This window comes from Lissotriton helveticus, chromosome 10 (genome assembly GCF_964261635.1).
Source record: "Lissotriton helveticus chromosome 10, aLisHel1.1, whole genome shotgun sequence".
Lineage (NCBI taxonomy): Eukaryota > Metazoa > Chordata > Amphibia > Caudata > Salamandridae > Lissotriton > Lissotriton helveticus.
In genome coordinates this window covers 186128948-186417305 of record NC_136071.1, presented here as the reverse complement: position 1 = coordinate 186417305, position 288358 = coordinate 186128948, and the positions used below count along the sequence as shown (strand labels likewise).

Genomic DNA, 288358 nt, shown 5'->3' with positions numbered 1-288358 from the left:
CCCCCATAATCCATAAACAGCATACTTGTAATGTCACAAAACAAAAGCAGGATGGCATGAACGGCTTTTCAATGAGTGATTAATAGACAATTAAAACAACACACACCTTGTCTAATAAAAATCCCTGCAGTAATTGGAGTCCTGTCGAGGCAGAGAGTTGGAAGACTGTGAGAATACTGCTCACCTTACACTCACCAAGGGCTCAGGAAAGGAACCAGATATGTTCACAGCCATGAAGGCTTTTTGCCCACAGTGGCATGCCACCTGATGCAAGGATGACCTTGCCACTATTCTACAAGATCTTAAGAAGACACAGACATTGATTCACCACTTTCAAGTCACATACATGTTTTGTAACATCAGTTTATGTAAATGGGTGTGTACAAAGTCACAGCCATGCAGTCAACATCAATATGTATCCAGGTGAATAGATGAGACAGGTGCCTTTCTGCACATCACAAACATATGCAGCATGCTTCGCCTAAACTGTTGCACTTTGAGACACTTGCACTATGTTGACAGATGAGAGCATTATTATGTGTGTGTGCCAAAAACAATTAATAGGTTTGTGACTTCAGGGCACACTCTTATCCAAAATTGAAGTTGGCAGGACGTTGGGGGGCGGGGGGGGGGGCTTCTTGTTCTTTAAGAAAGGTATTTTTCATCTGTATCGCTTTTCTACATCCTTGCTCCATTTTTTCTTCCTAAAAAGTCAAAGTCATGATGTTGTATTTTGATTGTGCAGAGGCCTCTGGGTTACAGAGCCCTGCTATATACATGTCATTTGATAAATGAAGCCTGTTTGAAAAAAAAGTGAGGTTGTCAATGATACCCAGGAAATGTAGACCCAACATTCTTAAATACATATTGTCAAAGTGCTCATACTCCATTAAACATATGCAACCCATGCCATACTAACATCATTGTACATGTAAACTGCCTATTGTGCATGCTATACAGTTAACTCAAAAACAAGTTTGTGGACACAGAAATTTGTAAACAAAAATAAAAACACGCTTTATTCAGCCTCAAAATAAAACTTCAATGAATAACAAAAGGCCATTAGTCTGTACATTGACCTGATGAGCATGAAACATCATGCCCACCCTGCCTGCACAATTCCTGAAAGGGGACACCTCCTCTGGGAGGGGCATCTAGGAGGCATGCCAGGCACCAAAGGGGACAACCTAATGGGGACTGGGTTGTGTTTTTGGAGGCGTGGGATCAGGAGGGGTGTCAGGGTCCACTGCAGTGGTAGATTCTGATGGCGTGGTGTGGGACTCCACTGCAGTGGTTGGCTCTAATTGTGTGTGTGTGTGGGGGGGGGGGGGGCGGGAAGCTGTAGTGGTATGGGCAAATAGAGCTGGGGATGGGGTGGCCGGAACTAATTTTGGAATTTTGTATTTTTCGAGGGGTGTGTCAGGAATGGGGATGGGAGAAGTCGTTTTTTGTAAATGGTTTTTTGGAGACAGATGTACTTGCCATGTCTGGGGAGCTATGGGTTGCAGAAGTGGATGTTTTATCTTTGGACCGGGGGGATTTTAAGATGGGAGGTTTTGTTTTCTGTTGTTTCTTTGGGGGCGGGGGGGGCAGATGCTAATGCCGGTTCAGGTGGGCGGTACTTTCTATTCTTGGGAGGGGTGTATGTTTGGGGAGGGAAGAATTCTATGGGAACAAGGGAGTGTGGCTGGGTTGAGGGGGGAACGGGAGAGGAAAGGGTAGGGATTGTGGAGGCAGAGGGTTGTGAGGTATGCAGAGTGTCTCTGGATGCATGTGTGTCATGTGCTGTTATGTCCCTGGTAGACAGTGTGCTGTCTGTTCCGAGTGTGCATGTGTGTGGTTTGCAACTTCTGTCTGTGTGTTTGAGTGCTGTGTGTGGATCTTGAAGTGTGTGCTTGTGTGTGTTTGCATGAGCTTGGGTCAAGGAGGGTAGTTGGAACAGGGGGTGAGGAAGAGGTAGGAGGGGGGAAGCACTGCTGGAGAAGTGCCAGTGCTGCTATCAGTGTAGAGGCCATAACCTGATTTGTTCTCCGTAGGGCAGACATGTTAGATTGAATGCGCTCCATGTACGATGACAAATCTGTCAAAAGAGTGGTGTGTGCATGTAGGACACTCCGCATGGATGTTTGCCCCACAGAGATCTGCCTCAGGAGGTAGTTGGCCCCCACATTGAGGGCAGCAGGGGAGACAGGTACAGGGGCTGAGGTACCTGGCCCAAAGGAGAGTTTTCCCCTGCCACAGGAACGACCACGGACATTAGTACTGGGAGCAGCTGGGAGGGTGTAGATGGTAGTGGTGGTGGACTATGAGGCTGTTGATGCAGGCACTGTGTCTGCTACTACCACATGGGAGTTGTCACTGGAGCTGTAATCTGCTTCGGACCCTGCAGATGGAGTTGCAAGACCCGCTTGCAGTGAGGCTCCCTTGCCCTCTTCGTCACTGGGTCCCCCTCTGACGACTCTTCACTGGACCCAGACTGACGTACTGCTCCCCATTCATCCTTGGCACTGTCTCCTCCGGTGGCTGCTGATGATGCTGTGAGCAAGAAAAAAAAAACAATTTCATGAGTCATCCATATGTACTTGACACATAGGTAACATCACACATGTTCACAGATCCAAGATATCAGACCTAACATTGAGTTTTGTATTAGCTCTTGCAACTTTAACATACATGGCACTTGTTTGTTTGCCGCTTAACAATTGCTTAATCACACATGATGTGATCAGCAACATTGGGTGAATCAACATCAATGTACATAACTACAAGGTTGACTAATGGAGTCTGTAGCAAGGGATGTTTTGTCTTGTGCTCGTGACGGTCTTGTGTCCTGATATTTCTGTCTAATCTCCTGCAAGTGAGTATTGTCATCACAATGGGAATATGAATCTCAGATTTGCATTGAACCATGGTATACATTCTGTTATCCTTAGTCATCAAATGGTGAACCATTGACTAACATGTCACAGCTCAAATGTATACCTAGTCAAACATTTACAATGCATAGTCATTGTATGAGTCATGTACCACAGTTGACAGTGATTGACCACATTTGTCCTGCAGCTTACCTTCTCTACTGTCAGTTCACACATATAACTGTTATTAGGGAGACCCCGAGGCAGTACGCATAGCTGGGCTGTCAGCCATGTGGTACATTGTCCTGTGTCATCTATGCACGGTGTCATGAAGTAGAATCAAAATGTTTTTGCACATTGAAAACAGCTTCAGTTTCACAGATGTAAAAAATGGTCTACAAACTTCCAAGTCTGATGACTGCAGCTTCACAATGCCTTAGGTGGAACACCATTCCACTGGCACATCTGGGTGTAATGAATGTAGAGACTCTAGTTACTAAACCAATATTTATCATGAGTACAGTCAACACTGTGGAACAATCTTGGCTAGACTGCACATGTCCCCATTTGTATGGACCAAGTCTGAATTTCCCTCAATTTTATTACACATTATGCACACCCTTTAACTGCTGTTACTGCTCCTGTTTAACATCACACTTTGGTACCCAACTCAAGTTCAAAGCATATTTGATATCTCTGAATCAGGGATGCAACAAACACATTGTTTAGTAAGCCATCAAGTTGGAATAGTCAAGACCATTGACACACGTCAACGTTTGTAAATGTGTACCTCACATCATACCTCACAAGTGCAGTCATGTTTTCATCAGTGACAACCTGTGCCTGACACTGAATGGATTGTGTTTTCACCCTTACAGAGTCAGACACATGGACTCACTCTTTAGAATGGTGAGTATGTAATTTTCAACAATATCATGGGTATGGTCAGTGTGACATGTGACCAGAGTAAGCCTAGCTGTGACTGTCACATGGGATACATGTGATTACACTTAGCAGCACGTCTGGGACAAAACATTGTCACAAGGACCCAGCCAAACTAATCCAGGCCTGAACATACACAACACATTATGGCGAAATGTTTAGCATGGGCTTACCTAAATTTATTGCTCCAATCACAACATATTTCAATGATTTGTTCAAAGCACACTGAGAACAGGCTCACCCATCAGTGAATGTGCAGACACATGTCAAGCTATGGGATTCTCACTGAAGCTCATCAACATGTGTTCAGAATTTTGGAAGAACACATGTGCATGGCACTACTGTTACTACCCTGAACATAACTTACTCACATGTCCCTGATGAAAGGGGCATTATCTGCTATCTATTGATCCTTCTGCATATGCATCTGGTGAAAATAACTACACGTTTGGCAGACTTACGACCTGTAAAAGTGCCATTAGGCTAAGATCTTACAACATGCATGATTAAAGATGGAAGTGCGACAAGGCACATACTCACGCCCTCCATGCTGCTGTTTGGCCTTCACCTGCCCATCCAGGTCAGGGAAGACCACCACTAGGATGCGGAGCATATAGGGGGTCAAGGTTCGCCGCCCACCTCTCTTGCCAGGTTGTGACAGGCCCACCTGGACCTCAGCTATCCTTTTGGTCCAGCCCTAAGGTCCTGCCACCTCTTACGGCAATGACGGACACAACTATATGCAAACCCAACGTCACACACCTTCTTGGCGATGGCCAGCCACATCCTTGCCTTCCCATGGGAGTTGACCTGTAAGAAAGACATGGTCACAGTCCCTTAGTTTACATGTGTCATGTTTCTGAGTCGTACACTACTACACATAGATCATGGTCAGATTGGCAAAAATACCTAAAGGGAATGCATGTGGCATCATGTGCATTAGTCCTGTGTCCAATGACAACTCTCTCCCATGAGAACAGGGATGATATGATTGCCCCAGTACACTTCTACGGCAGTGTACCTGCCCAAACCAGTTCCCTACACACTGTTTAACTTTTAAAAAGCCAAATTTAATTGTTTGTGTTTGAACATGAGATTCCTAATGCTAGTAGTGCATGGTAATTGCACATGGCAAAGGGCAATGCACTTTTATCCTCACTCACCTGCTCCTCTGGTTTGCCATACATCTGGCGGTGCAGTGGCAGGAGTGTGTCCAGCAGGGCCTGGTTCTCTTCCTCAGAGAAAGTGGGGCCCTGGACTGTGTCAGTGCCATAGTGGATACCAGATGATGTGGGAACAGCAGCAGAGAGATGGGTAGGTCCAGAAATGAAGAAGGTAGGGCAGGCAAGTGCAGCCTCTAGGGACCAGACAGATTTATATCTCAACAGCAGAGGCAGTCTCAAATCCATGCACCAAAAGTGATAGGTTTTTGTCGGTCGCATTGTCCGAATCAGTCCAATGCTTGACATTGTTTGCAAATGACACGCCTACCGCGATGTTCAAATACTCTTCATCTGACCGCGTTTGACCTCGATACGTGGGTTGAGGGGGGTAACCGAGTCGATTTCCATGTGCTGATGATATGAGCCCAAATGTGTGCCGGTCACCATAACAATCAATAGCGAATGGCTGTGAACGAATCGGTTTGAATGCGGCTACTGCATCCTTTGAATACTCACCCATGTCTTGCACCATAACAACCAACAGCCAGTGGCTGTGAATGAATTGGCCTGGATGCGGCTACTGTGTCTTTTGAATAATCACCCGCATCTTTCACCATAACAACCAACAGCCAATGGTTTGACCTAATTGGATAGGATGCGGCAACGGCGTCCTTTAAATAATCTGTCGTCCGAGCACACACTGCTGACATTGTTGTATTTATGTCCATCGTCTGTGTCAATGCACTTTTTCACTTATAACCGTGATCTTTAAATGGATAAGACGCACTCCCATGAGGAGCAAAAGTTGAGGGGCACATGAAAGTCTGTTTTATTTGCACATACAATCATGTTGGGACAGAAATCCAGTTATCAGTCACAGTGGCCATTTCTTTTTTGTGTGAATATGCATTATTGGCTTTTCACTGCATTTGTGGACTATATGACACATAGTGCAATTGGTGTCATTTCAGACTGTAGATGTCTGTTGTGTAAGTAATGACTAAAGCTTTTATCATTGGATGAGTAGGCAGTGAAATTATTCTGCACCTTCAGCTTGTTTGTGATATGTGAATTATTACTCTATCTGTGTGACCAAAACTGCAGTGTATGGTGTAGTTGCATTTTTTAGCATCCTCAACATTGAAAATAGTCTGTGTATAGGATTGTTTGTGTAATGTAGACTTGACTACATGACAGTGTCCAACCTGATGATTTGGTATGTGAGATAATATGTATATCAGGGGTCATACATCTCTTGCATTACATGTTCCTATCCGGTCATAAAAACATAGAAGTATATACATTTTTATTTGGAACATTTGAGTATGTGATGCTTTCTCACATTGCTTATGTCAGACACCAGTGATTTGTACACTACACCACTCTAAATTCTGTGTCACAATACCTTGGTAACATGTCTGGGTGTGGTACTGATGCTGTGAGATGTATCTAAGGTCATCCTTTTTAATTTGAATTTGTATTTCAAATCATCTGTGGCTTCAGGTGTGTTAATATTTCATGTTCAGTTTGTCTGAATACATGTTGCTTTGCACATTGTGACCGGCATGACACCAACTGTGTTTACACTGATCACATAGGTATCGCAGACGACCTTCAGTGCGCAGGCCCTTTCCAGACCTAGAGATCATGGAATAACGTGACACCACCAGGAAGTACCGATTCACCAGGCCAATCATCGAGCATTTGTCTGTGCAATTGTCACCTTACCTGCAGCCTTACACCCAAAGTGAAGGTTTTGGCATCTTTACATGTCTTTGCCACCAGATTATTTTCAATGCACAGTGTCAACATCTGGTGGAATGTCACAGACCATGTTCAGACGTGTTCTTCATGATGTTTTGGAGGCACTGCTGGGTTACCTGGAAAACTACATTAACTTCCCTACACCTGGTGATTTGGCAGACATCAAGGGTGACGTCTATGCATTGGGAGGAATACCCCATATATTTGGCTTGATTGATGGCACCCACATTGCATTGGTACCACAAGAGGCAAATGAGGTGGTGTATCACAACCGCAAACATTACTACTCCATCAATATGCAGGTGGTTTCTTTGCCAGACATGTCCATCTCCCATGTCTGTGCACATTTACCAGGATCTGCACATGATGTATATATCACGAGGAACAGAGCCATCCCCCGTTTGATGTCTCAGCTACAACCTGACCATGCCTGGCTTGTTGGTAGGTGATGTGGCATGTGTGTGTTATGTTGTGTGTAGATTGTATGTCAGAAAATGCTCTGTTAACCAACAACTGAATCTATTTTCACTGTAGGAGATTGGGCACCCCAACCAACCTTGGTTACTGACACTACTCCGTAACCCAGTACTCCTGCAGAAGTGCAGTATAATGAGGCCCATGGTAGGAGCCGGCGAGTCATTGAGAAGACTTTTGGCCCCCTGAAGACAAGATTCCGCTGTCTTGATCGAATGGGAGGAGCCATACAATAGGCACCATTGAAGGTGTGCCACAGTATCACAGCTTGCTGCATGCTCCACAACCTGGCTATACAGAGGGAAAGATCACTCATACAGGACGACGGAGACCAGAGGCCACCAGCAAGGGATGATCCTGGGCTGGGACATGATGACAGTGGGGATGGTGATGATGGTGTGGATTTGAGACAACAGCTCATGCAGAACCTATTCACATGAGTGTAGGTATGCAATGACTGTAGGGGACTACCCCAAGTGTTTGTTGTTGTGTTGCAGGTGGGCAATGTGTATGAAAATTGCCATGATGTTAGTTGTATGGTAAGTTTTTTTTTGATGGAAAAGTTGAGATGTACTGTGTTACTGTGAATCATAGCTTGTGTCCACGTTGGCAATTTTGTGCTTCAGATGACATTTTGTGCTAAAGTGAACAGGCTTAGTCCTGTGTGCCTAACTCTGTTCTATGCTTCTCCTTACCAGGGTACTTTGCCATGTCAACCTGCAAGTTGGGACGTCACCAGACCCCTGATACCGTTACCTAGTCCAACATTGGACTATTTTGTAAATCCATTCCGCGCATTTCCTTTTGGACAGATGAATATTTTTCTTTACTTTAAGAGCCTTTTGTCACTGTGTGTTGTCCTTTGAAATTGGGTTAAGGCACAAGTTTGTATGAGGAGAATAAACCTGTGCTACACAATGAGTTGTGCTGTGTCTGTTTTCACACATCCAAAGGTTATTTTGAAACTGAAGATGCTCCATGATGCACTGCTTTGCTGACAATGTTTGCTGACTGTCCTTGATAATGGTGTTAGTATTTTAAGCAATAGACTTGCATTGCATCTGTAACATGTCTTACGGGTTGTGTCATTACCTGGTTGTATCAATCTATCATGCTGTGACAAGGTACATATACCCGCAAGCCAGTAATTTTCTTCTTTAAAGTGATGTGTTACCAATGTTGTAGACACTTTTGTCTTTGATGTTATAAACAACATATCAATTATTACATTTTGCATTCAAAGTCACAACATGACCCCTTTTGGGGTGCAGAGTGATTTATTTTAGTGCATAATGTGATGAAAACTGTCAACATCATGGTGGTGTAGTCAAACAGAAAAGTAAACAATAAGTGCAGATAGGAGTTGGTAGTGTTTGTAGATGAAGTATTCCAAAGTAGATCCACATTTTTTTGAGTCCATAGTCCAACTTAGACCTTCTAGCCTATGTGGGAGAGTACAGTGACAGTCAACAAAGTGAATGCTTGGCACACAATGGAAGATATCAGGAGCAGGTAATCACTTGCTGGGGGTGATGCATACCCCTCTGTCTCTCTCCGTTTCTTCTTTGGACGACTGACTCCCTGTGGCTGGTGCAGATGTTATTACACTGGATGTGGTAGGAACACAGGGAGGTGTGGACATGTTGGTGACAATCAGGGGAGGCAGGTGAGAATGTCCCTGTACACCATCTGGTCATCAATTTTGTCCATGTACCTCTCCATTGTCTCATAGTGGGATGCCTGCTGCTGTTGCATGGTCCTGAGGATCCCAAAAACCTGGCCAAATTCTCCTTGTGAATCCTCATTTGCATGAGGGATTCTGGATAGGTTTTGGGCCTCCTCTTCATCATGGATTGGTGGACATGTCCAGGTATATGCATAAATGGGCCTGTTGTATTTAGTTTACATTACATCTACAAAGACATTAACTGGTTCCTGACACCCATGTGAAAGACACAAGTGTGTTTAAGTTATCCACATCCTTACTTTCACAGTGAGATACATGCACTTTCTCTCCCTATGCGGGTACATTTGTGGGCCTGTCTACTAGTCTTAGTGCATGTCTTTAGCAGTCACATTGGTGTGGCAGCCTACACACTCACATTCGTTTAACTTGGCCCAAAGGTTGTTCTGAATTGTGTGATTGATGTGCTTTATGTGATCATCTCATTGTACACGTTAATGTATGCGAGTAGCAAAATTGTGTGACTGGTTAACTTTGTGGCTACAGAGATCATGTACTTTGTACATTGACTCCATGGACAACTGATTTCCCAAACCCAGCTTTCTGCATTTTTCTGGCAATGAACCTTGAAATTCTTATGTAGGAGTGCTTGTTCTCTATTTGTAGAACTTAAGACACCTCCTCCCACCCAGCCCCACCAGGCCACCAGTAAGACTGTTGTTTAGATAATGATTGTAAGTGTATTTGCAAGATATTTGTCAATGGTGTTTGTAGCACACAGGCAAATGTGGCAGCTGTGATGGCTCAGACAGCAGTCCTCAGTGTCTGACATCTTGCTAGTACACATGAACTCAACGTGAGGTAGACATAGCCCCAGATGAAGTGGTTGTGCTTTGTGTGTAGGTGTTTGCTGTTCTTCCAAGTCCCATCAGGACAAGTCCTACATACACCTTCCTGCCCTGCGCAAACAGGCCAACAGGACATGTGCTTACCTCACAGTGAGTCAGAATGTCACTGCAGGCTATCTGACACTGGGAACTGGTGTATGACTTTGAGACACCTCCCCTGATAGCCTTCTGTTCCAAACACCAGTCCCCAGTCTCTGTCATTTTATTGTTACAAGTCACACGTACACTTGCCTTCATTGTCCAGACACCACTTTTCCTGGTGGCATGGTTGAGCTGTGGGGGAAAGGTGTGTGTAGGACAGAGCCTGATCAGAGAGATGTAGTCAATGCAAACAATCCCTCTCCCACACTGCCCAAACAACTCATCTAGGCCTATGGCTACCTGACACTGATTGGAAGTATACTATCAAGATGTCTGTCACTGGTGAGTCTAGTTTGACTTGGCTACAACTCTCCTCAGGCCTTGTGCTCCTGACACCATGCAGCAGTGTCAGCCATCCTGCCAGTACATTTCCACTGACTGTGAGGGTCGCATAGTTCCAGTAGGTCTGTTTGAGCTGTGTGTGAGTAGGAGTATTTGCTGCAATTACATGTCCCATGGTGCATGTGCCCATATCCCTTTTCCCAGCCATCCAAAACAGCATACCTGTGACTCAGCTTTTCTGTGAGTGGTAAAGTACCGGTCAAGATATCTGACACTGGTGCGTATAGTTTAACATGACTACAACTCCCCTCAGGCCTTGTGCTCCCAACTCCAGGCAGCAGTGTCAGCCATTTTGAAAGTAGTACATTTCCACTGACTGTGAGGGTCGCATAGTTCCAGTGGGTCTGTTTGGGCTGTGTGTGGAGAGGCGTGTTTGCTGTGACTACATGTCCCATAGTGCCTGTGCCCACACCCACCTTCCCAGCCATCCCAAACACCCTACTTGTGACTCAGCTTTCCTGTGAGTGAGTGGAAAAGTACTGGTCAAGATATCTGACACAGGTGCATGTTGTCTGGGGCACAAGGCATTGGTGTGATTTTGTGAGAAGCATGTACATGGTTATAGGTAAGAGCATTTTCAATGTAATTTTAGGTATTTTTATTATCAATCTGACATACACATCACATGCTCTTAGAATCTAGTTAATTTTTATATGTTTATATTTCCTTTGTCTGTATCCTTTACAGTGATGTCTCTAGGGGTGTAATTAATAACTTTCATTGAATGTGGATTGTGTACTCACCGCTCTTGCCACTGGTATTCCATAGACGTCTTCCAGCGGAAGGATGTCAGGCACCTTCTCCTCCCAGGAGGTGAAGTGGACAGGTTGTGCGGGAGGGCCACCGCCAGTCTGCTGGCTTAGGGCGTGTTCCCTGCCCATTAGCTTCTTGACCCTCCTTCGCACATCATAGTACCTGGTCCTGATATCATCCATTGTGCGCAGGCAAGGTGCTTGAGCATTCACCTTGATAACTATCCTCTCCCACATCTTATATCTCTGGGAAAGGGGGTCTGTTGGACTTGGCTCCCAAATAACTGTGGCTCTACTCTGACAATTTCGTCTACAAGTGCTTCCAACTCCTTATGTGTAAAACGTGGCTGCTTCCTTTTGGCCATGGTGTGGGTGAATGTGAAGGTGAGGGTGAGTGTGAATATGAAAAAGAGTGTGTGTTTGTTTGATTTTGTATGAAATAAAATCTGTGCAAGTTGGGAGTGTGTGAAGTGTGAGTGTGTGAGGCAGAGAGCGGGGAATGTTTGGTGGTGGCTCCTTGGACCTATTGGCAGTTTTGGCAAACGATCACGGTCATGGTGTTGGCCCTTTGTATAGGTGGATTTGTGGGTGTGGCTTGTTCTTTTTGGGGTTTTTTGTTGGGGAGTTGCCAATGGTTGTTTTGACTGTTTTTGACTTCCCTCTCTTGACTTTGATACACAGACAGACTTGGTCCTGAAACCACGTCTCATGCAGCGTCAGCTCCTCGTGTGTTAATACGAGTCGGATTCGTGACCAGCATGCTGTTCTTGAGCGTTTACAAATGAGTCCGTTCAATCGGTGATGTTTCCGGACGCTTCATTCGGAAGAATAGCATTCCGAATGACTCAGTTAGGTTTAACATGGGATGCATCGTACTCTGTCGCATGGAGGGTTCGCGATCAAGTTGTTCGGAAAGCATTCCAAATCTGATTCAGTCGGAGTGCTTTCCGAACAAGATCGGAATCGGACCCAAAGTGTATATTATGCATTTCAAATAATAGGTATGCCAACAGACAGCAGTCGAAAACTAAAAATGGCACCTTTGTCACCCAAGCTGAATCCAAATAAGAATGTGACATTAAAAATGCATAACAGGTAACATATAGAATATGATCAAATAAAGGGATGTCAGGGTTCTGGTACTTATGAACCATGTGCTCTTTAACCTCGTAGGTAATTTCGCCATCAGAACCCCTCATTTATATTACTAGATCATAATACACAATTATCTATCATATAAGTGATAAAGTACCCCCCTGTACATTACAAGGATATTGGAAGTCACCTCGGAGTTCCATAATCATTTAGAGGAATGAGGCCGGAGGCCGGGTTCCTTTATAAGGTTATGGAAGTCTGAGGTGACTTGCAAAATTCTTATTATGTATGCCAGCGGGTACTTTATCCCATGTAATACATGGCCACACCATCACTTTTTCCACAAACCACTTAAAAACCTGATGCGTAGCTCTTTCATATGAAAGAGCGGGCATGTTTGCAAATATAAAGAATACAAATAAAACCTCTACTGCAAAATGAAACACATCAAAAACTGTTAGATAAATTGCTGTAAACTGATATTAGAAATAGTTCAATACAAGTCATTAAAAAAACTGCAGTAGCTCGGAATGTGTAGAATCATTCAGAAAAATTCTAGCTTTCCTCTATTTAAGGAGCGCAAAAAAATAAACATAATCCCTCTGCTTAAAATAGAGCAGAAGAAAGAAAAGTAACATCTGTTTTGGTTGCTTTAAACAGTCGCTGCAATTATGCTCCCTGTCCTCACCTGCCTTTCACCTTGGCTGCTGTTTCTGGCAGCGGGCATTGTGATGTCAGAACTCAACTGTAACAACATATAATGGTCTAGTTCTGATGTCTTTATTCTTCATAATCCGCAGCTGGGTACGTCACAAATCGCAGACAATAAAGAAATTAGAGACTAACGTTTCTACAGGGATTACAGAATCCCATGTATTATCCAGCAGTAGTGGAAATAAATATTGCTCATCTTCAGTGAGTGCATCTGAGTTATTTCTTTTTTTGAAACATATGTATATAGATCATAGATCACCAAATCTGTAATAGCAATGCTATAGCTATGGTTTCTACTGCACTTTCTCTTGGAAATACGTATTTGGTTTACTTGTAAATTGGACACACTTTGTGTAGATTGATCAAAGGATGTCACACTCCGTACAAACTTGCCCATGTTTCAGCATTCCACGTTTTGTTCAGATCTGTGCAAGGAAAAAAAGACGAAGGATCATCCCATCTCATAAAAAGACATTTTCACACAAGACTCCACTGTAAGCAGCCACTAAAAGACAGAGTGAGGGTGGTTGAAGAACGGCCAAAGTCAGTCATTGGTGCACAATTAAAAAACAGCACAAGTTTGCAAATAAAAAAAACAAAGGGTTAAGTCATCAGGCCTCTGGTTGACTTTAGGGGCTCTTCGGATGCACAAGTGATAGGGTGATATAGCCTGGGGACGGACCAAGCCTAGTATCACACACTCAACATTGGACACGAGCGGATGGATACAGGCCTACACGTGCTTAATGGCTGTGCACTGAAGGGTTGTATTCACAAATGGTGGGCGTGATCAACACTGTTATCCTTTAAAAAAACTAAGAAAAGCATGGAAAAAACATGGTTAACAGAAAGTTATGGTTCAGGGTGTGCAAAACTGTAATATGCACAAGGAAAAAAACCTAAGACATTCAAGTCACACAAACCCATCACTATGGGCTAAGGTAAGGCCTATTAATCAACATATAGCTAACCCATTATGGATAATAAATTGAGCATTAATTAGACAATGTCCTGCCCACTAGTAGGCTAATAGTCCAGATAGATGCATGTAGGGCTCCTAGTCTGATTTACATCCCTGAATCCATCACAGCACAAGTTCTGAAATCATCTTAGTTTTAAATAAAAACCAGCATGCTGTTTAATATAATTTTTTATTGTGGACAAATCATGACTAGCAAGAGGTAAAGACTCTTCTTAATAACGGAAATAAAGAACATATTACACTCTGTACATCTGCATGTATTGCTTATGCCACTGCTTTTTCATATGTATTTGGTTTTTAAAATGTATTCAATCAAAAGTAGGACGGAAGGAGCTAAATTTGTGCAGTAAGGTAAAATCAGTTTGAAGAGTCAGTGTGACTATTGTAATTGTTTCCCTGTGTAGTCAATGTAACATGCAATCTTTGAAGGAACAAGCAATCTATTCTCATGCTAATTTTACTACACTGTATTGTGGTAATAACATCTAGTTTTAACTTTGCACTATAGCAATAAATGTGATAATGAACATTTATTTGTAAAGTTGTTCTAAATAACGTGTTATTATACAACATTCATTTTTACTGCAGCGGTTGCAATGAGAATTTTGTTTACATGATGCTACAGTATGTTGTCTTTCTCTAGCATCTATGCAGGTGTGTTATGGTAGTTTGTGATAGGAACAGGGACTAAAAATCTACTTCTAGGAAACATCAAATTTGCTGAATTGTTTTATATAAAATGCATAATGATCTGTAATAAGGTAGATTTGTAAGGACATACAATCACATCCTAATTAGCAGCCACACTTGGTGGAGTGCAGAAAATTGTGTGTCATGCCAAACTAAAATAAGTTAACAAGAAAAGCTTCCCTGCATTATTAACTAAAGAAGGGGGCGTGGCTTAAGAGCCGACGAAGAAGGCTGCGTAAGCACTGAGCTCCGCGCCCAAACCCGGTAATTCTCCTGACCTAGATGCCGGCCGGGACCCCCGGATTGACCCCCTGAGGCGTACAACTTCCCGGAGTGGGGGGGGGGCGCGTCGAAGATTGCCCAGAGGGGGGCTTGAGCGGGCCGTATCCCCGAGCGGAGCTGACCGCGAGAGCCGAGTGCCGACAGGCCCAAGATGGCGCTGGCTCCGACCTTCGTCACTAACCGAGCCCTGCAGTGAGCGGCTACGGTTGGTGATCGAGCCTGGACCCTGCGGAGACCAGAGGAGTGCCGGCAGAGATAACTCCGGACGGACAAGCGTCCTGACCGAGGAAGTGAGCGCAGCCTGCTCTGGGGACCACGGCTGAGAGGGCTACCGGGCAGAAGAGGCGGATCCGGAGATAGGCAGCGAAACGGGGGCAGAACACCGGAGTGTGCCGATCCGGAGCCTAGAGGGGAGAGAGTCAGCGGCCGAGCCGGGAGCGAAGTGCGGCCCACCCCCGTTGGCCGCCCCTGGAACCCTGCGCCACCAGGGGTCACCGTGAGGGCTTGCCAGCGCTAGCACACAGAGCCGTGAGCTGAGAGGGAGCAGGGGGGCTAGGGCTTTTGCTGGACCGGAGGCCCCCCAGACGCGCTCTAGACACCCACTGGGGTGTTCCTCGGGAGTTCTCCTGTGGCGCCCCTGAAGTGCTCGGTGCAGCACGTTAGTTGCTTACTACCGGCGGCCCCTGCCACACCAAGCGGTATACAGGCAGGGCAATTGCTCGAGACTGCGAACCTCCCTGGGCAAACGGGCAGTGTGCTGGGTGGGCGAGCTTGTGGAGACCCCCCCATAGCGGCAACATAGTGGCGATTAACAGTGCAGGGGGAGCGGTTGGCAGCAGGTCCGCGGGATGCGGCTGGCTGGCCCCGGCCCGGATTGGCATTGACGTTGGAGGAGAGCGCCATTGCGACACAGAGGGAACGACTACTGGAGTGCGGTCTGCCCTCCACGGCCGGTGCTAGTTGACCTCTCTTGGGCTGGGCTTAATGGATGGCCCCGAAGCGCCCCCACCCCTGCCCCTGCCCCTCAGAGTGCACAGAGGGACTGGCCTTGGGGCTCCTAGAGGAGCACGACCACGTGGCAACAGGAGGAATACATGACATTGAGTTTCCTCCCTCCCCTCCATGGGTCCAGGGCGCACCATGGCAGCTTTAATATAGCACACTATGAGAGGAGCCGCTTCTTTGAGGACAGGTGAACCGAGAGGACTGATCCCCTGCTTAAGGAAGGTGTGTGACTGTGAATAACCCTTCCTGGACGACACGCTGGGCCTGGGGCCCCTCCTGAGTGGTACGGCCCTGGAGAACGGGGTACGCAGAGATCGTTGTGAGGCAGGAAATGAGCGACACTGTGTACCTGGACGGAGGGCGGACACGGTACTGCTGTGTAGGGCGCCGGGAACCTATCACTAGCGACCATGGGTAAACCGCGTTGAAAAAAGGAGGAAGACCCCCAGCCTTCAGGAGCTGAATCCCCACCTCAAGAGAATAGGGGCGAGCAGGACACTTCACAAGGGCCTGGGATCCAACTCCAATTGGACAAAATACTGGTGGCCATATCAGACACTCGAGTTGCCCTCCAGCAGGACATCGCACTGGTCACGACGGGGTTGGGTTTGTTGCGAGCAGACCACTCGAAACTTGTGGACCGAGTGAAACAGACCGAGACTACGCTTCAGGAGTTGGGCCCTAAGCAGACCGCGCTGTCGGCATCGATGGTGGGAGTCCTAGATCGGATCGCGGCCCTTGAACGGAGGGCTGAGGGCGCGGAGGGCAGAAACAGACGCAACAACATCCGCGTGGTGGGCCTCCCGGAGAAAATTGAGGGGTCGGACATGGTGAGCTACCTGGAAAATTGGCTGCAAACCATTGTGGCCCCTGAGAGGCTCTCTACTTTCAACACTCTGGAGAGGGCGCACCGGGTACCGACGAAACCACCGCTGCAGGGTCGCCCCCCGCGACCGGTGGTGGCACACTTGCTGCACTTTCGTGATCTGCTTCTCCGGAGGGCCCGGAGTGATGGCCCATACCAAGTGGACAATAGCAAGGTCACTATATTTCCAGACTATTCACTCGACACACAACAACGCCGCATGTCCTTCCAAGCAGTGAAAAAGGAATTACGAGTGGAAGGTATTCAATATTCTCTGTTCTTCCCAGCTAGGTTGCGCATTGCAGTGGATGGGAAAGCCCACTTTCACGACACGCCGGAGGAGGCGTGGGAGTGGCTGGAATTATACAGAGCAGAAAAGGATGGCCAAGTGCCTGGGGCGCAGGGCCTGACTGCTGACTCTCAACCTCGACGGTCGCAGCGGCTGCGGCGACGAAGGTGGGGCTTACGGAAACCATCGCTCTCGCAGACGGCCATGGAGCGCAAAGGAGCCCTGGAGGCGGTATCAGCTATATCGGTTGAACTACGGAGGCCCACACCGGAAGCGTCAGATGCTGGTAGTGACAAGGGAAAATCGGAGGAAGATACTTCTATATCAGAGGATCAACAACAGCCCACAGTTACTCCTGGGACGGCGGATGGCATGCTGGATGAGTAGTCACTTTGCTGTCTATGGGACTGGGACCTTTGCCCTGTACTGGGGAGCTGTAATGTTAGTTCCTTGGAGGGGGATTGTGGGGTTGTGCCATGCTCGATGGGGGTCCAAAGTAGGTTATTCCTCTCCATGGTGCACTCTGACTTAAGAGAAAGATGGCTCTGACATGCTGGGGAGGCGAGGGCTGAGGGTGCGGAGAAAGTTACATGGGACTGGGGTGGGGGACTTTGATGTGGGGGCTCTGGGTGGGCCTGGGAGGTATAGTATCAGTAGGGGGTTACTGGGGCGGGCACTGATAGTGTTGTAGACTTTCTAGCAAGCCATCCATTGGGCTCTATCCACGCCCCACCGGATGGTACTGATCACAGTGCCTTAATCTTGCATGGGGCATGTCATTGGGGTAGTTTGGATGGGATTCACTATGTTAGTGCCTGTTCTTGGGGGGGGCGACATTGTGTTGGGTGGGTGGAGGGAGTTGGGGGATGGGTGTTGTTTACTTAAGGGGATTTGCTTGCCATTGAACTTACTTGAAGGGACCTTGATGGTGTGTGTTGTGCTCGTATTTGTGGATGTTACTGCCCAGCGGCCAGAAGGGAAGGGCTGCGGTGGGCGGATACTGTATCGCTGTTGCTGGTCAGTCGCCTGATATCAAATGTATAACCTGGAATGTTCGGGGATTGCACTCCATGCAGCGTAGATATAGGATACACTCTTATTTGGTACGTAGGGGCGCGAATATAGCTCTCTTACAAGAGACGCACTTAACTAAGTCTCAGGGGCTTGCTTTGCAGCGTAGGTGGCGCGGACAGTTATACTATACCACTTATTCAGCTTTTGCACGAGGGGTCCTGATATGGGTTAGAGCAGGGGTTCCATTCCAGATGCAGGCCCAACTGGTAGATCCTGAGGGTCGTTATGTTGCGGTCCGTGGCCGCCTATATGGACGTGAGGTGACCCTTTGCAGTATCTATGCTCCTAATATTGATCAGGCGTCCTTTCTGGGAACCCTGTCTTCGGCCCTTGCGGATTACTTCACGACTCCGGTGATATTGGGGGGGACTTTAACTCGGTAGTTGATGTCTCCATGGATAGGTCACACCCGCCACTGCCCACGGCGCCGATTAACAGGGTAGCAGGGACAAAAGCCCGCTGGCAAGATATTTGGGGATTCCTTGATATTTGGAGAGTGCAGCACCCGGAAGAAAGGGATTATTCCTATTATTCGTCACTGCATGACCTACACGTCCGATTGGACACCATCTTGTGTAGCTCCGGCCTGGCAGCGCTGGCGGCTAGTAGCGAATACTTAACGCGCACCATGTCGGACCACAATCCGTTATTGGTGAACTTCTACTGGATGGCGGAGCGCCCTAGGATCCCTACCTGGAGGTTGCATCCAGAGATGCTGGAGGATCAGGTCTTTAGTGCGGAATTGAGAGATGGGGTGGAACACTATTTTGCGGAGAACGCGGGTACAGCTGCGACGGTGGCTCTTGAGTGGGATGCCTTCAAGGTGGTGGTCCGTGGGATATGCATCGCCAAGTGGGTGGGAGTCAGGAAATTGCTGCTGCAGGAGATAGATACGAGCGAACCGGCTCTACGGGATGCCGAGAGATCTCACTTGGAGGGCTCGGGGTCACGGGAGTCAGTCCTGACTCGGAAAGAGACGGTGGCTGCGGGGGTGGAGCCGAGCGCTTACGGTGCTTTGATTACAAGGCTTACTTGGCTCGTGCCCATGCTGAGCGGGACAAGGTGGGCACGTTGCTGGCCTGGCTGGCTGACCCCACTCCGAGAAGTTTAACAATCTTGGCATTAACTTCCGCAACGGGACAAGTAGAATATGAGCAACATAGTATTAATGATCGATTTCGGTCCTTCTATGCGGAGCTTTACACAAGCCAATTGCCGACGGGTGAGGAGGACGCTCTTGCGTTCTTGGAGGGATTGACACTGCCTGTCCTTGAGAAGGACGAGGCGGATGCGCTCGGTCAAGACATCACGTTAGCGGAGATTCGCTGTGCTATTAAACAATTGGCGCGCAATAAAACGCCGGGCAGCGACGGTTTACCCATCGAATTCTACCAAATGTATAAAGACCTCCTGGCTCCCAGATTGCTGGTGATGTACCAAGAGGCGAAGAAAACTGGGCTCCTGCCAGCATCCACTAGGGAGACCATTATAGTCCCACTCCTTGAACCGGGTAAGCTGCCGACGGACCCGGCTGCTTATAGGCCTCTTTCAATGCTCACGACTGATTATAAAATACTAAGCCGGGTACTGGCTACCAGGCTTCTCCCCTTTATGACGCGACTGATACACCCGGACCAAGCGGGTTTTATACCAACGCGCAACACTGCCAGTAGTGTGCGTCGATTGCTGGGAATACTAGATGGGGAGTGGGGATGAGCAGGGCAGGCACTGGTGCTATCAGTGGACATTGCCAAGGCGTTTGACAGCCTTGAATGGATATATTTGTTCTCAGATATGTCGGGGTTTGGGCTTGGCGCCGGAAACGTTCAGTGGACCAAAATACTGTACCCGTCGGCGACTGCCAGGGTCCGGGTGGGCAGGACTATATTCTCATCATACCCAGTGGGCAGAGGCACCAGACAGGGCTGCCCACTGTCCCCGCTGTTATTCGCTGTAGCGATTGAACCGCTCGCGGCGCGCGCTCGGATGGGGGAGGCATATCGGGGCTTGCAGCTCCGGGGTCAAGTACATTACATCTCGCTCTATGCGGATGATCTCCTCATGTTTCTGGCGGACGCAGGAGAGGCACTGGTTGGGGCGCGGGACCTGCTAGACCGCTTCAGAGCCATCTCGGGTCTGTGAGTAAATTGAACAAAAACTTGCGTATTCCCAGTGTCGAGCGGGAGTGCTCCGCCGCTGTTGCCGCCAAAATTGGTGTGGGAACCTCGGTGCCTTCCCTATCTGGGGACGCAGATATATCACGCTCAGGAGGATCTCCTGGAAGGTAATATTGAGAGAGCAATGAGGGGTTTGAGGAGTAGCATGCGATTCTGGGAGACACTGCCATTATCGGTGGCAGGCAGAGTTGCACTACTAAAGATGGTGGCGCTTCCTCGTCTATTGTACTTCTTTCGGACCCTGACCATTAAGATTCCAGCTGCGTTCTTTCGGCGATTGCGCTCGGTTGTGGGTGGCTTCATTTGGGGAGCGGGTCGACGCAGGGTAGCACTAGACACATTAATGAGGCCAAGAATAGAGGGGGGGCTGTCAGTCCCAGATTTTGAATTATACTATCTGGCTGCGCAACTCCAGGTCCTCACTCAATCAGTGGCCCTGGAGTTCAGGGGACCAGAGAGGACTACAATTTCGGAAGTGTAGAGGCATGTTCTATCCTTTATGTTATGATATGTTAATAAGGATTTGTAAAGCGCGCTAACACCGATTGGTCTCCTGGCGCTGACAAGAGACAGAGAACATGGCTGACCGAGGAGATGACCGGGGTGTTATTGATATGCTTGTGTGTAGAGCCAAGTTTTTAATGGTTTCCTGAATGTCAGTAGGTCCGAGCAGGACCGAATTTCCAAGGGGAAAGTGTTCCACAGATGAGGAGCCAGTGTACCAAATCTGCAGCCACCAGAACGTTTACGTTTAAACGACGGTATCTGTAAGAGGCTCAAGTGGGCAGAGCGCAGATTCCGAAACGGGACATGCTTGATGACTAGTTTGTCAATAAACTTGGGGCTCTTACAGTGAAGGGATTTGAAGATTATGCAACCTGTCTTAAAGGTGCATCGTTGGGCCACAGGGAGCCAGTGGAGTTTCATCAGTAAAGGGGTAGCAGGTTGCCATCTAGGTTGATTCAGAATCAGTCTGGCAGCATAGTTCTGTACCATCTGAAGGCGTTTCAAGAGGAAAAGGGGTAGGCCCAGGTAGACAGAATTTGCGTAATCCAGGTGGGAGATCACAGTTGCGATTACCATCTGGGTAATGGCTTCCGATGTTAAGAAACGCCGCAACTTCAGAATTTTCCTGAGTTGGAAGAAACACTTGGAGACCACCTGGCCCACTTGCGTTTTTAGTGAAAGATCACTGTTCAAGGTGACTCCAAGTGTCTTTGCCGAGGAGGAGGGGATGGGAGCTGAGCCTAAGTCAGACGGGCAGTAGTGTAGGCCCCAATACCTAGCGCTGTCTCCAGTGAGAACCAACTCGTTTTTTCCCGGGTTCAGTTTTAGGTGGTTTTGGTCCATCCAAGCTTTGATGAACCTCATAGTTGACTGGAAGTTGGAAATCGATGCTTCGGAGTTGTCAATGGAAAAGATCAATTGCAAATCGTCTGCTTAATTGAACACCGTGACTTGTTGATTTCTGAGAGCCTGGATTAAGGGGAGGATGTAGATGTTGAACAAGTGGGGTGACAGGGAGGAGCCCTGACGGTCCCCGCATGTGATGATTTGTTTTGCGCCGATTAGTTCTCCAAGTCGGACTGCCTGGGAGTGGTTCTCCAGAAAAGATTTCAACCAACTGGCTTCTGTGCCCTGGACGCCGGCCTGGATGACACGGTCGATCAAGATGGAATGATCGGCCGTGTCAAATGCGGCCGACAAGTCCAGGAGCACCAGGGCCTGGGGAGAGCGTTTGTCTACGCCGTCTCGAAGGGTGTCAAGTACCGCAGTCACCACCGCCTCCGTTGAGTGGGCAGGGCGAAACCCCGCCTGATGGGGATCGAGGCAGTTAGATTCCTCCATGAAATTAGACAGGCACTTGGCTACGTGCGCCTTCATTACCTTCGCAAGGAAGGGAAGTAGGGAAATCGGGCGGTAATTTGCCTTACAAGTTGGGTCGGCCCCAGGTTTTTTGAGGAGTGGTATGACCGTGGCTTCCTTGAAGGCCAGGGGCACTAAACCAGAGGTTAGTGAGTCATTCAAGAGGGTATAGGCAGGGGTGGGAAAAGCCGAGAGGCAGTCTTTTAAGATATAAGGGGGACATCTGTCTGACGGCGCTCCGGATTTAATTCTTACTAGTAATTCCTGGAATTGTACTGGAGTAATAGAGGGGAAGCTGCTAAGGGTGCCAGTGTTATTGATGGTAACTGTTGTTGGGGCTGTGGGGCTCGAGGGTTGTGGGATGCTAGCTTTTATGTCTGCTATTTTCTCAATGAAGTAGACATTAAGTGAGTCACAGAAGGCTTGAGTCGGATTTAGACTGGGACGAACACTATCCAAATTTGTTAACTCGTTAAAGATAGAGAAGATGTCTTTAGATCTATTGGTCGAATTCAGAATGCGGGCAGAGAAGTAAGCAGATTTGGTGGAAAGAATGGACTTCATATATTCTTTCCTAGCCGTGGTGAATTTGCTCTTTAGGTCCAAGGCATAATTGCGACGCCATTGTCGCTCCAATTGGCGCACAGCCAGTTTCATTACTTTTAGTTCAGGGGTAAAACATTTTTGGGCATCTGCTCGCTGGGCCAGTTTGACTGTCTTGTACGGGGCATGGGTGTCACTAGCTGCTTGTAGCCAGTCGGAGAGGTTGGCTTCGGAAACATTAATGTCGGGTGAGAGGAAGGGATGGTGGTGGCCAGTGTCTCAAGGAAAGCTGACATGTCTAAGGAATTCCATTTCCTTGCTTGTCCTCCTGCTGTTGTGGCGGTTGTCCTAGGAGGGGAATAGACAAGGTTAAATTTAAGAAAAAAGTTATCAGACCATAGGCAAGGGGTGATGATTGGCGTTGTAACTATTGAGGCATTAGCCCAGATCTGGTCTAGAATATGACTTTTACAGTGGGTAGGTGATAACACTCGTTGTGAAAAGTTTAGGTTCGTAAGGAGCTCCGTAAGTTCACTCGAGTGGGGACCTTCCAGGGGGTCGTTGAACCAATAATTGAAATCCCCTACCAGGACAATCCTGGCGTGGTCCATGGCCAGGTTAGCAATTTGCTCGCTCAATGCGAGAGGAAAGGATGGCATGAAATGTGGGGGCCTGTACAGAAGAACACACGCTACCGTTGTGAGAGAGGTGTCAAATTTTAACACCAGATTTTCTGTGTCTGGTAGATGCAAACAGGTCAAATTTGTGACTGTCAAGTTGGAACATATAATAGCCGCAACTCCCCCACCGAATTTGCCTGAGCTACGGTCGGCGTGGATGATATAGTAATTAGGTGGAAGTGCAGCTATTATGTCGGGGGCGGAGTCCTGGGTCAACCCGGTCTCGGTAAGTAGGAGGATGTCTGGTTTGTCGGAGTCTAATAGTAGAAAGATGTCCATCTGGTGTTTCACCAGAGAGCGAGTGTTTAGATAAATTATGGACAGGGAATGAGAGGGAGGGCAGGGCTCCGCCCGTCTGCTCAAGCTCAACGTGTTTGATGGAGCTATGGGAGGAGAGCCATTAACTAAAATCCCATGTTTCCGGGCCCGATTAACCGCATCCCTAGACAGGTGGCCCTGGCCTCTGTTATATTTAAGAAGGTCATTGCGAGAGTGAGGAAATAAATGAGCAGCATGACTGGCCCTGGGGCCCGTCTGGGCGCTTCCTAGGTGGGAGGGCCATTTTATACCTCCAAGGGCGGGAGGGGCCGAGCACTGGTCCGCTCGCCTGCTCATCACCCAAGATGGTGGCCGCAAGAAGACAGAAGCCCAGGCGGGCCGTCTAAGGCCGTCCAAGGCCGGGCTGCCCCCCCCCCCTTTCTTCTATGTTTAAGTGTCTGGTAATGGTAGTTAAGCACGTGTAGTATAGACTGTGAAGGACTACTGCTTCGAGTGTGTGACTGCCTCTTAAAACTGTGGGCGGGCTGTTACCATTGGAAGTATGTCCTTGCGCTCTGGGAAGAACCGCCATGTTGCAATCCCCACTTCTGGGGGGGTGGTTACTGGCACCTTGGACCATTTCTTTAAGAGAGCAACCACCATATTAGAGAAGGTGATTGCCTTTGCAGAAAAACGACTCTCCCTGGATCTAATAACGGGGAAACGTTCTTCTTTAGGTCGTATAGCCACGACGGTTTCTCCCGTGCCAGCTAACAATGTACTGCATGAAATTAGGCTGGTGGATGTTGGGGATGTATTTGATGGTTCCAGCCTGAATTTATACTCACTGAGTTTGGCCCCCAGCACTGACATCGCTGGCTTGCATATTTCTCCTGGGCCTCAAACCCAAGCGGCTTGTATGTCGCCACAGGGTTCCCCTGATAGAGTAAAAACCAACACTAAAAAAAGAAGGGGTAGCTCTTTGGTTGGTCATCTTCCTAAACAGCAAAAGTCGTCAGATCTAGCCCCAAATGACGCTCTTCCATCTTCTATCTTTCCCGGGCTTGATATAGTTGCTCCTATCCCCTCAGTTTGCTCAACAGTCCCCAAAGTCGATCTCATGGGGAAAATTGAGTTTTTAATGAAAACCCTCATGCTGTCACTTCTAGAGAGAACTAGGATGATCAACGCCAAGTTAGATCAGATTGAAAAGCAGGTAGGAGAAAATTCACTCCTATTAATTGATCTGGCTAGGGGTAATACTAACTCCAAAACATCGGGGATAAAAAAGAACCCGGGTCCTAGTACTACAACGGTAGGGGTGGTAGCTGAAGAACCCAAAAGTAAACTGGAAGCAAAAAAAAAATTAAACACACCTATCCCTAAACCCAATCTGAAGAAACATGTAGGTATATCTAGCCAGGGTGGGAAGGCAATTGATCAGGCACGCGCTTCTCAGCCCCTTTTTAGCAATAGTTTACCGGCAGATAGAAGGCTAAATAGGCATCCCCCGCAGACTAAGGAAAGTAGTAAAGATCATCTCCTCACCCTAAACCTCCCGCCAGAGGCAGCACCATACACAATAGCTTTAGTGGGGGTGCCATCCCTGGGGGCAGGTAACCCAGAATCAGATAGGGAATTAAGGAACAAGGTGGTCTTTTGGTTAGATAGGAATAGGACCCTTCCCCCATCCTCAAGAACAGAGATTTTGGGAGTTAGAAGGGTGCACTGGGTGGGCAATAACCCCAAAGACCTTAAGGGGGACTGCATTCTGGTCAATTTTAGAGATTCCTGGGCCGTGGACCACATTCGGAGGGAACCCAGATTTGGCCGAGTGGGGGATATCGAATCTCTGGGCCTTGAATATTTCTACCCGGGGGTTGGGAACAACGGACGCCAAAACCCTGTCCCCGTCTTTCGCCAGAGAGGACCCTACGGAGCAAACCCATATCATAGGTTACTGCACCCTTTATCACTCTTCAACAGGTTTGATTCCTTAAAAGATCTGGAGGGTGTAGACTGACTCTCTGACATAGATGTCGAGATTAATGATCTCGAAAGCCATTCAGGTCCAACGGTGGCCCCCCCTGACACTACCACTGAGGATATTATATACCCAAATGGACTTAGTACTACAATACTCACGCAGGTATTACGACCCCAGCCTGTGAGAGGGCCCAGGAGTTCGAGAACTAGAGTAAACATGGAACAGGGTCACCTGGCAATGGTTTCCTGGAATCTGGCAGGTATAATGAACAAACTTGACCTGCCGGATTGGGGAACATTCATTGACTCCCAAGATATCTGCCTATTTCAGGAAACCTGGGCCAGGGAAGATCTCCACCGCACAGGCTTTGCCTCATTTTCTATCCAGGCTAAATGGGGTGGGAAGGGACGGCCCTCTGGTGGCTTACTCATCTGGGTGGGTTCGCACTTGGGTTGCTCCGCAAGTAATTTAGAGACTAACTCCGCGGATATCCAAAGTGTGCTGCGGGAATGGCCCAACGCGGCCAAACTAATACTGATTAATGTATATTCAAGACCAACGGCCGTGTCCAGTGCTTCTGGTACTGTTGAGGATTTATCCCTCTTCATTGGCTCTATACCTCAAGGCACTTCATATCTGGTAGGGGGTGACTTTAACTGCCAATTTGAGCCACTACCAGCTTTTCTTGAAGGTACCTCGCTGGAGGAGGATGACCAATGGGATATACCATCTGTGGGGGGGTTTACCGGCTAAGTCATGGACACCACTTGCTACTCAGATCACGGCCCTGATTTTTAATTATTCCATAAGGGCATGTAATGGTCGGGTCAGCGGGGATATTCCCCCGAAGCCCACCTATAATAAATTAGGATCTGAGTCAAGCATAAATTATATTTTTGTGGAAACCCGTAACTGGGCTATGGTTAGGAGCTTCCAGGTTACCCCACGTGATGAAAGTGATCACAACCCACTGATCCTGAACTTGGAGCTCCCTGGTATCACCGCTCAGAGTCAGCTGGCTAGCACACCCTCGGACTGTAGTGCGATCCTATCCAGCAATAGACGGAGAATAAGATGGGCTAAAGTTATAGGGAATCCTGCAACTATTTCCCGGCTTTATGCCACAATTCTACCGGTTTTCCAAAGTGTAGAAGACCTAATCCCACTAAGCCCCTCTGTGGAGAAGCACAACGCTCTTGGTGACCTCCATTTACAACTCACCAATGCATTGGCAGAGGTGTTGAATCCATGAGTAAACAAAAAACTCACAAAAGTAATAAAAGCCTCGTGGTACAACGCTGCCTGCAGAAAGGCCAACGCTGAACTCCTTAAGGCTATAAAGCAAGGGGCTTGCACTGTGACGATAAGGGCAAGAAGGTCAGAATATAGAAACCAAGTCCAGAATGCCAAGATTGATTGGGACACTGACAACTGGTCTGAAATGGTGAGTGCTCTCAATTTTAGAGATGCTCGCAAATTTTGGCAGATTACTTGCAATTTATCAAGGGGCCCTGGTTCTGAAATTCCCCAGAATGAGTTTACAGTTGAGGAGGTTGCAGCTGCTATCGACAAATTAAGTGCAGAGAAAGCCCCTGGCTTGGACAGGCTCCCTGGAGACTTGTTCAAGAACGAACCAACCGTATGGGCTCCATATCTACAGGTTCTTTTTAATTCAATTTTGGGCGGGATGGAGGTACCTAGTACTTGGCTGGGGGCAGAGATTGTACCGATCTTCAAGAAGGGCTCTCCTCTGCTCCCAGCCAACTACAGGCCTATCAGCCCCATAGACGTCCCCCAAAAAGTTTTTGCTAAGCTTATTCTCGACCGCTTATTGGAGTGGATGCTTGAATACTCTGTCCTGAGCCCCTATCAAGCGGGGTTTAGAAAGAAGGTTTCCACTATAGATCAAATTTTCCGCCTGGCTCTCATATTTTGGAAAACGGTAAAGTTGGAGGGTGGCAGCCTCTATACCGTTTTCGTAGATCTAGGGGCCGCATTTGATCTCGTACCCCGTAGAAAACTCTGGTCTGTTCTGTCCAACATGGGGGTACCGCATCACCTTCTAAATATGATCCTTCGCCTTCATACTAACAACTATGCGCAGGTTAGATGTGGTCGGGATGGTTCCCTTTCCCATAGATTACCCGTTGACAGGGGGGTGAGACAGGGTTGCGTGCTTGCACCGACCCTGTTCTGCCTCTATGTCAACGGGGTAATCTCTCATTTAAATGAGGTACAAGACAGCGATGCCCCTAGACTTGCCGGAAGCAGGGTGCCGGCGATTATGTTCGCCGACGACATCCTGCTTCTGTCTAAGTCACCCATGGGGATTCAACGAGTCCTCAAGGGTTTTGAGGAATTCTGTGGAACCCATGGTCTTGAGATCAATGCTCTCAAGACCAAATACATGATTTTTAACCCCCCATCTAAAACACAATCTAATCCCTGCATTGGTGGTAATAGGCTGGAGAGGGTCCGAACCTTCGAATATTTGGGGGTGACCTTAAATTAGCATATGTCCTGGTGCCAACATCGGACCACATCGCAACTCAAACTGGCCCAAATGGCGGGTGGAGTCATTGCCCTTACAAACAAAAACAAATCATCCATTAAGGCAATTGGCCCCCCGCTAGAGATTTACAGAGCGCAGGCTAGGGGCGCGGTTATGTATGGCAGTGAACTGTGGGGCCATATGTGCAACCGCGAGTTAGTCGCAACCGAGAATAAATTTATTAGACAACTTTTATCTCTCCCCCCAAGTACTCCCCCCTTGCTGATGAGGCTCGATTTAGGACTAAGGCCACTTGACGAAGATTTGGGGGTTCGGCCCCTAATCTTTTGGCGCAGAGTTTGGACCACACCAGAGTTGGCAAGCTATAGGTCTGAGCTTCAAGAGGTCGTGAACTATCCGATCGCAGGGAATATCCCCTGGTTCCAGCACATAAAAAATGAGTTTGTGTGTTTGGGGCTACCTAACATGTGGCTTGACCCTGCGACCGCCTGCTTCACGGTTTCAAGAAAAAAGCTCCTGTCACTTTACCATGAAAGTAAAATCGTAGCTCGGAGACAGGCCACGCAGTCAGGTACCCTGACCGACTCCTTCCTAAAGGCAAAGGACATCTACAAACTAGAGGGATTCCTTGATGTTATAGTTCCATCTAACACTAGGAAACTCTACCTACAGTGGAGGTACGGATGTCTCCCAATCCGGGCCTTCACTAGTAAGTGGACTGATCCCTCACTGAGTCATTGCCCTGGGTGCAGCTACCATCAGGAGACCGAGCTGCACATACTCTTTTCTTGTCAATCCTATGGGCAAGCAAGAAGGAAGTGGTTAGTCCCGGCCTGCAGAAATCTAGGTTTCACTCACTGCATGCAGGCATACAGGGTTTTGAAAACCGCCCTTTCTCCCATGATAGTGTGTGCGGTAGCAAAATACTAGGAAATCTTCTGGCTGAAGAGAAGAAGTCTGCTAACCAGGCCTGTAGATTAAATGGTCATCATCACATATAATTACTTTTTATCAATCTTAACCTTTAATGGATTAACTTTATTGTCTGCCAGGATGACATGTAAAAAGAAGCTGGCACCATGTTTTTATAAATTGTAGAATCAATTCATTGAAATGTATTTTTTTTTCTTGCTGTTGTATTGTATTTATGTCTGCTTTGCTTTTATGGCTATTTCGGCCGAAATAAAGATTTTGATGATGATGATGATAAGACTTTGCAAACACACATTAGCTTGCTTATGCTTTCGGTGGCAGGGGTGGTGGCTGGGAGTTCATAGGCGCTGGGGAGGGCCACACACGGAGCACTGATTACAGAACTCGAGCCTTGGGCTGGGGCATGGAGTGAAGCGGTTTGAGGAAGATGGACATGATGCTACAGACTTTAGAATGAGATCCTGAAATGTTGATACTGTATTGAAATATTGTCGTGTGCTCTCTCGAGAAATGTTGCTGAACAATGTGTAATCGTGATGGTCCTCCTTACCGTCTTGTTTGTGTTTTAAAATAATAAAAAGATTTTTTTTTTAAATAATAATAATTATTAACTAAAGAAAGGAATGGTTCCATATGCTCAATGGTTTAGAGAACTATATTGATACTCACTGTACGTTGCCGATACGAATACATTTTGTTTGGAGGAATTGGGTTGCTTCTGAGTGGGGTTGAAACGCTTCTCAAGAAACAGCCACAATCCCTGTCAGGGAACCACTAAGGTCACCTAATTAACATGTGTGTAACCCTCTGATAGCTTAGCACAAAAGTAAGGTGAAAACTAAAAGATCAAAGTACCAACCGCAGACATCCAGTCATGCAAGACCAGGGCAAGGCAAAAAAATAAGGCAGACAGCGATGGAGCGAGGGTGGGATACAAGGTGTGGATTGAGCCCGGTCTGCACTTACCTTCGACATAGAAGAAATGTTGCGGAAAAATGCCTGTGAAGGTAAAGTTCAGCGGGGCAAGGCTGCAGGTGGTGTCTGAGGAGGAGGCATCATTGTCAGGGGCCACTGGACAAGTTGCAGTAAAGATTTGTACATTTGGACTCTTTTTTAGAAGTCAAAAAGTTCCAGTGGGGTGAAGCTGCAAGCTACAGCTGACGAGGGCTCAACAAGGCTGCATGACTCTTCTGCAGAGAGCTGCTGAACAGGAGTTGCTGCTGCAGAGAAGAAAGTAGGGGATACTGCCACAAAGTCAGGCTGACCGGTGATGCACCTTGGGTGGATCAACGAGCAGGTAGGTCCCAGTCTCTACTAGGTTTTCAGAGCACTCTTTAGCCAGTCCCAAGTTTTGGATTTGGGCAAACTGTGCACCTTTTGCACCACTTACAAGGATCCAGAACTGGAGAGGCAACACTTGGAGCATCAGGACTCACTCAGACTGGATCCAGGTGTGCGTGTTCAAGGTGGTTGGAACCTTTTCTGTCCCTGAGGTTCCGTTCAGGAGGGCATCCAACCAGCCTTTAGAGTCACTCTGGTAGTCCTGGGTTTAAGCAGGGGAACAGGGTTCGAGCAGCAGGTTGGACCTCTGATGGTTCACTATACAGGAAAACATTCCCCTAATAAATGAAGTAATCTCCATAGGTGTCACCTGCTGCCTGGGCTTCAGCTTGCCGCCTCACGCCCTCTAGGGTTGGGTACTTTTGTTGTACCTTTCAGAACTACTCCCTCATGGGCCCACCCTCAACTTGTCATCCAGCAGCTCGGACAGGTCTCCAAGGGAGGTAATGCCCTCCCCGGTAGGCTATGAGGCAGTCTCTCTTGGTGGCCCACCCATCTGTTCCGTGGGAGTTTCAGTTTTCAATGCCCCCTGCCCTGCCCTTTGGCAGATGCCTAAGCCTTTCTTCCAGGCTTTCTTAATTCCCCTCCTGGGCATCCATGGACCATATGGTCATACGCAATGGTAACACCAACATTTCCAGGTGTGACCTCAGCTCCACTACCTTCCAGGCAGTGTACTTTAGATCATTTCCTGAGAAATAATTCACAGGCATGGCAGGGTTCACAACTACCCAAAGAGATCCCTCCCCAGTCAAAGGAAACCAGAGCCACTGAGTAGTGGCTCATGGTTGTGTGCTACTACAACCTGGTGTAATGTATAAGGTAGCACCTGCTCTGAGGACACCAGATGATACCCAACAGTAGTCATGTTGGCTCCTGTGTCTCTCAGAGCCTCAACCCTCTGCCCACTACTTGAACTTTGAAGTATTAGAAGGCATGTGGGCTTTGGGCTCCATCCCTCTGTCACCCATGGGCATGAGTGTAACGTCAGCTGCCTCCCACTCATTATCTGGGGGTCACCTTCTCCACAAGAGCTACACTGGTCAACCAAAGGTTACGCCCTCAGTGGTGAGCAGAGCCCCTTTGGGGCACTTGGCATCTGGTAAGACTCATTGCACTTGGGGACAAACTTACCAGTGTTCTTGTCTCCAACCCGGTTTTGTTTTTGGGAAGATTGGGGCTGGGGCCTTTTCCCCTGTGTACTGTTTTGGGGGCCTTGTGAGACCTCCTTCCAACTTTTATCTCCCCCTCCTTCCTCTGGTGAAAGCCCCCCCACACCTTCTTGGACATTCTGGTACTGACCCAGCAGTCCGCCTCCTTAGCCATCTCCCTGGGGTCATTGAGCTTGCTATCCACTAGGTGCTGGTGCAGCTCTGCAAATCAAGTAATGAGAACGCTCCTCAAGATCAAGTTTTTTAGCCCAACATAATCCTCGACGTTGGTGCTCCTCACCTAGCCATTCGGAGCGGTGCTGGAAGTCAAAGAAATCCACTCAAGACTGATTTGGAAGCTTGTGGCTGTCCCCGAACCTCCGATTGTACTTTTCAGTGGTCAATCCAAATTTAGAGAAAATTATGGCTTTCCTAGTCATGTACTTGGGTACTTCATCAGGCCACCCACCTCCACTGTAGAAATTATTTCCCTCCCCACTGTGGGTATGTGTTTCCATAAGCTAGCCCCGATACTCCTCTGGGACGCAGTGCATCCCCAGGGATACCTCACAGACAGACCCCTTGTCTATATTATTTCCCACCACATAACTGGGCACTAGGTCTGCATGCAGACCCTCACCTTTCCAGAGGACACTAAAGGTACGCTGCCACCATTGCTTCTGGGTTATGTGATTTGCCTGGCTCCACCTCCTTTCTCATGCTCCATCAGTAGCTTCCTTTCAGCCAAGGCCCTCTCAGTCACAGCCTTGTACTCTTCTAGAGATCTTCCTGCTTCAACCTTTTCTCTAGCCAAGGCTGTCTCTGACTCATTCCTTCTCTCCTCTGCTTCCGGTTTTATCTTGTCCAGCTGCAGTTTGCGCTCAGTCTTCAACTTTCTGTCCTCCACCTCCTCTGGGGACAGAGTCCGGGCAGACACACTGCTTCCTGTCCTCCCATGGGGCTCCTCTCCTATGGGTGAATTGTGCTCCACCTGCCGCTCAGGACCCATGGCTTGACCCTCATTGAAGTCCAGTCCCTCCTCCTTGGGACTGTCCTCCTCTGGTGTGGACTGAAATCTCTTGACCTCCTCATAGGCTCAGAGGGCTATCTGGAACTCCGACTCTGTGGCTTTCTTGCCTGCATTCAACCAACTGTCCTTGCAAACCCTCTACGGCTCATCTCTAGTGAGGTTATCAAAGCTAAGCAGCTCCATCTCTGTAGTGGAAAAAGAAAGTAGGGTACTTAAATTTCAAAAATAGAAAAAAACAGCCAATTAAAACTAAGGAGAATTTAAAAAGAACTCCACACTGGTGTCAGATTATTGATATGGTATTTTTGTGTCACACAAATCACTGTATGGTACTGCATAAACACAAGTACTGGACCTACCACTGAACACTAATGTGAGAAATTTGGTTGTGGGTTGAGTGCGATGGAAACCCTGCTTAAGCAACAACCACAATCCCTGTCATGGTGAACCACTAAAGTATTTAAATTAACCTGTGCCTATCCCTCTGGTAGCTTGGCACAAAAGCAGTAAGGCTTAACTTAGAGGCAACATGTACATTATTTATGCAGCACATAAACAGTAATAAAGTGAACACACAACACAAGAAAATGTCTGACTCCAATTTAGAAAATAGAGTCAATTTTAATACCGTGTTCGACACCAAAATTACAAAAATCCAATCAGTAGAACTGGAGTTATGAATTTCTAAAGCTTAAGGTGAAAACTAGCACCTAAAAGATAAAGCACCAACCACTGACATCTAGTCATGCAAGACCCGCAAGGTCAAAAGTTATTGCAGACTGAGACAGAGGGTTGGTTGGAAACATAGGGGCCCATTAGGATGGCAGGCGGACTGCCCTCGCCAGGCTGGCGGTAGCCACCGCCGGCCTGGCGGGGGCAATCCGCCCGCCATCCACACATAAATGACCCCCCGCCATATTAGTATGGCGGGGGGACCGGGCAGACGGAAAGACCGTCCGCCGCTTTTCCGCCCCGGTCGCCTTGCGGCCAGAGCAGAAAAGGTTTAAGATGGTGGCGGTGTCTATTAGACACTGCCAGCCATATTACCATGGGCTTAGTAAGATGCCTTTCCGTGGTGGGAAAGGCATGCGGTCTTCACTCTGGGGGCCCCCTGCGGTCCCCCAGAGTGAAGGATAGGTGGGGGGTGCACACCCCGCATTTGCATACATGAAGCGGCAGGCACCGCGCGGGCCTGCCGCTTGGGTATGCAAATGCATACATGCATTCTTAGCATTGAGGCGGGTGGTGCTGAGAGCACCGCCCGCCACATTGTTAAAAATGAGGGATGCGCCTGCCACTGTGGCAGGCGCATCCTAATCCCCACCACGGGGCCCCCGCCCTTATGGCAGGCAGTCCCAATCCCCGTGAGGATGGCGGGAGGGCACAGTCCGCCCGCCATCCTAATGACCCCCATAGAGTGGATTGGGCCTGGTCTGCGCATACCTTTGAACAAATTTTGTGAAAACATTTCTGAGAAGGTAAAGTTTAGCGGGTCAAGGCTGTTGGCTTCTTCATCGGGGAGTCGCTGGACAAACTTGTGGTGAAGATTTTTACATTCGGACTTAGGGGCCCATTAGGATGTCGGGCGGATCGCCACCGCCATACGGGCGGTGGCAATCCGCCTGACATTCTTGCCCGCCCGCCACCCATTTCCCCCCCGCCATATTACTATGGCGGATGGGACCTCATCGGACGGAAACACTGTCCGACGCTCTTCCGCCCCGGTCGCCTTGCGGCCAGAGCCGAAAAGGGTTTATATGGTGGCAGTGTCTGAGGCCATATTAGGATGGGCTGTTGCAGATGCCTTTCCGTGGCGGCAATTGCTTGTGGGGGCCCGTTGCGGGCCCCTAAGGACTCCGGGGGGTGGGGGGTGCAAATGGGGGGTACCTATGGTACCACCCAGCAGTTCCATGCACAGCATGGCAGGCACCGCGCGGTGGCTGCCATGCTGTGCATGGAAGTGCACAGCATGCCTTCCTGCCATTGTGGCGGCCGCCACAAGTTGGAATGCTGGATGCGCCCACCACTGTGGCGGGCGCATCCTAATGCTGGCCACGGGTCCCCCGCCCTCATGGCGGGCGGTCCACATCACCGGTAGGATGACGGGCGGACAAAGTCCTACCGTCATCCTAATGGCCCCCTTAGTCTCTTTTCTGGATGTCGAAAATACCCAGGGGGATGAAGCTACAAACTGTAGCTGACAAGGGCTCCACAAAGCTGGATACCCCTTCTGTTAACAGCTGCAGAAAAAGGATTTGCTGCTAAGGAGAAGAACGTAGCCGGAGCTGCCACAAATTCAAGCCAACCAACGACGAGCAGGGAGGTGCCTGTCTCCTTTCAGATCTCAGAGCACTTTTTAGCCAAAAATGTTCCAAGTCCCAAGTTTTGAATTTAGCTATCTGGGCAGTTCCTGTTGTCCAGGCCTGGCGAGGCACCACTTGGGTGGTCAGGACATACTCAGGCTGGGTACAGGTTCAAGATGGTTTTAGCCTTTTTTGTCCCTAAGGCTCAGATCAGGAGGCCAGCAACAAGCCCTTGGAATCACTCTGGTAGTCCTGGATCCAAGCAGTAAAATTGGGCTGAAGCATCAGGGCAGGTCTTTGAGGGCTCAATGCAGGCTTCAGGCAGTAGAGCATTCCTTCAAGGTGATGAAAAGCAGTCTTCTGAAGAACGCAGCAGGCCAGAGCAGCAGGCAGTCCTCTTAGAGTCCTTTAGCTGGTCCAGAAATAGAACTGGAGTGGGTTTGAGGGTCCTAATTTTATAACTGGTGCCCTCTTTGAAGTAGAAGTTTCTAGATATTCCATTTGAAACATGCTTGGGATTTCCTGCCTATCTGCCATGGCTCCAGCCAGACTGCAGGCTGCAGGCTGCAGGCATAATGGGCTAGTGTAAAGTCCTTTGTGTAAAGGCAAGGCATAGCCTATTGATTTGCAAGTGTGGCAGTGCCCAGCTCCGCCCCACCATGCCAGTTATGGCCCATCTAAGCACACATAATCCCTCCATTGTGTGGCTGCCTGTGAGAAATATAAAAATACCAACTGCCAACTACACCTATTCATATGATCCAGGTACAAGCTGTAGACACCAGATAGAGCAGGAGAATAACAACTTTCTAAAAGTGGCATTTTCAAAACTGTGACTGAAAACCTGACTTTACCTTTGAAGGGAGTTTTTAAGTTACAATTTCTCAGACACCAAATGTGACTTTCACACCTCTTCCTAATTAAAGGTTGGCACCTATTAAATGTAATAAGGTAACTCAATGCTATCCTATGGGAGAGATATCCTTCACAGTAGTGAAAAATGAATTTGTGACCAACCTTTTAAGTACAATGCACCCTATGGGTGGCCTAGGGCCTACCGTAGGGGTGACTTATATGTAATAAAAGAGGGGTTTAAGGCTTTATAAGGTGACTATTTTGCCAAGTCGAATTGGCAGTGTTAAACTGCATACCGGCTGCAATGACATACCAGGGACATGTTTTAAAGGGCTACTGAAGTGGGTGGAACAATAATTGCAGCAGGACTACTAATAACATTCAAATTACAGGCCCTGGGTATAAGGTATACCATTTTACAAGGCACTTATACATAAATTAAATATGCCAATCAGTTGTGTGCCAATTTTACCATGTTTTAGGAAATAAGCACAAGCATGTAAGTGCTGGTTAGCAGTCAAGTCACTTACCTTTATTTAAGTTTTTTCTGGTGGATACAGTATCTGCCTGTGGATTCCTCACCTTTTGAATTACCCCTTGCGCAGCTTTCCACTGAAACTTTTTTCATAGCCCTCCCATATTGACGAGGATGTCACAATGGCACGGCTCAGCTCGTGACTCAGTATGATGTCATTGGAGCCATAGGATCACTGACATAATATAGAATACAAAAATATAGACTTACCAAAATATCGTTGACAAAATATAGAATGCAAATATATCGAATTCCTATCTACAAACAGGTAAGTACAAAAATATCGAATCAAAAATATCGTTGCAAAAAATATAGTTAGTCAAAATGTCGAATTCTTTTAAATGTCTTAAAAGTAAATTAAAATTAATAAAATAATAAATATAATTAACTAGAACATATTTGAAAATACTTAACCTTAAAATTAATAAATAATTAATTTAAGTTTAAAAAAAATAAACGTACAATTTTATTTATTTATTTATTTTTTTTAAGACCTTTATTAGCACTTCACGTAAATACAAGGATGGGCCTACAACCATTCCGGCCGGCCGCTAATTAATTTGCAAGGTAAACAAAGCAGTATAAAAGAAACGGTGGTCCATAAGCCGGGGCAGGTAAGTATCCAGGATATGACTCGTATTTAAAGTACAGCGTAGTAAACAGGAAATAAGAAGGTAAATTTTACAATGAAGAAAAATAAAACAAAAAAAATTTCAAAAGAAGTGCCAGACGGTCACACATGATCCTACAATAGCAACATGAAACAGAATCCCGCAATAAGGGCGAATACACGTAAGAACACGGGGGCAAAACATACGAGTCAGGATAAATGTAAACAACATATACATATCATGTCGAAGCAGCACCCCAGCCCCGAAAAACAAAACAGGTTGTAGGAAACATGAAGACGACAGCACCTAGAAAAAGAAAAGGCAACAGGGCCATAGAGACAACAAGAGGACAGATAAACAACCCCCTTCCCCCTACCCCCCACCCTGCACCCCTGCAGAAGGCTACGGCCTATCCCCCCCCAGCAGCGTGCCTATTGCCCTAAAAGAGACCCGAAATGTAGAAGAAAGAGGAGAAAAAGAAAGGAAAAATAAGGAGAAGGGCCATCGAGCAGACCCCCCGGCCCCTCCCCCACCTATCGCGCACACTATACATCAGAAGCAGGTCAGAAGAGCCACAGTAAACCAGAGTCCTAAAGTCAATCGGTAACATCCCCGTGGAGTGTCCCTCAAAAAACACCATCAGCCAACACTGTGTGCCATCATGTCATAAACTATATCATCCCTGGCCCTCTCTATCAATGGAATCCACATATGGCCATTCATCAATCGGCATACAGTACAGTGTGGCGGGACCAACCGCACCGGGCGGTCCGAGAAGCGCTAATACTCCATGGGACCTTAGCCCCCAAAGCCCAGTCAAGTACGCATGGCGGAACTCCGTATGTGGCAGAACCGAGGCCGACAACATCCCCCAGGCAGAACACAGTCTCACCAGCCAGGAGGAGAAAGACACACAGTCCGACAATTGGTGAAGTGCCGCCGGGTCAGCCCAAACTGTGGATCGATGATGTTTCTCCCGCCGCCGTACAGGTCAAGACCCCGACGAGCGAGTCCCAAACACAACGGAGCAATCCAAAGCGATGTCACGGACCGGGACCATCAGCGTCTCCATAAACGTAGGCACAGCTGGAACGTTCATCACTGACGCATAGGCGGACACCTCGGCGCTTCCCTTCGATTCATCCCTGCCCATGTGGATCGGTGGGACAACAATGGCGGCCATCCTCCTTCCCAGATCCCGGGCGTCCCGGATCAGGGTTTCATGCAGAGTTGTCAACGCAGCCAAAACATCACTGGGCGTGGGCTCTCTCTCATGTCTCCAGACCCCAGGACTCTCTCACATATCGGCTTCTCTGCCCGGGTGAGGTATACGGACGAGGGTGCTCTCCGCCATCTTAGCTGCTCCTGCTCGTCCCTCTCCACCTCACCACAGGACCGGGTCTCACATCAAGGAGGAATAGGGTTCACAATGGGAATCTCACAGGCCAGGGCAGGCTTCTCAGCGGAGAGTCACCAAAAGGCTAACAACTCAGCCGCACCCTGGGGGCAGCACGCTGACTCCGGGCAAAGTCGGCAATGGGCCCGGTTACAACACCGGAATGGGGGGCTAAGAATCATGCGCCTCCCTCGACCCAGCTGCACCACGCTCCCCACACAGCTCTCCGCCAGTCGGGCAGGGTTGGCACTGTCTCCATCGGCAAGCAGGTCTCTAGGTTCCTCCGGCCGAGACCTCACCACCACCAGAGGCCACTGTTGGTGCAGTCGCGGACGGCCACTCTCCGCACTCGAGACCCCGGTCCCAGCTCCGCGAAGGCCTCAAAACAGTCAGGGACACTCCAACGGGTCCGCAGCAAGCAGAAGCCTCAGGAGCAAGCGGTAAGTGAAAGCGACTCTTCGCCTACATGTAGATGCCGTTGTAGCTCAGGATAAGTGCCAGGATGTATGTGCGGGGTGAGGAGGCTCACAGAGCCGAGCGATTACGCAGCCATCTCGATCGCCATCTTGGCTCCTCCCCACAATTTTATTTTTTAATACATATATATATATATTAACGTAATATTAATAACAAATATACAATATTTTCACCGTAGGATAGCGGGAGGGTAAAATTTACTATCACCACTCCAGTGAGTGCAACAGTAGGGAAAGCCTTGGATAGCGTAGGGGTACAAATTACTATTCCCACTCCAGTGAGTGCAACAGTAGGGAAAGCATTGGATAGCGGGAGGGTAAAAATTACTATTCCCACTCCAGAGAGTGCAACAGTAGGGAAAGCGTTGGATAGCCTAGGGGTAAAAATTACTATTCCCACTCCAGGGAGTGAAACAGTAGGGAAAGCGCTGGATAGCGAAGGGGTAAAAATTACTATTCCCACTCCAGAGAGTGCAACAGTAGGGAAAGCGTTGGATAGCATAAGGGTAAAAATTACTATTCCCACTCCAGTGAGTTTAACAGTAGGGAAAGTAATGATTTAATATATTAATAAAAATAAATTAAATAGCAATACCAATAAAACATTATTTAAAATTAATTACCAATTTAATATTATGTAATAATAATTAGAAATACAAATAAGTATTAGTTAATACAAATTAATTACCTATTCATAATTCAGTAACAACTAATTAATTTTCAATTACAAAAACTAATTAATAATATAAATTATACCAATTAATAATTAACAGTACACTAATTATCAATATACAAAAAGTATTTTTAATATGTAATTAATTACAATTACATTACTTCCCACCCTATTCCCCTATAAACCCACAACCCGCTACAGAACTAAAAAGCAAAATTAAATAAAAAATAATTAATAATTGCTAAAAATTAATATTTCATTTAATATAATTAAATTACTTCCCTCCCTATTCCCCTTTAAACCCACAACCCACTACAGAATTAAATCACGCAAAAATTAAATAACATAAAATTCATTACTTAAAATAAATTAAACATACATTACAAAAATAATATACTTTTCACACATATACTAACATACATAACACTTTAATAACAAATTCGATATTATTAAAAATTCAATATATTTGAATGCCTTTATTATATACTTAGATTATTTTGACTTCTATATATTGACAATCGATATTATATTACTGACCTTCAATTCGATATTTTTAACCACTATATTGTGTCCATTCGATATTTTGTCCATTCTATATTTTTACTTCGATATTATGGCCATTCTATATATATTTTTTTCGATATTATGTCTAGTTACCCCGACAATATTTCACTGGAAATTCAAAAACAAAGACATTTCCTAATGACAAGCAACATATCATTTCCAATGACAATGAATATAAGACTGTCATACCCAAAATTATTTTCAGTATAGGTAGGTAGACAACGGGGAGGTGAGTGGGTCAGTGAGGAATCCATAGGCAGATCCTGTAAAAGCATTACCGAAGGTAAGTAACTTGTTCATCTGATGGATACATCTGCCTGTGGATTCCTCACATTTTGAATTGTATTCCCAAGCAGTCCTGCTCCAGGAGGAGGGTGTCCACCTATCTATACCAAAACATTCTGCAGTACAGATCATGCAAAATGGCAGTCCCTCCTCACCTCCAAATCTAAGCAGTAATGCTTCGCAAAAATGTGGAGGGAAGCCCAAGTTGCCACCTTGCTGATGTCCACAACAGGGACACCTCTAGCCAAAGTCGAAGACGACTTAGTTCTAGTGGAAGGAGCTCGAATACCTTCAGGCGGCTCCTTCTTGGCCAAGGTGTAGCAGATCTTGATGCACAGGATGATGCACCTGGACAGTGTTTGCTTATGGAGAGGCTTGCCCTTTATCTTCCCCACATAACCAATGAAGAGCTGGTCGTCCAGGCTTAAGCCCTTGGTTCTGACGAGGTAGAAGCTGACCGCCCTCTTAGGGTCCAGGTGGTGAAGTCTCTCCTCCTCCTTGGAAGGGTGAGGTGGATGATAGATTGTGGGTAAAGTGACGGACTGCGCTAGATGAAAAGGAGTAACCACCTTAGGCAGGAAAGCATTTCTGGTCCTGAGAACCATCTTATCTGCATGGATAGTAGTGAGAGGAGGCTTAGAACTAAGCGCCTGTAGCTCACTAACTCTCCTGGCAGAGGTAATCGCAATTACAAAAAAGTTTTGAATAAGAGAAGCCTCAACTGACAACTATGTAGAGGCTCCAAAGTAGACCCTTTTTAGGAAAGTAAGAACTAAATTTAAATCCCACTGAGACATAATAAAAGGAGTGAGAGGAAATCTAATAGTGAGACCCTTATAGAATCTCATGACTATGGGAGACTTAATCATCAATGGTTGGTCTGGCAAACAAGGAAAGGCTGACAATGCCGACACAGTAGCCTTTTTATTTTTTTAACTCTGTTTATTGCACAAGAAAGCAATCCACTTTCACATACAGATGTGACAAGGTAAATATCAACATGAATTAGCGGAGTACACATCCAATTATGAAATGTATCACAGAGGGAATGCCCACTACTAGAATGACACAGTGCAATAATACAATTTTGCTTTTTTGACGAATCTTGAAATAAAAAGAAAAATCAAATGGAAACTGGAGAAAAAATTACAAGCAGTATGCAAAAAGTAAGACATATCAGTAAGGTTGCGAGCACAGTAGAGCAGTACAATCAGCACAATAAAGAAACAATTCCATTCACAATATGGCCAAATAGGAAATGAAACGTTAAGGCTTTCAGGTACAGGTCGGGTCCTCGCCCAACACCATAGGAGTGACAGCAGAGTCCCTCAATCAAGGAGGTAAGACCCAAGGCAGCCCATGTGGACTTTCCGCAATCCGCTGGAGTGCCCAACAACAACGTGCTGCAGTGCAGAATATACGTGACCAGCAGGAAGATAACAATGGAGGCGGCCTCCGTGTGGTGCGGAGCCCACCCTAGCCCACCCCTGTAGGAACAAAGGAATGAACCGATTGGGGTTGTGTCTTCTGAGCGAGCCTCGCCACATACCTCCGGTATGGCTCCCATATGTCAATCGGCCTTGAAGCAAGCGGAGTCTGCTCTGAATATTCAACACTGTTAACATTACAGTAGGCCAAACTACGGAGCCAAGCGCGGACTGTTGGGGCGTGCCTAGCACACCAGAGCAGCGCCACCTCTCGTTTGGCCAAAAGAAAGCCAATGGATGCCAGCTAGCGAAGGGGGCGTGGGAATTCTGCAACATAACCAAGCAATGCAATTTCGGGGATGGGTCGCAGGTCCATGCCCAGTATGTCCCCCAGAACCCGGTGTATCTATAGCCAGTAGTTAGCCAGTTGCGGGCAAGTCCAGGAAAGGTGGGCAAAGTCCGCCTGTGGGGCTTTACATTTAGGGCAACGGTGTGTCCTGCCAGAGTCAATCTTATGTGCAAGTGCGGAGTGTGATACATCCTCCTCAGGAACTTAAAGTGTATGAGTTTATGTCTGGTGTTAATGGACACTTCTCTCGTGGTGGCACAACACGCCGCCCATTGATCATCCGTGATCTGGATGCCCAGGTCGTTCTCCCAAGCGGAGCGCACCGCTGTGTCAGAGGATGGGACCGAGGTAAGGCATATCTTGTATTGCTTAGAGACAACATGTGCCCCCGTCTGATTCTGTATGATAAATGGTAGTGCAGGGGTGTCGTCAGGAGGGAGCGGATATGTGGGGAATTCAGCCCTGAACATGGAGCAAAGCCTAGTCAGCGTGAATGAGTCCATAAACGTCCTGTCAGTGAAGCGGTGGTCTTCCGTAAGTGAGAAAGCATGGCCGTCTGGGAAAAGGTCGCCGACCGTGTGTATTTGGAATTTGGACAATGTGCGCTGAACCACCAATTCGCTTGTAATGTAAATGTAAGATGTAAATGTAAGATACTTGTAAATGGCTTGGGGAGCCAGTGAGGGTTAGGCAATGGCAGAGCAGGGGAGTATAATTTCTCAACACGCAGCAGGCGTCGCAGTTTATCCCAAGCCCAACACGTAGTGGATAGAGGCTGTATGTCTTGCGGGTCCCAAGGGATTCCCCTAGGAAGGATGGAAGTGAGGGCCACAGGGAGGGCTAAATCAGCCTCAGGCTTCAGATATGGAATTCTGGCATCCGGGTGGAACCAAGGGTATGCGTATGAGCTCTGTGCTACTAAGTAATAAAGATAAAAATCTGGCACTCCGAATCCACCACATTCGTAAGGAAGTGTCAGTGTGCGCCAGGCCACTCGTGGGTTCCTACCACCCCATACCAAACGCAGCAGTGAGGAGCGAAGTTGAGAAAAAAAAATCTTGGTGAGAGGGATCGGAACATTATTGAATAAATACAAAAACCGGGGGAGGACAATCATTTTTATGATGGCAATCCGACCGGCCATAGAAAGTGGGAGGCGGAGCCAGCGTTCCGTGTGTTCTTCCAAAAAATCAAGGGCAGGTCCGTAATTCAAACGGACTATGGACACTGTATCGAGGTGAATGTGTATTCCCAGGTATTTCACAGAGTCGGCGCTCCATTCTAGTGGAAACGAACAGTTCCACTGCAAGGTGGAAGGGGTGAGTGGAAAAATGACCGACTTGTGCCAATTTATCCTAAGGCCCCGGAAGTCGCCAAAGCGAGCAACCTCTGACAACAGTGGCTCCAAGTTGGACTGAGGGGTCCGAACATACAAGACCGTGTCATCGGCATATAACGAGAGGAGAAGCGGCCCAGTGCGGAACTGAAGCCCCCTGTGGAGATGTTTCTCCTGAAAATGACGAACCAGGGGGTCCATCGCGATGATGAACAGGAGCGGGGATAAAGGGCATCCCTGACGGGTGCCTCGTGAGAGTGCAAAGCTTTCCGTAATGGTGCCATTCAATCGTATTCTGGCGGTGGGGGCCGAGTACAGCAACTCCACAGTCGCCACAAACATATCGGGCATTCCCATTCGTCTCATAATTGACAAAAAAAAGGCCACTCAAGGGTGTCAAACGCTTTTTCCGTGTCTAAGAACACCGCTGCAGCCGGGGTGGGGGGCTCAACTCTAACTCCATTGGCTAAAATCTTGTAATCCAAATTCAAGAGGGATAAGGGCCTGTAGGAGCTACACAAAGAGGGGTCCCGTCCCTGTTTGAGCAATAAAACAATGACCGCCTCCCGTAGCGTGGGTGGTAGTACGCCCACCTCAAGCGCCTCAGCGTAGACCTCGACAAGTCTAGGGACAAGTTCCTCCTTGTATTCTTTGTAAAAGTCAGCAGAGTACCCGTCAAGGCCGGGGGCCAAGGAGCTTTTCAATGAGTCGATGGCCTCAATTATAAAATGAGGCGTTATGAGCATGGTCAAAAACTCCTGCATATTCTTCTCCAGGTACACCATGGCAATTTCATTCAAATACGGTCCCGGGTTGCGCTGTTCCTCCGAGAGTGTGGAAGTGTACAGGGTTTTGTAATATGACAAAAACGCGTTGGAAACTGCGGGAGTGGAGTGTTGCAGCGTACCCTGTGCGTCAACCACTTCAGTAATGTAAGCTGCCTGGCGTGGCGGCCGAAGCATTTGCGCCAATAGTTTGCCTGGCCTATCACCCTCGCCGTACTGCCGCGCCGTGTAGTGTTTACCCATAAACTTCAATTCCCGATCTGCAGCGTCCCTAAACTCCAAGAGGAGCTCAAGGCGCTTGGCCTCACGGTCCGCAGAGGGATCCACAAGGATCTCTTTCTCTAGTGCAGTGATGTCCGCCTCAATGCGAGTCAGTGTGGAACGAATCTCACGCAGGGACCCTACATGTTTGGCAATACAAACTCCACGCAAAGTGGCCTTGAAGCCCTCCCATAACGTGGCCCAGGAGGTGACAGAGCCGGTATTGATATCAAAATAGTCGTCGATGGCAGTACGAATGTCCTCTTTGAAACTCGGATCCAGCAGAGCCCTGCCGGGGAATCGCCACTGCCTTTCGTAGCCCCCCAACCTGGGGATCGCCAAAGTCAAGACCATGGGAGAGTGGTCAGACAGGGTGCGAGGTAGCGTGGTAAGGCCATCCACCCAGCCCGCAATGCCCGGGGAGAGGAGCCAGTAATCAATTCTAGTGCTGGTATTGTGGAAACCAGAATGATGTGTGTAATCAGGTGTGTGTGGGTGAAGCCTAGCCTCTATGTCCAATAATGAAAAGTGGGTGCAAATTTCCGCCAACACTGAGCGGGCTCTGGGTTTGCCATCCGGAGAGGGAGAGGTACTGTCTCTGTCAGGATTCATCAATAAGTTGAAGTCACCACCCAGGATCAATAAATCTATGTCAGCGTGAAGCAGCGTCATTTGCAGTTCTTGGAAAAAAGCAGGGGAATCCACATTAGGACCATAAATTCCCACCATTACGATCTGATAACCAAACAGAACTCTCATTATAAGCACGTATCTGCCCTCCCCATCAGATTTGCTGCCAGTCAATACAAAGGGGTCACGTTTGTGCACCAGAATTGCAACACCTCTTGCGTATCTGCTGTAACAGGAAAATGCTCTGTGCGACCCCCAACTCCTAGCCACGGAGAGCGTGTCCGACTGCACCAAATGAGTCTCCTGCATAAAGAGGACATCTACCCTATGTCGCGCTGCATAGTTCAGTACCTGCTTGCGCTTCCTCGTGGAGTTTAACCCACGAACGTTCCAAGACATCAAAGTCAGTCTGGACGGGCCAGACTGCAAACCTATCCTGGCCATATTGTCACATTATGAAAAATCTTTGACAGGTGAGCATATGACAGTCTACTCCCATGTTCCTCGCAACAGCTCACAAACATAGATATCCAATGAAACAAAACGCATCCCAACCCCCACCCACCACCCAGCCTCCCAGAGACCCCAGAGAGGCAATCCCCAAACAATCGCTGAACAACAGTGCAGAGTAAAGACATTAGTGACCATACAAGGAAACAGTGTCGCTGCAAAAAAAAAGATTGTGTTAAAGCCCCAGAAAACATAAACAACAAGGCCTGCGCCTTAGGGGGTAGCAACGCCACGCCATGCGGGCATCCCAACAGGCGGAGCTCGAACTGGAGATCAGTCAATAAATGCTGGAAGGTCTACATCCAATAGACAACATATCAAAAGGGGTACCAAAAGTAGGGAACGGGAAACATTCAACCCTGGCCAGTTTCAGCAAAAAGGTCAGCACTGGACTGAGTGTCGCTGCGAGGAGAGGTGTGCGGCGCCGAGCCGGGAGCTGCCAACGAGCCCTGTTTCTTGTAGCCTTGACAGAAGTCCTGTGCCTCCGCGGGAGATTCAAAAATGCGGAATCTACCGTTCACATCCACCTTCAACCTGGCCGGGTACAGCATGCCGTATTTCAGACCCAGATTCCGGAGGGTGGACTTAACTCCATTATACTTGCGTCGTGCCTCCTGGACCATCAGTGTGAAATCTGGGAAAAAGGACAGTCTGCTGCCTTGCCACTGGACCTCCCCCGCCTCCCGCAACACCGCGTCGCGGTCGCGGAAGTTCATGATCCTGGCGATAATAGGTCGTGGCAGTTGGCCAGGGCGAGGTACAGGTCCCAGAGACCTGTGTGCACGTTCGACTACAAAGCCAGCTGTGAAGGTGTCCCTTCCGAATAATTCAATGAGGAGGTGTTCAACAAAGGTATCAAACCAGCCCGTGGCAGTCGTCTCCGCCACGCCAAGAATGCGAATGTTATCGCGGCGACTACGTGCCTCCAAGTCCTCGTTTTTGATGGCCACGTCTTTAAGGATTTTTTCAACCCGCTCCAGTCTTTTAAGGGATTTTGAGGCGCCATCTCCGATGTCCGATATCCTGGATTCAGCCACGTCGAGCCACCTGTCATGGACCTGCACCTTGGCGCCCATGTCCGCAAGCTTTTGGTCTAGGCTGTCGAAGCGGGTGTCAAGCGCCTTGAAGCCGTGGCGTCCCCCATGTCTGTCGAGCCGGAAGCACCAGTCGCCGGACCAGGTGGAGGGTCCGTAGCGAGAAGGGAGGTCTTATCAAAACTAAGCTTTCTCTGATTGGGGTCTCTTTTCCCCATCGCCGCGGTAGCACGGAGGGTGCGGTCGGGGAGAAACACCAGAGGCAACTCGTTAAGGGGGGAAAGCGGCAGTACAACACCAAAGCTCCAGTCAGTGCCACAACCAGGTAAGTCTCAGCGTTCAACTGTGAGTAGTGGTCAATCGCGGTGCATAGGCGCTAGGTCAGCCTCTCACACGGAGGGTTATGGCTCCAGGCAGCATCCGAGGCCCAGTCCAGAGTTCAGCGTGGGCCAGGTTCCATGCAGTGAGTGCACCCACTGTTGGGCAATGGAGCGGGGAGCGACCCTCTCTCGTCGTGTGGAGCAGGAGGAATGGAGGGACCCGAAGATCCCCTCGGGTGGGCCTGAGGCGGGGCCGCCGAATATCTCCTAGGAGCGCCCCACGACCCCCAAGTCACCGCACTCCCCCGCCCCCGCCGTCCCCCAGCAAGAGTCCCCTCCCGCCGCCCAGCACCCAGCCCAGGCCCGCAAATCGAGGCCCCGGTCCCGGCCCACCTCCGGGCCTGCAGACCGCGGCAGCAACAGGGACCGGGAGCCCCCACCCAGGAGCCAACGGACGGATGAGCAGCGCGCGGGGGATCCCACAGACGACGTCCGGAGGGCGAAGGCCCGGCAACCAGGCACCGCGCGACACTCACCAGCGATCCGGCGCAGTCAGGGAAGATGGCGCCGAGGTCCGAAGGCCTCGCTTCTCCTCCGCCTAGCACACTCCCCAGGCCGCTCCCACGCACTCCCGAGTCACCCAGATGGTCAGGGCGACATCAGTGTTCGGATCAGGAAGGATGTGTAGAAAAGAAATAGCGGACTACATCCCAGTCGCCGCCATCAGGAGCCCGCACGGAGGAGCTTCACGGAAAGGCAGCCATTCCGATCGCCGCCGTGGCCACGCCCCCCGACACAGTAGCCTTAACAGTCGCTACAGCACAATCCTGCTGAGCCAAGGAAAGAGAAAAACTAAGAACAAATGGGTCTTCAAAGGATCAACTGAACTCTCTCCACACCATTTAAAAAATTTGGCCCACCTACTGGAATAGACAGATTTGGTGGAGTGTCTTTTGGACAATAATATAACATCCACCACATCCGGTGGGAGAGAAAAAGAACTCAGGTTGCCCCGTTCAATCTCCAGGCATGAAGGTGCAGGCTCTGGAGGTTGGGGTACAGAACCTACCCCTGCGATTGTAAGAGGAGGTATGCCCTTAAGAGGGAGACAGAGCTGAGGGTGCGATGAGAGGTGAAGAGCTGTGTACCACACCCTTCTTGGCCAAGCCGAGGAGATCAATATGACTTGGGCCGGGTCTTTGCAAATCTTCCTCAGAACCTGAGGAATCAAGGGTATGGGGGAAATGTGTAAATAAGCCCTAAGCTCCAATCTACTTGAAATGCGTCCCCAACACTCCCCGCATTGGATACTGCACAACAACGGGCAGTGCACGTTCCCATGAGTAGCAAACAGGTCCAAGCGAGGAATCCCCACATCCTGAAAATGCAGTGGACCACCTCAGGATGAAGTCGCCACTGTTGCGCCGTGAGCCATGGCTCAGCCCATGGCGCTGCCCGCTGTGCAGCCTGCGATGCCTTCGCAGCACCTCCTTCTCGGGCACGTTGCTGTGCTGCACAGCTGCCCGCTGTTTCAGCATTGCGGTTACACTCAGCTACACTTATGTCTAGTCGGGCACGCAGCAGCACCATGCTACAGCACGTTAATGCTCATTAATACACAGTAGGAACACCACAGCTCCAATTTTGGAGCTGCGGCTTCCAGTACTTCTGTAGGGCATATTTTCACACACCTTTTGTTTTGCACACTGCACTCTGGTTACTACTTCTTCCCATTGGTCCTCCTTTTCCACAGGGCCTTGGGAAGGATGGCAACCTTTCGTAATTCTTACATTTCCTTTTCCCTATCCAAGATGGCAACTGCTTACTTCCTGTTACATCACTTCCTGCCTGTGGGTATTTAAGGGGCTGAATCCTTCTTTGCCTTGCGTTGCAACACTCCTTGCTCCTGTTGGTGTGTCCTCGTTCCTGTTGCTGACCTTTGCTCCTGCTTGGTGTATATTGGCTTCCTGTTGGCACACTTTTGTTTCCGATTAAGGCTTCCTGTTCCAGTTTGGAGTTGTTGTAACCTTCCACTCCTATTTGGAATTCTTGCCTTCTATTCTCCACTCCTTGCTGGTGTTTGCTCTTATTTGTGGGTTCTTTCCTTCATTTCTGTTCCATTCCTGGATCTCCGCCTTCAACAGGGGATTTTTCCTCTTGGGACTCCTTTTGGAAAGCACAGTCTGCTCAGGCTTTTCATTTTTGGCAGCACCGTAGCTACCAGAAAGGGTCGCCCTTACCTTGGACAGACCAGAACCCTCAAGAACCAAAGTAGAGAACTTCTCCAGCAAGCCAGAACTGGTAGGAACATTACAAGATGTGACAGCCGCTCGTGATTGGTCAAGTAATGCTGCCTTAGACTGCTTGCACGCACATTCAGTCCCCCGGCCAGATGATTAGCAATTATACAAATCTGGTGGTCCTGAGCCCAGGACCAGAGTCACAGGGCCTCTCTGCAGAGATGATGTGACCCTATCCCTCCCTGTTTGTTGATGTACCACATCACGGTAGTGTTGTCAGTCAAGACCTGAACTGACTGACCACAAAGGGAGGGAATTAAAAGCCTTTAGAGACAAACGTATAGCCTGCAGCTCCAGGAGATTGATGTGAAGCAATCTTTCCTCTGGAGACCAAAGGCCCTTGATCTCCAGATCCCCCAGATGAGTACCCCACCCCATAGTCGAGGCATCCGTTATCACTGTGGCCCCCGGTGAAGGAGGTTGAAACGGCGTTCCTTGAGACAGGTTGCCTGAAACACTTCACCATAATAGATCCACTGCAGTGTCTCTAGAGATTCTGACCACCTCCCTGAGATCCCTGTTGTGTTGAAACCACTGCCTGAGGAGACACCAATGGAGTGCCCTAATTTGCCAGCGTGCATGGTTGACCATCAGTATGCAGGAAGCAAACAGACTGAGCAGGCGCAAAACCTTCAAGACTGGAACAGCCGGAGGGGCCTAGCTCGAGAACGTAATGGCCGCCTTTTAGCTCGGCTCCGTCGGCCCTCCGGCTAACCTCGACTATCCTGCAATATATCCTGCACTGCGACGATACTTCATTACAGAATTTGAAATTTAAAGACCCACTCTTACTCACCGTCTGGTCCGGAGGTTCCTGTGTGCTGTGGGTCCGCAACTGTGCCCTCGGTGGGATTGGGGCCTACGGGCACTCGAGACCGGGACCTCGCCTGTGGGACCCGACCGGCGGAGAAGAGATTGCCGGCCCAGGCCGCGAGAGTGAGCCACTGGTGAGAACCGTTGTGCGTATGCCCCGGAGATCCTGAACCGGCCCCGATGACTGGACCATGCGGCTGGAGGGGGACGAGATGTGTTGGGGGCTGACTGTGTGAAGGGGTCCCTTCGCCTTTGTCCTGTCCGGCAGCCCTGAACCCCGCGCCTGGCTCTCGCCTGTGGGGCCTGCCTCTGTTCGGAGGGGACCCCCTCCCCCATCTGGCGCTTGCCCATCCTGTGCCGGTGAGGCCGTTGTTGGGAGCCTCTGGAGGTCTGTAAAGCCCTACATTTGGGAGCTGTTTGGGGGCCCACGGTGGAGTGTGGGGCGGCGAAACTCACAAGATGGCTACCGACAACGCTGGGGGTGCTCCGCTCTGCACCGACGCTTCTTACCGGCCGGATTGTGCGGAGGCCTGGGTGTGTACTCGAGCGCCCACGCCCGGAGATGTCCTGGACGCCTTGGTGTCATTGTACGCTGTTTTGGCCCCCGGTGTCTCTGCCGACCCCATGCGGCTCGCCGCCATTTTGGGCCGCCGCTCTTTCAAGCACCCCTATCGTCCTGATGCCTCCATTGCTTCGCCCCCTTCGGCTGCACCAGGAGTTGCTGCTGTTGTTCTTCGGCCGCTTGATGGGCCGGTGACTTTTGACCCTCTGCTTCCTCACCGCCTGGATTTCGAGGACTTCCACACGGCGCGGAGATTTGCTCCTTCCCGGGCACCTGGGACTTATGGTGGGCCGCTGTTTGCTCCCGCTTCGTTGGATTCGAACTTTTGTCCTGGAGGGGACCCTTTGTATTGTCGAACTGCGCACCTGGACTCCGGCTTGCCTTTGCCTGCCCTGTCGTTGCTGCTACAATTGACTTGCATTATTGACTTTTTGTATTCCCTCCGTACGAAGGCTCTCCCTGATTTATCTCACTGCCGTGACTCTGGACAACATTACGATCATTCTGTGCTGGGTGGTCCGCTCCACATTATCCTTTATTGGGTTGGTTTTGTGGTTAGGAAGGGTTGGGGGTGAGTTGCACGACATGATAGTTTGCTGGTTTACCGGCCCGTTGCACTGATGCTTGTATTCCCGACACGGGGAAACGTTACAATCTCTTCCTCCTCCCCCTCCCTGTGGGTTTTTGCTGTATGTGAAGGTGTAGTACTGATTTGATACTTATTCATTCGTTGGTCGGGGGCGGGTCGTAGCCGAATGTGTTTGCTCATATCCTCTGGCTCCTCCCTCACATTTTATTTTTGTTTCATATTTCCTATCCTCCTCTTTTTGCCTCCTTCTTCTACTTTCTTTCTTAACTATATTTCGGGTTTCGGATTAGGGCGACAGGCACGCTGTTTGGAGGGTAGGCCGTAGCCTTCTGCAGGGGTGCGGGGTGGGACGGGTGGGCGGGGTCTTTCAGATGTTTTCTTTTGGTTCTATGGCCCTTTTCTATCCCTTTATAGCGGTGCCGCTTCTGTCCTCGCTTCTCAGGCATGAGTGGGTCGGGGTCTGTTGCTATGTCACTTTTCTTGGTTTCGATGCTTCGTCGCGACTGCCATACCCTTCTTCTCGCCAGCTTCCACTTTCTTCTGTACTACTAGCCGCGGGTTGCCTGGCCCGGGGTGGCACCCATCTTGCACGATTGTGTTTCTCCTTTTATATTTCTTCATTTGTTCTTCCTCTTTTTCTTTCCCCTCTCTTTGTCCCTTCTTGGTTTCCTCCCCTCTGTTCCCCCCCTATTTTTCCCCCTTTCCCTTCCCCCTTCCCCTTTCCCCCCCCCTTTTCCTCCCCCCTCCCCAGGCTCGTATTGAGAGAAGTGGGTTCTGTTCGTACAGTTTATCCGCTCCCCTTGCCTTTGTTAGTGTGTTATTGAGCGTGGGACATGAGATTCTGGTAGCACTTGTATGCTTCTCCACTATATTTTGCGTTTGTTTTGTGCTACGGTTGATTCGCGTCCTTACATCCTCCTCCCCCCCACCCCCTCCCCTCCTTTTGTTTTGGCATGGGTGTATTCCTGTTTATTGGTTGTTCCGTATTTGTGAATTAGCCATGAGCCTTGTCCCCTTATTATAAAATAGACCTCATTGATCCTGATATTGGGCCGTTATTGCCGCTTATCCCATTTCTAGCATTGTTTAACTATGTCTGTCTGCCTGCCAACTGGCCTTGTGTCGCTTATTTTGACTTTTGATCGTCTTTGATTTGTGGCCGGCCGGATTGGTTGTAGGCCCATGCATGTTTATCCTAATGATGCAAATAAAGGTCTTCAAAAAAAAAAAAAAAAAAAGACTGGAACAGCCGCTCCATCTTGAAACATTGGGATCATAGTTTGGATTTCTAGAATTCTCGGAGGAAGCGGGAAAGCACGACTCGGAGTAGTATCCAATGCTGCCCCTATGAACAGGTTGCGCAGAGAGGGCACCAGCTGAGATTTGGGTACATTTATCGAAAAACCCAAGGTAAACAATAGTTGAGTTGTTACATGCAGATGATGCAGTACCATCTCTGGCGACTTTGCTTTGAGCAGCAAGTTGTCCATGTAGGGGAAAACCGGAATCCCAGACCTTCTGAGATGCTCTGCCAACACCGCCATCACATTCGTGAATACCCGTGGCACATATGTAAGACCGAACGGAAGGACTACAAACTGATAATATTGAGACCCCACTGTAAAACGTAGATACTTCAGATGCGACATCAGGATGGGAATGTGAAAATATGCATTCTGTAAATCGATCAACACCATCCAGACTTCCTGCTGCAGCGCCGGAAGAACCTGAGTTGGGATCAACATCTTGAACTTCTCCTGCTCGAGGTAAAAATTCAAGACCCTGAGGTCTAGGATCGGTTTCAATCACCCGACCTTTTTGGGGATCAGGAAATACCGGGAATAGCATCCCTGACTCCTTTCCTGCCCTAGAACCACCTTTATTGCACCTTACTGTAATAAGGACAGGGCTTCTTGATGCAGAAGCAACATATGGTCCTCTAAACACCGGTCCGGGTGAGGAGGAAAAGGAGGGGGAAACTCCTGGAAAGGAAGGGTGTACCCATTTTCTACAAGATTCAAAACCCAATGATTTGATGTAACAGATTTCATGGGACACCCGGCCTCCTATGGGTCCGACATGCTCCAAGATGGGGGATCTAGAGTTACTTCCCTGCTGAATGAGTGGGGGGGAGGAGGAGGAGGAGGAGGAGGAGGAGGAGGAGGAGGAGGAGGAGGAAGAGAGCTGTTGGTGAGTGGCCCCTCGCATATGACCTCTTCCCTTCCATCTGTATGACTTATACTGAGGGTTTCGTTGTTGTTGCAGCTGCTGCTGTTGCTGCTGCAGACGGCCTCGAAATGGCATTGCCTTCCTCAAAGCCACAAAATCTCCAGAAACCAAAACCCCTAGGCTGGGACTGTAAGCCTAAGGATCTAGCCATACTATCCTTAAAATGTTGCAGGGCTGAGTCTGTCTTTGACCCAAAGAGCCTGGAGCCATCAAGTGGACCATCCAACAGCGTGGCTTGAATGTCTGGAGAGAACCCTGATCCTCTAAAGCAGGCGTGCCTTCAGGTTGCCACTGAAGAGTCCATCACCCTAGCAACTGAGTCTGCCGTATTGAAACCCGACTGGATCACATGATGGGCTCCTGCCTGGGTATCCGCCAGTACCTTCATGAAGAGACCCCGAAATTCTAATGGCAGCGTAGGAGCCACCTCTTTAGCTGTGTCCATCTAAGCATGGATATATCTTCCTAAACGACATGTAGCATTGGTAGATTTCAAGGCCATACTAGCCGATGAAAACAACTTCTTAGCAGACTGTTCCAGTTTCTTGGAATCCCTATCCCCCGGAGTGGAGGGGAAGGAACCTGCTGACTGCGTTGAAGAAGATGAAGCTTGAACCACCAAGCTTTCAGGTGAAGGGTGTGATGACAAAAATGCTGGGTCCCCAGGTGCAAGCCTTGTTGAATGGAAGCAAAGGCTCCACTGCTGATGAAGGCGAGTGCAGAACACTCAGTAAGAATGTTAGATCTGACCTCCGCATTGGGCAACTGTAAATCCAGGTCGGTTGCCTTCCTTATAACTGAGTGGTATGAGGCCACCTCCTGAGAAGGAAGAGCTTTGGGAGAAGAGAGCTCCTACTCTTATGAAGAGTCCAGCCCACTGACCTTTTGAAGACCTTCAAAGTCATCCACAGTATCAAGAATCTCTCCCTCCTCAGCTTGTTCCTGCTGCTCCAGGAATTCCTCTTCTTCCAGAAGCCTCTGATCCTCCCTTCTTGTACACAATTTAGGAATCAGCATCAGCAGTGCCAGACGCGGCACCGGTGACCTCGGAGGCAGCGTCAATGCAAGTCCTTCATGGGCAGCCGGTGAGCCCACATGAAGTCGAGATGGTGCCGTACCGGAGCCCAACGGTGCCGGAGAGAAGTCCATCCTTCCCCCCTGAGATGGAATCAGCGCAGTGTCAGAAGAGCCCAAGACGGAGCCATTGGCATGAAGGTCGCTTGGGCATAATGTTGGGGAACGCCCAAATTATAGGAAAGCGGTCCTATGGGACCAGCCGGCGTGCCGGATGGGTTAACCACCCTGGCAAACATGCCATACATCACATTTAGAAAATGCTACAGATCCGTTCCTGGAGCCGACAAAGGTGGGTATGGATCCGGAATCACTTGATCTGGATAGATCGAGGTTGTAAGACAGGTTCTGGTTGCGGCACCGGAGACACTGGATCCGGGATCGTCAAGGTCTGAGGCACAGGAAACGTTTCTCTGGACGCGGGAGAGCCCCTCGGCATTGGAGAATGCTCCGGTGCACCTGTGGTGAAGGTGAAGGCGGGATATCATCCTTCCTATGACGCCGCTTAACCTGAGATGCCAACTTTGATGACTTCTCCTTCAAAGAGCGACGCTTGGATCCATATCTGCTTTGACCTCAACTTAGTTCTCTTCCGACCTCTCTTCTCCTTCCTCGCCCGAGCCATAAACCGCTGTGCTTCTCTTTCTTTAAGGGCCTTTGCATTCATCTGACGACACGAAGAGAATCCCTCAACGTTGTGGTCAGATGATGAACACCAAAGGCAGTCTTCGTGGGGGTCCGTGATAGATATATGGCCCCTACATACCCTACATGGTGTAAACCAATGACGCCGCTTAACCTGAGATGCCAACTTTGATGACTTCTCCTTCAAAGAGCGACGCTTGGATCCATATCTGCTTTGACCTCAACTTAGTTCTCTTCCGACCTCTCTTCTCCTTCCTCGCTCGAGCCATAAACAGCTTTGCTTCTCTTTCTTTAAGGGCCTTTGCATTCATCTGACGACACGACGAGAATCCCTCAACGTTGTGGTCAGATGATGAACACCAAAGGCAGTCTTCGTGGGGGTCCGTGATAGATATATGGCCCCTACATACCCTACATGGTGTAAACCAATGACGCCGCTTAACCTGAGATGCCAACTTTGATGACTTCTCCTTCAAAGAGCGACGCTTGGATCCATATCTGCTTTGACCTCAACTTAGTTCTCTTCCGACCTCTCTTCTCCTTCCTCGCTCGAGCCATAAACAGCTTTGCTTCTCTTTCTTTAAGGGCCTTTGCATTCAACTGACGACACGACGAGAATCCCTCAACGTTGTGGTCAGATGATGAACACCAAAGGCAGTCTTCGTGGGGGTCCGTGATAGATATATGGCCCCTACATACCCTACATGGTTTAAAACAGGCTTCTACTGAGTAGCCATCATGCAGAAACAGTTTAAAGACAACTGCAACAAAGTAGACTACAGAGAAACGGAGAGTCCTAGAAAACCGCTACCCATCGACAGCGCGGAAAAAAGGGAACTAATGTCAGCACGCCAACAAAGTCTTCTTGTGGCTCCAATTATGTTATACGGAGTCCCAAGCCGTGAGTGCCATTGTGACGTCCTCCTCAATGTTGAAGAGCTATGAAAAACGTTTCCGTGGAATGCTGCGCAAGGGGTAATTCAAAAGGTGAGGAATCCACAGGCAGTTGCATCCATCAGAAAGTTGTCTTTACAAACGTCTTATCCTTTAAATTGAATCAAATTTGGAAGACAGATCAGGCAGGTGTGCTGAGTCCAACACATATTGACTTTGCATATTTCACAGTTAGATCTTATAAAATCGTCTGAGTTCAGACTATCATATTAATCTGTTTATTAAGACCACTGGGACAGCCCGAGGGTATTGTCAAAAGGCATCTACAGAATCTATTCTCTTTAATGTGGAGAAAGTGTGAGTCTGCATAACCCCACACTCCGGCTACACAGCACATAAAATGCAATCATGTGCAAGTTATTTTCCCAAGTTTTGAAGAGAAATTAAATAAGAATGCCTGAGATTAAATAAAAAGCTTCTTACTGGATGCAAGATGTTCAGACAAGCTAGGGTTGGTGGTCGCGAAGCGATACATAGCTAAGGCATGGGGGGCCGCGGCGGTTCCATCCATTGTTAAATGGAGGAAGAGCATGGACATGTATATGCTAGGGGAGAAGACAACCTATAAGGCACGGGCCTGCCCTAAAAAGTTTCGGAAAATATGGAAGCCCTGGCTTATACACTATGGACTCTCGCTCTCCGATTCACAATGATCTTATATGGTTGGAATAGGAAGATGGGCCCCAAGATAATGATTTGGTGCACACTACTGCTGATTAGATACACAGCTGCATTCTATTTGCGTATGTTTACATACTCTGCTGGTAACCACTGTTATTGTCTTGCAATCAGAAAAAATGTTAATAAATATATTCCAAAAAAAAGATGTTCAGACAAGCACTGTGATTCACAAAAGACAACCCCTTGGTAAGAGAAAGCCTGAGTTTTACTGAGAGCATGTTGTTAACTGAAAAAGGCCTAGATTTAGGAGACTCTGGCTGCATGGTGAGTTTTAAAAGATTGTACAAAATTACGGCTCAGAATGAAGCTGGTAAAGAAATGTCTAAATGTCTGTAGACCCCCATTCTTGCTACTAAGAACCATAGCTTTGGTCTATTGACAAAGGCAAGCTAAGTTCTATAAACGCCAGGTAAATAGAGCCCTTGTTAATGAACATATATTTTTCAATACGTAAATGAAAATTAAGACGCACTTTGACTGAGCAAAGCTTTGTCCGTAAGTCATACTGGAAGTGCTGGGGGTCATCTTGCCAGTTGCATGTGTTGTAGGGGAACACTATACATGAAATGGCTTCATTTCAATGCAGAATTTTTTGCCACGCAATTAGTCCCTGCTTCAACCTTTTTCACAGGTTGCAGCTATTTCAGTAGGAAATGAATGATATGCATCAGAGTAAATCACACAATGTGCAAAGTAAGGTAAACTGGAGGGTTGCAGTGAAAAGTTTTTATTATGTTATGTTGCAGTGCACAGTATGTCTTCTACCATCTATGGCAGCGAGTAATGATACTCAAAGTCATCTTTACAGTTTTGAATTTTGGAAATACTAGTGCATTTATTACTACTGTGCACACAATTATCCTGCAATAGTTCAGTTCTGGCCGATAGTCATATTCAAGATAGAATTGCTTTACACACTACCACATAAAGCTCAAAGGCCAGACCCCGTGTTCAACTTCCGCTGGCATGACCGTGCCAGCAGGGTTTAGCCACTCATGATGGGTTGGATTCAGGAAACTGTTGGATGTGGTATATGATGAAAAAAACAAATTCACTGAAAAGAACCAAAGGTTAAAGTGAAGCTATAGTTAGTTTTGGTTTTAACAACCTTAAAGCAGATTACGAAAAACCTCATAAATCAATGAAAAAACACGATTAAATAAGGTAATACAACAAAAACCTAAAAGATGTTGAAACTTGCCAGTTATGGTTGTGTAAACTAACCTCAACTCATGCCCCCATTGTATACTATTTTTGACCTCACAAATGACATCACTCATAATATGTTAAGCAACAACATTTTTCATCTATGTTAAGATGTTATAATCAAACCTAAATAAATAGATATTATCTATATATAGTTTTATTATAACATGATTTATGAGCACAAAACATACTACTTATAACAAAATCTGACAGGAAAAAAAGTTGCCACAATTATGTGAAGAAGAAATACCTTGAAATACATTGGTTTCTGGACTAAATGCTGCCACTGCAAAAGGTCCAGGATTATTATAAATTGAATAAAACGTCCAGAAAATACTACTGACAATGTGACGGGGTTCAGCTTTATTTTTAATTCAAATCTTCATGTTCCATTGATTATGCAAATGGTCCATAATCGACTGCATGTCAATGCAATATCAGACTACGTTTCTGATTGTACAAATAATAGGGTTTTATTTTAAAGAAACAGCACAGTCTTCTAACCAAAATGCATCTGACGAGGATGCTGAGGAGGGAGAAGAGAGAGGGAGTGTGTAATCCGCCACTGCCAAATACTGTGAAGAACAGTGACTCCTATAACTAGGGACAATTCTGAGGCAGTATGGTGAATGGGTATGATGGCTGGCAACGTAAAATCTGGAAGCCTGTACATTAAATGGTGCACCTGTTTCAAATGATCTATGAATCATAACATCACATCCAATGTCCAGACCAACAGTAAGGACTTTGATATTTTTTCTTAATGAATGCCAGAACTTGGATATTGGGGGCAACTCTGTACAGGAATCGTACCAAAAGGATTTTGTAGCCATTACACATCTAAAATTTGTATCAAAATCATCGCATACATTATCTCCGCCTTCTTCTTCACTGTCTGACAAATCATTTTCCAATTTGATAGAGCTGCAATTAAGAAAAGTAAAATACAGTCTTATTTAAGCTTCTTCATTGAAATGTTTTTATGCTCATAAAGAAATAAACAATACCTGGACATTTACATTCATATTTCACTTTGCATAGCTGCTACAGTAACACCTTTTACAAATTTGTGAATACCTTTTCCAGGAAGCCATGAGGAAAAGAAAACCTTCAATAATACAATGCCATGGATACTGTGCACCAATGTAGTCATTATCCATGCACATGCCCACCTCCAGTCAATCAAGCCTGATAAAGTTCTTTATTGTCATGGGCAAAAAAAAAGCATGGCTATACCTTACTTTTCAGGACAAGTAATATTGTTTCTAGAGTTAGCGCAGGTGAGTCTTTTATACTTCTACATCATCTCCTGAAACACTATTTTCAAAGATAAATATATTTTAAAACACAGCTTCAATCTTCCAAAGTGCAGCACAATGTATTGACAGTTTATTTTGAGGGACAGTCAACAATCTTAATAAATCTTCTAGCCATTCTGGTTATCATGACTGAGAGTGGGTTGGGTATAAGTAACCAATGATGGGCACCCTGGATTTAAAGTAAGGGAACGTTACTTACTTCTAATCCTAGTTTTCCTTTAAGGGATTTATTTTTATTGAAGCTATGAACAGTGTATAGTTGCCCAAAGTGCAGGATCTCAGACAACTTTTAGAAATGTATTCATATATAACAACTTTACTTTGGAAAAGACAGTTTCAAAAGCAAAACCGTTTTGGTATCCTATTCGCAGGATATATTAGTCAGTTTTTGTTTATTTTTTCAATTAAATACAACAATTTATACTAAAAAAAAATTCTGGTCTGAAAATAAGCATTTAGTAATGTATAGCTCAAACTAAAACAAGAAATAATGCAGCTATATAGGCTGCAGACTGCAGAGGTTGTAAACAGACACTTGTCCTTTAGGGCAGCGTTCCACATTAGTATCACATAAGCCCTGCAGTGGCAGCTGTAGAAAAGTGGGGTTCTGTTGCAGGAACCCCCTCCCCCCCCACTGTTTGCCAGATTTTCGATTTACTTAGACTGAATTTGCCCTGGGTCCCTGTCAATCAGGTTTCCAAGGCCTGTGTTCTTTCCCAAAACTGTACATTTGTTTCCACAGCTGGCTTACATCTGGCCCACATGTAAGTCCCTTGTACAAGGTACCACAGGTTCCAAGGGTTTTGTGACCAGAGAGGGTCTCTAAGGGCTGCAGCATGTATTGTACCACCCCCAGAGACCCCTCACCTAACAAATAAACTCTGCCATTGCAGACTGTGTATTTTGATGCTGACAAAACCTAAATGTTGGCATGGCACACATCCCTGTGTGCCAATCCTGCCTGCCTCCCACTGCCTGTGGCACAGGTAAGTCACCCATCTAGCAGGCCTCACACCCATAAGGCTGGGAGCACTATACCACAGGTGAGGGGATACCTGCATGAGCAATATGTCCCTACCGTGTCTACATTCCTAGAAATTGTAAGAGAAGTGAAGCCATGGTTTGAGAGTTGGTCTTTACAAACTCCACAGCTCCACGATGGCTTTACTGAATGCTGAGAAGTTTGGTATCAAACTTCTCAGCACAATAAACCCATACTCATCCCACTATTGTATTTATTCCAGAATGCACTAAGAGGGTATCTTAGAGATGCCTCCTGAAAAACGACCTACCCACTAGTGTGCAGCGGACTGGTCTGCACCAGCCTGCCACACAATGACCCCCTAATATGGAAGCCCTTGTGCCCCAGTAAGTCGAGGACAAAAGCTGCTTGGGGTAGCGATGCTTCACACCTAACGCCAAGCAGGAATGGCATTCAGGGCGGTGAGCCTCAAAGCTTCCTGCCCTTTGATGTACTATCCAGGGGCTCTCCAGCTAGTGGAGATACCCGCCCCCCTGATCAAGCCCGATTTTGGGTAGCAAGGTCGACAGGAAAATTAGTAGTCAGGAGAGGTGTGTCCTCTCTCTGCCAGGACTACCCCTAAGCTGCCCTGGTTGAGGTGACCCCCTCCTTAGGAAATCCTCCATCTTGAATAGAAGGATTCCAACTAATCAGGTTAGGTGATGCCCTCTATCCAAAGGAAAGGAACATACAAAGGGTGTAGTCACCCTAAAAGGCAAGTAGCCCATTTGCTACCAGCTGCCTGTACCTGTAATACCCTTAAAATCAGTATTTAGAGTCACCCCTGAACCATGATGCTACGAAGAAAAACGACAAAGAAGACGCTGTGAAACAATAGCATGAAGACGACAACTGACTTGGCCCCAGCTCTACTGGCCTGTCTCCAGCTTGAAGAGCCTGCAAAGAAAAGAACGCCTGTCCTGTGGTCAGCAACTTTCAAGAACCCCAGGAAGACTGGCACTCTTCAACAAAGGGGTCCCGTGCTCCCTACGCCACTGGAGTCAAGCTATCCTGGCTGATTTCTATTTCTATTTAGGGGGTTTTATAGAGCGCTTGGTGATGCACAGCGGCGTGTCCCCCGCGCTAAGGAGCTAATACCTACCAGAACTTACAAATGCAGAAAAGCTACTGTGTGAATAAAGCAGTCTTCAGCTTGGCTCTAAAGATTGTTTCTGAAGGTTCTAGTCGCAGCGCCATAGGTAGCTTGTTCCATCTGGATGCTGCGAGGTGCCTAAAAGATCTTCCACCCATCCGGGCTCTGGACACCTTAGGAATTGCCAGGAGTCCTGAGCCGGAAGATCTCAAAGAGCGAGACGGCTCATAGGGTGTCAGCAATCCTTTCAGAGGGAGCTGAGCTCTCCCGTTGATAATCCGGTGGCACGTGCACAGGGCTTTAAATTCCACCCTGCTACGGATCGGGAGCCAGTGCAGAGATCGGAGGGCCGCTGCGGAGCCTGCTCTTCTGGGTAATCTAAGCACTAGGGGCAGCGGCATTCTGGAGAACCTGAAGACGGCTCAAATTCTTTTCCAGAGTTCCTAAGTAGAGAAGATTGCCGTAATCCATCTTTGACGTGACTAATGCATGCACCAGAGTTTGGCGGGCTCTGATAGGTAAGAATTTTAATACCTTCCTGAGACTTTTGAGGGTCCCAAAGCATGATCCAACCACCTGATTGATCTGGGGACCAAAGGCAAGGTCAGAGTCAAACCAAATGCCCAGGTTCTTTGCTTTCTGGCTAGGGGTGGGTGCTGGACCCAAGCACGACGGCCACCACGCCGACGTCCACGCCGATTGGCCTCCCCCCACCACCAGTACCTCGGTCTTGCCTCCGTTGAGTTTGAGGCAATTGGCGGACATCCAGGCCGCGAGGTCTTGCATGCAAGCTCTGAAGATGTCCGCCGAGGGACCGGGCGCACGTGATAGGGAGACGACCAACTGCGTGTCGTCGGCATATGATACCATTTGGAGGCCGTAACTCTCTACCAAGGTAGCGATCGGGGCAACATAAAGATTAAAAAGAGTTGGGCTCAGGGACGAGCCCTGCGGCACCCCCTGATCCAGAGAGATACGCTCAGAGTAATGGTCACCCTGCCTTACTTGGAAACCCCGGCCTGCAAGAAATGAGTAAATCCATTTCAGTGCTGCCCCTCTCACCCCGCCTTTGCTCAGACACTGTAGCAAGATGGAGTGTGCTACAGTGCCGAACGCCGCACTGAGGTCCAGGAGGATTAAGGCCATGGTTTGTCCCTCATCAGCACCTTGCCTGGTGGTTTCGGTAGCTCTAAGAAGGGCAGACTCCGTAGAGTGACGCGGCCGAAACCCGAATTGCGTAGGGTGAAGGAGGTTGCTTTCTTCCACAAATTTCATTAGCTGCTTATTTACCACTTTCTCCGCGACCTTAGAAAAATAAGGCAGCAAGGAGATGGGGCGAAGATTATCTAACTTCTCGAAGCTAATGTTGGGCTTCTTACGTAGGGGGAGCACCACAGCCTGTTTCCAGTCCTCTGGTATGGAACTGGATAGAAAGGAGATATCTAGCAGGTGTCTGATATAGGGTTCTAGTGTTTCCAGACTGTCTCCCAGCCTTTTTGGAGAGGCGGGATCCCGAGGAGAGCCAGATTTAACAGATCTGCAGATTTTAACTAAATCCACCGGTGAAGGGGTGGTAAAATTAAGTAGCAGATTTTGATCGGCTTCATCACTCAATAAGTCTGCTGACATTTCCGCTGCAGGAGGTATGTGGGGAAAAGCAGAGTAAATCTTAGAGACTTTATCTCCAAAGTAGTTCGCAATGCGATTGCATGCTGCTACTGAGTGATCGTCCTCTAAGGTAGAGGTTTTTGGGGTAGCCAGAGTTTTATATATGCTGAACAGTTCCCTAGACGAGTTCTCAGCCTCGTGGATTCTGTCAGCATAGTATGTGGCCTTCTCTATCCGAATCTTATTGTGATAGGCACGTCTCTTCACGAGATAGGCCTCTTTCATCCGGTCGTCGTATGCCACTCTCCACTGCCTTTCTGCACGTTTGCAGTCACTTTTGGCGCAACGCAACGCCTCGCCAAACCAGGGAGCCGTTCTTTGTCTCTGAGCCCCTTTGGTAGGTCGTCCCAGCGGGGCTGTGCAGTCCAGAGCAGCAATAATACGGTCATTAAGCAACCTATTCGCTGTATTCACATCATTGCCTCCTGGGGGACCTTCCGCAGTGAGGGCCGTATTAAAGTTTTGCAGGGAGAATCTTGCCCACCTACGCCGAGGATAATTGAGTGGGGTGGGGGCGCTGGCTTTATATTTAGGCAAGGAGATGGCAAATGGGACCAAGAAATGGTCTGTCCAAGGCAGGGGCACTGGGGGAGCAACTGAGACATCCTCCCAGTTAGCAAATATTGGGTCAAGCAAGTGCCCACGATTATGTGTAGGAAGCAACCCCTTTAGTTCCAGCTGTAAGGTGTGAAGTTCATCCCGGAACTCCACCGCTCCTTTATCTGAGGAGTCGTCAAGATGTGTGTTTAAGTCTCCTAACAATAGAAACTTGTCCCTCCTGATCGCTGATTCAGTAACACACTCTAAAAGGTTGCCTTTGAATCTGGACATAGGTCCTGGAGGGCGATAGACTAGCAGACCCTTAATCGTCGTGCTCCCATCAATGTTTATGCTAAAGACACCTGCCTCGCAACCTGCCAAATTGACTCGTTCGAGTTTACAGGCCCATTGCTGTTTAAAGGCGATCGCAATTCCTCCTCCTCTGCCTAAGGGTCTGTCCAGTCGCACCATTTGATAGTCGTCTGGTAAGGCCTGGACAACATCAGGATCAGAGTTGGCCTCTAACCAAGTTTCAGTGATGAACAACAGATCGAGATGATTATCAGTGAGAAGGTCATATACATCGTGTTTATGGCAACTAAGCGATCTGGCATTGATCAGGCCGCAGGACAACAAGGAGGCGCTAGCCCTGGAGTAAGCAAGCGTGGTACTAAAATGGAATTGGCAATGTTTACATCCTTCGATCTCCCCAACCCTTATACTATGAAGGCCCGGGGTGCAAGTATACGAGGAGAAACTTACTAAGTCGCTCCTGCTCCAGGTAATTCTGCCATCAGGGACAAGGGGTGTGGCCCTGGGCCGTGTCCGGTCGCGGACGGGCGCAGACGGGCTTGACTTTGGCGCGGCTTCGGCGCGCATCCGGCGCACCCGCTGCGCCAGCCCGCTGCGCCGTCTGGCCGTGTGACACATTATATAGGGTGTGAGGAGGGTGGGAGGCCGGCGCGACTAGAGCGCAGCCCCCAGCCACACCTAAAATGGCGCCTGCCGCCGCCAGCACCTAATCAAACAACACGGCTGGGCGAGGCAGGGAAAGAGAGTATAGGCGTGGGAAGAAGTGTCAGTGTGCCTCAGTAAGTTCCCAATTAAAATTCTCTATTTAGAAGCCCCCCAGTAAAAATCATAAAAACGATCTTTTTAGCTTTTAAAATGCAGATTCACAAGTACAAATTCTACCAAGTTAGTTCTGGTAAAAAACGCTCGCAGCCCTAGTGTCTCTCGCTAGGGAGAGCTCGAAGAAAGGCAGCGAGGGCTTTACAGAGCAGCCCTAAATAGCCTGGGAGGGCGGGAGTCCGGCGCAACTAGAGCGCAGCCCCCAGCCACACCTAAAATGGCGCCTGCCGCCGCCAGCACCTAATCAAACAACACGGCTGGGCGAGGCAGGGAAAGAGAGTATAGGCGTGGGAAGAAGTGTCAGTGTGCCTCAGTAAGTTCCCAATTAAAATTCTCTATTTAGAAGCCCCCCAGTAAAAATCATAAAAACGATCTTTTTAGCTTTTAAAATGCAGATTCACAAGTACAAATTCTAGCAAGTTAGTTCTGGTAAAAAACGCTCGCAGCCCTAGTGTCTCTCGCTAGGGAGAGCTCGAAGAAAGGCCTTCAAGAAGGGAGGCCTTCAAGAAGAGAGCATCCTGAGAGAATCACAGTGGCGTTCCTTGCACTACATCTTTTTCTGATGACAGCTAGAAACCGGTCCTAGGATGCTCGATTCCGGTCCAAGGAAGACATGGCTTAGCAGTTTGGGCTGGACTGTTCCCATGTGGCACAGGGTCAAGACTGATTTGCATATGGCCATGTCTGAACTGGGGTGGCTTGGTGAGCAAAATAACGATGGATTAAACCCAGATCTGTGACTGGGGTGAATGTTTTGCCATTGTGCAACATTCAGTCCATCATCTTGCCTATTTTACTCTTCAACAAAGACCAGATCTCCCAAGGACAGCGGCCCTGTCCAGAAAACTCCAACTCCAAGAACTCCAGATACAGGCGGAAACACAACCTCTGTCCACTCAGCACCCAACGCCCACGGCCCGAGTCTGAGTGGCCTACCTGTCCAGTGATATCTCCCCAGCGATCCAGACCTTGACACCTTCTGTGGCTGACCCCACAAAGTCGTCTGCAGCCTCAACACAAAGAATCCCCCTGACCGCGAACAGCTCCCGTAACATAAATCCGACACCGAAAGACACTCCTGCATATGCAGCCCCTGACCTTGGGGAGCCCAGGAGATGGTGCCCAGGCCTTGCCCTGCATCCCAAAGTACCTGTACAGCCAGTAGTCACCTTCATCCAGCCTCCTGGCCCAAGCCTGCAGCCTCTTTGTGCAACTGACATCCTCCATTCATTTATATTGGGCTCCCAACACTGATTTGCACCCTGCACCCAGCTGCCCCAGTGCAACTGGTGGTGTAGCTTTGGTGCAGCCTTGTGCCCCCCCCCCTCCCGCCGCAGTGCTCACCTTAACCACGGGACCTGTGCCCTGAAACCGCAGGTACCTACCTGCACCCAGCACCTCTTGTGGGAGCCCCCAGGCTCCATTGACTACCATTGGACCCAGTGACTGCCCGCCTCAGTGCCGCTGGTGGTGCAGTACCTACTTTAAACTAAACCTTGCCCAGTGTTGGTCTAAACCCCTGAAGACGGGAAGAGTAAGTTGTGTACTTTTTTTTTGTAAGACCTTTATTGTTAATTGCCAGCGTGACACAGCCTGATGCCTACAGCCCATTGGGCCGGCAGCGGTAAAGACCTCAACTCAGTTGTCTACCATTTTACACAGCTGTTAAGCCGACAACCAGAGGTCCGGCAGCGTAGTCTGAAATGTAACTTAAAATCACGCAAGTTTGCTAAGGATATGCCATTGTCTTACATTTGCGTAGTCGCTGTCCCTTACTACTTCCCAAGGCAGACACTAGCGTTCTTTAGGGAGCACGGTACGGCTATGCATACAGATCGGGCAATTGTATGTCAAGTGGGATACCAATGCGTTGCACATTCCCATGCTATGCAGGACACAGGGAACAGTTCAGTGCATATAACAAAAAAAGAAAGGCAAACATTAAACAGAAACCCCAGGGAAACAGTTAGCACAGTAGTACTATCGTTGAATGTAGTTTCATATACAAATTAGCTCATCCACAGTTCAGTGCACAATCGGGAGGTAAGCTCAAGAGAGGGGCGTGGGGCCTAGTCACCCCGGCTGTCTGCGCCACCTGGCCTTTTTTTTTGTTGTTTTTTTTGTTTTGTTTCCCCAGTGCCACAAGGGGTAGGTGTACCAGTGTAAGGCAGTGATCGCATGAGGCTCACTGTATATTACAAGGAAGGAGGGGAGGGGGTGGGAGGGGGGAGAGAGTAAGTTGTGTACTTACCTGTTAATGCATATAACTGTTTTCCTTCCATAGGATTGCACTGCATTTCTCTTATTGCATTTAAAACTGTATATTTTTTACAACTGCTAGGTACTACTGTTTCTGATTGACAATACAAAAGTATTTTTGTTTTACTGTAAAACATTTGTACTGCCTTGCAAAACAATTCTTACTGCATTCTGAAAGTTTTGCTATTCTTGAAACTATTACTACCTGCAACTGAGTTCCTCTTGGTGCTAAAACAAAATAACAACTTTTTATACAAAACAATTGCTCTTGGATTTAGAATTTGAGTATGTGTAATCATTTATTGCCTGAGTGTGTCCAACAAATGCTTAACACAGCCCTCTAATAAGCCTAACTGCTCAACCACACTACCAAAAATAGAGCATTTAGTATTATCTACTTAAGCTTCTGTAAGCCTCTGGGGAGCCACTGGACTCAGTGTACACTATACCTTACTTTGGTATAGTATATACAGAGCCAGCTTCCTACAGCAGATACCTCAGGTAATTTCTACGGAGCCTCAGGATCCTTGTAGAAAAAATATTTCAGATATTTTCACCAGGGAGGAATGAAGGTTGCTTATGAATTCAATAAATATTTTCTTCTGACAGAGTACTAGAATTCCAAGTAAGTAACTTTCTCTTCTCCACAAGGGAAATTCATTGAGAGTCAAAGGCAATGACTAGAGTAACAAGCCTAATCAATGAAAAGGCTGTGGAAAAACAAAATACAGACAGCCTGCTAGTTAAAGAGGGTCTGCAAGGACGTTTGAATCTGACAATTTTGGTTAAAGTTACGAATAGATCTCTCAATGCCTTCCTTTTTTTAACATAAGATTTTATTAAGAGAAAAACAGAGTCAGGAAATCAATCACAATCAGAGCAATACAATTGAGTCAAGGTACAAAGCAAGCAAAAATTACATTAGCATACAATTCGTCCCAGGGGTCCAGCCTGGGCCATAGCTAGCTCAGTTGTCGGAGATTCGCAAAGTTCACCCCGATACTTGTTCCAATGTCCCCATTTCTTGTCCCAATTCTTGGGGCAGCCTCTTATTTTGTAAACCGTCTTTTCAGCAATCATGCAACGGTCAATCTCAGCCATCCAGCCCACCACCAGCGGCTTTTCTTGGGAGCCCCATCTCACCGCAATGGAGTGTTTAGCTAGTAGAAAACCTAACGCCGCCCACTGCAATTCCAGTTCATTCAGGTCTGTGGCCCCCCATATGTTAAGAACACATTCTTTTGGCAACGGTAGGAGTGGCTTACCCAGTGAACTACTCATTTTATGGACTGTTCCACCCCAAAAGTGTTGCACCTCTGGGCACTCCCATAAGATGTGGTAAAAGGTGCCAGGTAAGCCACAGCCCCGCAGACACAATGCATCAGAGCGTCTACCAATTTTGGCCAGTGTAGGAGCGGACATGTAGGCTCTATGTAAAACCTTCAGCTGGATTAGTCTGAACCTATGGCAGATAGCCGATTCTCTGGGGGACATCAGGGCCGCCCGCCAATCCTCATCAGCTAGGGGACCCAGGTCTCCCTCCAATTTGTTCCGCAGGGCCTGCAAGGGATCGGGGAGATTGTTACAAAGCTTGCGATAGGTGTAGGAGATGGCTTTCGCAGGGAGGGGTTCTGATAGTCTATCCTCCAAGGGGGAGTCTCAGGGATGGACGTGAGGTCTGGGATGGCGGCAAGGATGGCATGCTTGATTTGCAGATAGCGGAAAGATTCTGTCACTGCAAGGGAATATTTGGTCTGAAGATCTGTAAATGTCAATAGCTTACCCCTATGCACAAGGTCTCCCACCGTCGAAATCCCTATCGTATCCCATTTGTCGAATCCCTGAAGATGGCAGAGGGAACCCAAGCGTTGCGACGACCATAAGGGTGTCGCCTTAGTGAGTTTATCTGACCACCCCAAACTCTTGTTGGCCCTATGCCATATTGCGACAGTGTGTGCCATGGGTCCGACATATCTATTCCTGGTTAGTTTACTGTAGAGGGCCCCCAGGTAGCCCTCTCGTCCGGTCTGGCATCTATCAAGGAGGAAGGCCGGATCCAGGGGTGAACCACGGATCCAATGGTTGACCGCCACCCGTTGCGACGCCCAATAGTAGAGGCGGAGATTAGGTAAGGCAATGCAACCGTCGTACCAACCTTGATAGAGTTTGTGAAGGGCGATACGGGCTGCCCCGCCATCCCACAACAGGAGGCGGATTTCATTCTCCACAGCGCTAAAATAGGAGTCCGGGATATTAAAGGGACAGTTCTGCAGAGCGTACAGGAAACGCGGGAGCGCCAGCATTTTAAACAAGGCCGCCCTGCCAGGGAGGGAGAGTGGGAGGGACCGCCAGTGGGCCACGTCACTGTGCAGTCTGCGCAGGGGGCCCAACAGTTTACAATCATGGAACACCTTGGGGTCCGATGTGACATAAATACCGAGATATCTAAATCCATCCGGAGCCACTGCGATGGAAAACCCCCGGGGTAGACGGGGCGGGGGGCCATGTAGCATGTATAGTGTTGATTTAGCCCAATTGATCAAGTAGCCCGAATATTTCTCAAAGTTGGTAAGAACATGGAATAAACTATTAATAGAGGATCGGGGGGAAGCTACATATACCAGGATGTCATCGGCATAGAGGGAAATCTTGTCCGTGATCTTGTCATTCCATTGGAGGCCCCTGATGGAGACGTCCGTTCGGATCCAGTGATCGAGGGGTTCGAGGGTGAGGGCGAACAAAAGTGAGGACAGGGGGCATCCCTGTTGGGTGCCCCAGTGGAGGTGAAACCGTCGGGACGTGTGGTTGTTGACCCGGACTTGGCCCAGTAGGTCTGTATACAAGAGCCGCACCCAGCTAATGAAGTTGGGCCCGAAGCCAAATCGAAGCAGGACCTCGAAGAGGTAGGGCCATTCGATCGAGTCGAACGCCATCCTGGCATCTAGGGATAAAATGGCGACATCTTGTTGTATGATAGATTGTCGACTCAAGACGTTATTAACCCTCCGTAGATTCAGTGCCGTGTTGCGGCCCGGGAGGAAACCGGACTGGTCGTCGTGTATGAGGGAGGGAAGCACGAGAAGAAGGCGGTTTGCCAGAAGCTTAGCCAGGACCTTTGCCTCCGCAATAATCAGGGAAATCGGTCTATAAGAGCCGAAATCAGTGGGTGGTTTATTCGGCTTGAGGATGACCACGATGGAGGCCAGTCGTTGGTCGAGCGGTAGGGTACCACAGTCACGGCTTTCTTCAAGCATGTTCTTGAGGTGGGGGACAATTCCTGGGACCATGCCCTTCAGGAATTCTATGGGGACCCCGTTGGGGCCCATAGCGTTGCCGGAATTGACGGCAAAGAGAGCCGTAGTGAGCTCCTCCGCCGTAATGTCGGCATCCAGGGTCTCTTTATCCGCATCGGAGATGGTAGGTAGGCGCATCTCACCCAGAAGTTGTCTGGACTCCTCTGAAGTGTAGCATGTACCAGCGGTGTAAATGAGTTCCAGATGGTCGACGAAGGCCTCTGCTATGTCTTGCGGGTCCACAACCTTGAACCCGTCCGGTCTTATTATGGATGACACCCATCTAGACCCCTGGTCTCGCCGTTCCAGCCATGCAGGCATCTTACCCGCACTGTCGCCGAACTCATACACACGGTGGCGCGTGTGGAGCAATCGAACTTGCGCCTTTTCCTGTGACAACGCTTTGTAGGCCATTTGCTGGGCTTGGAGATGGCGAGCCGTGACCGCCGATGGGGCAGCATTGTGGGATGTTTCGAGGCTAAGGAGGTCGGATTCGGCCTGAAGAATCTGTTTGTTGTGTTTACGTAAGTACCCCATCTTAAGCGCCAGTGTCTCGCCCTTGACAACTGCTAGGTATGCATCCCAAGGCGTGACAGCGGAGTCCACCGAACCGACGTTCTCCGCGAAATAGAATTCAGTTCGCTCAATCAGGCTGTCTTTGATGTCCGGGATCTGCATGAGCCAGGGGTTAATAATAATGGGACCGCGTACAAATTGACGGTGATAAGTTAGGTCCACACTAAGGGGTGAGTGATCAGAGATGCCGCGGGGAAGACTTTTCGGGCGGATGAAGCAGCCAATATCCGTGGTGGGACAGAATAAATAATCAATTTGGGACATGCTGTTGTGTGCGTTTGAGTAGTGTGTGAAGTAGGGTGTGTCTGGATAGTGGTGGCGCCAAATGTCCTCAAGTCCCATAGTGTGCGCGAAGGCGGACAGGTCTGAGTTCTGCCGATGAGAGCTGCGCTTAGGTCGGCGGTCTAATTCGTCACACATTGTCGTGTTGAAGTCCCCCCCCCCCCCCGATTAGGAGTGTGCCAGTGGGGAGGCCTAGCAGTCGGGCGCCTAGCTTCTGAGAGAGTCGCAAACTAGGGTCGGCGGAAGGTATGCAGAGATAATGTTTAGGGGACGTCCCTCCCAAGCGGCCTTTACTAGTCCAAAGCGGCCCAGAGGGTCAGCCCATGTCTTCGTGTGAGTGAGTGCGAGGTTCTTTTTAACAAGAATCCCCGTGCCACGGGATCCAGAGGTGAACCACGCGTGCACCAGTAGTTTGTAGCCGCCATGCTGAAAAGCATGACAAGTGTTGCCTACCAAGTGCGTCTCCTGCAACAAGACGATGTCAGGGGAGTGGCGCCGTAAGTATTGAAGGACTATGCCTCATTTTATTTTGTGCCCCAACCCGTTAACATTCCATGACAGTATCATGAGGGTTCTAGAGATGGGCTGCGACATGATGGTGGATTATGTGGGATCTGTGGACGGACAAATGGAAGAAGGGCCGTTCGGGCCATCGGCCTATCGGGACAAGAGGAGATACATGATCCGGAGGTTATGCGCTCTCGGGGACCAGGTGATACCCAAGGCGGCCAGCCCGCCACAGTTGGACCCTGAAGGAGAAGTGAAGTGTGACATGAAAAGACTCTGCTGAAAACACAAAAGAAAAAGAAAACCAGAACAGAACACCCTGAAACCCCCCTCCCTCCCAACCCTTCCCCCCTCCCTGCCCCCCTGCCCGCGGACTTAGAACTATCCACTCCCCAACTAGGCAGAGTGCCTGTCGCTCTCCCAAACATTGACGGAGTAAGTGGAGAGCCATGGGTGCCCTCGCTATGGGTGAACAGGATGGCAGAGCCTAGTGCACCTCCAAAACACAGTACATCAGCAATGGCATTCACACATTACAATACAGAAGAAAACAACCTAGATGATCCATAATGTCCGGACCAGAAAAGGATTCGTGGAGACTATGGGCTGGCGCCAACCAGCGGACCCCCGGCCGGCCTGTAGCAGAGGGCCTCAACAAAACAAGGCTGGTCACGGGCCAGGGTCCTGGAATAACAGCAGAAAAGAAACGAACAGCTGAAAAAGTTACTGGAGTGCCTTCGGTGAACAAGTCCTGACTTTCCAGGAGCAAATTTGGATCAGTGCGCGCAGGCGATCCCCGGCGATGAGGTGAAGCGGTCTTCGATTAACGCCATCCCTCTATCCAGTCCCATACCATTCTCTTGGGACACAAAGAACCAGGTCTTGCCCTCCGACTCCACACGTAGTTTAGCCTTTATGTCTTTGGCGCGGAGTGCCCTTTTGACTTCAAGGAAACTGCGTCTACGGGCCTGGACTTTCACGGTGAAGTCAGGAAAGAGCATGATTTGAGCGTTCTCCAGGCATAGGGGTGGCGCCGTTCGTGCCATTTGAAGGATGACGTCACGGTCACGAAAGTTGAATACCCGGGCGATGATGGGGCGGGGGGGGCACCCGGCCTCGGTCTGCCCCCCGGGACTCTGTGTGCCCGCTCTATTGAGAAGTAGTTAGATAGTTGTTTTTGCTGGAGATGTTTCAGAATTAAATTCTCGACAAAGAGATCGGTAGCCGGCCCCTCGAGGCGCTCCGGAACCCCCAGGATACGGATGTTGTTGCGCCTTGCGTGTCCTTCATAGTCGTCGAGGAGCTCTCCCATCTGCAGCTGTTGTTTCTGGAGCTGCGCCACTTGTTGCTGGAGGGTGGAGGTGTCGCCTATGAGCGATGTAGTTTTCACCTCTATGTCTCGCACATTGGAGTCCATCTTGCGGAGGTCAGCTCTCAACAGGGTGACCTCTACGTTCACCGAGTCGATCCGGGTTTCCAGCGAAGAGCGGACCCCGGCTATCGCCTCCATCACGTCTTCCAGTGTGGGGGGTTCAAGTCGGCGGGGGAGGAGTCGCAGTTTTAGTTGCAGGTTCTGGGATTCCCTCCTTGGATTCACCCCTAGACCCCCAGGAGAGTTTATTAATCTGCCTTTGGTTGGTTGGCCTGTTGCCTTTGCCGGAAGCCATCAGGAAGGTCAATGCTCACTGCGCAGTCCAAAGGAACGAATTAGGACACAGTCAAGAAAGAGCGGGCCCGAACACACCCGGTGCAGGCCACCCGCAATTAACTCCAAAGGGTCGGCGCAGCTTGAGAGTGTAGGGCTCTGGTAAGAGCGAGAGGATTGGAGCAGAGCAGTAGCGACGTATCGGGGAGCGTTAAGGCGTCACCCCCCGTGGGGAGGGCGACCAGTGGTGTGTTGAAGCACCCCACTCTGGAGACAGGCCGGCCAGGCAGTCCAGTAGAAGAGGGGGGTGGGACGCCCCAGGGTCCAAGCGAGGCTGTAGGCCTCTGCAAGGAGGGGTAGAGCCCCAGCTGGTTGGGCGTGGTTCTGTGGAACGTGAAGGTGGCACTCCAATGCGAGCAGGGGCCCAGGGTGGGCAGCAGATCACCACGATCTGGTTGAATCGTAAGGGAGGCGCCCTCAGGATAAGGAGGCAGGGCTGTACAGAGCGATCGCCCCTGTCTCTGCGCTATTCAGGGTCAAGGACGCAGTGGTGTAGTTTACGTGGGCCCAGAGGATCTGGATATGTGAGCCTTCTCTGCCGCAGCAAAAACTGGTCACCCTATGACTGCGAGGTGATGGTACGTCTGGGCGGCCCCCCCGAGCCACCCCCCAGCGAGCACGGCCCTCGCTGCACTCCGCGGGGGCCAAGGGGAAGCCAGGGAGCCGCCGCGGCAGGTCTCAGTAGCGGGGCGTAAGGTTGTGGCAGGCAGCAGTGGGCAGTCCCCGGCAGCAGGCCCAAAGCCGGGGACTCGCGTGAAACGGACCCCGGGTGGTAGGGGGTCTGTAGGCGGCCGCACAAGTCAGCACTCTCCGGTGCTAGAGGAGCAAGGTCTCTGCGGGGCCGTTCCCAGTCATCCTCCCGGGCTCCGACGCCACCCGCAGCACTTCTAAGCAGCACCAGGGCCGAGGAATCAGGCCCGGAGTCGGGCCCCGCCGCCAGCATTGATCGCGGCCACCATCTTTGGGTCCGGGGACCGCAGGGAGCAGGGAGCTTGTAACGGCCACTGGGGCCCGGAGGCGTCCAAAAGACAGGCAATAGAGACCACGTCATCTCTCAAGCGGTATCCCGTGGTGTAGAGGGGAATCAGGCACTTCGGCTAAGGATCAGGAGCTGATGTTTGAGCGAGGGCCGAGGAGCCGCCTCAGAGCGCGGCCATTCCCTCCGGCTGCAGACCATGCCCCTTCTCAATGCCTTCCTTGAGGACTTTTCTGGGACGTCTTTTCTGCTGCTCGGGGATTTGATTGCTTTTCAATAGCTGTTGGGATGAGACTGTCCCCTGCACAGCATATAGGCATGTCTTGTATCCTCTTAGTGGCCTGACTGTATGTGAAATAGGGGGAAACAGCCTTTATTCCAAAGTTTTTACTTCAAATGATATTTACCACATATTTTTTTTACTACGAAAAGACTGTTACAGCACAAGACTTAAGAACACAAGCCTTTATCACTCAACTATCAGTAGGTGGCAGTGTTACACCTTGTGTGGCAAGTTTTTAAGGGTTAGAATGGGTAGAATTGGTGTGGGCTAAGGTTCCTGTGTTTTAGGGCTCTGGGCATGTGTTTGTTTCGTCCATATAAGACTTGGCTTAGTTTGGGTGTGTTTTGGTGCGTTTGTAGGTGAATTTGACCTGTCATAATATCCTACAATTTCCTAATATTTTAATACTCTTTTTTGGTTTGCAAATTATGTAAAATACGGTCTCATTTTAATCTCAGGTTCTCCAGCGAACACCATATTTAGAAAAAATATAATACACAGCAATGAAAAATAAAAATAAAGCCAGCAGGATTTTTTTTTATTACACATGCAGTTTAAATAAACTCCAGGCACAGTGTAGTGGCGCTTACTAGTTGATGCACGTCACGTAACGACGTGACGTGCGGCGGCCATTTTAGGTGGATGCGCGCGCATCTCATTAGGAGGCGCGGCAGCGGACAGTCAACAGCGCCGGCTCGGCGCTCTTCAGAAAAGTAAATTGTTAAAATAAAGAAGCGTAATACCACACAACTGAGTCATCGATTTATTGCTAAACAGCATTTCTACAGTGGCGACGAGGTCGGGATGCGACCAGAATCCTCGAAGAAAAAAATATATATATATAACGGACCCAACACGAGGGAACTCAGGGAGAGTCAGAAGAGCTCCAGTCAATACGGACCCTGTTGCAGTAAGAATCGGAGAGGCCATATGATCCTAGCAGCGCCAACAGAACAGAGCCAGGACCTATGCAACAGATAAGTTCCCATAAAAAAAAACCTGAAGAGCGTGGCAGAGCCCATAACTGCCCGGACAGGGAAGCTAGCAGGAAGGCGGCGCAGAGACCGCGTGCAGGCAAGACAAGCGCGCCAAATCCAAACCGCCCACTTACACGAGAGGTAGCGAGCTGGCAGCCACTAAGCAGGGGGAGGGGGCTGACACCGAGAGTCCCCAGGCACAACCCTGCAAAGGAGAGGCGGACAGCACCCCAGGCAGCCCCACCAGCAAAGGAGACAGGGCACCCACAGTCAAAGAAGAGAAGATGAGCACACCAGCGGGATACGCCATAGCGCCGGTCCAGTTCCTACCGAGACCAGGGGAACCACTGATGAAGTGGGAGGACTGGCGAGAATATATAGACAACTTTATAGGGGTCCTGGAGGACGAGAATGAAGAGAACTTCAACTCCAAAAGGAAGAAACGCATACTACTACTCAATTTGGGGCCAGAAGGACTCAGAATCTACAAGAGCCTGGTGCCCAAGCAGAGAGATAGCACGGACGATGATGTGTATGCCCACGCCATCGACGACCTAAACGAACATTATCGACCCACTGTATGCGTATCAGTCGACAGATTCAATTTCCAGCAGAGGAAACAACGAGCTGGAGAGTCGATTGAGGAATACGTTGCGGCCCTGAAGAAACTAGCGGCCACGTGCAGGTACAGAGAATGGGAGGAGGAGTTTATCAAAGACCAGATAGTGATGCACACCTCCAGCACGAACGTTCAGGACAAGCTGTGGGCGAGTGGAGACACCACACTCAAAGATGTGATGGTCATCGTCAAGAGGGCAGAACTCGCACGCAGGTGTGCCGACGCTACCAAGAAAGACACATCAACCAGTGCCATGGTAAACAAGGTATATGAAGAGGAACCTCGCAGGGACCAGAGGTACAAGGGCCCCGCACAAAAAGGACCCAACAAATGGCAAGGCAGCACAGGACAGCAAGGAAAACAAGCAGGCAACGACACCAAGAAAACGTGCTACAGGTGCGGAAGTTGGTCCCACGAGGCACACGATAGAAGATGTACCGCATTCAGGGCCAAGTGCATGCACTGCGGCATCATCGGCCATTACGAGAAAGTGTGCCGGAAGAAAATGTCAAAAAACGTGGTGAAATACATCGACCAAGAGGAGGAAAACCAGGACGGGACCACAGAAGAGGAAGTAGTCACCGTTTTATGCATATATGACCAGGTATTAAGCGTGGATGGAACAAGGACAACCAAACCAGTACTAGAAATGAAGATGGGCGGAATAACCATCAGTGTAGTAGCGGATACAGGCTCCCCCTACACTATCGTTCAAAGGGCGGTGTGGGACGACACCTTCAGACCCAAGCTAGGACCAGAGTTGGAGAAACTGGACATCCGACCAGTCACATATAATGGCGATCGCATCCCCATGGTGGGTTTCCGGCTCCTAAAATTCGAGTTCAGAGGCCGGTCAGCGCTATGCAAGCTGTACGTCTCAGAAAGGGGACCGTCTGTACTGGGATGGCTGGACCAGGGCGACCTGGGAATAAAATTGGACCCAGGAGGGAAAGAACAGATCCTGCTCACGGAACCGGAAACGTGGCCCAATCTGACTGAGTGGAAAGAAAACTACCCAAAGGTGTTCGGAGGTACAGTAGGGAAACTGGAGAGATTCCAACACAAGATTGTACTCAATGAGGACGCCATTCCCGTCGCCCACAAAGTAAGGAATGTACCTATAGCGGTAAGAGAGGCAGTTCAAACAGAGCTTCAAGACTTGGAGAAAAAAGGGATAATTGAACCCATTACCTGTGCGGAATGGCTCGCACCGTTGGTGGTAGTCATGAAGCCCAACGGGAAGGTCAGGCTTTGCGTTGACTTGAGGGAACTAAATAAGAACATTGTCGTGGAAAAATTCCCCCTCCCAAGGATTGATGAAATGTTGGCGAGAACCAGGGGGGTCAAATGGTACTCCACCATTGATTTGACCTCCGGTTACCACCAAATAGAATTGCACCCGGACAGCAGGAAACTCACATCATTCATCACCCCATTTGGTTGCTATCAGTTCCGCCGCATGCCGTTTGGACTGGCCTCGGCAGCTGCCGTGTTCCAGAAGCTAATGCACCAGCTGTTTAGGGACATGACAGGCATCCAATATTTCCAAGATGACATTCTGGTGATGGGGCGAGACAAAATCGACCACGACCAGAAGCTCGGGAAGGTGCTTAAAACCCTGGAAATCAAAGGCCTCACAGCAGAGTGGGCAAAATGCCGATTGGGCCTGGAGTCAGTGACCTATCTAGGCCATGAAATAGGGGTAAAAGGCATCACACCAAAAGCAGAAAATGTAAAGGCAATCGCTGAAGCTCCGCCACCCCACCAACAAGGAGGAGGTTAGATCATTTTTGGGTATGGCGGAGTACTACAGCAAATTTGTGGTACACTTTGCTTCAAAGACACACCATATGAGGATGCTGACCAGGGAGAGCACCAGTTTCCAATGGACGCCAGAGGCACAAAGTGAGTTCGACACAATCAAGAAGGACGTCACAGGAGCAGTGCCGCTAAAAGGATACGATCCACAGGGCGCCACTGTGCTCACAACCGACGCCAGCGACAAGGGCTTGGGCGCAGTGCTCGTGCAGGATCGTGGACAAGGACAGATGGAGACGATCAGTTTTGCGTCCCGGGCACTGACCGCCACCGAATGCAAATACAGTGTGATCGAGAAGGAGATGTTGGCCGTGGTGTGGGCCATGACGAGATTTCGGCAATTTCTATGGGGTACCCGATTCCTGCTTAAGACAGATCATAAGCCGTTGGTGAAGGTGCTAACATCCAGTGGACACGCCAACGCCACTCCCAGAATATCCAAAATGACTTTGAAACTACTTGAATTCAGGTATGATGTGGAGTACATTCCAGGAAATCGGAACCGAGTAGCAGACTATCTGAGCAGGGCAGCAGCCATGGAGCCAGGGGAAGAAGACCCTACAGACCAAAGGGAATTGGTAGCTCTAGTGGAGGATCAGGAGAAAATCATCAGCTGCCAGGAGTGGACCGAAGAATACGAGGAGGACAGCGTCATGAAAGAAGTGAAGATGCACATTGTCAAGGGCTGGCCAGACAAAAGACACGTGAGTGAACATATCAAGCCATACTATGAAGTAAGGGAAGAATTGTCGGTAGGGGACAAAGGAGTGTTCACATATAGAGGAGACAAAGTGATCCCCCCAAGGAACCTCATTACCAAGTTACTGAACATGTTACACGAGGGCCACCTAGGCATCGGAAAATTGAAGTTGAGGGCCAAACAAAACTACTGGTGGCCAGGTATGGACATAAGAGCGGAGAGGCACGTCCGAGAATGTCCACAGTGCCAAGGAGCGGACAAGACGCTCAAACCCCTGCGTCCTGCGCTAGGACAGTTTGAAAACCCGCAGAATCCGTGGGAAGAACTATCAATAGACATATTAGGACCCATCCTCGATGACCAGGGCACTCAGAAGTATGTATGTGTCCACCAGATGTTCACATTCACACCCCCTGCTCTGTTCTCGCCTTGCCTCGCCTTGCCTTACCCAGCGACAAGCCACGCCCCGACAGGCCATGGGCAATGATCGCCGAGCGGAGAAGACGCCGGAGCAGGAGCCTGAAACGGGAGTGCGAGCGCGAAAGTGACCGGACCGGACCTTGAACACGCCGAGGACTGAGGACAAGATACCCACAGCCCAGGAAAAGCGGCAAAACAGGTACCCCGACTCCGCCCTGGTAACACGAGGAACTAACAGGAGGAGAGTCGAGGGGAGGGGAGCGCGGCGCGAGCCGGAGGCGTGGAGGATTGGCAGTGCCTGTCAAGGGCAGGGCGCCAGAGGACCCAAAAGAAGCTTGATAGCCTTGGGCAGTCCAGCGACCACGCGGATAAGCCGACCTGCAAAGAGTCCCGCTGGAGATATTACCCGCAACCCCAGTGGAACCCCCGAGGTATATCATCTCAAAGGGGGAGGGCCCTGTCACTGCGGTCAGGACAGTTAGAAAATAGGAAAAAACAGCAGAACAAACTCGGAGGTCCCCCAAAGAACAAAGGGGACAGAAGAATAAAGAAGGGCATTGAACAGGCCCGTATATGAAGGCGAAGCAATAAGGAAAAGGTTGGGGATCCAACACGACCAAGAACTATAAGAGTGGCAGGGCAAGCAGGCGGAAGGCAAGAGGCAGAACAGAGGTAAGTGGAACCCTTTTCGCTTGTTTTTATTAAATAAGAGTAAAATCTATAGAACCAAAATAAAAGACCCTACCCTTAGTAGAGCAACAGATCGACAGACCCTTAGACCCAAAAAAGTAAAAATGGCTCCCAGAAAAGGGTTGAAATCACGTACAGCGGACGATCCAGAGAGGAGTAAACTTTCGGAGGGCGCAAAATCCCTAGAAGAGAGCCAGGAAACCCATACATCCTCAATAGATAATAGTAAGGGGAAACCCAAGAAAAGAAAAGTTAAAAGGGCAATGAGGAATGCACAGAAGGCGAAAAGAGGCTGTACCCAAACATCTACGAAACAGAAAGATCCCATGGCAGCGTCAAAGTCCATAAAGGAGTTTGTAGGGAAACATTATAAATCATTAAACCCAGCAATAACATCAGACTGTGACGGAGAAATAGTAGAAATTGATGGAGAGTCTGGAGAAAACTCAGGCACGAAAGCAGGAAACCAAAGTGGGATAGTTAAGAGAGGACCCCAGGAAGAAGTTAACCCTGAAATAGAAGAAGAGGGGGAGAACCCCAAACCTATAAACTAGACACTGCTAAGTCAAAACCATCAGATTTCTGCGCCCCGTCTGTCGTCTTCGCCTAAAAAAAAAAATGTATGTGTCCTCATGGATCGATACTCCAAATGGCCAGAGTTGAAGGTGGATGAGACCATGGACACTGAGAACATTCTGAAATTTTTGTCGGACACTTTTGTGAGAGAGGGCATCCCCAAGTCCATCCTGAGTGATAATGGCCCCCAATTCACGTCAGAAAGGTGGAACAAATTTATGCAGAGGAACGGTATCACAATCAAACACACAGCGATCTACCATCCTGCTGGAAATGGCTTGGTGGAACGATTTAACAGGGTTGTGATGGGTGCTGTACAAGCTGCGATTTCCTGCAACAAGGATTGGTAGAAAGCCATAGAGAACATGGTATGGGCCTACAGGATCACCCCCACGGGAACTGGATACAGCCCATTCCAGATTTTGAGAGGGCGTGAACCTTTCACACATGACAACCGGATTTGGAAGGAGAAGCTTATCACCAGCGAATGGTCCCCTGCGGTGGTGCGTGCCAACCTGAAAAAAGCACAGTCCATATATACTGACCACTACAACAAACGGAAGAATGTTAAAGGGGCAAACTTGGAAAAAGGCGAGTGGGTAAGAGTAAAGTTGGCAACGTTACAGAAGAAAGGAGACAGTAAATACAGAAGGCCCATGCAAGTCAAGGAAGTGTACGACCGAGCGGCCCTGCTGAGTGATGGCAATGTATGGTCCCAAGACCGCATGGCCAGGTGTAACAAAGTCTTGCAATGGGAACAGAATGGAACTGAATGGGAAGACAGGGAAGAGCTGGATGTAGAGATGGAACAATGCGCCGGTGAGCAGCAAGGAGGAGGAAGTGCTAGAGATGAACTAAAAGAGGAGAGGAGAGCGAATGGTCACCAAGGAACTGACATGGACTCACAAAGGAGGAGTACGGAGGAGGGCGCGGCTGCGCAGAGAGAAGAAGGAGGTAACGAGGTGCAGAGCCAAGGGCCCCCGGAGAACCCCACCAGGGTGACCAGGAGCGGAAGGTCTGTGGTGAGACCATCCAGGTTTCGAGATTACGAAATGAACAGTGAACTGTAAGTGACTTATTTGTTGTTTGGAAAAAGGGGAGATATGTAGTGGCGCTTACTAGTTGATGCACGTCACGTAACGACGTGACGCGGCCATTTTAGGTGGATGCGCGCGCATCTCATTAGGAGGCGCGGCAGCGGACAGTCAACAGCGCCGGCTCGGCGCTCTTCAGAAAAGTAAATTGTTAAAATAAAGAAGCGTAATACCACACAACTGGGTCATCGATTTATTGCTAAACAGCATTTCTACACACAGATTTTTCTTGACTCTTCCTTCTTCTGTTTTAACTTCAATAGTCCTATTTCAATTTTAATAAAAATTCGAAGACGTATGGGCTTGAACGTCTCTTTTTACAGAGAGAAGAGCACTTTGAAGATGGACGGACGATCAGAACAGAGAATGCTACATACAGGTAAGTTAGTTTACTTTACATTCTATAACAAGAAAGAGAAAGGGTATGCATGGTGAAAGTGTGCATGCTTGTTGTTTATGTGCTTTTAGTGTTAATGGATGTACAAGCGTTGCAATGGTATGCAGGGTTGAATATGCGTGGTAAAGACGTGCATGGTAAAATTACGGCTGGTAATGTCGTACAACCTGAAATTGGTATCTTGACTTTTTATGGTCCAGCAGATAAGCTAATCTAGAATGATTGTTGTGGTCTAAACCTGTCCATAGAAATGCCAAGATCCAGAAATAGTTCTGTGACCTGGAGGGGTGCACCAAGCATGCCCTCTTTTGTCGACATGGGACAACTGTCCATGTCCTGAGCAGTTTGCTTGAAGTAGTTGTGGGAGCCTACTGATTTTTGTGAATAGTCTTGACCATCCTTTTTGCCGGTCTCTGAAAGGAGTGAAGCCTACCATCTGCACTCGGGTAAAAGTTCTGCAACATTGTGGCACTCAGACCCTTGCACTGATGCTCAGTATGTGTGTTAGTGTGTGTGTACATAGTATATGTGTCGTACAGATGACAGTGAAACTTTATGCAATATGAGTGTTAGCTGGCAGCAGTGGAATCTGCTTCATATGGTTCATGTATTAGCCTGCCACAAGATGAACAATGGATACATCTTCCCAAGAGAGTGAAAATGTATTGCTTGCATTCCTGTGGTTGGAGCTTTGAGACCAGCCCTTGAAGTTAAGGAGGAAGGTGACTGGGTACCCTTAGAAATTCTATAAAAACAGTTTAGCAAGGGAATGCTAATTAGATGTTCCTGAGCACTACTATTTGGTGGATAGCAGAGGAGAGGAGGTGGGTTAGCAATTTTTGTTTTGACAGTTTCTAGGCAGGCCTGTCCTGATTGCTACTTCCAAAAGAAATAAGACAAAGGATAAAGACATTGAGGTACAGGGACTTCACAGTTCATTGTGCCCATGTTTGGGATACTACTGTTTGGAACCAGCATCATCACTACCCCCTGTGAGAGCCATCATCTTTGTACAAAAGCTGTGCTTGCACTACAGCCAAAAAAGAGATCCACCCCAAACCTGTTCCTGGCCCGTTGGACAGGGGAGAAATATCCTATCTCGAATATTTGTATTCAAGTTGGATCCAGACCACTCCACTTTGCTCCAGTTCCAAGCCCTTCTTGATCAAGGATGGGCATGATTCAGAGAGTACTTGAAGAGCTGATGTAGAACCAGGGCTGGTGGCTGCATGATATCTCATCTCCCAGAATTGAGGGGACATCACCTATCAGTCTATGCAACTTTCTGAAGTAGCTGTGGGCCTGTGTAGCACCTAGAAGCTGTCCTGCCTGCTCAGAGAGGGAAGGAGACTACATGACCCTGCAGGAGTAAATAATGTCCAGGAGGATGACCCAGCAATCTTCCCTGTGTGTAGAACACCCAGAAGGTAAGCATCACCAGACTGACCTGCCGTAGCGGCCCGTGGTGGGAGTGCTGCCGGGCGCTAACGTTGGGCGGGGAGGGGTGGGGCAGGATAGGGGGTAGTAAACTACGGATTACGGACGATTAGAGGTAAGTAAACATATAAATAAATAAAACGAATTTCGTTGCGCGCGCCGCATTGCATTGGCCTGCAGAGAGTATCCATGTCAGACTATCTACATCTGGGAGATGGAGATTTTTCACCTGTATGTCCTTAGATATCAGTCAGTCAGAAAAGAAAGCTTTATTTCGGCTGTACGGCCATAAAAGTACATAAAATATTACAAATATATTTGGTACAGAAGACAAAAAAATGAAAAGTAGCAACTGTTAATCTAAAATACCATCATAAAACAAAGAGTGCAGATGCAAATTGTACAGAAGTTTTTGTCACATGGTCTGTGCTGCCAGGAATAAAATAGGATCTTTTCCCCCACTGCTTGTTTGTAATACATCATTGTTTGGTGGTCTTTACAAATCATCAATCAACTACTGAGCAGGGTAGAAGAATCTTAGAATGAAATTCAACACTCTAAGTTCCAGAAGGTTGATCCAAATAGATTATTCAGACGTCAGAGAAGCATCTGTTAAACTAGTCTGAGATGGAAAATCCTGCTATTATCGAACGCCCCGCAAAAGATTCTTCATATGGCACCACAAAGAGAAAGACTGCTCAGCTACTGTTGTTTAGGGTTGTCTGTCTTCCCAGAGGAGCTTGGCATGGCCAAATCTTGTTCCCTGCTGGTGCAAGAAGTTGGCTATGTATGATGTCCACAAAGATATATAGTATATATGGTTAAAAAGACACTATAAATAACCATTGAGTACCTAATTAAGTACAATAAATCCAAATCAAGAGACATAATGAAAGTGGTAAACACCTACAATGGAGCCCGGTGCAGGGAAGCCCATGACTCATAAGTGCTATAAGTTGGTACTACATGGAATATGACATTCATAAATATATGGCTTAAGATGCTACACAAAGTGCTGGGCATTTCCATAAAGACACTAAGCAGGTGAAGTAGGCACTAGCCAGGGGATTTCATGAGGAAAAAGGAAGTACTATACACAAAGAATGGAGCTTGGCATAGACAAAGCCCATGTCCTATGGCTCTAATAGTCAATAATAAATTGAGTATGATATGTGTTAGACCTGACAGTTTTCTCCCCAACTTTGTACCTTCCACCTTAACTTTTCGGACCTCGTTTTTGCTGGTATTAGGACTCTGCACACTTTACCACTAATAACCAGTGCTAAAGTGCATGTGCTCTCTTCCCTAAACATGGTAATTTTGGTTCATCACCAATTGGCATATTTGATTTACTTATAAGACCCCAGTAAAGTGGTAATAACATACCAAGGACCTGTAAATTAAATGCAACTAGTGGGCCTGCAGCACTGATTGTGCCACCCACTTTAGTAGCACTTTAACCATGTGTCAGGTCTGCAATTGCAGAGCCTGTGGGGCTTATTTGCAAGAAGATTGCACTGCCCGTGCATCACTTCTGTTAATGCACTGGCAGCGCAATGGGCTTGCCTATATTTACAAGGCCACGTAAAGTCATGGCCTTGTAAATATGGGCCCCCATCAACGCATTTGTAGGAAAGTAGGATCTGCTTCTATGGTTACCTCCACTTTTTGCTTGATCTAATGCGGCTCATGACTAGACTGACTGAGATCCTGCTAATCAGGACTCCAGTCTCTCTGCTTTCTCCCCTAAATTATTATGATAAGTACTTGGGTACATCCCAGATTGGATACTGAGTACCCTGATCAGTCCCTAGTATATGGTACTAATTGACCCAGGGCATGGGTACCCCAGAGGTACTCCATAGGCTGAAGCATGTATTATGTCACCTATGGGAGACCATTCAAACTATCTATACAGGCCTGCAATTGCAGCTTGTGTTAGTTGGTGCTAGCCCCACTTATGAAAGATAAAGGTTTCCCTATATCTAAGGTCACTGCACTTAAAACCTAGAAGTCACCCCTACAGCAGGCCTTTTCAATCCTGAAGGCAGGGTGCTTGGTTCTAAGTGTGAGGGTGCCAGTGCATGAGCAGGACAACCCTACAGCCTTTGGAGTCCATTCTACAGGATTGTAAGTGAGACAGCCATATCACATATAGAGGGGAACCGCGTCATTACGCGATGACCATCTCGAAACCGTTGTGTTTGGTATCAAACATGTTGGATCCACACCGTAAACGGTGTGGCAGGCATGATTCCAATCACTGTAAAGGCCCTATGTTAGGCCCTCAGTGCTCCGAGTACCAGTCTTCTAGACCCAGACAGCACAACATGGCTGCTGCCGACCAGAATGTCAAGCACTGGAAGTCAGAACAATAGGCATCCTGTCACAGGGAGGTCCTGCTCGTTTTTCGGTGAGTTGGATGCCTTGCTGGGGACCCTTATCTGGGACTCTGGCCGCAGGTGCATTGCCCTGGCAAAGTTGCAGTTGCCTCTCGACCAAGAAGGGCTGGCTGCGCCATCCTTTGAGGCTTATTTCTTTGCCGCCCAATTACAATGGGTGTCCCGCTGGGCGGCGGGTCGGGCGCAACGAGAACTGACCACGGCAGCTGGTCAAGTACAGATGCCCGCCGTCCACCGCATGCTACTACTGGGGGCTGCGCCCCCCCCCGACCAGGCCACTCCAGCTGATGACTGCGTGTGCCTGTCTCGCATGCATCTACAGAATGAATCGTGCGGCGCCCCGAGTTCAGAGGTCCGTCCATGGCTGCTGGACGGACCTCAGCACTCGTGACGTCCGTGGAGACCGCGGTTTTGGGCCGTAATTATCGTTTGTGAGCTTGGTGGTTATGTCTGATGGGGCATTTACCCTCAACAGATAATCGGATTCAAGAATAAACACAAATGGAATTAGGATACAAGGTCCCCCACTTCCTTAACACTTGGATGTCAGTGACAGCATCACTGGATCTATTGGCCCGCTCATTGTGCATTTGCCCGTTAATGTTCGTTTTATAAAATTGGGACCCATATTACCACAGATCCCACGCGAAGTAACACCGTTATATAAATAGCTCTTCCACCTACGAGTTCACATTCATCACGTGTCTTTTTCTTAAAGTCACTGGACTCTCGCCTCATATATTTACATGGAGGACTCCAAATCAAGGAACAGAGCGTTCTCTCTGTCGTCTCTGCTAGCCACAGAGACATGAAGTACCATCTCTAAATTGCCCTGAAGAAGTCCCAAGTTGGGACGAAACGCGTCGGCTGTATCGTTTTCTCTACGTAACAGAATAAAGAAATCAAAATTGAGGAGCCTTTTCTCATGTGATTACTTACCTTTGAATCAATTTTATTGTTGGTTTTCTGTGGTGCACCTGTGCTTTTGTTTATCCGGTTTACAGTATACTGTATAAAACATAAAAGGATGCGGTAGTATGCAAGCATTTGATATTTGTCATTAGGTACAAAAGAGGTATATAGTATATGGGTAACATAGTAGACCCGTATCCAGCAGGACATTGCACTATATACAGTTATTGAGCATTAGGTGGTTGTTATAATAAACCTAACAACAAAAGAACCGGGGGTCTATAACGGAGCTTCAAGTACTCCGAGCTGCTGCAAAACTCCTACATAAGTGAGTTAGGCGCTAATAGAGCTACATAAGTCTCTATATCAGAATGTGTGCCAGGACAAACCTGTCGAAGGACCTACTGAGATTGTTGGTAAGACCCGTACAGAGATATGTTGGATTCCCATCAAATAGGTATGATAAAGATGGGATCGAGTGCAGTGCAAAAATCAAAAGATGTGTGAGTTAAAAACAAGGGGTAAAAGGATCAATAGGCGAAAAACTTTAATGTAATTTGTCCTTTCCCTTAAACAAACAAGAACAATGCAGAGGAAGCAGTCTAAACATATAACTGCATTTACAAGGCCTTGTGATCCTTTTACCCCTTGTTTTTAACTCACACATCTTTTGATTTTTGCACTGCACTCGATCCCATCTTTATCATTTGTTCATGGGTACCTTAGCGATTGATGGTGCGACCCAATTGAGTAAGGGCGATGGATGGGTCTCATTGATCAAGAGACATACCACCCCATTTTTGGATGACCAAATGAGAACACTTGATCTACATACCTATTTGATGGGAATCCAACACATCTCTGTACGGGTCTTACCAACAATCTCAGTGGGTCCTTCGACAGGTTTGTCCTGGCACACATTCTGATATAGAGACTTATGTAGCTCTATTAGCGCCTAACTCACTTATGTAGGAGTTTTGCAGCAGCTCGGAGTACTTGAAGCTCCGTTATAGACCCCCGGTTCTTTTGTTGTTAGGATTACAGTTAGGGGGATACGAACTGGGCAGGTCTTTAAATTTCCCTCCGACCCTTCTTCAATTGTTTGTGTTTTACTGTTATAATAAACCTACATATAATATTCTCCTTCGATCCACCATGGGTATGAGGTATATGGATAGTATAGTAGACCCGTGGCCAACTGATCATTACACTAAATACAGTCATTGAGCATTAATTGGGTGTGGTAATAAACTCACATATAATAATCTCCTTCAATCCACCGGAGGTAGGCAATAATATGAGGATCGTATAGGTGATTCAGTGTCAGCACCGAATTAAGTCTTAGGACATGAATTTCTTCATTAGTAGTATTTTTACTTCTTTTTTTAATGCGGTAAAGGAAGAGATTCCACGTACCCCTGGGGGTAAGGAGTTCCAGATCATTGGTGCCATCCCTGAGAAGGCTCTGCAACTGGTTCTCTTCTTGTGGAAGGATTGCGGTTTCAGAAGTAAAGTACCCGCACTTCGTAGTTGTCTGCAACCTCCCGACCTTTCTAGCTTTAGAGTTAAGTAACTGGGTGTATTGTTATGTAGTGCTTTATGGGTTATGCAGGCACCTTTAGGTGTATCCTTGCCTCGTAGGGCAGCCAATTCAGAGCGTTCAGGGTCGGAGAGATGTGGCTATTTCTTTTTGTTCCTGATACCAGTCTTGCCGCAGCATTAAGTGATGCCCTCAGCGGAGCCAGCCTGTATTTGGGGAGATCGCAAAGAGTGCTGCTTCCGCAGTCTAATCTTGGTAGCACTAGGGCTTGCACTGCCATTTTTCGGTTGGCTTGAGGGAGGAAGGGTTTGAGTTTCCTTAGTATACTAAACTTGTGATTAGCTCCCTTAGTGGCATGAGTGATGTGTGTCTGCATATTCAGGTGTTTATCTATGGTGACTCCTATCAATGCCTCCTGGTCACTCCTGAATGGCATAGACTCTGTCCCCTCTGCTTGCAGGTTCCTCACATCTTGAATCCACCTTTGGGTTCCACCAAACACTTTCACCTTCTCCAGCAGCGGCACTTTTCTGAAGTCTCCCATTGAGCTGGACGACGGTTTCTGACACCACTTCACTCCTATGCACCCGGCTTCCCTGGTGCAGGTATCCTGGTTCACAGGGGGGTGGTTCTCCAACCTCTTGTCTTCCATGGGGTTTCTTCAGGGTCCACTGAGACGGGTTATCTTTCTTTAAAACCGCAACCACGAGTTACACATTGATTTGCACGAAGAACGCTGTCATGTTCCTACACTGCACACGACCTCCATGGGGCTCCCCAATACTCGCCTTGGGTGGTTCCCTGGGTCCCCAGCACTTCTACGTCCTCTGACTATTGTCTTGACTCGAGTCGTGGTTCACATACCACTATTTTAGTATATGGTTTGGTCTCCCCCTGGGGACCACTGTGTATTCTGTGCTATTTACCTGTTTATATTGAAATTATTGTGTGCATTGTGTATATCTCTGGCTTGGAGATATATTTATGTGTTAGTGAGTGTCTTATAATAAATACTTTTTTTAATAAATACATTGTGTGGTTCTTTTTCACTTAATCCATACCTATAAGATTGTGTTCTGGTAAAACAGGCTGCTTTACCCTCCTTCTGGACTAAGCCTGAAGGCTCCTCTCCACAGCTACCACTTACAGAGCTTTCTAGGGTTGTCTAAGACAAGTAGAATCATCATAAGGGTTGTCTGAATTAGTGCAGGGTGTCGACTTACATAAGTGTGAACCTTATACTAAGCCAGCTTAGGGCTGCATTAAAAAAACTGCTTTATTTAAGAGCAGTCCCAGACATGGAGGTATGCTGACCCCAGCAGGCCACCATCCCTGGGAGTGCCCGCCATTCACAATGGGGTCGCAAATTGTGACAGCCTCATTAATATTCATGATGCATGCAATTTGCGACCCCATTGGGAATCGCTAACAGTGTCTCAGACACTGTTGTGCATTGTAAATTGTGACTCGCAAATTGCGACTCACAATTTGGCGCAATTTGCGAGTCGCAATTTCTAATGGTCGTACATCTGACCCTATATCTCCTATAGGAGTAAATTGGAATTACATTATTACATTTTATAAGTGTAATTTCCAAATGGGAACATATAACTGATTCAAGTTGGGTGTTTCTGGAATCTTAATTTAAAATACTAACTTATGGTGAAGTTGGTTTTTAAATTACAATTCTGAAAACTGCACTTTTAGATAATTGGCATTTTCTTGCTTTAGCTTGCTTTAGCTACTTGGTGCCTTGTAGACTGTCTCTGAACACATGACCGGGTGTAGTTGACAGTTGAGCTTTGTGTATTCCTCCTAGACAGCCACACACAATGGGAGCTTAGGTGTGTCTCAATGGGCCATCTTGGTCCGGATGGGAGGGAGGAGCTGGTCATAGTCTTACTTACACCAAAATAGGCTGTGTCCTGTCCTTACACAAAGGCTGCATACCCCCTGTAGTGAGTCTGGAGACAGGGTAGGAAGGGAGGAGCTATTTGCTCTACAAAGGCATGTCTTTGGAGTTTCCCCCACTTCAAAGTCATCACTGGGTATAAGTACTGGACCTCAGACACCACCATTTCCGTACACTTCTAGACCTGTTGCTACTCTGCAAGGAGGAAGGACTGTCACTCTGCTGGACTCCTGCTTTGCTGTGCTAATCTGCAGCCCTCTTGGTTGGGTGAGAAGGTCTGGACCTGCATCTCTTGACCCCAGAACCCACAGTGACTCCACAGGTTTGTTGGCTGGCCTTCTGGTCTGAAGTCTCAGGACATAAAAGGCTTCTAACCCCTGCACCTGGACTCTGACATCTGTGAGTCTACCCCGCCAAGCGGTCCCACCCCACCCCTGGACCCTTGGAAGTGGGCCTAAGTGCTTGTCAGCGGAAGCCAAGCATCTTCTCTGATGAGCGACGCTTGCCTGAGCAGAATTGATGCATCTCTTCGGACGAGCTGCGCATCCACCAGCAGAACCGATACATTGCCACTACTGCGTTGATTGGATCCGTTGCAAAAGACTCGCATTGTCGCTGCCTCCTGCATCTTGGGACTGATGCATCGCCTTAGGAACTGCCACTGTGTGGCGTCTTTGCCACACAAGCCCCTGCATCCCTCAAGGGGAGTCTCAACAATGAAGAAGAAACCCTGCATTCCAACTTCACCGTTCATTGGAACCGGCACATAACCTTGGCTGCGCCTCGCATCCTTGACCCAGACTTGTATCGCCAGCCCCGTCGAAAGGATCCTCAACGTCAATGCATCAGGACTTCGCACCACAGCCTCGCCGCATCTTGGAACCGATGCATCGCCTCAGCAGCATGACGCATCTTTGACATGGATCCAGGCAAAGCTCCACAACCAGAATTTAAGTTACTTTGTTCAGTGGGCTTATTTGGGTCCCTGTAGCTCGCCAGCGCTCCATTGTGGCCTGAACTTGTAACTTTGTCTGGGTCCAGCGGGACTAGATATCCCCAATATCGCTTTATGGAGGTATTTTTCACTATAAACTTTAAAATGCAATACCTCTATTGGATTTTTGTCATATTTATTTAAGTGAGATCTATTTTTCTAACGTGTGGGATCTATTTGTGTGGTGTTTTCACTGTGTTACTGTTTGAAGTGTTGCACAAATACTTTACACACTGCCACTAAGTTAAGCCTGACTGCTCTGCGCCTAGCTACCAGAGGATGAGCACAGGTTAAATTAGGGTTTGCCTGCCTCTTTCCCGGACTAGTAGCGTGATATGTTGCTGATGTAACGTTAACATTCAGTCATTCCAGAATTTTTTTCGCAGTGCATACATCGCAATTAATACAAGTATATTACAACACCGAATCTATCCTAAAACAATCAGAATTAAAATACATAGTAAATAATAAAACCTTTGAAAACTAATAAAACACAGGTTGTATATGCCTAAAAATTTTCACACTAAATGTATAATTCATTTGTCCTCATAAAACCTTGATCTAGTATTCTGGGGATAATAGCCAATACCCTATAAATTATACTAAAACATTTGTGCTCAGCAACTTATAGTCAACCATTCGGGCCACTTTGTACACCTTGTTTTTGCCTAACAATAATAAAAGAGAAGGAGTTATAATTAAATCGAAACTATTAATTTCGGCTTCCCAGTTGACCATTAAAGAGTCATAATCTTAGGTCACACACTCTCCATTCCATGGGTCTAAAGTTCTTTCCTGCGTTTCACGGCTGACCAAAAAAAAGCAGCACGTACATAGCAGACGAAAGGATCCTCAAGCTGTTTTAAATGTAACAGTGCAACCCTATAATTAGTAAAGTTAGTGCTGCGCAATTAAGGAGCTATTATTCTCCTATTATGGAAATAGAATGAGCGAAAGAATAATATGTGCTGAACTGACTGGACAGATGCAATATCACAAGGGCAGACGGAAAGATTTCTGTGCGAGTGGGTGTTTGCCGGAAATCCCAACACAAGTGTCCTAAAATGTAAATAAAACCTAACCAGAATAAGACGATGTTGCCAATTATGCACAAAATCCAAATAAAATTGTGCAGCAAAATTTACTGTGGGAGACATTATATAGGCTAACACTTCTTTTGTTTTTGTTTTCCATCCATCTAATGACAGCAACATCTGCCAGAAGAAATCTGTTTCAATTTCGCCTTAGGAAAAACAGCGCACTCTGTGGGGGGTATCAAATAATTCTCGCAGACCCAACCTTGCCAGTGTCGAACTAAAATATCTTTTCCAGGGTATCGGACGGTCTCCCTCCTCCAAATAGATTGCCACACTAACAGTGGGGCTAGGCAAATTACATCACCAATATATGGGAGTCCCAATTCACTAGGGCAGAGGTCATTCGAGCAACTTAGAGGCAACAATAGAAATCTTTTGGCAAAAGCATCCTCCACTCATTGGAGTGGATTCATGTCTACCATAACCCATACAGCCGCCCCATATGTTACTATAGCCTTTCTTTGCTGCGTAGGGGTTTAAAACTTTAGGGGCGGCCTTTACGCCAACTTCTTTGTAAAATTAAAAAGTGCTGCAATAAAACTCTCCAAATGAAGGACTCTGTTTAAAAACATATCGTTCAATACAGATTTCTTATCACAAAGCATGCAAAGATATGAAAATGAATCTACCACCGCTATCCTGCGATGGGCTAACTGGAAGACTGGGGATTTCTTTAAGGTGGACCTGTAATAAAAACATACAATTTTGATTCATTCACATGTAAATCGAAAGTGTTAATAAATCTAGTATACTCCTCTGGGAGGCTCTGCAGTGCCCTGGGTGTTCTATCCAAAAGCACTGAATCGAATGCATAGAGGAGTATCGGAAGAGGAGCCACCTCAATAAACGGAACATCCTGGGAATATTTTCCTAAAGCCATCTCCACTCCATCGGTGTAGAGAGGGAACATGAATGGAGTGAGCACACAGCCCTGTCTCACTCCACAGTTGATGCCATATAGTGTTGTGCTTTCCCCCTCTCTTATGAACCTAACACAGGATGTTGCCCCTATATAAAGCTGCTGAATAAAATTAATTATCAAGGGGAGATTCCCATTGACTCCATAATTTCTCATAGCTTCCAGTGGACCACACAATCGAAGGGGGCCTAGAGGTCCATAAATGCCATTTAAGGATGGCCTTTGTTTGCCACTGTAATCTTGGCAACCACCATACCTAAATTAAGACATTGGTCGATGGTCCCCTTTCGCTTCCTGAACACAAACAGAGCAATTGCCAGGCCATTTCTCTCCGCAACCCATTCCTTCGATCTATTTAAAAGTAAATGTCCCATCAGTATAGCCATACAATTGATCAGAGATATTGGTCTATAGTTTTTTGGGTTGCCGTTGTCCTCTTTTTTATAAATAGGAATAATCAATGAATACTTCCATGATTTAAGGGGACTCATCTTGGCTATTACATGAAAAACATTGGTAGAAAAGAACAAGTTACTTGCCTTCGGTAACGCTTTTTCTGGTAGATACTATATCTGCCTGTGGATTCCTCACCTTGTGAATATCCCCCTTGAGTCAGCAACGTTCGGAAATTTTCTTCGTAGTACGCCGACGTGGGCAACGTCACAGGAGCACGGCATCGCGCGCGACTCCGTCTGACGTCACCGACCCCATATCAGGCCCACGCCGGCGTGATGACGTCAGTTCCGCCCTTTTTTCCGTGCCTTCGAGGCACACGGACGGACCAACGATAGCAAATATGCAAATATACAATGTACACAGTACATATAGAACAAAATCAATACAATAGTATAAACCATATATACAGAAAGACCAGGTATAGCAGAGTGGACAACGGGGAGGCGGGTGGGTCAGTGAGGAATCCACAGGCAGATATAGTATCTACCAGAAAAAGCGTTACCGAAGGTAAGTAACTTGTTCTTCTGATAGATACATCTGCCGTGTGGATTCCTCACCTTGTGAATAGATTCCCACAGCAGTCCCCACTCCCGGAGGAGGGTGTCCACTCTGCTACACCAGGAAATCTTGGAGGACAGAGCGCGCGAAGTGGCCATCCCTCCTCACCTCGGTATCTAAGCAGTAATGCTTCGCGAAAGTGTGGAGGGAGGCCCAAGTCGCGGCCCTGCAAATATCCTCAACAGGTACACCCCTAGACAAAGCAGATGTTGCAGACTTTGCTCTAGTTGAATGAGCTCTAATACCCTCAGGAGGGTCCTTACCCGCAAGTGAGTAGCAGAATTTGATGCACAGGATTATCCACCTGGAAAGAGTGCGCTTGTGCACCGCTCTGCCCTTCTTGCAGCCAGCAAAGCCAACAAACAGCTGGTCGTCCATCCGGAAGTCCTTAGTCCTGTCCAGATAGAAAGACACCGCCCTCTTAGGGTCCAGGCGATGCAGTCTCTCTTCCTCCTTAGACGGGTGAGGGGGAGGATAGAAGGTAGGAAGGGTAATGGACTGCCCAAGATGGAAAGGAGTCACCACCTTAGGCAGAAAAGCAGCCCTGGTCCTAAGAACCATCCTTTCAGCATGAATGGTCAGGAAAGGGGGTTTGGAACTTAGAGCTTGAAGCTCACTTACCCTCCTTGCCGAGGTGATTGCAACGAGGAAGATAGTTTTAAAAGAGAGAAGCCTCAATGGACACTTGTGCAAGGGTTCGAAGGGAGAACCCATTAAGAAGGTCAGCACAAGATTCAAATCCCAATGAGGAACAACAAAAGGAGTAGGAGGGAACATATTTATGAGACCCCTCAAGAATCTCAAAACCACCGGAGATTTAAAGAGAGATGGCTGATCCGGCAAACATAGAAACGCCGATAAGGCTGAAAGATACCCCTTGACCGTGGCCACAGCCAAACCTTGCTGCGCCAGATAAAGGGCAAATTGTAAAATATTAGACAAATGAGCCTTCAAAGGGTCAATATCTCTCTCCCTGCACCAAGAAACACATTTTGACCACCTGTAGGAGTAAATGGACTTAGTGGTGTCACGCCTGGCAGAGAGAATGACATCCACTACCTCGTGAGGGAGAGAAAAAGAACTCAAGTTGCCCCGTTCAATCTCCAGGCATGAAGGTGTAATGTCTGGAGGTGGGGGTGTAAAACCTGCCCCTCCATCTGAGAGAGGAGGTCTGCCCTGTGAGGGAGACGGAGCGGCGGGTGAGAGGAGAGGTGGAGTAGGTCCGAATACCACACCCTTCTTGGCCAATCCGGAGCGACCAATATGACTTGGGCCCGGTCTTGACGAATTTTCCTCAGAACCCGAGGAATCAAAGGTATGGGAGGAAACGCGTAAAGGAGTTGATCTCCCCAACTCAACTGAAACGCGTCCCCCAATGCTCCTTCCATCGGATACTGGAGACTGCAGAATGAAAGGCAGTGCGCATTCTCGCGAGTGGCGAACAGATCCACCCGAGGAGTCCCCCACATCTGAAAGATGTCGTGAACAACCTCCGGGTGAAGCCTCCACTCGTGGTCGGCAGAGAACTGCCGACTGAGACTGTCTGCACGAACGTTCAGAACTCTCTGCAGAGACACTGCGACCCTACTCCTCCCTGCTTGTTGATGTACCACATCGCAGTCGTGTTATCCGTCAGGACTTGAACCGAACGACCGCGAAGGGAAGGGAGGAAGGCCTTGAGCGCCAAACGTATCGCCCTCAATTCCAGAAGGTTGATGTGAAACAACCTTTCTTCCGGAGACCAAAGACCTTTGACCTCCAGGTCTCCCAGATGAGCACCCCACCCGAGAGTGGATGCATCCGTTATCACTGTGGCCACTGATGGAGGCAGTTGAAAAGGCTTTCCTTGCGACAGATTGCCTTCCACGCCCCACCAAGACACATCCGCTGCAGCTTCTCTGGAGATCTTCACTGACTCCCTGAGATCTCCGTTGTGCTGATATCACTGCCTGTGGAGGCACCACTGGAGTGCCCTCATGTGCCAGCGTGCATGACTGACCAACAGAATGCAAGAAGCCATCAGACCGAGCAGACGAAGGACCTTCAGGACCGGAACAACCGCTCCATTGTAGAATAAAGGAATCATCTCCTGAATGTCGTGAATCCTTTGAGGTGGAGGGAATGCACGACATACAGTAGTGTCCAGTACCGCACCTATGAACAGGTTGCGCTGGGAGGGCACCAGGTGAGATTTGGGTACGTTTATCGAAAAACCCAACCTGTGTAACAACTGAGTTGTCTCTTGCAGATGATGGAGCACCTTCTCCAGCGACTCTGCTTTGATCAGCCAGTCGTCTAGATAAGGGAATACAGGAATCCCTGACCTTCTGAGATGCGCAGCCACCACTGCCATCACCTTGGTGAAAACTCGAGGCGCAGTAGTAAGTCCAAAGGGAAGGACCGCAAACTGGTAGTGCTGCGATCCCACCGTAAAACGGAGATACTTCCTGTGCGACTTCAGGATTGGGAGGTGAAAATACGCATCCTGCAAGTCGATCGACACCATCCAGTCTTCTTCCATCAGCGCCAGAAGAACCTGAGCAAGGGTGAGCATTTTGAACTTCTCCTGTTTGAGATAGAGGTTCAAAATCCTGAGATCCAGGATCGGCCGAAGCCTGCCATCCTTCTTGGGAATCAAGAAATACCGGGAGTAGCACCCTTGACCCCTCTCCTGCTCTGGAACCACCTCTATTGCACCCTTTCGAAATAGAGCCAGGACTTCCTCCTGCAGGAGAAGCAGGTGGTCCTCAGAACAATAACCTTGGCAAGGAGGGTAATTGGGAGGGAACTCCTGAAAAGGAAGTGCATACCCATTCTCTACGAGATTGAGAACCCAAAGATCTGATGTAACCGATTCCCAATCTCGTAGAAAATGAGTAAGCCGACCCCCTACTGGCCCTACATGATCCAGAATGGTGGATCTAGGGCTGCTTTGCTGATGCGGGCGGGGGTTGGGCATTATTGGAGGAAGTGGAGGAAGAGGAGACTTGACATCCACGTCCACGACCCTTCTGTCTACCTCTATAGGACTTATATAGAGGGTTCTGCTGCTGCTGCTGTTGCTGTTGGCCCTGCTTGAAGGGACGAAAAGAAGATCTACCGAATCCTCTGAATTTTCTAGTCGTAGACCCTCTCATCTGCAGACCCAAAGATCTTGCGGTGGCACGGCTGTCCTTAAACCTTTCCAAGGCTACATCAGCCTTCTTACCAAAAAGGCCAGTTCCTTCAAAAGGTAAGTCCAGCAATGTAGACTGCACATCCGCAGAGAAATCCGAGGACTTTAACCATGCGGCTCTCCTGGTCGCAATAGATGAACCCATAATTCTAGCAACAGAATCCACAGTGTCCATGCCGCTCTGAATGACCATGCGGGCAGCAGCCTGAGTGTCAGAGATCACTTCATTAAAGTTCTTCCTATCTTCCTCAGGAAGTTTTGATGACAATTGCTTCACTGAGTCCATTAGTGCATGCACATACCTACCTAAAAGGCAAGTAGCATTTGATGACTTAAGAGCCATGCTCCCAGAAGAGAAAGTCTTCTTCGCAGACTGATCTAATTTCTTAGATTCTTTGTCAGCTGGCACTTGAGGGAAAGAGCCTGCAGCCCTATTAGAGCAAGCCGCCTGTACCACAAGACTTTCTGGAGATGGATGTGTAGAAAGAAATGCAGGGTCATCAGGAGCCACCCTATAGCGCCTCGCAATAACTCTTGAAACTGCAGGAGCAGATAATGGCCTCTTCCAAATCTCCTTTATTGGATCCGTCAAGGCATCAGTAAATGGCAGTGTAGGCTCAACAATTGAAGAGGGAGAGTGCAAGACTTCAGTGAGGATGTTGGGCTTGTATTCCACTGTGGGCAGCTTTAAGTTAAGAAGATCAGCAGCCTTCCTAATAACCACGTGATAGGGTGCCACATCCCTAGACGGAGCATCAGAAGTCGAAGGTAGACCCCACTCGGGAGAGAGTTCCAGACCACTAGCATCCCGAAGTTCATCGAAATCATCATCATGATCAGGAAGCTCGCCTTCTTCCACATCAGAACTTTCATCATCTCTTTGCTTGAGAAGACGCTGAGCTCTTCGCCTCGACCACTCCAATCGAATCGAAGTCGACGGATCCGGTAACGACTCCGACGGAGCCGGTTCCGACGTCGATCGAGGAGCCGGAGCAGTAGGACGAGAATCATGAACAGGTGTGGTACCTCGATCTCGACTACGAGGTCGATCCGGAGTCGGCGAAGCCGCATGCGGAGTCGAAGACCTCGGTGGAGCCGTACCGAGCCAAGGTGGAAGAGGCGTCGGCATGAAAGGCATAAATGGAGCTGGGGCGTACGACTGAGGAATACCCAGATTGTACGATAATGGACCCATGGGACCAACAGGCGCTCCAGCGGGGTACATTGCCCTAGAATATACTCCAAACATCGCATTGAGAAAATGCGAGGGATCCTGACCGGGACCAGGAAAGGGAGGGTACGGACCTACCGGATGTTCCAATGGAGGCCGTTCCGACACATTCTCACTCTGACCTTCTGGGTCGACAGGAGTCTCCATTGGAGCCGGATCTTGAGGAATCACCTCCTCTTCCTCTTCATGCTCCGAAGGATGCGAGGATACCGGATCCGGCTCCGGCTCCGGAGTCGGAGAACCTTCTTTTGACAAGGCAGGCGAAGGAGAGACAAAGTCTTTACGGTGTTTGTGAGACTTTTTCTTCGAGTCAGAGGATTCCTTCTCCGAATGATGCTTCGAACTGTGCTTCCTCCTCTTATCCTTTCTCCTCGAGGAGCTCGAAGCGTGACCTGAAGCCGACTTAGATCTAGACCTAGATCTTTCTCTGGATCTTGACTTCGCTTTAGATCTCGACTCCTCTCCAGATCTCGAACCCGCTCTGGATCTCGACGCCGATCCCGACTTCGATCGAGACCTTTGCTTCGACTTCGATCTTCGTGACGTCGATCTCGAATATCTTCCAGTATCCTGTTTTACTTTCGCCAAAAGTAGTTTAGCTTCACGCTCCCGAAGCGCCTTTGGATTCATTTTAAAACAGGAATTGCAGTTTTTGACGTCGTGACCCGAACCAAGACCCCACAAACAATCCTTATGTGGGTCAGTGATAGAAAGACCTACATTGCTTAAAGCCTGTTTTCCTCGACGACATCTTCGGTGAAGAATCAAGTCGCAAAAGAGAAACAGTGACAAATAATTAACAGCTAGATACTAAGTATCGCAGAAGATCTCGAAAACCATTAGCGTCGAAGACGCGGAAAAAAGGGAACTGACGTCATCACGCCGGCGTGGGCCTGATATGGGGTCGGTGACGTCAGACGGAGTCGCGCGTGATGCCGTGCTCCTGTGACGTCGCCCACGTCGGCGTACTACGAAGAAAATTTCCGAACGTTGCTGACGCAAGGGGGATATTCACAAGGTGAGGAATCCACACGGCAGATGTATCTATCAGAAAGGTACACATAGCTCTTGGGGCTCCAGTAATCCATCTACAGGAACCCCATCAGGGCGAGGGGCTTTTAATGAGCTGGATGGTGCTAGAACTCGTGTCATCTCGGTCATTTGAAACACTAAATTAAACGTATTCTCTTCCTCTACTTGGGAGTTATGAGTCGGTGTCTCTATAGAACTTTGAAAAATACTTCTGAAGTGTGCCACCTAACCCCCGGCCCCATGTGAGTGTTTTAAGAGGGACAATCAGCTTCTTTAAAAAATGTAGCGTTCACTTCTTTCCAAAAATCTCTAATATGTCTCTATTCTATTTTAAGTCTGCCCATGCAGGGGGGGGGGGTATTAGTTGGAAATGGGCGTGTCAAGTAACGCTTAATCTTAGTCAATATGTCCTCAGAGGTATATGGTCAAAATATCGATTCCAAAATATAGACTAACACAAATATCGATTCCAAAATATAGAATGGACAAAATATCGAATCGACAGAATATAGACATCAAAAATATCGTTTTTAAGGTAAGTAATGTAATATTGATTTTAAAAATATAGAAAGTCAAAATATCGAAGTACATAATATAGGTTATTAAAAATATCGAAATTTTAATAATATCGAATTTTTTAAGTGTTTTGTATGTTAGTATATGTGTGAAAAGTGTATATTTTTTGTAATTTATTTGAAGTAATTAATTTTATGTTATTTAATTTTTGCGTGATTTAATTCTGTAGCGGGTTGTGGGTTTATAGGAGAATAGGGTGGAAAGTAATTTATTATAATTAATTAAATATGTTAATTCATTTATTGGTATTTATTTTGAATAAATTGTTAATTAATTTTTAATTGGTAATTAATTAATTCTTAATTGATAATTAATTTTTATTAATTGATAATTATGTGAATAATATTAATTTATTTTCTGTAGCGGGTTGTGGGTTTATAGGGGACTAGGGTGGGAAGTAATTTAATTATAATTAATTAAATATGTACATTTATTTATTGGTATTTATTTTGAATAAATTGTTAATTAATTTTTGATTGGTAATTAATTAATTCTTAATTGATAATTCATTTTTATTAATTGATCATTATGTGAATAATATTAATTTATTTTCTGTAGCGGGTTGTGGGTTTATAGGGGAATAGGGTTGGAAGTAATTTAATTATAACTAATTAAATATGTTAATTTATTTATTGTTATTTATTTTTAATACATTGTTAATTAATTTTTAATTGGTAATTCATTAATTCTTAATTGGTAATACATTTTTATTAATTGATTAATTGATAATGATGTGAATTATATTAATTTATTTTCAGTAGAGTGGGAATAGTAAAATTTACCCCTATGCTATCCAACGCTTTCCCTACTGTTGCACTCACTGGAGTGGGAATAGTAATTTTTACCCCTACGCTATCCAACGCTTTCCCTACTGTTGCACTCTCTGGAGTGGGAATAGTAATTTTTACCCCTACGCTATCCAACGCTTTGCCTACTGTTGCACTCTCTGGAGTGGGAATAGTAATTTTTACCCCTACGCTATCCAACGCTTTCCCTACTGTTGCACTCTCTGGAGTGGGAATAGTAATTTTTACCCCTATGCTATCCAACGCTTTCCCTACTGTTGCACTCTCTGGAGTGGGAATAGTAATTTTTACCCCTACGCTATCCAACCCCTCCCATAATGTTGCACTCTCTGGAGTGGGAATAGCAATTTTTACCCCTACGCTATCCAACGATTTCCTTACTGTTGCACTTCCAGGAGTGGGAATAGTAATTTTTACACCTACGCTATCCAACCCCTCCCATAATGTTGCACTCTCTGGAGTGGGAATAGCAATTTTTACCCCTACGCTATCCAACGATTTCCTTACTGTTGCACTTCCAGGAGTGGGAACAGTAATTTTTACACTTCCGCTATCCTACGGTAATAATATTGTGTATTTTTTATTAATATTATGTTAATATATGATGTGGCCATGGTGTGGCTCACTGGTTAGAGGCGGCAGACCCGTAAGCAGAGGACGGCCCGGGACCAGGGTTCGATTCCCGACGCGGCAGGGTCGTGGACCAGGGTCAGCGGGCTCAATAATTCTCGGCTCGGTGCCTACTCCAGTCAGGGACCACACTCGGCAACTCTGGGCATTAGCTTGCCTCATCTTCACAACGGCCCCCCAGACCGCCGGGGATGCTTGGTCGCACCTTAGAGATACCCATTAGGGACCATCTCTCAGGGTGAGCCAGGACGGGTTCCCCAGCGGTCGAAGCGCGGAGATACTCCTCCGGGAGTTGATTCTAGCGCTATATAAACCCACAATTAATATATATGTTTTAACATATATGATTGTATGTTTTTTTTATAAGTTAAATTAATTATTTAATAATTTGAAGGTAATTTAAGTATTTTTAAGTATATTTTAGCTATTTATTTTTAATTAATATTTTTTAACTTTACATTATTTTTAAGAAATTCGATATTTTTACAAAGTATATATTTTTAAATGATATTTTGGGTTCAATATTTTGGTACTTACCTGTTTGTAGATAAGAATTCGATATTTTGTCTGTCGATATTTTGGAATCTATATTTTGGGTAGTCTATATTTGATCCCTCCTCAGATGCTAGTTTTGCATGTATGGGGCTTACATCTGGGTCTAGGCAAATCATGAACTTAGCCTGCTTACTTTGCAACATCTTCAGGAGGAATGTTTATTTATTTTGTCCCTTTTTAATGTGTATCCTTTTCCAGCATACTTCTTAGGTTTATCCTCTCATCTCAAGTCATACTTGAGGGCAGCTTGATCACTAAACCCTGTACATTTTACTTGCATAGTCACTAATCTCCCACTAATTGTTTCCAAAGTGATTATATAGTCAATCGTGGACGTTTTATCTACACTCCTGAATGCCGCATCCATGGTGCCAGTCAGTGCATTTATAGTATTTAAGATCACCAGGTTTCATGTCATCAACAGCCTGTTCAGAGAATTCCCATAGGTACAGTGTGCAAAGTGGACTATATTATCATCTTCACAGTCCATTATCCCACAGACCAGCCTCCCTATTTTTTGCAACATTTTGCATTGAAATCTACACGCATATGATTAGCAGAGGCTTGCGATGGTGAGAATTAATTTCCCCAATTGCCTATTCTAAAGATTCAACCACCTGTGCCATATCACCCTCAAAGTTGTTATTATAAAAGGTATAACGTTGAGATTAAGGAGGATTTAAATCTGTATATGGAACAGGGAGGTCTCATACCTTTTTCGGGTCTGAAGCTAGCTGTACCCCAAGACTGTGGGGCTACCCTAGTCTGTAATATACATACAAGCAAACCCAATGATGAAGTATGCCACTAAGGGGTAACCCTGGTGGGTGAGGCTTCTGCATATACAAAAAGCATTTGCTTTTTCTAAAGGGAGTCTGGTCAGTGCACATGGCAGAGTAGGCCTCTTGAATTTGTGTATAGCTAATAACAAGTGCATTTTGTACTTCTTGTATTTCGATTTCAAATATTTGTATTAATTGTTTTCAAGAAAGAAACATAAAAAGAAAAAAACATCAATGATATATAGTGTATAGCAAGATAACATTATCTTGATACAACAATTGGAGAAGTACATGACATTTCTAGTTTGCCCAATAAACAGTGGTAATTAACCTCATTACTATATGGGTCGCGGGGAAAACATTAAGCATATTAATAGAACAAGCTGTACATTAATAGCTAATGTTCATACAATCAAGAAATAAGAAAGAAGAAAAAAAAATAAAAGATGAAAAATAGAGAAGAACCAGAGAGAGGACTAGGAGAAGAGAAAATATTGTGGTCAGAGCAGTTACGAGGCTTACCTCTGTTAATATTAGATATTTGTCTAATAAGTGTGTCGGAGAAAAGGACCTGTGTTAGAGAAACTTTCCAAGGTCATTCATGGAGGTTTATGAGTAGTGAAATATGTATCTAGTCTATCCTACATTTAATCATGTAAGCTACTTCAACAGATTAAAAAAAATATTGATCCTAATTCTTATGACTAATTGGATGTTCAAATATGTATAGCAAAATACATAACTCGTCTATTTTCTTCCAACAAATATGTAATGTTTCATTTGCTGAATTTCAAATGGGATAAAAATTAGGTAAACAAACACAAAAATTTAATAGTTTAGTGAAACTGGTCATCTTAATTATCAGAATATTAGTCAGCAGGGTAAATCTGTATTTCGTACAAGATTGTTTGGTAAAAACATATTTTCAGAATTGCAGGCAAGTAAAAAGATAAGACTGATTACTGAAGTAGGTAGCTATGTAGATCCATTGATGTTGCAACCAGAAATCCTTGGTCAGAATTTTTATTCTGGAAGAGTAAATCTCTAAAGAATGTGTCATTCCAAAGTAGTTCAGTTCTTTCACAAATTTCTGAAAACCCGATGTGAAATTGTTAATGATGAAATAACTACAACTGGGTTTAATTACGTCTTCGCACCCAATCACCTTACAGCCAATAGCAGTTAGTGTTGCTTGTTTAATCTGATCTTGGCCCTAACCCTTTAGTGAAGAAAGGACACACCCTTGTCTTATGTCATTTTTAAAGAATTGTATAGTGGTTTAGGTTTTATTACTTCAGGTTTCCTTTTACAGCAATGTCACCATCTCAATGTATGTTGTCGAAATGTAATAGCACCTCCCAAAGCGAATCATAATCAGGGAGTCAAATTGCTTTGGTCATTTCAACAGTAACCAGAGCTGAATCGCCAAAGTAGCACAATTTATTACATTGCACCCAAACTCACAAAGTACATGTAGGATGTGATTGCCACAGAATGAATGTATATTGGTCTTCATGTGTTAGAATGTACATAATCCATTTCAATCTATTTCCCAAAATGATGGCAAAAATGTCATTGTCTATATTGATATGAATACCGTCTTTCCTTCCCCAAGACAAAGATTGAGAAAACACTGGACACCATCTAGGTATTTCAGGAAAAATGCCATTACCTTATGTGTGATCACCTGATGAACAAGTTACTTACTTTTGGTAATGTTCTTTCTGGTGGTTACAGTAACTGCAGATTCTTCATCCTAGAATATTTACCGGATGCCGGAATGGATCTGGAGATTGTTCAAATCAGTGTTCTCATGAGCTGCTAAATGGTGTTGTGAGGCAGATGTCAGTTTCTTGTCTTTTCCCTTTCCTCACCATTAGACACAAAACAAAAACAAGTGTTGGTAATAGTGTGCTGAAAACAAATGTGGCACTATTTTAGCTGATAAAAAAGAGACCATTACACAGAATGGGGAGGCGGAAGGATAGTGAGGAATTTACAATTATAAAGAAGATCCACTGGAAAAGATGAATACAGCCAGTAAGTAGCTTGTTCTTCTGGTGGATACTTTTAACAGATTCCTCACTTTAGAACAGATACCAAAGCAGTACCTCCTCAACGTGGAGGGTCAGTGGAGTGGGCTCAGACCAAACATTCTTCCAAAGCCAAATGGGTTGTGTCCGTCCCGCCAGTCCTGGCTATCAAGGCAGTAGTGCTTCGTGAATGTATGTAGTGCTCATGTCACAATTTGACAGATGTCGAGGACAGATACCCTTTGCACTAGGGCAGTGGCGATGGTCTTGGCCTTGGTTAAATAAGCTCCCACACCTTCCGAGGGTTGTTTGTTGGCCAGTGGGTAACTGATTTTGAAAGAATATCAGCAAATATAGTGCTTAAGAACATAAAGCGCCAACCGGGGCTATCTTGTTGCAAAGTTGATGGCCCCGATGAGTGGAGCAGAGGAGGTGATGCACTGTCGTTAATCCCGCTGGATGTAGGCGATGAGTCTGTTCTGAGATGCACAATCCAAGATGTGCCGTCAGCGGCTTCTTAGTGATGTATGCGATGCATTGAGCTGCGCAGCCAGTGAAGCAACGTCTTTGTCCTCAGCAGCGGTGACAATGCATTGGCATCAAGGTGAGATGTGTCGGTTCCGCCCAGCTAAATGACTATGTGTGAATTTTGCAGAAAACTCACTCCAAGAGCCCAGGACCAGATTGGCACCAACTTGGCAAGGCAGGACTCACAGTTAGCAGAGAGAGGAGGCTGCAGCAGGGTTCTTGGAAGTCTTTGATGTCCATGAGACTTCAGAATGGGAGGCAAGCCAGCAAATCTTTGGAGTCACTTTGACTCTGGGGATGAAGGTATGCAGATCCAGTCCTTCTCACTCCCAGACAAGGAGAGCAGCAGGCCAGGGCCGGTTCTAGGGCCGTGCGATCGGTGCCATGGCACCGGCGCTAACTTGGGGTAGGGGCATCATTTTTGCAAGTATATTTTCAATTTAAAAGCACCTGCTGCCGCGTTCCTGGCCTCCAGCAATTTTCAGGCACCAATTAAAATGTCAAGATAAGTCCCGTAATTAATCATCTTTCTTGAAAGTGGCTGGAGGTTTGTCTGGTGGACATTTTGACTCGTTCTAATGTAGGCAGAGGGTTCAAATGCCTGGTGCTAAGAACACGTACCAGGCAGATAAAGTGCATATAATGTAAATGGGTCATTGGGTTACTGCTTTTGTAAGAGAGCTCCTTTTTTTACTATTAACTGTCTTCATAGAGCTGCACGCAAACTGCAAGGTATATGTTAGAGATATATGTTTTTTTGCCCAGTCTTTCATTATCCTAATCTTGCAAAAGGGTTCATTCGGGTAGTAAACAGTTCTTATTATTAAAGGGAGCCCCTAACAATGATGTTATGTTTTAAATTCTGAATGTCTGCTTTCCCAGAATAAGGGCTCTTAAACTATATTGCCTACCAGTATCAAAGACATGTCACTCCTACACTACACCTTGTAGTCCTGCCTTATGTAACATTTCCTATACACTGATTTACACACATGATTGCCTCTGTGCAATGTGTGTGTGATGTAAAATGCTCTGACACCTTACACTGGTATGAGTGGCACTATACAACTAAATGAATCTGAGAGAAAGTGGCTATGTAGACTTGAGGGGCACTGTTAAAAGGCGTTAATGAGGGAATCTGTGGCAGAGGTGGTCATTGGGGGCGCCAACAAACATTGTTGCACAGGACACGACCAAAAGCCGGCCCTACAGCTGGCAGCAAGGCAGGCACAGCAAAGCAGGAGTCCAGTTAAGTCCAGCAGAGTGACAGTCCTTTCAGCAGCACAGCAGTCATTCCTAGCAGAATGTCCTCGGGCCCAGATGTGTACTGAGTTGGTGGTGTCAGGGGCCCAGTACTTATAAAACAAATCTCACAAGAAAGGGCCCTTAGAAGATTTAAAGACCTGCAGGGAACGACTACCCTCTATCACAATACAAAAACACCAAAAGGAACCCTAGTCTGATCCGAGAAAAGAGTGCTAGCATATCCCTTTTACAGGACGTTTTCCCTCACCCACCCGAAGGTGGCATGATTCATCATAGGGCAAAAAAGGAGATAGAAACAGGGTTTTGCTACTTTTGCTGTCTGAACTTGCAATGATAATTTTGTGTCAATGTAAATGCTGAGGTTATGGACAAAATTTGCTGGGCTTGTTGTGATCTATAATCAAAGGCCAGTCAAACGAATCAGTTTTAGATGCAATATAGATATCAAAAGAAATTCTATTTTCAATGCATTTAGCTTTAAAACGTTACTTGCATTCCCGCATCAATTCAACAACAGGCAGGACTAATTTAACGTTTGGTTGCAGAAAATGGCAGAGCCCCTGCTATGAGAAAAAAGTAGTCCCCACCACCCCACAATTTGGAGGTGGGGGACTGCTGATTGTGCACTGGCGAGGCCTACCCCTGTGTGCAATCACTGGAGGCAGCATGTCCATTAAAAGGCAAAAATGTTACCTGCCACGGTCCACAATGCACACTATAGCAGACTGGTGCAAGGAAACTAAACAAAGGTCCCCAAGCACAGAAAGAAAACTCATTGTGCAAAGTGCCCTGTTCTTCGTTGTCTGAAACAATGACCTGCTTTGTATCTCAAAAAACAATACCGGGCAGAATTAAAACATTCAAAGTCAGCTCTACAATCCCTGTTGCTGAAAGCTCATTTGCTGAGCCGGTGGGTGCACTGCTGAAAAATGCTAGCTGCTCACATGGATGGTATCTCCAACTGGAGCGGGCAGTCCTCTGCAAAGAGAATCCTCCATACCAGCAGCCCAGGGGTCACCTGCCAAACAGGAAAGGAGCTCCCTAGTCTTTCTGATGCCTTTCTTCGTTAACCAGTGGCAGGAAAACTTAAACTAAGAATAAGATTTGGACTTCATCATCTTGCACAGTTCACCCCAACAGAACAGAAAAACATAAGTAGTCAAAACATAGTTATCTGCTGAAGTTGTTTATTCTACAGAAGTCATATGCTGCCTTCATGGTCACAAAGAAAATTACTGTAGCATGATGAATGCAGATGTGTAACCAATATTGTCTTCAAGAAGAATGAGCAATGGGTTACTATTCACAGGTGTGTGCACAGTACTCCTAGAACGGCATCGTGACTCTAAAGAGTATGGTAATGATGGACAGAGATCCGACATCATCATCTGGTACAAGTATGTCTTCGCCTGGAACAGAGCAAAAGACACGCCATGATAATTGACAACCCAGCAGATGACTACCAAGAGAGTCTATTTGAGGCAATATAGGGCGTGACTACAGAGTGGCATTTTACAGAACTCTTGTTCTGTGTTTAGTAACCTCTTAAGATTAAAAAAAAACTGCTACGAAGGTGTTCACTATTATTGATCTTCCTGTGGCTGTGGACTATATGTTTATGGTAAAGTGTGCAGCTTTCCTATTAACTCAGATGGAAATTATTTAGTTCAAGATGGTGTCCTCAATAAGTGTTATTCTGATTAAGAGGACCTTAAGTCATCTTGATGCCTGGACATTAGTATGATGTCTGAAGAAATACATACTAAACCCTGATTAATCAATCAAAACATACATTTCAAAACAACAATTGTCTCATAAAATCAGTACAAAGTTTACGAATTTAAGAACATCCTAATTAACAGTGCACTACAACTCCAAATTACAATGTGTGACAATCTCACCCATGTTTTATCTCATGACAGAATCATATCACAGCATCTTATACAAATGCTGGAGGGGATAATTCCTGGCCTCCTTTGCTCTCTTCCTACAGCCTAAAAAACACAAATGTAATGTTTCTTCGAGACCATCTAGACCTTCCATAAAAATATAGATACAATATTCTTGGATCATATGTTGAACAAACAAAGGCTGACCTCTACTTAAATCACTTATTAGGCATGCCATGGAATAAGAACCAACCACTTCCATACACCACTGATATATGGATTAAACTGAAACAATTATCAGATAGTCATTATCTAATGAGGACAAATTAATTATCCAAGTTTTGGTTTAGTCACTGAGTTGATCTTGCGGAAACAGCAACTTTTCTCCCAGAGAAACAGTTTTCAGAAATTTTGCGAGCAATTTGCTTGCCTGCTCTTAGTTAATTCCTCCCAAGCTCTTTCATGCCAGCATGTTCCTTTACTTTAATTAAATGGCTATATGTTCTTCTAGAAAGGTTTGTATGCATTATGTTGGTGGGAGAGGATTTTGCTGTATTTGGAGCATTTGACAGAAATTTCATGAACAAAGATTGAATTTGCCTATGTTCCTTATCAAATCATGTACATGGTTTATGTTGCAGTCTAGTGCTTCTCTCAGTCACGTAATACCAAATTATTTGAGACAAATCTGAAAACAACAATAATTGAGCTTTAAGTACAATGTGGGTTTCGTGTAAATGATTTCAGTGAGATTCAATAACCCTGACACAAGCACCGAGGTGACTCCAGAGATGACCATTCTAATTTCTTAAGCAGCCAAAGGAATTGGTCAATGTGATGCTCAACAGGTTGTGATAGCTTTATAGGCCTTCATAAATTCAAAAATGAATTATAAGCACCTAGGAATTTGTGGATACATTGCATAATCTTACACAATGCAATCACCAGAAAGGTGAAAAAAGTAAATAAACAGAAAGTAGGCTTACCATATAAAGTTGTCATTTTGTCAGGAGCAATACATTCACACAATGTCCTGCTATGTAATGTTGGTACATAAGGTACGTTGTCATGTGTAATTCCATATAGCTCATCTTCATAACTGTTCCTAATATTAATGCTATTTTGAAAACCACCTGAGGTATTATACTCTTTTAACATCAATACTCCATAATCTGAGCATTATATATTTCCATTTAACTTTCCATACAAATAGCTCAACATACTAAAGTAAACATGGAAAGAAAGACATTTAAGTTCCTGGCCGTGGAGTTTAACAGATCTTTTGGATCTGTGGATTGAATCGAGAGTCAGTGAACCTAGCTGCTGCCGGTTACACGTTTCAAGTAATATATACGCTGAGTTACGATTGATTTGTTTCTTATGTATCATTGAAAAAACAATATAGGATTGGAGCAGTCGATCTCAATTTACTACTGGATAGCCATTTATATGGTGTTTAAGTGTGGATATGCAACTTATACCGTCCTGATGATGGTCTCGTGGATCTTGTAGACCGACATGGGACCGAAACGTCAACGAAAGAACACCGTTTTGTTTATATGAATGTATTATTTACACAGAACATGATTTATGTGCAATGTTTTGTTGCTTTTCATGATAAACTAAAACAAAAACAAGAACTATTGAAAATAAATAACAATAGTTACAAACTCTGTAGCTTCCCTGTATAAGTATATTAATGATCACGGATGTGACAATATTCTGATTTATAACTTAGTTTTGAATGTTTCCCCTATGGATATATAGATTGTGTGATTACACGTACCCAGTCCCTAGGGGATTATCGGGTTGCCCTATTTTGTTACAGATTTCATAAAGATGCTAGCACCAGCTATGCAATGTTTAAAATTATCTGCCATCAGTGGCATACTGTAGGTGACTGACACTATGATTTGCTTATCATCCGCATAAGATAGAACCTGGAAGGCAAAGGACAGCATCAATACTGCAAGGGGAAAAACAAAGATTAAAAAGAGTGGGACTAAGCGAAGAGCCCTGCGGCACCCCGCATGGTAAACAAAAAACCTTAGCCCAAAAGATTCAAGTGCTTACATGGGGATTTTAAACCACCTTATTTGGGTATCCAAAGGGATACACATGGCTTAAACACCCTATCTCAGATGGAAGCCTAAGATTGCCAGATCTAAAGACAGTTTGCATACTAGTATATGTACATTGCAGACTTGCTGTTTTGCCAACTACCCAACATTTTGCAATGTAACTAATGTACTAATCACTCGCATCACAAACTATATACTGGCAGGTAGCCCAACATCCAGCCTCACATATATTAATGAGGTAGGTAGCATTTTGCGGACCTCAACAAATGACTGAAACACATGGATGAAGGCCTGTAAGGGATCTCCTCCAAGCTTTTGCATTCCATTCCCAGCATGTTAGCATATATTTTTTATTAAAAGCAACCCTTGTCTCTTAAAGGGGCAGGTGCTACTCTAAAAAATATTGAAATTAAATTAAAGTTATATTTATAAAGCATACTAATGCCCAGAGGTATCTAGATCCTTCCAATACAGAAGGAGCATAGCAAGACAGACTCTACAGTAGGCACAAGGAATATTTTAAGGTCTATTGATAAAAAAGCCAAGTTTAAGTGCTTTCCTGATGGGAAGAATGCCTGTCATTTTCTACAGGTTAGGAGGGAGATTATTCCAAAGTTTGGCTGTGCACACAACAAAGCTTCTGCTGCCCCAGTGAGATCTTCTAGACGTGGGAACTATTATGTTGTTTATCAGTGGAAGAACTTAATGCTCTGGATGAAAAGTGCCACGAAAGACTGCGTTTAAGGTATTCAGGACAGGAGTCATGTAGTACTTAAATGCAATGCAAGGTGCTTTAAAATTGATGTGCTTCCTTATAGGCAACCTAAGGGGGTGAGTTACGGCCTGTGAAGCTGCCTGATGCCCGGGGATCCCTAACAGCAGATGGGGTGCAGCATTCTGCAGAATTTGTTTAGGAGTTATTTTTTGCAGATTAGTAAAGAGGGCATTGCAATAGTCCAACTTGAATAATACAATAGCAGTGACTATGGTCTTCTGCTGCTTCTGGAGAATGAAGGGGAGCACTTTCCAAATTATGTTCAAGGTGAAGAAAGAGGATGAAATAACAGCATTGATCTGATTTTCAAAAGATAGTTTTTTTTTATCAAAGAGAATGTGTAAGTTCTTTACTGTTGTGACAGGTTCCTAATTCCTGCGGCCACCAACTTGGGGACCAAGAGGAGGTATTCTTGCCAAACAGAAGAACTTTGTTTTTTTCTAAGTTCAGTTCAAGACAGTTATTGTTGATCCACTTGCCAATATGTGAAATACAGGTGTGGAATCTAATTGCAGCATCTTCAGGACTACTAGCCACTGAGACCCTCAATTTGGGTATTGTCAGCACAGGATACTACAGAAAAACCAAACGTTTTTCTAAGCCTGGCAAAAGGGGTAACATAACGGTTAAAAAGAGTGGGACTTAAGGAGGATCCCTGCCGGATACTACACGGATGTGAGGTAAATTCGTTCAATGCAACTAATTGTTCTCACGCCAATAGGAAGGATTTGAGGAAGGCAAGCACCACTCCCCTGATTCCAATGGAGTTGAGGCATTCAATCAACAAATTGTGATTAACCGTGCCAAATGCCGCTAAGAAATATAAAAGAATCGAGGCTGCATTTCCTCCTTTGTCCAGAGTCGATCTTACAGCAGATACAACAATCCGGGCCGATTCTGTGATGTGCTTGCTTCTAAACCCAAATTGAGTTGGGTCAAGAAAATGATATGCAGGGAATACCTTGAATATGGTATTGGTACTTGAACAGTGCCTACTACCCATGGCAAGGCACTGACACCGTTTTCCTGATAGATAGCCTGACACTTCATGGGATACTCACAATATTAGAGTCTTTGTTATTGATAGTAAATTACATTTTGCCATGGCGTATCATATCTTTGTCTTGCAACCTGTAATCAAAATGTCATACAATTTGTTGTACGCTTGATAATGTGAAGACGTTGTAAACTATGATGCTATATGATTATACAGGATTTTTACATTTGAAATGTTACCATAAAAAATTACAGTTTGTCATGCTATTTATTTCACAGTTGTCATGACATTTGCAAACAATGCATCGCACAACCTGTCTTGAAATTGTACAGGTGGCTGTCATTAATCTGTCATTCTATTAGATTTAGTGGGTTGTTACAGGCTGTCACCATCTGCCAAGTAGACTTCATGTACACAGTTGCACACCCTGACGAGATTAAGGAGGGTAGTCGCTTTCATGTAGGTCTTAAACGGTACCCTAGACAACTGTCTGCCCTCCATGAGGCCACCTGACACGAGTCCCACAGTGAAAAGTGTCCCATAGGGACATTGTTAGACTTGGCATCTTTTGGCTTGTTTTCCATGATTTTTTGCTTTCTGACCTCACAGTTTTGCTGGCTTATTGCCTCTGTGCACTTTACCACTGCTGATCAGTGTTAAAGTGCAAGTGCTCCTGTTGTGAATTGTGTTATGGATTGGTGTTTACCGTGATTGGCATATTTGATTTACTTGTCAGTCTCTAGTAAAGTGCACTGAGTGTGCCAGGGCCTGTAAGTCAAATGCTGCTAGTGGGCTGCAGCACTGGATTGTGCCACCCACACAAGCAGCCTGTAAATGTAACTCTGTCCTGCCATTGCAGAGCCTGTGTGCAGTCTAGGACTGCCATGTCAACTTGGCAAGTGTACTCACTTGGCCCTAACCTTCCCTTTTCTTACATGTCAGTCACCCCTAAGGTAGGCCCAAGTTACCCCTGCAGGCAGGGTGCCGTGTATGTGAAAGGTAGGACATGCCCTGGTGTGTGTGGCATATTCTGATAATGAATTACTGGCAATTTGTTTTTTTACTATGGCAAGGCTACCTGTTCCCATAGGACAGAATGGCATCTTATAAACCTGCCTGAACTCAGAATCTAAAGATGCATCTTTTAGTGAAGGTGATTTGTACATTCTGTGTTTGAAGATACCATTTTTAGAAAGTAGAAATTTTCTTGTTCAGCCATCCAGTAGACCTCTGATAGGTTTGTGGATTGACTGTCAATGTTTTGTATGATAGGGGCTGGAGAGGAGCAGTGGCTCTAGAAAGTCTGGATGGGTCAGGGAAGGGCTGAATAGACCTGGGCTGCATTTAGAGTAGGGGGGAGGAAATTTACTTTCACCTGAATGGGCCTGGGCTGCCTCTGTCAAAGCTGTCTCCAGCTCCTGCCAGGAAGCTGCACCAGAGAGGACAAAACAGGTTCTGGCTGGGCACAGACACTCTCTGCCTGAGAGGAGAAAGGATTTTGGGCCATAGAAAGTGGGTCCCAAACTCCTAAACTTTAGACCTGGCTGAAATCAAGGAACCTGCCAAGAAGAAGAGCTGTAAGAGCTGCCAGGAGGAGTACTGCACATTTGCTGCGTATTGCTTTGTTTGGTTGGCCTGCCGTTGCTGGTTCTACCTTGGAAAGTGAAAGGACTCGACTGAACTTTCTTTACTTGTGCTGAGTATCTCCAAGGGCCTGAAATCGAGCTGGCCTCCTGTTCTGAAGTCTCAGGGACTGCCAAGACTTCATCAACCTCTGGGTACCGCTTCTGGAACCGTTGTTTCAGTTGCCACAGAGAAGGGGACTGCAACCCACTCCGCCACCGACTCCGTCGCTAACTCTGTGTCCTGGCGGCACCGCAGGCGGCACCGCAGACGGCACCGTCCGCATCTCGCACCGCAACCCTGGTCTCACCGTCGACGACCGCCACCGAGCCACTGCTTGTACTGTGTCCTGTGGGCACAGCCTTACTTCAATTTGCCATCCTGGCCTCACCGATGCGATCGCTGCTGCTGACTCGACATTGTGGTTGGGGACACCGCTCGTAATGTTTCACGACGCACCGCCTCGTCCCACACAGCAGTCTGGGCTGACTGACGCCAGCTCCCGCAACCCGGCTCTGTTGCCTGCACCGCAACCTGTCAGCACTGCATTGAGCACCGTCTCGCCCTGCACCGTAAGCCTTGGTATCACCAACGCCGTCTGGACTATTGTCACCGAGCCACTGTCTGCACCGCATCGAGAGGACACCACGCCCTGCACCGCTTCCATTTTGCAATGCAACCGCGACGGTTGCCACGACCCGCTCGCACCCCGGTGAAAGCCGCAACGAGAAAGGTACTGTAACAGAGTATGTTCACGCTTTTGCTGGCCCGAATCTACACGGTCGGCTAGAACTGTTTTCAGCATCGCGGTAGCCCAGGACAGAGCTACCGGCTCGTACGAACTGTGTTTTTGAGGTATTTCTGCAGTTTAGAAGACATCTTGCAAAGTATCTATTTTTCAAGTACTGTATTGTGGATTCTTTATCGCTTTTAGTCTTGTCTTAAGTATATAAAAATACTGGATATTTTTCTAAACTGGTGTGGTGTTCGTTTGTAGTGCTTACACTGTATTACTGTTGGTAATGTGCAAATGCTTTACACACTGCCTCTACGATAAGCCTGACTGCCCGTACCATGGGGGTGAACAGAGGTTATTTTAGGAGTGTAACTCCCTTATCCTCACTAGGAAGAAGGGTCCCTATTTGGACAAAGGTACCTACCTCTGCCAACTAGAGACCCCCATTTCTTAAAGACATTTACCCCTTTAAGAGTTATTTACCACGCCAACTTGGGGTTGGTAAATGATCTATAGTTTAGAAACACTATGGAGGTCATAAGCCATTGATACATCTCTTTGCCATCTGCAACTTGATAGGGTAGGACCCTTTCACACCCCTTCCAATTTGCAATTAGGAAAGACTTTTCAAACTCATAAAAGGCATTTGTTACAAATACTTAGCAAAACTGTCTTTTGCTGTCACATAGCCTGTTTACTTGTTTTTTTTTCTTTTTTTGTTCACATCTCCCCACAGACTCAGCAGTTTTGACAAGTCGCGTGATACTAACTGTGCTCCATTCGACTCGCTGCTTCCGTCTAGCCATCCATGGCCTTCCGCTTTATCCCGAGGCCTGGGTGTAATCACTGGACAAATATGCCAATCTCCAGATCTTAACTGCTTATCATGTGCAGACGACGTCCCCACGTTAACAAGGGGGACCAGATGTTTACAGGCGATTCTTCTTGCTCGCCTGTAAACATCTGGTCCCGCCTGTTTACTTGTGATATATAGGCTTTGAAAGTGTTTGGTACAAGAAGACCTCAGTTCTTTGCTTTTTGCCTACTTTTTGCTTCATTTCTGGCATTTTTTTATTCTGCAGAACAGAAGAAGATTGGAGCAAGGCAAGCCTCTAATATTGAGTTAGAGGTATTGGCACTAGATCAAGGACATGTGTGCTGACATGTTTGGACCTGCACCTTACACAGAGTCTTGCTCAACCTTTGGATAAAAGGGTTTGCCTAAAACCTATCAACCTTCTTGATGAATGTATCTGAAACCTCATCTGCCTCACAGAACTCTGATCCTTTCTAGGTTAGAAGAGAGGTAGGAGTATTGCTCTGTGGTGCATAATTGCAACCTTATGTGGGAGTAAAAAGTGCATTTGGTACCCCATGCTTCAGTCTTGAAATCCGAGTTTTGCTTCTAAGCAGTAATCACAGAGCACATACTCAAAGTACGAATCTCCATCCCTTGAAAAGAGACAGGCAACGTGCACTGGTACCGGAAAGTGCCCCCAAAGTCACTAACAAGCCTTGAGCTGATTCACAATTATCTAGGTGAGAAAGTTTGTGCCCTGCATGTAACTGAAGGGTAAAGTGCTGTGCTGGTCCCTTCTTTGACAAGGACTGTTTGTTCTACAGAAGCATCAGCCATTTTTCAGTGCAGAAAAGCACAAAATTGCTGTCTGAATCAAAAGAAGTGTGTGAAACCCCTTGTAAACTGCAAGCAGCAAAAGAGGGGGGAAATGTATTTATTTCTTGTCAAAATGCTGCTTCATGAAAGGGAAGATCCACAGGAAAGTTTATCACTCCATATTAACAATAGGTCAAACATACTTTTACTGGGCAGGAACCGTTACTGTTGCATGGGTAGGGGGAAATTCTTGTCTGAGCGATGCCAAAGACTTTTCCTGTCTTTTCTACAAGTGAAAGCATTTCCCAACCAGCTAGAAAGAAGGTAGAGCAGCATGGCAGAGTACAAGGTGTATGCACTAAGAGGAACCATTTATAGACTTGTTAGCAACATAACGGTAGAAGTTACATTTTTCAGTAGCTCAATTTTAGAAGTCCTTAGAAAATTGTGTTGATCAGAGAAAACTGCAAATGGACCACTAACCAATAAAAATAGATGATCTCCAAGAGGGAAGTAGAACTACTGATGAAGACCATGACAAATTATTAGAAGAAATAGGTAAATGTCTAGATTGTAAATGTTGCATATTGGCTACTCCCAAAAAAGTGTTCCCCATGTATATAGAAAAGGTGTTGGAATTGAAATGTGGAAAAAGGGCCCTTGAGACATCCCTTAAGAGTTCACTCAAAACATAAACAACATTGAACAATAAAAACTAACAAGGAAGTCATGTCTAAGAGAGTATAAGGAAAGACTGAGAGGCCCAATAAGTTCAGGCTAACCTAAATTTTGCACTGGAAGTAAAAATCAAGAAGTTGGCGGACAATTGGAGTGTGGCTAACCCATTAATGCTTGGGTGGGCTAGTGAAATAAAGAAAGATGACCTTAGAGTTTTCCAGTGGCAAATTGCCTGTATTACCATAATAAGAGAGCTCCAGGATCAACCATTGGCGCATTAACAGCATTGAGATTTAAACATTGGGCGTGAGGCATGTGGAGGACAAACAGTGATGACTGCAGCGATGGAGGCAGGGGCTAGGGAGAGCACCTTGCAAAGTGCTGTACAGAAGATTTTAAACAGATGGCATAGAATTGCGATTCTCATATTAACATGACTAGAGAATCTGGATTTCATTAAAGACACGGAGGCTGACATTATGCATTATTCCTTTAATGCAGTCCAAGCAGCCGCTTACATCACAATATTAAAAGGTTCCAGAATAGAACAATAGCAACACATGACAGACATGAGCCATCAGCAATCTGCTTCTTTTAAATGTGGAGTAAAATAAGTTCATGAAACTTGAAGCATCAAAACGATCTTCTGATGAGCAGGATGAAGAAGGAAGAATGAAGGTAAAACCAAAGGCCAGACGACACACAGTTAAGGAGCGTTACCTGAAAAGAGAAAGAAGTAAATATCTCTTGAACTTAAAAAATAGTGTCAAGCTTATCAAGCTAAAAGGAACAAGAGATGAAACAAGTACTGTTAATAACAAGTACAGTAATAAACTGTAACAAAAACAGCATTCAATCCTTGTAATACCACCAAGGGGTGGGATGGGAGGGATAATGTCAGCCTCCGTGTCTTTAATGAAATCCAGATTCTCTAGTCATGTTAATATGAGAATCGCAATTTCATTACAAGAACGGAGGCTACATTATGCATGTTGGTAGCTTTGTAAAACAACATCAGACATATGTTCAATAGGCTTGCAATAATGACGTGCAAAGGTGCTAGCATTTGACCAGTCAGCAGCTTTGAGAATGTCGGCCAACTTACCTCCAGATCAGAGAGATTTACTGGCCATAGCACCCCTCTAAGGGAGTGAGCTTGAAATTTCTTTAAGTCAATACCTGCTAAACTCGTAACAGTCTTAACCCATCTAGCAATAGAGGTTGAGGTTATGCCTTTGTGGGGTTTAACAAAAGATATAAGTAATTGGTTAACATCCTGAGGGGGGAAGAGAAAACATTCTGCGATTATACTCTCTCATGCAGTCCACAACGCAAAGTTTTGGACATAAATCAAAACGTGGGTAAAAGATTGAATCAGACATAGTTTTTGTTCTTCTATAAATCTCAAATTTGACTCTGAAAATGTTAAAAGATCTATTTGTAATCTCCAGGGCTTTGACATCAGAGACCTTTCGGCATGAGATTAGGCATAGTAGAGTAGCCAGCTTAATGGAAATGTTTTTTGTTTTTTATATTGAGGAGAGTATTAAGAGGCCAGTTATTAAAAAGATCAAGGATTATTTTGACATCCCAATGACTTTCATATTTAGGTTTAGGAGGTCTTCTTAAACGAATGCTTATCATCACTCTACAAACAATGACATTTTTACCTACCATTTTACCATTGACAAGGACATGACCAGCAGAAACAGCCTATCTATAGCAATGGGTAGTTCTATAGCTGAGGCATTTATCAAATTGTTTAACGAGGAAGTTAACCATGTCAACAATAGGTGCTTCCAAGGAATTCAGGTTCCTTTGCAGGCACCAACATACCCAGATTCTCCATATGTTGTTATATCTGTAGTGAGTGCCTGGGGCCCAAGACTCTGAGGAGAGTTGCAGCCGTCGTCGAAAGTCCTGAGATTTAATTGGATCTCCTGACACTCTCCAGACAAGAAGGGTTAAACTCCTGATCTGAATTAGGGGTTGAACTCCTCTGTCTACGTCTGCAAGAAGATTCTCTAGGGTTGGAATTAAGAAGGGGGGTTGCAAGCTAGTTGTAGAGTGGTGGAGAACCATTATTGGGATGGGCAAAAGGGAGTTATTAGGACAAGGAAGCACTGATTCTGTCTCACTATCTGAAGAACTCTCTGAATTATGGCAAAGGGAGGGAATGCGTACATCTTGGCTCCTTTCCAAGATTGTGGTAAGGCGTTCACTGCTAGAGCACCCGGGTCGGGCATCCAGCTGAAGTTGTTCTCCAGTTGAAAGGTTAGTCTTCTCGCTCTCTAGAGGGTCCAGATCTTGTTTAGGGTACTGAACATGGAAACATTCAGTTTCCAATTGCTATGATCTAACAGGAATCTTGAGTTCCAGTCTGCAGAGTATTCCACTTTGAGAGCGATCTTATGTTCCAGACAGAAGAGTGATCTTATGTTCCAGACAGAACATCCAAAGTTTCTTTGCTAGATTCGAGAGGTCCGCAGATTTGGTGCGCTCATGAAGGCGTAAAGCCCAGCTGTTAGTTCTAAATAATTTATGTGGTGATATGATTCCTCTGGTGACCAGATACCACCAGTGTTCTGATTGAGAAGGCAAGTTCTCCAGCCATGAAGGCTCGCATCTGATTGTAAAACAAACTCTGGTTTTGAACCAAAGATTGCTTTTCCATTCCAAGCGTCTAAGTTCTCGAGCCACCAGGCTAGTTCCGATTTGGCTTCTTGATCCAGACAGATCCGATCTCCATACCAGAGACAGTTCTTAGGGCTCTCGCCTTTACCCTTTGGAGGTCCCGATAGTTGAAGGGACTGGGAAAGAGGGCTTGGATGGAGGAGGAGAGGAGACCCAGAATCCTGGCAAGCTCTCTCAGAGATAAGTCTTGCTGTTTCAGGACATGTCTTATTTCCTTCCTGATTTTGGTAATCTTTTTTTAAGGTAGTAAAAGGAGACATTTCAATGTGTCTACTGTGAAACCTAGAAACTCCAGAGATCTGGAAGGGGACAGAATTGATTTATCTTTGTTTGTGATGAATCCTCAACTTTCTAGGAGATCCATCACAGTCTTCAGGAACTTGGCTAGTTGTAAAGTCTCTTGAGACATTGTAAGAATGTCGTCTAAGTAAATGATTAAACAAATGCCCCTTATTCTTAGAGATGAGGCAACAGCTCTCATGACCTTGGTGAAGCACCAAGGGGCAGAGGAGAGTCCAAAGGGGAGAGCCTGAAATTGGTAAAGGTGATTTTTCCTAGACAAATTGAAGAATGGGTTGGTGGGATTCAGCCATAGGAATGATGAAATAAGCATGATTTAGGTCTAGTTTGACTAGCCAGTCTCCCTCTAGAGGTAACTCCCTCAAGAGATGGATGCCCTCCATCTTGAAGTGTCTGTAAACCAAATATTTGTTTAGTTCTCTTAAGTGTATGACAGGTCTCCAACCTTTGTCTTTCTTTTTAACAAGAAAGAGCGTACTTATACATCTTAAAGTTTCTAACGGGACCTCTATTATGTGTCCTTTCTGAAGCATAAAGGAGATCTGCTTCTCTATTATTTTTTGTTGCTCTGGAGAGAAAGGCATGGCTCTTTGGAAAGAAGTTTGTAAAGGTATTTGAGTCCAATCTATCATAAACGATTTAAAGAGTAAACCTTTTGGCTTTTGCGAGGATTCTTTATCCGCCGTGTCAGTTAGTTTTGGATTTATTTTAGTCAAAATGGCTCTTTGTCTTTCTGCATTAATGCTAGGGTTGGCATAACCCAGGAGAATTAATGCTCTCTGGCTCTATCCCCTGATGAGATTGGTGTTGAGAGGGGTGCCATTGATGTGGCTGTCTTCTGTGGAATCTAGGATTCTGGCTAAAGGTCCCAGTATGTTGAGAAGACATCTTTAGATGAGGATGGCGAGTCATCATTAAGCTCTTTGTTAAAATCAACGTCCTCATCACTGTCCAAATCAAGGACAAATTCATCCAAAGGGTCAGGTAAGACATCCTCATTGTCTGAATCAGAGTCTGTAATATAATGAGCACACCGGTCTTTTTTGCCACTAGGGAACCCCATGTAAGACATGACGCGGAGGACACCATCGTAATTTGTGCCGCTTAGGACACCGAAGTAAAGTTTGCCGCTAGCGACACCTTTCAAATTTGAGGTGCAGGGACATCCCTTCATGAATGAGGTGCTACGACCTCTCAACTCATTTGAGGTGCTATGACCTCCCATGGTGCTCTTAGTATAAGGCTCGGAATAATTCATTTTTTTTACCCTGGGTAATAACTGGGGGGTTGAGAACAAGTTAGCCCTTTTTTTTTTTTTAGAGGACATACCCTCCTTTAAAGTATCTAAAATACAAGATCTCATTTTCTTTTAAATTTTGCGAGATGGTCCTGAGGGAACCACTCAGAACTTCTTGGGCGTTTCAGATTTAATGGGGAAAACATTTCTTCCCCTAAGGGGTCAAGGATAATGTCCTTAGAGGATGATGGGATTTCCTCTTATGGATTGTAAAATTCTGGATCATCTTCATCAAGATCAAGGACATACTCATCAGGTGTGTATGAGGATTCTATATCATTAGATTTGTTATCTCCCATATTGTAAAGAGCATTATGATATTTTGTGCCGCTAGGGACACCCAGATGTTTTGTGCCGCTAAGGACACCCAGATAAGTTGTGCCGCAACGGACACCCAGATAAGTTGTGCCGCTAAGGACACCCAGATAAGTTGTGCCGCTAAGGACACCCACATAAGTTGTGCCGCTACGGACACCCAGATAAGTTGTGCCGCTAAGGACACCCAGATAAGTTGTGCCGCTAAGGACACCCACATAAGTTGTGCCGCTACGGACACCCAGATAAGTTGTGCCGCTAAGGACACCTTGGGAGTTTGAGGTGCGAGGACCTCCATTAGAATTTAAGGTGCTAAGACCTCCCTGAATTGATGAGGTGCTTGGACCTCCTATATTGCTCTTATCAATGTTTTTACTTTTCTTTAGTCTTTTTCCCCTTAATTCATTGATCTTTTCAGACTAGAGGTTTGGAATTTCTGAGATGTTGTTCTCATCAGGGAGTGACCTTTAAGAGGACATGATCTGACTTAAGGTCTCAAAAATGCAGGACCTCAATTCCTTATTAAGGATTTTTTTGCAGGGTTTCGTTGTCTAAGTTAGGAGTAGGGGCAGAAGCCTTGTCTGAGTCAGAGTCGGGCATGGTATATAGGGAATGTTAACTTGTAAAAAAGTGGTAAAGCTCTTTTATTGAGAAATAATTAGGGAGGATTTCCCTTAATAATAGTGACAAGGTTTATAGATGAAGGAATTTCAAGAGAATAATTCCTCTCATTATAAATAATTTTGTTATAGAATGTTGAAAAGGCCATTTAAATGAGGATTCCTGCTAAAACCCCTTTTTTATGAATACGTTTGTAAAACAAAAACAACTTGGAGATGAAATCCTAAATAATAAAAGGTAGCGATGCAGAGCCACGTTGGAGTGTGCAGCGTGCATCGGTGGAAAGAGGTGAAAAACAGGAGTTAAACAAAGACATTAGGTAAGCTCATTACGGCATGAGGAAGTAGAAAAAGGATGAAATTGAAGAATAATCATTTACACAAAAAACAAAATACTAAGGTTCGATTAAACATCTAAAAATCTTTAAATATATTCAAACATTAGAAATAGTACATAAGCTGAAAGAAAAGGCAGGTTAATCTGGTCAGTCATGCAAGGCCCCGCTACCTCTGTCACAGCGGAAGGAATTCACGCCAGGGTAGGCACCTCCTCGCAGAAGGGTCGTCAGCTGACTCCAGAATTTCCCCACACGGTGAGTCCTTTTTCCCTCACGTGACGCGATTACCCGTTTTACTTCAATCCTTCTGGGACCTCTATCCGTGTTACTACTGAAGAGCTGAAGAGAATTAGCTCTGAAGGGACATCTATTGCAGCAGTACGTCTAAATTGCCCCTTTGAATTGTTGTGGGGAATTAGTCAGCAGCGCTGTGAGCCCAAGCTATCGTAATCGCGTCACGTGAGGGAAAAAGGACTCACCGTGTGGGGAAATTCTGGAGTCAGCTGACGACCCTTCTGCGAGGAGGTGCCTACCCTGGCGTGAATTCCTTCCGCTGTGACAGAGGTAGCGGGGCCCGGGGGGGTCTTGTTGAACCCTGGAGAGAACCTGAGGTGACGTCGGAGAAGGCGGACCAGCGGTGAGGGAGGCCGGACGAAGGCAGAGGCTTGGAGCAGGGAGCCAGCGGCAGCGACAGAGAAGGCGCACCAGAGCTGGAGGAGGCCGGCCGAAGGCGGAGCTTATCGCGGGCGGAGCCAGCGAGGGAAGGTCCGCGGAAGTTCGTTCACACGCCACTGCCGGATCACAGAGAGAAGAACGCCTGAACCCCGCTTCGTGAGAGGAAGAAGGCAAGAGAAACCAACCCTCAGCGGAGCTTCTCCAGGTTCAAAAACACAGACCGGGGGCTGCCTAGAACTCGAGTGACCACACACCAATACTGAAGTAAGCTGGGAGTTTACTCGGGGAGAGGGTGGAGGCAAGAACGATCGGACCTTGGCTTTGGTGGGTGACGAGCTGGGGACTTAAACCGTGACATTCATGCCTGAGGTGCCGAAGAACGGTCCAACAGCAACGTGTTCAGCATTCCATAGGAATTCGACCTAATCATTCCTGGAACTGCCGTACTTGAAGAGTGGGAGAGTTTCAGTTAGGCTATGCAATTACTGGAGAGTGGGACCAAAGGGCTAAAGCAGAGATCAGGGAATACCCTTATGTTGAATATACCAGGCACAGAAATGTTTGTATGGTAGACAGGTCATCCTCTGCAAGAGTAAAATATCTCCTGTGGAAAAAGGGAAATGTGTGAATAACCTGCCTGTTTTCTTCTGATGTGCAGCTGAGTGAGCTAGTGGCAAAAGAGGGAAAAAAAAGGGAATGGGGTGTAGGGAGACCTCCGTAAATTGGAGATCGGTATAGAGGCAGTAGGAAGGGGGGTGGGGATAAGCCACACACTAGGAAACTTCAAAATAGAGATAAAAATTATTTATGGTAATGAAGGAAAATGAACTTATATGCTTGGAGCCGCATTTAAAAGAGGGAGATTGCTGATGGCTCATGTCTGTCATGTGTTGCTATTGTTCTATTCTGGAACCTTTTAATATTGTGATGTAAGTGGCTGCTTGGACTGCATTAAAGGAATAATGCATAATGTAGCCTCCGTTCTTGTAATGAAATTTTGCTTTTGCCTGGCCTAAGTCTTGGGACTTCACGGAAAAAGGTTGTTTACTAAGGAGTGGCTCTGTCATTCATGAACGTGATCTAATTACCTCAGGTTTGAGTGACTGCCCTAAGTATGTTGCTACTAAGCAAGTAGTATTCAACTGCTGAGCCATTTATTAGCAGAATGCTATGATTTAGTACGCTATAAGTTCCTTTCAGCAAACCTGTAGCACGCTACATATTTTCAACGTGACTTACCTTTGTGGAGGTTCAGGATGTAAATCAGCTTCATCTTCCCATTCTTTTGGGATATCAACAAGGTCTCTGTAAACCATGATCTGGAGACCAGTTCCAACAGGAGTATTGGCTAACGAACGTCTGACTTCTCGAAGTGTGCACCCGAGTACATTAGCATGTCCGATTTTAATCAAAATATCTCCTGGTAGAAATAAAAGGGTACATACAACAATAAAAATATGCATTTCAACCAATACATTTAGAATGGCGATCGGGAACAATGTGCAGCAATGCAGTGCAATAAGGAACCAGAAGCTAAGTTATCTCTCCACCAGTTACCTAAAGCATTGAGTTACCCATTCAAAATGCAAGTTCTGTTAAAGCCTATAGACCTGGCTCAAAGGCATGTTAAAAATACTCTCCTCAAAACAAAGAGAATACTGCTATTGATCACTACCTCTTAGTTTGTATCTTGCACATGATATATAGAAGTATTAGTAGCTGTACATTATGGGACTGTTTTACGCTGAGAGGTTCCAAGCTAAATCATATTAACATATAAAGCTCGAATGTTCTATGATGTTACTTGGAACCTGAGACCATGTTCTCAACCAATATCTAGGCCTTTTGCTATATCAACCCACCTGACGTCATGCTCTCTGCTCTTCAGGTGAGACTGGGGGTAACACACTTCATCAGTTTCATTGCTACCATGGTCTGCAGCCTACTGTCTGCAGAGTTTTACTGGGGTCCCTAGAGATGTGCAAGAGAGGCAAGGGAAGACCAGGAAAGATAGAACGCCTCTGGGTGATGCTGCCTGTTAGACCTGTCGGCCCTTTGGGTGGTCCCTCCTCATGGTTTATTTATTTTGTCCCTTTTTGCCTCCTAATGCTTTTCCTTTTTATGTTCACTGGAATTTTTGGTGTTGTCCAAGGGGGTTAGGTGCTACCTTGACCATATATATATATTTTTCTTTTTGAGGCCTAGTCCTCCTCTTGAGATGGTGAAACCAGAGTCACAAAATGGTGGCTCGTAACTGCCACATTCTTTTTACCCCAGAGACTTACACCATATGACTACACTGGGAAGGCTCTAGAACCTTCCAGCTGGTTCTGAAACTCAGGGCCAGTCTATAAAAGGGTCAGACCCAGGGCGGCCATTTTGTTGGAGTGAGAAGTGACCAGAGAGAGGTTGGGGTGGAACTGGCGAGGAGAGAGGCGACTTAGTGAGGAGGATAACGCACTATAAAGGGGTTAGATCGACCTGTGGGCCGGCTGCTTTCCTATACTGACATGACCCCTCTTGAGTTGACCAATCCCCGCCTTTGCAGAATTACCTCTAATCTTCTAGAGACCCCCGTTTTACTTCAATCCTTCTGGGACCTCTATCCGTGTTACTACTGAAGAGCTGAAGAGAATTAGCTCTGAAGGGACATCTATTGCAGCAGTACGTCTAAATTGCCCCTTTGAATTGTTGTGGGGAATTAGTCAGCAGCGCTGTGAGCCCAAGCTATCGTAATCGCGTCACGTGAGGGAAAAAGGACTCACCGTGTGGGGAAATTCTGGAGTCAGCTGACGACCCTTCTGCGAGGAGGTGCCTACCCTGGCGTGAATTCCTTCCGCTGTGACAGAGGTAGCGGGGCCCGGGGGGGTCTTGTTGAACCCTGGAGAGAACCTGAGGTGACGTCGGAGAAGGCGGACCAGCGGTGAGGGAGGCCGGACGAAGGCAGAGGCTTGGAGCAGGGAGCCAGCGGCAGCGACAGAGAAGGCGCACCAGAGCTGGAGGAGGCCGGCCGAAGGCGGAGCTTATCGCGGGCGGAGCCAGCGAGGGAAGGTCCGCGGAAGTTCGTTCACACGCCACTGCCGGATCACAGAGAGAAGAACGCCTGAACCCCGCTTCGTGAGAGGAAGAAGGCAAGAGAAACCAACCCTCAGCGGAGCTTCTCCAGGTTCAAAAACACAGACCGGGGGCTGCCTAGAACTCGAGTGACCACACACCAATACTGAAGTAAGCTGGGAGTTTACTCGGGGAGAGGGTGGAGGCAAGAACGATCGGACCTTGGCTTTGGTGGGTGACGAGCTGGGGACTTAAACCGTGACATTCATGCCTGAGGTGCCGAAGAACGGTCCAACAGCAACGTGTTCAGCATTCCATAGGAATTCGACCTAATCATTCCTGGAACTGCCGTACTTGAAGAGTGGGAGAGTTTCAGTTAGGCTATGCAATTACTGGAGAGTGGGACCAAAGGGCTAAAGCAGAGATCAGGGAATACCCTTATGTTGAATATACCGGGCACAGAAATGTTTGTATGGTAGACAGGTCATCCTCTGCAAGAGTAAAATATCTCCTGTGGAAAAAGGGAAATGTGTGAATAACCTGCCTGTTTTCTTCTGATGTGCAGCTGAGTGAGCTAGTGGCAAAAGAGGGAAAAAAAAGGGAAAAGGTGCTAGGCAACTGGTAATCTCTAGCCTGTGTTGACCCTGTATACCCGAGGGTAATGTATGAATCAGTACCTCTTAGGAGAGCTCTATTCTGAATGTCCTCCGCATTTGTACTGTGGTATTAATTCTGAAACAGGGAGGTATAGGGTGAATTCTAGAAACCCTTCCTCTTGAATAAGAAGAGATAACAAGAGATGCGAAATGAAACCTTGTAAATGTCAATACATGATTGAAGAATTATTTGTTGCACTGAATTGAAAAATCTGGTATAAAACAAAGAGAAACTGAAGAGAGTTTTATAAAACAGACCATATTTTTCTAAACTGGTGTAGAGTCTTTCTTTTTGGTGGATGGGTGCTGAGTTACTGTACGCAGTGTGATGCAAGCTTAACATAATTTGCCTCGGAGTTTAGTCTTACCCCCTCTGTGCCAGGCTACCCTATGTAGACTGGTTGATCCAGGTCTAACACTGCCGCAGTGTAAAACGACTTCTGTTTTCACTGCTATGACATAAAACCAGTGAAGAGTAATGAGAGAAAATGTGACTACAATCAGTCACTTACAAGGAACAGGCCCCACCATTTTGTGGTATCAAATGAGTGTACTCTATGATGTACCATTTTAACTCTTGGTACCAGTTAACTCTTGTTACCAGTTAGCTCATTACAAACACATTTTGAAACACCAGTTTGGAATCACTACTGGTCCCATGACATGTGTCCACTCCCCCAGCCACGTGAACTGGAACTAAAAGGAAAATGACTCAGTTAATGCACATTGTGAATGTTAACATTCAGGCATGCCAGGGGCTCTTGAAGGGAAGATATAACCCGAAGGCCACCATGACTGGCTAAAAAGAGAAATGGGAACTCTTGATTCTCAAACTAACCAGCCCTCATGTTCTGAAGTGAAAATGGTGTGGTTTTTGCACAGCTCTTAAGATAATTGTTGCTACCTACTGTGGCTTGATAAGTTGCGTGGTGCTGAATTCCTGCACCTGCTTTTTAATGGTGCGGGACCACCAGGCCTAATTTCACCAGATGAAAAATCCAGCCGTTAAAATAGCAGGAGAATAGGGTAGGGATAAGAGATACAAGAGCAACCCAGGCCCCACCTGTTCCCTTTCTATAGTGCCAGTGTGCATACAGAGTTTTTCTCGACAGGTAAAACAATTTAACAACACATCATGATGACTAATCACAAACACCATGACACTGCCTCTTTCCTCACCTGGGCTTCCCTTACGGGGTCCAGGACTGCGGAATGGTAATGCTATCATGTAATGACTATGCCAACGGGCTCTACCTTAGATTCCCCAAAAACCTAATCATCAGACTACAACAAATCCTAAACCTGAGATGAGACTACCATATTACACCTGATCACAAAACCCTGTACCCGCCAAAATGATAATCGCTTTCAGAAAACCCATCAGAAACTAATGGTATTCCGGAATTACCAGTTAAGGGTAGACTTGGGTCTACCTCAATTTTAGAAGCGATTTTACTTAAGCTCAATACTGTTCATGATATTTCACAAAGTACCAAAAAGAACACTGACTTACTTCAGATAGAGGTGGCTGCAATTCGTAATGATCTTAAAACTCTTTCACCAAGTGTTTCTAACCCGGAAACGAGAATAAGAAGTGTGCTTGTTTACATAAGTTGAAGTTACGAGATAGTGATCTTTGTTGGAACTGTAGTTGGTACCAGGCACCCATCAACTTACGTTTTTTGAATGTACGCTATCAAAAAAAATGTGGGGCCCGATACAGAAACATTTATCACTAATCTTTAATACATCTATAGTTCTCTCCTTAGCTATGATTTTGCTAGGCCCATGGCCTACCGTTGTTCCTTTAACTTTGGTAATACGGATTTGGAGCTCTTAGACTTACTTTTATCCTTTATACTCACAGAATGGAAATCTTGTCATCTCCTGTCTTATCATACCTGGTGGGCATCAGTTTCATATCTTCGTGGAGCTCATACTTTTGTTGAAAAGAAGCATTATTCACCTTCAATTTCTAGTAATGTTTGGCGGTCTCTGGATAACTATATGAACTTGTTCTCTCAGGGTTTGGTTGCTCAATATCCCTTTGATTCCATTTCTTAATTTATTTTCTTATGATGAAGCAGGTGTCCCTTCCGTCTTACTCCTTTTCTCTAGTACTCTTTCTTCTCTTTCTTTTTCTTTGCTTTCCTTTTTCTCTCGCTGATGTTGCTTATCCATTAAGCAATACTACGAACATATGTCTCTGCTGTGATATATGTTGGCGCCTCATTTATTCCATATGTCTGGGATCTATATTCAATATTTTATGTATTATTAATATTTATTATTAGTCATGATATTTAGCTGATCATTTTGGAATGATAATTTTGTCATTTTTCACATCCCATTTTAGTAGTTTTTGGCAATATAATTATTTTTTTAACTCTTTGTTACTATTTATTATATATTTAATTCTGATTTGCATTATTGCTACTGTACTACAAAAGTATTTCTTTTTAGATAAGCAATAAAGATACTTGAACAAAAAAAGAACCCATCAGCAACTAATGGTACTAGATCTATTTTTCTACTGTCCACTCAGTCTCTACAGTCAAAAGGTGAACTTTAGCTCCAGAATGACCAGATCCTCAATTATTCCCCCGTTCAAAATAACTTGGATTATTAGGAGATCTTTTTCTGTACAAAAAAACAACCTCCGGAACACATTTTGCAAAATAATAAGGATAATCAACAATCACCTAGAATTCTAAGCAGCAATGAAGACCTGCCTTTTCTGTAAAACACGATTCCAGCTTATTTCAGGCTACAAGATCTACTGGTTTGTATACACAAATTGTCTTCCTACCTCTCTCACTCTTACTCATCTTACCTCATTCAATAATGGTCTGTTACCTGCATGCTGCCACATGATTAAAGCACACTTACTAACCTCACAAACAACATCAAAACATGCTAGCAATAGGCTAATACTCAGCAAACAACTTTCAACCACACATAAAAAAAAATGAAGCAAGTTTTGAAGCTTGGGTACGGTAGGAAAGTGCCCTTTAAACGCTACTATAGCACAATATGATCCTGTAATGAGCTCATCCCCATTGGGCACAGGCATAAAACAAGAGCAGGAGATTCCGAAAAGATGGTACTGAAGAACAAGTTACTTGCCTTCGGTAACACCTTTTCTGGTGGATATAGTATCTGCCTGTGGATTCCTCACCTTTTGAATTACCCCTGTGCCACCAATTCGCAGAAATTCTTTTCCTAGCTCTTCCATGTTGACGAGGACGTCATAATAGCACGGCTCCGCTCGCAACTCCGTATGGCGTCAACGGGGCCATAAGAAGACCTCGTTGGCGTGCCGGCGTCAGTTCCACCCATTTTTTATGTGCCCTCGAGGCAAACGGGCGGACCGACAACATTTTCACAAGTATACACAGTATACATAATATATATATACAAAACACATAGTATATACATCAACAGATTGGAAACAAAACAATAAACAAACCATTTCCTAGCAGCAAACTGTAAGCATGAAAACTACATATTAAAAACATTCATGTCAAACAGTTATAACTTTTTTGGTAGAAACAGGAGGACAACGGGAGGCGGGTGGGTCAGTGAGTAATCCACAGAAAGATACTGTATCCACCAGAAAAAGCGTTACTGAAGGTAAGTAACTTGTTCTTCTGATGGATACATCTACCTGTGGATTCCTCACCTTTTGAATTGAATCCCAAAGCCGTTCCTCTCCCGGAGGAGTGTATCTACCTGACTATACCAAAAAATCTTGCAGAACAGAATGTGCAAAATGGCTGTCCCTTCTAACCTCAGAATCCAAGCAGTAATACTTCGCAAAGGTGTGGAGGGAGGCCCATGTTGCTGCCTTACAAATATCAACAACAGGAACACCTCTAGCCAAAGTAGAAGAAGATGACTTCGCTCTGGTGGAATGAGCTCTGATACCTGCAGGCGGCTCCTTCTTGGCCAGGGCATAGCAGATCTTGATACACAAGATGATCCACCTGGAGAGTGTTTGTTTGTGGACAGCTTTTCCTTTTATCCGTCCAATGTAGCCCAGGAAGAGATGATCATCCAGCCTTAAATCCCTGGTCCTGTCCAGGTAAAAACTGACCGCCCTCTTAGGGTAAAGACGATGAAGTCTCTCCTCCTCCTTGGAAGGGTGAGGGGGAGGATAGAAGGTAGGTAAGGTAATAGACTGTCCCAAATGGACAAGGAGTGACAACCTTAGGCAGGAAAGCAGCCCTGGTCCTAAGAACCATCTTTTCTGCATGAATGGTAAAGAATGGAGGTTTAAAACTAAGAACCTGAAGCACACTTACCCTCCTGGCCGAGGTAATAGCAATCAAAAAGACCGTTATGAAAGAAAGAAGCCTCAAAGGACAACTATGAAGAGGCTCAAAAGGAGAACCCTTCAAAAACGTAAGAACAAGATTCAAATCCCACTTGGGCATAATGAAAGGAGTGGGAGGAAACTTATTGGTTAGGCCCTTAATGAACCTCATAACAACTGGAGATTTAAACAGAGATGGCTGGTCCGGCAAACAAGTGAAAGTCGCCAAATAACCTTTTACTGTAGCCACAGCTCAACTCTGCTGAGCCAAAGAAAGAGAGAAACTCAGTACATCAGACAAATGTGCCTTCAAAGGATCAATGGACCTCTCTCCACACCACTTCACAAATTTGGACCACCGAGAGGAATAAATACACTTGGAGTGTCTCCTGGATGATAAAATTACATCCACCATATCCGGTGGGAGAGAGAAAGAACTCAGGTGGGGGTGTAGAACCTGCCCCTGCGACTGCTAGAGGAGGTCTACCCTGAGAGGACGATGGAGCGGTGGGTGCGATGAGAGGTGAAGTAGATCTGTGTACCACACCCTTCTTGGCCAATCCGGAGCGATCAATATACCTTGGCTACGGTCTTGGAGAACCTTCCTCAGAACTCGAGAAATCAAGGAAATGGGGGAAATGTGTAAAGGAGCTGCGAACTCCAATCCAACTGAAACACGTCCCCCAACGCTCCCTGCATCGGAAACTGGAGACTGCAGAACAATGGGCAGTGCGCGTTCTCGCGAGTGGCAAAAAGGTCCAAACGAGGAAATCCCCACATCTTGAAGACGAGATGGACCACCTCAGGATAAAGCCACCACTCGTGATCGGCCGAGTAATGCTGACTGAGACTGTCCGCACGAACATTTAGCACACCGGCCAGATGATTTTCCACTACACAAATCTGATGGCCCTGAGCCCAGGACCAGGCTCACAGAGCCTCTCTGCAGAGACGATATGACCCATACATCTCCCTGTTTGTTGTACTACTTCGCAGTAGTGTTGTCCTTCAGGACCTAAACTGACTGACCGCATAAGGAAAGGACGGCAGGCCTTTAGTGCCAAACGAATCGCCCGCAATTCCAAAAGGTTGATGTGAAGCAACCTTTCCTCCGGAGGCCAAAGACCTTAGACCTCCAGATCCCTCAGATGAGCCCCCCCACCCTAGAGTGGAGGCATCCGTGATCTCTGTGGCCACTGGCGGAGGAGACTGAAAGGGCTTTGCTTGAGACAGGTTGCCCAGCACACTCCACCAAGACAGTTCCGCTGCAGTGTCTCTGGAGATTCTCATGTTCTCCCTGAGATCTCCGTTGTGTTAATACCACTGCCTGCGGTGGCACCACTGGATATTGATTTCTCCAAGAAACTCATTATTATGCATGAACAACTATTCCCCAGGGGTTCATTCATGACGTTCATATGCCCGACTTTACGTCAAACTATGGCATTCCTAAACACCTTCAAGGTATAAATATACCATCACTTGCTTTAGCAAGAAACGGTGGTTCGGGGGAGCAGTTCAAAGACCTACTTGCCCGACGCAGCTTGCTACAGCAAGTGCTGAAGGAAGCCGACTCTCCAGCTGACGCACTGATCAGGAAGAGATACCAGACCTCCTTCATTCTAATAAGGTATGGAGCTGATTAGAACCTAGAGAAACCTTTGGTAGATTCTTGGAAAGAATTACAACCTATGCTAAACAACACTTACTTCTTCCCTCGTACTAGACTTAGGTTAGATACATTGGGGTAGGCGTATTTTACAAGCACCAGTTGAGTATTTTAGTCTATGTCATTCATGTGTGTATTTTTATGTGACTTAGAAACCATACAAAACTCTTACAGTATTATTTCATAATACTATTCTCGATGTACGCATTATACTTTGCATTCTGCCTAACAATTGTAGCAGTTCACCTCTCTTGCATGAGAAAGAAGACTGTTCAATAAACCTTTTATTGAAACGCCTGTCTCTCTATTTCTCTGCAACTCTGTAGAAACGAAGCATGCACGATTGACTAAGTACACTAGTTATCTATTGTTTCCACGACTCTGAGAGATATATTCTTATTCTTGGGAAACAAAGTTGTGGGAGCACACTGCTTCACCTCCCAGCAGAGTCGCCCCTGGGCATCATGGTAGATGCAGTTCAGATCGACAAGCGAGTACACTTGGAAAGTCTTGAGTGTTTCACCAGGTGGGTGCAGATTAGTGCTGGCCATCTCTGGACACGTGTTTCTGGATATTTATCCGTCATCAGCAGAGATTAGGAAAAATTATTTGGGGTTGCTGAGCAGGCTGCCGTATTCTTGGAACGCAGTATCTCTCCAGGCGCGCAGGTGCCTCTCCACGAGCTCGTCAGCTCAAAGCGGCTCGAGGGAGCCTTTAAGTAAGAAACTGGTGTGGGAGCACACTGCTTCACCTCCCAGCAGAGTCGCCCCTGGGCATCATGGTAGATGCAGTTCAGATCGACAAACGAGTACACTTGGAAAGTCCTGAGTGTTTCACCAGGTGGGTGCAGATTAGTGCTGGCCATCTCTGGACACGTGTTTCTGGATATGTATCCGTCATCAGCAGAGATTAGGTAAAAAATGTTGGGGTTGCTGAGCAGGCTGACGTATTCTTGTAACGCAGAACATATGTTTATGTGGTTGTCAGAAACTAATCCCTTCTTGTGTATTCGAGAACGTTTCTAGTGACCTCTGAGCTAGCTGGCACTCACTATTAGGTTTAGTATATTCGATAGAGACCTATTGACATAAATCCTACGTCAAATCTATAGGATATATTATTCCAATGCGCAGAGCCTCTTGGGAATATAGGAACTACACTACATGGCGACCAACGTTTGGTAAGGAACTAATTTAACGCTAGATACTAAAGTAACTCAGTCATGCTTTTCTCAGAGACCCCTTTTTTCCGTAATACTCCAATAGACGTCTGGAGTGGGTATAAGGATAATATCCGCCATAGCTGAGTAGGACAAAAAATCCTATGTATTAGTTTTTGGTTTGTTCAACGTTGAAGGATACAGTGTTCCAAAATATTGTGCACCTTATCTTTGTTTCCTTGAAACTTGCTCTGCAAACTTTCATTAAACAAAAATGTCCCTAAACGGGGATAACAACACCGAGAACGGTGGAGCTGCGGCTGATCAAGCCGATGCAGCTCTTAACATTTCAGGTTTTAATGAAAGAGACGAGGATGCTATAAGCATTCCAGAAAATGTAAGAAAAGCCATCACTATAAAACTTATACGAAATGGCCTATCAGCAAGAGGTGGTAGGGTAGTTTTTGTGATAGAGGTACATGAATATCACCAGACAGAGGTATTCTATTCATGGATAGTCTTCCCTGAAGCAAATCTAGTAACAAAAGTGTTTCACTTCTACAAAGAAGATGAACCACCAGAGGAATACATTCCTTTCGAGGATATTGAAATTCCACTAACTTACCAGGAGCACGCGCTCTGGTTTAAAGGTGCCCTAAAACATATAAATAACATTAACAGCCTCGGTCCACTAGGTGGACCAGGAGCAACATGGCCGGTATTAGCCAGCTACACACAACATCCTGAAATTAATATAATGGGAGATGTGGAACTACGAGCTCAACTAAAGGAGCTAATCAAAATCTATAGACAATTGGTTTAATATGTCATGCGGACTCTTACAGTCCAACCAGCAATAATGATTCCACAGCATCCCCCCCACCAGAGGAACACAAAATAAACTACACCACAGACTCCACATTCGGTCGTTGGTAAATTACCCGCAAAACGGGAACAAATTCCATTCTGGATAGCTAAAAAAATTACTCAAATCGAGGCAGTATTTCCTAATACTACCCCTCATAGGAAACACAGAATTTTAACAATCTGTTTACCAATGGGGATCGCACCACACCTGGAGGACTGCGACACTTGGGGTACAGTCTTTGCTGCAATTTACACTAAAACACATGGTGTTCCGTCTATGGCGGTAATACCAGATGGCCTGAAACAGATTCAAAACGAATACGGGCAGTGCCTGCTTTAAATCTAGGTATGAAATTATTGAAAGATTTCAAACAGGTCTCAACAATAATATTAGCTAATATTAAAGGTGAAGCAGCTCCTGTGGCGATCCACCAAAAGTTAAGGGAATTTGATGTAACTGAGCAACCACAAGAACTGGCCAGAATAATTGAAAAATCCTATGAAGAATTAGGCAGAGATAGCTTGGGTAGGAAACCAGTTAAACCCCAACTGTCAGAAAGTACTAAAAAGGTCTTTATTAAAAACACTCCCACCCCTCCTAAAAAGCAGTAGGAGAACACTAAACAAAATTCTAAAGAGAAGCGTTTTCAATCCCGAGGTAGGTCTCCTCAAAAGGAGCCTTCTGAAAGGAGGTATAACCTCAGGAATAGGGATAATTTGAGAAAACCTGATAGATATCAAGATACTGATACATGTTCCTCTCATACCTTTCAGACTTCGTCACAGAAATCCAAAAGAAGAGGACGGTCAGAACACAAGGAAGAACGCGTGAAGCCCAAAGACGATCAACACGTTCAGAAAAATAAAAAAACTCAATTTACCATAAAGAAGGTAGCAGGTCTAAAAATCAGACATGCCGAGGATCTGGAGGACACAACTCAAGAACGGGGAATGGGCTCAAACAATGTTGGACAGCGCAGCAGAAGTCACCATAGCTCGCAAGAATTTGAAGGATCATCTGGAGACAGTGGACCTGAATGAATTCATTCAAGTTGAAACTGCAGATACCTGGGTTAGTTGTCCACATAAGTTATATGAAATAACACTCCGGATGGTGGGGAACATACCAAGAAAAGTGGGAGCACTCTTTTGGGAGCGACTCTCTAAGGGTTATGATATACTTCTAGCTGAAAAAGACTGGCCACCACAATTTGTCAGGGAGTGCCCACATGGCGAAGACATCATTATGCCAGCTTTCTCTAAACACATTCCATTTCATTTAAAATATACTTATGCCAGGAAATGGGCAGTAGCCCAGGCTCCTGCATTATATAAAAATCATGTAGGATGGGATGAGGATTCTCCTCACCATAAAATCCAGTTGAAAAATCAACCAACTGCACAAAGGCAGTACCCAGTTAAGCAAGAAGCTACAAAACAGGTCAGGGAGATATTAGATCAACTTGAATATCAGGGGGTGATTGGAACATGCACCTCATCAATGAACAATCCTTGGTTTCCTGTCTCCAAACTAGACAATATATATTGTCTAGTTATGGATTACAGACATCTAAACTCTTGTTGCAAAACATTTGCAGTACAAAATGCACACAGTGCAGCACTAATGAATAACATTGTGCGTAAAAATATAAAACCACATTCGATATTTCTAACGGTTTCTTCTGTCAAAACATTGCACCAGAAAGTAGGTATTTGACCGCTTTCTCAATTATGGGGACACAGCGTTAATTCTGTCGTCTCCCAATAGTCCTGGGTTATTTTCAGCAAGGGTAACAGAGTTACTACAAATGTATGATGATGAAGCTCTATCATATGTGGATGACATCTATCTAACAGACGATGACTTGGATAGGCACTTGAACAGGGTGAACACCATAATATTGGGCTTCGCCTCTGAAGGGTACAAATTCAATAAAAAAAAAAATCTAGAATTTCCCATTTAAACGTCCTTTTCCTAGGATATGAACTTTCAAGTGAAGGCAAAAGCCTGGCAGCAAACTTTCTAGAGAAATGTGCGCTGCTCCAACCTCCAAAAACGCAGACAAACTTACAGTCGATTCTAGGTTTCCTAAATTTCGGAAGAACATACATTCTAAACTACGCAGAAAGGGTTAAACTTCTCTAAAATTAATCAAACCTGATTTCAAATCAGTAAATTGGACACAAAAACACACAGAAATTTGGCGTTCACTCCAAACAGACATGTTAGCAACAAAACATTTGCAAACAAGCGTAAACGTACGTAACTTAGTGATCAGAATCATTCCAGGACAATGCGGATTCACGTACTTAACTTTTAATGAAGGTGAAAAAGAATCCATAGCTTACAAATCACACTTGTACACACAAGCAGAAATCAAATGCACTTCTACAGAAAAAATTCGGACAGCTGTTCAAACTGCAGTAGCAAAAGAGAGAGCCCTCGCATAGGTTAAGCGCATTATGGTCGTTACACCTGTACCTGCCTTAGAGGCAGTGACAAAAGCAAGCATTCCAAATGCTAAAGCTTTACATCCAAGATAGATACAATGGGTTAATTCTCTTGCTGCAACAGATGTTGACGTTTTTAACCCATATTTGAAAACACAAGCATTTCTACAATACGAACAAGAATGTCCTCTGCCTACTGAAATTCTGCTTCTAGAGCAGTATTAATGTATAATGTATACTGACAGATCAGCACAGCCCACTACAGGGGGGGGGGGGGGGGAACAAGCTTATAATGCGGCGTACGCGATCGCTAAATTCCGACCAATGGTCACTAAAACACAATCTATTGGAACTACAAGCATTCAAGATGGCGCTTGAAAATATTGATCACAAATTCCCCACACTCACAGTGTGCAATTCGTATTATTGTGTTCAATCTTACAATCAATTCTTGCAAAACTGGATTCAAAACGGTTACAAAGATGCAAAAGGTGGTACAATCAAGCATAAATTGCTTTGGGAACAAGTTGTTCAGTTACGACATTGACTACAAAATGCTCACATGATACATACACTGAGTCATCAACGTGATGGCATTCACGTTGCAGGGAATTTATTGGCTGATGAAGCCGCAAAGGCAGCTGACCAAACGGCTTCCGTAGCTGCAATCACTCGTTCAAAAATGAAAATAGACGGCTAAATAATGCAAGCTGTCAATGCATCAAGCAAAGACAATGGTAAAAAAAAAAAAAAAAAAAAACATTACCAAAAGGCTTTCCACTCAAATACTCATATATAACTGATGCAAACAATGTTCCATTTGCTCAAATCCCTGGAGTGGGGGACAGAGTAATTCCAAACATGGAACATAGATTAGTACTAAACTTAGCAGCACGTGAAGGGCTCGCTTCTGCACACGCAGGTGTTTCCGCCACAGTATCATTATTAAAACAGAGATACTGGTGGCTGCGCATAAGGAAACATACCCGAAACTATGTTTTAGAATGTGAAATATGCCAAAAGATGAAAGTCTCCACAGTGAAACGTTCTGCGCAGATGCCCCTGTTAATTTCAGATAAACCATTAGCTTGCGTTTACCTGGATCACTGCGGTCCCTTACAGAGGGATGGTAACTATAAATACATCATGGTCGGAGTGGATTTGTGCTTAAGATTCATTTGGATGTGGCCTCAGCGCTCGGCTGACGGTCAAACTGTTAGAAAAGATTTGCGAGTCTTTATCGGCACATACGCAGTCAGCACGCTACATTCTGACCAGGGTCCTGCATTTAGCTCTCGAGCGTACAAGGAGGCCATGGCCAAATTCGGTGTTGCATTGCGATACTCTAGTCCATACCATTCTGAGGGAAATTCGATAGTGGAGAGAAAAAAAACTGAACATAAAGCAATCTACAACAGCTAGGGTATTAGGCTTGGGTGACGGGTGGGTCAAACATCTAATAAGTGTCCAACGTAGTCTTAACATTCTGCCAAGAAGTTCTCTAGGGGGTATCACTCCATATGAAGTCCTTTTTGGGACCAGAATGGTAATTTCGGATCTCGATTGTCAGACTTCAGACCAAAAACCCTTTGATATCAAAGACCGTTTGGCTGTTTTACAGGACTTAAATGAAATAAGAGCAAAACAAAGTAACGTGTTCCTGAAGCCAACAACCACTGAAGAGACACCAACCATCCCAGCAAGGCCTGTCTGGATTCCAAAGATTGGGGATCTAGTCAGAGAAAAGATCCCGGACAAGAAAGAATTTGGGCCTTCTTACAGACAACCAGTACCTGTCCTAGTAATCCACGGTTCAAGAACAGTATTACTGCTGCCCCTTGCTGGTAAAAAGGAGAGCAGGTTTCATGTCCATTGACCTGGTCAAACCACATCATGTGGCCGATCATAAGCAGTAGGCCAAGTGGACTCCGACAATTTAGCAGACGCCCTAATCTGGCAACTATCCAAGAGGTTCAAACTGAGAGACTCATCACCTTTGAAGAATCTGCAGTGCGAAAAGAAGGACTATGCAACAAAGCTCTGGAACTTGTACCAGTTCATCAAGAAACACCTGTCTACAACAAAGTAACAAGTGATCAAGTGGTTCCAGCGTTTTCAACGAATCCTGATGCAATCCCAACAATTAACAGAACTGCCTCTGGCTATTTCATTAACTTTGATACGTTTTCTGAGGATCCCAGCGAACCTAAAACGACGCCAACTGCAAGAACTCTCAAAGAACCAGCAACAGACCTTTTTCATCACTTGGAAAAGACTTATCTGGTTTCACCATGGATTGAACTTTGAATTGTGTTGGGTGTGCTTTTTCTTCTACTTTGATTGACTCTTGTAATAACTTTGGGAATGCTGATAAATGGAATATATGTTAAAAAGGACACAGCAGGGGCGTGGCTAGCAGCCAGCATGGCGACTGCTTAGTTCGAGAGCTCCTGAAGGCACTGTGGCCTAATCATTAATCCGGCACTCCCATCCGAGACACCACCCGCCCGAAGCGGCGGCAATGGAGTCCGGGGTCGGGGCGGCTGCACCAGGCGTACTTTTGGATGCCGCCGAGGTCCGGAACCCGCCGAACCAGATACTGACGCGTGAGGGCCTGTTGCTGATAGGGAAGCACCGGCCTCGCGTGCCCCTTGAGCCCCGGCGGAAGTGAGCCCAGGCCGGCCTGTGGTGAGCGACCCTGCCCGGAGCCCCGCTGAAAACTCGCACTCGGCCAAACCCTGTCACCGGAGCAGCGGAGGTGCCCTCGGACCAGCGGCGAACTACTGTGGACCCCGGTCCGCCTGCCGGTGTCGGCGTGGGACAGCGACGGGGACGGGAGGAGCGCGGGGGCGAGGACGAGACGGAGCAGCCTGTGAGACGGTGAGCCCCCCCCCCCTCCCTCCGGCCGCATCCTACAGGACTCACGTCTGCGAGATCCAACGGGGGGACCTCGCCTGTTCTGACCCCCCCGCCCGGGGTAAGTGCATAGAAGTGAGTGAGCGGTGAGCCGGCAGCGAGAGAGACTGGTGCCCCCGGGGGACAGCCCGACACACCATTTTACCGTGTGTGACCGCGGAGAATACCATTGGCACCCGACTACCCTGGCAAACAGGGGGCTGAACTGGCGATCCTGACCAGCTACTACTAGCACGGCCACACTGTGAGGGGCACCCTGCCGAGTCCCCGGCCTCCTCTCTGACCACGACACCAAGGTCTCACGCTAAGGGGGCTGAATGCGTCTGGTGTGGTGATCCGTCTGACTCCGTACAGCCTGAACCCTGGCCGCAAATACCAACGTGCCTCCATCCTGTCTACGGCATAACCTCTGCCTGCCAGCGACGCAATTCTTTACCCACCGGACTTCCTGGCCTAAGCTAGCAAGGCCGCTACAGCCGTTTCGGCGGCCTTCTAGGCGGCGGCAACACTAGGACGCACTGGGGCTGGCCGGTGGTATCCTACACTAGAGTCGGTTTGCCTGCGCTGGGGGGTATAGAAGGCCTCCGGCCCAGCTAAAGTATATTGTTGAACTACACCACTACCTGCAATCCCCTGGCATACGTACTGAGTGGAGGAACACTAGCCGTCGGCGATCCGCGACAACCCGGAGGGGGGACCCGTTCTCCACGAGTATCAACATCATGGCGGGCAGAGGCACCAGGAGTGGATCTACCCAGGTCAGGCTGGAAAAATTTGCCTACAACCAACACGGACAGTCACAGCACAATGGTCGCAACTCCACGGGTGCCACCCCGGCGGCGGAAGGGTCCGCAAAAATAACGTTGGAGGACATTATGAACACCCTTACGGAAGTCAAGTCAACTGTGGGCTCAATTTCCTCTGAAGTCACGCTCCTGTGTGCGGACTTTCACAAAATGGCTGAAAGAGTGTCCCAAGTGGAGGTAGTCACGAAATCATTGGTAGAGGACACGTCCGAACTACAGATTGCAGTGGAACGCATGGAAAAAGTCACCAAACTCCTGCAAGACAAGTTGGACGACCAAGAAGGGCGTTCACGACGGAACAACGTACGTATCCTTGGTCTTCCGGAGTCGGAAGGGAAAGGGGCCATGGACCTCTACGTCGAGGACCTCATCAAGAACGAATTGAAACCTAAAGGACTATCCCATTTCTTTTCGGTGGAGAGAGCACACAGGGTTCCGGGCGGGCCCCCTAAGCAGGGAGCGGCGCCGAGGCCTGTGTTGGCGAGACTCTTCAATTTTAGAGACAGGGATGCAATCCTGCAGGCGGCAAGGGTCTCCCCACCTGTTAAGATTCAAAATGCGACCTTATCCTTCTTCCCGGACTACACGGCAGAGGTGGCCAGACGCCGCAAATCATTCACGGAGGTAAAGAGGGCACTGCGAGACAGGGAATTGCCGTACTCCATGCTGTTTCCCGCCAAGCTACGGGTGGTGGCTGATGGAAAGACGTGGTTCTTCGATAAACCTGAGACTGCTCACGACTGGCTGGAGGGCTGGCGACAGGTGGGTCAACGTCATCGTCCACGCAAAGATCGGACTAATCACCGCAGCAACTCGCCATTGGACGGCCATTCTGACCCTCCGCCTCGCCGCGAAGACACGGCGGCAACGGAGTCCGACTCGACACAAGATCCGCTAACCCAGGGCGACCAACACTGATCTGAGAATTAATGGTCGATGAGATGGCCTGGGGATGCCGCGCCGGGCCTTGGACTTGATGCCGCTGAGTAGGGTGGGCACATTTAGTGCCTGAAGGGGCCTCACCAACCCCACGAGCAAGTAAGATAGTTGGGGAAGGACTAAAGCACTCTGCGACGTTGGGGAGACGGGTGGGTTTCAGTCCGTGGAGCAGGGGAGCAGGGAGGGGGGATGGGGTTCAAGTTGTATTGTTTGTGTTTTTGGTTCTGATCATCACTCACTTCACACGTCCTGCAGCCACCCTACATCGTGGCATACTCCTCGTCCTCATCGCGACAGTCACCGACACGTTGCTACTGACGATCTCACAACGGTCTCATGGCTAACTCACTTCAGACTCAACCTGCTGGGACTGCCACAGTAACGGTGGGGGTGCCCCCTCTGCGCATGCTAACTTGGAATGTCAGGGGATTGGGGGACAAAATAAAGAGGGGCCTGGTACTGCAGGCTATCAAACGGCAGAGCCCAGATGTGGTTCTGCTCCAAGAAACACACCTTACGGGAACGACTTGCAAAGCGCTTGATCGGCGCGGATATAAGATGGCGACACATGCTGATTTCACTTCGGGTTCCAGGGGGACGGGGATACTGCTGAAGAAGTCATCACCCTTTATACTCACAAAACATGTAGCGGACGACCAGGGGCGCTTCGCGGCGATACATGGCCAGTGGGAGGGTAGACCGCTTAATGTGGTCTCGGTATACATCCCCCCGGCACTACACTCCGTGACATTACCTGCACTGGGTAAATTCCTGCTGGACCTCCCTGAGGGTGACACAATCATTGGGGGGGACCTGAATGCCATCGTAGACTCAGCGTTAGACGCCTTTCCCACTAGGACCCGCTCAAGAGGACCTGCTCCCCTTCCTGAATTTTTAGAGGCATTAGGCATTGTGGATATATGGCGACATTTACACCCCGCAGCGACCCAAAACACCTTCTACTCCGCAGTCCACAATAGCCTATCTCGCATTGACTACTTTCTGTTCCTGGGGGAGGGACTGGGCACAGTGGACACGATCGACATTCTACCCAGGGGCATATCTGACCACTCACCGATCGTTCTCACCCTTACTACTAGAGAACGGAAATGCGCCAGGATCTACCCCATTTACCCGAATTATCTAAGGGTCCCTAAAATAAGACGGAAATTGAAACTGGCGACGACACACTACTTTGCGGAGAACAGTGGGTCAGTGGCCTCCCCATCGACTATATGGGAAGCCTACAAGACCGTCCTGAGAGGGGCTGCGATAGCAGCCATAACGGGACACAAGCGTGATTCCCGGAAGGAGCTCACGGAGCTCGAATTGGCACTCCACGATGCCAACTTGGCGCACATGGCAGACCCTTCCCCGGCCACGACACACGCTTTACAGTTACGACAGCAGCAGTATCAAACACACCTTAGAACGACTGAGAAGGGTTACATTGCAAACACTAAACATAGAATTTATGAAGTTGGCGACAAGGCGGGGAAAATGCTGGCGTGGTTGGATAGGAGGGAGGGAGGCGCGAGAGGGATTCAGAGGATCGTTAGCAGCGACGGCCAAGTGATCACTCACCCAGAAGACATAGTGCGCGCTTTAGCACGTCATTTTCACACCATATATACACCTGATCGGGACGTCACTGCACAAATGGCGGCGGTGTCGCTGGCAGACATTGTCCTCCCCGGCATACCACCAGAGGCTGCACGAGACCTAGAGGCAGATCCTTCGGAGGAGGAAATCCAGTTAGCGATTCATTCACTGCAGTCAGGCAAGGCACTGGGACCTAATGGGCTTCCGGTGGAATGGTACAAATCGATGGCCTCAGAACTTAGTGGTCCCTTACTGGATATGTATCTGGCCAGTAGGGAACGGGCTGAACTGCCGCTAGACCAACGCACGGCCACGATCGTAGCCATACCTAAACCGGGTAAACCCCCAGACGACTGTACCTCATATCGCCCAATATCATTATTTAATACGGAGGCCAAAGTACTGGCTAAACTTCTGGCCAACCGCCTGATGCCGCACCTGAGTACCCTGATCCACCCCGACCAATCGGGCTTTATGCCCCACAGGAGCACGGCGCTGAACCTTAGGAGAGTACATGGGGTGCTGGCACGGTCACACCTACTCACTGAGAAGGCGGTGATCCTTTCCCTCGATGCAAAAATGGCTTTTGACCTAGTAGAGTGGGAATACCTCTTCAAGGTACTCACGCGTATGGGCTTTGGGTCGAAATATATAGCCTGGATACGGCTACTTTATACTAAACCAGTGGCACAGGTGGTGTCTAATGGCCACATCTCGCCGGCGTTCCCGTTGGGCAGGGGTACCAGACAGGGGTGCCCCCTGTCACCCCTGCTCTTCGCGCTGGTACTCGAACCTTTAGCAATTCTGATCAGAAACACGCCCTTATTTAGAGGCATTCAGTGGCAGGAGGGATGGGAAGACAAGGTCTCCCTCTATGCCGACGATATGCTCATTTACATGGTAGACCCTGATAACGGCATCCCAGCTCTGCTGGACATTTGTAACATGCATGGGGAGACGTCGGGCTATACCCTGAACTGGTCAAAATCGATGATCTACACGTTGAGGGGTCCGGCACCGAACCTGCCGGATGATTGCCCTCTAGCGGCGCCGGTGACCTCCTTCAAGTACCTGGGCATTATCATTGTACAATCTGAGGCAGATTTCTTCACTAGCAACCTGAGACCACCTCTGGACCGCCTGCGCGCTGACGTTAAGCACTGGGCGACCTTACCCCTCACCCTCCTGGGGCACGCAGCCTTATTTAAGATGATGGCACTCCCCAGATTTCTTTACATATTGGAAAACACCCCGCATCTTGTCCCTCCACGCTACTTCAAACAGATTGCGGCATTGGTATCCAATCTCCTTTGGAGCAATGGTGCAGCGCGAATAGCCTACGACAAATTGGTAAAAAGTTGGTATGAGGGGGGGATCGCACTTCCCAACGTTCAAGTATATTAATGGGCAGCTCAGCTTAAAGTAATTAACCAATGGGTCCACGCACCGAGAAACGACCCTGCATACAGGGCCGATTGGGCACAATTAGGGACAGACTCCATGCTATCGGTACTGTATAATAAACCACAGCTTAAACATCTACACGGCCCGACACGACACACAGCGGCCCTTTGGCACATAGCGCAGGCACGGCTGGGCTGGACGGGGAAAATTACCAAGTTGACGCCACTGTGGGACACGAAATCACTGGGAAACCTTAGAACATGCAAGGGGTTCGCACAATGGGACCTGATAGGTATCTCCACGGTGGGGGACCTCTGGGACAATGACACAGTGCTCCCATTCTTACAACTGCAACAACAGTATGACCTCAGACCCACTGAAACATTTCGCTATGTCCAAATTAGACATGCACTGCTCCAAGCGATCCCGCAGGGCACTGATCTGCCGGACTCCTCGCCACTTGAGGACAGGCTGTTAACGGAATACATGCAGCAGAGCGCCACGTCCCTCACCTACAAAAAACTAATAAACAACTTAAAGGACCCCACGACAAAACTTAAGGAACGATGGGAGGGGGAGGTAGGAATGATGGATGAAACGGAATGGAATGAGGCCTTGGCTTCTCCAAGAGAAGTAGGCATTTCGGCCAAATTTAGACTAGTACAATTGAAAATTGTACATCGCATCTACTACACCAGGACTCTACTCCACAAAATACACAGAGCACCCACTCCCTTTTGCTTGAGAGGTTGCGGGGAAGAAGGGACACTATTTCACACACTCTGGGACTGCCCCAAAATTCAGGGGTACTGGACACGGATAATGCGCACCATATGCCAGACACTTAAGGTCTCCACTCTGCCAGACCCGCGTAAGTGCCTTTTAAACATATGGGACCCCAATGACCTGAACAGATATGGTATCATCTGGGCCACACTTGCTATGACAGTGGCGAAACGTGATATTGCACAGAAATGGGGAGCTCCAGACGTGCCCACTGCAGACAGATGGGCTGAGCACATGGACATCCTGATGGTCACGGAAAGAACTGTGTATGTCCTTCGAGCTGCACCCCGCAAATGGAACAAGGTGTGGACAGGGTGGAATGTTTACAGGGGGGAAATCTGTGAACCCTTACCGGAGGGAGATGACCTAGACTCCGAGGAGGAGGAGGAGTGATGGTTGAGGCTATAGGGTTCTGATTCTCTGTGCTAATTGTGGCGACGTGTTGGGATGACTGCACCGAGATAAGACAATAGGGCGGTGAGGCCTGTTAAGAGGAGGAGACGTGTGCAACATAAATAAAAGTGATGACACTGAGTTGGGGTGTGGGTGGGGAATGTTTCTTGAAAGTTACAAGACAGTTTCACAGGTTGGGCATCGTGGCACGATTACTTAGCATGTTACGCAATACTGGTAACATGTGTCTGATGAATAGAAATACATATGCAGGGTTTAGACAGACAGAATGTGATTATGATGTAACAGGTATGCCACCACAACAGATGCCGGTTTGGTAGTGTACAAACGTAATTATGCCAATTATCTGTATTGATCTCACTGACTACGATGCCTTTATATTAATAAAAGATTTAAAAAAAAAAAAAAAGGACACATCAAGTAAGAACATCAACTTACTGCTCAAGCCACACAAATAATCTCATCGTGAACAGAGAGACTTGTCATCAGTGAACATCACAGCCGTTCCTATACCTGGTGGTATAGCTTGGGACAGAACTGATTATGACATTTTTAGCCCATCGGAGCTGTTGAAGATTCCACACCAGTTCAAGATTTCCTTGAATGTCTTTGTTTCATCTAGTACATTTTCTGATGATTGGGACTTCGAGACTGTTAATAATATGATGTCAGACTTAGAAATGTCTGCAAAATGTACAAATCATGAATACTTAGAAGGTTCATCAGATTATGAACAAATGTATTGTTATAATCACTAAGGTCATAATTTCTTGCAAAAATCTGCAAATCCTAGAAATGTACTGATGTATAACCAATGGGAACATTGTCCTACGCCACCAAAGGGTAGCTCAAAAACATATAATGGAAATTGTCCATACTTTTCAGGTTTTAATGTTTTCAAATCCAGAATCATTTTACTTTAAAAATGTTAATAAGACAGGAATGAAAAGTATGTTGACAAATACCAAACAAATGTATTCTGCTGCCTTTTATTGTTGTTGTTGTTGTATTGCTTTATTTCGATATAAAAACATATCATAAAAGCTTGCATTACAATATACAATTTGATAAAACATTTAACATTTACATTTAAAAAGCGAACATCAGTATCGATTTGGCAATACAAAAGATAGAAGACCTAGGGATCAGCCTAGCTTTACTAAAAATAGGTTGTTATCCAGATCGTAGAACTCATACAATTAAAAAAGGACTCTAGTGAATTAATAGCATCCTTGCAGACCTTATTCGCCAAGCCCAGCCCAAAAATTTTGCCATACAGCAGGCAAAAAAGGGTCGGGCATCAGAACAAAGGATGCGTAAGGCTTCCAAGTGTGATCTGGTACCCAGACTCCTACAAAGTGGCTTGAGCCATCTCGACCTAGGGGCCGCATACGCCTGGCACTCGAACAGCAGATGGGCAATGGACTCTACTTTTGAGGCACAGAAGGGGCAAAATGGTAAGGTTTGAAGTGGAGGTTTCCAGGTGGAGGTAAACAATCCCACAGGTAAGACACCCACCCTGAATTTGAAATACAGAGATCTATCTCCAGGGTTATGAATCAGGTCCAGGTAGGATTCTCTAAGTGGGAGCTCCTTAATTAAGAGGAACTGAACGGCAGATTTACAAAGGTTTGGGTTACACCTTCGCGCATTAGCCACCCACAACCAATAGACCTTCTTCAACGATTGCTTAGGGGGGGCTGTTTTGTTAACCCAAGCATCGCCTAGGCCCAAGTCATAAAGGAGCCGCTTAACCTCCCTGAGCCAAGTCACTTTATGCCAGCTTGGAGAAGATAGAAGATCTCGTAATTCGTCGGCATAACTGCACAGTTCTGGAACATTCCAAATCCTTGCCCACAATAAGAGGGGACGGAGCCTGGCTTGGTCCCTTATAGGATATGTGCCTGCATCAAGCAGGAGGGGGAGAGTAGGGGTACTGTGGGGTAACTTCATAAGATCTTTATGGAAGTTATTTTCGAGGCAGGTTAAACAGTCAACTCTCTGTACACCCCACAGTTCTGCGCCATACAAGGCTGCGCTCACCACCCTTGCCCTGTAGATATCCAAAAGAGCCCCAATAGGTTTAATAAATGAGGCACGTTGTTCTTTGAGCAGAGCCCCTGCAACCCTCTTATGGGTCAGGAATACCTTGTGGTGGTGTGGCTTCCAACTCATAGTGTCGCAGAGTCGTATACCCAAATAATCAAACTCTTTGACTCTATCGAGTGGAACAGAGTCCAGGACAGGGGGGAAGACAGATTTTCTGGGTGGGTTAATTACAAGGAATTTAGTCTTACCTACATTTATAGATAGGCCCCTGGTGTCACAAAAGTCCTTGAATCCAGAAAGCAACTTTTGAATGCCCGATGGAGATTTAGAGATCAGAAGGGTATCATCAGCAAATAGGAGCGTTGGTATCTTCCTGCCAGCCAGGGAAGGTGCATCAGATGGTTCCTGAAGAAGATGCTCCACCACTCCGTTCACGTAAAGCAAGAACAGAGTGGGGGCCAGCACACAACCCTGGCGGACGCCCCTATCAACAGGGATACGAGATGTTTTTTCCCCCTGGAGACCCCATCTGATCTGGGCAAAGTTGCTTTCATGGAACTTAATAAGCAATGCCAATAGATAAGATGGCATACCCAACCCGTCTAGGACTTTCCACAATTGGGCCCGCGGGACCAGGTCGAAAGCAGTTCGCAGGTCTATAAAGACTAGATACAAGCTGCCTCCTCCCAGAACCACCACTTTCCAGTATAACGTTAAAAAGCGGAATGTCTGCTCAATTGTGCCTGTCCCAGATCTAAAGCCCGCCTGGAAGTCTGACAAAACCTGATGTTCCTCCACCCACTGCAAAATCCTACCCAATACCACTTTTCCTGCAACTTTTTGGGTTGAGTCAAGCAGACTAATAGGGCGATAGTTAGCCGGGTCGTCCCGACAACCTTTCTTAAAAATAGGGACGACCTCTGCGCCCCGCCAAGAATCAGGGAAAGGGGCTCCCAAGACAGCTGCATTCAAAAGTGAAGAGATTAATCTACTCCACAATAGTGGGTATAACTTCAACAGATCGCCCGGGATTCCATCTGGGCCTGCAGCCTTATTGGAAACAATGCTCTTGATCGCCCATTCAACTTCCTTAATACTAAAGGGACAGACATTATGTGGAGTGAAGGCTGTGGCAAGGGGACTGATCGAGGGACCCTTCCTTGGTTGGGATTCACCCAGAGAGACAGTGTAAAGCTTAGAAAAATGAACAAACCAAACATCACCAGGAATGTTACAGGTAATTTGTAGGTTGATGGGCTTGTTCCTATCTCTCAATAGATCCCAAAACCCCTTAGAGTCTTTCATAGAGCTCGCCTCAGATAGCTCCCTCCAAAAATTATAATCTTGTGCCTCCTTGGCCTTTACCACAGATTTCTTGTAAAATTGCCTTGCCGATCGAATGCTGGCTGTATCCTTGGTCTTCACTGCAGAAATGAGTTCCCCCTTAGCGGCCCGACATTCAGTAGTATACCACTTGTCTCTTGACTTGGAGGAACCTATCACTGGGAGCCTCGCACTAGTATGGGGGATAAAAAACAAATTGCTTATGGCAGCAGTAGTTTCTGTGAACAGTGTTATGACAGCTGCAGTGTTAGTTCCCAATTCATCAAGGCGTAGGCCCACCGCTGACATTATGGACCCTGCTTGTGCCATCCTTTCCTCGTCCATTGCTGCTTTGGCCCATTTCAAACGCCTTCCACAATTGGAAGGAACAACTTCGTGGGATGTTTTCCACAAATGGGCGGGCTTAACTGGCTTCCTGGCATGCCAGGGCGAGATAAGGGTTAGGGATAGGGGGTTGTGGTCACTATCACAGGATGCTATGACTTCCATGTCTTGCAGGAATGGCCACAGGTTATAGTTCAACATGGTATAGTCTATTCTGGAGGTGCATCCCGTTCTATTATAAGTGTGGGCACCCATAGGATCGGATTTAGATCGACCATTAGATGGTCTCAGATCGTATTCCATACAGAGTGCGGTGATGTCTATCGCACTCTGAGTCCATTTTCGGATTGGATCAAGGGACAGAATAGGGATGCCCCTCCTTGTATCCTCCTCCCATGAGTCAAGGATGTCCTCCCTCGCGAGTGGCTCAAAACAACAATTAAAATCACCTGCAAGAAGCACATAGGAGTCAGTGCTACAGGCACTTAGTTCACCATTTAATCCTGTGGCAGGTAACGATGATGCCCCACCCCTTGCCCCCCTTAGATAGAGATTAAAAACCTCTAGCTTCCTTCCCCCTTGACAGCATAAAGATATCCTCTGAAGGTCTGGGGAGTGGGTAAACTTTTGGGTTACGCTTAAACCAAGTGCGATGCTAACCCATATTAGAAGGCCGCCAGACGGGCGACCTTTGCAGCCCACAGGTTGGGAAGCTGGAACAAAGTAGGTTGTGTAACCCACTCTATGCCTGGGTTCAAGGCACCAGGTTTCTTGCAGGAGGCAGATGTTGTAAGAGTCTATAAAAAGCATTCCACTCGGGGATGTCAAAATTGCGGGCAAGGCCTGCCACGTTCCAACTTAAAATTTTTACTAGCGGAACGCCTGGGGTAAGCAGCCCTGGCTGATTGACAGCGTCATCCGAGCTGCATACAAAGGTAGCCGGACCTACAGCCGGTACGTTTAACCTTTGCAGGGGCTTGCTCTGCAGATGAATGGGAGCCCCTACATCATCGGTTAGATGTTTGACTGAAAAAGGTTTCTGGGTAGATTGCAAGGGGGTCATGGGGGGTGAGACCAGCAAGTGAACAGCAACATTGGATTCTGGGGAAGTTGGAGTGGACAATCCCTCCTCTCTAGATGGAGCGTATTTAGTTTCAGTCAGAATTAGGTTGGTGGTAGAACTGTGATCAAACAGTACAGGAAGACTATCAATAGGCCCTAAGGTCTGGGATAAAGAGGCCTTTGCCACTACATCATAGGTAGGTTGCCCTGCAAGTCAATCCACCTCCTCAAGACTGCCAAACATATTCGAGGTAGGAAGGCCATTCCAGCACGCAAAGGGAGTTTGGTAGTTGGGGGGGTAACTCCTCCATGCGTGACGCTGGACCAAGGACCAATCGTCTTCCCTTATCTTTTTGGGAGGTGGCGGATAGAAGAAAGACAAAAGTCTAGGTACAACACGAGAACCTTCACCAGAGGGGCAAGAGCAAATGTAATGAGCTGTATGTGGGTCCTCGAAGGTCACCACTATGCAGTCCCCAACCGCGGTTTTCTTAGTGGGGCCCACCCAGGGAACACGACGCACCATCAGGACTCTGCTCTTCTGACCATTGGGAATTGGCCGGTTCGTGTTAAGCCAATGCATTGTCTTGTTCTTCAAGGACCAATGGTTCTCGTAGTGGCCGTTATCGTTCTGGGGAACACCCGTCAGAACAACCACATAATCGTTAGCCTCTGGGGGAAGGTCGATGTAGCCGCCTCTAAAGATGTTCTTGGCAGAAGGGCCACGAGAATGTTGGAGGCGAGCCTCACTGGGAGGAGGTCTAAGAGGAGGGCCTATAACAGGCTTTAAGGAAGGTTTAGTGGAGGGACGAGTGGGAACCTTAGGTATAGGGACAGCAGTAATTTGGTCCACACCCAGGGTTCGCGGCTTGGGAACCGGGCGTTCAGGCGCTGGTGCAGGGGGAGGAAAATGTGAAGCTTGTGGAGATGCATCCTCTACCCCGAAGCCCTGGTTTTCAAGACTTCTCAAGCCAAGAGTGGCCAAAGCAATGATGCTTTTTTCCATCTCCAGCAAACTATTTTCAATACATGAGAGTCTTAGAGCAAGGGGGGAAAGAAGTTTCTTGAGTGATTCCCAAACTATACCTATAAATTCCCCATCCTTCCCTTCCCGACCGTCAACGTGTGTGCCCCCATCCTGTAATGTGGTAGTGGTAAAAGCAGGATCTGTTCCTTCGGTGGCCCCCTCTCGACGTGACTGTAACCTAGGACTAGCCCCTTCTGATGATTTAAGTATTGGTACAATGGGCGATTTCGGTTTCTGAGCCGCCCCAACTCTTGCCTTCTTGCGATAAAAAGTATGGCGGGAAGACCTTTTCCTTTTGGGTAAATGACCCTTACTAGAAATAATTCTAGAAGAATTAAAAGTTACTGGGGCAGGAAAATGTGAGCTGGCATCCTGGTTGCCGTAATGTGATGTTAAAGTTGCCGGAGTAGAAAAATTAAAACTGGCATTCTGCATAGAAGACAACACAGGGAGATTTAAATCACCCGCGTTGACAGCTGGCCCTGGGGCTGGAGAGGGAGGTTGCGAAGTCGGAACCTGATGGATTTCTGCCTGCAAGACTAGGGAGCTGGGATTAGCAGGTCGCTCCGGGGTAACAGCAGTAGCAATGTGGCCCAATGAAGATTTCTTTGAAACTGCAATAACCTCCGATAGTCTTCTTGCGGCAGCCAGTTCCAGTGAGACACGAGTCTGTAATTTGGAAATTTCCTGATCAATCGCAAAATTAGTACGGGTGATGAAATCATCCATAGGCCCACTGATTGATGTGCCTCCCTTAACCGCCTTGCTGCGAGTCAACCTGGTACACATAACTAAACAAGAACAAGGACCAGGGTATGGCCTCCTGAAGAATGCGAGAGATCGGAACGGTGAACCCAATTAGTCAATGGTGAGAACTGGGCGAAAGAGGGTGGGCCAGTCCAGTCCTCTCCGACCTCGAACGGCCTCAAACGGCCCGCTCTTAGCCCGGTCTTGTCCCGGGCTGCGTCCCGCGCTGCGGGAGTCTAGTTATATTATATAGTGAGCGTGGTGGACAGGGGGCGGGCCAGCGGGGAGAGCGGACCGGATGCTGTGTCCGTGGTCTCGCAGGGACTCCTGGATGCTGGAGTCCCCGCACGCTCGCAGCCCCGCCGAGCCTCTACCCCTTACCTCCGCCTTGATGCTCCTGTGCCCCCGTAAACGGTATGTTGCGCGCACCTGCGCGAAGCGGCACCCGCGTAGCGGGTGCGGCAAGGTGTAGGCTGGGTCGCCCTCAGGGTCTTACTGCGTCTGGATAAAACAAATAAATAACTGTGCCGGTAAACAGGAATGAAGAGTCCCAACAGGTGGAGGTGAAGGACGCCTTTAACGGCCTCAGGCGGACAGGGGGCGGGCCAGCGGGGAGAGCGGACCGGATGCTGTGTCCGTGGTCTCGCAGGGACTCCTGGATGCTGGAGTCCCCGCACGCTCGCAGCCCCGCCGAGCCTCTACCCCTTACCTCCGCCTTGCCGCCTTGATGCTCCTGTGCCCCCGTAAACGGTATGTTGCGCGCACCTGCGCGAAGCGGCACCCGCGTAGCGGGTGCGGCGAGGTGTAGGCTGGGTCGCTGGGTCGCCCTCAGGGTCTTACTGCGTCTGGATAAAACAAATAAATAACTGTGCCGGTAAACAGGAATGAAGAGTCCCAACAGGTGGAGGTGAAGGACGCCTTTAACGGCCTCAGGCGGACAGGGGGCGGGCCAGCGGGGAGAGCGGACCGGATGCTGTGTCCGTGGTCTCGCAGGGACTCCTGGATGCTGGAGTCCCCGCACGCTCGCAGCCCCGCCGAGCCTCTACCCCTTACCTCCGCCTTGCCGCCTTGATGCTCCTGTGCCCCCGTAAACGGTATGTTGCGCGCACCTGCGCGAAGCGGCACCCGCGTAGCGGGTGCGGCGAGGTGTAGGCTGGGTCGCTGGGTCGCCCTCAGGGTCTTACTGCGTCTGGATAAAACAAATAAATAACTGTGCCGGTAAACAGGAATGAAGAGTCCAACAGGTGGAGGTGAAGGACGCCTTTAACGGCCTCAGGCGGACAGGGGGCGGGCCAGCGGGGAGAGCGGACCGGATGCTGTGTCCGTGGTCTCGCAGGGACTCCTGGATGCTGGAGTCCCCGCACGCTCGCAGCCCCGCCGAGCCTCTACCCCTTACCTCCGCCTTGATGCTCCTGTGTCCCCGTAAACGGTATGTTGCGCGCACCTGCGGCGAGGTGTAGGCTGGGTCGCTGGGTCGCCCTCAGGGTCTTACTGCGTAATCAATATTGCCGCACGTACCCAGACACAAAAATGCACAAAAGATAAAAATAAAGAAATGAAAAGAAAATCAAGAGGATTTTTCCTCACTTATTCTCAGGATCAGTTCTATCGGTAGCCAGGCACTACTATTAGTATTCCAGTGAGAAGGCAGGAAAGAGGTACTTATCTTTAGCTGCAGATAATCCCAGTGCCGAGTAGAGTAATTTCATTTGTCCTTAAAGAGAGTCTCTTTCTATCATACACGCGGTTCAAGCGTGTAGGGAGACAACCATATTCCAAACGAAGCAAAAACTAAATGATTAATGGCCCAATCACTCCGAGCGGTCTTTCAGCTTTGTGGTAGTTTAACGGTCAGTTTATATCCATGAACGCTCTCCTGAGCGTGAAAATATCACCTCAATTGCGTTGAGCGCTCGTCTCCTGGAAAGTGTTCCTGTGATCCTTGCGTTTTGGTTTCGACGCGAGCAAAAGTTAGGTTGTAATCGCTACAGCGCGTGAGCTGTGTGAGAGCAGTCTGAGGCAGGAAAAGGGAGAGCGCACATCCGTGCAACGCTCACCGAAGGCAGACCATCTCTGCTGGGACTTAAGGCTCCACAAGGCGTCCAGAAACAAGGGCGGCGGTGGACTCAGGCAGCTGCTATACGCTGGGTGTTTTGGAGCAGCTAACAGTAAGCCATTAGTTTACAAGTGACAAGCCTTTTATGCTCAGCTGTCTTCACTAGATTTCGACTTTTATGCTCAGCTGTCTTCACTAGATTTCGACTTTTGGAAAGACAACATTGAGACAAAAACTGTCTGGGGCACAAAAGATTGGCAGGGATTAGAAGCCTTATTTAGAGCCTGCATCATCCCAGAGCAAATTATGTTTTTGAATGACACTGTCCAACAGACATCTTGTTTTGGGTTAGCCAAGATAAAAGACCTAACAATCCTACCTACACCTACTCCTGATAGTGAAAACACTTCAGAGGGGGAGGTCGACGTACATACTATATGGCATCACAACAGAACAGATCCAGATTGGCAAAAATGGTTAATCTGGCCCACAGACACAAACAACTGTCAAGATAGATTCCTGAATAAGACACAAGGGTTCACATTCACTAGGCCAGATCCAAGATAGGTTCAGAGACAGCATCCAGGAATAGTAACAACATACTGTGTAGGGAAACTGTGCCTTGAGTGGCTACACAAATCTACACTCAAAGATGTAAAACAACACTTATCTTTACTTAAAGATGGCACTGATCTAAGGGACTTCTTGCAAGGACCTACTAAACCGCGCCATAAATGTTTTATATATGCAGGTATCTATGCTATGTATAATGAAGCATAGAAGATTACGCAAGCAGAGACTGCAGAGAGAATACGAGAAATTGATTGTATTAATTTAGAGAAAACTCTCTCTGTAGTTGACAATGGGTTAACGACTCTGTCTTCCAGGATATATTCTTTGGACAGCATAGTATCCTCTGCCATAGACCTAATGGAACAAGACTTGGTCATGCTGCAACATGGTCAGTCGCAATTACGTTTTATAATGCTATTAGGCTGGACATTGTAAAACCTTTGTTCAGGCTATGTGCCTTGGCGTTTAATCAATACTACGTCACTGTTTTCAGAACTCAATCTCATTGATAAACAGATCAAACTGCCACAGAGGGGAGCAGACTATACGGTGCTGAGCATTGAAAAACTGGAAAGATTGCCATTTACAGTCGCTGAAAAAACAGCCATTGAATGGATAATACACGGAACAATCACTCTGCTTGTTACAATTTTCCATTTTCAATATTGCTTAAAACATATACCAGCAGGCATATATGAAAGGTTGGGTAAAGAATACATCAAGACATCCTGGGAATTACCATACACACACAGATGTTGGAGTGGGGGAAGAGAAGTTTTTCTTAGTGGTAAAAATTGTGAAAACGCACTAAGCGGTTCTCTCCTTTGTCAGGGTATTAATTTACACGGGGCCTGCAATGGTTCCTCTATCAACTTATCCTGCCACCTGTAATGTTCACCGGCTGCAGTGATTGATCCACTTTTTGGACAACTTTCAAATGGAAGTTACATTATGTTGAACGAATGCAGCTGCTGTGGCATGTTGCCAGGTTTACCCTATCTCGTAACTGTGTCAGCCAGGGTCCCTTGCTGTATTGCAAGTATTGTTTCCAAAAACCAAGACAGACCGGGAGTCACTGTTATGGCCTTCACTGAACATCTCTTCTATACGAATTGATACTTTAAGCAGAATGAAAGCCATTCTTTTACAGAAAACTGTGCCACTGACCTTGGCCACAGAGACCTATGATCTGCAAGTCGCAAGGACTTCTGCAGAGCTACATGCCCTCTTAACTACAAATTGCATTAAGTCGTATCTTAAACATGTCTGATACAAGCGATATTGTACATTTAAGACAGTTTTTTCGGGACTGTTAGCACCCTTTGAAGCAGTCCTAGGAATATTTCCAAACTTCGTGCACTCTGTGTTTGGCGGATTGCCTCTCATTTTGGGACTCGCTGCAGGGATACTATTTTTGCTCCTACTGCTTCGATATGGCAAGCCAATCCACAGCCGACACCCAGATCACCGTGGAGACCACTTTACTGGCGATGAAGTGTTGTGAGCGCATTGTCCAAATTTTGGGATTAACTTGTTTAAGAGAATTAAATACCACATGGTTTCCGTCATTCAGACCAATTTGGCAAGATTGCATCTTAACTGTTCTACACTGCCTGCTATGCGGAGAAGAATGCATGTTAGACATCTGTCTCATACTCCCATCAGTCATGCCAACGGATATTTATACTTTGCTTGAACCAGTAACGGCCCATGCACTGTGTTGTCCCCAGCGGCTACCAATTCTGATGACGGCATTCATTGAGATCTCACAGCGGCAAAATGCTGATGGTGAGGTACGAGAGGAAACAGGCACACAGGTATCATCCACTACGAACATTGCTAATGCGACCAATGCTGATGGTGATGCTTCACATCTATGTGAGGTTGATCTTCTTAACGAGGTAATCCAACTTTCACCTACAATGGTAGACAAATTCTTTACAGACTTAGAAAATTTGATGTTTTCTCCAAACAATAATACTGACTTTTGATTTGGCACACAGTGTTCTGAGAGACTCAAAATTTGACCTTCATTCGTTCAAAACAAAGTTCTAACTTTGGGACTCTTTTTTTCTATGATTCAACTTTTGTTTTTTTCAAATTTGTATTTTTTCATTTTTTGGCACAAAGTAATCTGCTTAAAGTAGAACTATTCATAGAGAACTAGAATTCTTTGAACACTTCCAGAGACAATATTTGACCTTGTCCACATACACAAACAGTTTTATGTATTCTGACATGAAATGGTTTCGGCTTTTTTCTTCTGTCTTTCGAGCCATTTCATAAATGTATTTTCGTGATTCATTCAGATAGCATTTTGAAAATGTCACCTATATGCTTAGAATGAGGCATTGCTTTTAATGCGTACAGCACAAATGCTCTTTTCGTGTACAAACAGAACCAATGCATTTTTTTATGTATTTTGGGTGGGTTTTAACACATCATGTTTAGATATGTTTAACGTGTTTAGAACTTAGTAGAAGTCGTACATAAAAAAGTGGGTTGGGCGTTGTGTGGCGTTTTAGGTTCCGATTGAATTTTCCAGATTCATGCCCTTATACAGGTATAATTCACATTGCCCTTATATAGGCATAAGAAATCAAGCCCTTATTTAGGCATAGCCCATGCTAACCAAATACAGGCATGGCTACTTCCATCCGTTTACCAAACGTCACAACGATTTCTTAGAAAACCAGACTCTTAAGCAGAAGGGACTTCCCCTAGCCTGGATATTGATTTCTCCAAGAAATTCATTATTATGGAATGGAATGGAATGGAAATTGCACTTGTATAGCGCGTGTCTACCCGGAGGCCTCGTAGCGCTTCAAGCTGAATTCTGGTGCAGGCTCACGGGGATCAACACGTCTTTGCAAACAGGTGAGTTTTTAAAGCCTTCCTAAATGAAAGATGGTTATTGATTTCTCGAAGGGAGAGGGGAAGGGAGTTCCAGTACCCAGCAGCAGTATGGGAGAATGAGCGGCCGCCCCAGCGAGCTTTGTTAATTTTAGTGGTAGTTATCAATTTCAGGGAGCTGGAACGTAAGGCTCTGGAGGGAGCATAAGGGGTGGCTATGGTGTGAAGAATTGCAGGGCCGGTGCGGTGGAAGGATTTGTGCGTAATACACATGGCCTTGAACTGAACTCTGGCTGTTATGGGGAGCCAATGAAGCTCCTTCAGAGCTTTCCTGGCTGACTGCCAACGGGGGATATTGTAAAGTAGGCGGGCAGCACAGTTCTGTGTGACCTGGAGTCTATGGGTCACAGCTACTGGGGCTCCCACGTACAGGGCATTCCCATAGTCCAGGCGAGAGAGGATCAGGGCCTGGACCATGATCCTCCTGGCCTGGAATGGGAGCAGGGGTAGCACCTTGCGGAGCATCTTCATCATTCCAATGCAGGTGGAAGCAGTTTTTGTGGCCTGTACTGAGAAATCAAGTGCCTTATCCAGCCAAACTCCCAGGCTCTTAATCTGGGGTTTGGGAGGTGGGGGCGGGCCCAGAGATGTAGGCCAGATGGAGGCTAGGGCAGAAGGAGAAGAGTTGCCCAACAGCATTATATCTGTTTTCTCCCCATTCAGTTTAAGGAATGAGGATTGCATCCATCTGGCCACAGCCTCTAGACAAGGGCCTAAGGTGGAAGAGGATCCCGCGGAGTCGTCCAGTGAGACCACCAATTGGGTGTCATCTGCGTAGGTGACGATACGCACCCCGAAAGGGTGGACTATCCTCTCCAAGGGCTCCATATAGGCATTGAAAAGAGTAGGACTCAGGGAGGAACCCTGAGGTACTCCACAACTAAGAGGGTGTTTTGGGGAGACAAACTCACCCTCAAACACCTGGAAGAATCTACCGTCCAGGAATGAGGCAAGCCATTTCAGGGCCGCGCCCGACACGCCCAAACCACTCAACCGATGGAGAAGAGTCGAGTGGTTGACCGTGTCGAACGCGGCACTGAGGTCGAGTAGAATGATGGCTGCCTTCCCTCCCCGGTCCAACACAGTTCTAGCCTCTTCCGTCACCGCCAAAAGAGCGGTGCCGGTGCCGTGTCGTGGACGGAACCCTGTTTGAGAGGAACGGAGCAGACAGTTGGATTCAAGAAAGTCTACTAAGATGTTATTGACGTGCCTCTCAAGTAGCTTGCTCATCCATGGGAGTAAGGAGATGGGACGGTAGTTGGCTAAGTTGTTCTGGTCCAACGTCGGTTTTTTTAGCAAAGCTTTTACCATTGCACACTTCCATGGGGGCGGGACGGTGTTGGAGGTAATGGAAGCATTCAGAACCTCCAAGATGACTGGGCGGATAACGTCCAAGACCTTGGTAAGCACGTGAGGGGGAGCATGGTCATTAGGGGATCCCGAGGTGATTTTAGGGATCAATTTGTCTAATGATACCAAATCAAGTAGTGGAAGTGTTTCAAGTGTGCAGGGGGTAGGGGCAGCAGGGACAGGAAGGGGGATAGATTTATCGTTGTCGTCACCGGTGATGAATGAAGAGTAGATTGCCTGGATTTTCTGAGAGAAAAAGGTGGCAAGATTATTGCACCGGGTTTGTGCGCCATCTGAAGATGGTCGCTCAGAGGGTGGAGATATCAAAGATTTAGCAATCCTGAAAATCTCCTTAGGCGCATTGGCCGCTATGTTGATTTTCATACTATAGAAGCGGGATTGAGTGGCGACAATTTCCCCCTTGTATAGTTTGATGGCGGCTTTATAGTCAGCCTTCCTCTGTTGAGAGTAGTCTATGCATGAACAACTATTCCTCAGGGGTTCATTCATGACGTTCATATGCCCGACTTTACGCCAAACTTTGACATTTCTAAACACCTTCAAGGTGTAAATATTCCTTCACTTGCTATAGCAAGATACAGTGGTTCGGAGCAGTTCGAAGACCTACTTGCCCGACACAGCTCACTACAGCAAGTGCCGAAGGAAGCCGACTCTCCAGGTGACGCACTGATCAGGAAGCTGCCCTTCTCTGCCGAGAATGCAGCTCCAGTGTTTCCGGCTCCCCTTGCGGGGTGTTGGGAAATTGAATCCCGAGACAGAGATACCAGACCTCCTTCATTCTAATAAGAATTACAACCTATGCTAAACAACACTTACTTCTTCCCTCGAACTAGACTTAGGTTAGGTACATTGGGGTAGGCGTATTTTAAAAGCACCAGTTGAGTATTTTAGTCTATGTTATTTATGTTTGTATTTTTATAAGGTAAAGAAACCATACAATTCTCTTACAGTTTTATTTCATAATACTATTCTCGCTGTACGCATTATACTTTGCATTCTGCCTAACGATTGTAGCAGTTCACCTCTCTTGCATGAGAAAGAAGACTGTTCAATAAACCTTTTATTAAAACGCCTGTCTCTCTATTTCTCTGCAACTCTGTAGAAACGAAGCATTAACGATTGACTGAGTGAACTAGTTATCTATTTTTTCCACGACTCTGAGAGATATATTCTTATTCTTGGGAAACAAAGTTGTCATGTATATGCGGTTGTCAGAAATTAATCCCTTCTTGTGTATTCGAGAAAGTTTCTAGTGACCTCTGAGCTAGCTGGCACTCACTATTAAGTTTAGTATATTCGATAGAGACCTATTGACATAAGTCCTACGTCAAATCTATAGGCTATATTATTCCAATGCGCAGAGCCTTTTGGGAATATAGGAACTACACTTCACTGCAAGCGAGACTTGGCTTTCAGCAGCTAGTCGTCCAGATAAGGGAAACAGGAATTGCTGACCTTCTGAGATGTGCTGCCACCACTACCATCACCTTGTGAAGACCCGTGGTGCGGAATTAAGGTCAAAAGGTAGGACTGCAAACTGGTAGTGTTGCGACCCTACCATAAACAGGAGATACTTCCGATGCGACTTCTGGATGGGAAGATGGAAATACGCATCCTGCAAATCGATTGACACTATCCAGTCTTCCTGTTGCAGATCTAGAAGACCAACAATAACAATCAAACTTGATCAACACGGGCACTTAATTCTGTCAACTTTCAGAGTGGGAATGGGAATTCATTCAATACCCTAAAAACAACCCTTCATATTTCATAGGTATTGTCCCTCCTCATTCTGGCCCAGTCTTTTAGATCTTTAAAAAAAACTATCTTCAAATTAAGAGTCACTGTGTTATACATAAATAGCCTTCACTTCAACAGGTGTATGTAAAACACAAATTTGTGAAAAATTGTGAAAAAACGAGATAGCACCTCACGTGAGCAACACCATAGGAGCTTACTGGTTGGTTCTCACCAGTTGTGCCCACGTTTCTCATCATCGGTAGCTATCTTGCTTGAAAAAATATCTATAGTGGTGTCCAGAAACCCAGTGAAAAATAGTGTGTATATCTCACTAACAACAAAAAAAACCAGTGAGATTAAAATCAAGATAGGCCACACATCCACCATGTGTCAACTTTATTCACAACCCGTGGGCCTATTCAAAATAAAAACAAACTGCATGCTTGCAGACCATTTAACGATGGCCCGATATGTTCCAGTGCCTGTATGACTTAGTGGCAATTTCGTCAGGGCATGATGTCTAAATCCACCTTTCTGGACCCTTGTTTTGTGAACACAGTGACTGTTAAACAAAAAGAAGGTACATTAAAAGGACATCCAACCAATAGAATTTCCATCTTATCTCTTCAACCCCGCACATCTTGTGCGCCTTCATTATTATTTAATATTTATCGGGTAGTAGCCAAGGCCCCTCGTACCAGCAATCCACTTCATCACACAGGATCTCAATGCTATTGTGAGGCCTATTTTATTAGTAAGACACTTGTGTTGTCCCAACTGGAATAGAATGGAATGGAAATAGAACTTATATAGCGCAAAACTGCCACCCTACTGGTATCCTGGCGCTTGGATCAGAGAATGGACATCAAAATCAGAATCAGTTGTCATTAAAAGGAACTAAAGATCATTCCTTGGGAAAAGCCACGTTTTTAGACACTTCCTGAAGCCGGTCAGCGAACTGGCCTGTCTAAGGTTCAGGGGCAGCTCATTCCAAATGCGCGAGGCAGTCACACCAAAAGCGCTACCCCCCTTCCGGGATCTCTCGAATCTGGTGGTTGTGATCAGATTAGCATTCGAAGAGCTTAGCTGCCGCCCTGGATTATACCAAGTGAACATCTCCTGCAAGGGGACAGGACCCTGGCCATTTCCTGCCCTATATACAATGCAGAGAGATTTAAAACAAATTCTCTCCTTAATAGGTAGTCAATGGAGGTCTCTGAAGGCCAGGGTCGTAGAGGACCTACGTTGTCTGTTTAGAGCCAACGTTGCTGCCATAGCCTGGACTCTCTGCAATCCCATCACAATATATTGTGGTACCCCCAAATACAGGGAGTTGCAGTAGTCCAACCTACTCAGGATTACACTTCTCACTACAAGAGGTTGAGTGTCTTTAGGGAGTAGAGGAAGAATCTTCCATAGTATTCGTAACAGAGAAAGGCAGACACTGGCAGTTTTGTTAGCTTGTGTGTCCATTTGAAGATTTTCATCTAACATGACTCCCAGGTTGCGCACCACTTTAGCTGGGACCAGAGATTCATCCTCAGGAGTGTGCTTGAACTCTGTTGGCAGATGTCGAGACATTCTGGCGGCAGGACAGTACACCACCTCCGTTTTTCCCCATTGAGATGTAGGGAGTTTTTCCTAAGCCAACCCGCAGTTTGGCGCATGCACTCCTGGAAGGTATCCATAGATACCGCTTGCTTCCACTCCAGGGAGAACACCAGTTGGGTGTCATCTGCATAGTTGACCAGGTCTACCCCATAGGATTTAATAATGGGGAATAGAGGGCGTAGGTAGACATTAAAAAGAATTGGACTTATCGCAGAGCCCTGTGGCACCTCGTGATGTACTGGGGACATGCCAAAGGTGAATGGCGTCAAAGACACAGCCTGTTGTCTTCCTGACAAACAGGATCGTAACCACTGCAAGGCCTGTCCTTTAACCCCTATACTTTCCAGTCTCTCCACCAACACAGTATGGCTCACCGTGTCAAATGCGGCTGACATGTCCAATAATACTAGGACGGAGGAATTTCCATTGTCAGCACTCATTTGCAGATTATCCATTACAGTTGCCAAAGCAGTCTCGGTCCCATGTCCTGGGCGGAAGCCATATTGGTCCCTATCCTCGAGATAACACGATAGGCTTTTGCTAACTGCCTTCTCTAAGATTTTAATAGGATAAGGCAGTAGAGAGATTGGTCTGAAATGTGCTGGGTTGGTAGCGTCCAGAGATGGTTTTTTGAGCAGGGGAGTTACTACTACTTGCTTCCATACCTCTGGTACCACTTCTTCCTCCAACGACTGACAGCAGATCTTCCATAGCCAGGGAAAGGTTTCTTGACCAAAGATTTTCCAGATTTTATGAGAAAAAGGATCTAACGGGGAACCCGAGGACACACTTTGAGCAAGCTGGTTGAAATAGTCCTCTGAAGGGGCATGGCAGATGTCCAGAGAGGTAACTATCTGGGATTCTACACCTGACTTCCAGGCTGAACCATTCGGACCGTCAGAGTGTAATTTTTCGACAATTTTAGTTATTTTGTCCTCGAAGAAAAAGGCAATCTCATTGCAGAGTTTCTGCGATGCGAACACCTTGTTGCTCGTGCAGGCTGGACTGGATAAATCCCTAACAATATTAAAAAGCGCTTTTGTGCTATTAGGGGTTTGCAGAATAGATTTAGCGTAAAAATCTGCTTTAGCCCTAGCAATAGATTCCTTATATTGGGTCTGTACCAATTCCAGAGCTTTCTTATCTGGTTCCAGATAGGCCCTCCTCCATTTTCTCTCTGCCTTTTTGCATGCTACCCTTATCTGTTTTAGTTCATCATTGTACCAGGGAGCAGAGATTTTTTTCTTGTTTTTGAGGTGCTTTACTGGAACTATTAAATCAAGGGTTCCTGCTATAGCGTTACAGTAAGTCTGATAGTTTTCATCTACCGAAGCGGAGGGAGTAAAGAGAATCTGATCCTAAAAAGTCAGCCGTGTCTTATTTTTCACCAGTTTAGCTCGTTCTCTTCCCTTTCGAAAGGTCGACGACTGATTATTATTGTCCTCTAAGCTAGATATCTTAATACAGAAGTGAATTAAAAAGTTGTCGGTCCAGCTTTGAGGCAGAATGTCAACTCTATGTAAAAAAGACAAACATTATTATCTGTGTAGAATCACACCCTGCAACCACGTATCTATACTGCAAATGCAACAGCACTTAGTCAACCTTTCCAGTTTTAGCTGTGTACAGCTATGACCACCTCTTGGCCCGGCCTTATCAACACCCCATTGCACAGACCCAACTATGTGTTTCCTTCAATATAGCCACACTCTCTAGTTATATTCGCCATAATGGGATGCAAATATCGGACTGAATCAACCTCAGATGCCCGGAGTTATTCCCCTTCGTAATTTCAACATCTCACTTTAAAACGTCACTAATGCATGGCATAGCTCACCGGCCATAAGCTCATACTTTGTCCGAGGATATACACCCTCACATCTCCCAGCTATTTACTGCCCCCAGATCTCCTTACCGCGTTCACAGCTGGACGAGCGTTTTCTCGTTCCTCTGTAGGTTGCGGTCGGGGATCCAATTTAAACACGGCAGTTCACGTACCAGAAATCAGCCTGTTTCCGTGTCATGTGACCGTCGCTATTCTATGGGTGCCGTATTGGAGTGGTGAGCTTTTGTACTAAACCACTTCCAATAAATCTACTTCTTCTAATTCATTGATATTTACCAATATCAAAAACAATTTTTTGATAATTAAAAGGAATCAAAACCCACAGCAATTTGAGTGCCAGTGCTTTTATAAAGAAAAAAGAAGGGGGACATTTCTTTTCAAATCCAATATTATGTCTTACTGCAGGCGCTAGAATGTCATAGGGATCCTAAACCAATTTCCATGAGCAAACGAATGCTCAAGGTTTTTTTTTTTAAAAGACTTGAAGAAATACTATCTCTGATCAAAAAGGTACCATCTCTGATTACAAAAGAGCAGCTAAATATCCCATATCAGAGCCCTGATACAGTTAATCTCCCACTGACCTTATTCCACTCAATGTAATAGTTTAGGCCAATCTGATCTGCTTTCTCTGAAAAAATCCAACGTGCCTCTCTTTTGGATAATATTTTCTCAATGTTATGGGCATCCCCTACCACTTGCTCAAATACCACCCACTTCAGTGATATGGCATCATGGTTCTCATCTTTAAAGTGTTGTACCAGCCTTGTAGTCAGTTTGCCTGCTCGAATCGTACTCAAGTGCTCCTCATATTGGATTTGAAAAAATACATTCTATGTCAGGACCGGAGGCTACGATTATGCTTTTCTCTCTTCGGTTTATTCTGTAACAATTTTTCCCAGCAGCCAGAAAAGCTATAAACTTCATCGTTTTTCAAAAGAGGGAAAGAAACAATGAAAATGAAGTAGCAACAAGAAAAAAATCGAACTCAGACTGCAACTCCCATGGTCCCCAGGGGCAATGTCCACACAGTCCTTCTATAGTGTCCATGCTCTCTACATAGTCTTCTTGTCCTGACTGTCCTTCCTCTTTCTTCGCTGCTTACGCAGCCAGTTAAGTGCATTTTTTCTTTCCTCATTATGTTAGGGGGGACGTATTGCATTATTTGTTTGCTTTGATTAGTTTTACAGTATTGCATTGTGTACTGCTGTGTTCTTTTTCACAGATCCCTAATCGGCCGCGGGAGTGGGAGCGCTCCTTATGCGGCCGCGTCCCACTAGGTTGCGGTGTTCCAACTCACCGTGGGGGGCGCTCTCCCATCTCGTTGGTCGCGCGGTGCAGATCCTCAACTGGGGAGCCGCGCTGTGTGGAGCGAGTCGCAAGAGCCTTGTCCCCGAATCCGCCTCACCTGAACGCCCTATTCTAGGGTCTGTACTTCCCACATTGCATTACTTTTATCACGAACACCCCGGCGGGGCTCCGTATTGCGGTTCGACTGCGCTTGTACGCCTGCGGGCTGATTGTTCCTTTGAGCACCTTGGTGGCGCGCTGGGAGGCGGTGAGAGGCCCGGTCCTTGGTGAGGGTCTAGCCTGCCTGGGGTCAGTGCTTGCCCTAATTGCTGAGTTTCTGCTACCCCAAAGAGCTTAGCAGTCCAAAGTTCGGCCCATAATTTTCCCTCTGGTAACCCCGGGCCTTAGATTGAAGTTACCACCTCAGTTTGGTGTGACTGGCTCCTTACTGTTAACTCATGATGGAGCAAGACAATGTCTTTGTTGAAGAGAGGGGGAGTACCTCCCTTATGATGATGCCGGTTTTGAGGCAGTAGATACATCCATTTATAGGTGTGTTAATGAAGTTGTAGGGCCCATGGAGCAGCGCCTCTCTGAGCGAATCGTCCAAGAGTGCGCCAAGCTGGCGCAATCACGTTTGGATGTCCTGTCGCAGGTCTCTACCGCCGACCCCACCGGGGAGAGTCCCCCACCCCCTAAGAGAGCTTGTAGTGAGGGTGACCCCGGGGACGCTCCTGCGGGCATTTGAACGCTTGCGTAGCGCATTCTTAGCAAGGGCAACTCTACCCTCCCCTGTCCCGCCTTTGACCTCTACGCCAGTCCCGCTCCCTGCACCAGATTCCCCTGACAAGGATGGGGATTCCCCGGAGGATTGGCTCTCTTGGCGCCCGGCTGGGTCTTCCACCTCTCTGCGGCAGGACAGCTCGGACATGCTGGTCCCGGATGAAATTATTTATCCCCGGTCGGCGGCCTGGGCCCCTGGGGAAAGGGTGGCTACATTTGTGGGCAGCCGCCTCTGCAAGCCCCTGGAGAAGGAGGCAAGGGGTTGCCTGCGGTCTGAATGTCCGCGCCCTACTTTGGACGGGAAGGTGGCCTGTACACCGGAGCTTGACTCCAAGATGACAACCTTCCTGTCCAAATATATGAAAGACCCACGGAAGGGGATAGACCGCTCTTGGTGTTCAAGCCAAGATAAACTGCTGGACGCCATAGGGCCTTTAACCAAGATGTTAGACATGGCGGAGGAAGCCAAAGATTCAGGGACCGCCATTTCCCCGGAGGTACTCTCCAATTGGGCTCAGCGCGCCATAATATTCCTGGGCAACGCCAACTGTGCCCTGTCGACAGAGTGCCGTCGATCTCTGCTAATTAAATTGGACCCTAAGTTAGGGGATGTTGCCTCTTCAGAGGTCGGGGCAGTGGCACAAGGGGGACTCTTCGGGGACCCCTTTGTAAAGGAGCTAGGAAAGTTTGTGGCCACGTTTACCTCATTGGACAAGGCCCAGTCCAGTATCAAGAGGGTTTTCCAGCCCCGGGTCTCTCAAGGGGCCGGTCGCAGTAGGGGGCGCGCAGCCGGGCGTGGTGTGCACTCTATTCCCAACAGGGGACAAGGCTCCGGGCGTGGTCAGTACTCCACCAGTGCCATTTACTCCGAGTACTACCCCACGAGGGGGCAACCGTTCAGAGGCTGTTGTTTCAAGAACAACGCCACCAGAGGTAACACCAGTAAGTGTCTTGCCAGCTGCGCATCTTTGTATCAGGGGTCGACTGTCGCGCTTCCAAGACGCTTGGGCAGGTATTACAACAGATGCTTGGGTTTTGCAAACCATTCAGGGGTTTCACACAGAGTTCTACGACACCCCCGTCAGGAATGCCGCGCCAATCCCATCTCTTTCTCCGCCTAGGATGCTCAGTTGGTCGACGAAGAGGTCTCCGCATTACTCCGCAAAGAGGCCATTTGTCGTTCAGAAATGCATCCTCACGGTTTTCTCATCAACATTTTTCTAGTGGACAAGACCGATGGAGGTCGCCGGCAGGTCATCAACCTCAAGGAGTTCAATGGGTGGTTGGTGTACCGACATTTCAAGATGGAAGGGATCCACCTGCTCAGGGATATTCTCCTGCCATCCGACTGGATGGTGCGTCTGGACTTCAAGGATGTGTACTTGGTGGTCTGGACCTCAAGAAGGCGTTCTTGGTGGTCCCCATTCATCCACCGCACAGGTGGTTCCTCCAGTTCTGCTGGAAGTATCAGGTTTACGAGTTCACCGCCCTTCTGTTCGGTCTTTCCTTTGCAACTTGGTGCCTTACAAAGGTGCTCCACCCGGTGATGGAGTTTCTCAGAGCCCAGGGTATCCAACTGATTGTTTACCTGGACGACATCTTAATTATGGCACAATGCCCCGGAACTTTGTCGGTCCAGCTCCGTCGGTCGGTGACTCTTTTGCAGAGTCTAGGGTTCATGATCAACACAGACAAATCTGTCTTGACACCGACCCAGAGCATAACGTTTCTTGGCTTCATCGTGGACTCAGTCAAAGCTACCTTGAGTTTGCCATCTTGGAAGATGGCCAAAATTCGGCATGATTTACGGCAAACCATCTCCAAGTCTCATGCCTCCCTCATGCAGATTGCCAGGGTGGAGGGACTTCTACCCTCGTCCATCCAGGCAATCTTCCTTGGTCCCCTGTATTATCGGGCCATGCAGCGATTGAAGGCGTCTCACCTTCGGAAAGGATTGCCCTACGACCATTCTGCGGAAGTGAAGGAAGAGATGGCGTGGTGGCTTGCCCACATGGAAGTGTGGAACGGTCGAGCGATTTTTGGATCAGTTCCGGACTTGGTTATAGAGTCCGACGCCAGCAGGTCGGGATGGGGGGCTCGCTACGAAGAGTTTTCCACAGGCGGCATCTGGTCTTCCGAAGAACAGACGTTGCACATAAACTGTCTGGAGCTCCTGGCGGGGTCCTTTGCCGTCTGGTGCTGGACCAGAGACCGGGTCTAATCTTGTGTCCTCCTAACGATGGACAGTATCTCCGCGGTCCGTTATGTCAATCATCTGGGAGGCCCGCGCTCCCGGGCCTTTGGCGAATCTGGCAAAAGACTTTTGGGAGTACTGCCCGGAACATCATATGTCGGAGACGGCGGAATACCTTTCGGGGCAGGCCAACCAGGTAGCGGATTGGAATTCGAGGTATCTGGGTGATTCCAGTCAATGGAAATTGGATCCTGTGGTCTTCAGGTGGCAGGCAAGCCTCTGGGGACCGTTACGATGGATTTCTTTGAGTCACGTCTGGATCGTCTGCCTCCACATTTCTTCAGCTGCAGGCCGGGCCCTCTCCCGGAAGCCACAGATGCTTTCCTGCAAGACTGGAGTGCGGAGAAGGGTTATGCGTTCCCCCCCTTCTCCATGATAGTGCAGGCAGCGGCACAGATCTGCTGACAGAGAGCAGAATTGGTGGTGGTGACGCCATATTGGAGGTCTCAAGTTTGGTTTCCGGTTCTTCTGGAACTTTCTTGAGATTTTCCAATCCTACTCCCCCTGCTTCCTCACCTACTTCGAGTCCCAGCGGGGAAACTCATCTCCTAGTCACCGAGGGGACTTCCCACCACATGGCATGGCCGCTCCCGGGCCTTTTGAGACCGGCTGAGGAGCTCTTGTCCAAGGCCTGGGCAGACAGGACTTCTAAACATTATCGCTCCACCTGGGCGAAGTAGATGCATTGGTGTCTTAGAAGGGGTTTGGATCCCATGGTCGCGGGAGTTGTTCCCGTTCTGAACTATTTGGCAGAATTGCCAACGGCCGGGCTAGCATATCGCTCTATTAACACGATTCCCTCAGCGATTTCAGCGGCACATTGCCCGGTGGACGGCTCACCTTTAGGGGAACACCCCTTTGTTTATAAGTTGTTGCAGGGTATTTAACTTTCGTTACCTCCGGAGCCGCGCTACTCCACCCTCTGGGACGTCAGCTTGGTCTTAAATCTTTTCCTCTCTTGGCAGCAGAATAAGTACTCTTCTTTGAAAGAGCTTTCGGCTAAGCTGGCCATGCTTTTGTGTTTGGTTTCTTGTAGAAGGGTGAATGATGTTCGCGCGCTGGACATCTCAGAGCAGGGTTTTTCCCTGGATGGGATGACGTTCACGGTGGTTTGCCAGACTAAGTCCCTGACTCAGTCTATCTCCTACCCTGCGTTTTTGGACAGTCCCAAGTTATGTGTGGTTAATTGTCTTAAGGCTTACGAAGTCCTTACTCAAGAATTACACCCTCCAGGTGAACATCAACTTCTGATTGCCTTACGGAAACCGCATAGAGTAGTCTCCTCCCTCACCATTGCCCGGTGGGTGCATTGAGTCATGCAGGAAGTGGGTATTGACACAAAACAGTTCGGTGCTCATTCAGTCAGAGGTGCAATGGCTTCTAAGGGTTTTTCTCTTGGAGCCCGATTGGAAGATTTAATGCGAGCCGCGGACTGGTCCTCGGACTCCACCGTCATAAGGTTTTACTTTAATCCAGTCTTGGAGGTTGCTCAGTTGGTGGTAAGTACGCTTTAAACTAGCATAATCAGAGGCTCCGGTCCTGACATAGAATCGAAATTTGCCTAGCATAAGGTAAGTTTCAATTCTATTAAGGATACGGAGGCGAGGATTATCCCACCCGCTGCACATCTGTACGAACCCGCCCGTATGGGAGTAAGTATCTCTTTTCAATTTTCACCTCTGTAGGTGGTGTGGTCATTAATTTGACGAGCGGTGTTTTGCATTGTGCTTGTGGTTCTTGTATGATGGGGTTGTCCGTAATGTGCCATACCCTATCTTTGTCTCTTCTAGGGAATGATGGCGCTTAACAAGTTAAGTAAGGATGTTGCGTGATTCGCGTGAAGAAAGAGGAAGGACAGCCAGGACAAGGAGACTATGTAGAGAGCATGGACACTATAGAAGGACTGTGTGGACAGTGCCCCTGGGGACCATGGGAGTTGCAGTCCGAGTTGGATTCTCCCCCTTGTTTTTTCTTTATAAAAACACTGCCACTCAAATTGCTGTGGGTTTTGATTCCTTTAATTATCAAAAAATTGTTTTCGATATCGGTATAATACCAACGAGTTAGAAGAGGTACATTCATTGGAAGTGGTTTACTACGAAAGCTCACCACTCCACAATATATACATTACAAATGAACATATATTGAATATATATTAATTTGTGATGCATATATTGTGCTGTGATTTGTAAATATAATTCTTTGTTTTCACTTCACATCACTAATTTGTTGATAAGTGTAATTGTATATCATATCTGTGTGTGTATATATGTTTTGTTCTCAATTATGAGTACACAACTTTCACCTAATTTGTTATAAAATCATATATTGATTCAGAATTACGTGAGTTTCTTTTGTTTGGACTTAAATTTGGACATATTTCATCAAATTATAGTCGCATCTTAGTAGAGGGACCAAGTATACAAATAATGTAGACGCTCTCTAAAGCTAATAGGTGGCAGAACCATTGAGCACATAGGAGGCACACCCACCTGCTGAGCACAGTGCAACACTATTATATAACAGTATACCAGTGCAGGCGGACATTTTCTTTTTCACATTCTGGGCCTCATTACGATGTTGGTCAGAAAGGCTCCGAACGGCATTTAGTTTGTCTGAATCTCTGTTGGAACCCATGTTTCCGACCGACTCGGAAACATTTCCGACCGCCCGATTACGATGAAAGGAAACTGTTCAGTCTTTCCGACTCGGAGCGGCATTTGGAGAAACTGAGTCGGTCGGAGCCCACTCGTACAGCTCTATGGACCGCGTTTCCAACTGAGTGAATACGGTGTCAGATTTGGACAGCCATTCCGAATCGGTTCGGAAAGCACAGAAAGGCTGTCAGAAGCTGACTTCATAGCTGGCCCCCCCTTAACCCCGAGGCCTCCGGTTGGGGCCCGTGAGGGGACCAAAGCGACCGCCTTTTGAAACCATGCACAGTGTGTCAGGCACCATGGGGTGAATTTCACAAGGTGAAAGGTTTTCTGCAACCACCCATTTCTTCAATGGGAGCCTGTGTTGTCTGTCGGAACACAAGCTCCCATTAAAGTCAATGGGAGTCCGACCTAACGGTGTTCAGAAACATTGTAATTGGTCGGATGCACACCCTGAATCCGAGTTGGTGGGAAAGAATTCCGACTAGTTGGTCTGAATGCTTTCTGACTGACATGGCAATAAGGCCCTTAGCTGTGTTGGAGGTAATGGTGTCCCTATATTGCATTGGTACATACGAGGTTGGTCTGAGTTTGCAAATATAATATACATATACAATTCTAAATAAAGCCACGGTCACCATTAGATTTGAAACCAATCAAGAGAATATCAAATTATTCATTTCATTCATTATGGCATTTTATTCATTTATAGCCAAGATTATAAATAGCAATTTAAGGTAGAAACATGTAATTGTAACATCATTACATTCAATATTCGAAATAGGTGCTCTCTGTGAAAAGGGAAGGGTAAGTGAATGAGTGAAGGGGACAGAGTAAAGGTGTTGTGACATAATTTTTACATCCAAATTAAAATGAAAAACCTCTACAGTCAAACTAATGAGCAAAGGTTCCCAATTTCACATCACACATAGATAGTGAGAATACATCTCTTATTTAGCTCCTATGGTGTGTCAAGAAAAAGAGGCGTATTTCTACGTTTCGACCCCTGATACGCTAGAAGGGCAATTCACAGCCTCATGTTGGGGTCTTCATCAGGAAGAGGATGGAGAGCCTATAAGGTAATATGAATAAACAATTCAGAATTTTGTAGAGGGTGAGCAGACGTGGTAACGTTATTCATGGTAGTGATGTGGATGGTTACCTACATCAGCAAACGGTCATCATATGTACCGTCCGCAGGGGGGCTTCCAAATGCTCCGATGGAAACTGAAATACAATGAAATAGGTGCCATCAGGGCCCTGAACTTTGCTAGATCAAAGAATTATCGGGGGTGGCGGGTAGGGGGACTTACTTTGCGTGCTGGTAGTCACACAGCCAATGGGCACAGGTAGGTCTGTCCTCAAAAGGTATATTTGTCTGTAAAGAGAGGGGAGGCTGCATTTAGCATACTATGCCGTTATGGTAGATAAGGTATAGCAATGTGGCCGATTACAATTAGGGAGCAATTTTCCCACGTTTTTACCTTACAGGGGTGAGTGCAAAGTCGCCCTGTTGCTCCAACGGCGTGCTGAATCACAAATGAAATCGCGGTGCCGGTTTATTCTACTGAAAAGACAAAGCGGAACTAAATTCAGTTTCCTCGGTCAGCTGGGTGCACTGTACTCGAGTAAATGTGGCCGATTGTAATTGCGGGGCGCCCGATCGGCGGATTGAGTCTGGACATACCTTTTGAATTGGAACGCGCATTAGCGCTGTCACTTCGTCGGCGTCCTGCATCCGAGTGAGCTCGCGGTGCAGGCGCTCAATGCCAGTGACTGCTAGAAGAAAAGGGGCTCGGCCCGCTGGTCCAATGGGATCAGGGCCTGACTCGCGCGCTCCGTGGAGCATCCTTAAAGAGATAGTCTCCCAGTATGGGAAACAGTGCTGGCTAAACACTGATAAGCCAGAGCTGAGTTGTGGGTGGATGTATCCTAAAACCAGATCTGAATTTCTGGCATGTAAAGCACCGGGCAGCGTCACCATGGGTGAGAATGCTTGGAAGTACATTGTCTATGCTTTGGCCAAAACAGGAGGAGCAGTGGGACACACGGTTGAGATACAGTTTGTTACACCTCAATGCATTTTTAGCCACAATATTAACATGTATAAGACCGGACATATTCCACATGGGTGAGGATACTTGGAAATACATAGCATACATTTCAGTGAGTTCGAAAATACAAATGATACACGGTCCACATAGATGTCCAGAGCGTGTTATGTGGGGTGTCGCATTATTCTTACTGGTAACTTTGCACATGCGTGAGTACATGGGGAGGTAAAGATACAGTAACCCAGGGTCTATTCGGGATTGAGTCCCGCCATCTGCGAGAAACTAGCTTCCAGTTCATTCAACCCCTTGCTTATTGTTTGGAACTTCTGCATCCATTTGCATTCCCTTGTGTCAAGAGCGGCAGCTAGATTGCCCCCCCGGGGGCCGAGGGTGATTTTTTCAATTATCATCCAGCGGATGGAGTCTGGTGGATGGTTTTTCTCAGTGAAATGCTCCACCAAAGGGGCCCCTGGAGTCGTGCAGCGAATCCGGCTACAATGCTGGAAAATGCGGTTCTTGGCTTTTTGCTGTGTCTGTCCAATGTACATGAGGTCGCATGGCCACAGAATCGCATAAATCACTCCGCTTGAGTTACAATTGGTCAGAGATTTGAGGTCTACTGTCTGGTCGTTGTACCGTATTTGCTTGGTCTCCAGACACATCGGGCAGGCTTTACATTTTGTGCATTTGAAATGGCCCACCAGTTCTGGTAGGTTCCATAGGTTCCGAATTGTCGGTGCCGGTGGGGTTTCTAGTGGAGATCGCACCACCGAGTCCCTTACGTTCCTTGATCTTTTAAAGGCGTGCATAGGAGGGTCAGGAACTTGCAAAATTTCTCCTACCAGACCCCAGTGTTGGTTCACAATTTTGCGAATAGCATTGCTTTCGGTGCAGAAGGTGGTTACACATATCATTCGCTCTTGTGTTGTTTTTCTGATCCTCGGTTCGAGTAAGGTTGCCCTGTCCTGAAACCAAGCCCTCTTTCTGGATCTTTTCACTAGGCGTTTGGGATAGCCTCTGTCAATCAGACGGGTGATCAGGTCATCAGATTCCCTGAAGAAATCTTCTTTAAAGGAACAGTTTCTCCGAAGGCGGAGGAACTGCCCAAAGGGCAGATTATCCCTTAAACCTCTAGTATGGTGACTGGTATATCTTAACAAGGAATTCCTTTCAGATGGCTTGCGGTAAAGGGTGGTGTAGAGGTGGCCTTCCTTCTCCTTGATACTGATATCCAGGAAATCAATCGATTCTCTATTAGATTGCATGGTGAATTTAATATCTGGCGATTGATTGTTCAGCCAGGCCAGGAATGCATGGAGAGGTTCATCTTGGCCAGTCCATATCATGAGGACATCATCGATGTATCGATGCCATGATGTGATCATCGCTCTGTATGGATTGTTGTGTGAGAGGATGGTATCCTTTTCCAATTCGGACATAAAAAGAATGGCCAAGTCTGGAGCAAAGGCCGCGCCCATCGCTACTCCTTTGCTCTGTTCGTAGAAGTTATTTTGGAAAATAAAGAAATTTCTGGTCATTGCAATTTCTAGTAGTGCCACTATGAATTCTGTTGGCACTGGGGTAGGTTGCACACGCCCGTCCAGTATTCTCCTCATACTGTCCAGTGCTGGTCTCTGGGGAATGCTGGTATATAAGGAGACAATGTCCATTGTTACCAAGATCTGTTCCTCTTTGTTGAATGGCCTCAGATCAATGTGGTTGATGACTTGCGTTGTATCTCTAAGATAGGTGGGGGTGGCCTCTGCTAGTGGTTTTAGGAACACATCGATATATTTACAAAGAGGCTCCAGCAGAGAGCCACAACCGGAGATGATGGGTCTTCCCGGTGGTTTGGCTGGATCCTTATGGACTTTAGGTAAAATGTAAATGGTGGGTGTTCTTGGTTGGTCTACATTGAGATATTCGAACTCTTTCTTGGAGAGAAAGCCCATCTCTAACGCCTTAGTTGTTATGGCTGTGATGTCCGTGCGTATTTCTTTAGTTGGGTCACGTCTTAGGGGTCTGTAACTGATACCATCTGATAGTTGGGATAAAATCTCCGCCTTGTAGTCATCCACATCTAGTACCACTATGGACCCGCCTTTGTCTGCTGGCTTAATCACTATCGCCCTGTTGTTCTTCAGCGATTCCAATGCAGACCTCTCGCCACTGGTGATGTTGTGTCTCACGTAGTGTTTTTGATCAATGGTTCTGAGGACATCTCTCATGACGACACTTTCATATGTCAGAATTTCATGAGTCACCGAGGATGCTGTAGGCATGAAGGTGGACGGTGGTCTTAAATTTGTAAAGGCTGTCATGGCTGACGTTGGTTTGTTCCTAAAGAAATACTTCAGCCTTAGTTTTCTGAAAAACCTTGTCAGTTCGGTCTGAACGTTGAATTTGTTCGGATAAGAGGTCGGCACATAAGATAGACCTTTGCAGAGAATGTTGCTCTCATTCTTGGTAAGTGTGTACTTTGATAGGTTCATGATCGGGTTGGCCCTGGCCGGCATGTTGTTCACCATCTGTAGGTCTTCCTCCTGGTGCTCCTCTCCCCGTGGTCTTCTTGTTGGAAACGCACTTGCTTGGGGGTACTGCCTTGCGGTCTTACATTGTCCCAGTTCTGTTGGTTGTGTCCTCTGTTCGAGCGGTTGTTCCATGATCCTCCACGGCCGCGTCCTCTCGGGGGTCTCCACTGGCTTTCCCCTAAAAAAGGCGGTTGTTGTTCGTGTGGTTGGTACCATTGATCTTGTTGTTGGTAGCTGGTACTGGGTGTGGAGTGATCGTTCTCGCTGTCCCCACTGTATGACGAATCAGAGAAATTCGTATATCTTCTGTTGCCTCTGTATCCTCCCCTGCCTCGGTTGGAAAAGCGACCCTGATTGTCTTGTCTGTAGTATTCAGGCTGTAGGTAAGGATAGGTCTTTTTGCGGTCGTAATATTGAATATCTTTGGCGAGTTTCTCCAATTTTTTGTTCTGGGTTTCCACGTCAAAGTCTTTCAAGCTCTTCTTCAATCTGTCTAAAGTGTCTTTGGCATCGGCAAAGGCTGAGTGGTTGGCTATCTCAGCCTTGAGGTCATCTATTTCCTTGGTCAGTTGCTCCACCTGGTCTCTGGCGGTCTCAACTCCCAGCACCATCCAGTGCCGGGAGCAGTTATTGGCCACAAAACTGAACCCTTCTTTGAATTTAGGATTGTCAACAAAAATGGCGGGTTCGTTTCGGACTTGCAGTCCGGTGGGGAACCAGTTAATAAATGGCCATGAAGTTTGGTGCGAACCAGTTTCTTCTCTAACCGCTCAAGTTTATTGATCTTTTCGTTGAGGGAATGATCTACACTGGCGTTGGTCGTGCTTAAGAAAGCAGTCCCTGTTTCACCCCCGATAAGATTCTTTATGTAATCCTCTGTATAGGATAGGGTCTCAAGTTCCATGTTGATGTCACCCTGTCTATACACAATTGTTGATTAAATCAAAATTAATTAGATGTGAAGGAAACCCTCGCAAGGAACACCTTGCTCTGAGAGTGTGAGTATGAAAGGGGTAGGCCCTTAAAACTCAGGACCTGGGTCCGTGGGTCAGTACATACGAGGTTGGTCTGAGTTTGCAAATATAATATACATATACAATTCTAAATAAAGCCACGGTCACCATTAGATTTGAAACCAATCAAGAGAATATCAAATTATTCATTTCATTCATTATGGCATTTTATTCATTTATAGCCAAGATTATAAATAGCAATTTAAGGTAGAAACATGTAATTGTAACATCATTACATTCAATATTAGAAATAGGTGCTCTCTGTGAAAAGGGAAGGGTAAGTGAATGAGTGAAGGGGACAGAGTAAAGGTGTTGTGACATAATTTTTACATCCAAATTAAAATGAAAAACCTCTACAGTCAAACTAATGAGCAAAGGTTCCCAATTTCACATCACACATAGATAGTGAGAATACATCTCTTATTTAGCTCCTATGGTGTGTCAAGAAAAAGAGGCGTATTTCTACGTTTCGACCCCTGATACGCTAGAAGGGCAATTCACAGCCTCATGTTGGGGTCTTCATCAGGAAGAGGATGGAGAGCCTATAAGGTAATATGAATAAACAATTCAGAATTTTGTAGAGGGTGAGCAGACGTGGTAACGTTATTCATGGTAGTGATGTGGATGGTTACCTACATCAGCAAACGGTCATCATATGTACCGTCCGCAGGGGGGCTTCCAAATGCTCCGATGGAAACTGAAATACAATGAAATAGGTGCCATCAGGGCCCTGAACTTTGCTAGATCAAAGAATTATCGGGGGTGGCGGGTAGGGGGACTTACTTTGCGTGCTGGTAGTCACACAGCCAATGGGCACAGGTAGGTCTGTCCTCAAAAGGTATATTTGTCTGTAAAGAGAGGGGAGGCTGCATTTAGCATACTATGCCGTTATGGTAGATAAGGTATAGCAATGTGGCCGATTACAATTAGGGAGCAATTTTCCCACGTTTTTACCTTACAGGGGTGAGTGCAAAGTCGCCCTGTTGCTCCAACGGCGTGCTGAATCACAAATGAAATCGCGGTGCCGGTTTATTCTACTGAAAAGACAAAGCGGAACTAAATTCAGTTTCCTCGGTCAGCTGGGTGCACTGTACTCGAGTAAATGTGGCCGATTGTAATTGCGGGGCGCCCGATCGGCGGATTGAGTCTGGACATACCTTTTGAATTGGAACGCGCATTAGCGCTGTCACTTCGTCGGCGTCCTGCATCCGAGTGAGCTCGCGGTGCAGGCGCTCAATGCCAGTGACTGCTAGAAGAAAAGGGGCTCGGCCCGCTGGTCCAATGGGATCAGGGCCTGACTCGCGCGCTCCGTGGAGCATCCTTAAAGAGATAGTCTCCCAGTATGGGAAACAGTGCTGGCTAAACACTGATAAGCCAGAGCTGAGTTGTGGGTGGATGTATCCTAAAACCAGATCTGAATTTCTGGCATGTAAAGCACCGGGCAGCGTCACCATGGGTGAGAATGCTTGGAAGTACATTGTCTATGCTTTGGCCAAAACAGGAGGAGCAGTGGGACACACGGTTGAGATACAGTTTGTTACACCTCAATGCATTTTTAGCCACAATATTAACATGTATAAGACCGGACATATTCCACATGGGTGAGGATACTTGGAAATACATAGCATACATTTCAGTGAGTTCGAAAATACAAATGATACACGGTCCACATAGATGTCCAGAGCGTGTTATGTGGGGTGTCGCATTATTCTTACTGGTAACTTTGCACATGCGTGAGTACATGGGGAGGTAAAGATACAGTAACCCAGGGTCTATTCGGGATTGAGTCCCGCCATCTGCGAGAAACTAGCTTCCAGTTCATTCAACCCCTTGCTTATTGTTTGGAACTTCTGCATCCATTTGCATTCCCTTGTGTCAAGAGCGGCAGCTAGATTGCCCCCCCGGGGGCCGAGGGTGATTTTTTCAATTATCATCCAGCGGATGGAGTCTGGTGGATGGTTTTTCTCAGTGAAATGCTCCACCAAAGGGGCCCCTGGAGTCGTGCAGCGAATCCGGCTACAATGCTGGAAAATGCGGTTCTTGGCTTTTTGCTGTGTCTGTCCAATGTACATGAGGTCGCATGGCCACAGAATCGCATAAATCACTCCGCTTGAGTTACAATTGGTCAGAGATTTGAGGTCTACTGTCTGGTCGTTGTACCGTATTTGCTTGGTCTCCAGACACATCGGGCAGGCTTTACATTTTGTGCATTTGAAATGGCCCACCAGTTCTGGTAGGTTCCATAGGTTCCGAATTGTCGGTGCCGGTGGGGTTTCTAGTAGAGATCGCACCACCGAGTCCCTTACGTTCCTTGATCTTTTAAAGGCGTGCATAGGAGGGTCAGGAACTTGCAACATTTCTCCTACCAGACCCCAGTGTTGGTTCACAATTTTGCGAATAGCATTGCTTTCGGTGCAGAAGGTGGTTACACATATCATTCGCTCTTGTGTTGTTTTTCTGATCCTCGGTTCGAGTAAGGTTGCCCTGTCCTGAAACCAAGCCCTCTTTCTGGATCTTTTCACTAGGCGTTTGGGATAGCCTCTGTCAATCAGACGGGTGATCAGGTCATCAGATTCCCTGAAGAAATCTTCTTTAAAGGAACAGTTTCTCCGAAGGCGGAGGAACTGCCCAAAGGGCAGATTATCCCTTAAACCTCTAGTATGGTGACTGGTATATCTTAACAAGGAATTCCTTTCAGATGGCTTGCGGTAAAGGGTGGTGTAGAGGTGGCCTTCCTTCTCCTTGATACTGATATCCAGGAAATCAATCGATTCTCTATTAGATTGCATGGTGAATTTAATATCTGGCGATTGATTGTTCAGCCAGGCCAGGAATGCATGGAGAGGTTCATCTTGGCCAGTCCATATCATGAGGACATCATCGATGTATCGATGCCATGATGTGATCATCGCTCTGTATGGATTGTTGTGTGAGAGGATGGTATCCTTTTCCAATTCGGACATAAAAAGAATGGCCAAGTCTGGAGCAAAGGCCGCGCCCATCGCTACTCCTTTGCTCTGTTCGTAGAAGTTATTTTGGAAAATGAAGAAATTTCTGGTAATTGCAATTTCTAGTAGTGCCACTATGAATTCTGTTGGCACTGGGGTAGGTTGCACACGCCCGTCCAGTATTCTCCTCATACTGTGACATCAACATGGAACTTGAGACCCTATCCTATACAGAGGATTACATAAAGAATCTTATCGGGGGTGAAACAGGGACTGCTTTCTTAAGCACGACCAACGCCAGTGTAGATCATTCCCTCAACGAAAAGATCAATAAACTTGAGCGGTTAGAGAAGAAACTGGTTCGCACCAAACTTCATGGCCATTTATTAACTGGTTACCTCAAGGCTAATATCATCCCCACCGGACTGCAAGTCCGAAACGAACCCGCCATTTTTGTTGACAATCCTAAATTCAAAGAAGGGTTCAGTTTTGTGGCCAATAACTGCTCCCGGCACTGGATGGTGCTGGGAGTTGAGACCGCCAGAGACCAGGTGGAGCAACTGACCAAGGAAATAGATGACCTCAAGGCTGAGATAGCCAACCACTCAGCCTTTGCCGATGCCAAAGACACTTTAGACAGATTGAAGAAGAGCTTGAAAGACTTTGACGTGGAAACCCAGAACAAAAAATTGGAGAAACTCGCCAAAGATATTCAATATTACGACCGCAAAAAGACCTATCCTTACCTACAGCCTGAATACTACAGACAAGACAATCAGGGTCGCTTTTCCAACCGAGGCAGGGGAGGATACAGAGGCAACAGAAGATATACGAATTTCTCTGATTCGTCATACAGTGGGGACAGCGAGAACGATCACTCCACACCCAGTACCAGCTACCAACAACAAGATCAATGGTACCAACCACACGAACAACAACCGCCTTTTTTAGGGGAAAGCCAGTGGAGACCCCCGAGAGGACGCGGCCGTGGAGGATCATGGAACAACCGCTCGAACAGAGGACACAACCAACAGAACTGGGACAATGTAAGACCGCAAGGCAGTACCCCCAAGCAAGTGCGTTTCCAACAAGAAGACCACGGGGAGAGGAGCACCAGGAGGAAGACCTACAGATGGTGAACAACATGCCGGCCAGGGCCAACCCGATCATGAACCTATCAAAGTACACACTTACCAAGAATGAGAGCAACATTCTCTGCAAAGGTCTATCTTATGTGCCGACCTCTTATCCGAACAAATTCAACGTTCAGACCGAACTGACAAGGTTTTTCAGAAAACTAAGGCTGAAGTATTTCTTTAGGAACAAACCAACGTCAGCCATGACAGCCTTTACAAATTTAAGACCACCGTCCACCTTCATGCCTACAGCATCCTCGGTGACTCATGAAATTCTGACATATGAAAGTGTCGTCATGAGAGATGTCCTCAGAACCATTGATCAAAAACACTACGTGAGACACAACATCACCAGTGGCGAGAGGTCTGCATTGGAATCGCTGAAGAACAACAGGGCGATAGTGATTAAGCCAGCAGACAAAGGCGGGTCCATAGTGGTACTAGATGTGGATGACTACAAGGCGGAGATTTTATCCCAACTATCAGATGGTATCAGTTACAGACCCCTAAGACGTGACCCAACTAAAGAAATACGCACGGACATCACAGCCATAACAACTAAGGCGTTAGAGATGGGCTTTCTCTCCAAGAAAGAGTTCGAATATCTCAATGTAGACCAACCAAGAACACCCACCATTTACGTTTTACCTAAAGTCCATAAGGATCCAGCCAAACCACCGGGAAGACCCATCATCTCCGGTTGTGGCTCTCTGCTGGAGCCTCTTTGTAAATATATCGATGTGTTCCTAAAACCACTAGCAGAGGCCACCCCCACCTATCTTAGAGATACAACGCAAGTCATCAACCACATTGATCTGAGGCCATTCAACAAAGAGGAACAGATCTTGGTAACAATGGACATTGTCTCCTTATATACCAGCATTCCCCAGAGACCAGCACTGGACAGTATGAGGAGAATACTGGACGGGCGTGTGCAACCTACCCCAGTGCCAACAGAATTCATAGTGGCACTACTAGAAATTGCAATGACCAGAAATTTCTTTATTTTCCAAAATAACTTCTACGAACAGAGCAAAGGAGTAGCGATGGGCGCGGCCTTTGCTCCAGACTTGGCCATTCTTTTTATGTCCGAATTGGAAAAGGATACCATCCTCTCACACAACAATCCATACAGAGCGATGATCACATCATGGCATCGATACATCGATGATGTCCTCATGATATGGACTGGCCAAGATGAACCTCTCCATGCATTCCTGGCCTGGCTGAACAATCAATCGCCAGATATTAAATTCACCATGCAATCTAATAGAGAATCGATTGATTTCCTGGATATCAGTATCAAGGAGAAGGAAGGCCACCTCTACACCACCCTTTACCGCAAGCCATCTGAAAGGAATTCCTTGTTAAGATATACCAGTCACCATACTAGAGGTTTAAGGGATAATCTGCCCTTTGGGCAGTTCCTCCGCCTTCGGAGAAACTGTTCCTTTAAAGAAGATTTCTTCAGGGAATCTGATGACCTGATCACCCGTCTGATTGACAGAGGCTATCCCAAACGCCTAGTGAAAAGATCCAGAAAGAGGGCTTGGTTTCAGGACAGGGCAACCTTACTCGAACCGAGGATCAGAAAAACAACACAAGAGCGAATGATATGTGTAACCACCTTCTGCACCGAAAGCAATGCTATTTGCAAAATTGTGAACCAACACTGGGGTCTGGTAGGAGAAATTTTGCAAGTTCCTGACCCTCCTATGCACGCCTTTAAAAGATCAAGGAACGTAAGGGACTCGGTGGTGCGATCTCTACTAGAAACCCCACCGGCACCGACAATTCGGAACCTATGGAACCTACCAGAACTGGTGGGCCATTTCAAATGCACAAAATGTAAAGCCTGCCCGATGTGTCTGGAGACCAAGCAAATACGGTACAACGACCAGACAGTAGACCTCAAATCTCTGACCAATTGTAACTCAAGCGGAGTGATTTATGCGATTCTGTGCCCATGCGACCTCATGTACATTGGACAGACACAGCAAAAAGCCAAGAACCGCATTTTCCAGCATTGTAGCCGGATTCGCTGCACGACTCCAGGGGCCCCTTTGGTGGAGCATTTCACTGAGAAAAACCATCCACCAGACTCCATCCGCTGGATGATAATTGAAAAAATCACCCTCGGCCCCCGGGGGGGCAATCTAGCTGCCGCTCTTGACACAAGGGAATGCAAATGGATGCAGAAGTTCCAAACAATAAGCAAGGGGTTGAATGAACTGGAAGCTAGTTTCTCGCAGATGGCGGGACTCAATCCCGAATAGACCCTGGGTTACTGTATCTTTACCTCCCCATGTACTCACGCATGTGCAAAGTTACCAGTAAGAATAATGCGACACCCCACATAACACGCTCTGGACATCTATGTGGACCGTGTATCATTTGTATTTTCGAACTCACTGAAATGTATGCTATGTATTTCCAAGTATCCTCACCCATGTGGAATATGTCCGGTCTTATACATGTTAATATTGTGGCTAAAAATGCATTGAGGTGTAACAAACTGTATCTCAACCGTGTGTCCCACTGCTCCTCCTGTTTTGGCCAAAGCATAGACAATGTACTTCCAAGCATTCTCACCCATGGTGACGCTGCCCGGTGCTTTACATGCCAGAAATTCAGATCTGGTTTTAGGATACATCCACCCACAACTCAGCTCTGGCTTATCAGTGTTTAGCCAGCACTGTTTCCCATACTGGGAGACTATCTCTTTAAGGATGCTCTACGGAGCGCGCGAGTCAGGCCCTGATCCCATTGGACCAGCGGGCCGAGCCCCTTTTCTTCTAGCAGTCACTGGCATTGAGCGCCTGCACCGCGAGCTCACTCGGATGCAGGACGCCGACGAAGTGACAGCGCTAATGCGCGTTCCAATTCAAAAGGTATGTCCAGACTCAATCCGCCGATCGGGCGCCCCGCAATTACAATCGGCCACATTTACTCGAGTACAGTGCACCCAGCTGACCGAGGAAACTGAATTTAGTTCCGCTTTGTCTTTTCAGTAGAATAAACCGGCACCGCGATTTCATTTGTGATTCAGCACGCCGTTGGAGCAACAGGGCGACTTTGCACTCACCCCTGTAAGGTAAAAACGTGGGAAAATTGCTCCCTAATTGTAATCGGCCACATTGCTATACCTTATCTACCATAACGGCATAGTATCCTAAATGCAGCCTCCCCTCTCTTTACAGACAAATATACCTTTTGAGGACAGACCTACCTGTGCCCATTGGCTGTGTGACTACCAGCACGCAAAGTAAGTCCCCCTACCCGCCACCCCCGATAATTCTTTGATCTAGCAAAGTTCAGGGCCCTGATGGCACCTATTTCATTGTATTTCAGTTTCCATCGGAGCATTTGGAAGCCCCCCTGCGGACGGTACATATGATGACCGTTTGCTGATGTAGGTAACCATCCACATCACTACCATGAATAACGTTACCACGTCTGCTCACCCTCTACAAAATTCTGAATTGTTTATTCATATTACCTTATAGGCTCTCCATCCTCTTCCTGATGAAGACCCCAACATGAGGCTGTGAATTGCCCTTCTAGCGTATCAGGGGTCGAAACGTAGAAATACGCCTCTTTTTCTTGACACACCATAGGAGCTAAATAAGAGATGTATTCTCACTATCTATGTGTGATGTGAAATTGGGAACCTTTGCTCATTAGTTTGACTGTAGAGGTTTTTCATTTTAATTTGGATGTAAAAATTATGTCACAACACCTTTACTCTGTCCCCTTCACTCATTCACTTACCCTTCCCTTTTCACAGAGAGCACCTATTTCTAATATTGAATGTAATGATGTTACAATTACATGTTTCTACCTTAAATTGCTATTTATAATCTTGGCTATAAATGAATAAAATGCCATAATGAATGAAATGAATAATTTGATATTCTCTTGATTGGTTTCAAATCTAATGGTGACCGTGGCTTTATTTAGAATTGTATATGTATATTATATTTGCAAACTCAGACCAACCTCGTATGTACTGACCCACGGACCCAGGTCCTGAGTTTAAAGGGCCTACCCCTTTCATACTCACACCTATATTGCATTGGGCACGCAGCTGGTGATTATTGCTTTTCGACATTTCTCTGCTAATTTGTGCCACTGCTGCAGCATATTTGTGATATCTATCAGTTTCCACATTTGCTCAGTTGGCTGAAGAGGGTTAAGGAACGGTAGAACTTGTGTACTTTATTTGTAGTTTGGGGACTCTTGCTCTATACAGAGGAAAACTAGCCCTAAGAACTTTCTGAGGGGAATTTACTGTCATTTCCTTACGGTTTGAAACAGATTAAAGAGTTTTAAGGGAGAGTTGTTAAAGCAATGGAGAGAAAGTAACAGAAGGTTAATTGCCTCCTCTCCTTTTCTGGCTCTTCTATTGCAGGGGGGCGTGGGTCATTGTGACAAACCATGTTCTGCTAGCTGGGAGAGTTGGTTGTCAGGGCTGGTGGTGTTCCTGAGCCTCCTCCTGGTGGTTTTATCCCTGTTGCTTCACTTAAAGAGGGATTGCCTATTATTTTTGGACATATCTAGTTTTAGCCTGGTGATATCTGTCTCTAGTTGCTGGGATCTGTTCTCAGCTCTATTTTGGATACTGCGCAAATTTAGTTGATATCATAGTGCAGTTTTGTTTTGGCACAAGTGGGTATTTCTCTGTGTACTAGAGAACTGTGAAGTCGGACTGTTCCATATCATTCCACTAGTATGGAGTGCCAGAGTCTTTAGTGGCTTCTCAAGAGGCTGCAAGAATTAGCTCATCCCCTAAGAGGGTCGTGTCCTCCTGTGTAAAATCTTCTACTTTTAAAAAATGGCATTTTGACAATTGAGATTTTGGACTCTAGTTACCATGTTAAATCATAATGTAAGTTCCTTTTTGTCCCGTCAAGAGTTCCAGGGTCGATATAATGTGAGATTCAAATCCAGATGGATAAGCCCCTCACAGGGTGGGGGGGTCAAAACATATGGTCAAATTAAATATTGAAATAGATAATGTTGTGCAGGTTGATAATGGAAAGTCTGATAAAAAGTCTGAGTTCTTTAAAAAAATATTAATATCTGTAGTATGCAAGTGTCAGAAAAAGAAGAATCTTTCTAAAGTACGTTGACTAAAGAAGAACCCAGGGAGGAAAATCAGGTTTGCTAAACTCCCAAACCAATTGTGTTGAAGGACAGGAGGACCTTTACTCCAGAGGCGCCTGTGTCTCTCTATGTTTTCAGGAAAGTATATCTATGATAGGAGATATCGCAAGTAATGAGGGGCTTTCACCTCATTGTGTTAATTTGACGAGAAATGGTAAGGATTGGAGAAAATTCCAAACCTTATCCAAATGCTGTTATTTTTTCTTCAAAAATCGAGTTAAGATTAAGAAATGTTCAGTTGGCCACCTTCCAGGAAACATGGATTTCTGATGGCCACTCAAGTTTTTTTTAATTTGTTAAATTTTCCCCACATCTAATACCTACTCCTTCTTGAATTGTCAGGCTGTTTTAAACCTATGTTGTAATGTTTATGACCTTAAGCTCATTACCTCTCAGGATATTGCCTTAACTGAGTTCAAGTCACAACATAATGATGGTCAGGTTGTTCATGAATACATTTCTTCTTTAATTGTAAAACACAGTGTGTGTTTTTTAATAAAATGGGCATTGATGCTCTTCCTATTTTTGGGACTGGTGTGAACAATGGCCTTTTCACTTCTTTTATATCTCAGACTTATTTGCTACAACACAGTTCCCCTTCTCAAATTGTTTCACCTGGAAACTTAAAGTCATTTGCAGCCAATTCGACATTTGTCAAATACAATGGCAAAAGGTAATTTAAGGAGAAAGTAAAGTATGTGACTAACAGCGAATTTTTAAGATTTAAAAAAAAAAAAAGAATTTCATTGACAAAAACTACTAAACTGGGATAAAAGGGATGACAAAATTATCATTTTAAAATGATCAGCTAAATATCATGACTAATAATAGATATTATGAAAGCATAAAATATTGAATATAGATCCCAAAAGTATGGAACAAATGAGGCAACAATATATATCACAACAGAGACATATATTAGTAGTATTGCTTAATGGATAAGAAATATCAGCGAGTGAAAAAGGGAAAAAGGAAAGGAAAGAAAAGAAAAAGAAAGAAGAAGGAGTACTAGAGAAAAGGGGGGTGGAAAGGGGGAAGAAGGGGAAAAAGGAAGAGACACCTGCTTCATCACAAGAAAATAAATTAAGGAATGGAATCAAAAGGATATTCAGCTACCAACCTCTGAGAGGACAAGTTCATATAGTTATCCAGACACCGCCAAACATTACTAGAAATTGAAGGTGAATAATGCTTCTTTTCAACAAACGTATGAGCTCCACGAAGATATGAAACCCATGCCCACCAGGTATGATAAGAAAGGAAATGAAAAGATTTCCATTCTGTCAGTATAATTTTAACATCAATTGATAAAAGTAAGTCTAAGAGCTCGACATCCGTATTACCAAGAGGTAAAGGGATAACTGTAGCCCATGGACCTAGCAAAATCATAGGTAAGGAGAGAACTATAGATGTATAAAAGATTAATGATAAATGTTACTGTATTCAAAAATAATTTAATAGGGTACATTAAAAAAAAATATGTTGATGGGTGCCTGGTGCCAGATTACAGTTGCAACAAAGATCACTATCTCGCAACTTCAATTTCTGTAAACGAGCAGGGGTCCAATGTAGAAGATTTAATGTGAAGAATTTAGATTGGATTAATGAAGGAACAATTTTATTACGTAGGGATAATTTCCCGATCAGCTGCCAGGTATCTTGTGAAATATGCTTGAAAACCTTTTCTTCAAAATGGGGAGACCACTTATCATGAGTAATTGTAGATTGTGGAGGCAGTGGAGCAGATACAAATGTATACATGTCTGAAGCAGTATGACCTGAATGTGTCCACATGGATAAAAGTGAGATAGTAACTGGATCTGTTGAAAGGGGTATTTTAGAAAGTTTAACCTTTAGTTTAAAAAAAAAATCCATATCCTTGAGATTATATTTCCTGGCTAAAAAAGAAAAAGAAAGAGGGTCATGATTAGTGTCATAGAGATCTTTCCCCAGACTGATGCCTTTGGCAGCCCACAAAGAAGCCAAACTAGGATCAATGTCAATATGAAGTTTAGGATTAAACCATAAACATGACCATCTTGATTTATAGATAGGTTTGGATACTTTCCTATCAATATATTTAAATGAATTAAGGGTTTCTGATATAATATGCTGAGAGTGAGCTTAAACAAGCTTGGAGGCTGCGAGAAAAGAAGTAGTGGATAATGGAGCGTATAACTCTCGTTCAATATGAATCCAAGGAGGTATATGTTGAGAGTACAGTAAGAACCAGAGTGCACTTTCAGATGCTAGAAAGGAGATTTGGTATAGATTCCAATCTGGAAGATTACAACCACCCATGACAGAAGGTTTCCTAAGATATTTATAAGAAATTCTAGCTCTCTTATCATTCCATAAGAATCTCAAAGAAATTGAATCAATCTTATGAAAGAAAGCATAGGAAAGCTTTATAGGTAGCATGGATGATAAAAAATTGATGATTGGGGTTATCATCATTTTAAGAGTTTGCAATCTGCCCCACCATGTTATAAATGTATAATTCGTTTAACAATGCACTGGATACCACACTAACCTTTACGGCTTAATCATTCAAAAGATCTGGACCCTTCTGGGGAACCGTAGCGCATTGCAGCGCGGCCCAAGGAGGAACACCACCTATGATGAAGCATGACATCCATCGGTGTGTGGGAGGGCACCAAGACAAGGACAAACTGTCCCCTGTCACTATCTTAGGAGAACAACTGTGGAAAGTCAGGAAAATGGTCAGGCGATTTAGTCGATGTTTCTTAAGTAATTTTGCCCGGCGTTTAAACGCCTCTAATACCTTATGAAGATTATCAATAAAGAGGCAGGCACTGTAGACAGGAAGACAGGAAACACGTTTTATTCCGACGGAGCAGAACACATCAGATCGGACAACAAGGTATCGTCTCGAGGTGCTCTCTGACAGCCTCTCTGAGACCTGGCCTTTTATACACTGGTTTACGACATGTGACCGTTCTTTATTACAATAAAGACATTGTGAAGTAACGAAAGATGACATCCCCGGTGCCCCCCCAGTTCCGGCTCATTCCAACACGTGGCTACAGTAGAGGTCCTCACCCCCCATACGATAAGAGGAGGTTATCACGCAGCTGAGTGTTCCGCCGATTCCTTTGGAATGTGTGCGCCTGATCGAATCTCAAGGGGTGGGGAAGCCATGATCAATAGTAGCGTCTTTTGAAAAGGGTCGAGTGCATACAGTAGTGGGCAATAAACTGTATCCTCAGGCCAAGGGATGACCAGCGGTCCGTACGGACAATCGGGCTCAGAGGAAGGGGTCATCAAAGGAGAGGTATTCATGGAAGAAAGGATCAGTGTGGATAATCGAGCGTAGAGGGAGGGTTTATCAAAAGAGGGGTATTCATGGAAGGAAAGGAGGTGTTGGTCAGGCGCGGGGTGTGATTCCCAGAGACAGAGTCATGCGGAAGAGGAGGGTTCATGACTTGTGCATGTGAGCGCGGGGGCAGCCAGGGTGCATGGGGGATGCTTGCAGGGTCAGGGAAGTGCGCTGATGATCGATCGTGAACAGGGAGACCATGGTACCTAAGATGGCTGTCGTGTATGTTCATACGTGGGTCTGAGGAATGGACAAGATGGCGCAGATGATGTTCAGTTCACGAACTAAAATTCCACAGTCCTCCCTTTTAACATGTCTCGCCAGCTTGTCAATTCGGATCTATCCCCATAAGACCACGTATTTCTATCTCATAGAGGGGACTCATGTGCTCAGTTCTAAAGTCCAAAGTCTTAGGGCACATACAATTGGAAATGAGTGAACACAAAGGTGGCAAACATTGAATACCTAAGCAACACCCACACAGTATCACGACTGGTATCAGTATAAATGTAAACAACCTCCAACCCCAGTCCTTCAAAATGTCCCAAAACCAACTTCCAAGCGACCATCCTTCTTGCTCCTGGTGAACCTCTGAGGATAGTCTGTGGAGGTGTTCGATTGCTTTGTAGACTGAAGGCGAGTTATCTGGCACGTAGGTGCAACAGCTGGAGCCGATGATGCGGCATGCTCCTCCACGGTCGGCCAGAACCACATCTAGGACAAGGCGGTTCTGAAGAGCCACCAGGCGGACTGCCTGGAGCTCAGCCGTGTTGTTAGCGAGGATGCCAGCCGTGATGTTAATGGTTGTTTCTACTGCCTGAGTCAGGTGTCGGATTGCACGGCTATTTGCCATTGGGCCCCACAGAGGAACAAGTCCCTTCACAGCATCCAGAAACTGTGCTCCGATGGAGTCGGCTTGTCCAATGTCTCCGGCGCGCTTTTGCCGGTGATGGTAGGCAGGGGCCACATACGTGGGGGGGAGAATGAAGGCGATGTAGCACGTACCCCTCCAACCTTTCGGGAGCCAAGTGTAAGCTTTGATGCCACAAACAAAGTACATATTCGGAGAGGCGGAGGGGGGATCCACTGAGACCAATGTTCTGGTGATGCGGCAAGAACTGTGACCCACACAGTATCACGACTGGTATCAGTATAAATGTAAACAACCTCCAACCCCAGTCCTTCAAAATGTCCCAAAACCAACTTCCAAGCGACCATCCTTCTTGCTCCTGGTGAACCTCTGAGGATAGTCTGTGGAGGTGTTCGATTGCTTTGTAGACTGAAGGCGAGTTATCTGGCACGTAGGTGCAACAGCTGGAGCCGATGATGCGGCATGCTCCTCCACGGTCGGCCAGAACCACATCTAGGACAAGGCGGTTCTGAAGAGCCACCAGGCGGACTGCCTGGAGCTCAGCCGTGTTGTTAGCGAGGATGCCAGCCGTGATGTTAATGGTTGTTTCTACTGCCTGAGTCAGGTGTCGGATAGCACGGCTATTTGCCATTGGGCCCCACAGAGGAACAAGTCCCTTCACAGCATCCAGAAACTGTGCTCCGATGGAGTCGGCTTGTCCAATGTCTCCGGCGCGCTTTTGCCGGTGATGGTAGGCAGGGGCCACATACGTGGGGGGGAGAATGAAGGCGATGTAGCACGTACCCCTCCAACCTTTCGGGAGCCAAGTGTAAGCTTTGATGCCACAAACAAAGTACATATTCGGAGAGGCAACAAAGGAGGGGGGATCCACTGAGACCAATGTTCTGGTGATGCGGCAAGAACTGTGACCCACCAGCTGTGTTCCCTGGCCTTTGAGGCACACGAGACCTGTAACATTGATGACAGACAGGGCCACAGTCAGAGTGGCAGCCGTTCGCTTCTGCAGGTGGGAGAAGGCGGGTCTATCTGGATTGTGGAGCACTTGCATTTCAACTCGTTCTTTGGCAGGAATGTTCATATGGAAGGCGGAACCTGAGGTCACAGGACAAAAGGGGGCAGACGTCCTTCCTGTTTTGTTCAGCCAGAACCCATAGTAGAAGTGTGACACTGTTTGACCAGAAGCGGCGTTGACCTTGTGCCTTTCCTGCAGGAGGATCAACCAGGCGAGGCAGGAGCCGTGAACTGAGAAAGGAGAAGGGATGAAGGGGATGGAGTGTCCAGTGGCATGCGGGAGCAACCCGCAGATCCAGCAGTTCGTGGCATTTGCAGCAAGGTTGTGCTGGTGCAATAGTTGCACGAAGGAATTGTTCCAGAACTCCCTACGCCTTTCTCGGAGCTGAGGCGAAAGGGAGATCAGGTGATGCTCTTTCATGGTGGTTGGCTGTGCAGTGGTCAGCAATATTTGATGAGCGGGTGTGCTGTCCTCCAAGATCCAGAAGGAAGTCATGAGGAGGAGGCAAAAGAGGAAGAGAATGAAGAAGGCGATTGTCTCTGATTTGTGCAAATTGTCAGTCTTTGGGTTCCCGTAGTGGGTATTTCCTGTTGCTTCCATCATCTTTTTGTCTGGCGCTTCCATCATCTTCTTATCTGGCGCTTCCATCATCTTCGAGGTGCTCGGTAGTGGGCAGAACCACAGACTTTGTTTAGCTTCTCTCCGGGTAACCCCTGGTTGTTTTTGGGCCACCGTTCTGAGATTTTTAACTTAGTCCGTGGTCTACTTAGCCAAAGCTCCCTCCTTTCGACGCAGGAAATACCCTTCCCGGGATGGCACAGTGGGATCAGGGAATTTTGCAAGTTCAAGTGCCTCTGTATCAGGATAGCAGTTCAGTGATGGCCGGTCTTTGTTCAGGAGCTCTTCTTGGGTGTCGACGTTTTCTGTCGTGGCCAGGGTCGAGGAGACCTTCTTGCAGTGGTGTGCGTGCAGCCAGTGCCTCTTCCCCTCTACTCGAAGAGCCGTCCGAGTGGTGATCAGTACTTGCCAGGGGCCCGTCCACCGGGGTTCCAGACTTTTTGCCCGTTGAAAATTCCGGACTAGAACATAATCTCCCGGTTGGATATCGTGACCGGGACCCCTGGAAGCATCGGGGATGGCCTGCTGCACCTGTTGATGAATGATAGACAACGTTTTAGTTAATTTGCACAAATAATCTGACAGCAAGACGTCGGGGACGTCATGAATGGAGGTTGGTTTGGGGGCAGTCCAGAGGTTCATTGGTCGCCCGAACACAACCTCGTAGGGGGTCAAGTGGTGCTTAGTGGGAGTGGAGCGCATCGATAGCAATGCCAGTGGGAGGGCATCTGGCCACTTAAGTCCTGTGGTGGCCACTATTTTTGACAGTTTTAGTTTCAGTGTGGCGTTGTGTCGCTCAACTAGGCCAGCGGATTGGGGGTGGAAGACCGCATGGAACCTTTGCTTTACCCCCAACCCCTTCAAGATTAGTTGGATAACTTCAGCTATGAAGTGGGGGCCATTGTCGCTCCATAAAATTCGACAAAGGCCGTAGCGAGGGAAAAACTCTTTCAGTAGTACTTTGGCAGTAGTCATGGCAGTGTTATCACGGGTTGGATAGGCTTCCACCCATTTGCTGAAGGCGCATACAATGACTAATACGTACTTCAAGCCTTGGCATCTCTCCAGCTGGATGTAATCCATCTGGAGGACCTCAAAGGGGTGGTCGGGGATCCCAAACCCTCCCCGGGGTACTACAGTTCCTTTCCCAGGGTTGTGTTGTAGGCAGATAAGGCACTGCTGGACCAGGCGTTTGGCTGAGTCGGGGATTTTGTTGTTGTGCCAGACTGTGGAAATGAGTTCAATCATGGGGGCAGAACCTATGTGTGCAGGGGAGTGTGCCATAGTCAGCATGGGAATCAAGTATGAGTCAGGCAGCAACCATTTGTTTGCATCTTTTGTCCGCCAGCAGCCTTCATCGTCTTTCATTCCCACCTGTGCCCATTCAGTCAGTTCGTGAGGTGTGCTGGCCGACTGGATGTCCCTAATCGTTTCCCTAGCGTCAGTCCATTTTTCTGCTTGTGACCTGGTCACATATATGTCTATATATATAGGTCTGTCGGTGTAATTCTGAAAGCCTGACATGAGCGGAGAGCTCACTGTTACCTTGCACCAATTTTAAAGCGTTTTTTTAATACATTTAGTAAAATTGTGTAAAATTACCTGCGCGCATTTTAAATTGCGTTTTCCTGTGTGATTAACGTTTTTTGTTGTGCAGGCTATTGGTTGCCTCTCGTGGCACACTCTACCCGGCCATCAGGGTCTGGAGAGGGGAGTGCGAGGCGCCATCTTGGGTGGGTGTCTCCCGGGAGCCTGGCCGCAGTCAGCGTTCTAGTGCTTCCCGAGGGAGAGCATAAGAGGGCCAAGACGACGAGGCTCGCGGTGAAGCTAAGGGTTGGTGGCAGCACCCTGCTTTGCTTTTGAGTCTGTCGGTGTAATTCTGAAAGCCTGACATGAGCGGAGAGCTCACTGTTACCTTGCACCAATTTTAAAGCGTTTTTTTAATACATTTAGTAAAATTGTGTAAAATTACCTGCGCGCATTTTAAATTGCGTTTTCCTGTGTGATTAACGTTTTTTGTTGTGCAGGCTATTGGTTGCCTCTCGTGGCACACTCTACCCGGCCATCAGGGTCTGGAGAGGGGAGTGCGAGGCGCCATCTTGGGTGGGTGTCTCCCGGGAGCCTGGACGCAGTCAGCGTTCTAGTGCTTCCCGAGGGAGAGCATAAGAGGGCCAAGACGACGAGGCTCGCGGTGAAGCTAAGGGTTGGTGGCAGCACCCTGCTTTGCTTTTGAGTCTGTCGGTGTAATTCTGAAAGCCTGACATGAGCGGAGAGCTCACTGTTACCTTGCACCAATTTTAAAGCGTTTTTTTAATACATTTAGTAAAATTGTGTAAAATTACCTGCGCGCATTTTAAATTGCGTTTTCCTGTGTGATTAACGTTTTTTGTTGTGCAGGCTATTGGTTGCCTCTCGTGGCACACTCTACCCGGCCATCAGGGTCTGGAGAGGGGAGTGCGAGGCGCCATCTTGGGTGGGTGTCTCCCGGGAGCCTGGACGCAGTCAGCGTTCTAGTGCTTCCCGAGGGAGAGCATAAGAGGCAATGTGCCTCCGGGAGCGCAGCGGACGGGCGCAGCGGGCGCGACGGTGGCGCGCCGAAGGTGCGCCTAAGGTAAGCCCGTCTGTGCCCGTCCGTGACCGCATGGGACCAGGGCTATGTCACTCTGCCCGTTTACCCTTCCACACATACACCGCCCAGGAACTCTTAGACCTTAGACCTCCTGTACCTCTTTGCCCCTCACTCCCCTGTCACACGCTCAAACGCCTGAGCGATCTAGGTATATCTCAGGTCATTTCACCTCCTGGACCTAAGTACAAACGCACTATGGCATCCCTCAAACTTTCCACCTGCTCTAACTTACCTCTGCTCAAGCTGGACTGCATCTACCTTAACACTAGATCGTTGGTGAAGCACCAATTAGACATCTTTTTGCTACTTACCTCTCAGAAACCCGATCTGTTACTACTCACAGAGACTTGGCTCACTGAGTATTCGCAGCCTGATATCCTGGCCTCACTTCCATCGGACTACTATATACTGGCAGTAAATCGCGCCCCAGGTAAAGCTGGAGGGGGAGTGGCGGCAATTATCAATAAAAAACATACCTTCATTAGTCGCCCGTCCCTGCTGCTACCTGGTACTGAAAACCTAGTCATAAAAACCGACACTGAGAGAGGCGCTATAGCTCTGGTTTTACTTTACCGCCCCCCACAATCTATGCCCACTTTTTCCTCAAGTCTTGCTGAACAATTAGCATCTATTACCACAAATTACCCTCATACCATCCTTATTGGAGACTTTAATCTGTGGTTCGACAACCTGGATTCTGACACCCAAGCCAGAGAACTGTTTGACTCACTCACTGACATCAATATGATCCAGTTCACACAGTCTACCACCCATGACAAAGGCCATCATCTTGACCAACTATGGTCGCATAATCTCCCTCTAACGTCTATCTTGATTCAGCCCTGCATCTGGTCTGATCACTATTTTGTTTACTTCTCCCTTCAAGTAACGAGACAACATCAGACTCCTCCACAGCCTGGAGGGGAAACTCGCAAATGGGGGTCGATAGATCTTCCTGCCTTTCTGGACACTTTGGCCTCTACTTTGCCACCACTTAACAACCTGGGAGACGTAGATGCTATCTATGAAGCGCTCTTCTTGTGGATCCAAAACGCTGCCAATACTCATGCCCCCAGTGTAAAATTCTCACGCTCACGCGACAAAGAGGCTCATAAATGGTTCTCTGCGGACCTCAAACAACTTAAACTTGAGGTCAGGCAAAAAGAGAGAATCTGGCGCAGAAATTATCTTCCACAAGATAAAGAGGTCTATTGCCTTAGTCGTCGTCTCTATCAAAAAACTATTCTTAAGAGGAAGACTGATTATTTTTCAGGCATAATTTTGCACTCTCACAATCAAACTAAAGACATCTTTAGAATAGTGAACGACCTCTGCAACGACGAGCGTACGTCACTACCTATCGCACACTCTCAAGCTTTATGCGATGACCTGAACAACTACTTTATCAATAAAATTATCACAATCAAACAAAGCATACCACTACACTCTGCCAGCAACACCATTGAAGATGGCCACAAGAATCCAGAGACTTTAGACCACATTCCTCCGATTGACCCCAAACAACTGTCGGAACTCCTTCAACGGATCAAAACTGGGTCACCCAATGACATTTGCCCCCCCTCCATCTTTAGAGAATTAGGCTTATTCCTTCCACATGCACTCCTGCCTATTCTCAATGAGTCCCTCAGACAAGGCAGAGTCCCCACAGATTTTAAAAAAGCCCTCCTTTTACCGTTAGTAAAAAAACAAGGGAAGGATCCCTCGGATCTTACAAACTATCGACCTATCTCCCTGTTGCCCTACCTATCAAAGGTATTGGAGGCCCATGTCTCTAAGAGTGTCTCTAATTTCATCGAGACCACCAACTATCTGGAGCCTAATCAAGCGGGGTTCCGCCCAGGTCACTCAACAGAGGCGGTGATCCTGGCGCTCCAAGACAACCTTAGAGCCAACGCTGACGCCGACATACACCAAGCTTTGGTGTTGCTTGACCTCTCGGCTGCGTTCGACACGGTTGACTATGACATCTTGCTCAACCGTGTCGAACAGGCTGGCCTGAGAGGATCAGCGTTGAGTTGGATTACTTCCTTTATTGAGGGCCGGACTCAGGCAATTCAACTCGGCAGTTTTACAGGCACTAGGCACACCTCTACCTGTGGAGTCCCGCAGGGGTCGTCATTATCCCCCTTATTATTTAATCTTTACCTTCGCCCTCTTCTTCACTCCCTTAAGAAATTCAAAGTCACGGTGTTCAATTATGCGGATGATTTGCAGCTATTATTCCAACTGAACATCCCTGATGCCGTGTCCGAATTTCAGAACACCATGAGACACATCCAATGCTGGATGAATGAAAACCATCTAAAACTTAACCCGGGCAAAACAGAACTACTTTTGCCCGGGAATAGTTTATCCAGCTGGAGTGTCAACTACTGGCCAGCAGACCTGGGCACCCCTCCTGTAAAGTCTACTGCTGTAAAGAGCCTAGGGATCACGCTCCATACGGACCTGTCCTTAAAAACCCAGGTGGGTGCCGTGGTTTCCACAAGCTTTTTCCAAATGAGGAAAATAAAAAAAATTGCTCACTTACTTACCCAGTCTGCCTTAATCCAGGTCACTATTGCCCTGGTTATGTCCCGCTTGGATTATTCCAATAGCGTTTATCTGGGACTCCCAGTGGGCCTATCAAAGAGACTTCAACTAGTCCAGAACCAGGCGGCTAGACTCATCCTAAAACAGCCAAAATGGTCTTCTATCAAACCAGGTCTAGAAATGCTACACTGGCTTCCGATTTCCCAACGCATTGCCTTTAAAGCTGGCTGTATCACCTTCAAGGCCACACAAGATAAAGGCCCTGCCTTTATTTGCAGCCTGGTTTCTAAATATACTCCCACTAGAAGCCTGCGCTCTGCTCAAAAATCTTTATTGGAGGTGCCTCGCTTCAAAAGGAAGCGACAGGGCGGCTGCTGCTTTCGCCATCTAGCAGCTTCATTTTGGAACTCCATCCCCTTGCCGATTAGGCAGAGTAAGGATTTGCTCACCTTCCGCAAGGAATTAAAAACCTGGTTATTCTCTCAAGCCTACCATTAACCTCTGTCAGCTTAGTGTTATGTTGTTCGGACTCTTCATACTTCCTATAGCGCCATGAAGCCCACGGGCGTACGAGCGCTTTACAAATTGATTTTAACATAACATATGCGTGTTGTCGTCCTATTCTCAGCTGTGGTTCGGGCAGTGATGTCGGCCAGTGCGTTTCCCTGTCCAACTAAGTCCGTCACCTTCTTGTGTGCCTGACATTTGATCACTGCTAATCGTTTGGGTAGGAGAACTGCTTCAATCAGGGCGGAGACTAGATCTCCGTGAAGGATGGGCGTGCCGTGGGACGTCAGGAATCCCCTTTCCCTCCACAAGAGCCCAAAATGATGAACCACCCCGAAGGCATACTGGCTGTCCGTGTAAATGTTCGCCGTGGTTCCTGCTGCTATGATACATGCTCGTGTGAGGGCAATTAGCTCTGCCGCCTGTGCGGATCTTTGCGTGATGCGGGCGGTTTCAACTACTGTTTGGGCTGTTGTCACCGCATAGGCAGCTGAAGTGGAACCGTCTGGGAGTTTGATACAAGAGCCGTCTACCCATAGCTCTCCATCAGGGTCTGTAAAAGCAGTGTCTCTGAGGTCAATTCTACTTCTGGTCTGTTCGTCCGTGAGGGTCACACAGTCGTGTATAGGGGGCACATCGGGGTCATTTTCAGGCAGGGGCAACAGTGTAGCAGGATTCAAAGTTGTGCACCTCTTCAGAGTGATGTGGGGTGCAAGTAGAGTCAATTCGTACCCCGTCAGTCGCGCACTAGTCAGGTGTTGAGTCTTGGTCTGGTTCAAAAGGGTGTCAACTGCGTGGGGTACTAACACCGTGAGGGGGTTCGAAAGTACAATTCCCTCACTCTGACGGATAGAGACAGCAGCGGCGGCTACTGCTCGAAGGCAGGCAGGTAAAGCTCTGGCGACTGGGTCAAGAGTGGCAGAGAAGTAGGCACAAGGGCGTTGTTTGGAGCCGATGGGCTGAGTTAGAACAGACAATGCGCATCCCTCCCTTTCGTGAGTGAAGAGAGAGAAGGGCTTGGAATAATCTGGCGTTCCTAGGACAGGTGCCGAGCAAAGGGCATCCCGCAACTCCTTAAAGGATGCTTGGCATTCGGGGGTCCAAGGGAGTGGGAAGGGAACATCTTTGGCCAACAGGGAGAGCAGGGGCTTTATAATGAGACTGAAATTTGGTAACCATTGTCGGCAAAAGGAGGTAAGGCCCACCAATGAACGGACTTGCTTCTGTGTTTTTGGGATGGGGGTGTCTAGGATGGTTTGGATTCGGTCGGGTGTAAGTTTCCTCCCTTCTTTGGACAGGAGATGTCCTAGGTATGTCACTTGAGGTTGGCAAAACTGCAGTTTCTTTTTGGAGACTTTGTGGCCATTCTCCGCAAGAAAGTGCAAGAGTTGGATAGTGGCTGTGATTGCAAGAGGAGTGGTGTCGGCCGCCAAAAGGATATCATCGACATATTGGATCAACACCACTCCATCTGGTAACTGGACGGCGTCCAGCTGTCTTTTGAGGGCCTGGCTGTAAATGCTGGGACTTTCAGTGTAGCCCTGAGGAGCTCTACAAAATCGATACGAACGTTTTTTTAAGGTGAAGCCGAAGAGATAACGGCTGTCTGGATGGATGGGGATAGAGAAAAATGCATTCTTGAGATCAATAACGGTGAAGGTGGTGGCAGTGGACGGGATGAGGGTCAGAATGGTGGTGATGTCTGAGACTACGGGGTACTGTGGCACCACCACTTTGTTGACTTCCCGCAGGTCGATGATGAAGCGGTACGCTTTCTCATCTCCCTCACCTTGCTTCTTGACAATGGGTAGGATAGGGCTGTTGCAAACATTACTAACCACTTCCTCTACCACTCCTGCATCTACCAGGGATTGAATAATCGCTACCAATGCCTTCTCGCCTTCAGTCGATATCCGGTACTGTGGGAGTTTCGGGAGTATTGCGTCTGGTCGAACAGTTATGTGCACAGGATCGATCATCATTCGTCCTACATCCGAGTCGTTTCTGGCCCATAGGTTCAGGGGTAGGGTGTCGAGCAAAGATAGGTCAGTATCAGTTATAGAGTACATATGTCGTGCGGGGCAGGATCTGGACATGCTCGGGTTGTCGTACAGGGTGACTCGGACTCCATCTGGGGAACACCTAATAGTAGCTCGGAAATGTTTTAGTAGATCAATACCCATAATGGCGTCAGGGGAGTTGGAGGAGAGCAGAAATGTTGTGTCCGTGGGGTTGTTTCCTAGGTCAAAGGAGATAGGTACAGACAGGGGGTTAGTGGAGGGCGTTCCATCGAAACCTATCGAGGTAATGTGTGAGCCAGACAAGGGTGCCCTTGGAATCAGTCGCTTTGATAATACACTACGTGTCGCTCCAGTGTCTACCAAGAATGGAGACTTTGTACCCAAGACCTTAGCGGTGACGTAAGGACCTTGCTGGTCAACACAGAGCTCGACTGGATGCCTCCCTTGCCCCTGGCAGTCCTATGCGAAGTCGGGGGTGTTCTCATTGTCAGATAGTTGGTACTGGTTCTGTTGAGGACGGTCAAATGTGTTCGATCTTCCTGGCCTGTCGTTGTTGGGGTAGTTTGTGTATCCCCGTCCCTGTCCTCTAGTCCTGGGGCCATTCATCATGTCCCTCGTTTCTTTATTTTTAATTAGTTCCAGAAGAACCGGACATTGAGACTTCCAATGTACGAATCCTCTGCAAAATGCACACTGATTATCTTCTATGTCCCTACGTCCAGAGTAGGGAGTGGGTGTGCGATCCTTTGGGGGTGGATTTCTAGGGGCGATTGATTGATAGCTCCCCCTGTGTAGTTCTTTCCCGACTGCCACCCCTTGTATCTGGGCTATCATTACCCTTTTTTTCAAATCTTTCTTCTTTCTCTCGGTTGCCCTATCATTCTCATTCTTTTGGTGTTCATAGTACTGAGCCATTTGGAGGATAGCGGCGGGTTTGGAGGCCCCCCAACTACTCTCGCTCGTTTGTAACTGTTGGGAAACCTCTTGTGACAGACCCTTTACGTAGTTTTGCACAAATAGGTGTTGTCCGGTTGCGGTGGTCATGTCTTGGCCACTGTAGTCGGAGAACACCGTTTCAAATCGGGAGAAGTATTCTGATACGTCTTCCTGGGGTTTCTGACGGCAAGCCGTGACTATTGACCAATCTACCTTTTTCTCTGGGATCAAGGTTTTTAGCTTCTGAACTATCTTGTCCGGAAGTTCCAGTATGTCTTTTATCGGTTTCCTTCCGGGCTCTCGTCGTCTATCTAGCTCACTGAGTTGATTCCAGGTATGTCCGAACAGATCTGTGTGTTCGGCTTTCCGGATTTGTTCCACACGTCAGCTGGCAAACATAACCCGAAAAACAAATCAATGTCTGCTAGAGTCATTATCGTTGAGCCCAAGGCTGTACCTAATTCAGTGTAAAATGCCGTCGGGTTCTTTCTTAAATCAGGCAAGGTTTGCCTAAAGGTTAAAATATCTTGTCGATCCCATGGTTGGTAAACCCAATTGTACACAACCCTTCCTTTTGCATCTGCGTGGTTGATATCGTCGTTTGTTCCCTGACCTCTTGGGGGAACCCAGTAGGGGGCGGCTTCTCTGATAGGCATCATAGTGTTGGCTACTTCTAATGGGGATTCAGCCGTTTCAGAGACTGTGATCTTGACCTCTGGTTTCTGTTCAGTGAGGTGGCCGAAGACCTCAAGCGTTTGCATGAAGAGGTCCGTCACATCATGCTCAGTCCCATCTCCAACATCGATCTTTCTATATAGAGCCGTCAGCTTAGCAGGACCCTTGGTTTGATACCTATCCTCATATGCGTTCAGGGTGTGGAAGCTGAACCGTAAAATGAAATGCCGTCTGTGGCTACCGGCATGTGAATTGTACATATCCATCGTATATTCTTCGCTCTCTCTCCGTTCTACCAGTGTCTTTGCTATCTTGTCAATCCCATCCCGCTCGTCTTTGCTCAACCTATTTGGTCTTGCCGTTAGCTGCTTGCTAGTCTCGAGTTCATCTGATGTTGTTACCGATGTGGCTAGTGCGAAGGCCGTAAGAGCCGGGGCACTAGCGCTAGGGTCACCCTCGCCCGCACTCAGAACTGGTAGGTGCTGTGCCAGTGGCTGGCAGGGGGCATAAGGAGGGGGCATGTAGATGATCGGAGGACCTAGCAGTAACTCGTCGTTTGCCCGTTGTTTGGAGGGCATTTCTGGGTAGAGCGTAGAGGGGGTCCTAACAGGGCATTGGCCTGTCGACCCTGATTCTTGCGTTTGTCTAACTTCCTCTCTCCTTCTTATCTCTTCATCTAGTTCCTTCGCTGCCAGGTGGGCTGCCTTTCGTAACTCTTTCCCTATTCTTACTTCTTCTCTTTTCCTTCGTTGCTCTGCTTCTTTGCGCCACATGCCGATACTATCGAGCATGGTGGGTGTTACTTTATTTATTCTAACAGCTGCTTCTAATGCTTTTATTTTATGATCGTCAAAGGAACCTATCAGTGGCCACTGACTTTCGGGGTCCTTTTTTGTATATTTATGCCATAACTTACTATAAGCTATAGCGACTAGTCCTTGTTTAATAAACATGTCCTTATTAGGGGTGCCTTCCAATGGAGCTGGATGGTTCATCTCTAATAAGCGGTCCGGGTTGTTCCAACTACCAATCAGTGGGGTGAAGACAGGCATGACAGATTACAACGGGGGACAAAGGTCCGCACTACCTATCCTTCACTGTTTGCAAAGACTAGACAGAATATGGCTATTCTACGTTATTTGCAAGCAGAGAACCTCAAAAGAACTATACTCCAAACAATCTATGTTCGGACAATCAATCAATGGGGAGAAAAATAGGTACGACAGATTACAATGGGGGACAAAAGTCCGCGTTACCTACCCTTCACTATCCGCAAAGGGAGATAGAATATTCCTATTCCTCCCCGTTTGCAGGCAGCGAATATCTCAAAGAGCGACAATGCAAATACTAGTATTTCAATCAATCAAACAATCAATCAATTCGCAATTCGTCGTGTGTCACGACCTTACCCGGACCGTATGGACAGTTTCTTGTCTTCCGCTTCCAGCGCCCGATCGTCCTCTACTCTCTGCTGCTACCGTGGCACTTCCTGATGGTTCCCAGTCAGGAGCGTAGATCACTCGGGAGAGGTCTGCTCGGAACCAGTGAAGTTCAGATGATCGGCTGTCAGACGAGGGTCTATCGGACAGGAGCTCTTCCGATCGTTGCAGTCGTTCACTCTGTCGTTGGGACCTCTCCCACTGGATCCACGTGTCGCTGATGGGCCCCACACGTTGGGACGCCAATTGTGGAAAGTCAGGAAAATGGTCAGGCGATTTAGTCGATGTTTCTTAAGTAATTTTGCCCGGCGTTTAAACGCCTCTAATACCTTATGAAGATTATCAATAAAGAGGCAGGCGCTGGAGACAGGAAGACAGGAAACACGTTTTATTCCGACGGAGCAGAACACATCAGATCGGACAACAAGGTATCGTCTCGAGGTGCTCTCTGACAGCCTCTCTGAGACCTGGCCTTTTATACACTGGTTTACGACATGTGACCGTTCTTTATTACAATAAAGACATTGTGAAGTAACGAAAGATGACATCCCCGGTGCCCCCCCAGTTCCGGCTCATTCCAACACGTGGCTACAGTAGAGGTCCTCACCCCCCATACGATAAGAGGAGGTTATCACGCAGCTGAGTGTTCCGCCGATTCCTTTGGAATGTGTGCGCCTGATCGAATCTCAAGGGGTGGGGAAGCCATGATCAATAGTAGCGTCTTTTGAAAAGGGTCGAGTGCATACAGTAGTGGGCAATAAACTGTATCCTCAGGCCAAGGGATGACCAGCGGTCCGTACGGACAATCGGGCTCAGAGGAAGGGGTCATCAAAGGAGAGGTATTCATGGAAGAAAGGATCAGTGTGGATAATCGAGCGTAGAGGGAGGGTTTATCAAAAGAGGGGTATTCATGGAAGGAAAGGAGGTGTTGGTCAGGCGCGGGGTGTGATTCCCAGAGACAGAGTCATGCGGAAGAGGAGGGTTCATGACTTGTGCATGTGAGCGCGGGGGCAGCCAGGGTGCATGGGGGATGCTTGCAGGGTCAGGGAAGTGCGCTGATGATCGATCGTGAACAGGGAGACCATGGTACCTAAGATGGCTGTCGTGTATGTTCATACATGGGTCTGAGGAATGGACAAGATGGCGCAGATGATGTTCAGTTCACGAACTAAAATTCCACACAACATCTTCTCCCTCTTCTACCATCTCTTCTTAGGAACTGTGATTCCCCCAAGCAACGATTCTATTTTTCTGGAGCCTGAGTCACTGGACCTAGATTCAGCTCCTTGTCCCACCTTCTTAATGGTGCCTGCTGATAAGGCCACGTATTGGCAGAATATGATTCCCGGTGATTCAGATGAACCAGTGCCCCAATGCTTCCTTAGTGCCGAGGTGAGAGCTCTGTCTAATAGGAAATGATTCTGTGGCAAGTCAAATTCTGCTCTAAATTCTTCAAACTGGAGTAGTTCCAAATTCCTGAAGAGATCTCCCACCCTTGTCGCTTCCGCAGCAGTCCAAGCATCAAGTTCCACCCAGCATCCCCCATGAAGCAGCTGTTATAGCATGGGGAGAGAGGCAAATTGGGGGTGTATAGTATCTTACTACGTGTTATTTGCATACACCTATTTCAGCATTGAGTAATTACTCTGAATTCCCCAGTGTCACCAGTGGTGGCCCACCGCACTCTTATTAGCATCTCAATAAGATCTGATGTCGCTGGCGCAATAGGCTTGGAGTCCTGTCAGGATTTCTCCCGGTCACCAGCCTCTGGATCAGCCAGTTGGAGTCGCCATATAGTATAACTCGAAGTCAGGGACAACCAGTCCCCCAGTTGCTGTGGAGCACTGGAACCGCTACCCATCTGCGCCTTCCCCCCATATCACGGAGGTAACCAGAGAATCCAAGTCTTGAAACATTGGTCGTGGGATCCAGACTGGGAGTGTGCCAAAGAAGTAAAGGAGATGTGGCAAAGCGACCATCTTCAGAAGAGCCACTCGGCCCGCCATCGAGAGTGGCAACATCTTCCAAACTAAAAATACACCGAACAGCGGAGGGAACGGATTGCTTGACCTATGTTGCCCTGCAAAAGGTCTGCAGGGTTGTGGTAGATCCTCACACCCAGATATGCTAGGCAGTGGGGTTCCACCTGTAGGTGTTCTAGGTCTTCTGGTTGACCTCTTTTTGGTGCTGTAGGGCAAAACCTGGACTTCTGCCAGTTTACCTTTAAGCCAGACAGTAGGCAAAAACTCTCCAATATGTCCCTGACCCCATTCAGGTCCCCTCTGCATCGCAAAGGAAAAGCAGGAGGTCCTCTGCATACAACGCAATGTTGTATTGAGAACCCTGAATGTTCAAGCCCTGATGCCTACAACCCGTTCGTGCATAGCTGGCCAAAGGCGCTATAGCCAATGTAAACAGCAGAGGGGGCTGAAGGGCACCCCTTACACATTCCTCAGCCCATCCCCTGACTCATGGAGATGGTTTGCCCTGTGCAGACTCTAGCAGTCGGGTTCGTATAGAGGAGTTTCATCCACACTAGGAAGCTCCCACCCATAGCGCCATGTGTGTTAGCACCTCATAAAGGTAATGCCATTCTAGGCCGCCGGACACTTTCTCTAGGTTCACTGCTGCATGTGCCCAGTCATAGTCTGCAGTGCCCAGGACTGCCAGGAGTCGTCTAATGCTATGGCCGTGTTCCGGGTGGGTATGAATTCTGCCTGGACTGGAGAAATCAGTTTAGGCATGAGGGGCAGTAAACTGGCCACCAGTATCTTACTCAATGTTTTATATTCTATATTTAACATTGACAGTGGTCTGTAGATCATCAGCCAGTTTCCCCGGCTTCAGGACAGATATTATGATCGCTTCTCTAGTGGTGGCCAGCAGGGTCCCTGTGGCCTTGGCTGCAGTATATAAGGCAGCTAGTCTAGGTGCAGCATGCTGTGTTGCATCGCAGCCTCCACGAACCAGAAAGCAGGATCTTGGTGCACACCAGGACTAGAAGCCGGACCTCCACCTCTGCTCTCCTGGGCCTCAGGTACAGGGGGCACCCCCGACTTTCACCTCAGCTCCGGGGGTTTCTCTCACTCAGGCACATTCAGCAGTCTGGCTTGCACAGCTCCTTGCCACAGTCTCTCCACCCAGGCACCTCAGGCATCAGGACTCAATCCTGCAGGGCTGGGTCATCTCCCGCAAGTTCACTGATAGACTTGCCAGGTCAGAGGACCGGGGGATCCAGGCCAGCTCACCACCAGGCACCCCTAGGCCACCAGCTCAGCATGTGGCATCAGCAGCGGGTCCGTCATCCCTCTGGATCGCCACAGTGCTAAGTCCCCGCCATCTTAAGCTGTGGCCTCATGGATCCGTCAGTCAATCACCCACAATTGATCTTTTCTGCAGTGGTGATGACCGGCAACAGAGGTGCAAGCTTATCCTCAGGGGGTAGTTAGGGCCCCGAGCTGGGTGTGATACTGTAGGATGGCACTGGATGGGGATTGGCCGAGTGCAGCTCCAAGCAAAGCTGCTCACTTCATCGGTGTTCGGCCACGCACCCTCTGGTTTCTAGTATGAACTACAATGAGCTAGTTGTCATGACTGGGATAGAAGGAAAATACCAGCCATCATTGTGGTTTTGATATTTTTCTATTTTCTTCTATTTAGATTGTAGGTTTATGTAGGGTCTTGTACAGGTAGGGTTCACCTTCGGTTTTGATTTTCAGATGGAATTTTCTCACTTGGGATGTTGATGCACAGATCCTGTAAATGTAGTGAGCAGAACACAGCTAACACATAGGTGAAACTTCTATGGCAATCTGAATTAAGGTCACCATTATGAACTTGCTAATGATGAACAATAGGTTGTCGAGAGCTATGAAGGGTGTGCTTGCTGAAGCTATTCTGAAAATATAAAACACAAGACACATTATCACTAATCCATTAAAACAGGAAAATATAACTATTGGTTGCATAAACTGCTTACCATTGTTGTGGAGCATTTTAGAATCAAGCGTAATTTACCGATTCATGCCCTTATATAGGTACAATTCACATTACCCTTATATAGGCATAGAAATCCTGCCCATATTTAGACATAACCTATCCAGTCCAAATACAGGCATGGCTACTTCCACTAGTTCCAAAGAGCCACATCGATTTCTTGCAAAACTCGGCTTCAGCAGTCAGGAAATCCCCTTACTTGAATATTGATTTGTCCTAGAACTCATGGCGTTTTAAAAAAAACTACCATTCCCTTGGGGTTCTTTGGTGACGTTATTATGTCTGACTTTACGTCAAAGAAGGCACCTTCAAGGTATAAATATGCCTACACTTGCCCTAGCAAACACACGGTGGTTCGGAGCAGCTCGACTATCTACTTGCCTGATGCAGCTCGCTACAGCAAGTTCCGAAGGAAGCCGACCCTCCAGCTGACGCACTGACAGAGAGGCTGCATTTCTCTCGCGGAGAATCCAGCTCCAGTGTTTCCAAGCTCCCCTGCGGGGTGTTGGGAAATGTGGTTCTGAAACTTCTGGACTCGTGTAATCATTCTGAACTCGAGAATTAAACTTCATCGAAAAATTACGAATTTGGTATCAAAAGACCGAGAATGACGAGCACACCATGTATAAATATTTTCAGCATACTCGAGTGACGATTTCACCTCGAAATCGTCATCAACGTTCTGAACCCTTGGCTTCCATTTTATATACGACAGCCATCTTGTGTGTTGCCCTTTACATAGGCCTTAATCCAGCTGAATTCAATTCCACAAGGACACGTACTCCTTAATCGACTTTCCTATGACCTGTGCAAGTTGGAACCATTGCCCCAGGCCGAACTCGTTAGGTCAGTTCCCCTCCCAGTGGCCGAACAAGATAGCATCAAGGCTCAACAAGCCATAAAACCATTTCAGCGCGCACACCTGCCGTATCTTGCTCCCATCTGTCTCTACTCTTTTTGCTTCACTTACTTTATGGTGGGGAGATGCCTGTTTTATTGGGGGTCCACCGATATCTGATGAAATGTTGGGCCTTGCCGGGTGATTTGTTGTAGGCAGCACGAAGTGAAATATGGACATGTCATCATGACTCTGCTTTTTCTTTGTATTGGAAATATGTTAATGATTTACTGTAAGAACCAAGAATGTTTGCCTGAAGCTTAAAATTCTGTATAAGAAGAGAAGCCTGACTTTGTAAATTCGAGCAGTCTCCTGAGAATATACTTCCCCGTGTGTTGTACTTCTAGGACACTTGTTACCTTGGTTGCAGCCAATAAAATCGATCTTTGACTTCACCTAGAAGACTCTGAGTTTCTGTGGTCTGGATCAGGGAAGAACCCGAGGTCTCTGGGTGTACCCTGACACCGCTGGGTTGCCGGTTCTGTGCCGGTTCTTAAAAACCCAGTACCTCAGCTGGCGCCCAACGTTTGGGGCGATTCCAGTGGTACCAGTCAGCCAGAGGTTCGTGAGGAGCTTCGTGTGAAAATTCTGGAGGACGGCCAACCACCTCATCGACCCCTGCATGTCGACGTGGTCCGAAGGTCTTTGCTGCGAGGTTCCCCGCTTCCCGACGGCTACGAAGGACTGCTGCCCTGGCTATCGCCCTGATTTGGACCCTTGAAGTTTGGTAGAGCGAAACACTAAGACGAGTCTTCTGGTGAAGTCATCGATATCTCAGTTAAGTATAAGTGGAGCGTCTCCCAGTCCTTAGTTGGTCTTAGTCTTGGGTATCCTTTGGGATAATTGTTGGTACTTGCAAGCACCAAAACCGAAGGACTCGTGTATTCACGAGAAATATCGTCATCGATAATCCTTTGAAGTTTGGAACTAGACTAGAGAGCAAAGATGCCTAGTCTTAGACTTGGAAATTTGTTTTGTCTTGGTTGTAATAATAGGGACTCCCGATTGGAGGACTCATGTCCGGTTCCTCCGGTTGGAACTCCAACTTACGAGTTATATGTCAAACACGGAGTAGGCCCCATCACATACAATGAAGTGTGGATTAAATACACCAGGAAAGATGGTGTTTTAAAATGGCCCCAATATGGTAGCTTTGATAACGAAATCTTAGATAACCTTGAAGTTAAACTGTTCAAAAAGAAAGCCCGGCCGGCAATGTTCGACTCTTTCCGCCTATGGCGTAAAGAGGCCAAACAGAAGGAAATTAAATTAGCTAAGAAAAATAAGAGAGAAGGGGGACTTTCAGTAATGCAAGCTGCTATGCAGTTTAAAGACGATGAAGAAGAGCAGATGAGTGAGCAGTTGCACAGGCAACGTAAAATGGCAATAGATAAATGCTATCCAGTTTTGCCGTCTCTTCAGCAAGAGGCAGCAAAAGAGCGTGAAAAGGATCCATTAATGGCGCATTTATTAAGTTCGCCACCCCCCTATGTGCAAAATGCCACGGCACCTCCGCAGCCTTTGGTTGTGCAACCTGTGCCTCCTGTTCCTCCACCGCACCCACCAGCTGTTCTCCAGCTGGCTCCTGTTTCTATGGTGCAGCCTTCTCCAGGCCCACCGACCACATCTGCTCCACCTATACTTTCTACGATTTTGCCTACTGTACTTTCTACTTCTCCTAATGCTCCCTCTACGATTTTTCCCAATGCTCCTTCTATTTCTCCTGATGCCTCCTCTGCTATTGTCTCTGCCCCTGCCTTATCTCACCCCGTTTTTCCACCCGTTCTTCCTTCAGTTTCACCTTCCATTCGGCAGAAAATGGCTAGCACTGTCACTAACCTTTTCTCGCCTCTTTTCGGGTCGCCTACTACGACCCCTAAAATGGAACGAAGACAGTTGCGAAGTCGACTGCCTGACTATCAAGAGAGAGACTCATTGAATCGTTTAGCACGGAAATGGGTTATGGACACTGTAAAGTATGATGTAGAGGCTGTCATGGAAGTCTTCCATCAATGGGAAGCACCGACGCAGAGATATGTTTTTGAACAGATGTGTGTTTTCCTCTGTGAGGATTTGGAAGACAATGATCTGGAATGCAACCCGCAAGAGTTGTGCCGTGTACGGTTTAAATTTGGAGAGGGCATGATTGTAGGCCCCGATGTAGAGCAAGCGGTTGAGATATTATTATCATATCGGAGTAAGGGGAACAGTTCTGGGTCACAATCTGAGCCTAGTGCATCTAGTAGGAAAAAGGCGCGACAATACCCGATGAGAGAAGTTCCCCCACAATGGAGAGAGGGCGACACACCTGGTAACCCACCTATCCTGCCACACTTTCAGCGTGTATGGGTACATGTCCCATGGAAGCGAGCTGAAGTTTTAGCCCTTAAACAGACATTACCTGATCCGCGTAAAAATCCTGCAGGGTATTACAAAGAATTGTCACAGACTGCTGGGTCATGTATAATGAATTTAGCCGATATCGATATGTTATTTGGGAATGTGGTTCCACAGCCTTTATGGGGAAAAATCCGTCATGCAGATCATGATCAGGAATTAGGTGACTCATGGGCTAATATTGTTGCTGCAGATGCCCGACAAGTTGGTGGTGCTAAGCCTGAGCCTTTGATAGCAGAACTCCCTGGTAAAATAGTTGATTACATGAAAACGATAATGCCTGCAATACGTGTAAATTGGGACAAGTTGTCTGCATGCAAACAGAAGAAAGAAGAAACTGTTTCAGATTTCTTCACCAGGTTTGAAGAAACATTTGTCGACCACAGCGGTCAAGATATGACCACAGAAGGTGGTCAGAGATTGTTCGTCGACAAATTCGTGCACAATCTGCTTCCAGAATTGTGTAAAAAGTTAAAGGATTCAGAAAGTTCTTGGGCTGTGTCATCTTCAGCGCAGATATTAGCTACTGCACAATATTACGAAAATAGAGACAAGGATGAGAAAGATAGAGCAGAAAAGAAGACTACAGAGTTGAAAACGAAGGTTTTGTTACAGCAAGCATATCCGCCACGTGGTGGTGGTGGTCAAAACAATAGTGGTCAGAATAACTATCAGAATAATTATCAGCAGCCTCAACAGTATCAGAGGAACTCGCAAAGAGTCGAGTACACTCAGCCACGTGTCCCTGTAGGCCCCAACCAGTGTTCGTATTGCAAGGAAGAGGGTCATTTCAAGTATAGTTGTCCTATTCTGTTACAGCGTGCAAATGGTGCTTCTGGTGTAAGAGGTCGTGGTGTTCAGCAAGCGCCTAGAGGTAGAGGACGTGGAAACGTCCGTCAGAACGCACGTCCCCTTCCACCACAAAATTCTATGAATAGGTTCGATCAGCAGAACAACGCATCTGACAGGACAGCTCAATACTATGTTGATGATTACTATACCGAAGATGAGTATTTAGAGGGTAATACTTGCTAGGACAGCCATAGACAAAGAGAGGGAGTTGTTTCAGTTCCAGTAGATCAGAGTGGACCTTACGTTGAGGTGATTACATCAGGTGTGTCAGAACCTTTTCTGTTGGATACTGGTGCTACAAAGAGTTCTATTATGCACTCCAAACTCCCTGGCGCACCTTTGTCTGGCGAAATGAACGTTTCTGTAGGTTTTTCTGGTGCCCCAGTTAGAAATCCGATTTCTGACCCTTTGTCTCTTTCTGTTGGTCCTTGCGAATTCGAAGCACCCCTCATTCTGACAACAGGTTGTGGTGAAAACTTGCTAGGATTGGATTTGTTAAAAAGATTGTATGCGACTTTGTACTGTTCTCCTTCTGGAGTACAACTTACTTTAGGTAAAAAAGTGGTTTCTCCTATGTATTTGTCGAGGGATAAACTTCCAGCAGAATTGTTATTTCTTCCAGATATTCTTTGGGCCACTGGTCCAAATGACGTGGGTCTTTTAGAAATTCCACCATATGTTGTAACATTGAAAGCCAATGTTCAAATGCCACGAATTCCACAATATAGGATATCTAGTGAGGGCGAAAAAGCTTTGCTAGCGATCGTTTACGAATTGATTGAAAAAGATGTGATTGAAGAAACACGAGGCAACGTTTGCAATAGTCCTGTTCTGCCTGTTTTAAAACGAACTGATCCCTCTCAGCCACCTGTGTACAGATTTGTGATTGATCTGAGAGAGGTGAATAAAATAGTTGTGCCACAATTTCCAGTTGTCCCCGACATTACCACATTATTGACTATGATTCCAGCTTCTGCCTCTTGGTTTTCGGTGATTGACCTGAAGAATGCTTTCTTCAGCATTCCGATTGCTGAAGAAAGCAGGGATATTTTTTCCTTCAGTTTAGGAGGTCGCAGCTTCCGCTTTAAACGCGCTCCTCAGGGCTACTGTGAAAGTCCATCAATATACAGTCAAGCTCTAAAAACACAGCTTGATACACTTGTTTTACCAAAAGGTGCTACTCTTGTACAGTACGTCGATGATCTGCTCATTGCTGCAGATACTGTGGAAATTTGTAGGAAAGCAACGATGTCATTATTGCGTCATCTGTGTGATTTACATCACAAGGTGTCACTTTCCAAACTACAATATTGCCGACAAGAAGTGACCTACCTAGGTCACCTCTTATCGAAGGAGGGAAGGAAATTGACCCCAGAAAGAATTCAGGCAATAGCGAAGTTGAGTGTGCCAAGAACACAGAGAGAAGTGCGTGCTTTCTTGGGCATTACATCGTACTGTAGACAGTGGATTCCAAATGTTTCGTTATTGGCCAAACCTTTGGTGGCATTAACGTGTAAAAATACGCCCAATCCCATTCCTTGGTCTGAAGAGTGTCAGAAAAGTTTTCTCGAATTGCGCACAGCATTATGTTCGGCTCCTGTGTTAGGTACCCCCGACTACAGTAAGCCTTTCACATTATATGTCCACGAGAAAGAGGGCTGTGCATTGTCTGTGTTGACTCAGTTGTTTGGAGGTAGGCAGCGTCCATGTGCCTATTTTTCGTCGACCTTGGATCTGGTAGCTAAAGCATTGCCGAGTTGTTTAAGAGCCACAGCAGCAGCAGCTGTTTCTATCCGACAGTCTGCTGGTCTAGTAATGAATAATACACTAGTCGTGATGGTCCCACATGCAGTAGACACGTTGTTAAATAGAACCAAGACACAGCACTTAACTAGTGCTCGATTGTCCAGTTACGAATTGACACTGTTAGCGAGTCATGTGCACATAAAAAGGTGCAGTACTTTGAACCTAGCCACATTGTTGCCAATTGCAGAGGAATCAGATGTTTCAGAACAGCACGATTGTTTTCTCAGAACAGATGAAGAGACGAAAGTGAGAGTAGATCTATCCGATATTCCTCTTGCTGAATGTGATGGTACATTATGGGTGGATGGTTTATGCTTCAAGCTCCCGAGTGGTGACACGACTGCAGGATATGCTGTCACGACTTTGCATACAGTTGTTGAAGCTGCACGTGTGCCACATAATTCAGCTCAAGCAGCAGAATTAATTTCACTCATGAGAGCATGTGTGTTGTCTAAAGGGATGAAAGTGACTATCTACACTGATAGTCAGTATGCATTTGGAGTGGCTCACAGTTTTGGACGATTGTGGAGAGAACGTGGGTTCCTGACTTCGCATGGAGCTAAGATTCAGCATGGTCAGTTGGTGAATGAGCTTCTTGAATCACTGACCTTGCCTTGGCAAATGGCGATTGTGAAATGTAGTGCTCACAAGAAGGTGACTGATGATGTTGGTCGTGGAAATGCATTCGCTGATGAGATCGCGAAAGAAACGGCAAAGAATGTAATGAGCCGAATGTATGTTGCAGGCCCTGCAAGATGGACTGGTGATGTTGGAATGTGTGAAGACACAATAGAGAGTGTGAAGTCCATTCAAGCTGAGGCCACAGAGAAAGAATTGAGCACGTGGAGAGAAAGTACGGGTAGAATGGATGCAAATGGTTGTTGGATTGAATTGACAGAGCATCAGAGATGGTTGTTACCCGATGCATATGTGCTTGCAGTGGTTACAATGGCTCATGGAATGGCTCATATCGGCGTGAAAGGGATTTGCGAGTTTTTGGCTCTGGTATGGCACAATTCAGGGATTCCCAAGTGTGCAGAGAATGTTGTCAAGAACTGCATGGTATGTTTGAAACACAATCCTGGTAGGGGAACCCCAACTCCAGCTGGTCATTTTGCACCTCCTACGTATCCGTTCGAGGTTTTGCAGCTAGATTTCATCCACATGGAGAGGTGCAACAACTTAAAATACGTGCTCGTTGTTGTTTGTGCCTTCTCAAGATGGGTAGAAGCCTATCCCCTAAAAGACAATACTGCCTTGTCCACAGCAAAAGCCCTTGTGAAAGAGTACTTCCCCAGGTTTAGAATGCCTAGAATGGTCTGGTCTGATAATGGAAGTGAATTTGTGGGTCGTGTGATGAAGAGAGTGTGTGAAGGGCTAGGTATTCGGCAGAAGTTCCACGCTGCAAATCACCCCCAATCAGCTGGATTAGTAGAATGTTACAATGGCACTTTAAAACTCAAACTGGCCAAAATCCAAGCGAGCACAGGTCTTAAATGGCCTGATGCTCTACCCTTAGCACTCCTGTCCACCAGAATGACTGTGCATTCACGAGTGAAACTCAGCCCTTACGAGATTGTTTTTGGCCGGCCAGCCAACATATGGGGAGTGCCTAGACCCACAAAATTTAGTGAGCTTGAACACCCTATTTTGCTCGATTATCTGTATGAATTGACGGCTAAATTGCGTGTTTTGCATTCACAGGTTCACGACACCCTGCCTCCGGTCCCTGAGACTCCGGGTCACGCCATTGAACCTGGTTCTTGGGTTCTTGTACGAAACTTTCAAAGAACGAAGAACGACCAGCCCAGGTGGACCGGACCTCACCTCGTCCTTCTTTCCACCAGATCAGCTGTTCGGGTGGAGGGGAAGGCCAACTGGGTCCACGGGACCCATTGTAAGAAAATTCCCTTTTCTCTGCCCCATGACCAGTGGGTCCAGAAGGGTGTCGCTGACCCAGAACCTGAAATAGTGCCACATGTCACCCCTTTTGATGATTCGCATGTAAAAGGAACTGACCCTGAACGAGAAAATAAAAACATTTTGCACAAGGCTGTGCCGCCATCCAATCGATTGAACACTACAGAGTCTGAACTTTTGTTCCAGGATCAGACAATACCTGGAAGACAACGATATAATTTGAGACCAAGAAAAACGAACTCATAAAAGCAATGTCTTTTGCAATTCGAGACCAAGATCCATGGACTAATAAACAGATATTTCTTTTTCCTCCCAAGTACTATTTTTGAAAGTGCATCTCTCCCATCTAAGAAACTTGCTCATTTTTGTTTTTCGAACCGCCATCCGGGTTCCGCTGCTAGGGCCGCGGTTGATTAAAGTCTTTGGGGTGCAGCTGACGACGTTAGGTCGGTAGTTCTGGTTGGTCCAAGGGAGTTGCCCTAGACTGACAGAAGCATCCCTTAGCAGAGGCAACCTCCCACCGCGGGCAGCACTTTAGAGAGGATGGAGTTTCCCGATGTGGAGAGACCTGCCAAATGAACGAACATTAAACACAAATTGTGTAACGTGATGACAAAGAAAAGTTTTATAATATTGTGCATTTTTATGCTATTTAGTGTAATGGTAATTTTAATAAGTTATGTTTTATTCTCTTTTTGTGTAACATTTGCACCCACTGCATCACCCATACCTCCTCCTACTGTTTCCTCTCATTCTTTCCACCCCCTTCCTGACCATGAATCCAATAGGAGATTGGAGTTCATTAATAACTCCTTTGTTCAGTTGTTACACCAACACCAACTTGTAATGAACACAACTAACTGTTGGGTGTGCGGTCTTATGCCTCACACCACGGATAAAGGTATCCCTTATCTGGTCCTGCCATTCAGTCACAATGGTTCTGTATGGGCATATAGGACAATGTTCATATATGCACACGAAATCTACCCCCTACGTTCTGTAACAGACAATTCTAGAAAAAGTGCTCTAGTCAAGGGTTTAGTAGACATGATTAAGGAAGGTATTTCTTATGAGACTATCCCTAGAGATGAGACACTGGCATACATAGGATGGAACATGACTGGATATGGAGCTACTCTGAGTGAGAAACAGCAAGCTAAGAGATCGTCTCCGATTTGGATTGTACCCCATCAGGGTCATCTGTGTCTGCAAGGTAATGGCACAAATCCCAGGGCTCAGTTGGGGAAGAGTGTCTGTACTGAAACATATGTTTTTGGATCTCAGACTTCCCCTGCGTTTTTAGCAGCTAAGGGTACTTATTTCATCTGCCATGATAGAGCCTATACATGGTTGCCCCCTGACTTTTCGGGTTCATGTTTTGTTTCATTTCTGTTGCACCCCACTTACACAGCAGCGGCAGATTACCACAGGACAAGGATAGTTAGAGGAGTCTTGAGTGAAGAAGACACTGCAGGTCAAGAATTTGGGGACTTTGCAAAGGCTTTTCTGCCGTTCTGGGGATCCATGGCTAACAGCAGACACATAAGGCAATTGACAAGGGTAGTTGAGTCCACCGTGATAGAAACTACTGGTGTCCTTAGTAACCTGACTGCTGAGCTCCAGTCGGATCGTCTTATGACCCTTCAGAACAGGGTCGCTTTAGATGTCATACTTGCAGACCGAGGTGGGGTATGCAGATTGATCCAATCTAGTTGCTGTATTTTCATCCCTGATAACGCTCCAACAGTGTACCAGGCCATCTCCAAACTACATAAGATTTCCGAATCTATTCATGTGGATAAAGGAGATTGGTCGTTAATGGGATGGTTCTGGGAACTGATATCCGCCTGGGGATGGAAAATTCTAATGGTCATTGGGATGGTCTTAGCCATTCTTTTCCTGTTCTGTCTGTGCATACAGTGTGCTCCTGCAATATGTGGCCTCTGTGTTACATCATGTGTAAGGAAGCCTGTATCAAGAGATGAACTGAATACTAGAATGATGTTACAGCGACATCTCAAAGACTTTAGAAATATAGATCTGGACTCAGATTAGCATGAGGATAGATTAATTGCCTATGTAAGGGCAAAAGGAGGGTTTGTGGTTCTGAAACTTCTGGACTCGTGTAATCATTCTGAACTCGAGAATTAAACTTCATCGAAACATGACGAATTTGGTATCAAAAGACCGAGAATGACGAGCACACCATGTATAAATATTTTCAGCATACTCGAGTGACGATTTCACCTCGAAATCGTCATCAACGTTCTGAACCCTTGGCTTCCATTTTATATACGACAGCCATCTTGTGTGTTGCCCTTTACATAGGCCTTAATCCAGCTGAATTCAATTCCACAAGGACACGTACTCCTTAATCGACTTTCCTATGACCTGTGCAAGTTGGAACCATTGCCCCAGGCCGAACTCGTTAGGTCAGTTCCCCTCCCAGTGGCCGAACAAGATAGCTTCAAGGCTCAACAAGCCATAAAACCATTTCAGCGCGCACACCTGTCGTATCTTGCTCCCATCTGTCTCTACTCTTTTTGCTTCACTTACTTTATGGTGGGGAGGTGCCTGTTTTATTGGGGGTCCACCGATATCTGATGAAATGTTGGGCCTTGCCGGGTGATTTGTAGTACTATTTAGAAGGGACAAGGGCACCCAAGGCGCAATAAGCTAAGGACCATGGGTAGGTACTGTATTATAAAGAACAAGGGTCCTTAGAGCAAAAAACAAATGAAGAGAAGAAATAAATATAGACCAAATGGAAATATATTGTTAGGGGAAATGTCCAGCCGGACAATTTATTTCCCTGATACAAAGGTAATTCTAAAACCAATAGAACACTGAGTGTGATAGAAGCGGGACACCGGCCGGTGTCCGACTAACACACTAAGAAGACATACAACATACAAAATAGCAGGCAATAACAGGACATCTGATTAGAATAAAACATAAACCAGACAATCTAAAGTATACACATATGCATGAAAAAAGTATAAAACAATTTATGCATTTAGTGTAATGTGTCGACGACGTTTCGAACCATACTTAATAAAGGTTCATCCTCAGGACAGAGGGTAATTGCCTTGAAATTACACATTTGCAAATATATCACTAGTAGGAATGTACATATGCCATACCATGAGAAAAGAAGGGAGACATAAAAAGATAAAGACATGTCATTAGAACATTGCCAAAACTGCGTGCATAGATTGCATGACTCATACCATGCCAAGGTGCAGCCGGCAGCGGGGTGTAGTCCATGCTAAGTACAGGCAGTGGAAAACAACAGGAGGAGCAAGACTAGTGGCGCCGAGTATTTATAGTCCATGGAAGTGACTATGGCTGGTGCATGCCAAAGTGCAATGAATAAACACGTGTGGAGTGAAGCGGCAGCGAGCTAGCGTGCCAATAAATACAGTGAACTGTGACAATGTGTGACATTTGTGGGGAAGTGGAGTGGCTTACCAATTGTGTAGCACTCAGTTAAGGAAGATTTCTTGTACTTGTTAATTTAATTTGCTTAAAAGCAAAGAAACATAATGGATCTACTGGGAAGAAAAAAGGTTCAGTGAAGTGGCGCAAATTACTTCCCAAAATAAAGGTCTATAAGGAGATAATCCTACCTTTGAGAGTGCCCTCGGTAATGGGGTCTGTGGAGGGAGGGGACGAAATTTTAATTAAATTTACAATTAAGAGGTAGCGTGGATAAAACGTCTTGCGAGGGGTTTGCTTACCCGAAATACGATGGTCTCGGTATCCTGGTCTGGGGAAAATAAACGGGCGGCGTGAGTGCCAATGGTCGCATTAGCCGAATACATAAAAGGTATGCAGGGTGTCAGGGACCGATCTCACCTGGTAATACAGCTTGCAAGGCCTCAATGGGGATTCTTGCTGGCACCGGGAATCTGCGCGGCGCCCCCATGCAAAGCGAGACGCAATGTAGTGAGCAGGGGAGTCACGTGGGGGATGGAAGCCAATCGATTTGCGCCAAAAGGTGTCGGCCATTTTAGAATGGAAAAGGAACAACCATTTGCAAGGCACGACGCGGTGTGGTGAGCCGGGGAGTCACGTGGGGAATAAGACCCAACCAGAGTGCACCAAAAGGTTGTCGGCCATTTTAAAGTGGGAACAGGACCCATAGAAAGGTAGTGATATTAAAGGTAGTGATATTAAAAATTCGCTGAGTGAAGGACGGGGAATTACATGCCAGTAGATACCGCTCACTCTAGACATACAGTAACACCATCCAATCATAATTACTGAAATTTTTAGCACATTTTTTCCATTTTTCCATTTGCAACAAGTGCACCATAAGGAGAAAAAATACAGTTGTATTCCCAGGCTTCAGTTAAAATTAGTAAAAAGATGAAAACAGTTTGTAATTGTAAAGTCAAATTTGTTAAATCAGAGAGGTCCAATCCTCAGTCCGATTGAGCCCAGTGTGAAGACTTTTAGTCTTCAGAATCCATCGCAGTTCCTCTTTGTTCAGAAGTTGTTGCAGGTTGCCGCCGCGGCTGGGCGGTTTTACCAGGCAAATGATGGTCCATTTGAAATCCATTTCTGTGTGGGCCTGTTCAGTGAAATGCTGTACGAGGGGAGCATTCGCAGTTCTACAGCGTATCCTGCTCCGATGTTGGCACATCCTTGTTCGTGCCTTTTGTGTAGTTTGTCCAATATAGATCATAGAGCAAGGGCAAAAAATAGCATAGATCGCATTTGAGCTATTACAGTTTGAGAATTCTCTACGCTCGTATTTCATATCTCTGTAAATAAACTCTTTGCCTTCTATAGTGCTCTCACACATTGAACAGTTACCGCATCTGACATGTCCAGTGAGTTTTGGCAGACCCCATAGTGTATCAATTGTGGTCATTTCTGCAGGGGCGGGTAGTGCTGCCCGCACCAAATGATCTTTTAAGTTCTTGGCTTTCTTAAAGGCAAACATGGGTTTTTCTAGTTGCAATTGGTCAGCATTCAGCACAGGCCAGTGTTTTTTAATGCTCTTAGTAAGTGAATTAGATATCGGAGAGAAGGTTGTAACACACACCAAACGGTTCTGTGTTTTTTTCGGTTTAGATTCCAACAGAACTTCCCTCGGACAAAACCATGCTCTTTTTGATGAAGTTTTGATCAATCTGCGGGGGTAGCCGCGGGCGCTAAGTTTAGCACTGAGTAGTTGGGCCTCTCTGAAGTAATCTTCTTTTAAATAACAATTTCTTCTGAGCCTTAGAAATTGTGAGAAGGGTAAAGAGTCACGGAGCGCTCTAGGATGATTACTCTTGTAGCTCAGTAAGGTATTGCGCTCAGTAGGTTTCCTATAGAGGCTAGTGATGAGGACACCTTCTTTCTCCTGTATGTTTAGATCTAAGAAGGGAATGTTGGTACGGCTATTAGTAAGGGTGTAGGTAAGGCCGCTGCAATTAGAATTAAGCCAGTGTAGAAAGGGGGGAAGTAGATCCTCACTATCATTCCAAATCATGAAGATATCATCAATATACCTTTTCCATAGGGCAATGCCACTATGGAAAGGGTTAGACGGGATCAATATACGCCCACATTCAAGGTTATCCATGTAAAGCACTGCCAGGTTTGGTGCAAAGACAGCCCCCATGGATGTACCTTTGATCTGGCCATAGTACTGGCCATCAAACAAAAAATAATTCTTTGAGAGGCAGATTTCCAAAAGCTGAAGAATGAAGAGTGTAGGTATGAAATGCGGTCTCGGACGGTTGTTGAGAACTTTTTCAATGACTAACATTGAGTCATTTTGGGGAATATTTGTATATAATGACTCCACGTCCAGAGTGCAAAGCACATTGGACGTGGGGTCAAATGGATGTTCCTCTATCATATTGATCATATGGGTACTGTCACGTATGTAACATTGGGTAGCTGGCACGAAATCCTTAATAAAATAGTCCACAAAAAGTCCCAGGTGATTTGTTGTAGGCAGCACGAAGTGCAATATGGACATGCCATCATGACTCTGCTTTTTCTTTGTATTGGAAATATGTTAATGATTTACTGTAAGAACCAAGAATGTTTGCCTGAAGCTTAAAATTCTGTATAAGAAGAGAAGCCTGACTTTGTAAATTCGAGCAGTCTCCTGAGAATATACTTCCCCGTGTGTTGTACTTCTAGGACACTTGTTACCTTGGTTGCAGCCAATAAAATCGATCTTTGACTTCACCTAGAAGACTCTGAGTTTCTGTGGTCTGGATCAGGGAAGAACCCGAGGTCTCTGGGTGTACCCTGACACCGCTGGGTTGCTGGTTCTGTGCCGGTTCTTAAAAACCCAGTACCTCAGAAATTGAGTCCCGAGACAGAGATACCAGACCTCCTTCATTCTAAAACCAAGGTACGGAGCTGATTAGACCCTAAGAGAACTCTTGGTTAGATTCTTGGCAAAGACAAACTAAACCTATGCTACACCTCACTTACTTCTTCCTTCGTACTAGACTTAGGTTAGGTACATTTGGGGTTGGCGTATTTTAAAGCACCAGTTGAGTACTTTTTAGCCTTAGTTAGTTATGTATGTATTTATCTATGGTCTAGGAGCCATACAATGCTTTTACAGTATTATTTTATAATACTCTTCTTACTGTACGCATTATACTTTGCAACCAGTATTACTATTGTAGCAGTTCATTTCTTTTGCATGAGAAAAAAGACTGTTCAATAAATCCTTTTATTGAAAATACTCGTCTCTCTATTTCTCTGCACCTCTGATGAAACGAAGCATGCACGAATGACTGAGTAAAATATGTATCTATTGTTTCCACAACTCTGAAGATTAGTTTTATTCTTGGGGAAACAAAGTTGTCATGTTTATGCAGTTGTCAGAAACAAATCCCTTCTTGTTTATTCTAAAAGGTTTCTAGTGAACTCTGAGGTAGCTGGCACTCACAATTAAGTCTAATATATTCGATAGAGACCTAGTCGGCATAAGTCCTACGTCAAATCTATAGGATATATTATGCGCAGAGCCTATTGGGAATATAGGAACTACACTAAACCATTAAACAAAATCCAATTCAAGAAAAGAAGGATGACTGTTGAGTTAGTATAGTTTATTTGAGGCACAGTCTAGGGACCAGAATATGCGATCAGTCTTTTACTTATTTTTTTGCTCTGGGTAATTCATAGTTAGGCATGGGCAAAATATTCTTCAACATGGGAGAGCTGGGAAATAAAATTGATTGTCTGATGAGCTGCACAGGTGGTTACCTGCAGATGTGACAATCCTCAAAGTGCACCTAACAGGACCACTTCTAAGAGATGTGTGGGTGGAGAAGGTAAGGCTAACAAAACTATTGTATATTCACAGTTGAACTTTCAAAAAGAAACATGACATAGACATTGGATCAACCCACGGTAATTGATGTAATCAAAATGAAGAACATATGCCAGATATTGAAATCAATATTCAATACAACCACAAAAAATCTCTAATAAAATTGTATTTCAAACTGTATCTATATAACTTTACCTCACAAAACATTTGCAAACAGGACACAATATTAACATCACCTTTGCGTAAAGAGCAAACATGATAAAGAAAGATCCCTGTGAAGCACATCTTCACCCGAGATTTGGCTAGAGAAAACTATTAATCATTTGAGATACTATATAAAACAAATTTAGACTCGGACCTTTGTGGTAGCCATCTTATTTTTTTTACGTTGTACTTTAAAAAAGAAAAATTCTATTGAGGACTTTGTTACAGAAAGTAATACCAACTGATCCACCTTTCTAATCGGTTATGACACAAACCAACCTTATTGCTTAGTTACAAGGAAATTATTGATTATGAAAATATTGAGCTTTATTTATGAATGTCCAACTCTAATGTAACTTGTTCCGTCCAGGTTAATTACCTGGCTTAAGTCGTCCATTTCTGGCAGCAGCACCTTTGTCAATAATTTGTACAATTTGGAGGTATGGTCCATTTTGAATAAGAGCTACTCCCAAACCTTCAGCATCCAAATAAAGATGAGTCTGTAAAGTTGTACTAAGCGTGTGCTCAGAAGACACTTGCTGCGGTCCTTGAATAGGAAAATGAAAATTATGTTAGCCTAAGCTGTAGTCTCAGAAAATATTATTTCTCTAAGTACATGTGTTGTGGTAACAGTTATACATTTACCGTTTAGTGTTTTGCTTTACAGTATATTTACAAACATTATTAAAAAAAGATTCACAAATCTTGTTTTTCATGCTGCGTAAAAGGATTAAGACAATGGGGCATATGTATCAAAGGATACATTTGCGATTCTCAAATAGAGATTTTTAGAGAATCGCTATTAAAAATATGCAATTTATTTGCGATTCCCTTGCATTCCTTAATTGCGACTCGCTAATTGTGAGTCGCAATTAAGGAATGGCTTCCCAGTCATTCCTATGGACCAAGAGGCCCGTAGGAATAAATGGGAATTGCGCAAGCAATTTGCGAGCACCCAATAGGTACTCGCAAATTGTGCTTGCAATTTCAAGGGTGCAAGGGTTCCAAAAGGACACCCTGTTGCACCTCTGAAATGTGCTTTTGTGGACATATGGCACACATACATGCCCTAAGGGCATGCATGTGTGCCACATGGCACTTTGAAAAAAGCAAAAAAGTGATTTATTAAAGGAAATCGCAAATTACCACCAACTTGAAGTTGGTGGAAATTTGCGATTCCTTAAGGCAATATCGCAATTTGCGATGCCTACTAGCATAGCATTTAGGGAATCCCAAATTGCTATCTATCTGGGTTTTCGGAGTAGCGTGCTACTGCTACTCACCAGAAGAAAAAGCGCTTCAACACCCTGTCAGGGGTTAGAAGCGCTATATAAATACAAACCTTCTTTCCTCTTCTATTCTTCCGAATCCAAATAACTGACTAACATATCCACCACTTAAAATTTACTTGCATGTTTCACTATACTAATTCAACACTAATCCTCTATGTGTCCTGAATTAGTGTGCTACTCGCCAAAAATGCACTTTGATGCCTCGTCAGGGGTAGTAAGCACTATACAAATGCAATTACAATACAATACAATAAGATAGCCTCCAGTGGGAGGAGATGATGTACGGGTATTGGGCCATGCCAATCATCAATGTGGCAATGAAAGCACAAGATTCCAGGTACAGCGGTGCTGTTAATCCCCAGATGAAAGCACTGGTGGGGTTATCATTACTCCATTAGGGACCAAGGAAGTACTGCCAGTAGTAAAGCTCCAAGCAAGAGTTGCAGGGTAATCCTTGTCACTAGCACACTCCGGCCGGCAGAGGCACCAGAGCTTTGGCTCAAGTCCGCAGAACTAAAAGTAGAACAAACAATGAAGCGGTGAGAGAGAGCACTACGAAGACATGCTTCGAAGAAGCAGTGATACCTCCCATCGGCTTCCTGATGCAGAAAATGATTCAATATGCGTTGATCATGACATGGAGAGGAGGCTGTTGGAAAGGTGAGGAAGGTCCCCACAGTACACAGGCAGTTTGTGCCCCAGCGGCAAGAAAGTACAACCGTAGCAGCTCAGGTGGGCTGCTGGCGGTAAATGCAGGCACAGGTTATGCAGCAGACCTTGAGAGGCATTGGTAGTTGTGCAACACTAGGCTGTAGGCCAGACTAACACAGCCGACATGAAATACAGGCACCCCAGGGGTCTTGGTAGTCAACTGAGTCTTTGTCATGGGCCAGCATTCCCCCGGGATGCCTTCCAGTGTTAGGCAAATATTCCACGCCCTAAAGGGTTAGGCAGGCTGGAGGGTACCAACGTGCATCAGTGGTCGCAGCTCCCTGTGCCACGCAGAGGAGGTACTGACAGCAGGTGTCACCCACAGGCCTGTTAGAGAAGCGTCCAGTGGTGAGATGTGGCAGCAAAGATGCTGGAGCTCCGTGGCTGCGATTGGGCTAGGCACTCCCCTCGGTGTACGAAGCAGGCCTCAGCAACGCATCTCCGTATGTTGCTTCCATAATCCCAAAGCATTCAATGGGGGTCAGAAAGGAAGTGTATTTGTCTCACACGCACTAGGGGTGCAAAGGTCAGGCAAATTATTCATGCAGAAGGGGGGATATAGGCAGATAAATGTGACTAAGGGCCAGATCTCGGTTTCAGAGTATTGTTCCATCTGCCATCTTGGGCAAGCCCGTCTCCAATACAAGTTCCCTTAGCTAAGAGATATTGAGTGAATGAGGTAGCTGTACAATATTTTCTGTGCATTACATTCTACATAATCACTAGTCCGAATACCCCAGGAAGTGTCAGGAGTCTTCCCGAAACCTCTCTTCAACTATTCAGCCTTTCTGTGATGTGCGGCAACTTTGCCATTAAAGGTATACAATCTGTTGAGTGAAAAGACTCATCAACAATATAGCAAACTAGCTAAAAAGTGTTACTATTTTCCAAGAAAAGTATGACAGCCTTGCTGAAATGTGTTAGCACTATAGCTTTAGAAATATAGCAGCCACTGATAAGTTTATGTATTGTCCCATTAAGGATAAAGCACCCAGTTTAATTTTTAACTTTCCATTGAAAATACAACAACTGTGAACCTGTCCATTTTAGGATTTGTGCAATGTTTTAGTACTATTCATAACCATGAAAAGAACAACAATACTGCTGAGAAGTGTTCACCCTTTCCTATCAAAGGGATACCTGAAACGTATTGGTATTGCACGTAAAAATATGGTAGCCCTCCTGAGATGAAGGTAGCGATAATATATTGATTATTTGATGGGCTCCTAACCTACCTTTCATTCAGATGCCTTTCATACTATGGAGCCTTATACCGTCATCTAGTAACACTCAACACGGTGCACAGACATAATATCGACTCCAAAATATCGTTTGGACAGAATATCGAGTTTTAAATATCGTTTGGACAAAATATCGACAGGACAGAATATCGACAGTCAAAATATCGTTTTTAAGGTAAGTGAAGTAATATCGACTGTAAATAATATAGAAAGTGAAAATATCCAAGTATATAATCTAGATAGTAAAAAATATCGTTTTTTAAATAATATTTAATTATTTATAGTGTTTTTATGTTATAATATGTGTGAAAAGTGTCATTTTATGTTATAATTATTTTTAATTAATGATTTTTTTTTTTATTATTGTGTAATTTTATTCTGTAGCGGGTTGTGGGTTTATAGGGGAATAGGGTGGGAAGTAATTTAATTATAATTAATTAAATATGTAAATTTATTAATTGGTAGTAATAATTAATTAATTGGTAATTAAATAATATTTGTTAATTATTTAAAATGTAATTGGTAATTAATTTAATTTAATTGATTAATTGCTAATTATGTAAATTAAAATAATGTATTTCCTGTAGCGGGTTGTGGGTTTATAGGGGAATAGGGTGGGAAGTAATTTAATTATAATTAATTAAATATGTAAATGTATTAATTGGTAGTAATATTTAATTAATTGGTAATTAAATAACATTTGTTAATTATTTAAAATGTAATTGGTTATTAATTTAATTTAATTGATTAATTGCTAATTATGTTAAATTAAAGGGGTATTTTTAGGGTTCAGGGTCAGTTTTTAGTTTTTGGGTAAAGGGGTATTTTTTGGGTTCAGGGTCAGTTTTTAGTTTTTGGGTAAAGGGGTATTTTTAGGGTTCAGGGTCAGTTTTTAGTTTTTGGGTAAAGGGGTATTTTTAGGGTTCAGGGTCAGTTTTTAGTTTTTGGGTAAAGGGGTTTTTTAGGGTTCAGGGTCAGTTTTTAGTTTTTGGGTAAAGGGGTATTTTTAGGGTTCAGGGTCAGTTTTTAGTTTTTGGGTTAAGGGGTATTTTTAGGGTTCAGGGTCAGTTTTGGGTAAAGGGGTATTTTTAGGGTTCAGGGTCAGTTTTTAGTTTTTGGGTAAAGGGGTATTTTTAGGGTTCAGGGTCAGTTTTGGGGTTTTGGGTAAAGGGTTTTTTTTTAGGGTTCAGGGTCAGTTTTGGATTTTTGGGGTACAGGGGTACAGTGTAAAAATAAAGTAAAATTCAATTTACATTAATTTAATTTAATGAAATTAAATTAAATTATATTAAATTAATTTTAAATAATTTAAATTATAAAAATTATTATATACTTACCAATACTTACGTTAAAATGGTAGTGCGTTGTAAAAGTTGCGTTGTAACGTCATATATCCACTGTTGCACTCCTTGGAGTGGGAATAGTAATTTTAACCCCTACGCTATCCAACGCTTTCCCTACTGTTGCACCCACTGGAGTGGGAATAGTAATTTTTACTCTATTGTATTTGTACGTTAATAATATTGGCTATTATTTAATTAAATTTTGTTACTATATATATATATGTTTTAAGAAATATGATTAAAAAAATATTTTTTTTTTACTTTCATTAATTATTTAATTATTAAAAGTTATTTTAAGTATTGTTAAGTATATTTTAGTAATTAATTTTTTATATTAATGTAATTAAACATTGTTTTTATTAAAGTCGATATTTTTTGCAACTATATTTTTGTAAACGATATTTTTAACTCGATATTTTTGTACTTACCTGTTTGTAGACAGAAACTCGATATTTTGTCTCTCGATATTTTGTCAACGATATTTTTGTTGGTCGATATTCTGTCCCTCGATATTATTTCAGTGATCCACTCAACACATCCCCAGCGAGGGTGCGATCCTGAAGACATGTTTTTCATTTCCATATCTGTGCCGGGCCCAAAACCTGGTGATCAGAAAGCTACAAGAGAAAGCAGGGAGGTGAGCCACTCAGGTTTCATAAAGCCCAAAGGTCCCTCTGGGGTCTAAAGGAGTAAAAGAGGTAGCCTCCAATTCAATACTATTTTTACTGTATTCCTGTTCATGCATGCCTGGAAAAAAAATCAATGTACCTTCTTTAATGCTACTGTCCTCCTCAGCAAAACATTATTGAAGACATTATTAAAGGGATGTTTCACTGTCCTCTATTGCATGGCATTATTTCTGGGTACCTCGCGCACTTTCATTCACCAAAAGCTGCAATGCAGATCTTCAGACAGCACCAGGGGTTGGGTAATAAGTACCCGTTTTCTGCCACCCTGCTTAAAAGGGAGTCTTATTTAAGGATAACATGGCCACACTTCAATAGGTTAAGGAAACCCTGATGTAAACTCTAGGTTAATTCCTATACTTTAGGCTAGGAGCGACTGCACAAGCTGTATTCCAGGCCTCCCTAGCAGAGCCACCACCAGAAACATCCTTCACATAAATACACTATACTGATAACTAAGCTAAACTAGCTACATAGCTATATAATTATACTAAACAACAAGCTATAGAACGGAACACACAGACTAGAAGGGCTTGGAAGAAAGACCTGGGTAGACGTTTGCAGGGTGAGGAATACTTGTTCGACTGTTCCTAAATTAAAGGCATTTCTAGAAAAGGAAGGCTCTGCTTAATGCATCTAAAATTCATTCACAAAGTTTATTTCACATCAATTTGTTTAAACCACATAGGTTTAACAGAGGACTTGAGATGCAACAAATGCAAAGCTGATGCTGCTGACTTTCTCCACCTGGCATGGGCATGCTGGTCAAACAAAACTTCTGGTTGATGATATTACTAGAATTAACTAACATGTTAGGCACAGAATGGGTCTATCTGGGGCAGTCCTAAACTGGTTTACCTCTTTTCTACAAAACCGGACACAAAAATTCAAGGTCAACAACACCTTGTCCAAACCCGTCCCAGTAACGTTGTGAGTCCCGCAAGGGTCCTCACTTTCCCTGACACTGTTTAATCTCTTTATGGAACCTCTCACCGAAATGCTACACGCTTCTAACGTACAATACCACATGTACGCTGACGACACACAACTAACTATACCTTAAGATCCACTCCATAGAAGACATCAAACAATTTAACACAATGCTAGGGAATACCCAGACATGGCTGGCGGAAAACCACCTCAAATTGAATGCCCTAAAAATCAAATTCCTTCTAATAGCTCCTCCTGCCAAAGTCTCCATTATGCAAGAATGGATCAAGCATCTTACAGCACTCAAAGTTCAACCAACTATTGTGGAGTCTGCGAAATCCCTGGGAATAACCCTTGAAAGTAACCTCAATATGCAAAAAGCATACTATCAACGCAACAAAGGGAGCAAACTTCCAGATAAACACACTGAGGAAGCTGAAACCCTTTCTTCCAGCCAATGACTTCAAGCAGGCAGTTCAAGCTCTAGTTATTCCCAGAGTAGAGTATGGAAGTGTCTCTCTGTGTGGCCTTCGGAAAGTCACAACTGCACCTTTAAGAGCTTCATTAAATGTTGCTGCGAGACTCATCGCTGGATCTAAAAGAAGGGCCCACATCTCCCCAGATCTAAAATCCTTGAATTGGCTACCACTGGATGCCAGAATTCATTTGAAAATAGCGTGTTTGACGCACAAAGCCCTGCATCACAATGCACCCAGCTATCTGGCACAGAAACTGACGATTTCTGGTGGGATACGATCCTCAAGAAGTGCGGAAAATCTACTTCTGAAACCGCAAAGATTCAACAAGAAGAAAACCTTCAAACGATCCTTCTCAGGGATGGCGCCCAGGATCTGGAATGCCCTACCCCCAGAAACCAGACTTAACTCTTCTTCTGTATCTTTCAAAAAGGAAGTGAAAGCGATTCTCATGGCAAAATTCTCCTGAACATAATCTAAAGATATTTTGAGACCATACGCACCCATGTTAATATTCCTTACTTTGACAATGGCCCATTTAGAGTTTCTAATCGTCATTTCTATCCTTCACCGGATTCAACTGGATTGCTTCTTTGTTTTACTTTACCGCTTCACTGCTATATAACGTTATGTATACTTGTTTAACTTGCTTAACTGATGTATAAAGAACTTTACTATATGTAAAGCGCTCTGATACCCTCAAGGGTCTTGTCCGTGCTCTATAAAACTTTCAAAATAAATAAGTTTAACCCTCGCATGGGAAAAGAGTTGAAATAAACAACTGCCACAAACGGATTACATTAACAATAAGCAATTTCTGTAAACAATGGTAAAGTCATGATATAAGGGAAACAACCTAGTTGTTTAATGGTACATAATCGTGAGTTGAAAAGAATACAAACAAGATGATTGGGACATAATACTATGTATCTCAAAACATGACTGTGCAAGTTAAGATTTTGCTTACCTTTCTTGAAACAGGTTAATAAAGGCTTAAAACACGTTTTCAGCCACCCATACAGTGAGCACTATTGCTATCTTAAACCTCCTGTGCTTCTGGAAATTATGACATTGTAACCCCCTCCAATGCCCTAAACTAAAGGGTCAGATGAAAAGAACTGTTTTTAGGAGGAGGTTGCTGGTCCCTCACAAGGACCTGCACCATGTTATCATCTTTACAGCTTGTGTAATCTCCACGTTACTGACCCTATGCCCTGTCTTTTATAAAGTGATGGTCCTGTATTCACAAGCTGTAGGCCAACACCAATAGGTGGCAGTACCATGGTAGTAACAGTAGCTGTCAAATGACCTCCAACCACCATAAGAGACCAGAATCCACCACAACAGCCTTTCGCTCTAAAGGAAAACTCCCCTTTTGAAATAGTTACCCCCAACTTTTTGACTGTTATCTGGTGCAACTTTGACTAAAGGTTTACTGGGTTCCTGCTAACCAGGTCCCCAGTACCAGTGTTCTTTCCCGAAACTGTACAAGTGTTCCACAATTGGCACCCCTTTATGATCCTTGTAAGTCCCTTGTAAGTGGTACCCCTGGTACCTAGGGCCTTGAAACTAAAGAGGGTCCCTAAGGGCTCCAGCACGAAAGACAAAAGAGTCAAAATAGCACACACCTCTACCTGAGTGGATGTGTTCCCGTGATATCCAAGTTTACCCTGGGATATTACAAGTGCACAGGAAAGCCATGATGAGCACATGGGCTGGACACTTGTGATTACAAGTTCCCCAGTGTTATTTTTCGAATTTGATCTCGGATTTATTCTTTGAGTGTGCCTCATTTATTGCCTCTGTGTGTACAACAAATGCTTAGCACTACCCTCTGATAAGCCTAACTGCTCTCCCACACCACCAAAAAAGAGAACGCCTCTGTAAACCAACTGGTAATCCACTGGGCTCTCTGTACATTGTACTTCCTTTTAGTACACTATATAGAAAACCAGCTTCCTATACACTACCACTGGTGAATGAAACCGCCACAGGAGCCAGAAGCTGTACTAGCACAGGTAGCAGTGGCGGCCAGTAAGTTTTGGAAGGAGGGGACGGACGGAACATACACACACACACACACACACACGCACACACACACACACATACACATAACCCTCACAACCAGGCACAAACACATTCATTCAAAACACTCCCAAACATTCATACATGCATGCATGCACGCACCAAACAATTTAAAAAGAAAACAAATCACACTTACCTTCAGCCAGCTCTGCGCTGCCTCAGTGGTTCAGAAGGCTTGAGACTGCTGCCTTTCCTCAATGGCTGACCTAAGGTCAGCCAATGAGGGAAGGCAGTAGTCCCAACGTCATCACAGAGTGGGATGGGGTCACCCACTCTGTGATGAAGTGTCACTGATTGACACTTGACCCTGGGAGCTTCAGGGCTTAAAACTGAAGCGCCCAGATGCGAGGCAATCAGTGACTCTCCCCCTCGTCACTGAGGGGAGGGACTCAGCAACCTTTGCTGCACTGAGAACGTCACGCCCACCGGAGCTCTGACTTTCTTAGCCCAGCCAAGTTCAGTCCAGGCAGCCAGGAGCCAGCGCTAAATGAGCATGTCTGGCTCCTGGCTGCTTATACTGAAAGTGAACAGTGTCTGCCAGGCTGACTGTTCAGCCTGACAGATACTGTTCCTACGGAGAAAAAGGTGGAGGGGCGTGGCCCTTCCGCCTAAATGGACCAGCCGCCCGACATGTAGTACAAAATGAGTCAGGAACTATGTTGAAAAGCATCCGCTCTCTGCAGGGGAAATCTAAAAAAGTCAGCCCCTGTGCTTTGCTCCAAAGGTATTTTAAGAGTACACCTGTGTGGTTTGTGAGCTTAATCTGTAGGAGCTGAATGTTTCTGATGTTGATATGGACTTCTTCTTATGTTACTTTCAGTGCTCGAAGTGGGCCAGACAGAGCCTGCCAGGGCCACACCCTGCCAAAAGTCAAAAATTGACTTAGAACCAGGGTTTTTTGGGGGGCCCTCCATTTGCATAATTCACAGTCTGTACTAAAAAAACTACCTTCCTATCTGCCACTTGCTAGTGCTGCAAAACAATGTCACCTGAAGTCCTTTTTGTGACACTGGGACTAAGCGACAGGTGGCTACTGTTTACCACTAGGGTTCCAGGAAATAAAGCATTATTTAATTTCAAAGAAATAACTGATGTACTGCAATTTTACTTGTAAACTTCCCTTGTTACATTTCTATTTTTTTATATGTGTATAAAGGTGCTACGTAAAACGGCAGACAAAATATCATGTTGTAATCAAACTACAAAGAGGGGAATTGAGGCTACTGCGCCCGCACTGATAAGAAGGTCCATATAAGTAGAAAGAGAAACAGGTGCTGGTGATCTGGGACACAATCCCCTGAATCCCAATATTGAAGAGGCAAACAGCTTGGCTTACCGAACAAACAAATTTGCACAAAAATGACCCCGCACTCTTCAAATGTAACTACAAAGTCAATGCAATATCAGCAGTATGTATTGATAAAATTCAATTGTTCTTATTGATGTTCTCCCAAGAATTCATGTCAGGTTTTCTTCGTCAGAAAAGATTATTTTATTCAGAAAGGATGATTAAAAAAACAATAGCCAACGCGTTTCGTCCGTGACCGGACTTGTTCAGGGCTATATAAAAGATACAAAACATAAAATATTTACATTTGGGAAGTTACGATCAATTTACAAAAGATGTACATACAATTCATCTCATGTCCTTATAAGCAACTGAGAAACCAGATGAACCATTTTGAATTACATTTTCTACATGTCGGTAAGAAGTATTGTTTACCTATACAAGGGAGAACAAACTGAAAAAAGCTAATACGGTCATCATTTAGGCACTTATTCAGTGTCAACAGCAAATATTTAACATTATCACATTTTTTAATAGTGTCAACGTTTATTATATAAAACACCAAACAATCGAAGCTATTCTCATGCCGTTTACACTGCTTGTGTGTGACAAATCAATATAGACATGATTCTTGTAAGAGTGCAAACATGCTAGTTCACACATTAATAGAGTTTTGATATATTAGACATATACCTTAGGCAAAGTTCTTTCTAAAGCTCCTTGTCTGTTTTAACACAGGGAATTCAAGTATTCTGTGAATAAACAACGAGAATTTGGCCCTTAGTTTAGAGGATGTAGGTAAGATATATATGCCTATAACAAGCGTAATTACAGATTCAAGGCATATGTAGACTAACCAAGTCTTGAAGATATATTGTTATTCATAACAGTAAAAAAGATGACGCAGAGTAGAGTGGCACGATATGGGAATCAAAATTCAGTATGCAATGAATTAGTCTTTTATTTAAGTAAGACTGTCCCATATAGTTTGGCCTATGGATCAGGAATATCATTTGTACTTACTTATCGAAACGAAGTAATCGTTATGGTTCCATCGTGCAAGAAGTTCAGATATTAGTGATTTATGGGAAGTGGAGGCCTGAACGAAAAAAAAAAATTAAGAAAATGAGGTGAAAAGCCTAAGTGTAGCATATACAATCCTGTTGTTAAGTTAAGGTATAGTCTGTATATGAAGCATTTAGCAAGCATCTATTTTCCTATAGGGAAATCGAATCGGCATCATATTTAACAAGGAACAGTAATTAAACCGCTCTACTAGTCAGGTCAAAGTATATTATCGGCCATCTTAGTCTAGTCAGAAGGTCTTCTAAAGAATACCACTCAGTCATAAATAAATATATATGACCATTTATATGTGTGTTTAGTAATCATAGGTCAAAAGTCCATGCATCACCCAATGCTAAGTGTCCTGTACCTGCAACAAATTGCAAATAAAGACGGAGTTGTCGAGTCTTCGCAAGTAATACGGCATGACAAATAGTATAAAAGCAAAGACACCTCGCAAGACCGACGGTTATAGTCATATGGAAAAGTCTGACAATGGGTAGTAATATTTATTAAACAGAGACCAGAGCTCGTAGAAATGGCAGCCATCTTACATTGTGCATACGCGCCGTCATGTCGAATCATGATTTTACTAGTTGCGCACCACACATTTCCATAATCAAAATAAATAGTGACCATAAAAAACCAAAGTCACATTACTGGTCAGTCTACTGAAACCATGACTAGCCAGAGTTAACTAAACAAACCGAAGTGACGATCCGTTAGCGACGACGGCTTACCTCAGAGAGTGTCGGCGTATAAAGCAAACGTCTGATCTTCAAGTACGAAAAGACGTTCTAGGTCAGGTGTTTATATACCCATCGAGCGATTTACTAATAGTCAATTAACACATTAATTAGTCAATTCTGCCCCTATATTAGTCGATCTATGATGACGCATGTGGCGTGTGGAATCGGAGCCGCCATCTTTGAGTGGTCAAAAAGCATAAGCGGGATATGAAAAACAGACTAAGTGACTCAAGTGCATTTTTCATAATTAAAATTAACAATGTCATATTAGCAAATAATAAAGGACAAATAGTGAAATAAATTTAAACAGCAATTTACAAAAGTTTCATTTAGAGCGGGAGTGGTCCGCCATCTTGGAATGGTCTAACACGTGGTCGCGGACCAACATCTTAAGTAGTCGATCTATAATGACGCGTGTGGCGTGTGGAATCGGAGCCGCCATCTTTGAGTGGTCAAAAAAGCATAAGCGGGATACCAAAAACAAACTAAGTGACTCAAGTGCATTTCTCATAACTAAAATTAACAATGTCATTTTAGCAAATAATAAAGGACAAATAATGAAATAAATTTCAGACAGCTATTTACAGAGGTTTCATTTAGAGCGGGAGTGGTCCGCCATCTTGGAATGGTCTAGCAAATGGTCGCAGACCAACATCTTAAGTCGACCTTGAGAATAGAAACTGTGAATATTAAGCAAGGCAAATTATTTAAATGCAGAGAAAACAAATACATTGATATAGGGCAGTTCTCATAGGTTTATTCCTACTCATCACGTCCAAATGTGAGACGTGTATTATAATCACAGGTCTAACCACCATCTCTAAATGATGTTACAAATACAAATTCCATAATAGACGATCATTAAAAAGCCATTAGCAACGCACATTTTCTCTAATCTCATAGAGAAAATATGTGATGGGACATTTCCAGAAAATAACATTTTGAGAAAGGAGATTTACAAGAAAAGTAGACATTTGCAAGCTGTATAGATCATGAGACTCGTCATTTTGCAAGGAATGACGAGGCTCATTGTTTACATTAAGGCCAAGATCAAATGTTGATATAGGGCAGTACTCACGGTCTATTCCTACTCGTCATGTCCAAGTGTAAAACATATATTATACTCACAAAACCAACCACTATCTTTAAATGGTAATACAGATACGAATTTCATAATAAGCCATCATTACAGAAACATTAGCAACGCACATTTTCTCATATTTCATAAACAGAATATGCAATAAAAGCATCTCCAGAAAGTAGAATATTAAACCAAGATGGTTACAAGGAAAGGAGACATTTGCAAATTGTATAGGTCCTAGGACTCATCCTTTTACAAAAAGTGATGAAGCTCATTGTTAACTTAACAACAGGATTGTATATGCTACACTTAGGCTTTTCACCTCATTCATTTTTTTTTTCCGTTCAGGCCACCAATTCCCATAAATCACTAATATCTGAACTTCTTGCACGATGGAACCATAACGATTACTTCGTTTCGATAAGTAAGTACAAATGATATTCCTGATCCATAGGCCAAACTATATGGGACATTCTTACTTAAATAAAAGACTAATTCGGTGCATACTGAATTTTGATTCCCATATCGTGCCACTCTACTCTGCGTCGTCTTTTTTACTGTTATGAATAACAATATATCTTCAAGGACTTGGTTAGTCTACATATACCTTGAATCTGTAATTACGCTTGTTATAGGCATATATATCTTACCTACATCCTCTAAACTAAATGCCAAATTCTCGTTGTTTATTCACAGAATACTTGAATTCCCTGTGTTAAGACAGACAAGGAGCTTTACAAAGAACTTTGCCTAAGGTATATGTCTAATATATCAAAACTCTATTAATGTGTGAACTAGCATGCTTGTCCTCTTACAAGAATCATGTATATACTGATTTGTCACACACAAGCAGTTTAAACGGCATGAGAATAGCTTCGATTGTTTGTGGTGTTTTATATAATAAATGTTGACACTATTAAAAAATGTGATAATGTTAAATATTTGCTGTTGACACTGAATAAGTGCCTAAATGATGACCGTATTAGCTTTTTTCACTTTGTTCTCCCTTGAATAGGTAAACAATACTTCTTACCGACATGTAGAAAATGTAATTCAAAATGGTTCATCTGCTTTCTCACTTGCTTATATGGACATGAGATGAATTGTCTGTACATCTTTTGTAAATTGATCGTAACTTCCCAAATGTAAATATTTTATGTTTTGTATCATTTATATAGCCCTGAAGAAGTCCGATCACGGACGAAACTCGTTGGCTATTGTTTTTTCAATCATCATTTGTGAATAAAAGAATCTTTTCTGACGAAGAAAACCTGACTTATGAATTCTTGGGAGAACATCGATAAGAACAATTGAATTTTATCAATACATACTGCTGATATTGCATTGACTTTGTAGTTACATTTGAAGAGTGCGGGGTCATTTTTGTGCAAATTTGTTCGGTAAGCCAAGCTGTTTGGCTCTCCAATATTGGGATTCAGGGGATTGTGTCCCAGATCACCAGCACCTGTTTCTCTTTCTACTTATATGGACTTTCTTAACAGTGCGGGCGCAGTAGCCTCAATTCCCCTCTTTGTAGTTTGATTACAGTATTTATATGGGCAGCCCTGCACGTAATAGAAACCCTGTACATTAGATTTATTGTAAAGATAACCGCCACATATTGACTCAACAATGTTTGAAGATAACAGAGAGGAACTGTTATGTGACTTATTCAACACTGATAAAAGTGTTGCCCGTCCACCAGTACCAACTATTAAGAATGATAGTTTGAAGAGTAAATTTATTCGTCTGGAGAAATTACGCAAACAAGAACTTGCTAAATGGTGGGACGGTGCTACACTAAAAAGATACATAGAGAAACGCATTCCTAGGGGATTGCGCATTCTCATTTTCCCCAATTATGAGGATCTGGAATCTGACCTCTTGGGGGAATGGGAAGAGGGCCTACATACAGCATCATTTAAAATGATGGACATTCTGATCCGCAACTCAGTAAGGAGAGGCCAAAAATTAAGAGAAGAAATTCTGGCCTTAGAAAAGGAAATTAGTGAGGCAAACTTACCAGAGATTACCCAAAAAACTATGATATTTTGAAAAAGGAATTAGCTGCCTATCAACTATATCTTAAAGTTAAAAAAAAAACAGAAAATACAGAGGGACAGTAGTGATTATGAGAGGCGACGTATATTTACGTTTGCCAAAAAATTCGATGATGCAGTAGTTAAAAGCACCTTAGCCCTAGCCCCTGCAACAAGGGCACCAAGTATCTCATCGAGCAGTACATCTGTCTCATCCATCTCCTCGATAGATACAGACCCAGGGGAGGGAACTAGCACGTCCACCCTTAGCCTCAATCCAGCATCTGATTTTTTAAAAGAGGTACAGAGGTACCGATTAGGAAACAAGAAAAGAGGACTAAGCGAAGAACCAGGTGGGGTGGCCAGAAACACAAGATCCATCACCAAGGCAAAAATGGGAAACAACAAGTAGAACCTAGCTTTCAGAATGTGAACCAAGATATGGGCAGTACTTTGAGTTCTGATGTTGAAAACAATGTTAATGTCATTAATTTGTCATCAAAACAGTTCACTGACCAAGAAACCTCTATTCTGTGTAAAGGCTTAAATTTTTGTATAACAGAGAAACAATCAATGGATAATGTACATGTGGACTTATTTCTATTTACTCGTAAATTGAAATTAAAGAAATATTTTGCAGAACAATCCTATGTCCGTGTCCCTGCTCACAATGTAAAGAATGTATCTGAATTTACAATTGCCGAGATTGATACTTCGCATACGATAGCTACATTGGTGGATGAGGATTGCTTGGGGGATCTGGTCACACATGCACGTAATCTTGATGTCTATGAAGACACCACGATTAATAGTGGACTAAAAATCGTTCCAAATTTATACCACCAAGTCCTAAAACCGTTATTGATGAATTCTCAGCAAGAGTCACACAGGATCTATACAAATTAGAGGATAAACATCTGACTAATCATAAGTTTAAACATCCCTATACCATCAGTAGGTCTGACAAATTGTTTCTTCAAGCTATTCGTGATGACCCGTCCCTGGTCGTTCGTGAAGCGGACAAGGGCGGGAATATCGTCATCAGGGACTTTCAAGATTACTCCAATGAGATACATAGACAGCTAAGTGATCCTATCTGTTATGCTAGGTTACGGTCCAATCCTATCAAGGATATTGAGAGCACCATTAATGCTAGATTGGTTGAGTGGAAAGAATCAGGACTATTATCAGATTCTGAGTATAGATACCTAATGGCAGAAGATTCACGATTTCCCTGTATCTATGCACTCCCTAAGGTGCACAAGGGCGGTACCTTTCCTCCAGGCAGGCCCATCATATCGGGCAATGGTGGGCCTACTGAACACTTAGCTGAATATGTAGATTCTTTCCTCCAACCGATTGTACGAAATTTACCCTCCTACTTGCAGGATAGTAAAGAGCTCCTTTGCAAGCTAGAAGATGTGGTATGGGAAGAGGAACTTTTCACGTTCGTGACTATGGACGTGGAAAGTTTATACACCTATATTGAACTGAGTAATGGGATGAGATCTTTGAAGCATTTTCTATACAAACGCAATGCATGTCATCTTGAACACACCCAGATGCTTCTGACTGTCAGAACTGATACTAACACAGAATGTCTTCTTACATGAAGACAATTGGTATCTACAGAGACAGGGCACTGCCATGGGCTCCAGGTTTGCTCCATCTTATGCAAACCTATTTATGGGTCTGTATGAGATGGACCATGCCTGGGGCCGTGGCGCTGAAAAATGGGTGGATGAAATAATCTTCTACGCCCGGTATATTGATGACATCTTCCTCATTTGGAAGGGCAATGCTGATGGATTAACTGATTATTTTCACTACTTGAACCAGAATTATCGTAATATCAGACTGACCGTCAGCCACTCCAAGAGGGAGATTGTCTTTCTAGATCTTAAGCTGTACATAAAGGAGGGTTGTATTCAAAGTGACATGTATAAAAAACCCACTTCTTGTAATAGCATACTACATGCGACCAGTTGCCACCCCAGAAATACTATAGCAGCCATCCATATGGCAAAATGATACACGCACGTCGCAATTGTAATGAAGATGTAAATTTTGACAAAACTATTGCAAGAATGAAAAGTGATTTCTCAGTAAGGGGCTATGCCAAAGGTGATATTGTGAGAGCTGAGTGTAAGATCAGAAAGAAGAAACGATGTGACACAATGATTAAACAACCCAAAAAAGACGCTAATGGTCCCTTAAATCAGTGTACTTTCATAACGGAATATGGTATGTATAGCAACCATATTTATAACATCTTAAGGAAACACTGGCATCTATTAAAATCAGACACGCTCCCAGCGGATATCATCCCAGATAAACCCAAAGTGGTTTATAAAAAGGGCAAAACGATTAAAAACATTCTTTGTCCTAGTTATGTGAAACCACCAAAACAACGAGCTCATATTTGGTTCTCAGAGAAACCAATGGGATTCTTTGTATGTGGCAACTGCTCAGTATGCAAATATGGCATTAATAAGATCGAAGGCTTCAGGTATAATAGCCCAAAGAAATATGTGATTAACACATTCATAAACTGTAACACAACTTTTGTTCTATATCTGATTGTTTGTCATTGCAATATGATTTATGTGGGCAGCAGCATCAGATGCTTAAAAATAAGAATTCAAGAAAACCTGCGAAACATAAAAAACAATGACACACGCAGTCCGGTGGCTCGGCATATTTCGGAATGCTACCCTCTGAATAAGGAGATTAGGTTTCATGCAATCGATAGTGTCTCTTTAAACAACCGTGGTGGTGATAGGACAATATATCTGAGACAACTAGAAGCACCCTGGATTTGTAGATTGAGATCGGTCAATTTTTAACTTAATGTAAACAATGAGCTTCATCACTTTTTGTAAAAGGATGAGTCCTAGGACCTATACAATTTGCAAATGTCTCCTTTCCTTGTAACCATCTTGGTTTAATATTCTACTTTCTGGAGATGCTTTTATTGCATATTCGGTTTATGAGATATGAGAAAATGTGCGTTGCTAATGTTTCTGTAATGATCGCTTATTATGAAATTCGTATCTGTATCACCATTTAAAGATAGTGGTTGGTTTTGTGAGTATAATATATGTTTTACACTTGGACATGACGAGTAGGAATAGACCGTGAGTACTGCCCTGTATCAACATTTGATCTTGGCCTTAATGTAAACAATGAGCCTTGTCATTCCTTGCAAAATGACGAGTCTTATGATCTATACAGCTTGCAAATGTCTACTTTTCTTGTAAATATCCTTTCTCAAAATTTTATTTTCTGGAAATGTCCCATCACATATTTTCTCTATGAGATTAGAGAAAATGTGCGTTGCTAATGGCTTTTTAATGATCGTCTCTTATGGAATTTGTATTTGTAACATCATTTAGAGATGGTGGTTGGACCTGTGATTATAATACACGTCTCACATTTGGACGTGATGAGTAGGAATAAAACTATGAGAACTGCCCTATATCAATGTATTTGTTTTCTCAGCATTTAAATCATTTGCCTTGCTTAATAATCACAGTTTCTATTCTCAAGGTCGACTTAAGATGTTGGTCCGCGACCATTTGCTAGACCATTCCAAGATGGCGGACCACTCCCGCTCTAAATGAAACTTTTGTAAATTGCTGTTTAAATTTATTTCACTATTTGTCCTTTATTATTTGCTAATTTGACATTGTTAATTTTAATTATGAGAAATGCACTTGAGTCACTCAGTCTGTTTTTCATTTCCCGCTTATGCTTTTTGACCACTCAAAGATGGCGGCTCCGATTCCACACGCCACATGCGTCATCATAGATCGACTAATATAGGGGCAGAATTGACTAATTAATGTGTTAATTGACTATTAGTAAATCGCTCGGTGGGTATATAAACACCTGACCTAGCACGTCTTTTCGTACTTGAAGATCAGACGTTTGCTTTATACGCCGACACTCTCTGAGGTAAGCCGTCGTCGCTAACGGATCGTCACTTCGGTTTGTTTAGTTAACTCTGGCTAGTCATGGTTTCAGTAGACTGACCAGTAATGTGACTTTGGTTTTTTATGGTCACTATTTATTTTGATTATGGAAATGGGTGGTGCGCAACTAGTAAAATCATGATTCGACATGACGGCGCTTATGCACAATATAAGATGGCTGCCATTTCTACGAGCTCTGGTCTCTGTTTAATAAATATTACTACCCATTGTCAGACTTTTCCATATGACTATAACCGTCTGTATTGCGAGGTGTCTTTGGTTTTATACTATTTGTCATGCCGTATTACTTGCGAAGACTCGACAACTCCGTCTTTATTTGCAATTTGTTGCAGATACAGGACACTTAGCATTGGGTGATACATGGACTTTTGACCTATGATTACTAAACACACATATAAATGGTCATATATATTTATTTATGACTGAGTGGTATTCTTTAGAAGACCTTCTGACTAGACTAAGATGGCCGATAATATACTTTGACCTGACTAGTAGAGCGGTTTAATTACTGTTCCTTGTTAAATATGATGCCGATTCGATTTCCCTATAGGAAAATAGATGCTTGCTAAACGCTTCATATATAGACTATACCTTAACTTAACAACAGGATTGTATATGCTTAGGCTTTCTTGTTTTCAGTTTCTATTTTTGGTAAATTCTGGTGGTGTTTTGTCAGTGTTTTCCAGTGATTTCAATACCTGAAAAAAACAGTGCTTTTCAGTGATTACTAATTTTCGCGCCATAAAAAACAACTGAAAGGGTGTTTTTCCGGTGTTTATGGAACGCTTTGCTTTTATTATTGCTGGCTTTCTTCATTGATGCATGGCATATAGACAGTGTACGTACGTGTATATGAAGTCCAAATACATATTTACAAGTCAAATTTATTGTAGTAGACCATACAATATTTCTTCAGTGATTCTTTAGTCATTCGCGCTCTCTCTTTCCTTCCCATGTACACTTTTATTTGTGAAAACGCCCTCTCAACATTGGCACTTGAGACTGGCAACGCCAAAACAGCCAGTACACAATTTGCCAACTCTGGCCACTGACGTAGCTTTTTCCATGCCAGTACTGGTGCACCTCAAGGTTGATATTCTCTGGAACAGGTTCTGCAACATATGCGTTGAACTGGGTGCATATGCCCTCAGAGGTATTAAAGCGGTAAAAAATGAAGCTGTACTTTGCAAAGTCCGGAGAAAATTCCCCTTTACGGAATGGATCTAACACTTGTGCAGAGTACCAAAGTGAGGCTTCATTGACTTCAAACGCCATGGTTGGTGAAGGGACATTTCTATGCATCATAGCTAGCCATTTCTCATGCATGGTAAAATAAAATTTCCTGAATTGGTCTTCAACACTTCTTTGCTTACCAAGTGGCAAGCATTCTAACAGGGAACATGTTGCAGTGCCAAAGTCACAAAAAGTGTCGCCTAGCCTACTCTCGAGGAGATGTTTGACATCTACACCAATTATACTGAAAACTTGGTAGACAAGGGTGTTTTCTGGCTCTAGTTTTTTGATTAGTCCACCACAGCAGTCATGTTTTCCTGTAAAAATCTAAGGATGCAGTACAGTGTACTTTTTTTGACATCGCTATCAATATGCACCCGAAGATCCTCACATTTCTTGCCTTTTGCATCATCACTAAGCAAAAATTCAGTAAGCGGTCGCCACATAGATAATATTGCATTCACGGCCTCTAGGACTGAGAACCACCGACTAAATGACACAGTTGGGATTACTCTTTCTTTGCTGCCACACAAAACACAAAATGAGAAATATTTGCGTTTGAGTTCCCGCGCATAATGAAACAGTGCGCCTGAATGGACTACAAAATCAATAGCATTTTTCATTAGCTCAGAAGATTGTAATGCTGCTTTCAGCATACCATCTAGCAAGTGGCAAGGATCTCTCACAGGGAAACACTTCAGCTCAGGCATTGTTTTTGACAGGTCATCACATAACTTTTTCATATACGTAGCTGAATCGCTGCAAATACAAACAATATCACTCCAATCTTTGTTAAACTTGGTAAGAACTCTCTGTAGCAACATTCCAAGTGACACTGCGTTGCATGTTTCCAGTACATCTAGATCTGCCATGATGGTACGTCTGTACCATCCATTTTTTGCATCACAAAATGTGATTAGCACTGCCACTGCTGGGTCGCCACGCATCTCTGGGGTTTCATCAATGGTAACAGAGATCTTTACATCACCTTGGAGTAACTCTGAAATATGTTCAATATCTGCAAGGAACACCTCTGGTAGGTATTTCTCATACATTTGTGTTGCTTTTGGTAATGTTTTGCATGCTGGTGCACGCTTGCGGAACAGATTCCCAATTGGTCCATCGGCTTGGTGTAAGCTGGTTCCAGATTGCACTAGGGCACGTACAAATTCATGTGCCACATCCTTTTCTTCCTCACGTTTTCTTTTGAAGCGGGTCATTGTCTCGGCAAGAGACATCTGGCACAGGTTGTCGCTATTAGGTGGCTCTTTCAATTTCAAGTGGGTCTTGGTGACAAGATGTTCAGCAATTCGGCTTGCAGTCTTCCCAGTTACTATTGGGACAGTCACTCTGCAAAACCTGCAAATTAACATCTTTTGCCCACGCACAAGGTCACATGCATTTTTGTTAGGGACGGGTAGATTACGTGGTTTGCCCAGATTCACAGGATGTTGAGCGTCATTGCCACACACCACCAGCCATCAGTGCATACTCCCACCAGGCACACACACCACCAGCCGGCAGTGCACACTTCGACCAGGCACACACACCACCAGCCATCAGTGCATAATTTCTACAGGCACACACACCACCAGCCATCAGTGCACACATCAATTGTTAACGCATCCACAATTAACTAATGTAGCAATCGCAGTATGGTGTTGCAATATTTAGAAATGCCAATAGCTCAAACTTAATTAATGCGAGACCTATTGCATTGCAAATGCTTGTTTAGAGTGAATTGCAGAGAAAGGCTGACCAACATCAAAATAAAGTTTTCTTGCTAACGATCTCCTGTCTATATTTACAGCTGCAAGCAATTCAGAAAAACAATAGAAATCTTTAAATAGAACGTGGTTATCGGTGTAGAAGATTTTGGAAAATGTTAATAACAGTGTTACACTGACAGTCACGTTTACTGTAGGACTGATTTGTATACCTGGATATATTTTAATAATGTATTTTATTGTTATGTATCTGCTTTCAAATAAAATGACAAAACAAAAAGATATTGGCAATTGGACATGGAATGTTGTATTCGTACCTTAATGTTAGTATTCAGCTCATCACAAAAAAGATTTAATCATCCCTTTATATATTTTTGAACTTTATAAAACACCATTTTCAATTGACAAACACACATGCCTTCTCCTCTTTGAAATTATTTTGCGCCAAGTTAATTGCAATAATCTGACACCCCCAGGCATTGCAGGCGCTATGCTCATCGAGATGAATCAGTTCTGGGGGATATAAATGTATATAAATATATTTATATATATCGCTGAGCCTGTTTGTAGCAGCTGCTGCTTCAGATTGTGGTGGGAGGTTACGTGACCTGCCCAAATCTCCGGATCTTGAGCCCACCTCCAGACTCGAACCTGGTTCCCTAGTTAGCAGCTCTGGCTGTTACTCCACCGTGGCTTGCCCTCTCTTTAACACTCTCAAGTCACTTCTCGCAGTTCTCCCTTCTTGTTCTCCCTCCCCAACTCTTTTTAATTATCTCCCCCCCCCAACACACACACATTCCAGCCCACAAACAGAGCCTGTGTGTGGCCCCTTGTACCAGAGATTACATACTGCAGCGAGCGACGAGCTGACGGCAGAGACAGTAACGTGGCTTCGACACTGAAGTGTGCAAATATTGACGAAAAATGTCTGCAGGAGTCATGACTGTGGGCCGAGTCCAAGCACAATCAGAAACCGTGTGATTGGGTGTGTGTTGATGAATGTGAGAGGGTGTATGTATTTGTGAGTGCGCTGTGTGTGGTGATGAGTGCGAGGGAGTTATTGTAAGCATGCGGCCTCCTTACCCGGCGCCCACCCCACGTTAGCCAGGCAGGGGGGGCCTTGCTCACGGGCCGAGGAATCATAGGAGAGGGCAATGGGATAGGGTTATGAAGTCCGTTCCAAGTGGAGCGGTCTAGGTTGGACAAAGACTTAAAGGTTTAAAAAGAAAATGTGCCCGCTGTAAATACAGTTGTAAATATTAATGTTCTTATGTCGACACTCTATTTTTGCCTACAGGACTTCCTTCCAGCAAGTGTGCAAACCTAAATGGGACCAATTGAGGCATTTGTCAGTGTCTTTTTTTCATCTCTGTTCTGGGGGACTAAGGGCGGTTTGTCATCATTTATGCTGATAAGTACCCTTTGGTTTTCCATTTGTAATACCATTTCTTCCATGTCGCAAAAGTACATCAGCCTTTTTTAACTTTACTCTACCCCGTGCTTTATTATAGTTCGAATTCATTACTATACACCATTTTAAAGACTGAGGATGATACACTTGCTGCTTGTTTCCTTCTTTTAGGTCTTAGCATCAAGGTAGTAGACATACCCAGGGTGGTTCCTTAATAACCGCACCCCTGCACTTTATCGTTGAGTCACCAGACCGCCGGAGAGAATGCCCACCCCCGTTAGCCATTGCAAGCATTTAAGCCTCATTATGTAAATGGTCTTTTTAACGACCTGTGAAGTAATGGGGCATGGCCGCAGGCTAACAAACGGCAGATCTCAACAGCTCCTCTCCCCCACCGCATGAAACAATATTGCGCCTCTTTCACCGATGCCCACCCCACGTTAGCCAGCAGGCAGGGGGCCCTTGCTCAAGGGCCGATTTAAACTATAGAATTTTGATTAGAAAAAACAAGCATGCCGCCTCTTTACCCGGCGCACACCCGGAAATAACTAGAATCTCTCCAATATTGTAGAACGCCCCAAAAATGTGATGATCTACAATTCACGTAGGTCAGTTCTCCCACAGGTCGATCTTGTCAAACGTCTGGGCTGTAATTCAAGCCACTGTTATCTTATCTCCAAAATTGATTAAGGCGCCTAGCTATGATACTACATTCAGCGTCAAGACCGTTATTTTAAAATTTATGACCAGATTACTCCAGTCCTATCGGGGCTTTTTAAATTACCTTTGAAGGTCAAACTTGCATTTCTCACCTTTCACTCTGACCTAAAGATGCACAGTGGTACTAACATTTTTCACTCTTTCTCTCTTTCAAAACCCCTCTCTTTAGCTCTTTATTTTGCATCTTTGCATAGCGCCAATTCGACCCAAAAGTATTGGAGCGCTTTACATGAGCACCAATTACATTACACAGGGGCACATTCATTTTTATAGCCACTGGGAGGTTACGTGATCTGCCCGAATCTCCGGATCTTGAGCCCACCTCCAGACTCGAACCCGGTTCCCTAGTTAGCAGCTCTGGCTGTTACTCCACCGTGGCTTGCTCTCTCTTTAACACTCTCAAGTCACTTCTCGCAGTTCTCCCTTCTTGTTCTCCCTCCCCAACTCTTTTTAATTATCTCCCCCCCATTCCCCCCCAACACACACACATTCCAGCCCACAAACAGAGCCTGTGTGTGGCCCCTTGTACCAGAGATTACATACTGCAGCGAGCGACGAGCTGACGGCAGAGACAGTAACGTGGCTTCGACACTGAAGTGTGCAAATATTGACAAAAAATGTCTGCAGGAGTTATGACTGTGGGCCGAGTCCAAGCACAATCAGAAACCATGTGATTGGGTGTGTGTTGATGAATGTGAGAGGGTGTATGTATTTGTGAGTGTGCTGTGTGTGTTGATGAGTGCGAGGGAGTTATTGTAAGCATGCGGCCTCCTTACCCGGCGCCCACCCCACGTTAGCCAGGCAGGGGAGGCCTTGCTCACGGGCCAATTTAGAAATAGAATCACAATTAAAATTACAAGCATGCGGCTTCCTTACCCGGCGCCCACCCCACGTTAGCCAGGCAGGGGAGGCCTTGCTCACGGGCCGATTTTAGTAAGCCAGGCAGGGGAGGCCTTGCTCACGGGCCGATTTTAGTAATGGCATCAGAATTAAAATTACAAGCATGCGGAATTTAGAATTCAAGTACAAGAATGCCGCCTCTTTACCCGGCGCCCACCCCACGTTAGCCAGGCAGGGGAGGCCTTGCTCACGGGCCGATTTTAGTAATGGCATCACAATTAAAATTACAAGCATGCGGCCTCCTTACCCGGCGCCCACCCCACGTTAGCCAGGCAGGGGGGGCCTTGCTCACGGGCCGATTTAGCAATGGCATCACAATTAAAATTACAAGCATGCGGCCTCCTTACCCGGCGCCCACCCCACGTTAGCCAGGCAGGGGAGGCCTTGCTCACGGGCCGATTTTAGTAACGGCATCAGAATTAAAATTACAAGCATGCGGAATTCAGAATTCAAGTACAAGAATGCCGCCTCTTTACCTGGCGCCCACCCCACGTTAGCCAGGCAGGGGAGGCCTTGCTCACGGGCCGATTTTAGTAATGGCATCAGAATTCAAGTACAAGAATGCCGCCTCTTTACCCGGCGCCCACCCCACGTTAGCCAGGCAGGGGAGGCCTTGCTCACGGGCCGATTTTAGTAATGGCATCAGAATTCAAGTACAAGAATGCCGCCTCTTTACCCGGCGCCCACCCCACGTTAGCCAGGCAGGGGAGGCCTTGCTCACGGGCCGATTTTAGTAATGGCATCAGAATTCAAGTACAAGAATGCCGCCTCTTTACCCGGCGCCCCCCCCACGGATGCCGGATAACACTCCCAACATTTACCTTGGCTGGTTCACCTAGGCCTTGGAACACTGGCAGTCTTCGTCTGGTCGTCGTCTCCTCGTCAAGGTTGCCCAAACTGTAGTGAGGTGTGCGAGACCACACAAACTTGGACAGTATTTAGAATGGGACCTGGCCACACCCAACAACCTTGCCAACCAATGTGTCTCCCCGCTTTTAATGGGGGTGACGCACGTTCTGGGCTGCTTCCTTCTTGGTGCCTTAATTGCAGTTTGGACTGCAATGCTTTGGCTCCATCAAGTGGGCAAGTGGTGCAACAGCAATGAAAATCAGTGACACTCGGTTTAAACAGTGTCAGCTGATTTTCATTCGGTAGTGTTTTTTCGTTCAGAGTCGGTTTTAACCGAATTCCGGACAGCCAATATATGCTAGACTTAGGCTTTTCACCTCATATTCTTCATTTTTTTTTTTTGTTCAGACCTCCACTTCCCATAAATCACTAATATCTGAACTTCTTGCACGATGGAACCATAACGATTACTTCGTTTCGATAAGTAAGTACAAATGATATTCCTGATCCATAGGCCAAACTATATGGGACAGTCGTACTTAAATAAAAGACTAATTCGGTGCATATTGAATTTTGATTCCCATATCGTGCCACTCTACTCTGCGTCGTCTTTTTTACTGTTATGAATAACAATATATCTTCAAGGACTTGGTTAGTCTACATATGCCTTGAATCTGTAATTACGCTTGTTATAGGCATATATATCTTACCTACATCGTCTAAACTAAGTGCCAAATTCTCGTTGTTTATTCACAGAATACTTGAATTCCCTGTGTTAAGACAGACAAGGAGCTTTACAAAGAACTTTGCCTAAGGTATATGTCTAATATATCAAAACTCTATTAATGTGTGAACTAGCATGTTTGCCCTCTTACAAGAATCATGTCTATATTGATTTGTCACACACAAGCAGTGTAAACGGTATGAGAATAGCTTTGATTGTTTGTGGTGTTTTATATAATAAATGTTGACACTATTAACAAGCATTTGCAATGCAATAGGTCTCGCATTAGGAAAGTTTGAGCTATTGGTATTGTAAATGACAAATTTTGTATTGATGTGTCGGTTTTGAAAATAGCTAAATTAATAGCTTTGTCATTTACAATGCCAATAGTTTTAACTTTTGCAAATATGACACCTATAGCATTTGTAATGCAATATGTGTTGTATTTATGTGACTTAGATGTATTGTTATTACAAATAAAAATGGCTTATTTTTTTTAAATAATTCATACTTAAATAAAAGTTACTGTAATTTATAATGGCAATAGCTTTTGTAAATAACTTTTGTGAAGATTATGTTCATTGTATTTTATTGTGACGAAAAACCAAGAACAGAAGTGAAATATTTACATCTTTTTGTGACATTTGTAATAAAGCTTGAAACATTGAGAGAACATAATTGAACCAGTTGTTGTTGAATGGTTGCACAGATTGATGCTGTGGTAGCGCTGAGTGATGTTGTGGTGGCGACGAGTGATGCTGTGGCATAAGGTGATGCTGTGGTAGCGCATAGTGATGTTGTGGTGCCCTTGAGTGATGCTGTGGTGGTCCTGAGTGATGCTATGGTGATGCGATAGAGTGAGTGCGATAGATAGATAGATAGGAGTGAGGGTGATCGATAGATAGATAGATAGAGTGAGGGCGATCGATAGATAGATAGAGTGATGGCGATAGATAGAGTGAGTGCGATAGATAGACAGATAGAGTGAGGGCCATAGATAGACAGATAGATAAAGTGTATCTATGTTGCATTGAGTAGAGTGTAAGTATGAGGTGTGTAATTATATGGCACTGAGTGGTAATATGGGGAGTGTATGTTGTATTCAGTACAGTGTAATTTTGTGGCATGTAATTATGTGGTACTGAGTGGTATTTGGAGTGTATGCTGCATTGAGTGCAGTGTAATTATGTAGCATATAATTATATGGCACTGAGTGGTATTTTTTAGAGTGTATGTTGCACTGAGTGCAGTGTAATTATGTAGCATATAATTATGTGGCACTGAGTGTATGTTGCATTGAGTGCTGTGTAATTATGTGGCGTGTAATTATGTGACACTGAGTGGGATTTGGAGTGTATGTTGCATTGAGTGCAGTGTAATTATGTGGCGTATAATTATGTGGCACTGAGTGGTACTTGGAGTGTATGTTGCATTGAGTGCAGTGTAATTATGTGGCGTGTAATTATGTGGCACTGAGTGGTATTTGGAGTGCATGTTGCATTGAGTGCAGTGTAATTATGTGGCGTGAAATTATGTGGCACTGAGTGGTATTTGGAGTGTATGTGGCATTGAGTGCAGTGTAATTATGTGGCGTGTAATTATGTGGCACTGAGTGGTATTTGGAGTGTATGTTGCATTGAGTGCTGTGTAATTATGTGGCGTGTAATTATGTGGCACTGAGTGGTATTTGGAGTGTATGTTGCATTGAGTGCAGTGTAATTATGTGGAGTGTACTTATGTGGCACTGAGTGGTATTTGGAGTGTATGTTGCATTGATTGCAGTGTAATTATGTGGAGTGCAATTATGTGGCACTGAGTGGTATTTGGAGTGTATGTTGCATTGAGTGCAGTGTAAATATGTGGCACTGAGTGGTATTTGGAATGTATGTTCCAGTGCAGAGTGTGAGGGTGCAGAGTGTGAGGGTGCAGAGTGTGAGGGTGTGCAGAGTGTGAGGGTGCGCAGAGTGTGAGGGTGCGCAGAGTGTGAGGGTGCGCAGAGTGTGAGGGTGCGCAGAGTGTGAGGGTGCAGTGTGTGTGAGGGTGCAGTGTGTGCAGTGTCTGTGAGGGTGCAGTGTGTGTGTGAGGGTGCAGTGTGTGTGAGGGTGCAGGGTGTGTGAGGGTGCAGGGTGTGTGAGGGTGCGGTGTGTGCAGTGTGTGTAAGGGTGCAGTGTGTGTGAGGGTGCAGTGTGTGTGTGAGGGTGCAGTGTGTGTGAGGGTGCAGTATGTGTGAGGGTGCAGTGTGTGCGTGTGTGAGGGTGCAGTGTGCAGTGTGTGCGAGGGTGCAGTGTGTGTAGTGTGTGTGAGGGTGCAGTGTGGGCAGTGTGTGAGGGTGCAGTGTGTGTGAGGGTGCAGTGTGTGTGGGTGCAGTGTGTGCAGTGTGTGTGAGGGTGCAGTGTGTGCAGAGTGTGAGGGTGCAGTGTGTGTGAGGGTGCAGTGTGTGCAGTGTGTGTGAGGGTGCAGTGCGTGCAGTGTGTGTGAGGGTGCAGTGTGTACAGTGTGTGTGAGGGTGCAGTGTGTGTGTGTGAAGTGCCCACTATGAACTGAATGTATGCAAGCACAGGTGTACAGGCTCTGGTAGTCCACAAGGCATGGCTCTTTGTCACAGAGAGGTCACTAGCCTAGGTAGGGGTCAGGCCAGTTTGCCAACAATTAATCATGCTTGGGCCCTAGAGAGCACACACGCCTGAACTGGAGAGTCGCGATTCAGCACATGAAGGATGATTTTCAAGGGGGATGACTGTTCTTGTGTGGGCTAGACCTCCTGAAGTGCAAAGTGCTTTAGAAACTCAGAAGCCTCCTACCCTCTGAACACCTGCGAGTTCTAGGAAACGTGTATTTTTCAGTGCAGAGTGTGAGGGTGTGCAGAGTGTGAGGGTGTGCAGAGTGTGAGGGTGTGCAGTGTGTGAGGGTGTGCAGTGTGTGAGGGTGTGCAGTGTGTGAGGGTGTGCAGAGTGTGAGGGTGTGCAGAGTGTGAGGGTGTGCAGAGTATGAGGGTGAGCAGAGTGTGAGGGTGTGCAGTGTGTGAGGGTGCACAGTGTGTGAGGGTGCGCAGTGTGTGAGGTTGCGCAGAGTGTGAGGGTGTGCAGAGTGTGAGGGTGTGCAGAGTGTGAGGGTGTGCAGAGTGTGAGTGTGTGCAGAGTGTGAGTGTGTGCAGAGTGTGAGGGTGCAGTGTGTGTGAGGGTGCAGTGTGTGCTGTGTGTGTGAGGGTGCAGTGTGTGCAGTGTGTGGGTTACAATACCATATTTGTTTACAGGCACATAACCGAGCACCTAAACAAGTACAGTCTGGATCTGAAGTGCTAAGAACCATGCTTCGTGCCATTGCCCAGAATCCTCTAAAGTCTTGAAACAAGCTTTTCACATACCTGGATTTTACCTCTATGCACAAAAAGAAACAACCCCGTTAGAAGTTATGGCTGTAATCCACCTTTTCTTCCGCAAAACCATCTCTCAGAGGGAACGCTTGAATAAGTCAATTGTGAAGAGTCTCTCATTAGAATCGAAAAATCTTCATTGACCGTCTGTTGCATCTCTCTGGTCTTTCATCAGCAGAACTGTTACTTTAAGAAACTATAGTATGTGGAAACGACCGCCTTACAAAACACATCATTGAATGTATAAAGATTCTACAAATCAGGTGAGCTTGGTTTCTCTCCTAGAAGCGGATTGTAGCAGATGTCAAGAAAAACAGAGGGGAGCAAACCCAACAGCAGTGGCCCACAGTCAGTGCTTGATATATGTGCCGGTCTTTGACTGTGGTGGGCAACGTCACTCATTTTTTGGTGCCGAGACTTATTTTTAATCATCTGATTTTGACCTGGGTAAGGGAGACAGAGAGAACGAGACAGAAGAGGGACGAAGAAGAAGAATGAGGCGATTAAAAAATAGCGGCAAATGGAAAAAGCAAGGACGCAAAAAAATCAACAAGAGTGAGATAAAGAAAGTGAAGTGTAGGGTGTGGAAGAAAAAGCAATGCTGAGGAATCAATTCAGACAACCCTGGTGCTCAGAAGCCTCCAGCCCTTGGCAGCGTGGAGCCGCTGCACACAGTAATGATCATGCCACCGGCACTCTTTTGACAAATCTTTCATCCCTGCTGCAGGGTAAACTGCAGCAAGTATTCCCTGATGAAACAAACATTGACAAAGGCAATATGTTTGGATTTAATGAGCGGGCGCAAGAGAACCTACACCACTCATCAGGGCTGCCGTGAATTGGAGAGGTTACATCTCACCCTTCCAGTGACTGTTCCAGGCGAAACCACAATGGCCAAGGTCATTTCACTGAGGGGGCTGGGTGGGTTAGTGCACCTACTGCAGAGGAGTGTGTGTGTGTGATTGTCTAACTTATCTAAGTTTCATGTCACAGACGTCACTCTTGATACACGTACACTTCTGAGGATGAAAATCTAGTGCCACTGAGTTGCTATCTTAATGTACGTTTATTACAGCGCTTAGAGGTCTGTCTTCTTCTTGCATGCTGCAGTGTTAAGGGAAACAATTAGTTCAAGGACTGGCTGCACCTCACTGTGGGACAGGAAGCATTAAAATCGAACTGCATTTCCTTAGGGAACTGGCCGGCTCGTTGACATGAACGGTTGCTGGCAAGGTGAACTCAATCATTCATCCTTGCCAGGTGTAACGATATGTTGAATTTAACATGATAGCGCAAGAAAAACTGGGTTTCACACGTGAGAGCCAAAGACATTTAAAGCAAAAAGCGGTCTGTATTGGAGACCCGGCCTTCATTACAATCCTCTTTTTGTTTCAATACAAACTTAGCCTTCTTTGAAGTTCTTCTATCACTCTATGATATATAAAGGCTCACATAAGTACAATGAAGGGTCTCTTGTCACCAGAGCTTCACTTCACATACAGCGTTTAGCTCCCCTGTAGATTGAACAGAAACAGAAAGCAGCCCGGGCTGAGCGAGAGGGCGGGGGCTGCCCGCGCATGCGCGCTCCGAGCCCCGGCGCCAAAGCGGAGTGCGGCATCTGAAGTCCCGGGTCCCAGGAGGGGGCCCGGGTGAAGACCAGCGCTGCGGAGGAGACACGGAACACGCCGAAAGAGCCCGGTGAGTGGTGGGGGCTGGGGGTGGGGTGGGGGTGGGGGGGTGGGTGTACGCGCATGTGTCTGTGTGTGTTCGAGTGTGTCTGTCTGTGTGCGCGTGCGTCTGTTTAAGGGGGGGTGCGTGTGTGTATGCAGTGTGTGTGTGCCTGTGTATGCGTGTGGCTGTGAATGTGCGTATGCGTGAGTGTGCCTGTGTGAGTGTGTTTGCGCATGGGAATGAGGCACGAGAGGGGCACGGCGCCGTGCGCGCCCACGAGGTCAAATCTGCGCTTGTGCACCCTCTCGTGTCTACATTCCCAAATACGGGCCACAATAGGTCTTTCGCTGACGCTCGACCTAAAAAATGTAATAATGTTAAATATTTGCTGTTGACTCTGAATAAGTGCCTAAATGATGACCGTATTAGCTTTTTTCAGTTTGTTCTCCCTTGAATAGGTAAACAATACTTCTTACCGACATGTAGAAAATGTAATTCAAAATGGTTCATCTGGTTTCTCAGTTGCTTATAAGGACATGACATGAATTGTATGTACATCTTTTGTAAATTGATCGTAACTTCCCAAATGTAAATATTTTATGTTTTGTAACTTTTATATAGCCCTGAAGAAGTCCGGTCACGGACGAAACGCGTTGGCTATTGTTTTTTTAATCATCATTTGTGAATAAAATAATCTTTTCTAACGAAGAAAACCTGACTTATGAATTCTTGGGAGAACATCGATAAGAACAATTGAATTTTATCAATACATACTGCTGATATTGCATTGACTTTGTAGTTACATTTGAAGAGTGCGGGGTCATTTTTGTGCAAAAATATGTTGTATTTGATAATACTTTATCTAGAGAGACCCCATTTATGAATTTGTCAAACACAGAATGCCACTTCACATGTATTAAATACAAAGGCCATGCCTTTTTTTGCAGATTATATTGCGCGAACTTGACCGGAAGGTATTGGAGCACTTTACATGAGCACCAGTTACGTTACACAAGGACACATTCTATTTTTTTGGTAGGCACAGAGAGATTGTGATTTGTCCAGAATCACAGGATGTGGAGTCGACCGAGACTCGAACCTTGGTTTCCCAGCTCCAAAGTCGGCAGTCTAGCCTTGTTTAAAGACTTCTCAAGCCACACCCATTTCGAGCCTTTTCATCCCACTTACAGCACTGGTTACATGCTACTCTTAACAGAACTGCTATGAATTGTGCCACCCTCGACAAGAGCCCAGCTGCTCTTTATGTTCTCCTACAACTTTACGAGCAAAGTTATTGAGGAAAGTTCTTGCAGTCAATCTGCCTTCAATCTCCCTTACGTGGCATGTTACTGTGGTTACAGTAACAGTTGCTCAAATGTTCCTGACAGTTCCACATAGTATGGGAAAAAACAGCTCCATCTCTCTACATCTTCAAGCGCATAAACAAAAGTCACCTCTTAGCAAGACACCTAGGAGACACCATAGGCAATTGTCCACTTCTCTATCTGACAACTCCTAGGTCTTTCATTGGAATGAATCTCTAAAACCAAGTTTTGCTGAGAGAAACAAGCACTAATGTGCCCCTCTCCCACGGTATAACATTTGAGAAGACCTTGATATCTAAATGAAGCAAACACTTGGGCTAGATCTGAACAAATGTAACATCAAGATCAGTCTCCCAGTTCAGGTCAAGGGCAGACGTGTGGCTTGCTAACCTGTATTCCAATTTACATAGTTTAATGCAGCATTATGTCAATTTGTCTCTGTATGTACTATCTGCTTTTCAAAACATGTTATCCTTTTTTCTTCCCCTAAACATGTTTACACTTTATAAATATGTTAAAAATGTATCCCATTCTAGAAAAAAAGATGTTAGTTTTACAACTCCTGCGTAGAACATACCTTCCTCCATCCTGTATACTCATTTTATTCCTTTGAACTCATTAGAACATAGTTCTATCACCCCTTTTCAGAGCTTTCCCTGCACACTAATCTCATAAAACACATACTCCTCTGTAGCCCATGTCAGTTGTATTCAGAGTTCTTTGCTTCATGTCCTACTCCCTAAAACCACTGTCCACCCTCTTCACCCAATGTCTACTACTTATTAGCAGGTGAACCCCCATGAATCAGTGGTAGAGTTATCAGGGTCCAGCATGTGTCCCACCTCTGTGCTTTAGCTCTAAACACGACCTCTCTTTCTCTCAGCCATCCGAAGAAGGTTCTGAACTCTACAGAAGACTCATAGCAAGCAAAGGGACAATACCTCAAGAAGATACAGCGAGGTGCACTTTCCAGCCATCTTATGGGGCGAGAGGCTTCAGAAAAAAAAGGCTAAAGGGCAGAAATTGAGAAAGACACAGCCTATCAGAAGTAACCGAGTTAGGTTACGGTTTCTGGTACTCACTCCTTAGTCACTACAGCAATCTAGCTGTCATTTTGCCAACATATGCTCACGGGAGTGTTTCTGGAAGGGTGGTACATTTGTTATTGCAATGTAAAGAGAAATTACCAAAAGGGCAGCATACACTAGTGATCACCAGAAACTGCAGACAATTGAGTGATATTAATAGTTAGATGCTCACCTTCTTGTTATAGGAAGGAGAAAGTAGTTACCTGAGCAGTAACTATCTCACACTAAGCGGATATGAATGATGCAATGATCAACACAGCAGTAAGATGACAAATCACAAAAATGTCAGTTAAAGTAAAAAGGCTGCACAAGAAAATTCTTTATAATATTTTGATAAACAGCTTCAGATTTCACGTATTGGTAAAAAATTCTTCTCATTGCATGGAACAAGGAAGACCCTTATGTCTCAGGGCCAACAGATGTGTGGGGCTAGTGAAAGTATGAAATACAAGCTATCCATTCATAATGGCATCCTGAAATCCACTAATACGGTTCTTTCTCCTTTCCGGAACCTGTAGCTAGACCAGCAACAGAATGGTTATATATGCACTGTTTAGGGGGGTGGTGTTTTTGTTTGTTTTGAGGGATTTACATGTGTTTTTGAGTGCAACCTTATAGATTTCAGTCTAACTCGGGATCAGAGTTAACAGTGAGCTTAAAAACCAGATGCCCCCATTTGGAAAGGCAGGCAGAGGAGTTAGGGGCTGAGTGGTTCCAGTCCATCTATATACGGAGTGTACTGTAAAAGGTAATAAGGAAAAAAAAAGATGAAAAAAGTGAAACTTCTTAGCATTTGGAGATATGAGAAGGATGGCATTCAGAACCCAGCTGTAATGTGACGGATAGGAAAATAAGTCCCTTACGCAGATTACAATAATTTTTTGAGCACCACAGCATTAGTATAGTTGCAGCAATTACCAGGAGGCTTCATACTGATACTGTTACACCTTCAGGTAATTGCATAAATATCTTGAGCAGGAAAATGCTGCCATATTGAGAATGCAGAATTTTTAGCCTTTATAACATCACAGAACTTCATCGCCTCATTGCGGATGTAAGTGCAACATATATGCAATTAAAATTCCAATTTGAATTGCCTGTTAAGTCCTTAACTTTACAAGCCATCCTCGAAAAAAAGGCTGTAGTCTATGCTATTTCTCCACATGCTCGAGAGCAAGTATTAAATGCACCATGGGCGGTGAGCTGAAGCTTTAATTTCGGCCTCCAATAATAAATATAAATAATAGCAGCATCTGTAAAGCGCACAGCTACCTCTGCAGAGGTGTCCCAGCGCTGGGGGCCATCGGGAAGATTAAGCAAGCTATTACCCACAGTCACGTGGTGCTGGGCTAACCTGCCGTCAGAACCGGGGATCGAACCGTGAACCCTGTGGTCTGGAGTTAGGCACCCTGGTTGCTGCTCCACACCTCTTCCAATGTGGTGCACCTTTTATTGAACCTTAATGTAGCGAGTCACCCGGACTCTCACAAACAATGTTTCTATGCACCCATGTATCCCCGCATCCCTCGGGGCGGGATCGCCCCGAGGGTATAAATAAAGGGGCCCGAGACCGCTCTGGGTCTTCCGGCTGAGAGTGAAAGTGCGACTCTCTGTGTGTAATTTATAGCGTTGCTGCGGCCTGTACGACCTGGGCCCCGCCCCGCTACATTGGCGACGAGGCCGGTCACACCACACGCGTGCCCGCCTACCTCGAGTTTGCTGGCTGTCGAGGAGCGCGCGGTGCCCACCCGCGTCCTGCCTTGCTCCTGCTGGTGCCACGTCGTAGCGGTGAATGGAGAGCGGAGCCCACCCGCTGTGATCCTAGCGGTCCGGTGTCCGCAACCGCTGTGAGCATGCCGTCATCTGAGGCCGCTGAGCGCCGCCAGCTCGAGCCCGCCCATGCGCCTCCCTGTCCATCGGGAGCGCGTTCAGCCGGCGGAGCTCGCTGGTGCGGCGCCCTTCAAGGGGGGGTAAGTGTCTGTTACCTTGCCCAAATGCCGCTCATTGCACGTGGTGATCCCCGCGCTGGTCCCTCCTCTGTGCAGGCCCCGACCTTCCTCACGCCGATTTTTTGGGCAGCGAGGCCCCACGCCTGGGGCTGCCCCTTCCACTGCCTGCGCCCAGGAACTGCTCTGTCTGCCCCAACACGCTCCCACCCTGCTGGATCCTTGCAGAGAAGGCCCCGGACAGCCTGAAGTGTAGGGTGTTGGAGGAAGAGTGCCCCGTGACACTCCATCAAGCACTGGCAACTGCAAGAGAGAGAATTTCCGAAAAGAAAAAAAAAATAAGAAGGAAAGAGAGAGAGCACGGGATCAACGGACGCCGTGTGCGAGACCATCTCACCCGAGCCTGCTCCCGCTCCAAGATCCCACAGAAGTGCGCAGATCACGCCCCACCCACACTCGTGAGCAGCCACCACAGGGCCAAAGCACCAGGGACACCTACTGCGACACACACCCTGCGCTGCACGCCTGCAAGCAAGCCGCGTCCCTGCGCCCACGCTCCACTGCCCAGCCGCAATGAGCAATCCGGCGGCGACAGGTGCTGCTGCGCCGCAAGATGGAGGGTGCAATCAAGCCGTTGGCGTCAACCCGCCACCACCAGTGCACACGCACACAGCAGTTGCACCGCTACCCCCATTTAGTGAAACTTCAGACCCCGCCACTGCCACGCCAAGGTGGAAGGCGTGGGTTGGACGCCTCAATCACTACTTCAAAGGGACAAGGGAGACGGACGGCACCGTGAAACGGTCACTCCTCATTTACTACGGGGGCGCAGAAATCTACGATCTGTCCGAGACACTCCCCAACACCGGAGAGGACGACAACTACGAGGCGGCGGTCGCCGCACTCAACAGACACTTCGACCCGCAGCTCAACCACGACTTCGAGAAGTTCAAGTTTAAGAGGGCGTGGCACTACTGATGCCGAATCCGTCGACATGTTCTATGCGCGACTACGCCGGCTGGCGAGCACGTGCCCTTTTACAGACCATCGAGAAGAAATCCGTGACCAGATTATCGTGGGATGCCGCTCAAGACTCCTGAGGGAGCTCATCCTTCGGCAACCCGGAATCTCGCTGGACGAGATCCTGGTGCTAATCCGCTCTCACAAACTGTCAGACGCCAGGGCAGAAGAGATGGAGACAGCCCTACATACACCGGTAGCCGCGTCACAGGCGTCCAGGCACCTGCCGGTCAAAGAGGAGAAGGTCGATGCGATCCAACGACGCCCCACCAGGCGCTCAGACCCCCACCAAGTGGGCCATGTGGATACTGTGGCGAGGACCACCCAGCGACAGCCATCTGCGGGGCAAAAGCAAAAATATGCTCTCGCTGCGGATGGCTAAACCATTATGCCAAAGTGTGCCGCGGTGGGCGGTTTCGATCAACGGCGTCAAGATCCAGAAGCATGTCTCAGCGTGTCCGACAACTCTCCCTTGCTGACCCACAGCCAGTGCCAGACGACCAACCACAAGAAAGACGCCCCGTGTATGAGGACGACAACGAAGAAGTATTCGTGGTGTCGTATGTCAGCCGGACGGGGACTCAGCGGAGGCCCCCTCCCATGTGCTCCGTCTCCATTGAAGGCACTGATGTGCAAGCCCTCATTGACACTGGGGCATCCGTCAACGTGATGGACTCCGACCAGTATGAGCGACTCTCACCGAAACCTCCTCTTGCGCCATCCACAGCACGGATATACTCTTACGGAGGAACAGACCCACTCCCTCTCCGTGGCATCATTCAGACCACTGTTGCAACTGGAAGCTACTCCACCGAGGCAAGGTTCCACATCACAGAGGGCAAGAAAGGAACTTTGCTCAGCTGCCACACGGCCGAAGACCTCAGTCTTGCCTTCTTCGCAAACCAAGTTCATGAATCCCATGCGGAGGCCATGTTAAAGGATTTTCCAACTCTCTTTGAAGGACTAGGGAAGCTCAAAGGGCAAGAGGTTCAAACTCCACATTGAACCTCAGTGCGGCCTGTGGCCCTCCGGCACCGTCGAGTACCTTTCAACTTATGCCCGCAAGTGGAGGAGGAACTGAGGAAACTCGAAGAGCTAGGGGTAATCTAAAAAGTCTCCGTGCCGACCCTGTGGGTGTCCCCGCTGGTCGTGGCACCCAAACTCAAGCAACCGGGGGCCATTCGACTCTGTGTCGAAATGAGACTGCCAAACACCGCGGTGAAGAGGGAACGATACTTCACCCCCACCATGGATGACATGGTGCTGACTTAAACGGAGCAAAGTGGTTCTCCAAGCTAGACCTGAATGCCGGCTACCACCAGCTGGAACTGGAGCCGGAGAGTCGGTACATTACCACCTTTTCAACGCATGTAGGCCTACGAAGATACAGGAGGCTCAGCTTTGGAGTGTCAAACGTTTGGCGGACTGTGGGCTAACCCTGCACAGATCCAAATGCTCATTCGACCGGAAGAGCGTCGACTTCTTTGGCTACACGTTCACCCGAGAGGGACTCCTGGTGGATCCCAAGAAAGCAGAAGCAATCCGGAATGCCAGCACACCCAGAAACCCCACAGAGGTGAGGAGCTTCCTCGGCATGGCCACATACTGTGGACGATTCATCCCCAACCTTGCAGCCATGTCAGAGCCGCTGCGTGTCCTGACGCGTCACGACCACAAACGGGAATGGACACTGGCAGCCAACAAAGCGTTCCAGGACATCAAGGCGAACCTGCTGGACAAGACCGTGACGGCCTACTTCCACCTGCGACGCCGGACGGAACTGGTTGTCGATGCCAGCCCCGTGGGTCTAGGGGCAGTCCTTCTCCAGGAACATGGGCCAGAAGTGTGGAAGCCAGTTGCCTATGCAAGCAAAGCCCTCACTGACACTGAGACCAGGTATGCCCAGATCGAGAGAGAGGCGTTGGCAATCAGGTGGGTGTGCCAACACTTCCACCTGTACCTGTGCGGCCAAGAATTCAGCGTGGTGACCGACCACAAGCCGCTACTCCCGTTGTTTGCTGGCTCATCCCGGCTGGCGCCCCCGAGGATTGAACGATGGGCGGTGCAGATGCAAGGCTACAACTTCAAGGTGGTTTTCCGCCCGGGCGCGCACAACCCAGCCGACTACCTGTCTCGCCATCCGGAATCCCTGACGCCATCCAACCCTTCTGTAGATGTATGCAGTACTGAGGCGTTTGTACACATGGTGTCTCAAGAAGCGTGCCCAAGGCCATGACACTATAAGGAATCGGCCGAGCAACTCAAGAGGACCCAACGCTCGTCCGGGTTTGAGGAGCCCTGGAGAACAATGGCTGGGCCCACTTCAAGGACGGTGCTCGCGTCCTCTGACCCGAGGTCAGTCATGCCCGCCAACAACTGTGGCAAGTCCGGAGCGAACTCAGCGTGGGTGCAGAGGGAGTAAGTTTGAGAGGATGTCTGATCGTCATCCCAGGAAAGGCTCCAGGGAAAGATCCTCGCCCACGTTGGCCACCAAGGAATGGCCAAGACTAAGGCCCGGCTGCGAAACAAGGTTTGGTTTCCAGCAATGGATTCCATGGTCGAGGAGATGGTAAGGCTATGTCATGCCTGCACAATCACTGGAGGGGATCCAGCTCCGGCACTGGTGATCACAGAAGAACTGAGCAAGACACCATGGACGTACCTCAGCACAGACTTCAGGAGTTTTCCGGATGGACGGCACATGCTGGTCGTGGTCGATTCTTTCTCGAAGTTCCCCATTGTTGAGGTGGTGGCCTCAACAGCTTTTCCCCACGTAAAGAGGGTCCTGGACAGGGCTTTCGCGATGATGGGACTGCCTGAAGAAGTCAAGTCTGACAATGGTCCCCCCTTTCAGGGGCGAGAGTTCCAGGAATATCTGAGGAATCTGGCGGTGAGGCACAGGAAGATCACCCCGCTCTGGCCCCAAGCGAACGGGGAAGTTGAGAGACTGATGAGAACAATCAACCGTGCATTGTGCATCGCAGTGAAGAATGGAGAAGATCCTGAATCAGCCCTCGAACAGTTCCTTGGTGGGTACCGTCGGACTCCTCATAGTACCACTAAGTGTGCTCCGGCTCATCTCCTGTTCAAGCGAGCCCCATGAGACAATATCCCATCAGACCCAACGTGGATGCCCGTGGAGCGGGATGATGCTGCTGTCCAGGCGAGGAGGGAGACCACGAACCGGAAGGCAAGTGAGGCCCGAAGAGCCCAAGAACCTCAGCTATGAGTGGAAGACCAGGTGGTAATCAAAGACCGATACCCCGGGTGGAAGTTCCGGATGCCCTACGAGCCCGAAGCGTGGGTCGTGGTCAGTATCCAAGGGACCATGGTCACTGCTAAGCGGGGACACCAGTCTGTCACACGGAACGGAACGTATCCAGCTTCAAAAAGGCTCCAGAATCAGAAGTGGATCCCAAGACGTGTGGTCCTCAAGACCCTTTGCTGGCCTACTCTCCCCCTGTGTCACCCAACATGAGTAGCGTTTCACCGGAACCACCGAGACAAGCCAGTCCAAGGGATGTTGACAGTGCCCGGTTGGCTAGTCAGGACACAACTGCTGAGTCGGTTACAGGGGCCCCGGCTGGGGTTGCAACGTCTCCCTGTGTCCGGAGCCAGAAGTATGGTCTACGGCCGAATCCAGCGCCCAGTCAGCGAATGTGGGATTTTGCATGTATCTTCCCATGAACTAGGAACTTGATGGTATCGAACCAAAAGAAAGGAGGGATGTAGAGAGCCACCCGGACTCTCACAAACAATGTTTCTATGCACCCATGCATCCCCACACCCCTCGGGGCAGGCTCGCCCCGAGGGTATAAATATAGGGGCCGGAGACCGCTCTGGGTCTTCCGGCCGAGAGTGAAAGTGCGACTCTCTGTGTGTAATTTATAGCGCTGCTGCGGCCTATACGACCTGGGCCCCGCCGCTCTACACTTCCTTCGTACAAGTGACAGACCACACATCACTGTGAGCTATGCTAGAAAACCCAGTTAGAGATGTCAAGTAAGTTTCTGAAGGGAGTGGCAATTGTGCATGCTGCATGCCCCCGAATTACATTGATACATTATAAGTGATCTAAGTGTGATACATCTGGTAAAGGGCATAAGCACACACTGTGACCATCAGGGTGCCTGGGCTCTATGACACACACCCCACTTCTGATACATCACAAGCAGCTGTAAAATTAGAGGTGGTTTAATGATTATCGAAATGACCCTTCGTCCTTAACCCAGTCAATTCTTCTGAGGTGGTCCAACCTCAAATAGGATAAACAAACAGGAAGTATTACAAACTCCACCTACCCTCAAGGTGCTGAAATAACTAACTTCTTCTTTACAACTTCCTTCTTTTTTCTCCTGCCTCGTGACGGAGACAGGGACGAAGGAAGACGGGTTCTTTTCTGGCTAAGAGCTGATATATTCCGCCCCAACGGTCGTTCAGATAGCCGAGAACAAATTGAACCAGGATGATGTTTTGTCCGCAGTATAGGAGTAGGCAGGTTGTTTTAACAGGACTCAGTTGGATACAGATATTAGGCACAGATGCACTTTATAGATTAAGTTACTATTTGTTATCATATTTGGCTATGTGTTTGAATTAAATATAACATAACAGTGCTTTAATTATCGGGGCAGGTATGATAGCTATGATTGTTGGTATGGCAGGTATTATTTTATTATATATAGATAGTCCAGAGCAACCAACTCAAATAATAATCAGAAATAATAAAAGAGTTCCAATCTTCTTGCTTTCAGGTCGATTTATTCCTTCAAACTACATTCTTTAGTAGTCCCTTGCAGCCTTTTTTGTGGCTGCTGGGCAAGGGGAACGGGAAGTGTGAAGCAGGCTTTAAGAAAAGTGGCACTGTTTTTTGTGGCTGCTGGGCAAGGGGAACGGGAAGTGTGAAGCAGGCTTTAAGTGAAGAGGTATTATTTTATATTAAGACATTATCACTAATAATGAAATTAATTGATATAATTAAGATATGAACAGATTACTATTTTTTATGTAGTTGTTAGAAATGGGGGGTCTCTAGTTGGCAGAGGTAGGTACCTTTGACCGAATAGGGACCCTTGCTTCTAGTCAGGGTAAGGGGGATGCACACTGTAGATAACCCCTGCTCACCCCCTTGGTAGCTTGGCACGAGCAGACAGGCTTATCCCAAAGGCAATGTGTAAAATATTTGTGCCAACACTCACAGTAACACAGTGAAAACACCACAAATGGACACCACACCAGTTTAGAAAAATAAAATATCTTTATCTAAACTAAACAAGACCAAAACGACAAAACTCCAACATACAGAAACTCAGTGGAACGTCTTTAACCACTTCGACGCTAATGACAAAGCCAGCTCGTCATGGGCGTTACCTGCCCTGCGCTCATGACGAGCTGGCTTTGTCACAAACAAGCCATTTACTCCTTTCTCAGCGCAGGGCAGGTAAACGCGGTAGCGCTGAAGGTGTTAAAAAGGGTTGTTGCAAAAATAAACTTGTAGATGATAAATGCGACACTTTAGCCTCAAAGTACCTGGGAATGCATAACGCAAAACAAACAAAAGGGGCGCAGAGAAGGAAATGCGTTGATTCTTCCTGCGCTCTGGTTCCGATGCGACAAGATGGCACCTTGATGCGTTGCGATGATCCGGTGCGATGCGACAAAATGGCGTCTCTACTGCAATGCGACAACGTGGAGGCGATGCGTGCACGCCCGACGGCCGTGCAGCGAACTCAGTGGTTTTCTGAACCGCGACAGGCCCTTCGACAAGCTACCCCGGTGATGCGACGACACCCTCGGGGACTGCAACACGCTTCTCCAGTGTTGTGGCGGCGATCAGCGGCGGCGCACCTCCTCAGCTATGCGACTGCCCTGCGACACGCTTCTCCGGTGATGCAACAGCACACTTCTACGGTGATGCGACGGCGAACTGCTGCGGCGGCGTCACGCTTCTCTCTTGTTGCGTCACGCTTCCAGCTCCCAACAGCAACAAGCATTTGCAATGCAATAGGTCTCGCATTAGGAAAGTTTGAGCTATTGATATTGTAAATGACAAATATGTTATTTATGTGTTGGTTTTGAAAATAGCGAAATTAATAGCTTTGTTATTTACAATGCCAATGGTTATAACTTTCGCAAATGTGACACCTATAGCATTTGTAATGCAATATGTGTTGTATTTATGTGACTTAGATGTATTGATATTACAAATAACAATGGCTTTTAATTTTTTTAAATAATTAATACTTTAATAAAAGTTATTGTAATTTATAATGGCAATAGCTTAAACTTTTGTAAATAACTTTTGTGAAGATTATGTTCAGTGTATTTTATTGTGACGAAAATCAAATACCAGAAGTGAAATATTAACATCTTTTTGTGACATTTGTAATAAAGCTTGAAACATTGAGAGAACATATTTGAACCAGTTGTTGTTAATGGTTGCACAGATTGATATTGTGGTGGCACAGAGGGATGCTGTGGCGTTCAGTAGTGCCCCTCAAAGATGATCGGTACGACCATCGAAGAGCAATTATTTGCAAATTTACTGAATTACATTTTTGTCTCTAAAGTCAGGGTAGAAATGTAACTCTGTGCTCCACTGCTCGTGGCATACCAGAGCAGCGAAGTGCATGGGGCTTGCAATACGAGCAGTGGATGTTTCTCTCCCCTCTCGTATGTGATTTCTCGGAGCCAGCCTACACTAGGCAGGAGCACAGGTGGTGGTTGTGTGGCAGGCCAAATCTTGCTGGGTTCCTTTGTGAAAAAGGAATGCAGCAAGATGTGCACCAGCCACACTGCTTGACATGCATCTGAGCTCACATTTTACACCAGGGTCTTAAATCTGTTAAAAATGCAAACGGCACTCACACTCCTCGTTTTGCGGATTAACTGATTTGGTTTGGGCATCCATGCTGGACACAATATGCACATATAGACACTATCTGTTATGGCACAGGAGGAGAAAATATTTTTGGGAATATATTATAGGCCACACTTTGTAAGTGCTGTGCAAAAAGTTATTTTCTTTAAGTTGTAGGTAAAGTTGCCAAATATGGATAGAAAATGGTTCGGCATTAATTGTCTTGAGAATTATAAATCCCAGTGACAGAATGACCACCAAATTGAGGAAGGCCCCTGTTGCAATGAATTTTCTGTTGTGGTGTGACTTTAAACAACCGAATGGGGCATTTAATGTTCTCTCAAGGAAGCCTTTCGCTCAACATAGCTCTTTTATATGTAAGCTGGACAAGTCACCAGGTTTTTTCCCCACATAGTGGAAATTATAACTTTAAGGCTGGCGTTATTACCATACCAAACATGGCAGTGAAATGAGGGGGCGGTTCACATTACATCTGTTCTTCCGTGTGTTTACTTTTCCACACTGCTGTAACCTCACTGCATATTCTAAGAATAAACATCTGAATTTAAAGGCACGTGCATGTCAGGTCACTGTGTTGTTCACTTCTGTGCTGTTTAAAAGATGGTAACAATCTGTCAGGGTCTTTTTTACATGGGAACGGGCATAATTACACTATCTTTTATAAGACTGAAAAGCACTCTACCTCGACTTCACCAAGGCTGCAACATTATCCCTTTTGTTTTGAGCACTGGTAGTTGCCTAATTGAGTCGTGCGGATTACCATGTTTTTTTCCATTTGCGCGTTTCAGACCTACCATGTAATTTAAAGTATGTATCGTCAAATGTGGAACAAAAAGACAACTCCGCTTAAATTACTACAGTTGCTACCGTCAGCACCCTGCTTTTTTTCTTCAAAACGATAATTACTTCATCTCCTCTACAAGCTGCAGGGGCTTCCAGGACATTCTCTGTCGGTTTGTCTGCTTTACAAACTGCTGGGTGGGAGTCGTGGTATGATGCTACCCGTAAGCCAGCCATCACTGTGACTGCCAGACTACACTGCACAGCCGGTGTAATCACCTGGGGCAAATAACACGTCTTGTTTGTGTGACAGGCTTAAAACATGTGGAGCACGTCACTTCACGGCTCCTTGCAAATGAAACATGGCACAGACGCTCCCAGGAAGAGCGCACACCTCCCTGCATCGCAAGAATCTTGTACCCCCACCAGCCCGCCCGTTCTACCTGCCCCATGCTATACATGTTAATGGACAGTTCGGAAAACCCAACTCCCACGTAAGTATAATTCTTCTAGCAACACATAAGAACTCAAAGTCACTGAAGTAAACTTTGCACAAAAAACACGTCGGAAAGCAAGATCTGTGTTATGATTTGCCCGCAGATGTCCAATATCAATCATCATTCTTACTCACCACAATTTAAAAATAAAACAGAAAGACAAATGTTATTGGCTTCACAAAAACAACTGCATGCTTCACCCCGACACCGGAAACTATAACAACACTGACATTTTAAGAAGTCCCTTGGCCCAGAATTCCTATTTTTCACCTCACAACTGCTTCAGTTATGCTTCAACTACGCACAAGGCCGTGATCCCGGCACTACATGTTACAGAATCCACGTGGCCTCACAGCACAGCAGCGTACCTTTCTCATGCCTGGCGCTCGGCGGTGCAGCACAGGGCCGAAAAGCTCTTCGGTGTTTTCGTCTCCTCGCCTGAGAGGTGATCTTTCAGCTTCATTGCAGCGTTTTAGTTTGGTAAACAGAGTTCAGCTCTGTAAAACGTGCAGCACGAGTGCGCATAACATCAAACATTATAACAGGCAGATTTTCGACTGGTGGCAGTCTACAGTCTGAGCACAGCAGCTGCCTCTTTTTATAAACGTGCACGCAACTGCTCACAGATGGGCTCACCAGGTTGACATTTGTGTGCGTCGGAAGACGAAAACACGACAAGTAACGGTTCTACAAAGTGAAAACAGGCTGAATTTAAAGCACAATGCTTACCTGATCAAAAGTAAATCTGTTAGCATCTTGTAACACCTTGAGAGGTAAACAACAGTATGTGGACATTCTGGTGCATATAAGGCACTGCAGCACAGGCCCGCATCCCGAAACCGGAAGTTCGGGAGCGTCACGCCTGTAGTGGAGCGGGACTCCCGTCTTCCGCGAAGCCCGCGCCCACGGAGTGGATGGCCCAGGAGCAGTCGTGACGCATCGGTCCTTCCCCTGAAGCTGGGCCCGCCTTCCCACCACTGCCTCCTCCACCCGGAACCTCCGGAGCTGCAGAGGAGCCTGACTCTCTAGACGGCCGAAGTACGAGGAGGCACCTAACCAGTAAGTACCGATTCGGGGGTATGGCAGATCTCCCGGTGCATGGGGCGGGGGTTGGGGGCGGCGGCGTGTGTATGCGTGTGTGTCTGTGTGTGTGCGCGTCTGTATGTGTGTGTGAGCAGGGGGGGTGGCAGCGTGTGTATGTGTGCACGCAGGGGGCAGGGGCTGGCTGTGTGTGTGTGCCCCATTAGTGCATGCGAGCGAAGCGAAAGCAGGGGCTGTGTGTGCGTCTGCGCAAGCGCGTCTCAGAAGCGCGCTCCCGCGGTCAAATCTGAGAATGGAAAAGCGCGCGTCTGACTCGTGTCTACATTCCCAGAAACGGCTGACAATAGTTGTCGAGCAGACAGCAATCAATGCTTCGCATTGAATGCAGGTCGAGCTCGACCTAAAAAGGCCTCACACACAGGTACAGGTCCACCTGGCAGCCTGGAACTCCCAGCAAGGAAGTTCAGGGAAGCTGGGGGTGAAGTCCTTTTGTTCCTGGGACTTCAGAAACAGGAGGCCAGCTCTTCTCAGGCACTTGGAGACTTTTCTTCAGATGGACACAGCACACAGCAAAGTCTTTCTTCAAGCAGGGGACGCCTCTCACAGCAAAGTCCCTTGGTCCTCTCCTTAGTAGAAACAGCAACTGCAGGCCAACCCCAGACACACAGTAAGGGCAGTACTTCTTCTCAGTATCTTCAGCTGATCTTCTTTGGCAGGGATTCCTCTTTATCACAAAGTAGTCTAACTTTCAGGGGTTTCAGCTCTCATATTTATACATCAAAAGCCTTTGTTCTCTATGTGTGAGGGGTCCTGGACCCAGTCCACACCAGTTCTGGGGGCACTCTGCCAGTGCACATCTTCCTTCTTTGTGAGTGTGGGTCAGGGCCATCAGACACACCACAGGGGTCGGAACCAGCATTGTGGAAGGCAAGGACAGCCTTCATCAGGCCCAGGTGCTACTCCTCCCACCACTCCAAATGCAGATAGATCTATTCAACCTAGTGCTGACTCAACCAGACTTCTGGAGCCACCCCAGCCCTTGTCACTCTCAAACCAGACAGGCAATCTACAAACAGGCAGACACAGAAAGGTTGAACAAGAAAATAGCCACTTTCTAAAAGTGCTATTTTCAAACACTGTATTTAAAAAACATCTTTACTAAAGATGTGTTATTAAATTCTGAGTTCAGGGATACCAGACTCCAATTTTCTACCTGGCTCCTATGGGAAGATATGCAGGTAAACATGTTACACAGCATTCCCCATTCTGTCTCATGGGCAAGATGGCCTTTTAATAGTATTTCACTATCAGGACATGTTACCCACACTAGTACATGTCCTACCTTTCACATACACGGCGCCCTGCCCAGAGGGTACCTTGGGCCTACCATAAGGGTGTCCAATGTGTAAGAAAAGGGAAGGGTCAGGCCTAGCCAGTGGGTACACTGGCTAGGTCGACATGGCAGTTAAACTGTGCCCAGGCACTGCAGTGGCAGGCCTGAGACATCTCTTTGGGGCTACTGATGTGGGTGTGTTTAAGAAAGACAAGGGAACCCAAAAGGTATGCCATAGGGACCTTGGGCAGTATCATGTTACAAAAAACAGTGGTCCCTACTCGTGGACACAATGGTATACTGAGCTAATAATCACACACCTGATAAGTGTTATGTCTTTTGTCCAGCCGGACAAGGAATTTATTTAACAATTTTCTTAATAAAACTGAATGAACACATTAATAACAAGTGGGCACAGCCGTGACCCACAACATTCAGACAAAACAACGAACAGAATGGTAAAAGGAGCAAAGCAAAAATATGTTTGTGTACTTGTAGTCAGTGTTACAGACAGAGATTGTTATAACCACACCATTGCATTTCACAATATTTTAAATGTCATATTGCATACGGGGTTTTTTGGTCGACGACGTTTCGATGCCTAAGTTAAATGAGGGGCATCATCATCAGGACAAAAATATAGTCATTGTTGTCTTTAAATATTACACTGCCTTTTAACGCAATTCTATACATTTATACATTACATGGGAAAAAGGAGGAGAAAAGGGGAGAGAAGAATTACATGAAATTAGGCATGTTGTATTGGAAACTTGCAACCTCATCTCTTCCATTAAAACAGAGTATATTTATGTGCTCGTGGTGGAGAAAAAAGCGCATTTGTGGAACTCAGTGTCCAGGATTGCGAAATACAACAGGGAAATGACTTCATCGTATAAGAGGGGTGTATTTGAGTGCCAGTGATAACAAAATAACGGCGCATTGAGGAGCAAATTATCAAGTCCCTTGAGGGCAGACTATTTAGGCGCAGTGATGGAGACAAGTATTCCGAATTTCGATGTGACACAGTGACCGGAGTGAGAACGGTCGGAAAAGAGTAGTTGATGATGGCCGGCAGTGAAGGTCTTTATACCATAAAACACAATTATAGACGGAGGCTGAATCGGGTTCCGTGGGGCAGTCATGTAGTGAAGGCACAACCGTTATTAGTGCAGGTGAACATTAACACGGAGCATGCGACTGGGAAAAATAGAGGCTAAAACCTACGCGTATCACAACAGGCAATTCAACGGATCAGCAGATACCATGAACAATGGAGGAATCTGGAAAAATAATGGTTGAGCATTAAAAGGGTCGAGTGCGACCGGGGGGGGGGGTGAACGGCATGGCGTGCTACTGGTAGAATAATTACTGGTACTGCCGTGTCCAGCGTGGAAAGTCGTCTGGATTGGGAGCGTAATAGCTCGATCTGGGGAGAAAGTTCAATGGAGTCAATTACCCAGCGGGGCATGGTGGGACTAGAGTGATAAAAGAAACGGCGCGTGCGGGTTACTTACATGCAGAAGTTGGCGGCGCTGTGGCGGATGGTGGGGTTCTGGTGTTAGAGAACTCACGTGTGGCAAGTTTTTAAAGGACCATGTGGACTGCAGAAAGCGATGGTGGACTGCGGAAGTGAGAGCCGGTTAGGCTGTGAACAGTGAAAAAGGACTAGGGAAGTGAAACCTCTAGTCATGGTGTGCAGACGCGGCGGCCATCTTAAGGTGGTGAATATTGTGAAAAGAGTAAACATAGTTCAAGTTAATCAGGCTCATTGCAGTACATAGAATAATATTTAGAGGGTTATTTCATGTAAGCTTTGTTTACAGTAGGTAGGTCCAATCTTCCAGACGATTCAGGCCATTCCTGATGCTGTTGGTTTTAACGATCCAATGGAGTTCCTCCTTGTTGAGCAAAAGGGACATGTCTGCTCCTCTAGGAGGGGGTTTGATGATTGTTATCACAGTCCATACCAAGTCTTTGTCACTGTGACCTTTTTCTGAAAAATGTTCAACAAGTGGTGCATTAGCTGTCTTGCACCTTATCCTGCTTCTGTGTTGGCCAATTCGTAGTTTCACTTTCTGGCTTGTTTGGCCTATGTAAATGAGCATGCATGGACATAAAATAGCATATACAAGATTTGCAGAGTTGCAGTTAGAAAAGTATTTGCGGTCAAATTTTATATTTCCATACTCAAAAGATTTGCCTTCAATGGTTGAGTCGCAACATACACAGTTTCCACATTTTGAATGGCCCAAGAGTGGCGGCAGACCCCATGCATCATTTATTGTGGTTTTGAGGGGTTGCTGTGGTAGGGATGCTCTCACTAGATGGTCCTTTATATTCTTGGCTCTTTTAAAAGCAAACATGGGGCGGTCCAGAGTCAGTTGACCTGCATTGAGAACCGGCCAGTGTTTCAACACACTTTTTCTGACTGCATTGGAAACAGGGGAAAAGGTGGTCACACAGATTAGCCTATCTTGTTCTTTCTTTTGTTTGGGTTCCAAGAGGGCTTCTCTTGGGCAATACCAAGCCCTTTTGAGGGAGCGACGTACCAATTTCCTGGGATAGCCACGGTTTCTGAGTTTTTTACTGAGTGTTTTGGCCTCTGTGAAGTAATCTTCTTTAAAATAGCAGTTACGCCTGATGCGCAAAAACTGGGAAAAGGGGAGTGAGTCCCGTAAAGCCCTGGGGTGGGGGCTGCTGTATTCTAGCAGAGTGTTTCGCTCTGTGGGCTTACGGTGTAGACAGGTGGTAAGACGACCATCAGTGTGTCTTATCTCCAAGTCTAGAAATGCGATGGATTCAGTACTGGTGGACAGGGTGTATTTTAAACCTCCGCTATTGTTGTTCAACCAATGTTGGAACAGTAAGAGATTGTCAGAGGATTCGGTCCATAACATAAATATGTCATCTATATAGCGTTTCCACAAGGCAATGCCATTGTGGAAAGGATTAGATGTGTGTAAGATGTTATTGGTCTCCAAGTGGTCCATATACAGAATGGCCAGGTTAGGGGCAAAAATTGCTCCCATGGAAGTGCCCCTGACCTGGCCATAGAACTGCCCCTCGAAAAGAAAATAGTTTTTCGTAAGGCAGATTTCAAGTAATTGTAGGATGAACAAGGATGGAACATTGTGAGGCCGTGTCCTTGAATCAAGTACCTTTTCTATCACACGTAAAGAGTCATACTGTGGGATGTTGGTGTATAGTGACTCCACATCCAGCGTGCACATGGTGCTGGATGTGGGGTCAAAGGGATGTTCTTCTATCATGTTAATCATGTTCATGCTATCCTTGATATAGCAGAGGGTTTCGGGTACAAAGGGTTTTACGAAATAGTCAATATAGTGGCCCAGTGGCTCTAAGACAGACCCGCAACCAGAAACTATGGGGCGTCCTGGAGGGGATAGAGGGTTTTTGTGGATTTTGGGTAAGCAATAGATGACAGGAATGCGGGGAGACTAGGTATTGAGGAAATCAAATTCTTTTTTTGACAGAAAACCTGAATCGAGTCCTTCTGTGGTAACCTTACTAATCATTTTCTGAATCTCTGTTGTGGGATTTCGAGGGAGTTTGCAGTAGTGCTCAGTTTTGCTCAATTGACGTAATATTTCTTGTTTATAGAGTTCTAGATCTTGGATCACAATACCCCCTCCCTTGTCTGCAGGTTTTATTATGAGAGACTGGTTGTTTTTGAGGGAGGAGATTGCTTGTTTTTCTTCAAGCGTGATGTTGTATGGTATGATGGACCTTTGGTTCTCAAGGTGGCTTAGATCTTTGAGTACTAATTTCTCAAAAATTGGTATCTTCGCCGGGATCATACCACCAGTTGGGGAGAATTTAGACGGGGTTTGAAGGGAGTGTTGCCATGGGTGGGAGGGGATGGGTTGAAAGCAAAGAAGCTGTGTAAGCGAATCTTCCTGAAGAATCTCAGAAGTTCTATTTGTGCGTCTTGGAAATTGGGGCGTATTGTCGGGACAAAGGAGAGGCCTTTGCTCAGGAGTGACACTTCATTGCTAGATAGGGTATGGTTGGTTAGATTGAAGATTGGAAGGAGGCAGCTTTGTTCATGGTCGGTTTCAGTCATATTTTGGTTAGGTATGTCTACCAACGGTAATGTTGGCGGGGTGTGAACCTCTTGCCTGGAGGGTTCGGTGATTTCTTCCATGTCTGGGGTGGCCTCCCTCTGCCTCTCGGCTAGCCTCGGCCTCCTTCTAAAAAAGGACGGTTAGAGGGACCGGGACTATCACTTTGGTCTGACTGTCCAGAGGAGTCTGCTGAACTGTCTGAAAAACCAACAAACTGTTGTCTTCTCTTAAACCTCCCCCACGGTCTTTGGTTTTGTGGGCCGTTGAAAGGGCGGTTTGTATAGTAGTCTTTAGATAAATAAGGGTATATTCTTTCTTGGCTAAAATTCTTAATGTCTTTACGTACTTTGGTAGTTTTTTTGTTAAGTTCAAATTTGTGAAAGTCCTCAATCGTTTTATTCAGTTGTTCAAAGAGTTTGGAGGTTTCTGAACTGGTGTTATTGTCTTTGATTTGTTTTTCTAGCTCAGTAATTTCTGTGTTGAGCTTTTGAAGCTCTTCAGTAGCGATATCAATTCCAAGCACCATCCAGTGCCTGGAACATGTTGTACTTATATAGCTGAAACCGTTTAGATATTTTGGGTTACTAGTAAAAACTCCTGGGACATTACGTACTTGTAGGCCCAATGGAATTGTGTTTGATTTCAAATAGTCTGGTAATAGTCTTATCATTAACATCAATCGTACCTCCTTTTTCTTAGTTTTTCTAGATCATCAGGTAGTGATGTGCTTGACCCAGATGGGGTTTCTGTAGCATCTGAAAGGAGCGATGGACCTCCTAGGATTTTATTCATGTAGTCTAAGTTGTATAATGGAGGGTGAGGATCAGACATGCCTTGGTTTTTTTTTGGGAAAGGATAGAAAATTACACAGGTGGACAGGGAGGACCCACTCGTAAAACAAGGGGCTGGGATAGCTTGAATCCCTTGCAACCCAGCGGTTGCGCTAAATATGTTTAAGAAAGACAAGGGAACCCAAAAGGTATGCCATAGGGACCTTGGGCAGTATCATGTTACAAAAAACAGTGGTCCCTACTCGTGGACACAATGGTATACTGAGCTAATAATCACACACCTGATAAGTGTTATGTCTTTTGTCCAGCCGGACAAGGAATTTATTTAACAATTTTCTTAATAAAACTGAATGAACACATTAATAACAAGTGGGCACAGCCGTGACCCACAACATTCAGACAAAACAACGAACAGAATGGTAAAACGAGCAAAGCAAAAATATGTCTGTGTACTTGTAGTCAGTGTTACAGACAGAGATTGTTATAACCACACCATTGCATTTCATAATATTTTAAATGTCATATTGCATACGGGGTTTTTTGGTCGACGATGTTTCGATGCCTAAGTTAAATGAGGGGCATCATCATCAGGACAAAAATATAGTCATTGTTGTCTTTAAATATTACACTGCCTTTTAACGCAATTCTATACATTTATACATTACATGGGAAAAAGGAGGAGAAAAGGGGAGAGAAGAATTACATGAAATTAGGCATGTTGTATTGGAAACTTGCAACCTCATCTCTTCCATTAAAACAGAGTATATTTATGTGCTCGTGGTGGAGAAAAAAGCGCATTTGTGGAACTCAGTGTCCAGGATTGCGAAATACAACAGGGAAATGACTTCATCGTATAAGAGAGGTGTATTTGAGTGCCAGTGATGACAAAATAACGGCGCATTGAGGAGCAAAATATCAAGTCCCGTGAGGGCAGACTATTTAGGCGCAGTGATGGAGACAAGTGTTCCGAATTTCGATGTGACACAGTGACCGGAGTGAGAACGGTCGGAAAAGAGTAGTTGGTGATGGCCGGCAGTGAAGGTCTTTATACTATAAAACACAATTATAGACGGAGGCTGAACCGGGTTCCGTGGGGCAATCATGTAGAGAAGGGCACAACCGTTATTAGTGCAGGTGAACATTAACACGGAGCATGCGACTGGGAAAAATAGAGGCTAAAACCTACGCGTATCACAGCAGGCAATTCAACGGATCAGCAGATACCATGAACAATGGAGGAATCTGGAAAAATATTGGTTGAGCATTAAAAGGGTCGAGTGCGACCGGGGGGGGGGGGTGAGCGGCATGGCGTGCTACTGGTAGAATAATTACCGGTACTGCCGTGTCCAGCGTGGAAAGTCATCTGGTAACCCGCACGTGCCGTTTCTTTTATCACTCTAGTCCCACCATGCCCCGCTGGGTAATTGACTCCATTGAACTTTCTCCCCAGATCGAGCTATTACGCTCCCAATCCAGACGACTTTCCACACTGGACACGGCAGTACCGGTAATTATTCTACCAGTAGCACGCCATGCCGCTCACCTCCCCGGTCGCACTCGACCCTTTTAATGCTCAACCATTATTTTTCCAGATTCCTCCATTGTTCATGGTATCTGCTGATCCGTTGAATTGCCTGCTGTGATACGCGTAGGTTTTAGCCTCTATTTTTCCCAGTCGCATGCTCCGTGTTAATGTTCACCTGCACTAATAACGGTTGTGCCCTTCACTACATGACTGCCCCACGGAACCCGGTTCAGCCTCCGTCTATAATTGTGTTTTATAGTATAAAGACCTTCACTGCCGGCCATCACCAACTACTCTTTTCCGACCGTTCTCACTCCGGTCACTGTGTCACATCGAAATTCGGAACACTTGTCTCCATCACTGCGCCTAAATAGTCTGCCCTCACGGGAATTGATATTTTGCTCCTCAATGCGCCGTTATTTTGTCATCACTGGCACTCAAATACACCCCTCTTATACGATGAAGTCATTTCCCTGTTGTATTTCGCAATCCTGGACACTGAGTTCCACAAATGCGCTTTTTTCTCCACCACAAGCACATAAATATACTCTGTTTTAATGGAAGAGATGAGGTTGCAAGTTTCCAATACAACATGCCTAATTTCATGTAATTCTTCTCTCCCCTTTTCTCCTCCTTTTTCCCATGTAATGTATAAATGTATAGAATTGCGTTAAAAGGCAGTGTAATATTTAAAGACAACAATTACTTTACTTTTGTCCTGATGATGATGCCCCTCATTTAACTTAGGCATCGAAACATCGTCGACCAAAAAACCCCCGTATGCAATATGACATTTAAAATATTGTGAAATGCAATGGTGTGGTTATAACAATCTCTGTCTGTAACACTGACTACAAGTACACAGACATATTTTTGCTTTGCTCCTTTTACCATTCTGTTCGTTGTTTTGTCTGAATGTTGTGGGTCACGGATGTGCCCACTTGTTATTAATGTGTTCATTCAGTTTTACTGATGTGGGTGGCACAATCAGTGCTGCGAGCCTACTAGTAGCATTTGAGTTACCAGCCCTGGCTCAATTAGTGCACTTTACTAGGGGCCTACTGGTAAGACAAATATGCCAATCATGGCTAACCAATCTCAATAACAATTTACACAGAGAGCATATGCACTTTAGCACTGATCAGCAGTGGTAAAGTGCCCAGAGTCCTATAGTCAACAACCACAGGTCAGGAAAAACAAAGGAGGAAGAAGCAAAAAGGTGGGGGATAGCCCTGCAAAAAGGGCTATTTCCAACAGTAGTTATATGAGATTACATGGGTTTTGTATGGCACAATACCTTTAAATTATTTTAATTTCTGTAATGTATCTGTTCAAAATGTGTAATATCTCTTTCTCAAGAAATCGGTTGTTTTTAAATGTTCATGATTGTAATGATTTTTATTAATTAAACAATACATTTTGAACAACGGTCGTTCTGTGTCAGGTACAGTAAAAGTGGGTTAGCGTGTCAGATGGAAGATTGAGAGTGGCTGGTGAAGAGCTCTGAATTTATGAGGGAGCGTTTGTAATAGGAAGAGCTACTGGTGTTGACCTGTGTTAGGTGATAAGTTAGACAATGCTGGAGAACTGAGCCTCTTGTGCATGCTGTCACTCTGTAGAACCTTTTTTCAGCCTCGGGTGGTCAACATCAACAATAGTTTTCTAACAAAAAAAGAGGGAAAAATATACGAATCAAGGCAAACAGTGGCTCCTCTCATTCTAAATATTAGCATTCTTTACTTTTATGGAGGTGGCCAACAGTGTCCATTATGTCTGAGAATAAGACATTTCACAGCTGCATGGTAAAGATCTACATCACATTCCTGGATGAATCAGTTAGTAAACAAGGGGTATCAGACTAAGTTTCTAACACAACTTCTGAACCTAGGACTATAATTACACCATGCTCCTGAAACATGATAAAGAGATTTGCACAAAAAGCTGCAATTCACAATTTAATAAAGAAAATGGTAATTTTACAAGAACCGAAGAATGAACGAGGGAAAGGGTACCTATTCCATTGTGATCTTGGTGCCAAAACCGTCAAGAGGTTACAGGATGTTTACTGATTACCGCAAGGTAAACATCTGGATAAAGAAAGTTCTATTAAAGATGGAGACACTTCAAAAGATAATTCCCTAGATAGAGAAGAATGCATTATTGATGATGGTTGACAGAATTAATGCGTACTTCCATACTCCTATATGGAGGGAACATCAAAAGAACCTAAGATTTTCTGTGACAAACAAACATTATTGATTCTGGGTTCTTACCTTCAGTATAAAATCTGCACCAATGGTATTCATCAACAATGATGACTCTATTGGTGGCAACACTTGATCTACAGGGGTAAAATGTCTATCCACATCTGGATGATTGGCGGCTTCAAGCAACCTCCAAAGAGAAAGCCTTGGAATATCATGCCTAGACCATCATGGGCTGAAGATTATCTATGGCAATATAGTGCCTCAACAGACCAAAACTTTTAATGATGCTCTGTTTAAGACAGAAATAGATATGTTATGTCAACAAGAAGAGACAGCACTTCATTCAAGGTCAACATTTCTGTCCTTGTTATCCTTGAAGGAAGCCCTTTCACACCTTTTGCTAAAGGTCCAGGGACACATGGTCTTGTGCGTAGTTCTAGTGCTTTGGCCCACACTTCACTTGAGGCCACTCATTGTCCACCCACTAAAGTACTCAGAACAGTCATCAATGTCCTGGGAACAGAAGATTAAACTAAAATCACAGATAAATCACAACAATGGAGGTTTGATATAAAGTCTTCCAGGAAGGGGTTTCCTGCCTCTCCTTTGGTGGTAACAGCGGATGCCAGCACAAAGATATGGCGCGCAACCTGCAAATCAGAAAAAACACTGAGTAGATGGGCGCTCAGAGAGAGCTTTAAATCTTCAAAACTGGATGGAGAGTGCAGCCATCCAGAAAGCATTAAGGCACTTTAGGGCAAGTGTTAGAAACCAATATGTGCTGATCAAGACATACAGCTTTGTTGCTATGTGTTATGTAAACAGACAAGGGAGGACGAAATCAGACTGCTTGAATCTGGTTTCTCAGTTGAGAGAAACCTGGGCGGAGAGTTGTCTATTAGCCCTAAAAGATGTACATATCAAGGAGAAAGAGAATGTGATGGCAGATCTCCTGAGCAGCGTATTTCCTTCATCTCAACACCTATTTCTCATAACGTGGGCGTTGTGCCTTATATGCCAAACGTTTGGGTAAACTGTTTATAAGTCTGTTTGCCTCTCAGGCAGAGTCCTAGCATCAATCGGCTTTCTCATACATTTACACACTGGTAACTAAAGGAGAGGATGCAATTTATTTTCCTTGACTTGCTCATCAACTTTATGGATTCCCACCTAAACCTCTTATCCCTCTGCTTCCTCTGAAAATCAAAGAAGAAGCTGTGCAGGTGGTAATATGTCTTACATTCTGGCCATGCACTCTTTATTTCATCTGCTGAAGTTGATGGCAGTAATACCTCATTGGAAAATTCCGTTATTAGCTTGCCCTGTTCTAGCACTGTCGTATCTTCCTCTCTCAAAGCTTTCTTGACAAGTTTGAAAATTGAGAGGCCCGGGCTTCAAACTAAAGGGATCTCAGAACACCTATTTCAGATTTTACATGGCTCACGATACCCAAACACTCTTAAATCATACTGCAAACAGTGTGGAGTTTTTCAATGTAGGTGTGATTCTCTTTTCCTGTGAAATATCTTTTGTTTTTTAATATTTGTTTGATGGGTTCCAGAAGGATTTGGCAGTGTCTACGTTAAGAATTCAATGGTCTGTCGTTAGAGAATTCAGAGAACCATGGGGAGTTCGGGAAAGATGAACCCCTGGAAATGAGGTAGCTAAAGAGTTTCGATCTCCAAACTTTCTACTAGATCTTCTGCCCCACTTTGGGATCTTCCATTGGTCTAGAAGGTGTTGCAAGTGTACCCTTTAAACCAATACCTTCAGTAGATTTTAAAAAATTGACAACAAAGGTCTCTTTTTTGTTGCTAACTACATAGGATAGAAGGATTGGGGAACTTGGGGTCCTATTATGAAATCCCCCTATGGTTAACATGTTGGAAGAAGGTAGTGCTATGGCCTAATCCTGCTTTTCCTCAGAATGTACTAACCAGGGTACAGAGAAAGAGATGTTCTTATTGGTTTTCTCCTCTTTTTCCAGTTCCGAGGAGCAAAAACGTTCACATCACTTGGATGTCAAACGTGCTCCTTCTATTCACCTTGGATGCTCCAGGGTGTGCAGGAAGCGTGATCAGTTATTTCTAACCTTTGATGGTTATAACCAGGGCCACTGGAATTATGTGATTTTGCGGCAGTGGCCTTCTTCTCATAACTATGGATCAGCCGCATTTGGAATATAATCCATCATCTGCTGCCTAATCTTCAGATTTTACCCCCAAAAATGTTGTTTCTAGCTCAAACGGTTCAAAAGTTAGTTAAAATGACAGCAACACTTGTTCCTGCAGAGTGGAAGGCTATTTGCAAAGTATAACTGGTCACCTCTTTAGTTGCTCATTGCTATATTTGGGTGTTAAACTGGAACTAATGAAGTGTGACCTATGCCTAGACAGTGTTAACAAGTGTAAAAATATCAAAATGATTAAGTGAAACAATCAGAAAATGTGTCGCATTACGTAAACATAATTTTGCTATTCTTGCCACATAATTTAGTCAAGCCTGCTGCATAGTTTGGCCGTCTCCTGCCACATAATTCCAGTGGCCCTGGTTATAACCCGGGTCAAAAAATGTCCATCATGACTCAGAATAGATTGACTCGCTCAACTATAATTATGGCTTACACTCTTTCTGAGGTTCCTATTCCGGAGGGAATACAGGGTAGATCTACCAGAGGAATTGGTTCTTCCTGGCCAGGGGTCCAGGGAGTGCCTTTAAATAAAATATGCTGAGCTGCAACTTGGGCTTCCTTAGACACTTTTTTTTAAATATCGCTGTATTACGACTAGATGGACATTCAATCTCTGTGACCCCCTCCCATTTCTCATATGCGATGTCCTGTTTATGATCTAAAAAAACTTTTTTTTATAGATGTTGCATGAAAGATAAACACATTTCTCTGCAAATTCTCTGTAGTAGACTCTCACCCATAAGGAAAACGGTATTTAAAACAATCTGTTTAAGAATGAACTGTTCAAGGTCATCAGGGGGAGGCTCTGCAGAACAATACTGGCTCTTTCGGGGGGGGGGGAGGGGCCTGAAAGGCAATGGCTCACTTTGCCCCATGCTTTAAAACGTCTCTGAACTGGGCATTTCTTCTTCACCCCTTTCAGCTCAAGACCTGAGCGGTAAGATGTCAATTAATTGGGGAAAGACTGTGCTGTACAAATACCAGTAACTTAATGGCATAACAGAATGTATGCATTAAAATCGGTATTCGTTAAAAGGCTAGTAGACTTGCTCCATCACTCTGCTCCTCCCTTTCGAGTTCATCACTTCTGCCACTTCGTAAGCATTAACTCTAGCATGCTTTGTTATAATAATGGCAGACAAGCTGCTTCTGCCTTTACCATATAGCCAGTCAATGTATCTATCTGTCTCACCCTGGCCTCTGCAGGACGTCAGATTGTGCTGGAACGTGAAGTCAAGTGCATATGTATGCACCCCTACCACATAAGTTTGTGTACAACCTAGTACAAAAGTAATATCTGACGAAAAACATTACCTGTGGCAACAACTCTCAAAGAATAATTGAAGACTTGATAGAATGTGATTATATAAATGTGGCCCTCGTTGCAGCTGCAAGGTTGTGCCCAGTCCAGAATGCATTCAACCAGACAAGTAGCCCGGGTCTGTGCGTCATTAGCTGCCCCGGTCCATGTATTTCCTTTGAATTCTGGAACTTGTAGTCTTGTTTATTCCATTATATAAAGAAAAAGGACTACATGCCTCCGAATTCAAAGAACACAAGTCTGGACTGTAGCAGCAAATCAACGATGCACCTGGTAAACTGGTCTGCTGTGTTTACCTTCAACAGCCCCCATTTCGCCCACCGTGGCTTATTAACCTGTTTTGCTCTCTTGCATCGAATATATTGTACTCGTAAGAGCTAACGTTGTGTTTTCATCCAATCCTTTTTTGCCCTGAGGAATCTAGTACATGAAGATTCGTATCTCTAATGGCAAACCAAAGCCACGAGTACCAGAATGGACACCGCTCGACACCTCTTATAATGGACAACTTGATAGCTTAGCATACCGTCACCACTGGTGTCATAATATAACGCTGACATCACTGACAGGTCCGTTGCTTCCAGTTCCTACCTGATATGGGATTTCTGCACACTTCTAGGCCCTCCATTTGTCAAGGACAAATCAACACTCCTGTATACGGCATATTATCCACTCCTGCTGCTTTCCTTTGACTATTAACAACCTTCAACGTACAGGGAACGAGCAGGGATGAGACACGTTCTCATTAGAGGAGTGCCCCAGCAACGACCAAACGTGAGGTCACAATCACTCACGTCCTGGTACTGTGCGTCATGCTGACGTTTTTCGTAACGTGCGGTAGCCTGGAAACGGAGGGGAGCGACGTTTGAATCTGTCTGCATGTACCAGGCGGGCAACTGAAGCCCCGTGAGCCCAATGGGTGTTGCGCGCCTGGCATGTACTATACACAGATAGGCTCTCCGTGGACAGGGGAGCTGGTCGGAGGCGTGCTATGGGGCTTCGATTGCTTGGGGGGCTTAAATAGTGACCCTAGAGCTAGGAGAGGTTATCCCAATGAGGTGCTGAGGTCAGGTTGACAGTCTCCGGGCCTGCGAGTTTCAAATAGGCTTGGAGCTCGCAGAGTTTCTCTCCGCGGAATTTCACGGAGCACGGGGAAACTCCGTGGAATTCCGGGGAGTTCCGTGGTGGGAGGAGTGCTGTATTGCTCGGCCACCCAGCCTAGATAGTACCTGCAACTACCCTTCTCTACAAACAAACAACACCCGTAGAGGGAAGAGGGGAACCCTCGCTGAGCAGCCCATCGCTTAAAGGTACCCGAGAAGTGAAGCAACCAACTGTAGTCCAACACAAGGGCAGGAGAAGGTTGGTAGATCTCAATGCCTGATGCAAAACATGACCACACCTGCAGCTCATACCAAGGAGAAAATAGCAGTCTTTAAAAAGCTAAATAGGTCATTGCAGAGATACACTACATAAGAAACGCAAAGACGCACTGCCCTATAAACTCTGCGCTCCATGAGCTCGCTGAGGCGGATAGCCGCGGACTATGAAGTGGACGCTCTTCCCCAGGTTAACTCAATGCGGCCCTATCAGAGGTACAGGTGGGCCCTAAAAGCACTACTTAAGAAATGCATTGAAAGACGCTGTGTCCAATAAACTCTGCGGTCCTTGAGCTACGTTGTGCCGGATAGCGGCTCACCCCCTTGTCCGCCACACTCCTCCCACTTGATGAAGCTCCCCGTGCACTAACTTCCGTGACTCACGCTTCGTCAGCCAGATGATGAGGCTGTCCGCATTCAGTTCTCTGTCTGCCATTTTGGGGCCCTCAAACCTGTCTCCGCTCCGGGCCTCCTTCTGCACCAAATGAAAAACAACTGCCGCACATGACGTGGCCACAGCAACAGCGACCACGCAGACCATGCTCACATGTAATTCTATGTCAGGACGGAGGCGAGGATTATGCAGTCCTTTCTTCTCTTTATTATAACAGCAATTCAAAGAAAAAAACAATCAGCACATATTATCAGAACTACAACTCCCATGAGCACATGGGGCACAGTGTCCATAGTAACTGCCAGCCAATGATGATGCCGTTCGTTGTATAATTAGCCATGACGTCCCTTCCTCTTCCTCTTCTCTGCTCGTCAGATAAGGTTCTCCTATTTACCTTTCTGACGTACTGTGTTTTTCGTTATTGTTGTGGAATATTTTATGCCTGTGCAATAGCGCTTGCTTCTGTAGTGCGCTTTCTCTACTTTCCGACCTTCGGCAGCTTCGCCGAGCGGCAGGCGCTGCTTGCGCCGTCACTGCCGATTTAACGCGGATTGTGTGGAGCGCGTCCTCGCGATTCCCCCGGATCTGTGGGGCGCCACCGTTGGGGAAAAGGCTGCGCTCGCGGCTTTTTTGTCCTTTTGTGGCGCACTGAGGCAGAATTTACCGGCCTCACCAACCCTCGCCTTGACACCGGCTCAGTGCTGTCAGACGCACAGTGTGCGCAACGCCATCTAGTGGCGGTTTCCAGGTACCGCACATAATTTTGACAGGTGCACTGTCAGAGCACCGGCGAGGGGGCTACCTTTTAGATTTCAGGTTTAAGGGGTTTTGTGCTCACACCCTCGAAGAATGCAGTCTGCTGAGCATTCAAACCCCCCCATTCAGGAGACGGAGGAATTATGCTGCACCCAACCCTTGCCACCGGTGGTTGGTCGCGCGCTTTCTCAGGCACTGGACACTGTGCTAGCGCCCCTGCGGGAGAGAGTGGATGCCCTCACCCAAAGCATCCCCGGGGGGGTTCGGTAACGCAGTGCCTGTTGACCGCGGACCCAAACGTGCGCAGGGGGAAGGGAAAAAGTCAGCTAAGCGTCACGCGGGGCACCTGGAGGAGTTCGATCGCTTGAGGGACTCCTTCCGCAAGAGTGCGCGAACGCTTAAACATGTACCCTGCCGGGAGGGTTTCTACCCCGGAGAAGATGGCGACGAGGTCGCCCCGGATACAGACCAGGAGGATGGTTTCCCCGTGTAGGGAGAGGGTGTTACCGAGGATGATGTCTCCTCGGAGGAGGAAGATGAGTACACGGGGCGGCCCTGGCGCCCGGCGTCTCATTCTTCGGGGTCCATGGAAGGGGATGACAAGACCCCCGATATGTTTGACCCGACGAGAATCTACCACCCGCGCTCGTCGGAATGGACCCCTGACCCCAAAGTAGCAACGTATGTGGCGGGTAAGTTCGCCAACCCCTAGAGAAAGAGGTTAGGACCCGCATGCGGGGTGAGTGCCCTCGCCCGAAGCTGGAGGGCAGAGTGGCGGCCACCCCAGACATTGATGAGAAGCTCTATGCGTTCTTCGCTAAGTTTATGAAGGACCCTCGGAAGGGCGTAGATCGTTCCTGGCGCAACTGCCAGGATAAGCTCCTGGACGCCGTGGGCCCCATGACCCAGATCATCCAGTTAGCCGAGAGGGCCAAGGAATCGGGGACGGCGATGTCCACGGAGGTCGTGGCAGGTTGGGCACAGCGAGCCCTATGCTTCCTGGGCAACGCAAACTGTGCGTTGGCGGCGGAGCGGAGGAGGTCACTCCTCATCAAGATAGATCCTAAGCTTGGAGATCCGGCCACTTCGGAGGCAGGGCCTATTGCACAAGGCAAGTTGTTTGGCGAACCCTTTATAAAGGAGTTAAATAAGTTCGTCACTACCTTTTCTGCTTTGGACAGAGCGCAGACGTTCATCAAAAAGATTTTTCCTGCTCGGGTTTTTGCAGGGGCCAGAAGAGGACGGGGTCGCTCCTCCGGCCGCCAGTTCCAGCAAAGCCCTAATAACAAGAACCAGCAGCGTCGTAACAACAGCTGGAACGACGGCCGCCAGGGAAACTTCTACCCCAGTCGAGGCGCTGGCAAACGGCGCGGCAGAGGCTATCATGGCGGAGCCAATGCACCGGGAGGCCCATCTGGTGAGTGTTACCCTTTTTTCCCCGTCCGTACTGGGGGGGAGGTTTCGGGTTCATCTCCACAACTAGTGCAAAATCTCTTCAGACCCTTGGGTTCTCCAAACTGTCAGGGGCTTCCGAATAGAGTTTTACGGTACTCCCCGTTAGAGAGCTCGCCCTCGCCCGTTAACCTTTTCCACAGAGGACAGGAGTCTGATCGACAATGAGGTGTCGGAACTCCTCAGGAAGGGCGCGATCCGCAGGACACGCCTTCACCCTTCGTGGGTCTTGAGCAACCTTTTTCTAGTCCAGAAAAAGGACAAAGGGTTTCGCCCGGTCATAAACTTAAGAGACTTCAACGAATGGCTGGTCTACCGCCATTTCAAGATGGAGGGAATCCATATACTGCGCGACATTCTCCTCCAAGGGGATTGGATGGTTCGCCTGGACTTGAAGGATGCGTACCTCACGGTGCCTATCTTTCCGCCTCACCGGCGTTTTCCACAGTTCCTATGGGACGGGGAAGTCTTCGAGTTTCTAGCACTCCCCTTTGGCCTCTCGTCGGCTCCATGGTGCTTTACGAAGCTCCTGCGGCCAGTGGTGAAAACACTTCGCAAGAGGGGTGTTCGTATGATCATCTATCTCGACGACATCCTGATCATGGATCAGTCGCCGGATCGACTTTGTTCCAACTTGAACATGACTATTGCTCTGCTCCAGGAGTTAGGGTTTGTGGTGAACGCTCAGAAATCCAAGCTCCTTCCGACGAGACAGATAATTTTTCTGGGGTTCCTCATAGATTCGGAGTCAGCTTGTCTCAGCCTTCCTCAGCAGAAGGTGACCAAAATTCGCAAGAAGCTCTCCCAGACCCTTCGGAAAGACAGAATTTCCCTTCGGCACCTGGCTCGAATCGTAGGTCTCCTCTCATCCTCGATTCAGGCGATTTTTCCGGGCCCTTTGCACTACAGGGCCCTTCAACGACTGAAGGCGCAGCACCTCCGGAAGGGACTCACGTACTCCAAACTCATTTCTCTCACAGAGGAGACGAGGACGGAGTTGCTTTGGTGGATCGAGCACATGAGTGCGTGGAACGGGAGAGCGATCTTCTGATCCAGCCCGGACCTGGTCATCGAATCGGATGCCAGCAGAGCGGGCTGGGGAGCTCGTTGCGGCGACATCACGATGGGGGGCCGCTGGTCGGAGGAAGAGCTTCAGCTTCATATCAATTGCCTGGAACTCCTAGCGGGCTCCTTCGCGGTGAAGTCTCTGACCCAGAACCAGGTGTCGTGTTGTATCCTGTTATGCATGGACAATGTGTCAGCGGTACAGTATATCAATCGCCTGGGCGGACCGAGGTCTCGGGCCTTGGCAAACTTGGCGAAGGACTTCTGGCACTATTGCCTAGAGAAGCGAATTTCAGTGTCGGCGGAATATCTCCCGGGCACACAGAACTCGATCGCGGACTGGCATTCCAGGAATTTCCAAGACTTCAGCGACTGGTGACTGGCGACTGCATCCTGCGGTCTTCCAGGCTTTGATGAACAGTTGGGGGCCGTGCTCGGTGGACCTGTTTGCTTCCTGACTCAACCGTCAACTCCCGACGTTTGTGAGCTGGAGGCTGGACCCGGAGGCGGCGGCGGTCGATGCATTTTTGCAGGACTGGTCGCTGGAGCAGGCTTACGCGTTTACCCCTTTTCTCATGATTCCTCGAGTAGCGGCGCAGGTTCGCCGACAGCAAGCGTCCCTGGTCCTAGTGACCCCCTTCTGGCGAGCTCAGGCCTGGTTTCCCCCACTGCTAGAGTTGTCGTGGGACTGTCCGATTCGGCTGCCCTTGTTCCCTTTGTTGCTTTCAGGTCCCCTGGGAGAACCGCATCCGCTGGTGCTTCAGGGGACCTTGCACCTCATGGCGTGGAGGATTTCAGGGGACGCTGGCAGGACGGATGCCTTTCGGCGGACGCTGAGGAACTCATCCGTAGAGCCTGTGCTCCAG

The 288358-nt window shown here is 46.2% G+C and overlaps 1 protein-coding gene across 3 annotated transcripts; it reads right to left on the bottom strand.

The window, feature by feature from the left end:
- Nucleotides 1-57418: 57418 nt before the first annotated feature.
- Nucleotides 57419-283186, bottom strand: PDZD9 (PDZ domain containing 9). Of its 3 annotated transcripts, XM_078664204.1 has the most exons (5): nucleotides 283038-283186; nucleotides 223207-223374; nucleotides 124560-124740; nucleotides 58772-58826; nucleotides 57419-57750 (listed from the first exon to the last, which is right to left on the bottom strand). In XM_078664204.1, exons 1-5 carry the CDS (start codon nucleotides 283072-283074, stop codon nucleotides 57748-57750), a joined length of 444 nt encoding a protein of 147 aa, XP_078520330.1. In that variant the 5' UTR covers nucleotides 283075-283186; the 3' UTR covers nucleotides 57419-57747. The 3 variants fall into 3 exon arrangements, with proteins under 3 accessions (XP_078520330.1, XP_078520329.1, XP_078520331.1); XM_078664203.1 differs by lacking the exon at nucleotides 57419-57750 and having other exon boundaries at nucleotides 57791-58826; XM_078664205.1 differs by lacking the exons at nucleotides 57419-57750; nucleotides 58772-58826 and adding an exon at nucleotides 108001-108096.
- Between the last annotated feature and the right edge of the window lie 5172 nt (nucleotides 283187-288358).

Excerpts from the sequence above, each read along its gene's own strand:
- PDZD9 (XM_078664203.1), bottom strand. The coding sequence starts at position 283,074 with ATGGAGGGCCTAGAAGTGTGCAGAAATCCCATATCAG. Across the intron at positions 223,375-283,037 it reads GTGCAGAAATCCCATATCAG|GACCGCAGCAAGTGTCTTCT; the intron begins GTAGGAACTGGA and ends TTCCTATTCAAG. Across the intron at positions 124,741-223,206 it reads AAATGGACGACTTAAGCCAG|GAGATATTTTGATTAAAATC; the intron begins GTAATTAACCTG and ends TATTTCTACCAG.